Here is a 286,772-nt window from a genome sequence, read left to right as displayed (position 1 = left end):
CGCCAGGCACTAAAACAATCTGCAACGGCGCAAGAAAATATCACAACTAATATCACAACTAAGAAAATATCACAACTAATTCCACAGCTAGTCCTATGATGGAGTAACTCACTTGGGAGGTCTTTAATCCCTGCATCTGGGCAGGGATCTCTTCAGCCAGCAAGGTTAGAAACATTTCATTCTCACCACCAGCCTGCCTCCAGGAACAAGACTTCTCAACTGACAAAACTCACTTTGCTGAACCCTGCCTCACTAGCCAGCCTAAGCTCTGAGTTGTGTGACCATTTTATTCCCATTTCCATTCTTCACCTTATTCAGGAAAAGAAAAACAAGTCAATACACTACATGGACCTTCAAGTTTTGCTGTCAGTGCCATCCTGCCCTCTTTTCTGGCAAGTGCACAGCAACAAGAGTCAGAGGCTGGGCTCCAGCAAACAGAGGATATTTCTGTTCATGACTGATTATGTGTTTGGCACATTTATTTTAGACCTCTGGTTAAGCGGGTGGAAAATGAGAAAGGGGGTCAGAGAGAGAGAAAGGGAAAAAAACAAGGCAGACACCAACCAGGAGGTTCAAAGCTGTTTTTCAGATGGACAGTGAGAGATAAGAAAACCCCACTAACTGTCACAGCTACTGGATGACCCAGAAGACATCCTGTACCTCACACACTGTTAAGAATAGCATTCAGGGGACAGTAGTAGTGCTGATACTTAATTTTAAAGAAGTAGCAAAATAGCACCAGCCAGAGGTCAAGCAAGTTCAGATAGCTTCAATTTATTCTTATTTAATTTTAATGAGTACACTTGGAATTTTATATGAGTGGAGGAATACCAGATTTCCTTTTTTCCTTCAGGTTTGACATACCCAGTTGAGACCAGTTCTCTGTTCATAGGTGCTAAGTAACCTTGTCTAGAGATTTTGCTTCAAAATAAAGTTGTATTGCAGCCACCTAGCTCCTTAATTCCAGTGCATCATAGAAAAATAAAATTCTATCTTCCCATATATGCTCCCTCAAAGACCTATCTTTTTTCTGGCAGTAATCTTATTACATGGCTAGACAAAGGGTAAAATCTTACTCTAGGTGCGAAAGATTGATAGACTTTATTTCTTAAAAGAATCATGAGCTATGGAGCTGCTTTATTCACTGCTGGTATCAATAGAGTTACTTCTGAGAACAGAATCCAACCCCGGAATTCTAAAAAGATGACTGTGGATTCATAAATTTATATTTTTTTCATAAAAAAATATTAACAAGCATTTAAGTTGTCAAAGACAGGATTGTGCCAATTCTTTTTCACAGACAATGAAGAGAGAGAGCAACTGTGCTTCTGACACTCATCTTTTACTGAACGTACAGTAACTAATTATTTTTTCACTGCATATTATTTTCAGAAACCACACAGAGCCAAGTTTCTCTCCTGGAGATCCTACCAAATGAATATCCTGGGTAGAAAGGACTTTGTGATGGCTACAGGATATAGCAGGCAAAGGCCTGTGGTGAACCTGCACACTCCTGCTCTGTGACTATGGTCTTTGTGCCATGTCTCTCTCCCACATGGAACACAGCAGGAAAAGCAGCTTTGCACCGGTGTTCTCAGACTACCTTCCCATTGTTCAAGGGGCCAGTGCTGGCAGAAGCAATTGGCAGTCAGGGAAGAAAACCACACTATGCTTTCCATGTTTGGAGATATCACTTCTAAAGGCTTCTAAGTCACAGATAACTGGAAACCAGGACTGCAGCTAGGGAGATACCAGTTCTTCCATTCTTCCTTCAGCATCTGCTGCTGGTGAACCCCAAGTGATAGGGTGCTGGGTCAGCCAGGCCCCACTCTGACCCTAGGCAGATGTTCTGCTCTTCAGTTAAGCCTCAGAAATTGCTGCAGGAACAGCATGGGACCAACATACCAGGAACACTAAACGCCCAGTTGATGTGTTTATCTGTCCTACACTCCACAGGCAACTGCTGCAGTGTCACACAGATGTCCCTTGAGCATTGACCACCTTCAGACCCTTCACTCTGGGCTTCCAGGAGGAGGCAGATGTGCAGTTTTTAGAACACAGAGGGCATTTCGACACCACTGCCTCTGCTTGCAGAGTCACTGTCAAAGGGAAGTATGTGACCGCGGTGCCCTGGCTCACAGCTCTCCTGCTGTGTTACTCAACAGTGACAGTTGGGTTTGCATCAGCCACCCCTCTCTGTGGCAATGAAGTGCTTCCCTAAGACCATCATAACAGAACAAAAGCGGGTTTCTGTACAACATACCTCTGTCTCTCTGTACGACACACTTCTGTCTCTCTGTACATGAGTATCATGCTGCTAGGCCACCTCCTAATCATTACATCAAACCTCCCTGTTTGGGACAAAGAAGATGTTCACAGACATTGTGAAAAAACCTCTGTCACAGCAGGATCACCTGCTTCATCTGACCTCTTCAGAGGGGCACAAGAAAAGCCAAAACAGAATTGTGTGGATTGGTTCAACTGCCAACGAGTTTGCAAAAGTGGTTTTCACAAGCATTGCCTTGGCTGCTGCAAGGCTTCTCACCCTTCCCAGGAGGAAAACTGCACTTTGAGAGAAGGCCACAGCCCTTATAACTTGGGCAGCTTTTTCTTTTCTTTTGGACTCTTAAGAGATTATTCATTAAGTCATATGCTTTCACACTGTAGCTGAACTGGGACAAACACACCAAAGAGACCGGAATCTCTCCAACACTCGTTATCTATTTCCACCACATCTTCCCTCTTGTATTGGAGCTTTTGAGACATTCCAGAGTGTTTTCCAGTCCAGTGAAATTTTATCAGCACACCTCTTCCCTCTGCAGGGCCTCATGTGACAGCCTAGAGCAGTGATGCAGGCTGAAAGGCCAGCCTGTAGCAATTGGGGATTTCTCCCCTTTCCCAAAGCAGCTGAGTTGCTTCACATCCATTACTCAGTCAGGTATGAATCAGAGATCCCTTCAGGCAAGAGCATGGAAATACATGGAAGGAAAGAGGTTTTATTGACCCTGATGGCTTAATCTTATCCCAGGATGTGAATGAGCTTTAAAATCACTCAGACTGAAACGTTCAAATGTAGACACAAATGTCTCTTTCCAAAGCAGTTTATGGAACATTGCACAAATCCAACAAGGCACATAAAGTCTATTTTGAGCAGCAGCCTAGCCTTATCCAGACAGTGAACTTAGACTTGGCACCAAGAAAGACAAGAAATTGCCCATCAGAGCACATGGCCCGAGTGATGTGCTCGTGTCAGAGCACCGATTATCCGCTGAAATGCCCACAGGCAAGCAGTCAGGCCATCATCTGCCTGCAAGACAAGCAGTCAGGCCATCCATCTGCCTGCAGGGCTGGTCGGAGGTCTGGCAGGGACACAGCCCCTCTCGTGGCTTTCTGTCTAAGGCTGAGCAAACGTGAATGTTGAATCTTAAACCTGAAGCAGACAGGGTAACTCGAGGCAGGGCCTCTTTGATCAGGTAATACCGAGCCCGATGAGCAGGCTGGGCTGTTCCAGCAGTGTCCTGTCGGGATAGCCACAGCCTGGAATTCGGCTGGCCACGAGACAAGTGTTTAAAAACTGCCCTGCTGTGTATTCTGCAGTACGCGTTCTATCAAGGATTTGAAACTTTTTAGTAGATACAAAGTCAAATTTAGCGTGACTGGTGCAAGGAAGAAGGGAGAGACGCTATGCTCCCGAAGTCGTGGGCACACCGGGGAAAGAGGCGCAGTCTCCGGAGGTTGCAGGGGAGGATGAGCTGCAACCTCCCGGCCTCGCAGAGCCGCTTCTCGGCACCGGACCGGGCCCGGCCGAGCCGGGCTGCCCTCAGCACAGAGCGGCTCCTGCTGAGGGCAGGGCCCGGAGCTGCGGAGGGAACGGGCCGGGCGGCGCTGGGGCGGAGCGGCCTCCGCTGCCTCCCGCGGCCGTCAGGTGTCGCTGCCGCGCCGCTCCAGCCCCGGGCCCGGCCCCGCTCGCGCGCCCTCCCGGCTCCAGCACAGCCCGAAACCCGGCCCCGCTCCAGCCCCAGCCCCAGCCCGAAGCCCGGCCCCGCTTCATCCCTGCGCCCAGCCCCGCTCCAGCCCCAGCCACAGCCCGAAGCCCGACCCCGCTCCAGCCCCAGGCCCCGCCCCGAGGACCCCGCTCGCGTTCCGCGGCGGGTGGTGCGGTGGAAGCTGCGTGGGAACATTCTTGGCGGTCCTGGGTTCGCGGCCTCTCCAGGGAGAGGGTTGCTGGTCAGAAAGGGACAAGGACGACTTTCAGGCGGGGGGACGGGTTTTATTTTTAAAATCGGTGTAAAAGTAGTGCAAATAAAGCCCGAGCCGGCTGACGGGCCCGGAGGCTCATTGGCAGTCCCGCTCGGTAACTGCGGAAAGCTGCAGCACCGAAGAATTCGTGGTCCTGGGAATTGCCTTCCTGACAGCCCTGCTGTGGCCCTCGATATCGCTGTGTTAGCTGCTGCTTTCTGCTGGGACCCGGCTGAAAAGGAAAAGTGCAGGGCCTGCCGTTGTCAGTAATGGCAAGAGCCTGGTTCTTGTCAGCCCCAAACCATAATCAAACCCACACAGCTGTGCCGGCCATCTCCATCCCTGTCCCAGCCCCGCTGCTGAGCACCGTGTGCTCGGGACTGTCCCTGAGCATTTCTGGGTACTGTGTGCTCACAGGTGATGGCAAACACCTGCATGGACCCAATTCCTGGGCACAGGGCACCTTGTGAGTCTGCACAGAATCACAATGACCATCTTTCTAACTGTGCATCCTTCAGCCTGACCCAAGCAAATTTGTTCCTTGCTACCTGGCAGTTACAGTCCCTCAGGTTTTGCAGGTGTTTCCGGTTGGGATGAACACTGTAATGAGTTTCATGCTACTAATGCCTTGAGACAGGGGAAACTCGGGGAACAAAAGGGATGGGTGAGTGACAGCCTGCGTCACACAGCCAGCACTGGGTGTGCGGAGGTGGCATTGGTCAGGGAGCGAGTGTGTACTCACCACTGGAATGTCCTGCAGGAAAGGGGCCTGTGCCAGGCCTGAGAGGATGTGAAATGAGAGGAGGAACTGAGCTGACCCACAGGCAGCTCACATCCTGAGGAAGGGGAACGTCAGGGAGAGCAGGGACAGCGGGTTTGGCTGGACTGGGGAGAGTGATGGCAGTTACAAACCACAGTAGAGCAAGGACATGAGACATTATTACTCTTCAGGGACACCTGAGATGAATCATCAAGAGTACCTGCACTTCACAATGGGAACTGGAGTTCCTATGTGATGGGGAGAGCCAAGGCTCATGCAGATAAAATATCAGTGCCTGCTCTGTAGCTGTGTGGCCATGCCAGCATGCCTCACTCCTGCAGCAAACCCAGAGCTCCCTGTGCACCTTACAGAGCTCTGGCTGCCATCCCTGGGGTGCCACAAGCTTTCCTGCTCACAGCTACACAGAGCTCCTTCATCCCCTTTGAGCAGCTCCCAAGTCACACTGTTACTGGGGCAATTTGTTGATGAAAATGTGGTTTGCAATGTCGTTTTTTTAGGGAATTAAACATTTTGTTTCTCAGGGACACATTTTTTCACTTTAATCAATCTTTGGGAGATAAATAAAAGTATATATGCATACTGAGTGTAGCATGGTCCTTCTCACTTTTCCTTTCATTTATTTGATGAAGTGAGAGGGCTCTCCAGTTTCTTTATATATGTAACATTTTTCACTTGCAAAAACATGGGAAGAATAAAATAAATGCATATTTCAGATACTTTTTCCTTTCATCCCTTGGTTCTTAGCCTTTTACATCATGTGCTCATGGGAAAGATACAAAGTATTTCTGACTTCATGTGAGAATTTGAGTTTCTTTGTCTCTTAAACCTTCTCTCAGTTTACACACACACTTCCCTGCATGTACAGTGTGACAATAGCTTGAAAGCAAGTTTGTCTTCCCCAATTTTTTTTAGCCCACATAAAAAAGATTGGGAGCATTTCACTTCTCACAACGTCCTGGCTTTAGCCTGTCTTGAGCTTGCCACACACCGAGAGCATTTGGCCAGTTAGACCCTGCCTGTCCCAGACCTTGCCAGCAGTGGCACCAGACGAGCTGCCTGACTGGTGAGAAGAGAGGTCCTGGTTGGTCCACTGCAGTGAAAACTCTCTCAGGAAGAACTTGAAAGACACAAACCCCTAAAACCTTCTGCATTTTCAGCTGTACACCCAATTTAAATGCGTTCGCAACAAAGTTTGACAAAGTCCAGTAAAGGATAAACTGGCACAGTGGGACTGCTTCCCATTTTCTTTCATTCCTGTCTTTAAAGGAGGATTTTTCTTCCAACAGAAAAGCTTCTTCCCTCCTAACCTGCAGCCCACAGCACAGCCATGCCCTGGATCACAGGGGGGTTTTTTTCAGTTCACAGTGCATGAAAGAAAACACATTCTGTGCTGCAGTTCATCTGAGAAGTGTTTGCATAGCATGAAACTTTACGCTTGCCCATGCTGCCAATTGGCAATTGTTCCTGATTTATGATATTGTCCAAACAGTGTTCAGGCATCATTTAGCAGAGTATTATTAGCAAAGGCTAAAATGGTGCCAGGGTGTGAGCTAATAATTAAGTAGGATAGACAAGCACTGGTCCAGCGCTGAAGCTCTTAAGCTAAGAATGTTTTGCTCACAGCATTGCCACAGCCTGGGACTCAATGGAAGCTGGAGGGATGTGATTTGGGAGCTATGTAGTTTATACACTGCTCTGCCAACTGGGATATCCCATAGCATCAGGAAACCTTGGTCCTTCCAACACTGCTCTGTTTCTTCTTTTTCAGTGACCATCAGCTGCCACAGCATAATTCAAGCATTGTAACATTTATATTCTTATATAAATAATCACAAAATCATTTCTACTATGAAGGTTGTTTTGGTTCAAAAGAGGAACATGAATGAAGTGCTGCACACTGTGTAGGGGTTCAGGCAGGAATGGGATGTGCAGGGGATTGCCACCTGGAGAGCAGGAGGAGGCTTTTCTCCAAGAAAAGTGACAGCATCACAGGTGGCATTGTGGTACCATTCTTAGAGATTGTGGATACTAAAGCAACTGGAATCAGGGCTGCATGCACTGATAATAGGTTTTGAAGGGCTGCCTTGGTTGCTCTTCAAATGCCCAGCAAGCTTCTTTGCTCCTGCTATTTGTACAGAATACAAATACTATGGGAGCAGTATCGGGATCAGGAAGGAATCAATGTGGATTATTCCTGAAATCAGGGTGGTCCTCATTTCCATGGAAAAGTAGTCAAAAACATCTCAAGGTCGTTAAGTTAAAAGAAAAGCAGTTAAGAATAAAGACTTTTAATGTGTTTTGAAGGACATTAGAGTCTCTTAAACAGCTCATTTTTTTCTCTTGAGCACAGCAGAAACTGCTCATAGTCAGTAATTGATCCAATGCACTTCACCCTCCACAAGTTTTCTGTTCTGACACTCTTGCCCACTATTTTATTTATTTACTCACTGTTTAAAACTATTTGTGTGTCCAGTCTGAGATCACAGCCTCTGCCACAGGCAGCTCCCAGCTCGGGTGCACTAATCAGCACCTCACCTTCCTAGTGAATACACCTGGCTCAGCTAGGGTGTTCCAGTGAGATGGCCACTGCCAAGGGACTGCCTTTTCTGCTGCCCTTCCCTAAACTATTATTTGTTCTCAGAAAGCTTTACATTATTTCATGATTTCTTAGATGTTTCTACCTGCCAGTTATTCCAGGGAGTTTTGATGAAAAATGAGGGCAGAAGAAAATCAAACTGGAAGACTACAAAGAGCTGCCTGTACTCCATGGCACCTCTTCCAAGCCTCACATCTGGAATGGGAATATTCATATGCATGGAAAGGTACTTTGGCCTAGCAGAAGTTGGTTCCCTGCAGCACATTCCTGAGCTGCAGACTGAGCCTAGACTAACATGATTTAAGTGGCAGAGCTTCCATCCCCTCATGCTGGGAAATGCTGCCAAGGTTTTATGAATCTTGCTGTTAGGACATTTTTCTTACTAGGTTTCAATCTTAAGTATCCTTTTGCACAGTTGCATCCCACAAGTTTCAGATACAAGCTAAAATGAAGAAGAATGACATGAAACAGAGCCAAGGGAAAAGCATTAAGTGATGTTTGTACATTGATAGAAGGGGACAAAATGTCCTTGGGAGAACAAAGAAATTGATTGTTAATAACACATTTAATGATGCAGACACCAAAGTAGTTTTATAACTGCTGTGAAGTCCCCATGTGTTAACCTGCAAAGTGATCAGGGTAGCTCAGGGAGAGGATTGCAGGGTGTGCATTTGGATGCCATGGCAGTCCTGTGCCTGTCCCCACACAGCTGGGTCATCTCCAGTGCTGGGCATCCCCTCAGGAATCTTCTGGACCTGCTGGCTTAGGAAATGCACAAACAAGTGGGTAGCTTCTAGGAACAAGGCTCAAATTCAAGAAAAGTGCATTAATCTGACTCTAAGTACCTGACAAACTTTGTTTGATTGTATAAGAGCTAAACAGCACGGAGGGAATTTAAGTGAGGCCTGCACTGAAAATGGATTTCTAACCTAGACCCTGAGCAGAAGATTCAAGCCCAGCAACCTCTGACAGTAGATGTGCTTGGTCCACATATATTTGGCAAACAAAAGGGAGTTTAAAACTGATTTAATCCTTTCAACTTTTTCTAATAATCAAGTTAAGATGAGAGCCATGCAGTGGACAGAAGGAAGGTCAGCACACCCGCAGTATCTGTCAGGTGAGAGAATTAGAAAGATGGAGAAAGAGAAGAGATTTGACCAGGGTGATGAGAAAGAGGAACAAAAACAGTTAATACCAAAACTCAATAACGACAAAGTGAAGGAAGTGAGGATTTCTCCAATCAGCACCAAAACAAAGTCTGAACGTGTTGGGACATTGGACCAATCCTGAAACCTAAACCATCCAGATCACTGCCAGCAGTTTTCTTTTGACAGCTTCAGCTACCAGGGGAAAAGAACTGGGCAGCAATTGCAGAGGAGGAGATCCAGAGAACCTCACAAGCAGGTACAGCACAGATGGCTGGGGGCTCTGTATCTTTTAGGTGATGTATTGGAGTTCTAAGGCAGCAACATGTATAACAAATGAGGTCACCAGACTAATATTATTACAACAAGTTCCACATGAATTAATCATGTTTGAGCCATGATAACAGAGGGTTGGTTCGTGTGTTATCTCTGAGGCTCCCATCTCTCTGGCACTTGCTCTTAAGCGGGTTGCCTTAGGATGGGGCATGAACTATTTTCTTTCAAAAGAAAGCAAGCATTTCTTTCAACAGCAGACTCATTTATTCTGAGTTTTATTCTTGGGTAGGTCAAGCTTTGGTAGTGGAAGAAATTCCAAAACTGCAGTATGATATTTTTGTAAGGTTTTATGTTGGGTTTTTTCCCCCCTTTCTGTGCAAGACACTGTAAGGACCCTGGGAAAGTTTCCCCCACTAGCCTTCTGGTTTTGAGATAAATGTAATCTCTTTATAAAAACACGCACTCACATAGCTTACAGCAGCCTTGTGCTGGATGTGGTGTTCATCATAAATCACACCATCTCACTGCCAGACCAAGTCTAAAACAAAATGAAATAAACTTCTTAGTGAATGTCTTAGCTTTATTTCTGTCCTCAACAGCAGGAAACTTATGTGAAAGGTTTTTAGTAGCCTTGCACCAAAAAAAAAAGTTTGAGAGATCTCCAGATAAAGGTTTTCCTGAATTAATACACACGTAGGTTAGCATACATCAATGAATAGAAACTCTTATGACTATGAGAGGGAAAACCCATGCAGGGAAAACCCATGCAGGTGTGGAACTGCTTGGGTGCCTATGTGACATCAATAGGTCTGGTCATGGCACAGGATTCCAGTGTGACCATCATCCCTGATGCTGGCTGTTAGCAAAGGAATGAGAAAATAAAGAGAATGAGAACTTTGACCAAACTCCTGGCAATCAGAGCAGCTGTTAGTTGACTTGCACATCACAACATAAGTTGAAGTCAGGTTAATGGCAGTAGGGTATCCATGGGCTATTTTTCTCAGTCTGGTCATCCCAAGAATCACTGCTGTGCTTTACTGTGCAATACAAAAGATGTCTCTGTGGCTCACATGGAGCAAGCAGGAAACCAGCAGGAAAGAGTGAAGATTCCACAAAAATTCCGCCTTTTCCTGTATTACTGACTGTGCTGATGCTTTCTCTGTTCAGTTCTTGTTTGGCTCCTGGGCACTCACCCAGACTCACCCTCCAGCAGAGACAAAAAGTGCCATTCATGGACTGAAAATTGGAGCTTCGGTTCTGGGTCACCATTTGGCTGACAGATGTTTCTGCTTGCCTGTCTCCATCATCCGTTTTTCTCCAACTAATTCCTGTCCTAGGAAGTGTGTGGCACTAGTGCAAAGAAGGAAAGGAGGAAATTTTTTTACACAAAAAATTAAAAACATTTGAAAAGCCTCAGGGTGTGAATTTCTGACCTGTTGGCCTCTGATGTTGGGAGGGTGTGCCTGCACCTCCAGGTATGGGTGGGAGCTTGACTGCAGTGGATATTTCATGTAAGTCACAGGCACAAGTTACACAACATCTCCCAACCGTGTTTCACAGGTCAGGAAGTGCCAGCAGTCCAACAGCTCAGAGAAATGCTGTCTGACAAAATGTGCAGAGGTGAGCCCTGGTCCTACAGGGATGAGGGGCACCTCTGTACATGCAGAGCTCTTGGTGTGTCCAGGCCTTTGAGCTAAGACCAGAATCTTAATGAGGGCTGTGGTAAAGCAGGAGGTTGGTAAAGTACTGGGTAAAGCTCAGGAGGAATTCCATTTCTTCATTCCTTCAGCAGATCAGATCTCATCTTAACTTTGCTCCCTTCAATGAGTCCCTGATGGATTAAACTGGCCCAGAGAGAGGAGGCAAAAACTCGGTATATTTTGTGTTTTGAAACCACCTTCAAACATATCCTCACAAAGCCACCTTACCCCCTGAGAACTCCTTCCTGGATGTGGCTCTCACAGTCCTTGTAGACATTGTTGAGAGCAAGGCCAGAAGGCAGGGAGCTGAGTCCAGCAGCAGTGTGCAGTTCCTCACATCCACCCCAACACCATCCTACTCACACCTGCTCACCAGCACCCCCTGCTCCTGTGGTTCTCCCATCAGTGTTTCCTTCCAGTGTTTCCTTCCAGTGTTCCCCAGCAGCTCCTCAGGCAATACTGGCCCTTCCCAGCCTTGTGGGCAGTCTTGGCTGCCAGGGTGAACCAATGGATGAGCTTTAAACAGAAGAACAGAACAAAAATTGCTTCCCCTCAGCAATTTCCCATTCCTCCAGTGCCCCCACAACCCCACACTTGCTGCTATCAGATGTCTTTCTCCTGACACCCATCAACTCACAGACTGAGAGTTTCAGAGAGACCCTCACATCACCTTGTCCCCTGGACCAACCTTGCTCCTGACAGAGCTCCTGGGCTCTGCCATCCTTTCCTTGCTATTCCCAATAATTCTCTCTGAGCTCTCTTTGCCAAGGTGATGAGCATCTCCAGCCAAAGCCCTAAAGGCAAAAAAGAAGCCAAAATCCTTGGAGTTTATTTCTCTTTTTCCTCTGTTTTCCTCCTTTATCAGCAAGCAACAATTTCCTGGTGAAGATGAGCAGAAAGAATCAGCAATACTGAGCAAACTAAGAATACTTGTTCAGAGCAAATGCCCCCAATATTTCCAGCAACCAAAGCCCCCTGCATACGCAGAAAACCTGAAAAAAATTAAGAAGTCAAGACAGTAGCTTTATATGTTTTAATAGTTTGATTTCAAGCTATCCAAGGCTAATTTGGAAAAAAAAATAGAAACAGAAACATATAATAGGTTTCATTCGGGTTTTTTTAACTGTTTGGTTTGATTTAATTTTGTTTCATTTCTGAAATATTTTGTGCAGAAAAGTAAGAAAACAGAAAGAAATATGTTATTTTCTTTGTTCGTTTGTCATGACAGTCACAAAAATGCATTTCTGAGATTGTTTTCTTCCTAACTTATGTCTACTAACTGTACAGTGCCTCACAATGATCCCATAAAATCCTTGGGAGCATGGAGAGCAGAAGAGCTGCTCGTCCTGTCCAAAATGCCAGTGTGATGAGGGAGGGTGTCACATGGCTGTCACATCAGCAGCTCTGTGACGTGGCTCATCAGCCTCAGTCTCTGACCCATCTCATGCACACAGCTTTTGCCTCATGGTGTCCCAGGACTCCCACAATGATGGGCTTTTATTTCCCATCAGTGAGGCTGAAGGGCCTCCCTGTTCAAGGAGGGATGATGGCAAACTTTTGTATATGGGCATTGCTGCATCTTAGTAGAAATATTTTGAGGATTTCTGACTTCCTGGAGAGTTCTCTAAGCTGCTCCACCTTTGGAAGCACAGGACAATGGTGTTAGAGAGTAAGATTAAAATCTTGGAATTTTTGCATGCACTTTTACAGAAGGAGTGAGGTCACAGACAAATTACTAAGTTGTTGGAAGGAGACTGGGACTGTTTCTAAATGTTTGTCATTTCCCTACAAGGGATTTTTACCACCTCAATAAGCAGCTGTCCAAGGCAGGAGGTTGAGGGAAACACTTTGATGACACTTTGACTGATCTGGTCCTGCTGATGCCTCTAAGGGCGAGACAGTTTTGCAAAGCTCCTCCACCCAGTTCAGAGCACTGTGACTAACTCTCCTGCTTAGAGCCCATTTCCTCAGAACAGCAATCACAGGCTGCAGACAGCAGCCTGGTCCTGCCCCAGTGCTGTCCTAAGAACAGCCAGCACAGTCCAGCACCTCTGAGGGAGCCTTAACATGGGTGTGATACCCTGCCCAGGAATTCCAGTGTCACGAAGTAATTATTTGTAATAACTCAGAGTAACAATTTCCATATGTAGGACTCAAAAACAAGAACTACAGGTTAGGAAGGAGATAGATACAGCTTGTTAGATGAGAGCAGGATTTCCATGTCCTTTAAAATAAGATCTGTCCTGTTTTCTGTTTTGGTCTCCATCACTCCACCAAAATAAAATCAGCTGCAAACAGATGTGTCAGTGAGCAGGGGTGGAATTATTGCTAGAGGTGTGAGGGGGAGGGTTTGACATGGACTGAACTCTCAACACCATGATCATACTTTACTGATTAAAGGGCCTCAACTGATGCACCTTTCACTTCCAGTTTCGATTAAAACCTTGACTATCTCCTCCAGGTCAGCAAGTTTGGTGTTGAGGCTCTTTCAGAACTATCCAGAATGTGGAAATTCATAAACAGAGTGAGAGAGACACAAGAGACAGAAACAAACTGAGGTGTCCCTAAAAAATTTCCATGCAAAGAAGCCTGTGTGCTTCCCTGCATGGAGGAATGGGATCTTCCTTTGCTCATCCCTCAGAGAGTTGCTTTGTCCAGCTGGGCAGAAAAAGCCAGGAAGGTGAAGGTTAATGCCAAGGAGGTTTTTAGCTTGAATGGTGGCTTTTTTTCCCTCTTCCACCCCCCATTCCAGCACACACACACAAACACACACACAGGGTCTGGCACACACACATCCTGGAGCAAGGAAAGGAATTCCCTGCAGGACACAGGCCAGGACCTCAGATGATACCAGCAGCTGGTGTGTCCTTGTCCTCACCCCACAGAACCTTCAGCCCTCCCCAGTGCTCAGAGCTGGGTCACCAGCCCCACGCACAGACCTCGCTCTGTTCCTCAGCACAGCATCACCCTGCCTGTGGCCAGCACAAATCCTCTGGCCCCCAGCCAGCCCACAGGGTTTCTTTCCCCCTTCTCTGCCAAAGCAAATTGACTTGTGACACCTTCCCTTATGTTTTCATCCTTTAAAGGGTGGAAAGCTGAAAGCCTGGCTTCACTGCATTCACTTCCATGCCTCCTTTGTGCTCTCCCACCTAGATGCTAAATGAGCTCTTTCAGGGAGGACTGGCCATTGGAGTCCCTGTGGGCAGGCAGGGCAGAGTGTGCCCATGCACAGCCACTGCCAAGCACAGCCCAGTGCCCTCCCCACTGCCCAGGGGAACACTGCTACCCCAGGAGGGTGTCCTGGGGTGTCCTGGCTCCTTCTGCTGCCACTCCCCAGCATTTCCCCCTGGGCCTTGGCCATCCCACTGTTTTCATTTCAGAAAAGCACATAACCTAGTTCATCCCTTCTCTGACATCAAACACATTGCAGGTATTGACTGAAAGACAGGAAAGAATTTTCGTGCACTGTAGATAATGCATCTAATTGTCCTCTAATAAAAAAATAATTTCTAACGTCACAATCTCAGACAAGACCTTGTGCTGACAAGTGGATGCCTTCTTCTGCTTCCTGCACAGCAGCAGAAACCCAGTCCACCTTCTCAATCATACATGGTTTGCAGCATTTTTCCCAAACAGAATGAGAAAAGGCACGTCCATGAACTGAATGAATCTACTCCTGGCTCTTCCACTGACTCTTCTACTCTTCTCCTTGCATGAGATTATGAGGGACAACCACGTGACTTGTGCTTATGTAAAATATAACACTGGCAATAATAAACTGTTTAATAATAAAGGTGATGCCAAAACCAGGTAGAATCATCTGACAATTTGTTTTGCTAACAGAGGCACAAAGGACCAAGTCCAGAGCCCAGTGGAAGGCACCTGTGCACTCAGATGCAGTCCAGTGAACTTGGGTGTAGCCAACAAATCCCTTCCCTGTGCTGTGCCAGTGGCCAAGGCGCACGGTGCCAGATCTCATGTGATGAGAACAGCGCCCTCTGCCAAGATTAGCGCAAGGAAAGTGCCTTGCCAGGACCTCCTCTGCCTTTTTCTCTGCTGCAACTTGCTCTGTTACCACAGTGGTTACCAGTAAGAAGTTCCTTAGCTGCACAGTGCCTTGGTGAGGGCATCTCAGCTCTGTTTATAACAAATTCAGAGCCTAGAGGTAAAAGAGACACAAGACACCAGAATGTGTCATCTGGCCTTGGAAACTGGGAAACAAAGAGCTTATAAATATGCAGGGACCTCCCTGTGTTCCTGGGACCACATAGCAAGAAGACAGAAAAGCTCAAACATATATGGAGAGGAATGTCTGCCCTCCTCCCTTTCCATGTGCTTCAGCCAGGATGTTTGTGCAAGAAGAAAGCTGGTTGAACAATAAAACCCATATGTCAGATGCAGAAGGCAAGTCTGGAATCCAACACACCAAAAGAAAAGATTGACACCAGTTCATCCTCATGAGAAGGTTCCCCTCTCTAATAAGGATCACAGCATCTTTAATAAGGGGCCAAACTGATAATTGCAGTAGTGTGGTGCTTGGCACTTTGAAATTTTCACCCAAGAATTCTGAGGCACTTTACTTTTTATTTAAATCTAAATATATCTTTATATGAGATGGGAGGGGCCATAAAGAGATAGCTTTGCTTATTTTGAGCATGAAAATCATATAATTCCATCACAACACAAACCAGAAGGCTCCAGTTCACCTGGACATGGTGCTTTTAATGAATTTTAATGGAATTATGCCCAGTCAGACTACAAAGCCAGAGGACTTGCATGTCTTCATGCTTAGAAAGTATTCTTGTGACTTTTTGTAGTTACATTTTTAGTAGAAAAAATATAAAACAATGGAATACAAGAGTCCTCACTTTAATAAGCATTATTAACACCTCAAAACATGGAGTGGGAAGGAAACTATTGTGAACCAAGTCTGGCAAGCCATAAAATGAAGTGAGGTCTAAGCACTGGGAGGTTTTGCATCTGAGTACTTGCAAATTTTCACCAAATTTTCATCAGATTCATTAATTTTGGTTGGAAAAATGTAGGCCTCTCATCTGCCTGTGTGGCAAAAGTCCTTCCTAACAGAGTTTCCTTTTACATATAACTCAAAAGTAATTAAGTTCCTAATTATTTAAACTTGTTCATAGTTCTGGCAATGACTTCCCTGGCAAGGAGAGTCAGTAATTCTTACTGGGCTTGTCAGACATTTCCAGAAATCAGCACTGAGCACCTCTCAGAGCCTAGGACTACTCCTCCTGCTCCAGGCAGCTGACAGAGATGTTCATGTCCCAGAAATGTTTGTGTCTCAGAAGTGATCCCAATGCAAGGTTTCCCTATTCAAACCATCTCCAGGCAGCAGTCAGGTTTGCCACATGCCCATGGTCCTCACCAGCCGTGCTGTATCGAGAGTTAGGGCTGGTGGATTCAGTGCCCTTCACTCCTGCTGCTGTCCCCCAGCTCAGGAAGGGCTGGGACAACATCCCTTGCCAAATGTCTCCAGCCAAAGGAGGAGAGGAAGAGGTTAGAGATACAGATGTGGAGTCTCCAGGCTCTGTGGCTTCCCTGCTCTATTTATTTGCTTCTACATGTCCACAGCAGGCCTGAGTGAGTGACTGCTGCCCTGGCTGAGGAGTCAGCAGCCAAGGCTGATACATTCCCAGCCCTGGCACTGACCACCACAGGGGTTTGGCTTCTATCTGTCCTTCTGCCCATATTTCACTTTCAGATTCTCTTTAAACCGGCATAAGCTGGTTTCACCACCACCAGCAGCAGCAGCAGTGCTGACACAGAATTTCCATGGTGCTTGCAGATCTTATCCCAACTTCATCCCAGCAAAACAGCACATAAATTTCACCCAGCCAGCTCCCAGTGATTACCAGGGCATCATTTGTCCTTTCCATGGCAGAGTCTGATGACTTTGGGGTCAGGCTGTGCTTCACTAACAGCTCCTGGCATGCTGCAGCATTGATTTCACTTGGCCCTGTGCAGCATCACTGATCCTTCAATAGCAAGGTGCACCCTGCTAGCAAAATATACCAACACTAAAGATAAAGGAAGTAGCAGAAGTCTTGTAGCACATTCCTCTGGGGTCTGAATGGAGCTGGCAGTGCACTGGCAGGGTCTGGGAATTCTGGAGATGAGGAGAAGCAAGGGAAAACTTAGATTTGCTGTAAAGGGCTGACAAGCTCTGTATTAAATAGTGAACTCCAGTTTGTGTTTGGCCTCATGAGTGGACAGTGGTGGAAAGCCAGAAGTGTTCCTAGCTTATGACTGGCACAGGAGCTCCTTATGGGGAAGTCCAGAGGAAAGAGCTCAGAGACACTGCTGGAATCTCCTCTGTTCCAGTGTGGTCCTGTAGGCTGCAGCTTATTGCAATACAGAAATGCTCTTTGCCTCCAAATCTGCATTTCTAAGAGAGAAATTAATTACATGGGCAGGGCCCTGGTTATAATCTTATTTCTGGTGTATTTTTTTTTGTCACCTACTAAGATTTACCTTTAAGGGTCAGTTCCTTGGCATGCACAAGCTGGTGTTATTTCTCTGACTGCACTGAAGCTGTTCTGCCTGTGATTTGTGTAATATAAACTGGTGGTCTCAGGTGGTCATCACTGGTCTTCTTCAACCCTTTTGCCATCACCTTCAACAAGGACATTAAGTTCTTTACCACCCATGAAGACATTTCCATGTCATTCTGATCCCCATCACGCTCACACATTTTTGCAGACAGGGTGGATGTCCCAGGAAAGTCTGCTGGAGAACTCCCTGTTGAAGCTGCCTGTGCCAGGTTTGTTCTTGCAGAGTACAGCACAGAGGTACTTTGCAAACATTCTCACAGCCTTTGAGCAGCACATCTCATCAACACATATTCCAAGCCTGAGTTAGCCTCTTCCTCTGGCACCACAGGCAGGAAGTAGTAGTCTACAAGTAGAAGAATTTGGGGTGAAGAAAGCTCTCCTGTGTTGTCTGTGTGGCTGCTGTGAGCAGGATTTCCACTCTAAATGTGTTATTGCAGGGAATAGACGGGAGCTGGGTGGGGCTGCAGGGGCTGCATGGACAATAAAAGGAAATGCCTCTGCTCTGCATATGGTCTGGAGAGGGAGGGTGCGAGTGCCAGGCAGGAGGGGATGTTGTGCAAGACACGGTCCAGAGGGGAGGCATCTGCATGAAAACCAGAGCAGAAGAAAGTATTTGAGAGAGAGTGGATGGGTGGGTGGGTGGGTGGTGTCAAGGGAGTGGGAACGAGACAAAAGAGGCTGTGTAGGGCTGTGTGTGAGAGGATTGCAAAGGGAGATGAGAGGCAGAATGTCTGTGGGTGGCAGGGAGAAGGATGCAGCTCCTGCTCTGTGCTGCCAAACAGAGCACTCCATCCCAGATGCTCTGACCACCTTTTCTACCCCACCAACCACACTCTTATTTTACCCTGTAAACCCTCTATATCCAATGTCTGAAGAAGAAAAATTGTGGTATAAGAGTCTGGGTAGGGTGCCAAGGTTCAGCAAGAGCTGTCCATTCCTTCAAGCAAACCAACAGCATCTTTTCAAAGCTCCCTTGAGCATGCAGGGAGGCTTCAGAGTTGCTGTAGCGTGGGGTCTGAGGGTCATTAGAGAACAACCTCTCTAGAAATGTTTCTCCTGATTTTTGAGCCACTGAGCCACCTTCTTCTTACAAAAAGTATTCACACACCTCAGTGTTACCACAGGGAAAACAAAAGCTTCATCCTTCATTGCAGTAGCCTTCCAGCTACACTCCTCCCTACAACTTCAACATTTTACAGTTCAAGTTTTTGCTTCTTCTGCTTAAAAAAAAAAAAAAAAGGCTCTGTTTGGAGACTGACTGACCCACATGGCTTAGACCAAGATGCAGCTGACCCCAACACCCTGGGGTGCTACAAGTGACATTTGAAATCAGACCCCTTTCTAAGCCAGGTTCCTGAAAAGCAGTTGGCATGGGCCAAAGAGGTTGAGAAATAAAATTAACAGGTTTGAAGACAAAGTAGAGAGAAAAAAAATCAAGCTTGCTCATAAATATCCTTCAGAAAGTGAAAACATAGAAATAGTGACCTAGAGGGAGGCTCTGCTCAAAATTCCAGAGGATCATGGTAATCTGATATGTACACTGACTTCATGAGTTTGGAGTCCTGAGGAATCAGACCCCAGCAACACACACTTTGTCTTAGCTCCTGCATGCCATCTCCAGCCCTGCTGTCAGGGGTCTGGTTTGTAAAGGGTTTCAGTTTGTTCCTTTAGTGGATTGTAATTTCTCTGGATCAGCTTCAAATAGGAGAAAAAAAATGTTTAAAAAAAGACAAAAGGAGCTTTCAGAGGTGCTGAGCACTGTGCCTAGGTGGTGACCTCATGGCAGTAATGACCTCAGAGGTGTGTTTGGCTTGGTTCAGATTCACAGAAATGCCTCTTGCCAAGGATATTTTAAGTGGGCCAAAAACATCTGTAAACACACCCATCCAAAAACACATGCTGGGGCCATGCAGTTACAAACACACACGGTGTGTCTCCCATTAACTCATATTTGCTCCTCTTGGGAACTATGGGGTCTGCAGCCACATCAGCCTGTTGGTGCTGTTTATCTCACAGCTCAGTTTATCTCACAGCTCAGTTTATCTCACAGCTCAGTTTATCTCACAGCTCACAGGGGAGTGAAACTCAGCCCATCAATTGTAACCTGTGCCATCCAGTCTGTCTCCTGTGGAGTTCCTGATTCTGGATCCCAGACTGGGGGGACTATTCCCAGGTCTTATTTCTCTTATTTCAGGTTAAAATAATTTTTGGGTAAGCCATCTGAACTTTGCTGTGCTCCTTATAACTAACCCATTTGAAACAGGAAGGAAGGTGCTCCTGGGGGTCCAGTTTTCCAGGATGAACACTGTGCTCCTCACAGCCGTGCCTGTTTGATGGTTGCTGCTCAGAGCTGCTCTCAGCAATGAGTGCAAGGAGCTCTGGGCTGCCCCTGCAGAGCCCTCAGTGCTCTGCCTGCTGACATTCTTGGTGCTCAACACATGCACTAGATCATTTTCACAAGCTGCTGTGCATTCCTCTCCCAACACACGTGGGATACACTGATTACCTCCTTTTCCAAAAGCTAAATCATGTACACAGGACTAAGGCTGGAAGCTGGCAAGAAGAACAGCCCTGTCTGCACAGGCAGAGTGCTTCCATGACAAAAACTCATACTCTCAAAAGCACATATTTTCCCATAAATGGCCAGTCACAAAGAACCAGCAGCCACGAGCTGATGTGGGCATAGGGAGGAGCTCTAATGTCCATTAGTGATGAGGAGCAGCTCTGTGACATGATTGAACTGCAGGATAAAATTGAGAGTGACTTCACAGTCAGTGCAATGTGCACTGATGGTACTTGGGGCCCTCCCCTAGCACATGGGGCTTGGGACTTTCACCTGCCCCCCAGCCCTGGGAGGACACAGAGCAACAAAAGCCCCTTTTTAGCACACTCAGGTTATCAGCTCTGCTGAACATCCAGACCAAGCAGCACACACTTCTGACTCCAGCCTCTCTTGGGCACTGACAGCATCTGACAGGATCTCCTGAGCTAAACTGCCTTTGTGGAGTTAGAGTGTGCTCTAACGAACACAGCAACTCATTTTAAATTATTTTAGAAAATACACAGCATTAATAGTCTGTTTAAACTATATTTCAAAAGCTCTGTCACATAGGGGCATAGAAAAGGCTCTCTGAGCCTGCCAAAATTCAGAGTATTTTCTCTTAAAATGGCCCTGTTAGAGCAGATACCAGACACCACCAAGGTCAGGTCACACTGCAACATTTGCTGTCATCCTGAGTTTGCTTCCATTGAGTATTTGACCTCGTATTTCCCATGCTTGGTCCCTCTTAAGAAAGGTTGTTTTGTGGTATAGAATCCCAATAGGTATTTTCAAGTTCAAGGAAAGTGAAAAGAAACAAACCCAAGCCCCCACTGTGCAATCCTCCCCTCTGCACCAATACAGAGGCTGTGCTTTTTTCAACCTTTTTTTTCAGGCTTCTATCAAGGAGAGATGAAAGGCAGAGTTCAGGACCAGGTCTGAAATCTGGACTTAATCCAGCACCACTAAATCTCTGGCTGCTATGATGTTACACTGCAGTGAGACAAGAGGGTGGGACCTGGAGGGAAATTATTACCAGTGCTTGAAAGTTTCCCCTGAGTGTGCTTTGGGGCCTCTGTCAGAGTTTTGTAATGGATCTTACCAAGGCTTATTCTCCATCACTGCATGGGACAAGTCATTGCTGCTTCAGTGTTTCTGCTAGGGTAGTTTGCATGAAGAAGACTTCAACATCAGCTTCACCAAGCAGAATTCTCAGGTGAGCTGGCGTTTGTTCAGGAAGAAAAGGAAGTCACAGGTCTGCCAGCATCCAGGAACTCCTGCCTCAACAAGACCCAGTGGATGAGAGCAGAGAGTTGGGAAGGTGCTCTTTTCAGCTGGGAACCAAGCCCTGAGTTCTAATTTTCTATTCTACCTAAGATTAAGCAGTCCCAATGCAAATAGACATTCCTGCCCTCTCAAACCAGCTTTGTGTCAAGCTGTTTCCAGGCAGGCAATGACAAGAACAGGCAGGGGAAGAGAGCCTTCCTCATGCCATTACTATTAAAGATCTAAAGACCTGTTCTCCAGCTCTTTCCCTTTCCGGTCCCTCCCACATCTCTACAAAACGGTTTAGAAAATGAAGCTTTGCTAATCCACAGGCTTTCTCCTCTGAGTGTCCTCTGTTCTGAAACAGAAGCAAGGCAAACCTAATTATCACATTGATTAAATCATGGCCTAGTCTCACTGGGTTTACTCATGTGATTAAAGTTTCATTGAAATTGGAGAACAGGGGGCAACCACGGAGTTATCCCACCAATTTCAGTGGATTGTGGATTTTTGCATGGGTATTTACAACTAAATGATGGTTTAAGCCCACTGGAACTGGCTAGTCTTGTGTGCACGGAAATACAAAAGATGAGATCACAAAAGACCAACACCTCGACCAAATAATTTTGGCCAAAACAGGAGTGAGGTGTTTTCTAATCCTGCATCAAGACATGCTGTGTGTTTGTATTGCAAACAGGAGCACAGCCCCAAGCTGGGGGCAGAGGAAGGGTGCACCTGTGAGAGAACCTGCATATGTTGTAAATATATTTTTTGCCTGCAGCAAAACTATGTGTCACCCCAGTCTAAAGAATAGGCAGGCAGTGAGGGAACGTATTCCTAATTGGGAAAAAAATAAATCTTTCACAAAGCAGCAAGTCAGCCATGAGAGGTAAGGGTCCTCAGGCTGAGGGTAAGGAAGGGCAATGACTGGAACAGTGGCATGGGAAATACCTGATGTGGGGGTTCAGGGGACTGTGGCAAGAAATCCTGCTATAAAACTGACTTTTTGCCCTGAAGGAGAAAAGAAAAAGGAGCATCTGTCATTTAGAAGCATATTCTTTTTAGTAGCCTTCATGTTCTTCATGCCCAATCATTGTGTAGAAATCCTGATGGTATTTTTGGCCTAGAATGAAGCTACAGCACACAAAGGAACCAGGCAAACAGGATGCCAGCAAGCCTTGCTAAAGGAAACACCATGTAAATCAGAGAGAGGAGGTCACAATGACTATAGGATGTATTACTTCTATAGCAGGGGCCAGCTCAGCCTTTGGCTTGAGAACAAGATTAATCCTGGGCAACTGTGTTAAATGACATTGTGTGGGGAGGATGTCATGGGCTGGCCTTCACACATCAAAGGTTGCAGTCCAAGTCATGGCACAGGAACACAGAGTTTTTTTACACATCTGACCCATGCCCCAGCTAACCCAGGCTCCTGCTCTCAGATGCAGCCATTACTTAGTGCTGGAAGCTTTAGGGTTAGGATTAGGGTTAGGGTGAGAAAAGGAGGCTCCTCCCTGGTTTCAGCTCACTGACAGTGCAGGGCTTGGCTTGATGAAGTGTCTTAACTAGTTCCTACATTTATTCATCTAATTAGGGACCCTGGACATCAGAGCATTACATGCACAGGCAGCAATATCAGCAGCATGGCAAACCCTGAGTCACGCTTTGTGTTTGCAGCACTGTACCATGGAACACAGACCCAGGAGCATGGTGGAATTATTTGTTGATCCTGTGTGTTGGTAGACTCTTCCAAATAGTTTCTCTTCACTATCAAGTAATAACTCAAAAAAGTAAAACAAGATATTCCTCTTGGTTGGTAATTTTTTCCCTCCTGTTCAGCCCTGGTGTGTCTGAGTGGCTGTGTCAGACAGAGACCTCATCGCTGCTGCTCCCACAACGGCGTCATGGAGATCTGACAGCAGCAAAGTTTCCAGCCCTGTCCCATAAACAAGCAGAGTTTTCCAAGCCCTTCCCTGCTTGCACTGTGTTCTGAAACAAATCCATAACCAGCCAAGGAAACAATTGCACTGGAGTGGAATCCCTTGGCTTCTTCTTCATTTTCTAATGTAGATGGAGCCAGAGGTGTGGAGTTAGGTCCCTCTATGATGCCTCCCATGGGATAATGCACAGTTTGCATTTCTTCAAAGCCAATGATTTGAAATAACAGTTGTCAAGGAATTTATTTTGAATGCCCTTTTGAAAACAAATTCCAAACTGTTGGGGTTTTATTTTTTTGGAGGGTGCCGAGTTCTTTTTTTAATAAGATTTTTTAACTCTAAGAGTTACAGTTGTGACAAATTGGTTTTGATCTGTTTACTAATGGCTTACCTGCTAGAAAAAACTGTTTCAGTGGAGCAGTGACGTTCAGGGCCCCTTTGAAAGACACCAGGGATCTAAAGACCATTGATGCTGTCAGACTTCCAAGACCAAATTCCTCCCTATAATATCCAGGCTTGCAGCCAATTTAGCTGGCTTGGAGCAGTTGTAGCTTTAAAACACACTTGATGTGTATTCAGATTTCAAAAAGGAAAAAAAAAAAAAAAAACAACAAACCCAGCATTGCAGTGATTCAGAAAGATACACAGATGATGGAGTGGAGCAACAAACTCACAGGCAAAGCCAACACAAGCAGAGATGACCTTTCTAAATTCCACAGCACTAATTCTGCTCCTTGGGAAGAGTGCCTGAGCATTTGTACCCCAGCCCGATACAACTATTTCCTTTCTCCATATCTGATTCCCTACATGGCTGCTGTGATACCATTAAAAAAATAGTTTGAAAACACAGTGGGCTATTTATGATCCTTTTATAATGAAGACTTGCTGTTCTTCAGAAACTGGTCATTCATGGATGTTTCTTGGCCAGGAGGCAAAGAGGAGGGAGGATGATTCTCTCTTTAAGTTTACTCAAAAATTTAGGAGAAATGTTCCCATTGTTCCTGACACATTTTTCTGACCTATGGCATATGAATTTTATGGGATTTGAATTTTATCCATGGGAATCATTTGGAAAAGGCTGTGCCATTTTAATTAGTGTATTGTTGCTGCAACAGTGAGCAGAACCATATTGAGACTGTGGACACTAGACATGGAAAAACATGGATGAAAAGCAGTAACGAGCACTAGTCTTGACTGCAGCCTTAAATTAGTCTGTCCCAGTGGTACCTTTCTGCTTGCAGGAAATGCCTCCTGAGGTATTTCCCAGGAGAGTGAGAGCTGATGGGGAGGGACTGCATAGTTTGGAATACTCCATGAATGTGAGTGGGGAGGCGAGGGGGGGCAGGGGTAGGCGGGAAGGAGGAAGGGAAGGAGGGGACTGGCTGCTTTATTTGTCTTTTTAAAGGCAAATCACATTTATGCGGGGGAGGGGGCTACTATTTCATTTTACGAAAATGTCTCTTAGATATCTTACATTCAAAAGTACTTGTAAGGGCTGTTTAGAGACAGAGGAGATGTCATTCCCGAAATTTCACAACTTGTCAAATCTTGTATGAAGAAAGGAAACAAAGATCAGACCACAGAGTACCAGATGGTAAATACAGTATTCCTCATATTTCTTCATAGTTTTTAAAAATCTTCTGACCTTCCAAGACAGTCTGTGTGACTGAGATGTGCTGCACTCTCGTTTTCTAAAGACTTCCATTATTTAACACTTTAAATAGTTGTTTGCAGGACTGAATCTGTGACGTGAAAGAGATCAAAATAGCTTAATGTGGATTAGAGTACATTATTCTCATGTAATATATCCCTTTCAGCACATCTCCAGAGAGGGTTTTATAGCACAGATATTTCTCAAAGTGACAGAACTGTGAAAGTGTGTGCCCTTGCTACGTGTTTACCTTGGAACAGTCTCTCAAGAGGCTTCTTTCTCAACACAAACAGACTTCTCCATAGACACAGAATTTCAGATAGAAAACTTTCTAAAGGAAACTTCCTACACAAAAACAACTAAAACCCACAAGTGGCTTTGGGAAGGAGGAGACGAGGGGGCAGAAGGGGAATGCACTTGGGCCCCTATTGCTTTTCCTGCCTTCTCTGTGATAACTGGTACAAGAATTCCCAGCATCGCAAACAGCCCCTAGGGCAGAAGGAGCCCAACAGGAGCTCGGGCCAGTCTCTGAGGGCTGGTACACCTCACTCTGCTCTCCCTGGTATGGCAAAAATCTCCTTGAGAGGAGCCTCAAGAGTCCTAGAGTGGGAACCAGATTGCTCAGGTGCCCTGGCGCGCAGAAGAGCGGCTTTCCAGAACACACGTGCGCGGCTGTCCCGGCTGCTGTCACTTCTTGGCTCTCACACCGCCTCTGCCCAGAAAATCGATCTCGCAGCCTGTGTCAGCTCCGGGCTCCGGGGCAGCGCCCACCGCGGTCACCGCGAGCTGGGGCAGAGGCAGCTCCGGGCGGTCTCAGATCCCCTCCCCGTGCCCGAAGGGGCTCCCGCGGGGCCCGGGGCTCGGCGGTCCGGCCGTGGGGACCCAACTCGGGGCGGAGGAGCCGCGGCCCCGCCCGGCCCGGCCCCGCCCGGCCCCGCTCCGCCCCTCCCCGCGCCCCGCGGCTTCGGGACCGAGCGCTGGGGCCGCCGCTGCCGGCACCACCGGGCACGGGCACCGGGCACGGGCACCGGGCACGGGCACCGGGCACGGGCACCGGGCACGGGCACCGGGTACCGGCACCGGCCATGGGCCGCGCCGCGCCCCCGCCGCGGGCATGACAGCGCGGCCGAGCCCCGAGCTGCGCCGAGGGCTCCGCACGGAGCCAGGCGAGTACCGCGGGGAAACGATGGGATGGGACGGGATGGGATGGGATGGACGGGACGGGGCGGGATGGACGGGACGGGATGGACGAGACGGGGGCGGCTGCTGAGCCGCGGGTCGGTGCAGGAGCCGTTCAGCTCTTGGAGGCTGAGCGGAGGCGGATCGGGAGGCGCCGGACGGGCGGGAGGCGGCGGGGACGCGGTCCGGTTCGTGTGCGGGGCTGGGTCCGGTTCGTGTGCGGGGCTGGGTCCGGTCCGTGTGCGGGACTGGGTCCGGTTCGTGTGCGGGACTGGGTCCGGTACGAGTGCGGGGCTGGGTCCGGTACGAGTGCGGGGCTGGGTCCGGTTCGTGTGCGGGGCCAGGGTCCGGTTCGTGTCTGGGACTGGGTCCGGTTCGTGTCCGGGACTGGGTCCGGTACGAGTGCGGGGCCAGGGTCCGGTTTGTGTCCGGGACTGGGTCCGGTTCGTGTGCGGGACTGGGTCCGGTACGAGTGCGGGGCCGGGGCCGTGCCTGCGGTCGGGACGGGAATCCCGCGGGGCTGCGAGCGCCGGTTCGCGGAGTCGCTGCTGCATCCCGCGCTGATCCAGGGGAGCTGTCGGGGCCGCGTTCCGTGTGCTCGTGTCGGGACAGAGGGACAGGCGCGGTCCCTGCCGTCGCTGCCCGTCCTTTGCCATCGCTGCCCGTCCTTTACGGACCCTGCAGCAGCTGCGGCCGGACAGGGGTGCCCGGGCTTCACGGACCCGCAGCTGCCCTTGGTGATTTTTCAAATCAACAGAACGAACAGCAGAATATCGTGTTAGCATAATGTTTGCCTGAAATAATGGAAAATAAGAGGGAAAACTGTAAGCATTTCCCAAAGTGCCAGTTTGAAATTCTCAAATGAATCATCCAACACAAACAGTAGCTGAGTGGAACAATTTTCTTTGCAGGGAGTTTCCACTGGAATAAATAGCAAGTTCAGTTAAAAATGAATAAATAAATAAAAGTTTGCAGCTAGTTGTAATACTTGTAATGTTTGCCAGGGGCTGGAATGTGCCCACAGCCAGTGAAATCCTTGTGATCCAGAGTGATGGTTCATTGCATCTTTTGCTGCCAGTTCTTTAGAGCCACTTGCAGTTTTTACCTATGAGCCCTAACTAAGACACAGGTGGCTGGATTTCCCTTTACCCTCTGATGTTCTTCCATATTTAGAACATTCCTTAACAGTCATTTTCCTAAGCAGACCCCTGCCTATTGATGCCTTTGTGTCACCTAGGGTGTTGCTGTGATGTGGCAACTCCACATTATCTGCAGATAATGGGAAATGAGGATCTTTATCAGTGTGCACAGCCTGAGCAGTAGGGCCATGAACACGTGCTCCTGCAGGAGCATGAAGCTCTACACAGATTGTATTCCCCAGATGCACAAAGCAGGACCAGGCACTGCACCTCAGCCTTCCACTGTTCCCTTCAAGGACCTGGTCATCAGTTTGTCCAGCATCACTTTCAGCTCGTTAAGCCACTGGTACTTGATGAGTTTTGTAGAAATGGGAATGTTCCTGGTCATGACACAGCTGCCAGTGCCTCGTTGAGACCTGGCTCACACCCCATTCCTGGGTAAACTTCCTGGACTGGTGCTTTGCAGTGGACAGCTAAAGAGAAGTATTTAGTGTGTGAAGCAGAGAGAGGTGTTCAGGAGGCTGTTTTGGTAAGCACAGACCTTTTAAGCCTACTCCCCAAGCCTGCAGCTGACCAGTTTTCTCCAAGATCTCACTGCCTGCACAGGCAGTAGCTTGGTTGGTTGTAGCCCATCTGTTTATCGCCCTCTAGTGAGGTCTTAAAAATTAACATAGATTCCTTCCATGAGGAAAATAAATATTACAGTTTGTCTGTTTAAAAAGATTTACATTTTCTTAGAGTCAGTGGACTCGGGGAATCCCTCTCAAACATCCTACCACCCTTTGGATGGTTGCATAGCCTGGTTTTGGATAGGCATGGATACATAATGATAGTGTGTGTGTGTCTTCACTGCAGTCTCTGAGTGCTCAGCGAAGATCTTTGCAAAAACAGCACTGGACACAGTTCCTTTCTTTTTACCTGTCTTTAAGTGCTGTTGCACTTTAGGTTTTGGCTGAACCCACATGTAGATCACTTGACATGACTCTGGTCTAGGTGTCTGCTTATGCTTTTAGTGCTCCACCTTCCTTAATTATAATTGAGCTGGGCTGGCCCCAGACTTGGGAAGTGGCCTTGTCTTTGCACAGGAGCTAGCTCCAGGGGCTGGAACTCCTTTAGGTTGTAACCAGGGGATGTGATTCAATCAGCTGTGTAGCCAGACTGGTTTTACTTCACAGGTGTGGGAGATGGTGAGGAATGTACCATGAATATGGTTTCTCTTAATTAACCTGAAGAAGTAGCGGATGCTTGTTCTTCATGACCAGTGATGAGGGATCTCAGATCCTCTCCTGCTTGCAATGCTTAAGTTTCTGTTTTGCATCTCCAATGCAGAGATCCTTGTGGATCCTTTCCTAGTCTCTCATGGTCAGCATTCCATCAGCACACCATGCTCCATCTTCCTGCCTGCCCCAGGCTCAGCACCCCTCTGTCACGCCAGCACCCTCCAAAACACCCCCAGATTTGTTCTGTCACCCTCATCCATACATGACTCCTCCACTCTTGCTGGTGACACCATTCAGCAGATCTGAGTACAAACACCTCTGAGAATGCCCACAGCAGCACTCAGCCACTCAGGCTGTTGTTTACCTGTGTCCTGCATCACCTGTGTGCAGTCACACCTTTGTTACACTGCACTGTCTCAAATGAACACCCTCAGCAGCCTCTGGCACTCCAGCAGCGCATCAGCACATCTGGCACACTGCTAAGGGACTGGGAGCTGGCATGCAGAGGTCACCCAGGGGCTGTGCTGAAGTGTGGTGCTGTGGTGCACACTGAGCTACATGGATTTCTCAGCTAAGGCAGGAAATCTGCCCTGGCAGCTCCCACCCCTCTGTGTGCTGCTGGTGAGGGACTGACATCTCCTCAAGGCAGTGTCAGCACTGTGGGTGCTGACATCTAACAGAGCAAACAGAAGTTCTCCTTAACAGCACCTTCTCCACTTCATCCAGGGGATGAAAGTGTGACAGTCACCATGGTTTAAAACAAAGCTAAAAACCAATAAACCCCACTTCTTCTGTCTTCCACTTCTCTGCATTTCATCCACAGTCTTAGAGCTGTGGGAAGAGAAACTGGCACAGGGATGGGTGCTCAGTGCCCATGCACTAGGGATCAGCTCTTCTGTGCTTGTGCACAGTGCTGCCCTCCTCATGTTCCCACAGAGCAAATGGCAGGACAGATAAGGACATGAAAGTTTCCAAAACCAGGCACCCATAGTTAGCCCCTTGGAAAACAGCTAGGGTGGAGCTCAGTTTGTGGCATGTGAGAGAGAAACTGAAGCAAAACAGGATGTTTTTGTGATTTAAAACTTATTTTTCATAATTCCTATTTAAAGGCTTGGTTTGGTTTGGTTTTGAAGTTGTCTGCTACATTTATTGGGAAATTTATAACCCAAAGAGCTTTGTGCATGTATTATGTGTGTATGCAGATGTGCATGTGTACATGTCTTTGTGTAGAGATTGCTGATGGAGAGGCTGCTACTCAACCTGAGGAAAATTTTCCCCCTGAAAATTAGTAAAACTAGTAGGTACTAACAGCAAATATAAATTCTATGTAGCTCTTCTGTAAATCTTACTGGATAATTGTTTTTTCCTCTGAACACCTCAATATCAGAAAGATATGTCAAATTATGAAGTGTTTACCATAGACCCATGACAATACTCATGACTGGAGGTATTAATTTATGCATAAACATGTTAAGCCCAAGGAATGGGAAATGGGGCATAACAGGCAGATTAGGAAGCCTTTGGGTCATCTGTACCCCTCAGTATGTCCTGTATTTAGCCTAGTTTCAGCTGGTACAGTTTTCACACTGTAGATGTTAAGGCTAAAGTGAAAAAAAAATACTGTGAGAAATTAAAGCAGGGAATAACATATGAATAGAATAATTGTCTTTAAATGGAATGTTTCTTGGAGTTTTCCACTGCCTGTCCCTTCAGGCTGTACTGGAAATGGAGGCACAGAGAAGAACATCTCCAAAACGCCCCATGGCCACTGTCCAGGTGCTCCTGGGGGCAGGTGAAGTTCCATGCCTCTGTGCTGCCCCTCTGTCACACAGATCCAACCCCCACAACCCCAGCCTGTGCCCTTGCACGGGCCATGAGGGGTCATTACTCTGCTTTAGCCTCAGTTGGTGGCCAGGGATGATATTCCCTCTCTCACCACCCCCATGCCCTGCAGAACATTGGCATTTTCTTACTGCCTTCAAGGGAACAAGATTTTCTGCCTTTGTTGTTTCTTTTCCTTGGCTCACCTCTGAGTTTCTGCAGTGGCTTGCAGCAGTTGCTCCTGTGGAATAATTATAGCAGCCTTGTGTAAGGAACTTTATGTGCATAGTAGTGATTCCACTGCTTGTATTTTTCCACCTCATGCCATCAAAGAATGGGACGTGTTCTTTAAGGCCACACAGCCTGACTTGTATTGGTTCATAGCATTCTTTTTAGTAAAAGAATGTGCACATTTCCCTGCTAGCCTTGGCAAACTCTCCCATGGCCTCCAGGTTATTTGATCTTCAAGCTCCTCATCAGCTCTGATCAGCTTCTCTCCTTCCCTTTCTCAGCCCACTGGCAGCTCTTCAGGCTGTGTTTTCAAACCTCTCTTTTGCACCTTTTTTTCACAAGGGCTCAGCTGCTCCCTCCTGCCTTCCCTTTCTTGACCTTTCCTCAGCTGCTCAGCAATCTCTCTTGGCCTTTATCACTGCTCAACCCTTAATGCCTTCCTGCAACTCCAAAAACTGGCAAAAAAATGTGATTGTTTAAGCCAAAACCTACTTTTATTTGCCCAGCTCATGTAACTTTAGACCCACAGCTCCACTGAAGTTCATGATGTTTGGATTCTCATTTGAGGCTAGGATGTCTATTTTTCATTTCAATCAACTGCAGAATTCTGTGGAATTAAATCCTGCAATTCAGCACAAACCTATCCTGGGGTTTGAGAAGCAGTTTGTCAGTAAATTCCACTATGAGTGTGCCCACACTGATGCTGACAGGCAGATGAGCAAGCAGCAGAAGGAGGAAAATGCCTTTCATGGTGTGTGTGCTAGCAGAGATGCTGTTGATTAACCCATTTTTCTGCCAGCCAGCTCTGCCAATGCCGTTTAACAACCACCGAGCCTGCATAATGCTAACGGGATGCTTATAAGGCATAAAGGGATTAATGTTCAGCTCTAATGAAATCCAGATGCACAGAGCTGCCTCTTCTCAACGTCCTTTCTCTGGCCAAGCTGCAAATGAAATGATTTAATCATTGTAAATAGATGAGAAGCACCAGCACTCAACATGAAGCAACATTCACTCAGTTCTTCTGCTCCCAGGCACCACAGGCTGCTGGCAGTGCCTGGTGGAGGGGCCAGGGTCACCCACTGACCCTGTGCCTGCAGCAGCATCACTCCTGTGGGGGGACTTTGGGGTGCACAATTTGTGCATTTTCCGAAATTAGGGCTGGGGGAAGCTGGTTTGCCTATCCCTGAGCAAAGTCCAAGGCAGACCTGAGGATGATGAGGCTCTGGCCACTCTCCCAGGGGTGTTGTGGCCATGGCACCTTGGCCTGCACTGTCTGCTCAGAGACCTGGAGCATTTCTGCCCTGTAAACTGTTTGTGGTTTGCACTTTCTCTTCCTTGTGCAGTTTATATTTTCCTTTGTCATGTACCAAACATGGGTAGTCTGCTTTTCAAGCACTGGGAGGGTCTGGACCACCATACTCATGCTCAGAAGCCCTGCAAGGGAAGGCTGGAGTAATTCTGCAGCTGAGCAGACCCAGCTGTCTATGAGTTTTTAATTTTTAATGTGGCAGGAGGAGGGGTTTTAAACCAAGAGGCAGGGTGAAAAGGAGTTATTTTAAAGACACTAAGGAATGTGTTACATTTTTCTGTTCCTCAGGTTTGGCTGCTCTGCAAGTTTTTCATTTTACCAAAGCTCAATTCAGTGGACTGTTTATTTGCATTTTCAAAGAAAGAACATGATTCTCAATTTACTTTGGCCTCACTGATGAATTTTTATACTGTGAAACCCAGCAAGTTTCCTTCCAATGTTATCTATATACAACTTCACAACAGAAACTTCTACCCCACAGTATCAACCTAAATTAAATGGTCCAAAAGGTTTTATAAAAGTGTGCTCCCCTCTGATTTCCCATGTGAGTATCTGTAGTCACCTTTTAACCACTGATGTCATGCTCATCTCAGAGCATGCCTCAGCTTAAGGCCAGAGACCTTACAAGTGTGTAGAGCTGTGAAGAGGTTTTCTTCAGAGCTATAGAGGCAAGAATTCCTTGTGAGATGTTCCTGGGGTGGCTTTCAGCATTGGTTCAAAGGAAGGAAAGGAATGAGGAAAGAGTCTTGATATAAAATTATATCAAAACATGTAGGGGCAATCTGTTGTGATGGGTTTTCACCATGGGAAGAAGTACTTCAGGAAAATCCCAACAAGTGCCAGCTGTTTGGTCTAATCCATTTTTAACACATATTTCAAATTTACTTGGCCCTGAACATCAGAATTGTGACAAAACTGTCTAGACCTCCAAGCAAAGGTGAAGAAATTTTGCAAAATAAGGTTTTACATTTCTTACAGCTTTCAGTCTCCTGTGCCAGTACTAGAAAGGGGAAGGAAGTGCTTCTTCTAGCAGCTGCTCATGTCTTGCCAGGCCAAATGCTTAAAATTCAGAAGTATTTCTGGATCAACATCAATATTTATTGATCTCTTCCATTGCCATTAATCAGTGATTTGCTGTGCTGTGCTAGTGACAGAGACTTGCATTTGCGTTGTTCAAAGTTTTTCAAATTGCTATTGATGCAAAAAATGTTTTGAGTGTATCCTTTGGATGTTCAGGGCCTGTTCCTGCTGCAGGTGATGACTAAGAATCATCCTCATCAGCAGTAAGCATTTTCCATGCAGTGCTTTTTTTTTGTTGTCCCAGGATACATAAACACCCTCTCTTGCTGAACCCTAAGATTTGCAGAGAAAAGACAACCTGAGGGTATTCTGAGCAGAGGCTGCCCATAATTATCAGAGATTCTGTCCACCAACACTGTGTCAGGGTTGAGGCTTGGAAATATTTTTTCATTCTTATATTCATCAGTTTTCACCTCTCAGTCGGGTTCTGGGACCTCAGTGAGGGAGCACAGAGCTGCAGGTGGGCACCACGTTTTTTACAGAGGCACAGCTGATGGGTGAGAGCTGTGCTTTACCTTCCTGCTAAAAGCTCTTGGGGCCCTTTTCAGTGCCTGTCTTTGAGGGACAGTTTGAGAGTTTTGCTCTGCTTTGGGACCCTAAGCAGTGCTATGTCTTGGGACTGGAAATTTGTGCTGCTCTCCAGGCATGGGCATTGCTGGTGGAGGACAAGGCAAGGCTGTGCTCAGGAGCCAGAAACACAGCCCCAGGCCATGCCAAGTTCCAAGTGTCCTTTTTTGGGTTCCAGCCCACTGCCATTTAACAATATCCCCATTACTTCAGCTGCTCAGAGAGACCTGCTTCAGCTAGGAAGACTGGTGCTCTGCATGGTGACAGTCCCCTCCATGCTGTGCAGGACGTCCTCCCTCATCACTATCCACTGTTGGCATTGCTCCAGACTCCAAGGAAGGCACAAGTAATCCATGGGAACAGGGAAAAAATATGGCATGGAACAGATTAGTGTGAATTAAGCTAATCCCCAGCTACCTCCCTTTGCAGCTCCGAGTGGAAAACCCACTTGGCCCTTGGCAGACAAGAATTGTTTCTCCCAGTCCTGCTTTTATGGGACACTTCAAAATAAACCAGCAGGGTTCCATTTCTTGGAAGGAAAAGGAAATATTTCCAAGTGTGTCCTTGCAAACTGATTTACTGCCACAAGGCTCTGCATATTTTAAGAAATGTTTTTGTTTGTTTGGAGCTGTGTATTAACAGTAAGGGAGAGGGAAGCAGTTAGTGAAACATGACAGGAAGATGAAATTGTATAAAATGGCTCAGATAAATATTTACACCCAAGTTTTTTAGCTCTGAGTTCACATCAAACCATGGGTCATACAGAGCATGTTTTTTGCTGGGCCTGCTCCATTTTGGAGCCTTCTCCCTGTCGGGTCATGCTGGAGGAGAGCTGGTTAGGAATGTCTAGTCATGACCACTGTCATGGGAGCACTGTCTCTGCTATATGTGGCATCCTCACAGCATCACAGGATGGGTAAAGCTGGAAGGGACCACACTGGCTCACCTGGAGCAGCTCCATCCTCCTTGCTCAAGCAGGGTCATCCCAGAGCACAATGCACAAGATTGTGTGCAGACAGTTCTGGAATATCTCTAGAGAGGGAGACCCACAGCATCTCTGGGCAAAAATTCCAGTGTGGACAGAACCTGCTCAACCATCCTCATGTCCAGATGGATTTTCCTTTCTTCCACTTTCTGCCCATTGCCTCTTGTCCTCCTGCTCAGCCCCACAGAGCAGAGCCTGGCTCCAGACCCTGACACCCTCCCTTCAGATGCTGATAGACATTGATGAGGTCTTCTCTCAGTTCTATTCTCAGGGCTGAACAGCTCAGGGAGGCTCAGCTCCCTCAGCCAGCCTGTGTAAATGAGATGATCCAATCTTCTTCCCCTGGCTGAGAATTGTGCAAACAGAGGGGAGCCAGTGTAGAAAACAAATCACAGACCAGGCTTTTGTTTTAGTCCTAGAACTCCAAACATTCACCTTTAAAAGGCACTTGGAGAAGAAGTGGAGGGTTTTTAATCTTATTCTGAGCTGGGCAGGAAACCAAGGCTGAGAAGAAAACACATCTCTTCCAAGGAGCTGAGCACAATGTAGGAAGGAGTTCAGCTTCTCAAGGCAGTATCAGCCAAGACTGGCAGACTGGCACAGCACCCTGATGAGACTCAGGGCAGACAGCTGGCCTGACTCCCAGTGATGGATTTCCCATTAGAAGCAAGGGGGAACAGCTGCTGGAGCCCCTGCTAAAACTATTCCAACTTGAGGGGCAGATGAAGTCTGGGAGCAGAGGTGAAGGAGACAGCAGCCGTGTGAGTGTGCTTTCCCTAAATTCATTTTAAGTGTAAATCCACATACAATGGCAAGCCCAGGTTGTTTTCAGTTCATGTAACCTAATGCCTGATTCCCTTTTATGCAGTGAACAATTTCCCCTTCTGTTTCTTTATCTTTCTCTAATGGCATTTTTAAACTAGAAATGCAGCAGCAGTCTGACATGGGTCCATGGTAGAGCATCCAACACTCCCATGAACAGAGCAGGAGGCAGCAGTGTCCCACATTAGCTCATTAAGAGACTTTCATAGGCATGCTTCTGCTAATGTAAACTCATTATCAGATGGAACAGCAGCAATCGTTTTCACATGGATGGATCCAAGTCCAAGTGATTAATTGTTTCTCTGCTCTTAACTGGGTTCTTAAGTATTTTTTAAAATGTTGCCTGAGAACTAAGTGGCCTTGTACTACATTTATACAGTAATTTTACCCTGTCCCAGTAGGCCACTGACAGCTGTGCTCAGCTGATCAATGCAGTGATCTGTCCTGACACCACATGCTGGTGAGAGGAGAATATTTGTAGCAATATCATGTTTCACAACATCCATGCAAGAATAAGAATAATGTTGATTTGTGGGCTCTAAACAATCTGTGATGCTCCAAATAATCAAAGACATTGTGGCCCATGTTTTAGTCTCTCTGACCATGTCTTTAGCAACATAAGCCTCCCTGTCTAATAATGTCAGCGTGAAATGGACTCTGAATCCGTGATTATAAAAATTGGTTTTGGTGTTTTTTGGAAGAGTGTTTGATGTCCTTTCATCATCTTTGCAGCTGGGAAGTGGACTGTTTGTCTAATGAGGGGACAATGACACTGAGAGCTTAATCTTCCTCATAAAGAATAACAGAACCTGGCAGCTATGACCATTGGGAGCAGCAAATTTCCCTTGGAAGTGTGAGCTGGGTGCTGCAACCCCGCCCTGAAACGCTGGGGTTGAAGAAAGCACAGGGTGGTTTCAAAGAAACAGGGTATTGACGTTTCTGAAACAAATATTTTAATTTATGTTTTGCAGAAAAATAACCCTGTTAAACGATTTTTTATTCGTTTCTGACTGGCAACTAAACCAAATAGCATCGTTCCAGTGCCACAGGCATTGCAAACTTTGACCAGCTTTTGTCAGAAGGAAAATCCACCCTGTGCTAAGCAGATGTCATTATTTTTCAGCTCCATCCCACCTTAACTATCTGGAGAATAACATTCAAGTGCAGAGGTCAGTGAGGGAAAAAAAATCCACTGCTGCTGGCCAGCTGAGCCGATAGCATAGACCATACATGGATTTGGAATGAAGGGCATCAGACTCACAACCTCCCTGGTGCCAAGAAACACACAGCTAAAATCGGCAGCTCAGAAATGAGTAATGCACAAACATGGTCCAGAGTGTTAGAAGTGTTCAAGCACTTCCAGAGTATGTTGGGTAAATGAGTATCTGTTTCCATGGCACCAAAACAGCACAGAGATCACGCCATGTCCTCCAGCAGCTCCCTGATTCCATGCCCAGTGAATGAGAGCAGAGCTGATCTCCAGGAAAAGCACTCCCTGCCTCCAGGGTGGGGCTCAACCAGGTCCCCTCTTCATCTAGAAGCAAAGCTCATGGGCAAGGGCTGCCCAGTGCTGCTGGCAGCCAGGTGAGCCTGGCTGGGAGCCACCAGCCACCCCCTCAGAGCCCAGCCAGGTGTGCTCAAGCCCATCCAGATGTGCTCAAGCCCATCCAGGTGTGCTCAAGCCTATCCAGATGTGCTCAAGCCCAGCCAGGTGTGCTCAAGCCCAGCCTTTGGGCAGGAGCATGAGGGGGCTCCAACATCAGACAGAGAATTTGAAATGCTGCTTTTGTGTAGTGAGGTGGAAGGGGTTTTTTTTGCAAAAAAACCCATAAAACTGTACAGCTTAGACACATTCTGGATTCTGAGGGCATTTACATGGCACTGAGAGGTGTTAGGAGACTCTGTCCTAGTCCTGCAGTCTCTTAAGAAAATATCACTTACATGGGCTGGCCCATACATGCTCAAATTGTTTAAAATGAGGTACATAGCTAGGTTCTCCCATGCAGAGAGGGAGCACACAAATAGCTGTTTTACTTTGTATGCCTACTGAAACCAAAGGCAGAACAATTTATTATTCCTCTATTAAATATGCAAATTAATTATGTTAACCCTGAAGTTGTTCCACTCAGTTGTGTCCAATTCCCTCAGTCAGATCATAGTTCTAGAGTGGCCAAAATGATTGCCTTACCTACAGTAAAGAGATTCCATCATCTCAGTGATGTCCTGCCAAAGGAATGTGACTGGCTAGGATCAAAATTATTTTGGCTGAGTCTTGGAAGGCAGTTTTTTGGTTTGCCTAGAGTCTGGGGTCAGGCAGCTGGACCTCTGGACAGCTGATGATCTCAGCATTTTTTTCCAGAGAGATCACATATGGGGATCACCTTGTGTCAGCATTTCACTGGAAACTCTCAGTGCTGTCTTTGTTAGACTTCCAGGGGTAGCCCAGTGCCTGCTGGAGGTGGTGCTGTAGGACAGGTCCTCAGACAAGGCTGCTTGGAAGGCATTGCTGCCACTCTTCAGAAACAGTCTGAAAGCCTTCCCAGTGGTCAGGAGAAGAAATCCCTGAAATTTGTTCTGGGATAAACGCCCTCCTACACTAAAATTCTGTCACGTCTGTCTCTAGTACCACTTGTACCTCAGAAGAGAGTGCTTGTGGAGTGGCCAAAATGTTTGCCTTACCTTCAGTGAGGTCTTGAGTACCGTGGAATGCTTTGGCATCTGAAGGGAAGGCATTGCTGGAATCTGCAGTGCCCCTGCACAGAGGTGCACCAGCTCACCCTACCTCCATCAGTGACCTCTGCAGCTGCTGGCTTTTGCCCCCAGGCATCCACACCCATCCTCACTTCCCACCTTAACATACTGGGAAAAACATAATGCTTTGCTGCATTATGTTTGTAGGAATGTTTTATCCTATTAAGGAACTTCCAGAAGCCAGATGTTCTGTTTTAGCAGGGACTTCCTTTTTTTAAAACAAGCATTACTGAGCTGATGTTATTTTTATTCGGTTCTCCTTGTGAAACTTCCAAAGACAGATTTTTGCTTGGCAATGTCACAGCAGGGTATGAGAGAGAAATTGCTGTCCATCTGCCTCTGTCTACATATGTACATGTACCCAGGGAACCCACTCAGGGAGCACTACTGATACTGCACAGCTGAATATTCGTATATTAGGAAATTGGTTTATTAGGTCACACTTGCTGGCCCACTCTAACTTTATGTAATTGTGCATTCTTTTTCACAAGATCATCTGTGCTTTGGAGGCCTCTGATCTGATCAGGCATGGAGTTAGGAGTATGTGTTGTAGAAAGCTCTGGCCTGTAGGATTCCCAGGTCTTTGGCTGCAGAAATCAAATGGTGTCTTGTAAACTAAATGGGAGATGAGGAGGATGTCCCTTCCCTGGCAGCTGGACTCCACCTCAGCCTCTGCCATGGATTCCTTTCTGAACAGCCTGAAATCACTTCCATCAACTTTTATTTTCTCACACAAACCCCTGGAGACAGACTTGGAGCTGTGCTGAGCTCCTGTAGCTCCAGGGAGGGTAAACAGAAGCAAGTACTTCAAACCAGCCCCAGCCAGCCTTCCAGTTTGTTCTGAAAAACCAGACACAACGTGGTGAACACCAGTTACACAAATTGACTGAAATTGCTCTGTCCTTCACGTTTCCATCACTGATTTGAGGATAATACCTTCCTCTGACATCACAAGAATGGTAAAGTTGTCATAAGGTGCTGAGCTGTAACAGCCTTGCATCCTCAGAGCTGGGACCAGTGAGTTCACATGCAATGAATGTTTTCAGTGTTCAGCACAGACCTTGAAAAGTACACAGTTAACAAAAGCAACATACTTTCCCCCATGAGATCTCTCTCATCAACCAGCAATCATAGTTTCTTTTATTCTTAGATTTTTTCATATTTTGTAACATTCAGAAGTCAAAAGATCAGTAAGTTTTCAACATGCTCTGAACTCCCTGGCACTTAAAGCTCTAACACAGGCAAATGCTGAAATTAGAAGTGAGCCACAGGACAGATTTTCCCATGCTTACTAATCAAGAGTCACTGATGTAAGGATTTCTCTCCCAGGCTAAAATGTCTCATCTTTCTCCAGCACAAAATTTATTTAGCAAATAAAAGGAGACCTGTGACCTCTCTATATGTTGACTTGGGTAGTTGTAATTTCTAACTCTCAGGTTTCACCATTACAGTCACCCCAGTTCTGTGTTATACAAGACTTGGTGGCTGTGGCTGCTAAAAAGGACACAAGTGTCTTGAGGCTAGGCTGCCTGGAGAGGGGGATTAGTAACAACCTGTTTGCTGAACCCATGAGTCATGGAAAATGAAAATAGAGGAAAATCTGCTAAGGAGTCTCATCATTCCTCCAGCTGATAAAGTAAAACTCCCTAGAGTATTATATGATCTTCTTATCTTTGTCTACTCCAATTTTAAATTGTATTTCTATACCTTTCCTTAACAAACTATTCTATGGTATGAGTGTTTGCAAGTTTTTCTTGAACTTTATACTTTGTTTTTTTCCTCTGTTTATTCATAGAATTACTTTGAGATTTGGCTGTGAAAACATAAATGTGAGAGTTGACCAGTGTTTTAATGATCAGGAAAGGGAGGGAGGTGTCTGACAGCACAGATCATGGCTTTCAGGGCTGAAGTTTCATGATTATTAGCTAGACAAAAAGAAAATTTGAGTGCAGTGAGCAGGTCTGCTTGCCAGGCTAACTTGAATGTCTTTTTGTCTTGCAGAAGATGAAGCCCATAGTCCAAAGAAGACGATCTACCTCATCTGCCATTACTAAAGCTCTTGGCAAATCAAAGTCCCATTCCAGGTAGAAAAAATACCTTTCTGACTCCTATTTCCATCTTTCTGCCTACACAGACTGAAATCAAACTGGTTCTCAATTTCATTTAAGTGTTGAGGGCAATTTGGTCCTGCAGCAGGGGCGGGTGGGGGCAGGTGGAGGGGGATGAGGCACCAGACAGACGTGGTGGGTTGCAGGACGGGCTGATGCAGATTTAGCACTCCTGAGGAGCATCCTGGCATTCCACCTCAGAGATTCCCTGTGCAGCCACCCCAGTTTACTCACTGCCAGAGCCCTCCTGCCAGTGGGAGGGATAATCCTGAGAATTGCTTCTGGCTCAGCTACAGGTGCACCTGGGCAGGTGAGGGGGCTGGAGCTCTTCTGGAGATGGAGGGAGTGGTGGGAGGCACATGCCAGACACTGCTGAAACACTAAATGCTCTTACTTAGCCCTGAGCTGAGCACCTCAGTCCAGTGGGAGCTGAGTCCTCCTTGAGCTCATCCCCTCCTGCAGCTCTGTGTCACTGCTACAGACAAGGGGATAGCATGGTCCCTTCTGCCTTGCTCTGATAGCAGTCTGGTAAATAACATTTCCTGAGGATTTTGTTTAGTTTGATTTTTCCCTTCTTTGTAAGAAAGAGAAGATAAAGCTGAACTGATCGACACTTAGATCTGGACCAGCCCTCACAAAGAATATCCCTTTAGTATTACACCAGTGGTGATCAATGCACAGCACAGCCTGCTTCTCTGGAATGGGGGATCATTTAATAGGAGGGGCGGGACTGATTTTCATTTGGTTGTCATTTGACAAACTTATGTGATTCTTTTTCCTTCCTCCCACCCCCTCTAAATTGCAGTAGGGGAAAAAAAAGTGAGGAAGAGAAACAAATTCTTGACTTTATTTGGCTGGAGAACATCCTCATGAGGGAGGGAAGCTTTAAATGTTTCTTGTGATGGATTGCTATAGAGGGAGCTGGTCCAGTGCCATCTTTGCATCAGTGAGATTTTTTTTGCTATCCTGCCATTGTGTTTATAAAGCTGGGTAATCCTCCAGCTTTAGGAAATCCACTGCTTGGGATTGTAAAATGCTGTGGCTCCCACTACTCAGTTGATGGATATGGAGAGCTTTTAATATTATATCTGAAGGTGATTAAGCTTCTCACAGCTGCATAAGTCAAGGATTCACTTGGTGGTGGCTGTGGAGGAGGGAAGAGGGAATTTGTGTTTGCCAGAGTGCAGGTGTTCTGTGGCTGGGGGAGGATTTTAGCAAAGCAGCTGCTGGCTGGTTTTAACCTCACTGCTGTGAAATCAAGTGAGTTCAGTTGTGAGGCCAGTGGAAACTGAGTTAAGACCAACAACATCAAAAATACAACACTTACAGCTCGTGTGGTTTTTTATTTGTTTGTGCAGTGTCCTCAGACTAGAGGGTAGAGCAGCAGAGGATAGAACAGAATTGCTGAGGGGTGAAGGGAAGGCAAGTATCCTTGCCTGCAAGCAAGATACACATTTTTGTCTATGTATAGAGACAGGAGGATCTCTTTGAGGTTTTTTTCTGTGTCAGTCTAAGGCCATGTCTCAGAGGTTCACTAGTTAAGCCAGCCTCAGGCACAGGAACACACTGTGAACAGGAACTTTTCCATGTTCATGCAGCACATCCCACGTGCTGTGACCCAGAAATGGCTGTGGGAGCTGCTGTGTGCCAGCTGACCTGAGCCCAGAGCAGTGCTGAGGAGGTGCTTTGTGAGGTGTAAGGTGTAAGATTGCACTTGGCAGAGCTCTTCCAGCTGGGGACAACGTAGGGAGAGGGTCTGGTTCAATCCTCATGCTGCCTTTTTGACTGCAGTCACCATGCAAAAACCCTCAGGGATTTTTGGAAATGGTGAGCACCTACATGAACCTTAGTGGAAACAACAAGCTGGATGGCAGCCAGGCAAGCCAGAATCAGATGTCTGGAATTAGATGAGTACATGCAGTTCATTTTCTTTTTTGCTGCAACTCTTGTGCTGACAAATTGTTCAGTCTGGATGGAAAACATGCACAGAAAGGGCAGTGCCCCCCACGCCCAGCTGAGCTACACCATGAGCCATGGGTGTTCCATATTCAAGTCATAGCTCACACACATGTGCAGGAAGTAAATCTTTTACCTGAGTGAGAAATTACTCAAAAACTACTATTTCAGCAGCTTCATCTCACCAGATTTGGTGTGGGCATTTAGGTAGTTTTCCATTTGTCTGAGGCTGGTAAAGTTAATTGTGCAGAGGCAGGTGAATGTGGGTCATAATAGAGAGCAATAAGGGGTGGGAGAAGTTTGGGGCTATGAGGCTCCTCCAAAACAAATGCATGTGACAATCACAAACCCTTCTAAGGAAAGCTTCTGACAAAGTCTTGTGATTTTTCTTACTCCTCCAGGGAAACTACTCTTTCCTCTTCCCATTCAGACAATGGGCTGCCAAGTGGGGTGTTCAGCAGCCCAGGCTCCACTTTCATCCTGGACGAGCGAGTGCAGCTGACCGTGGGCCTGCAGACCCAGGAGAGACATCTGATTTTGTTCAGTGATGTGCTGGTCATTGCCAAGTCCAAGTAAGAGCAATTCCCACTCATTCCTTTTCCCCAGCAGATGCTGTTGTTGCTAGGCTCAGCACGTGGTGGGGTTTTGGGGCTGTCCTGTGCAGAGCCAGGTGTTGGACTCAATGATCATGTGGGTACCTTCCAACTCACGAGATTCTGTGAGGCTCTGATCTATTTGTGGAGCACCCAGCAGCCTCCAAAACAATGCTCATTTGGAAATGTAGCTCTAAAATATGTCATTTCCCCCTTCCACCTTCACAAATTCTTCTTGGTATTAATGTTTCACTCCATTTGTCTGGAGAAAAAGGTTGTTTAATCAGTTTTACCCATTTCCTTATGAGGTTGCTTGAAGATACAGCATGAGGGCAAGAGGCAGAAGGACAAAACTGACTTTCAGTCTGACTCCTTCTGTGATATAAATAAAGAGCTCTAACTGCATCTGGCATGACTTGAAAGGAGGTCTAAATGCTATGCCCTGACCTAAGGAATTAATAATTTCCATTGTAGATCCTCCTCCAGCCTGAAGCTGAAAAAGCAAGTGCATCTGAGTGAAGTGTGGACCGGCACCTGTCTCAGTGAAGTGACAGAGAAGAAGATGAGTCCTGAGAATTCATTTGTCATTGGCTGGCCTATCACCAACTATGTTGTCACCTTCAGGTATCTTATCAGACATCAGATCTCCCTCTGCATCCCAGTAGCTACTCAGGTCTCTGGTGTGTCAAGTGAAACAATGACTGAGGCTAAAGGGCCCATTTCCTTTTCCATTTCCTTACCCTGAAACCTGGGTAACCTGTGCTGGCAGCAATAGTTCTAGGAACAGCAGACTTTGGGAAGGAAATACTAGGAGAAAGAAAATAGCAATTAAAGGTCACTGCAAAAATAATGAGGGCCCACAAGATGAGTTAACTTCACAGAAAGGGATTTGTCCCTTATCTGAACATTCACCAGTCTGACAGGAAACCTGGTCCAGTTTGTTGCTGGGATTTTTTTGTTATTATTATTTTTGTTATTTGTTAAAATAGAACAGAAGAAGGAAAGGACTGTGCTTTTGTTCCAGGGCTTTGCAGGAACCAACTTTGACTTACAGCCATATATAAATGAAATTGGGTAGAGTTTCCAAAGGCTGTTACCCATTCAGCACTTGTTTGATGATCTGCCTCCCTTTTTGTCTTCAGCTCAGCTGATGTGAAGGAACGATGGCTGTCAGCATTACTGTGGTAAGTGTCCCTCCTTTCATCCTCCTTCCGGGTGGTGCCTCTACAGACCTTAGAGAGATTTGCCTTTCAAGTTGTGCTCTGATTTTCAGCATGTTAAGTGTCTAAGTGCTGTTTGAAAAATCCACCTTTGAAATCTGAATATAGATGCCCCTAGGAGAGTGGAAAATTGGTGTTAACAGTTGGGATAAAAGGGGATCCATCAGAAGATGATATTGTTGGAGCATCCTTTTCCCTTTGGAGCTGGAGGTTGACTTTGCTAATCACTGTGGAACTGTCACAGGTGTTACTGATTCCTCAGATGTTTTTTTATTTGAACTAAAATTTTTATTATGTTGCATCTAGAGGCTACATTTTTTTCTTTGTCTTTTATGTTTTATATGTTGCTTCCACTAACACCCAGACAAAAGTGTATATAAAGAGATAAAGAGGGGAAGAAATCCAATAATTTGTGGAGAACAGTAGTGATCCTGAGGGAACACTGGAAGGAATTATGCAGGACACATCTGCCTGCACTGAAATACTGTGGGGGGCATTGTTAGTCTTTGTGCTCCAGGTAGATAAGGAAGTCAGTAGGAGAATGTGGCCTCACTATGAACAATACATTCATATATGTCATAATTAATCTGTATTTATTACAGTACCAAGGAGGATGTCCCATCCAAATTTTAGGGTCCTTCTCAAATGTCATTGGGAAATTACATCCCTTCCCCTTTTCTTTGATTTTCAGCCACATCAATGAGGTAAAACAAAATGAGTATCTGAAGAATCTGACCCTTCAGATCGTCGTGCTGGATGATGACAACTGTTCTTCTGTGAGTAAAGCTAAGAACCTGCTCATCAGAGCAAGACCACACAGGGGTCTGTGGAGTAGGGGAGGGAATGCAGGGCTGTGCTGGTATTCCAGTTTCAAATTCGAGTCACAGCTAAAAAGATTTAGAAGGTGTGCACGTGGGTGTCTGCATCCTTCCCCCTTGGAGCCCACTTGGAGAGTTTTGGTTTGAGAAATGAAGAGGTAGCCAGACCCTTACCAAACAGCACTTAAAGTTATTCTTCACCTCTGACTTCTTTTCTCTTTTCCTTTTGCTTCACTTCAAAATTCATGACAGTTTGTGGCTGAGTGCCACAGTCAATTCCTATTTCCAGTGCTATGAATTGAGGCTATTGATCACAGTCACTGGTGTGTTGTCCTGAACTAATTTATGTCTCAGTCTAGCATACATTTCTTGGCCTCATGCCGAGCTTGGTGGGTCACATTTGCCTTCTGGGTATTCTCCTGTCAAAGAGTGACCCCTGACACTCATGGTTGATGAGCATTGCCATGTTCCATGTTCACCCTTTTTGAGTGACAGTGGCACTATAATCAGCCAAACACTGATGGGATCAAACACAGCATCTGTGCACCACCCACCTCCTGTGATTTCTGCTGGATGAAATCTTTGGAGGGATAATAGACCCACAAGAGAAGAAGTAGTAGAGAATAGCTTCTATGTTGTATAGCCATAATCCTTGCTGGTGTAGTTCAAATTCACACAGTTCATCCAACCATGAACATTTAGTAAACACACTCATTAGACAGAGATGGGAAATTTTCCCCACGTTTTGAAGCTACAAGAAACTGCAGCCAAACTTCTCACCTTTGTCTTAGCTTCCTGTGTTTTCTCTGTTTGCCTTTCTAGACTACTGCAGTCAATGTGTCCAATGTGGAAACTGCAGAGAGTGTGATGAAGAAGGCTCTTCTACAGCTTGAGCTCCCTGTAAGTGGCAGGTGACAGATCTTAGCTAGGGATGTTGGCATCATCTGGTTCACAGACAGTGTGGGGGTGGATAAGTGTAGATTTGCTGTCTATTGCTTTCTGAGTGGAGGGCAACCTCATGGACCCTCACTCTGGCCTCTCTCAACTAACATTTTTCTCTTCTCTGTTCCTCACCCACCAGGGCAGGACCAGTGAACACCACCTCTGGGTGGTCTCAGGAAAAGATGAGCCTGCTTATCCTCTCATTGGTAAGAGTCCTCCCATACTGAGCATCATTTTGGTACTTAATTCTGGCACCAGAGGAATGAGTGATAAATTATATTAGTGTGTGTGGCAGAGAAACATCACAAACATTGCAATCTTCACTTAAAAAGCAATGTTAGGGACACTGCTGCTGATGTGACATAAAGTTTTTTGTGAGATGTGACCAGGCTTTTATCATTTCAGCATCCACATTTAATCAAAGCATTGTGATATCTTTGAAAAACTTCACACTTACCTCCCTTTTCCAAGCAAATCTGCATTTCGGGGTGAGAGCCCATCACACTTTTCAGCAGATGCTCCAGATAAATGGGAGATCTTTAGGCTGGCCCAAGAAGTACCTTCTTTGCAGCAGATGTGATGCAGGGGTAGGACATGCCTCAAAGCCTAATTCAATCCCCATGGCTGCTGGTATGACCTTGCAGGGCTACAGGCTTGGAGGCTGGTCATCCTCTCCTGCTCAGCTTTGCAGGAATCTCCTCATGGGCAGAGCAGGAGGTCAGGGGCAGCCTCAGCCCACCTTCACTGTCTGTGACAGAGGTGTCCACTGATCTCTGTCAGCATCTCCTGACACTTCCCCTTTGCCTTTGCGCTCTGTCAGAACCAAACCAATTGCTGCAGTCAGGTGGTCATTCAGCAAGAGTGTTTCAGAACTAGAGGAAAACACTTTGGCAAATGAAAGAAGCAGATTTTTAGATGGTCTTATAAGCCTTTAGTTAGGAAGTTAACATGTTTATCCTACTCTTTTGGTATTTACTTAGTTTTCATTGCATTTCAGTTCACAAATAATGAAGCTGCTTTCCACACAAAACATTGCATCATATTGAAAGCCCAGTTTGTTACATATGGGTGTTATATTCTGAACTGCTACCTTAATCCAATACTAAACTGACCTCATGAGCACATGTGGGCCACTTACATCAATGCCTTTGCAGGCTGTTCATTTGAAAACTTTCCTCTTTAACAGTTTGTGTTTAGGTTTTAGAAACTCCTCACGTTTGAGGGAGGGTAGGTGTGTATATGGGGGACAATCACAATGCAGGACAGCGCTACAGACCCGTAGGGGATGATTTCAGAAACAGAAGAAAAAAGAAAATAAACCACTGAATTTTGTCTGTTAAGTTCTAAACATTCATCATGGAGATCAGCAAAGCTGTAATTTTCCAATAACAAGAGTTTTTACCATAGCTCTGCATCTTTCCTTGCTCTTTACACAATTCTGCTCAACAGGGCACGAGCATCCCTTCAGCATTGCCTTGAGCTGTCTCCGGGACTCTGCTGAACAGCAACAAAGAACCAACAATAACACTCTCCTGGCTGATGGGACAGAGGCCTCCTTCCTTGCTCAGCTCCCAAAGGAAAAGCAGTGCCAGTTTGTCCTGAAACCCAGAGTCCAAGCTCCGATGCAGCTGAGGAGAGGTAGGGGCTGCAGGGGTGTGGACAGAGACTTCATTGCTGTGCAGTGCTGAACTCTTCTGGCATCATACATGTACCCCAGAGTTGCTCTCACACCTGAATGTAATGTAAAGAGGAAGAGATTCCAGAGAGGTGAAACTTCTCTGTGCAAATGTTCAGACTTAGCTATCAGTCCTTCATTAGTCTCCAGCTGCAAGTCACTGTAATAGAATTATAGAAAATGCTGAGTTGGGAGAGAACCATCAGTATCATGGAGTCCTGTCCTGGACCCAAGCACCCCACCCTACACCTGAGAGCACTGTCCATATGCTCCTTGAACTCAGCCAGCCTTGCTGCTGTGCCCACTGCCCTGGAGAGTCTGTTCCAGTGCCCAGCCACCCTCTGGGGGAAAAACCTTTTCCTGAGATCTAACCTAAACCTCCCCTGACTCGGCTTTGTGCCATTTTCCCAAGGCTTATCACTAGTCACAAGAGTGAACTGATTCTTGCACTGCAGAGTCAGAAAGGTTCCCTGAAGAATGGTGATTGAGAGTTTTGCTGATGGCTGAGAGATGAACAAGTGGTTTCACTGCTGTACACTGTCTAACCATCCCCATTAAGAGTGCAGTTAATAAACGGGTGAGGGTAGAAAGAGCTTGTTTTGCTGGGAACTCTGCCTCCACTGTAGATCACTCACTGTCCAGCAGGAGGACAGACAGGTGTGTAATGAAGGTCTGTGTTTTCTTTCAGAGTCACTGCAGAAACACACCAAGAGGAAGAAGTCCTTGATTGACTGGGCCCTGCGCCGCAGCACCAGCACCCCCACGGGCAGCCCCCCTTCACAGTCACCCACCACACCACGGAAACTCTTTGGCCTGTCCCTGTCCTCTGTCTGTCCTGATGGAATCCTTCCCAAGCCAATCATGGTAAGCAGCAGCCTGGACTGCTTGTCTTGACATAAACTTGATGTGTTTAGCCCAAAATTTAAAGCCACTTGCAGCATTTATGAGGATTGAATGGGGAAAAGGACCCTCATTTACTTGTGATCCAGACTCAGCTCAGTAGCAAGGGTGGGAACAGCTCTCTCCTGGATAATCCCTATCACTTCACTCACAGACATCTGTCCTGTCTCAATGGGTGTCTCCAGCTCATCAGCAGCTGACAAATGGCAATGTCAGTGGATCCTGCCATGCTATGCAGCCTAGAACTCACTCACTGCAAGTGTCCCCTGGGCTCACACTTGTCACAGGATAAGCATGTCCACATGAACTGTATCTGCAGCTTGGCTGTCAGGTTCTTGTCCCTGGTTCCATCAGGGTAAATCTCTTGTATTGTTTTCTTCCCATTACTGACTTGGTCTTCTGCTAATTACATTACATGATGTGCAATATACACAAACAAGAGGGTAAAGTGTTAGGCTCTAAAGTACAACTGGGTTTTCTCTTAGGATATGCTGCTCCTCTTGTACCATGAAGGTCCCTCTACTAGGGGCATTTTCAGACGTTCTGCCAATGCCAAGACTTGCAAGGAATTGAAAGAGAAGCTGAACTCCGGAGATGATGTTCAGGTGGATGGAGAGTCAGTCTTTGTGGCTGCAGCTGTCATCACGGTATGTCTGGCAGAGTAACTCATCTGTTTGGGCTCATGGTACCTTCCTTCTTTAAGGAAGCAAGGAGTCTTTATGGGTAGGGAGGATTTCAGGGGAACAGGAGGCATTTTCCAGCAAGGAACATTTTCACCTGAGGGCTTGGTGTGTTTGTACACAGAGGTATCTGCCTGATACAATGACCCTGCTTTTCACATGTGCATCCCCTCAGGATGGGGCTCCTCTGGCACCTCCCTGTACCAAACCACTCCCAGCAGGAAATACAATGATGTCCACCTGCAAGGCAGCCATGATGTCTGTACAATGCCAAAAAATGCATAAAACCCTTTGTGGCAGCAGCACAGATGTTCTTTGTCATTTCTGAATGCAAGGAAGAGGCTGCAGCTGGTCTGCAACCCCCAAAACCTGTGCTTTCTGCACCCCCAGCCTTCACCCTCTGATCAGCCAGCACGAGGGAAAGCAGCTGCTGAATCCAAGCAGAAGGATTGTGGTGGTGGGGGGTGAAACTTGTGATAAAGACCCATGTTTCAATAAGGAAAAACTTATATTTTGTACTGGTAATTAAATCTGGTCAGCATAATTTAGGCACCTAAGTATCAAAAAACATCTCCAGTTTGTTTGTTGGCCTGATATTCAGGCACTTCCCAACACAAGACATACATTGAGTTGTTAAATGTTGTTAACTGTTGTTAAAACCAGCAGTCCTCCTAGCTGAAAAATGTTTTAGAGATCTGTGCAGGGCCTCAGGGCTGAGTCCTCTGCTGGATTGGAGGTCAGCCCTGCTCTGGAGAAGGGGTAAAATAGGAGGGCTGACTGTTCATGTTGCAGTGCTGCTATAGAGGAGCCTGAGGGAAACAGCTTGATGGGCATGGGAGGGGAGAATAAACATGTTTGTGTAGTGTCTTGTTTTATCTTGTGCTTAATATGAATAAACAGTGACTGTATGCATTGTGAAACTGAAACCAGGAATTCAAAACTGACCAGACTGCTCTGCATATATATATTTAATTCAGGATTTTCTCCGAAATATACCTGACAGTGTTCTATCCTCAGACCTGCACGGACTGTGGATGGAAGCTGTGGACACAGAAAATCGGGCACATAAGATTGAAGCTATCAAAAGGTTTGTAAAAGCCTTTGTAAAAGTTCCTTTTGGTGAGAAAAGGGAGACAATATGGCCCTAAGAATAGTCTTCATTTTCTAGGAGACTACTGGCAATGCTTCAGGCCACAGTGGAGGAGCTGTTGCTGATTGCCAGTGTCACTGATCAGAAAATTTTCTGTTCAATGGTGTTTTTTGAACATCCTTAACATTTCTGAGCCCAAATAAGTAATTTAAAAATTCTCTTCTGATTATTAGTTCAAATTACCAGAACAAGTAAACTGAAAAAGCATAATAATTCACCTACCAGGTGTGTATCTATGGTAGCAGAATTAGATTTTTAATGACAGTACCTTTATTCTTATGTGCACGAAATGAGGCTGATCACCGTATTGGCAGTTAGAAGAAACAGCCCTGTCAAGGTGGAGACATGGACAGTGAAAATGGCTTTACTGCCTTGAAACTGCTGCCCTGAGCATGAGCAGTTTATCAGCCTCCTGTTGGATATCCTGTTGAGTCAGCCATGGCTCAGCTCAGTTTTTGAACCTTACCATTTAGCCTGGGCCTTCTTTATCCATGTTCTCCATAGCACATGACACAGCAGTGGTGTGGTTTGGTGGAGCTGTCTCCTGTCTCCTCTGGGCACTCCCTGTGTAGTCCAAGCGTTGTGGGCTCCCTCCCACATCCTCTGAGCACAAGTCCCTTGTCCCTCAGTGACCAGAGCAGGTGGGCAGTGTGGATGCAGAGTTGTGGCTCTCACATGAATTGGTGGAGGGGAGTGACACAGGTTCACCTTATTATCAAATGTGAATGTCTCAGGCTGGGTAAAAAGGGGTGGGAAAAGCTTTGGGATGCAGCTTCTGGAATTCAAAGAGCAGATGTTTGTGAACAGCACTGTTTTTCTTTTTTCCCACTCTCTGAACAGTCTTGTCAACCAGCTTCCAGAGGCCAACCTCATCCTGCTCAGGCACCTCTTTGGAGTCCTCCATCATATTGAGCAGAATTCTGGAGTGAATCAGATGAATGCCTTTAACCTGGCTCTTTGCATAGCACCCAATATGCTGTGGCTGCCAAGTCCCACTGGGCCTGAAGAGGAGAGCCGCTCTACAAAGAAGGTAATCTTCCCTGGGTTTGGCCTCACCTCTGTGTTCCCCTTCCACTGCTTTTTATGGGCACTGCCTTTTGTAGTCTAAAGGAGGGCATAGGGCCAGTGACAGTGCTGGCTGAGTGGCATCCAGGCCTTTCCTCTGTGCAGCTGTTGCCCATGCTGGGAGGGGTTTAGCTCCTCAGACTGTCCAGGGTGAGAAGGGAAGCAGTGATTGCTTCACCAGATGAACTTCCTATATGGTCAAGCAAGCACAAGAAAACTGGAGCAGCTGAAGTTGGACACTGCCACCTCAGCTGGGACAAAGAAAGCAATGAGCACAACAGTGCACCAGAAAGGAGGAAGGCTTGCTTGCAGCTTATGAGGTGTAAGCAACAGTGAGGAAAACTCTAGAACGTGCTACACCTGGCTCACAGTACCAGTTCACATATTCTTGCCTCAGGTGTTCATACAGATGCACTATTAACATTATTAACAGCTGTTTGAGGAAATTGCATCTTTTTTAAAAAAATGGGAATGATCTGGGTATGATTTTACTTGCTCTGTTTTCATGAAACTGAACCTGAATTCCTGTCTTTGCCAGGTGGCCTTGTTAGTGCAGTTTCTGATTGAAAACTCAGGAGAGATTTTTGGGGGTGATATTGCTTCCTTGTTCCAAAGACCTGACAAAAAGAAGTCCAAAAACTCAGAAGAATCTCTGGGTAAGTTGGTGGTAGTAAATCATCCAGAAATATTTAAAATCTTTTAATAAGGTATTTTTACTAATAATAATGAGGTAAATAAGGTAATATTTAACAGGTAAAGTCCTCAGACAGAAGAGTTTGCTTTACCTTAATGTTTCTTGTAAGGAACAGCATTGAAAAACAGTTGGGTTGGGTTTTCCCTTTGCCTGTCAAGCATAGGCAGGAAGAGATAGCAAAGCAGAGGGCTGAGGTGCAGAAGCTCCAGTGTGTCCCCAGGGATGGTTGTTTTTCTTTGTGGCTGCTGTTAAAGCTACTCTAGCCATTGCAAGAATTTAGTGTAGCCTTAGCACTGCCATGTCCCAGCAGTATTTCTATTTTCCATGTTAGTTCTGTAAAGCTAAACCACATAGTTTTTATGGAAAGAGATGGAGTTGTCTCTGTTAACTATCCTATGAATACAGGCCAGTGGTGAAAACTGGTCATCAAGCCAGAATTTTTTTATTATTTCCTGTGAGAATACTGGGTCATCTTTGTTTTTCCATGGACTTGATATAATTCCCCTGTTTTGGTTGTGAGGTACTGTATATATATATATATATGGCAACAAATTAATTTGTGTCCTCTACCCTAGACATAGGTTTGGCTCAGCCTGATGATTCCTCTGATGAGCTGGAGTTTTCCAGTTGTGATCCAGAAGGGAAGCTGGAAGGGAAGCTGGAAGCTGAAACAGATGCCATTTTTGAAACACCCAGCAGCTTGTTTCTTGATGAGGATCAGGAAGACTGGGACTTGTTCAGTGAGATCACAGCCTGCTACCAAAGCAAAGCCCAGACCAACGCCAGTGCAGACAGCTATGAGCTCCTGGAGGAGGATGGCTCCTTCTGCTCCATCGGCTCCATCCGCTCGCTCAGCCCGGCCAGGGACCGCTGCTCCTCTGAGCCCAGCGTCTGCCTCAGCTCCCAGCTGCCCGCACAGAGCCACGAGCCCGTGGCCCGCCAGTCCAGCTGCGATGCCACCATCATGAGCAGCCACACAGACTACATCCACAGGCTCAGGCAGCTGCAGGTGGAGAGCCAGAAGCTCATTGATGAAGGGCTAAGCCCTGGGGTTCATAAGACCAAGCAGAACTTGTGGCAATCACCGCAGACCACTTCCAGGGTGAAGCAGCTCAGCCTTCAGAAGTCCAGCCTGTCCAACAGGTCCAGCTTTTCCAGCCTGTCCTCTACCACCACCTCCCCATCTGCCTCCTCACTTAGCTCCTTAGACAGTGCTTTCTCCTACTGCTCAGAGTCATCAGCCATTAGTCCCACGGATGTCTCATCCCTGCCATTCATGTTTGGCACTTCTGCCAGGCTTCGTGCTGTGTCCCCCACAGCAGCCAAGAGGTCCCAAAAAGAGTGGCACAAATCCTTCCCATCTCCTGTGCCTTCACATCTGTGCAATCTGGACAGTTTTCATGAGGGTGAACCCAAGGTCAGAGAGACCAGTCATTGCTTTGGAGAGCAAAAAAGTTTTCCATGTGTCAGCAGAGCTGCCATGGGAAGCCCATTCACTGACATTGACTGGGAAGAAGAAGAGAGACAGCTGAGTTGTTCAGGGTGCCCTGGCACAGGGTTCAGGAGCCAGGATTATACCAAAGAGTTTGAACAAAGCCCTGAGCACCCAGCTGCCAGCCCATCCAGTGAGACATCCCCACAGGTCAGCCACCAGCAGCACAGGGAGAAGACAGTGAAGAGCATAGAAATCAAAGGCATTGATGACTGCCCTCTGAGCCAGGAAAGCCTGAAGCGCACCAAGATAACTTTTTATGTGGCCCCAAGTAAAGAAAGTTCTTGGGGGTCTCAAGGGGGAGAAGAGGAGAGATCTGTGACAAACACCAGCAGCAGAGACTCACCCAGCAGCAGCAGTGAGCAGAGCCTGTCCAAGAGCTTGCAGACTGTGAGAGTCCACATCCCCCAGACAGTTTTCTATGGGCAGAACACCCCCCTCGTCCTGCAGTCCATCTCCAGGCGCTACCACCATGAACCAACAGTCCCATCCCTGCAGGCTGAGCACAGAGAGAGCCCCCAAAGTGCCTCTGCTCCCGAGGAGCTGGAGAGAAAACCAGTGGAAATGGCGCAGGCGCCATCCCAGAGCACGGGCTTTGACACAATCAGCCACACCATCCGCATCATCCTCCCGGACTCCATCCGAAACACCATCAGGGACTATTTCAAGCAGGATGAAACCGAGCCCTGTCCCACAGCAGAGGTGGAAGCGGTGGAGAAGGAACTCCTCCGGAGCAGGGTGGAGTGGCTCAGGAAGCAGCCTCTGGCTGAGGTGGCCACAGAGGAGCGTGACACAGCAGTGTTTGCAGAAGAGACATTTGTCTAAAGCGATGGATGTGGAGGAACTAAATATTTTTTTGTGTATGTGCAACAAAAAATATTCTGTAATATATGATCAGGTGTGAAGAATTTAGCAGGCTGCATGGGGCAACAAGTGTAAAGTGACACTAATGTGTATGTAATGACTGGGTTCAATATTCATTTTGGTGGGAGGTGGGGGGGCTGTTCTTGTGTTTTCTTTATGCCCTTTTCTGATGGAAGAGACTTCACTGGCTGGGTGTGGAGTGGAGTGAATACCACCAGACTCTCCCTGTCCATCAATTAGCTGACCTGTACAGGGCCTGACTTAATTTCTTTTTAATAGCAGGAAAAGAGAAATGTTGCTTTATTTTCTCCAGTCAGCTGCTGATGTGCTGGATGACTGGACAACAGGGACAGCTAATGCTCCATAAGAATTAGTCAAAAATCTTTACACTTGCACAAAACCCACCATTATTCACTATTCATCACAACCATTCATCCAAAGGAAAATGCTTCACCTTCATTCCAGAAATCACTGCTGCTTCACTCTGCTTATCTGCTGTCTGCTCTGGTCTAGCTCACAGCCCACATCCATTATTGATTAAGGCTGGGTTCCAAAATCAGCAGCTGGAGCCCGGAGTCCAAAGTCCAGCATGCACTGACAGACAGCATGTGTAACATTTTAAGCCCAAGATTGCTTTTTTCTGGAATTAATTACACAGTGCATCTTTCTTCTCATACCTTCCCCAAAGTTAGCATTTGACAGAGACACAGTTGCTATAAAGGATTTTAGTACTGTCAGTTTGACAGGGCTATGAATGTTCTATGTCCTCTGGGAGTTACAGTCTAGTGAAAGCTGACAATTTTCTGTCGATGCTGATGCCCCTTTCTAGATGCAGTGTGGATGAGGCAACTGACCAAATTCCTAGTCATGCTGGAGGGACTTGAGAAGGGCTTGGTTTTAGCACGAGGTCAAGGAGTTGCGGAAGTTGTCAGGAATGTTGAGTAGGTGCTGAAGCAAAGTCACATCTGTCAGTCCATACACAGAAAGTATCCAGGCTTCATCACCAATGCTGGCTCAGAGAAACACCAAATTCCCCCTCAGCAGAGTATGTGGCCCTCTGTGCTCCAGCAGAATTAAGTTTGGGGAATTCCAGGCAGGGATGCACGAAGCAGGCTGCTGGTAAGGACCACCAAAAAGATGCAGCCAGTGGACTCCTGAAGCATCCCTCAAAACCATTCTCAAAAGTGCCACAGATGTAATAGGACTTGTTAGAGGGTTGTGACACTGCCAGCTGAGCTCTAAAAAGATGCTGAGAGCACCACATTAGTTTGACAGGTTGTTTGACAGTGGGAAAAGTCTCAAAGGTAAAAAGGTTTGGGATGGTTCATTTGAAAGTTACATGAGAGTTGTCTATGGTGGTGTGTGTCAGAGAGACAATCCTTTTACTCAGTGAACAGTGAAGGGCTGAAGGAAAAGAGAAACACATGAATCCTAATGACTGAAAGGTTGTGCTTGTGGAATAAGTATCCCTGCAAGCTGCTGAGTGTCTGCAAATAGAGCTGGAGCTGCATGACAGCTGCCATGGTTCAGTCCTTGCACAGAGGGGAAAGCAACCTCTGTAAAATTATTTAGTGTCAGATCCCTCCACTCATCTGCCAGGTGCCTGTGAGGGTCAGTGACAGGAACCTGGCCCAGCACTCCAAATTCACACCATCAAATACTAGGGCAAGGGAACCAGGGGGAAGCCCAGAGCCCACTTTCCAAGGTGTATACAGTTTGTTTTGTTAGATGAAGGGTGTTTAACTCTCAGATGTGGCACCCTCTGTCCCAGATCACCTTTGTGGGCCCTTGTATAATGAAAGGTGTATATAATCATAACACAACTCCACCACCACCATAATTTTCCTCACACGTGAACAGTAACAAAGCATCCACAGTCTTTTTTTCCAGAGCTACAGTTGTAACTGTTTTAATAAAAGACACACAAGTTGTCATTGTGGTGTTGTCACCTTTTGTTCCCTTGCTCTTGCTCCCCTCTCCCATGTCAGGGTGGTGCCATTTGCACTGAACTGCTGTGAAACACACTCACCTCCCAGGCCAGGTCTGTCTATTCTTGGAAGAGAGATGATTCTGTATTCTAAACATGCTAACAGATTGTAAACTCAGTGTTTGGGCTCAGGTCAAACAAAGGGGACCTGAACCAAATGCAGAGTAAGAGCTCACAATTTACATCACCTAAAAATACTACAAGAAACTTAGAAATTAGTTTAGAGAAACATTGGGAGAGGCAGGGGAAAACAGAGTTTTCCTTGCCTCATTTAGGCTGCCTAATGTGGGCACAGTTCCCTGGGTAGCTGCTCTAACCCAACTCTGTATTATAGCATTTTTCTTTATTTTAAACAAACCCTCCCCCCCCCCCCACAAAACGTAGCACAAACCAGAGTTCTGGGCATGGAAATTTGCAGCCCTCTTTTTCCATGAGCCAGACAATAATGCAACTCAGAGTCCAATCTTGAAAATGTTCCACAGCCCTCAGCTTGCTCGTAACAAGAAATAATAAATACACAGACACTTGGTTGGCTTTCTGCCCCAGAAAGGCCATATCTTCCCTTAATGTATAGCCCTGAGACACAAATAGGTTTCCCTCTGCCCTTTTTCAGATCATTTAGACCACGCTGGTCTGTCACATACTGAAAGCCCTACTCAGTGCCCCACCGGATGCAGGCTCTTGGGAAGTTGAGTTTCATGGTCACCATCCAGGAAACGAGGAGCCTTCAGGGCCTGCTCCCAATTTAGACCAAGGCCAAACACGTCCAGCTCATCTGCCTTGAAGAGAAATGACTCATGCAGTTCAGCCTCAACTTATTTCTGCTCAGGATATATGATTTCTTTCCTTATCCTGCAGGCTGAAAGAAACATGACAGGAGTGCCTGAGGCAGCTGTAGTTTACTTTAAACTTTCCAATTCTATTTCTGATGTTTCAACTGTCAGGAAAGCCAATCTTCCAAGACACACTGTCCCTCATCCTTTGCAGGTAGCTCCTTTGTGCAGAGGCCTCTCAGTTATCCCATGGCACCTTTGAGGGACAGTTCCAGCAGAGTAGCAGGGGCTGCTTTGACTCCCTGCATTTCAATGCTAACAGTTTGTCCAGAAACTCTTTCTTCAGAGGTCACCCACACTCTGAAGATGAACACAGCAGTCATTCAACCCTTCCAAGCCAGAAGCTGCTCCCTCCCTTGCCGTCCTGCCAGGATGTGTGCAGAGCTGACATTTTCCAGCAGCAGCTGGGGTCCAGCTTCAAGCTCTCAACAAGGTGGGGACTGAGGAGTGGGACTGCAAAGCTCCAGATCACCTTGGTTTTGCAAGTGGCACCATCAGGAGGGGGAGAGACCTGAAGTGCTACTGAATGGCTTAACTACTTTAATTTAATCTATTCTCTTTGCTTTTTTTGCAGTAAACCTGGGACAAGTTGGAGGAGAAGAGGTTTGGGAGAAACAGGCACAGCCTGGAAGACTTTTCTGATGTATGACAAAGCAAAGGGCTACCCTGTCACATTCCAGTCACAAGGCTGAAGCCTTAGTACATCACCACAACCGTGTTCCCCAAACAGGGCTGGGACCCTGCAAAAATCCTCTCTGCTGCCATCACCTCACAGCACATGGTTCTGGCCCATGCCAGGAAATCCTTCCTGCAGGTACCCTTCTGCTGAGGATAAAATTCTGACATGGATAAACAATTATTTTGCATGAAGGAGCAGGGAGAAAGACAAAGCCTACTGAGAGGATTCACAGTGTCACTCATCACCTGTGCCTGTGCCCACAGGGACACCAGGCCACACCGGGCATGGTGGGGCTGGTGCCAGCAGTAGCAAGGTGTGAAGGTGCACAGAGACCATCAGACACAAATGGCAACTGTGGCTCCCCAAAAAGGCCCAGGCACTGGTCAGTGCGAGAGGAAGGAGGAGGGACGGGCACAGCTGCCTCCTCCTCCTCCTCACAGTCCCCACTGCTGCCTCCTCCTCCCTCCGTCTCCTCCTCGCAGCCGCCGCCCCGCGAGCTCCCCCTGGCGCCGCCGCGCCGCCACAGCAGCGGCCTAGGCCCCAAGGTCGCACTGGAATTTCATCAGTCACGGAATCGTTGAATCGCAGAACACCCTCGGTTGGAAGGGACCCTTCAGAATCATCCAAGCCCTGTGCAGGATATGCTAAGAGTGCCGTAATGTTCCCAGGAGTATTGTCCAAATGATTCTTAGACAAGGCTGGGTACTGCTGCCTTGAGGAGCCTCTTCCAGTGCACAACCATCCTCTGGGTGAAAACCTTTCCCTGAGATCTCACCTACACCTCCCCTGACTCAGCTTCGTGCCATTTTCTCGAGTCCTGTCACTGATCACCAGAGTGAAGAGGTCGGTACCTGCCCCTCCACTTCCCCTCACAAAGATGTTGAAGGACAAAATGAGGTCTGACCTTGTTCACAAACCAAGCGACCTCAGCCACTCCTCATAAGGCTTCCCCTCCAGACCTTCCATCATCCTCATGGTCCTGCTCTGGACCTCTCTAACAGAATCCTTTCATCATCCTCATGGTCCTGCTCTGGATCCTCTCAAACAGAATAATGTCTTATTTTTAATATTCAGTGCCCAAAACTACTTGCAATATTCCAGGTGGGACCCCACCAGTGCTGAGTACAGCAGGACAATTCCCTCCTTTAATCAGCTGGCAGTGCTGTGCTTAATGCAGCCAACCAAATTTCCATCCAACCCATTCCATTCCAGCCAGGCTCATGGTACCTGAACAGTCCATCTTGTAGGTTTAAAAGGCTCATTATTAGGATTTTATTTGACATGTGGGATAGTACAGCAATGAGAAAATTTAACATATGGAGAAAGTGGCTGCTTCCAGCACAGAACAATTCAGGGACCCTAAACATCTCAAGTTTGTAGAAATGGTTCCTGTTTACAGGAGCTGTCAGCACACCAATGTCCTCAGTATTCTCTTGTTGACCAAACTCAAGTCACCTACATCACCAAGCCCATCAGGTATGATACCTGAGACTGATAATACTGTAGATTTAATTAGCATATGCAGTTTGATAAGCAAGAGGTCTTGGCAAAAGCAAACAGATCTTTGAAGATTACAAGAAGATTGGATCAAGTCTGGCGACAGGAAAGAAGACTGAACTAAGTAGAAATCCAAAGTTTTTGTGTGATGTTTAACCCAATGAATATAGTAAGAAAATTACTAGCCTTCCTAAAAATGGTATATAAGCATATGTAGCTCACAGTAAATTCAGATTCTGATCCCAAATCAGTAGTCCCCATCTCTCTCTCAATTGTCAATATCTCAATGCACTGACTTGCAAACCGCAATCTCTTCTTAAGCTTCCCAAATTGGAAAAGTCTGCTCCACTTTTAAAGAGCCAAGCTTTGCAAAATTCTCAGCAGTTACTCAGAATAGCAGAATTCTTAAATTTCAAAGGAGAAAGCGAGTCACATACAGCAAAGATATTTGCTGACACCCACCCAGGGAAATATAAAGCCATACACTTTAATCCAGTTGCATTCAGCAGAGCATTTAAGCGCTTAAAATACACACCAAAGACCCTATTAAGCATGATGCCTTGTTTAAATACGAGATTTGCCAAACACGCCTTTTATACTGAATCAGACCTTTATGGCCTACTGCAAGCCAGCCACAAAAAGCAATAGTGTCAACCAAAAGCTAAGTACCCTGCCACGACTAAACGAGGATGTGAGTTGAGTAGCAGTCATTTCCAGTTACTGTTTGCTTTGCTTTCCAACATCCAGCTGCTTCCTGATGTCCGACACATCCATGGGGACCCTCACTGTCACACCATCCATTGACTTCTTCACACACACCTGGCAGCCAAGGCGTGATCTGAGAAGAAAATACGAAGTGAGACTCCTCTGTTCCCAAAGTAAAGGAGAAATTCCCACCCACACTGGGATGTCTGGTCCAGAATGAGTTTTCACTAACTGTCCTGCTCTCAAGGCACAGCTGTAATACAGAACAAGCCCCATCCCCTTGGAAAGAGGTGCCACATGGTGGGAATCTGCCTCAGAGGCTTGAGGATCTGCTGGGACCAGCAGAGAGGCTTACGTGTCAGTGAGCCCGTACGCCAAGTCCAGCATGTCTAGCTCTTCATCTGAGATGGCACCAAGCTTTTGGAAGGTGTCCTTGTCAAAGATGAGGTGACAGGTAGAGCAGGCTAACGTCCCTTCACAGGCACCTGTGGAGAAACAAGGGGATGGCAGCAAATCAGGAAAAACAAGGGGGTGAGAGAGCCCATCTTTAGGAACAGTGTGAGAAAAGGCCCTTTAACAGATCTGGAGCAAGTCAAAAGAGATGCTAGGAAACACAACAGATGGATGCAGTCTGTCTCTTCTCTGGGAGAATCACCATCTTTTCAAATTTTTACATCAGCTCTATGCAGCCAAAAGCACTGACAGAGGCTGGTGGAATGCCAGTGGTGACTGTGTGAGGTTACATTGCCATCTCAGCATGGTGAGCCACCCAGCAAGCAGCTGGTGGGGAAGGGGAGCTTGTTTATGGTCTTGGCAGAACACAGGGGCATATGTGCTGTTGCACTATTCCTAAGTACCCACTGGCCCTAACAGCACATATGCATATCCTGCTGCAACACCTACCAAATCCATCAATGGCCAGGTTGTGATTGACTACCACTTCCAGCAAGCTCTGCCCTTCTTTGGCTGTGGTCGTAAGTCGCTCTCCATCCCGATTTATGAAATGCACTGTCACCTGATCCTCAGAGCTGTAAGACAAATTTGCAAAAATCAGAGGAGTCCACCCTTTTCTGCACATCCACAATTGAGGTCTTTGGGCTGAGTGCTAGAGACACGGCGCTTAGAGAGAAATGTGCATGCAAACACTTTCATGAAGGATTATGCTGTGCTCAAAGTAAAAATTCAAATTATCAGTTCTCAGTGGCAGGCAAGTCTGAGTTGTTCCAAAATATTTCCCACTTTATCAAACAGCCCACAGAATAAATGTTTATCTGTGTACAAACAAGTGCAGGAGTGCAGGTGCTGCCCCTGCTTGGGCTGGCTGGCAGAGGGAGCATGTGTAGGCAGGCAGAGCATTTGCAAGTCCCAGGCCTGGGATGTTAATCCTGGGTGGAGTGGTGCAATAACAAGCAAAGTGCTCAGGATCAGATACTAATCCAGCAAGAAAGGCTGTTGTCGTTCATGTTTTGCTTCCCCTTCCCAAGGGGATTACTTGATGATTGTTCCTTTTCTGCTGCTTTTTCTTCCATGAAGTAGCCGCTCCTTTCTTTAAATCCATCACAGAGAGCATCACATCATCATTCTTGTGGCAAGACATGCCCAGCCCTAGTTTACAGAGCTAACAGGGTTGAGTAACATCCTCTGAGCTTATGTGATCCATACTCAGGAAAAATTGCTAGTTCTTTTGACAGCCTGCAAGATTTAATCTGGCCAAGACTTAGGAACATGGTCATCAGCTTCTCTTAATGATAACTTGCAGAAAGGGCATCTACAAATGAAAGGGAAACAGCATCCAGTTCATCTCCTCCTGACCAGGCTCTCCCACCAATCTGGAGAAGGCTGCTACCCTGGCAGCAGTGTTTAGGATTTCTCACCAGGGCAGCATATTCTGAGACTTTTATATTTGCCAGAGGAAGCACATGAGCATGCACTGTTTTTTTCTTAGTATACATTCCAAATGCTCCCTTAGATATAGGAGGTAGCTGGGCCTTTTGCCCAGTAACTCTCAGTGTGGCACTGCCCAAGTGCTCATCATCCCAAAGCCCAGGGCATTCTCCACGGCAAAAGCTTCTCTTTCATCAGGCTGGCAACACACACCAGTTTCCTTCAATAAAGACACCAACAGATATTCCTAAGTACACAATTTAAAGACTAGTTCTCAAATGTTAAAACAAAATAAACAATCCTCCTCATTTTTGATGGATCAGAGTAATTAATTCCATTTGTATGGCAAATAGGCATGTTTCCAGACAATGTTTGGTTTATCTTTATGGGTGAAATAATTTGTTATACAATAGAAAGGGTAAAGTGATAGAATTCCATTTAGTGCTGCAACCAGATGGATTTTTCAGCTGGATAATGAGAGATGACTGCTGGATCCAAAAATCCCCAAAGTTGTCTGTACATTTATTGACAGAAAACTTAATTCCTTCTATCCTTGAGGCTCCTAGAGCTTTAGCCAGCATTAGTTGCAGGAGAATCTCAGCACCAAGCTCTCACAAATCTAGTTCCCTGCAGTTCCCCTGAGTTCCACCCGTGCTTTGGCTGTTGCTGCCAGTTACATGGGCCCCAAGGCAGCCAGGCTGCAGCCAGGGACAGAGCACAGAGTATCCAGTTAGGTAGGAGGAAGGATTGATGCTGTTGTGAGACACCCTGCATGACTGGATAAGCCTGGCTGCAGAGTTCACTCTTCTCCAGAGCAGGGATGATGCCAAGCACTCCTGACCACGATGCAGAGAGCACCTTCAAGCAGCTTCCCTCTGTGCTGGCTGAAGGGAACATTTCAGGTATCTGGCTGTGCTCTCAGGATTGGTGTCTCTGTTGAGGGATAAACCCAGTCTGATAACTCCCTATTTTCACTGGTCACTTCAGTAGCAGACTGACTTGCATACTGGTCTCATTGTCTTTATATCCCTCAAATCAGTCCCAGACTTGTCTCCTCTGGAAGACACCTGCTTTGGGTACCCAAAGCTGGAAACAAAGCTGGTAGTGTCTTATTTTGTTTACTTTTGAATTTGTTTATTGGTGTTTTTGAAACAGTGAAAAAATTCCTTTCATATTTTGTTAAGTAATTTTGAACGAGGATTAAAAAAAGAAAAACCAACACCAAAATTAGACTAAATTTTGCTTCATTGCTTCATTTAGTCTGAACTATTTTACAATGGCATTACTGTCAGAGGATACATGGTTAGAGGTTTGGAAAGATTTTACCAGGATGTGATAAATTCAACACTGCAAATTCAGTGTATGCCAACTGATTATTCTCTTTTAAAAAATAAAATCTCAAACCTTCTGTGACACAGGAAAGTGGTGAAGGAGGTTTCAAGAAAGTAGTTCTTCCCCCGTCAATGTTTTTCCTAAAAGATACTTTCCAAGGCCATACAAACCAGCCTACAAGTACTGCCAGAGATAATTTCATAAGCAACAAACCAATTAGAAAGAAATCCCATTGATAATCAGTCTTCATAAATCCCACCAAGCTGGGTTATCACTATGACTTTTCTCTAAGGTCAGATAGCAAAATGGTTTATTGTGTTTTCTGTGATGTTGGTTGGATCTCTCTCAATGCCTAGCAGATTACAGTCTGACCTAGATGAGACTCACCAAGGAGATCCACAAATGACGTTTATTTTACCATCTCCTCCTGAACTATCCCTAAAGCAGAGAGAGGAAAGCTGGCAGGGAGCTGCAGTAGTTCCTGTTGTGGAAATGGGCCAAAGGACTCTTGTTCCTCTCTGTCACCTTCACAAGCTGGTTCCCAGCCACTAGCTGTGGCCCCCAGAGCTCTGGAGTCAGGACTGGCACCTCTGACAGGTTCCCACAGCCCCTCTGGGGTTGGGTCCTGGCACCACCTTCCTCCCATCAGCATCTGCTCACCTGAGGCGATGGTCTTGTCCCCCACATCCCACAGCTTTGTTGGCCTCTCTCCTTGTGCTGTCACAAGCCAAGGCAGAGGTGCATGCCCATCCCTTGCATGCAGCAAGGTACTTTGGACTCACCTTGATTCCCCAGGGCCATCCTGTGTGGAGCTGAAGCCTCTTTCTGACCACTTTGCTGGGCTGTGGTGCTGCTCAGTCACACCACAGAGAAGAACTAGGCGGATTTTGCTCGCGTTCAGTCGGCTCCGCAAGGGCCGCATGAGCCCCAAGATGCCGTGAGCCATCCTGCTCCGTGTCCCCTGAGCTGTCCTTTGATGCAAGGACAGCTTGATCAGGGACTTATACAGCTGGGGAGGATGGGGGGAAGGAAAAAAAAAACAAAAAAAAAAAACAAACAGAAGAAGAGTAGGACAGCCTCCCTAGGGGTGGAGGGAGGGAGGAGGGAGGGGAAGCAGGAAGGAAGGATGGACAAAGGGATTGTGCTTGGATCTTGTTGCAGTCCAGCCCATCAGGGCATGGGAATTGGTTGAAGCACAGGAACATGTGAAATCACCTCCACATGCCAGTTTTTGAGTTATGCTCACTTTGTTCTATTTACAGAGTTCACTTTTAGGAGCCAGAACTAAACCCAATTTCAGAAGAAATAGTCATTGTGATGTCTAATCATTCAAGGAGTTGCAAGTTGAAGGTTGGAAGAACAGAGAGGCAGGAGTGCTGATGACTGCTGCCTTGAAGAGATGGGCACACAATTCCTACAGCAATTGAGGGAAAGCAAGACACACAAATTCTGCTCTTGATGGCATCCATCCACATCATTGCCTTACCCAACACAGCAGGCTCCCATCTCTAAAATGTAAATATTCAATTACTTCACATGATGGTGGTGAGAAGCAGCCACACTTAGCTGTTCATTTGCTAAACTCTCATAAAGGTACAGATAACTGTCATTCATTTCATGCTATCTGATAATCTATGCTGCTAAACTTTGAAGCCTTGAAGAAGTAAACTCTTAATTTATTGTCAGAAACACAGTCACTGGTTTAGTCTACCCTCCTCTACAGCATAAATCAATATGAACACCAGCAGAAAAAATACAACAGCAAAGACAGTCTCAGTTCCTGGTTTCTGTGGAAGGGAACAGCTCTCACCTCAAGAGCCTGCATAGTTCCTTCCACCAAATTAACAGCTCACCATTTGGTAGGATGTTTGCTTTAATCAAGTTTTTTAATGCAGTAACATATTGGTAGCCAGTACAAGAAAAAAAATGTTGATACTGGACTCTGTAATCAATCTGTACAGGGGAAAAACTACAGCATAAGATAGAAAATGTCTGCCTCAACACACACACACACTTGGTGGATTCATAATTCCAAAGATAACCAGAAAGTTTTGGCTTTTAGCCCCAAAATGAAAATTTTCCACCCAAAGCCTTCAGGTTGGAAGGGTTGGAAAGGGGTGCTTAGACTTTCTGAAAAAAACATTGAAGACATTAAGGAATGCAAATATTTTCCATAAGCTGGGAAATAAATGTATTCTTCAGTTCAAAGGCAAGTGTTCAAACATTCAAACACACCTCTCAGACAGCTCCAGTGGAGACAAATTCAGGGGCAATCCATAAAGGATTAAAAACGAACAAAAAAAATTCTCAGGTCAACTTTTCCAGCTGGTTTTCTCTCTCCTACAATCTGCCTCAAATGCTTTGGACTTCAAAGCCAAATTCTTGAGCTCCATCTCACCCCCAAACTTAAAACCACTCTGTGCAGCCTCTGCAGCTGAGAGACACTGGCCAGTTCTGCCTTTGCTTTCCAGGCACTACGGAGATGCAGCAGGCAGCCCAGTTCTGTCTCAGTAATTTCCATGGAAAGGAAGCAAGGCTTGCCACGAGAGACACAAGGAGAGGGGTCACAGCACACAGAAACCACAAAGCATCTTATCTCTCCAGCAAACCTTGAGTTGAGAGAGATACATTAGATATATGCACAGCAGTTTGCACAGCAAGGACATTTGTGTGTTTGTCTGGCATGACTCCTCTCCCTGCCAGGAACTCAGAGCACAGCAAGTGACAGGGTCAGTGTCACCTGATGGAAGAGAGGCCAGTGCAGAGAGGGAGGTCAGGGAGATGAGGTGCAGCAAAGGGGATGACTGCTCTTGGTGAAAGCAAAACAATTCTGCTGGGGCAGGAGAGAATCAGGCCTTTACAGATTTTGGATAGTCTGTTTTAAGGTCTTTGAAATGCTGAGAAAGGGCAGAAGCAAGATCTCCCTTCCAGAGTAAATCATTGTTCATTTAGCCAAGGTCACAAAAATAGAAAGCTTTGCAAATAACCACCCTTCCCACAAAAAACAAAACCAGCCAACTAAAAAACCCAAACCAAACAACTAACTAAACCAACTAAGAAAAAATATCACTGCTTTGGTGGGGGGGAACAAATAAAAAATTCAAAATTTCACTTCACAGATCATATTTTATGAGCAGGCCAGACACAGCTGTGTTTCAAATATGGTTTGGCAGAAACGAACTTCCCAGCAGTGCACACAGGCACACTGCCCCCCACCTCCCCCCTTTCTTGCCAGCAGGCCACTCTGTCAGTGCAGTGGCTCTGCCCACACATCCACTCATGTGGTAGCACACGCTGGTAAGGAAGTGGTTTTCTAGTTTGAAATACATTGTCCAATATCTTCTGTACCACACAAACAATGGTCCTCCTTCCCCCCAGTCTAGGGACTCTCATGCAAATACCCAAAACACCTGTGAGCTGCCCTTAACTCCACCTCAGCCCCAATTTCTGCACAAGGAATTAAACACTGAAATCAGCACTGGTCTAATCTAAGCAGAAGTTACATAACACATTTGCAGCCCTCCACAGCAAGAAGCATACTTGGATTTTTGAGATACCAAACCCAGCTCCTCTGAGCACTGCTAGAGGTTCTTGCCAGCAGGCAGAGCTGCCCTGGCTCAGTCACTCTCTGTGCTTTTCAGGTGTAGATAGAGGCAAGCTCGTGCTGCTCCCATGGGGGAAGTCTCAGGAAGTGTAGTCAGAGCAGCAGGCACACAGACCTGGGAATAATGAAGATTTCCGGAAGCCAGCATTCATTAATTGGAACAGCAAGAGCAGCTTCTCTCTCCCCTCCTACCAAGCCCACTGCCTCACAAATACTCCTGTAAGGAAGCAGATACGGGCTGCTTGCTGACACAGAGCTACAGCACTGAACAAAACCAAAATTCACCTTTCCCACTGTCACTTTAAAAACCCATTAACCACCTTTCCTGTTCCAGAGCATGTTGCTAATAAAAGCAAACAGAACAACTTGTACTGGTTTGGCCTTCTAGAATCCCACAAGCCCAGACAGAGAGTGTTTCTGCTGCCTCAAAAGAGATGCACTGAGCACAGATCCAGGCCAAAGTGCATGCACCAAGTGAGCCCAAGTCACAGGTACTGCCTCAGAGGCTTGGGAAGAAGCCTGGAAAGGTGCCTCAGTTTCTACATCTCTCAAACAAGACTGTTTGTCCCATTCTAACCTTCCCTACGTGTTCAGCAACCTTCTGAGAATGACACAAGCAAAAGGAGCAAGAACCATATTCTCACCACTGGAAGCAGGAGGGCAGACATGCAATCAGAGATGGGCTGACACTGCAACAAGAAAGCACAATGAGTTCACAACAGGGCTTCTGGACAGCAGCCACTCTGACAGTGCAGCTGCTGCCTGCCTGGGTGAAGGCCACTAAGAAGTTACAGTGCCCCAGCCAAGACCTTCACTTGCACATGCTTCTCCTTCAAGCATCCAGCCAAGGATGTTTCAAAGATGGATGGGAGTGCAATACTGCTGCATGTGGGGTACAGACAGCCTTCACCATAACCTCCCAGCTCAAGAGCAGTTTATTTCACACCCCCTTCAGTCAAACTTGTTGACTCAAGACCAAACTTAGCTTGAATTTTGTTAAAGGATGATGCACAACCACAGGCTATAGCAATCATGGGGCTTCTAATTTTTAAATTTACTCTGCTCACCAGAAAGATTTGTATTAATACCTGCTGTGAGCAAGTGCATTCTGACTAGAAGCTGAAAGTGCAGTCCCACAAGCATCCAGTACCACTTTTTGCAGTTTCAGCATTACTTTTTCTCTATTATCTCCTTATTCTTTCTTCCACATTTCACTATACCACTCATCCTGACACCTGTCCTGAAAAGCTCCATTTGGAATTGCTATTAATGTTTAGAGACCCACCAGCTGGAGCTAGATGCTCCTTCAGGCATTGTTCAGACACAGGAACCTCCTCCCTTGTCTACAAACTGCACTTAGAACTGCAAACCTGCAAGATAAAAGGCAGCCTCAGCCTAGCATTTCATACATTGAGACCCAGACCTTTATTTACAGAATGCTCTGGGTTGGAAGGGATTAAGATCATCTAGTTCCAATCCTCTGCCACCCACCAGACCAGGTTGCTCAGGGCCTCCTCCAACGTGGCCTTGAACATTTCCAGGGAAGGGGCATTTTTTTACAGGAGTTGTTTTTCTGCAAGGGACACATTAACATCACATGTGGCACCAATTTGCATGTGGACATTATGGCCTGACATCAGTCACAGAGGAATTCTGCTCTCTGCCAGTTGTCACATGCTCTGAGATTATATACCCTGGTATAAGACATTTAAACTATATAGCCAAGACTGAGTTATGCACAGCTGCAAAGCTGGCAGGGAACAGAACAGTCATACTGATGGTACAGGGCAGATAGGCCATGCCTCGAGTGCTCTCTGCTTTCTCATTGCAGTCTGTCTTTGTAGGTGCTCAAGCAGCTGTCATATGAGTGTCTACAATTATCATACCTTACCCTCTGCATTGCCTTACCAAGCTTAGGATGCTGGAAAAATGCTTGTGCTTCCCTCCAAACATGTTATCCTGGGCAAGAAACTAATAAGCTGTTCATCTGCCTAGAGAAATCCCTACAGGGCTTGTCTGCATAAAAACAAATCAGAATTTAGAGACTATGCCCTTGCAATTCTCTTCTTTAGAAACAGCAAACAGGAGAAGGAGGAAGCAATCAGTCTTATTTCTGCAGTTACTTTGTCCTACTTGGAGTCAGTGCATCTCAGGCCAAATGCCTTAATCTACCAAACAGATTGAACTCAATGAATATTTTACTCTATAGAGTTACTTTGGTTTTTCTTTAGAGTTCTTAATAAATTCCACTGTTTAATAAAACAACATTGCAGAACCTGCAGAGTGTTTCTAGTTCCCCTGCCTTCTGAGAGCTTTTTAGGCCTAATCTGCCCCTGTCCTGCAGACAAAAGCAGCTGGGCTCCAAACACATGTAGACATAGCCTGAACAGGATCTGAAACATCCCACACAGACCAGCAAATCCAACAGAAGCTGTCTACAAAACTTGGAGGTTAAATGCAAATTTCTGATCCTAAACTAGAGAATGCCTTACAACAAACTAGAATAGGGTGGTGTGGATTTTTTTAACATGGTCCTGGTACAGAAGCAGCCTTCAGCCTTTAATGCTTTACACTTCCATTTCTTCAAAGACAAACCTAAATGGAAATTACTAAGCCTCAAGCCTCTAAGGTAATGTCCACTGAGAAGCAAGGGTACTAGAAACAACAAGAACAGGATCAACCTTTCCAGTGCAACCTTCAATTGAATGCTGCTGTAGCATTGAAGGAGACATGCAATTCCTCGAGTGGTCAGGTTTTTTGAATCCTGTCAGGAAGGAATAATAAAAAAGACTCACCTGTAGAAACTGAATCCAAGCCATGCCTGGTAGGGATTGCAGAAGGCTCTATTGCTCCACACTTCATGTTTTGTCTAGAGAAAAGTTCAGGTTTCTTCCCCAGCACCAGATCTCTGAGTACTAACATGTTCCAACAAAATCTCCACCTTATTCTGCAGTGCAGCAACGATTAGACAGAGGTTCTGTGGGGCCCCTCTTCACAACCACAAAGAAAGCAGCTGCAAATAAAGATCACACATTTCATTAGCAGAAAGGTGGCAGCAGCCACTCTTCCATTCTGGAACCCATCCCAAGACACTGGGAAACAGGTACAGCCATGGCAAGGTAGCTGTGAAGGAAATTGTGCCAAAATCCCCAGTACAAGCTGGTGACAGCACAGATTTGGCCGGGTACCCATGCAAGCAGCAGCACCAAGGGCCAGCCACCCTCTCCAGGCTAAGCTGGATACACACAGGGCTCAGCACAGCAGGAGTCACCCACAGCAGCTCCATCCCCTCCATCTGGCCAGCCCATTGCTAGTTAGACATTTATACTCAGTGCCTCCACAAAGAAGTGTCAGTTCCAGTACTGGCTCCAGCTGGACAGCTGGGGAGGGGGAAAGGGCTGTTCCTGAAGCAGTTCCTTTTCAGAGTGCAGATAAGATCTCCTTACTTGCAAAGGAGCTCCCAGGCTGACCTCTGAGCGCCACAAAGCAGATCTGCTCAGCTCTGACACAGCCCTGGACTTAAAGCAAACCTTAAGTAACCAGCCAGACACAATCTACTGAATTTCTCTGAACTTTATTGGCACTTCAGGAAGAACAAGGTATGGATTTTAACAACTCCTCTGAACAGGAAAAACATGTCTTAATCAAGGTTCTCTCTGCAGATAAGCACATGGACCCATGAATTACTCCACAACCTTAAGGAATTGATGTTTTATTATAATCCAGTAAAACAACTGGTCAAAAACCTTCAACATAATTTACAGCAAAAAAAAAAAAATAAAACAAGAAAAAATAAGCCAGGCAACATGTGATAAAGTATTTCCCTCCCCCCACCCCCAAGAGGAGTAGTTATCCAATTAAACTGGAACATGAAGAGGAAGAACAATTCACTGTATTCTAACAAATAAAAAATGTGTCTACAAATCTCACCATAATACTGAAAGCTTCTTACATTAGTTTTCTTGCAAAATATCATCTTTATAATACAGTATACATTCCAAGGGAAGGAGGACCATAAACATACCCTCCATCCCTTGACTAATATTTTCTAATTGTGCATAGCTAGAAATATTGAAATCAAATATCATTAGATACCACTGGAATATAATACTGGTTAAAAAGAAGGCAGGGCTGAAACAACTACAAAGAGTTAGGTGGACTCACTGGCACAAGCCGTTCTATTCCTTTATTGGACCATGTGGAATTAGAACGTTTAAAAAAACCCATATAAACAGAAGTCATGCCAACATCATAATACATGAGAGCTCAGCAGTGTTGTGTGACCCATCAAAGCAGAAAAGGTTTACTGGTTTATTATTTGAACACATATTCCAGGCACCAACGTCAGCTTGTTAGGAAATTATTAAAATATTAGATAGAGGCTTTTCTCCCCTCAAATGCATCAATAGTTGCCATGGACAGAGCAGAAGTGCTGAGAATCAGCTTTAAAGCACCAAAACAGAAGTTTAAAGGTTGTCTGTTCCCCAGTAACAAGACTCATGCAGAGCCAATTCCAATCACCTTCAGTGCAGAAATACACAAAAACATTCTGACAAAGTGAACTGTAATCTTTTATTTGTGACTTTCGTGGTACTGAGGCATATTTTTCTTGGCCAACAAAAAGCTTGCCATGCCATGTGCCCCCTAAAAGCACTCTGTGTCCAGGGGGAAGAAGGGGGCTCCCACATGACACACCTGGATGTTTAAGAGCATAGGTTGGCATGTTGCTTCTCACAGAGGTTGGCTGGTATTTGTATGAAACTCCACACAGACTTGCATTGCTATCAAAAAATAAAGTAGCACAGAACTGGTGAGGTTGTTTCCAGCCACCCAAGGAATTCTTGGGGAAATACTGCAGTTTGTTAACACTATCATGAATATTTTTTTTTGGCACAGTCCCCCTTTGCCCTTTTTCATACACCAGGGAGCTGAAAATGCTGCAGTTTTCAGATGTTTTCCTTTTATCACCATTACCAGTAACATCATACAAAGGGAGAATCAACAAAACTGAGCAAGTCACAAAATTTGGGATTATGCTAGGCAAGAAAATAAATCCCAAGCTAGCCTAATGACTTCCTATAGGGACAGGCTAATCCAAGGAGTGCAAAACAAAGGAGGACTTCACTTTAGGTGGAACCCATTTTTAAGATGACTCTCCTGAAGGTTAACAGTTCCTTTTATGAGGGATCAAGGCAACATCCAATTCAACCCTGAGCATACATGGCTATTTCCTCCCCAGAAATGGCAGGGAGGATTCTGGGTAGCTACAGCATGGGCAGCCTGGATGACAGGAGGAGATGGATATTACAATAACCGGCACAAGCAGCTCTCAGGACCAGTCTCACAAACATTTGTATCCCATTTCTAAGAGAAAGGTTTCTGTTCTCAAAGCTACAAAAGGCCAAAACATCCTTCTGGGGAAGGAAAAGCACTTGAGCCAGGGATGTGGCAAACTGCTAGTGAGGATTAAGAAAGCAATTGGACAAGTGTCTCAGGATCCTCTCCCCTCAAATGCTGCTTGGTGCCAGGGAAGACAGATGCAGTCTTGTACATGACCCAAATATGAGAGCAGTTTTTGGTCCCCAGCTGCTGATCACTTTTTATGATTGCATCTAGTTTAACCTAAAGGTATCTGAGCTACAGTAGATCTATACACAGTCATAAGGCACCAACAACTATGTGCTAAAAAGGCCTCTTATGGAAAAACCTGAAATCTGGTTCATGTAACTAGAAAAGTATCTGTTCAGCAAGGGAAAATACAGCTACAATAATTTTTAGTCTTTTACATTTCTACCTCCCACTTTAGGTTTTCATCGGCAAAACCAAAAAGGAAGGCAGTGTACTTTAGCTATCTCTGCCTCACTGGTTACATTGAAGTCAGACAAATGATAGTGAACAAAGCCATTGACCAGAGAAAAACCTCTGGAAAGCAGGGAATTTGAGGCTTCAAACCACACTGTATCAGTGGAAATACTCCAAAGGCCTCCTCATGATTAGGAAATTCAAAGCTCCATTATTAAACAACAAAAGGTAACACCAGCAGGAACACCACAGAATCTGTTTGGTCTGCTTATTTTTGTAGGACAAAAGCTTTGGTCTTTTAGAGAGAAAGTCCATATTTTACCTTCAATCATTCTTCCTAAACTCCAGTCTCCCCTTTTTAACTAACATGATTCAGACTCTGGGTTAAGTTAGAAATTCAGACCCTGGCCACTAAGCTTAATCCTGAAGCTTGCACAGGTTAGTAGGAAGGCAGAGTGTCAGACTGTCAGCTCTTGACTGTACATAATGCAGTACAAGTGTCTGCTGGTCTCCCCACACAGCGGGAGAAGACAGCAGCACAGCCACAGTGGGCAAACCCAACACACTAGGACTTTACCCCAAGCCAAACAATTTCAGATTTGCCCCAATCCATGTTTATTTTCCCAAGCCACCTCAGGTAGACATAATTATTATTCTTTCTTCTGTCACTTAACTCCAGCATTTGCCCAAAAGTTGATAAATAAGACCATGGTCACTCTTCTGTAGTGGTTCCAGCATAGCACGATTATGAGTGAATGATGGGAGAGGATGGGAAAGAGGGGAGAAGAGAGTGCAGGGCAGCAGGTGCAGGGGAGAGTTTACATGGACTCGAACTCGTCGATGCGCTGCTTGGTGTTACCCTGCCGGATCTGGCGCAGGGTCTTGTACTTGTCTCGGCCCAGGCGCATGTTCTCGGCGTGGATCATATCGTTTGCTGTCTTCTTGGTTTCATCCCGAGCATTTGCCAGCTCTGAGGAAAGAGCCTTTGGAGGAGGAGAAACAGCAACAGGTTAGTGCATGTCAGACTCAAAGCTGGACAAGATTTCCTGCAGATCCTCCTAAAGATTCAGTATCCGTAGAGAAAGGACACAGACAAGCCCCAGGGTATTCTTCTGGGCAACCTGCTTGAGCAAGGAAGTGAGATGAGATGATCTCATGGAGGCCCCTCCAACCTGAAGGAATCTATGATTTCGTAGAATTTGTTAATATTTCTCCCTAACTTTTGAAGGTAGAAAACATCAGGCAATCTGTCACCTATTTATCTTCATGTAGCACAAATTAAGAAAGAATTCTCCAATGTCTGTACTTTAAAAGAACAGCCATTTGGAGTGATCCCTGATGACAGCAGGAGTATCTTGCGGAATCTGAGGAATTACTAGCTTTCCACCAGAAAAGAAACTTACTGCAGAAGATAAAATACACCTCTACCCCTCTGTGTGTAACCACCACAGTACAATGCAGAACAAGCAAAGCCTGGTGCAAGTCAGGCACCACAACTAAATGCTTGGAATTGAGCACCAGAACACTGGAGTTCCTCACAAGATGATGGTGCAGTAGTGCTGTCTCTGTGCTGAGCCCTTGTGGGCTACTCCAGGGTTTTGCAATGCAGAGTTTTGCAATGCAACCCAGACTTGACAGTTGGAGACAGCTTCTGGATAGGAATCAGACCAAGTTCTTCAGTTCATTGCAGCCAGGGCTATGAACAACTGTCAGGTGGCTGGCAATACTCACAAAGCACACAACATCTGACAGATGCTACTTGTTGGCACTGCTTCAAAATACTTCACTGTTTCCATCAAAATGCAAGTCAAGTGCCAGGAGACAAGATCTGCCTGTCTACCCAATGGTTAAGCGGTTATCTGGCAAGATCATGATCACCTTTCTTCCCTGTTCTCTCCTAATTTTTAAAATAACAGTAGAAATGTTGAGAAAAGTAGAAGCAGCACCCACACACACACTGCTGACAGCTTCTTACCTTCAAGTGTTTCTGGACCCGCTCGTTCTTCTCTGCCTCGGTGGTGCGCTCCTCCTCACTGCGGTCCTTGATGGTGGCCTCTGACCGCAGCTCAGCGCTGGCTTCTGCTGCGTTCTCATCCTGCTCATCATCGTGCTCATTCTCAGCATGCATGGGTTCAGTGACATGAGGGGTGCTCATGGCAGTCTTCAACTCCTCTTTGGTCTTCTCTAGGTCCTCCTGCACCCTCTGTGCCTGCAGTAGGATATGCCACAGTGAGGCAGTCAGTAAAATCCTCAGTGCCTGAGGCTTCTCACAGAAGCACCACTTGGTGCTTGCTACAGGAAACGTTGCACCTCTGAAGGTATATTCCAAAGCTACTCAGCCACCATCATTTGCAAAATTTTCAGCTGGATAACACTCCAGAGATTTGGAGAATGGTTACTGTTAATGGAAAATGGGCTACAGGTCTAATTAGTCAAAAATTTCAACATGGAGTTAGAATAAGTCACCCATTCCATGGAGAAAACCAAAGCTGTGTATTTACAACAGCCTCAAGCTTGCAAGCATTGAGTCTAGTGTGGAATCTAGTGCAGTAGTTTAGGTTACAACCCAGAACAAAGAGCAATTCCACAAAAACTATGCCATTTGCTCAGATTCTGCTTTACCTTATACTGCCACTCCTGTGCCTCGCTCTCCTTCTTCTGCCTGGCCAGCTCCAGCTGTGTGATCCTAGCTGTGAGTTCTGCCATCTCAGCAGCCTGCAGAAGAAAGGCTTTTAGTGGAAACAAAACCCAAGGTACTTGCTAAATGAAGCATTTAGTTCAAGTCCTGAATAAAATCATATCTTTTCAGTAAGAAGAAAGCCTTCCTGTTAACTTCAGTTTCACCAATATCTCCATGATGAAAGAGGAAAGGAAGCCAAAAAACTTTTGTGTTTCATTGTGGGTTAGAGTTTTGTTTGGTTGTTGGGTTGGGTCTTTTTCCTTCTCCCCAAAACAGAGTTACAAAACTCAGTTCTTTGAATCCAAACCAGGGAAAGCAACACTTGATCATTACCACACACACAAAAAAAAAGGTAAAAAGCAATACAAATCTACTGTACAAATACACTTGTATTTACGTATATTTTCACCTACTTGAGGATAACAATTAAAGAACCTATGAATATAGTGATTCCTCACTACATTCATAGCCTGGTTTGCTTCAAAAGCTCAGGTGCTTCCCTTTTCACTCTTTTCCCTACTTGATTTTCAGTTCACCAACTTACCAACTGTTCCTGGGTCTTCTGTTGATCATGGGATGCTCTCAATAGGGCCTCCTTTGCCTCCTCTGCTTCTCTACGTTCCTTAGCCAGTTTCTCTGCTTCCTCCTGAGCTCGTTTTCTCTCCTGTTCCAGCTCCAGAGCTCTGCGAGTCTGTTCTTCCAATTCTGAAAAACAGGGGAGCACATTTCAAGAGAGGTCAAGTAAAGAACAGCAGTAGAAGAGGGAAGTCTGTCTGGATAAGGGTTTTCCTTCAGAGGGACGGGTAAAGGAGGGACACAAGCAACTGTCCCCTTTCCTCTCCTTTACATTTTACCTGGAGCTCGAAGACTAAAAGTCAGGCCCACCCCCAAAGGATTTGTGGGGAAGCACCCACTCCAAAATTACACACCTAAGGGCAGAGAAGCATTCAGTACTTTGCTTGGGCAACACCACACTAACTTTAGCCAAGCAATTAGACAGTAAATCACCACAGCAATGGCTGGTGTGACCCCTGCTACACTTTTTGACTCCTTCCTCTACAGATTTTCTGGGATAAACTTCCAGCCAGCACAGGAACAATAGCAAGGTGTTTCCACTGCCAAGAGAGACATCTTGGCTGTTAGCCATTTCTTTAAAGCAAATCTTTTTCAGCAACTGCATATGGAAGGCTTACATTCAGCTTCAGGAGGCTCAACCAGGGCCCTAACACCAGTTAGCACACAACACTGGACAGACAAATTACCCAGAGATGCTCATAGCTTTGCTATTTGAACCCTTATCACTCAGACTATTAATCAAATAAACTCAAAGATTTCCTATTACCTTGCTGAGCTTTCTTGGTTTGCTCCTCAATTTGCTTGAGTCTCTCCATCAGCTCCTCCTTCTCACGCTCAATCTTTTCCTTCTCCTTTTCTGCCAACTCCCTCTTCTTCTTCTCATTCTCCAGCAGGGCTCTGATGGAAGGAAGTCACAACGTTATTTCAAACCAACTGTCATCCAAACTGGAGCACTTCCTAGTAAACACTAAAAGAGCACACACAAGACATGCCCTACAGCACTCAGATAATGAGCTTTACTCCAGATGTGCCCCTTTATAGAAGTGCAAAAATAAAAAATGCCATGCTCTGCTGGTATTCATCTCAATGACAAGTTCTTAATAGCAACGTTATAAGGGAAATCTCCACATTTTAAGGTATGTATTAGTCCCATCAAATGGACAAATATTTAAGTGCAGGAAAGTAATGGGGAGTCACATTTGTGATGAGTACCATTACTATCAACCCCCTAGACGTACTGAAGCAAAAAGCAACCTGCTCTATTTTTGGCTCAAGCAGATTAAGGTGCTGCCAGCCATTTATCTAGCACATGGTGCTACTTATGCAGTGATTAGTCACACCCAGGTTACTCAGAACCCTACCAACCTCTCCATCTGTTTCTGATGTTTCTCTTCCCGAGCCTGTGCCTTCATCTGCTGCACCTCGATGGTGTCTGGTTTACGCCTGCGCATGTAGAGCTCGTGGTTGCCCATGCAAAGTGCCAAGATTCGTTTGTTAATCCGTAACCGAGGGGCATAGAATACAAAGTCCTTGGGAGAAGAAAAAGGCAGCATTAGACCTGTTCTTTCAGCATAAGAAGCCCCTTGTACATGCACCACGACTTTGTAGAGTTGCCAGCTTTTCTTAATAATGTCTAATTCAGCGGTGGTGGCAGTTAGACACTTCTTTCTGGAATGGATTTCAACCTGACAAACACAGCCAGGGCAGGAGCACCCAGTGTGTCATTCCAGTGCTGTGGCTTTCACTGTAACACATCCCTAGCACCAAGCACACAGAATCATAGCAACACCATTTCATTACAAACACCAGCAGGGCTGGTTAGCAGGCACACTGAGCCCCAGGGTTCTCCCACCTTCCTTCCCACTTCAATAATCTGTACAATGGCCTGGCCAGCCATACTGAATGCAATGGCTTGGCTTATCCAGAAAGGGGGTTAAATGTTACAATCAATGGATAAATAACTTTGTTCTGTTAAAAAAGGAGCAACAGCAGCAGGGAAATGCTTTCAAGCAGCAATAGGACAAGAATGACCAGAAGAACAGAAGGTACTGGCTAGCACAGGAAATTATTAGGCTTTAAAGATGAAAGCAATTACACTCAATATAAATTTGCAAGGAAAAAACTTCCAGCCTACCCTACAAAATGACCTAAAGCTTCTGCTTTAAGAAAGGTAAAAACCTGCAAGAGGTCATCCCCCACACTATTAAAACCAACAGGTTGCAAAGGAAGCAGCTAACAGACGTACCTCAGATCCCTACAAGAGAATCTGAGCAATCTTAGCAGAATCAGAAACCCTAAGAAGAGCTACTCCCTCCCTCTGACCTTAAAAGTTAAAGCTTATACTAAATCTCTACCCTCTTAGCCAGAAAAAAAATCATAACTATCACTTGACTGCCCTGAACAGGTCTCCCTGTTTACATCGGTATTAATGCTATTGATGAAAAGATTCTGTGCAAAAAACCCCCAAAAGCCCCCCAAACCAAACCCACAGAAATCATTCAGCTAAGAAGCTGAAAGCTTAATAGTTTGATATTAATCTTGCTTCTTACTGGTGCTTTCTTGTCAATAGGCTTAATGACAAATTTCTTGTCATTGAATGAGATATTTCTGATCTCACTCCAAGGGAATCCAATTTTCGGTGTTAGCCTGCAGAAATAGGAAGCAAAAAGAAATAAGAGAGCCCAAAGTCATTCCAAATTCTTGACTTAGAATATAAACCTCAAAATTTTACCAAATCCACCCTTGAATTTCAGTGCTCTAATAGTAGTTGAAATCAGCAGACAAATGTAGTCATGCAGATGAAATATAAACAGAAGTAGTTTTTCAATCCCACTTTTGTTTTTTGAATGAAAAACAATTGGAGAATGCTTCTGTAGCAGGAAGACTAAGGATACAAGAGAAACTATCTTGAAAAGATTCACCAATTTCTTGTATTTTTTGGTGCAAAGCAGCACATTGTGTGGATTATTCTGGCAATGTCAAAAACACAGCCAAGAATGATACAGAAATTATGGAGTTTAAAGATTTGAATTCCAGAAGAGATTGATTTTGAATGACTTTATATTGAAAAGGAGCTGAAGGCAATGATGAAGAGGGATTTATTACCTATCATTCTGCTCATAAATGTTGAGTCCAAGAGCATCTACACCTAGCCAGAGCTCAGAGCCTTTCTTGTTCTTAATACTGAAGTAGTTCACACCGTACATTTCCAGATCCTGTGCAATTTTCAGGTATTCCAAAACAGCATCTTCTCTGCAGCATGTAAAAAGAAAGCAAATATTCTTTTTTGAGTCTTTAAGCCATTAGAGCTATCTTCCCACATGGAGTGAGCATAAACAAGTTGGTAAAGGTTCTAAGCATCACCTTAGTAGATAATTACAAACTCTACAAACTCAGTCTTGTTTTACTAAGAATAGCCAGTTGCTGTGGACCAGCAAGAGCAGAAGCATGTGAACCTGGTTATTCTGAGCAAAATAACCTGAAGAATGCTAACTTATCCTGAATCTTTGTATGCACTTGTACATTACACAATAACACTGCTTCAAACACAGCAGTTTCACAGTGCATCAGTTACCTAATCATTCCTCGATGTTCCTCATGCCACACCTGGATCCTCTCCTCCCACTGGTCCTTGTTAAGCTTGTGCTGCTCCAAAACCCTAGAAAGAGTATTCATGGGATGTTTAAAACCAAGCACTACATACATGCGCACACATAATCACATCACTCTATAATAATGCTTCATTAAATACTCTACTGGGAGAGTTCCCCCACAAAATTATTCAAAGAAATACACTTTTATTAGAAGGCTAGATAGAGACACAATGGTCAGTATTCAGACTTCTAACAAATAACAAATTCTATTCAGTTTTGCTTCTCCTTGCAGCATATTTTGTTTTGGAGCTTCTCTCACTCCTTCTGGTTAGAGTTTTTCAGAGTGGCAATAGGAAGTTTAAGGTTAAAACTCTTAATTAATTGAGTACTAATCTAAATGCTCAAAGTGGCACAAGGTTATATTTTTTTCCTGAGCATTGCAATCAAAACACCTTACATTAAAAAAATAAAATTTAAAAATCACAAACCCTTTAAGACAGAGAATGCCTAAGGCTATCCAGGTTCACTTGCCTTTGTGGGAGCAGTTTATCACTAGCAAGGTAGCCAGATTTATGCACATCTTTGTTGAAGTCTCCGTATTTGGACTGGACGGCGTAAGAAGCCAGCAGGACAGCTGTTTCTGGAGGACAGTAAATGTCATCATTCAGAATTGCCTCCTTCACTTGGAGGAAGAAAAGGCGCTGTGTGATGTCCTGGATCAGCTCTTCTGCCACATCTTCTGGGTAGAACTTGGCACGGAATTTGAAAAGCAGGGGGCTTTCTTTACGTACATCCTGTGCTGTTACCTGGAACAGAGTTAGCAGATTTTATAGCCTATGTACCAAGTGAAGGGGAGCAGGTTACACACAGGAAGATGAGCATGCACTAGAACAAGAATTTCTCCTATCTAATGCATCAGAGAGTAGGCAGAAAAGCAAGGATTTTCAATTATTTACCTAAATACCTCATCACTTTTCCCCACTGGATTTACACAAGGCAGTAGTTATGACCAGTGGCAGCTAAGTTACTTTCCAGGTTTCCCTAGCCAAGATACTAACATGAGCACAACTTCAGCATTTTACCAGGAAGGGTAACAGACCTGACCTGGTAACAAACAGAGCTAGATGCAGGACCAGGTCAGATACACAACTCCTCATAACCTGAGGAGGGAGTGTGTGCACTCCACAACACCAGCTCACTGATCTTGCAGTACTTGAGGTGCATGAATAAGCAAGAACAGATCCTTGACAGAAGTATGGAGACTGAATTTGCCCTTGCAGTCTCAGAGAAGGGAACAAGGACAAGCAAAACCTTGAAGCAAACATACCTTTTTGTTCAATTTTAGCCATGTTGAAAAACCCTTTGTGTCTTGATACTGAAGTCCAAAAAACCAGACCTCTCGCAAACCAATTGTCTTGACAACCTGAAAGAAAGGTGATTATTAGCAAGATCCCAGATGGACTGGACTTACTGAGAATGTGTTGGAGGTAAGTTCAGGCAAAGACAAACAGTGCCCCAACCACCTGCCTGTCCTGCTGCAGTGCACAGAAAGATGACCTGGTATCTAAGAGGGCTTAAGTGGATGTGTGTGTAATATTCTTTCTTCTCCTTCAGCTCCTTAAGGCTTCTTGCTATTTATAAACAATAGGTGGGTCTTTTCTTTTTTTTTCAGCTACTTATAAGTCAACATATATAGCCAAAATACAATGCAACAGCTCTGACAGGTTTAGTAGCTGCCAGGAATGAGGAACACAGCTCTATTTTCAGGTACACCCCATACTTATCATGCAAATGTACTATTCCTGGACAAGTCATGAATCATCCTGCTAGGCTGTGTTTCTTTAATATTTGTTTCTACTCCACTGATAGCTATAGACAGGCCTTTCATACAGCTCTTTACTGAGCAGCACCATTAAGAGGAAGTGCAAAAGCTAAATCCATATGCTATGCCAGAGGACAAAGAGCCACCACAGACATTAACTACAGCACTATGTAAGCTCCCTCTGTAGTTACTTCCCTAGCACACCAGGCATGCTGTGTAAATAAGAATTAAGAAGGCTTTAAAGACATGTTGTGACAAGAGGCAAGAGTCTCATGGTGGGGCAGCAAGACTACTGCAGTAGAGTGCCACTGTTGGTTAAAAGGAGAAGTTTCTCCAAAGACTGACATCCTTGGAGTACCCTGAAAAACCTGGGACATGCCACAGGGTGCAGTAAGTCCACACAGTGAAGCTCCCCCACATCCTGATGACCCAGGAGTTGGTGCCATACTGGCAAACAAGGCACCCATTGGTCACCTCCAATACTGGACAAAAAAGGGGAAGGAAGAAGCCATCTGTCCTCAGGTTGATGTGGTTCCTAAAGTATGACACTGTCAGCTGTTTTCACATTCACCTTGGGCTTGCTCAGAGCTTCCCCCTTTCAGAAGGGTTAACACTGATGCAGAGACAGAGCTGCCCTATGAAAACCATCTGCCAGGTCAGTTGATATAATTTTGTACTGTCCAAAGGTGCACTCTGTTCCTTCTGCTGTGGTCTGTAATTTGGCAAGATATAACACCAAAAACATAGGTTCCCCACAAACACATCACTAATTAGGTTGTTTAGGGCTTAGAGCAGACATTTCTTCTGGCCTTTCAAATGCAGCATTAAATGCAGAAAAACCAAATGCAGTTTTCAGAGGCATGCCATTGGTGGCACATACAGACAAAACCTACACTAGGTCATGTAGTCCATGTACATCATCCCACTGGGGTTCATGGAATTATTCAGCCTGTCCCTGCTTGAACATGAACTGGAGAGCTGGGCTACAGCCCCTGCATCTCACAGCAGGATGTGCACAGCTAAGGAGGTTTTTGGAGAAGGATCAGGTTTGCTATGTACATGAGGTTTTGGTCACTGCAATATAAGAAAGATATTAATCTCTAATATTAAGATATTAGAGAAGGTCCAAAGGGGGCAATGGAGATGAAGGGCCTTGAGGGGAAGCCCTGTGAGGAACAGCTGGTCCATTCAGCCTGGAGGAGACTGAGGGCGACAGTCTCTCATCACAGTCTGCAACTTCCTTGTGAGGGGAAGAGGAGGGGCAGACACGGATCACTTCCCTGTGCTGACCAGTGACCAAACCCAAGGGAATGGTCTGAAGCTGTCAGGGAAGGTTTAGGTTGGATACCAGAAAAGATTTTCACCCAGAAGGTGGCTGGGCACTGGAACTGACTCTCCATGGAAGTGGTCACAGCACCAAGCTTGACAGAGGTCAAGAAACATTTGGACAACGCTCTCAGGCACACGGTGTGATTCTTGAGAATGGTCCTGTGCAGGGCCAGGAGTTGGACTCAAAGATCCTTGTGGGTCCCTTCCAACCCAGCATATTCTGTGATTGTGTGACTGGAAGCAGATGGTTCAAGGAGGCGAAGAAAGGCTGTCCCAGAGCCCAAGGATAGCTCTGTTCCTGGAAGCATTAACATATGAATGGGATGGAAGCTCCTCACTCGGCTGCATGGGTCTGCTTTCCTCTCTTCCACTTGACAGCAGCTTGTGCTGGGAATTCAACAGGCTGGACTGCCAGCAAGGAGCTGAAAGGCTCCACACTGTGGTCCCGCACAAAAGGACTTTTATTCCACAGCAGAAGCCTGCACAGCAATAGCAGAGACAACAACAAGCTGGGGGCAGAGAAGAGGGGAGACAGCCCAGCACTCACCATCACAGTCCCAAGCTGCCATTGAACTAAGGCAGGGAGGACAGCCCTCCTCCCTCCTCAGCTTTAGCAGGCTATTTAGTTCCATTCAGCAAGGGAAAAAGCATGAAGAAGAAACAGCTTTCTACAGCTGCAAGGAATCTGGCTGGCAACAGCATAATTATGTCTGGGGGTGTACAGCATTCAGAGCCCTAATGAACTGAGAGATGTTCCAAAAAGCAAACAGCTACTGGCAGTGGTTAAGGATGGAGAAGGGCTGGCACAAAGGATGAGAGAATCGAGAGTACTGTTTAGCAAAGACCACAATACTTAAATACCTAAAATCTACACTCTCATCTGGAGAGCAGCATCTTTTCTTCATGCCAGGGGGAGCATTAAGTCAGTCCCTGAGTCTTGTTTAGCCTGCTGAATTAAAGCTTGGTTTGCAGTGGGCAACAGATTGAATGCAGCCTTAAAATCCAGCTGTCCCATGCTATCTTGAGCAGTTACTACAAAACTCTTAATTGCGTGCTACCTCTCGCTTAAAATTCTACTCAGTATGCCATACTGATGTAGGGAAAAAGGTGCCTTTCTGGTGACTCACTTCATCCTGTCTGCAGAAAGTCTAAGCACAAATTAGTAGGGTTTTTTCACTTATGTTCAGCGAAGAAACAGAAGATCTTTCAGGTAACCTTTTCTCTCACTCCTCCTTACTCCATGTTTCCCAGATCTGCATGACAATTCCTGTCCTTCCCCTCAGCACTCACCCAGCTCCCTCGGAACTATATTCCTGCTGTTGGGTGCTGCTCCACAGCAGAAGAGGGAGCCATAAGCAGCCTCTTAAATGTACATTTTAGCATCAAGATGACAACTGAAAATGGATGTCATTCTCAGCCCAGGAAACACATCATCACCACACAGGCAAACAAGTAGAGATTCTGATGAAAGCACTATTTACACACAGGCAAGACCAAAGCATGCAAGCAGAGGAAAAGGCGTTCCACTTGGATCATGTTCCTGAATCAAAGGCCAAATCATCTCAGGCTATATCATGGTCCAAGTGCCTTGAATGTTGCTCTAGTTAAAAATGAGGTAGGTGTCTCTCCCTTTCTATGACAGGCATGTCGAGTGCATCTGAGAGAAAACTGCTAGCTCACCTTATTGCCTGGAGGAGCTCTGAACTGGTGCCACGCCTGCAGTTTCATATCTTAAAAATAATTTAGAATGTGGTCTTCCAGGTACCCTAAGTACCCAAGCTAGGATCCATCTACAGTCACAAATATTCAATTGTTACCCCTCCATTTAGCTGGTGGATATATTTCTGGTTTTCCCTTCCAAAATGCTAAAATGCCAGTGTGCTGAACTACAGGATCTTCAAGTTTTTGTACTTCCTGCAGTTTGCATTGACATCTTTAGCAACAAGCAGTCCAGTTTTGGTTGGAACTACTGCTTTTCTAAAAGTCAGAAAGTTTCCACATGTTCCTGTGAAATTTGAGACACATTTTCATACCACTCAACCACAAGCCTTCGTTACAGGAACAGGAGTTCTGGGGTTTGCTGGGGCAACCAGCCACTATCCTGAGACTTGCTGCTTTCTGCCATGAAACTACCTTAGTGAGTTCTGGTTTCATGCTTTCACCTAGTGGATTGAGTGTTCCAGACCCATTTCCTATGTGTTTAAACACTACTAATAGGACCTTACCAAGGCTAAAGATTTCTCTTACAATCTCCCTCCTCAAAAAGCTTAGTTTGCAGGCCATGAGACACCTACCACCTTTATTCCAAACACAGCTCAACTCAGATGGAGTTAAAGTTCAAGAGGGGTTTGATCATCCTGTGCTGTAAGCTTAAGCAAACATGAAAGAAGCCTGACAAACTGGTACTCTACAAAACCAAACTGGTACTCTACAAAACCACTAAATTCACTGCAGATAAACCAGAAGGAAGCTGCTAAGCATTACCAAGGTTTCTACATAAACAAGAAGGAAGCTGCTAAACATCACCAAGGTTTCTAGCTGCAAAACTACCTCAGTGGCCATGCAGATAGAAAAGCAAGGCAAGACAAGCCAGGACACACAAACTTGGAATCTTAGGAGATTTGGCTCTTCAAGAAATCTGAAAAGACCTTAAGAATTAAAAGGTAAATGAAAGAAAAATAATGCCCCCAAAACACACTCCATTATGTGTAAGACTTAATGCTGAACATAAAAGACAGTATCAGTGATCTGATTTAAAGTGTGCAAAGAGACGCTTATTGTTATAATTTTAATCCATAGGTAAGTGCACTTTTCTATTACAAGCTTAGTTTTGGCCCCAAAAGCTCACAATAATGAGGAAAAGCATCTTTGGAAGGTTAATCACACATTTTTAAAGTTTGAAGTGATAGCTATTTAGTTTCTCATGTCACATTTTCTTGAACCTGTAACTTGTCTTCATGGCTCTTAAATGGACAGAAGCCACCTTTAATGAGATTGGATGCTCAATGATTCAAGCTAGAATCAATTTACCCAAAAAAAAAAAGAAGTTTGAGAGGCAAAAGATTGGAAAGAATTTCAAAGCCATCCACAGCAACAAGTAACTAAGAAGTTTCACCAGACAACATTAATATTTTATGTGTAGAAGACAAAATGCAAAGCACTGCTTTGGTTTACTGACTACTCTCCAGACCAGCTGCACTTAGTCCAATACAAAAAAAGGTCAAAGGAGGAAAACAAGCAGCTGTCATCACTGTTTCAGTGCCTGTGCTCTGTATCCCCAGGAAAGCAATAATTCAAGGTACCTGGGAATTAATCAGGCCTATGGGATAAGCAGCACCCCTGACATGCATAGCCCATCCTGGAGTTCTTCTTTTAATCCACCACTGGCAGCTGAGGGATGGGAGCAAAGTTACAGTTCTTGCTAGGCAGTCAGTAAGTGCTGGAGTTCAGCAGCTGATGTTAAGAGGTGCATCAGCAAAGCTGCAGAAGACAGACAGTACAATCCTGTCTCACTTAATCCAAGTTTTGTCCATACACACAAGCCTAAAATATTTAAGCTGAAGCTGTACATTTACAAGATTAGGGAATAGGAAGAGCTGTAGCATAAATCATGATGTTACTGCACATGTTCAGTGGCACTTTAACAGCCAGCTACTTTGGGGCAGAAACCACTTCCTACAAAGTAGTGAAGCATCTGCATTGTTCTGTCACTACAAAAATTCACTTTGAAATTTAACCAAACAGGAAAAAGGAAGACAGGAACATTTCTACCTCATGCCCATTCATGTATTATTACTATGGAACTTTAGACTCAAACGCTTTGCTTATTAAGCTAAAACCTGGATACAAGCTTTCCAAAATCTTCTGAATTCTATTCAGAGTGAGCCAGAATCATGTGTAGTATAATGAATACATTTATCTACCTTTATACATCAATAAATAGTGCCTAAACGTTACTGAGCAAAGCCAGCAGATTGCACCAAGGTAGCCATGCAGATAAAACAGCTTGGTAATGCTCAGCAGCTTCCTTCTTACAGCTCAGAGTGAAAGGGCACCCCAGGGCAAAAAGATGCTGGATATCCTAAATTTTTTTTGTACAAGAGTCAAAAATCAGGTTTCACACCAGAAGTCAATGTCCTACAACAGCAAAACCAGCATCTGCTTTGCTCTCCCTTCCCTCAAAAAAGCACTGATGAAAGCAGATATTTTCTCAGAACCAGCATCATGCAGAAAATACTAGATTATCAAGCCCAGGGTCACAACATGGCTTAAGGTAGCTAGAAAATAAACAGAAGTAATTTTGTTCTTACACACCCCCTTATGGGACCCACACAACCTAAGGACAGAAACAGAGGTAAAGTGAACAATGAGCAGCCAGAGAGCAGTCACAGTGTCAGCAGGGACAGCAGCACTGGACTATCCCTTTACAGGAACAAATACACACAAACAGCTCAGTCATGTGAAAGATACTGGATATGGAACAGCTGACAATACATTTAAAGGTCCATCCCTTTCCTAAAGGGACCATGTTTTATGTCAACCAGACCTTTTAGAGATAACAAATGTTTAAAACTAGCTTAAGACACATTTCCCCTCCACCATTTCCATCTTCACCTACAATCCAATTTGGGTAAAGTAAGCACTGTCTCAACTTAAAAAGTCAATTCTGCAACAGCATTTGCTTTCTCCCTTGGCAAAGTGTTTACTGTGGAAAAAGCAAAACAAAACTTCTGTTTAGACAGGTGCTGTGTGAAATACACTGAGGGAAGGAAAACATGCAGCTGTCCAAGAGCACAGCAAAGGAGTGAAATCAATTACTAGACATGAAGAGCTGCTATATTTGAAACATGACTGGGTGCTTCTCAGAGACAAACTGATGAAGCCCAAGTCTGCAGCAATGGCAATTTGCAGCAGAAGCCACAGATGATCTAGAGCTGAGTGAAAGTATCATGTGCAGATTAAAAATGTTACTGAGTAGAATTGTTTCTCAGCATTTGGTGCTTTGCTTAGATCAAAGCAGAAGGCAGATATTGAAAAATAATCAAAGGAAGCATCCACATGAAGAACACCCCCTTAAAAAAAAAAAATTAAAACCAAACAAAAAAACCCAGTTCATTTTTTTATGAACTTGGGGACATCTCACCTCAGCTTCATCAGCAAACACTCATGAACTAACTGGCAGAGTTCCATGTTGGATTTGGATTCTGGACAGAAATTGGCTTTCACTTTTATCAATCCAAACCTGTCAGATGTGAGACCACATGGGACTAAAATATGGAGGAGCTACTACATAGTAATACAGCTGAGAACTACACTGCTATTCAGAACTTTTTTTTAAAAGCCTTTTTATTTGTCCTATTATGAAAGGATGTTCTTTCACTAAAGCTTTGGATCTCACTCCATTTCAGGGCTGGGCTGCAAAGAGCAATATATCATCTAGTGTTGAATCATCCAGCTGAATACATGAGAAAACAGTAGTTTGTGGTTAAAGATCTAAAAAAAATATATAAAAATTTAAATTATATTTGTTGGCCCCAAATGAAATAGTTGACTTCAATGGGTAAATCAGCCCTTAATTTTCTCTCTTCCTTATGATAGGTACTATGTAGAGCTGACCCCAGAATGCTTAACTCTACTGAACCACACCCAAATCTCTGACATATCTGGTCTGGCAGTTCCCTCATCTTGTCATTAGTCCAAGATTCAATTTGCATATCTTTGAGCTACAAATTTACTGCTCCCATTTTTCTCCAAGGAGGAAATCCATGGCCAATTACAGCAGAAAAACACAGTGGAGCCTGTCAAAGTTTCACCCAGTGCAGTTGATAATGTCTGTCTGCTGCTGCTCCAGCTTTGGGCTGCACACACCTCCCTGCCTCTGTTTGGGCCAAAGCAGAAGGAAATGTGCCTGCCCAGTGAAAGCAGAGGAAAGCTGAAATACCCCTTGAAGAGTGCCCAATGTAGTATGGTACATCATTGCTCTTAAGGTTTCCCTCAGGGCTTGGTGGGAGTACAGAATATCACTTTACCTGCACTTCAGGGGTGCAGCAGCATTTGAAGCCCAGCTAAGCCTCTCCTGGTTTAGAGACCAACTATCCTTTGGAATCAACTACACAATGCTTGCAAAAAACGGCTTACTAGGTCCCCCATAAGACTTTCCTTACAAACTAAGACTGCAGATATCTACTGCTTTCCAATTACTGTTATTATGAGCCACAGCACCAACTCAGTTCACTAGAAATAATAGCTCCTAACACAGTCCTGGAGATTAAAAAATGCAGTAGTTTTGGAAAAAAGTACAATTACTTTCTGTGCTGAGTTCTCTTGAAGCTATTACATATAGTGACACTCAATCTTTGAAGTCCTTTAGAAATCACTTGCTCTTGCTTCAATAGAATTACAATGTCTTTATCAACCTTATACGTTCTACAGCTCCATCACTTACCTGATCAAAGAGCTGCTTCCCTGTGGTGTTGGGCTGGATGGCAAACTCCAGCTCAGCATCCATGGTGGTAACACGCACACTGATCTGGAAGACAGAAAAATGCATCATTGCAACACATGCTCCAAGTGATGCTACCCAATAATGAGAACAAACACTTGCCCAGGACCTGGAAGCAGCTCTCAAGCCTTCAGGAACTTCACTGCCAGCAGTCACAAAGTCATCTGCTCTGCCAGCATGGTACTCACAGTTCTCCTGTAGAATATAAATTTCCTGATTTGCAATGTTTTTATCCTCTCTGGATAAAATATTCACATGTAATGATACACATGAGAGCCATTTACATCTTTTGAAGTTTAATTTCCAGAGTAAAACACTGTTTCACAAAAGCACAAATGTTTCAAAACTTGGTGCAGACAAGAAGACATCCAGCCCTTTTGTTTGGAGGGTGAGCATCAAGGAAGTTCCCAGAAGCATTAACTCAGTCTGCTCAGAAGGTTGGTCATTAATAACAACACACTTTCAGTCTTTGTGAGTATTTGGAGAAGTTATAAGGCACAATCCCTGACATGCTGCAGGGCTGTGGGTATGAAGCAGACAGGATGCAAGGATGCCCTCACAGACTAAAAATGTTGCATGCTGAACATGAGAACACTTCCCATAGCAGTAGAGCTGCCAATACTGCTTTCCAATTCTTTCAGGGAAATGAAAGACTTCTAAAAACTGCAGAAATTTAGTTGTTATTTAAAATTGCAATCAAGATTTCATTACTATATTAGCCTTAGATACAAGATCATGAATGGTCTTCCAGAAGAAATGTTATATGATGCACTGTTTTGACAGGAATCTCTCACCATCACATTTTCACTTGTGGCATGAAGGTGGCAAAAACCAGCACGGGTGTTCACAGCTCCATCCCACAGAAGCAGCAAAACCTACACGCACCTTTCACTTATCATGCAGCAAGTTAAACAGCAGAGGCATTTCATCTGAAATGCTAGAGTAAAACACTGCTAATCCCATTCAGAACTCCTGATAATTACTGGGAAACATGATTTAGATGCTTGGGGCTAGACAGAAAGAGTCCTGGCCTGAAAGCAAATGCCTTAACTTTAGGTCAGGGAAGGTGAGGTCTGTGAGTACACCAAGTTGCCTGAGAATCCAATTCTATTTCCATGCCTATCAACAGAAGAAGGTAAAGATATTTCACAATTTTTCAACACAAGTTGTACATATTAAAACAGCTTTATTTAAAATGTTTTTCCATCAAAGCAAAGGTTCAAGACTTGAAATTGTACAGACAAGATACTCACCATGCATCAAACCCCAGCACACTGACCTTGCATTAACACCTCTCTGTTGCCAACAGACATTTACCTCAGATTAACAAATCCTAATTTTTTTGCTCCTCAGTGCAATCAATCCTATCAGTACACTCCACCAGGCTTCCAGTGGTGAGGGGTGGAGAGAATTACACCATAAACAGTTTTAAGAACAACTACAGTCATACTTGGACTATAAGCTAACTGCATGGCATGGGAGACCAAAAAAGCAAGAGTATGCAAAGAAATATTCAAGGAACCACATAATACCAATATGATCACAGACAGTTCTGATTCCTGTATTACTACCAAAAATATGTACAGATTTCATGTCTTGTTTACAAAGAAACCAGACTGCAGAAGAACTAGAACCAGAATTTTTTTTCCCCAATTAGCAAGAGATGTTCTGCTGGTTCAATCTAGGTGAGTGCCAAAAAGAAACCACTAACTATAACAAATTCTTTTTGAGGTTCCCCAGAAAGCCTGCTTCAGACTAGGCACACCACTGTTTTGTACTTGAGATCCTCTTGAGATAAACCTAAAGGTTTCCTTGTTTCAAGTTAAGCTAAAAATTCTGTAAGGTTAAAGGTAGGCTTAGCACAGCTAAGTTGAAGTACACATAAGTTGAAGTTCTGGTTGTTTCATGCAAAAGGAGTGCTACTAGACATTACTAGAACAAAGATACCATGAACAAGTATATCAGGAATAAGTTGGTTTTGAAGCCTTCTAAACCTTCTGACACAATATCAAACTAAGGCAAAATCATCCCACACAAGTAGCAAGGAAAACACAAGTGGCCTAAACTCATAAAAACAGTGGGGTTTTTTTTTTAATTAGCAGCTTTCAACAGCATGCAAATGTCCTAAGTTCTTAGTGTACACCTTCCCAAAATTTTTCTCTTCGAATCCTAGACTTTGACAATGGGCTAATTTCACGGTGCTTTGGTGAAACAAGAATCTGGCCACTTTCTATAAGGGCTGAATGCTCCCTAAAACAGTTTTGCTGCTTACACTTGGAAGCAGACTCTTCTAGCAGAAAGATTGCTGGCTTGTAAGCCTGATCTGCCCAGCTCAGCCATCAGAGAGAGCAATGCTGTCCATAAGCTACATTCAGGTATAAGAATGCAATATGTTATATTACCTTAAATGAGCCATTAAGTTAGACCTTAAATTTGGTTAGCTTTGAAGTATTTCCTGTTCACCTAAAGCATTAGTGTATCAGCTACCATGAAAGAAAAGTCTTTGCTCCACTGTTTATGGACAAAGCACAGTAGCTATTCTTATCTGATATCATGTGCATAGATGATTAAAAGGCAAATATGTGAGCACCAGAAAACAGAACTGAAACATCTGTGGCACCTCTTTGCCACTTGAGCCTAAACAGCTCTTAAAGCTGTTTAGAACAAATCACACCTTAACATTTAAAATAAAACTGCTTCAGTAACCCCATAATTCATGCAGAATACTTAAGACTCACAACTTTGTTAGCACAGTAAAATAAGTTCCCATGCTAGAACCAGCAAAATTCCTTTAAAAAATTCCTCAGTCACTTAAATGCCCCTAAGCTATCTGACCTGATATCCTTCAATCAGTACATTCAATAGGAAGATTTGCACATTCCTCCAATCCCCAGAAACCCCCTGTGCTCAAGATGAGGAGCAACCTAAAATTTAGGAGCAGCAGTCTTGAATGGGTCTGCACTTGCAACTTGAGCCTGATCTAAGAGAGCAGAAGCTGAGATACCACAGGAAACAGGCTTGTGCTTTGGAGAACCACACCCCGGTAGTGCAGTTTCCCCAAGCTGAACAGGGGTTTAACACATTCAGCAGCACACTGCTGTGAACTGTCAGCACACTGAGCTGGGGAGGGAGCACATCCTGGGCCGTGCCAGTGGCATTTTAACCATTCCTTAGTTTGAACCATCAGTGGTAATTTAATACTTGGCTGAGAAGCTAGTTTGCTATAAAATTGAGCTTTGTTAAGGTTCATTGGTGTGAAAACAACACACAAAGACATTTTTTTTTCCGCATACACTACCAAGCCAGGGTGGTTTTGTTTTTCCAGTTCACAACAACTGGCTCAAAGGGAGGTTTCTACCATTTCAGGTGGTGGGAGGCACTGATTTTAATGCACTCTGCCTGCAGTTCAAACAAGCTACAAGAAGAGATCTACAGATTGTTATACTCTCTACCAGACAATTATGTGCCAGGCACTGCATGTTTACCTTCTTCCTCATTCATTTAAAGCCTCACTTTTAGTAAGGTATTCATAGCTGACTACTGACCAACACAAATGTTACACATAGGAATAAAAATGCTATAGCAAAAAGCCAAAACTGGGCAGTCCCATCATAATTTAGACTCATTTAATTCCTTGACAGTTACCCTGTCAAAGCACTTTTAAACCATTTATCTATCTACTTTACTACCAGTGCTTATTCTAAGAAAAGCCCCAAGATTCATCAGCATTAAGCTATTAGATTTTGTATTTCCAAACTATCTAAAGGTTTTCCTAGGTTTAAGGGCTGGCATAAGCCTTGGCATGCTTATAACTTGGCTTGCAAGCAGAAAAATATCAATAAGGTATCTAACTTGGACTGTTGAGCATATACAATATTTATACATATGGCATATATATATTTAGCTCTGTCAGTCCAAACAGGTAAGGTGCACACTGCTGAGAGATGTGCAAGAGAAAGACATTGCACCAATGGTTCAATCACAAAGCCTAGCAGCAGCACTCATCCCCAAGTATACTACCCTCCTATTCCAAATATTCTGTTAATAAACATCTAACAGACTTTAAACACTCAGTAGGTGTTTTAAGAAGGTTTATGGGATTTCATTAACAGATTTATCAAAAATCTTCCAAAACATTCAACTATTACATTTCTACAGGCAAATCTATACTCATCAAATTTAAAAAACATGGCAAAAAAAAAGTGCTCACATTCAACTGATTCCTTTCATAACAGCTACCGGAAAGAGATAGAAAACTAGCAACCCTTCCTCTTCTCTATGAGGGGAATTACCATAGTTCCACCAGTCTAAGCACTGTTAAGCTTGCCACTGCCAGAGCACATTAAAGAGTTTCCTGCTGCCAAGGACAGTATTGTCAAGTGTGATACCTCCTGCACAGACAGAACCTCTTGCATGGGAGACATACTCTTCCAGCCCCAGAGCAGCTGCAGCCAAAGAAAGCTCCCTTAGGCCAGCAAAAGCTTTCCAAAGGCACATGCCACCACTACCCCCTCCTCCCACGGTCTTCAGCAGTCCACAAGAGGCACACTTAATAGACAGTGGTACCAGGCACCTATCTGCAGCATCTTTTTGGGTATTTTAATATTGCCCATATACCTCCAAGTCTCACTTTCTGCCCCACTGTGGTTCTAAATAAATTTTAGTAACAGCAGTAATGTCAGGTATCTTTCAGTTCTCCAAATAAATCCTCCTAATAGTGTGCTAGAATAACTTCCTGAGATGAAAACGCGTAGCTGCATACGGCAGGACAAACAGGAAAGAGCGATGCTGTCACGCTCAGTAACGGATGTATTGCTTGTGCTAATGCCCCAGTGCATTGAGCAGCACGAGAGGGAGAAAAGACAATTCTGTTTGTCATAAGCTGAGACAGGAATAGAGTACTAGGAAATTCATGTCAGAATAATAAGTGGAGTCAGCACAACAGAGTTTCGACCTCTACAAAACCCTGACCCTGAGCTAAAGCTTCTTTCCTCCCTGCATTTCCTGTATGCAAGGAAGCTGTTATACCCTGCTGGGCTGGAGACTTCCAGCTTCAGATATTCCCTGTTTCCCAGGTTCAAGCCATCAAGTGGACTATTTCTGGAGGAAAGTAACCTAGGGAAAGCTTATGCTTTATTGCAAATTTGACTGGTACAGAACAGAAGCAAGTTCAATTACGAAGAAATTCCAGACCAACCTTTATAGCCTCTCCACTGAAAGCCACCAGCTTACCCAGCAGTTACTCCATGTAAAAATACTAGATCAATACCATGCAGGTACAATACCAACAGGTCTGACCTGGGAAACACATCAAATCCACTTGGAGTTGCACAAACTAAGATCTCATAAAGCACCTTAATAATATAAAAAGCTGCCCAGTTTTGGCTTTTAACATGATTAGCAGAAATATGGTAAGTTTAATAAGAAGTGTCTCCCTGTTCCTCAGAAGGTGCAAAGTGGATTCTGGAGTAGGAGTGCTCTGCAGTGCTGCACTTCCCTTCCCACCACACTGCCCAGCCAACATGGGTCCACTGCATGGACACAGAGCTCTGCATTGCCTTGGAGGGGAAGCAGAGGTGATGCCCCACACCTCAGCACCAGCCATACTCACAGACATCTGGCTCCTTCCCGAGTGCCAGCACCCTGCTGAAACAGCCCTGGGTCCTCTGTGGCGGGGTGAGGCTGGGATCGGGTCATGTGAAAGCGCTTGCAATTTCTCAAAGGATTACACTTCATTAACCAAGCCCCCCTCCAGCAGTCTTAAAGGGCCTTTTCATACCTCTAAGCTCATCAGGGAACAGAACAGCAGCAGGGACACCCCAGGCACTACACTGCAGACAGCACAGAGAGGTTAACCCTCCCAGCAGCTCCTGGGAGCTCCCCTGCTCTCTCCACCAGCCCCATCCTGCTCTGCTGGGGACACAGCACCTCTCATTTGACTGCAGCACAGGACATGCAGTGAGCCCATACAGAGGTATCCCATCCCACCCCACTATTTGAATAAAGCTACCAGCCAAGGAGAAAGCTTGCCATGGTACTTCTGGTACCAGTGAGCCAGAAGTAGTACTTACACCCTATAGAGTATGTGGCTTTCTTTTGGTACCCAAGTACAGCCTGTAGCAGGAATGCACCTTTTAAAGCAGCTCTAATGACTTCAGCACAGAGTCTGAAGACAGAGAGCAGTGAAGGGGTAACTGCTACTACCCAGCTTCACAAACCTCTCTTGTGAGCAACAGCAAGCCTGGTTGAGGAAGAACTCAGGCTAAATACAACTAAATTTGTGCTCACATAGTCTTACTCCTTCCTTGTGAAGGAGTAGGGTGGCAAGACAGCTTGGATTCAGAAACTGCCATGGAGCCACACCTGAGCACAGTCACACCAGAGCTGTATCCCCACCACCAGCAACTGCTCTTTGTCCCCAGCATGACAAGATGGCTCGTGTGGGCAACAAACCACAGCACCCACACAGCTTCAGGAGCCACGCTGCTGAGGACAGGAAGAGGAAGCCAGCCAGAGCACCAGCCTGCAAGACCCAGAAAGTTCACAGCTTTGAGAAGTGTGCTCGCAAAAACTGGATGGAGAAAGGATGGAGGCACCAGCTCCTAAGAAAGGGTGGAAGCAGCAGTGTCTGGGCAGACTTGCTCTGTGCCATCTGTGGCATTTAATACCTCACTGCAGCAGAGACACCGAGGGATGCTGCCAGTGTTTGCCCATAGCTTCCAGCAAAACTCACCCCCACAGCACCAATTTACAAACACTGGGCAGGGGGGAAACAGTTGCATCACATCAGCCATAAACAAGGTAAGTTTTCCTATGTGGAGCTTTGAAGAGCAGAAGATTTCTGCTTTACCTAACAAAGGGGTTCAAAAAACCCAATTCTGTGCCCCTTCCAACTGCATTTCCATTAGAGTTTTCTGACAATGTTTACAGCAGCCATGGCATCCAATGTTTGGAACTCTAACCCTATTCTTGTAAAGGGTAAAGACAAAAAACTGACTGAAGTGATTAATGAGATTAACTCAGTTGGTTAGAGCATGGTGCTAATAACATCCAAGGTTGTAATTTCAATCCCTATATACATCATACACTTATTTAAAATAATAATTTATAAAAAAAACCTGGTGAAGGCAGTTGTTGCCCTTGAAAAGTCAAGGCCTACAGAGCATAGCAACTGAGCAGTATTTTGTTGCTTATCTGGCTCTCAAAAACAAGTGTGAGAAGCCACAGCTACCTTCCTGTTTAAGTTCTCCTTTGCATGTGATTGATACCTGGTACTCAGAGAGGCCTGAGCAGAGGATCACTAAGTGGGGTTGGAGGAGATGAACCTTGCAGGACATGTTTTATCATTAGAGAGATCAGTTATTCATATCAAGTCAGGGAGTCTACTTCAGACACCCTTATATAAACTACAGATTCCTTTTTTTCTCTCAAATGGTGCAGAATCAGATTTATTGCCCTCAAGGACAATTTCTCTAAGAAATTAGGTCTCCTTCAAACCACATTAACAGAGTTCATAAGAAAACTTCAATGCAAAGGGTCTGTTTGCAGTTGCCTTATTTTAGATGCCTTCACTCACTTATCCTGCCCCAGCCCTGCAGCTTTCTCACAATTGATGTTTCACTGCTCTGGAGACACCTTCCTTCATTAGTGAGCACACACTTGTGAGTGCACTGCACAAGAATCAAAGCCAGGGCTGTGCCAATGCTGGCTCCACATTAGAACTCTGGAGGTAACATTTACCCAATTTAATCAGTGATCTGATTTGGGCAGGCAACTTTTTCAGGAATGAAGGTTTTACTTTACAAAGACTACTACAAAGTTATTAACTCAAAGCTATTATTAAAATTCCCCTACCACCCACACAGCATGGCTTCCAAAATCATTAATAATGTCTCCAGGTTAAAGCTACTTAAATGTAATTCCTTACTTTTCAACCAGTCACCTCCCAGCAATGGTGTTTGAACACCCTGGATACTAGCAGCTTGCCATCATCCTCTCCAGAGGGCAAACAAGTTTAACTTAGAGGAAGGGAGTTGTAAAACGAGAGTACCAAGCCGGCAGAAGCAGCTATGGGTGGATCCCCACATTTACAGTAAAGACCAGATACTTGTGTGCCACTTACTACACTACTTACTCCCAACCTTGTGCAAGAGATCAATTCCTCTATTTTTGCCATTTCCTTTTCCATAAATAGATTCCTCATGCACCTCCCTTTGCTTTCCTGTAGCTGTTCCAAGTAATTAACATTGGCATTTTCTGTTTCTTCAGAGTCAGTTTGAAGAAACCCTTGGAATAACTATTTTTGTACATGTTGTTTGAGCTGCTTAGAGAGAACATCCTTTACTTGTCAAAGCCCAGAAGGAAATTAAAATACCATGGGGAAAATCCCTGACACCTTTTCTCCAACATCTGGATCAGGAGGTAAAATTTGAAGCAAAATCTAGGAATGTGCAGTTGCCATCATTCAACTTTTACAATCTGTGCAGCTTTGGGTTTTGTTTTGGGGAGGTTGCTTGTTTTGTAAACACCTTTTTTTTTGGTGCCTGTTAGAAGAGTTTTTCTCTGGAGAAATATCCACACCTATTATGGGCTCTGCACACTAACAACAGGGTTGGCAGTAGTACTTCACATGTCAGAGCTTAAGCTAAGGGCAGTTAGCAGGCAGTGGGCACGTTTGAATGCCAGCAGTGGTATGGGTGACATTCCTCACACTACTGTGTGTTCCTCCCAGGCAACCCTACTCACAGGTTACAAACAAGTGTTTTGTGCCACCTCCCTCATGTTGTACACTGTACAAAGGTGTTATGATGTGACTGCAGTCACTCCACCAGCAGAACAATCCCTGTACTCCCTACCACCATCAGAGGCACTCAAGATTTTCTGAGAAGGCTCTTCAGAAGACAACTTTTCTCCCACTCCAACCTGCCCTTAGTCCAGTTCTTCCCCTTCCATCCTCAAACCAAGGGCAGGGAATTTCCCACAACCATTTAGTGATTGCAAATACCCAGTTCAAGGAGCTGATCAGTCAAGACTGGGAGCTGAGACATGTTCCCAAAAAGCCAATGAGCTTTCCAAACATAGCATCCAGTGACTGCCTGCCAAAATCACAAGCACCTACTTTGCTGGAAGGAGCTCAAAACAAGATCAAGACAGGATGCTAACAAAACAAGTGTGACCTGCATGGAGGCATCACATGTACAGTAAGTACCTGAGGTTCATGAGCTAACAGACGAAATACTCAGTCCCTATGTAAGGTCTCTAAATTCACCTGCAGTTAAGAATTGTTTCAGAGGTAACTTGGAATTGAGGGCAAAAAAAATTGCTGCACTCCAACACTCTGCTGATCACTAAAGACATTTTCCACAGGGAAGAAAGCATGAAGATAACTGCTGTGGCCAAGCTCTTCCTTCCAAAGGACCCACATTTAGATAAAAAGTCAGAACAAGCTTATCTGTTTCACGTGCTTCTCTCTGTCCTTCAACTAAGAGACTCCTAGCAGTTTAGCTCTGTTACAGAGAGGGGAGCTGAACACAGGGCTGTCTGTTCTAGACACCCAGAGCATGGCCTGGGTGTGGCACATCAAGTTCTTGGCCAGCTCACAGCCCTCACTGAACCTCTGAACAATGGCCAGACTTCTAGGAGCTAGAACACAGTCTTACTGTGGGATCTGACTGCCCAGACTATGAGCCATCCCTCCAAAATTAACTACATGCACAGTCAAGTATGAGCTAAAGCTGTTTCATCATCCTGTGATTTTCAGCTTTATCATTTCCAGCACGTTAGACAAATCCTGCAACTTCCTTTTAGTACAGGGTCTCATTTAGGCTGGCTACATTTTCATATCTATTTAGGTCATAGTTCCCTAAAACACAGGATTTCCCCTAAATGGCTCAGTTCTACACTTCTTTTTAATATTCAGTTTCCCCACCCATATTTGCTTCCCTCACCACCAACCTATTTTAGATTTTAAGTAGTTCTGTTGGGACTGCCCAGTTTATAAAAGACCAGCTTGTGATTGCTGAAGTATTCTTTGTTATTTTAAGCTCCATCTACTTCAAGCATTTGAGCTTTCCTAATACAGAGGAGAGGAGCTACACCACCATGACACAGAGCCCCATGTCCCAAAAGGTTCCTGAAGGGGCACAGGAGCTGAGGAGAGCAGTGCAAGCACATACAGTGTCTGTATCCACCACCATGGGAAGCCATCCTGAACAACCTGCACCCACCCATTCACTTCTCTGGGCTCATTCTTGTACTCCACAACTACACCACAAGCAAGAATTCAAAAGGATGAATCAGGGAGGGAGTAACTATTCTGTTATTTTCTCCAGCAGAATAATGGAATTGGTCCTGTTCACTGCATTTACACAGGGGCACTGTTACAGGCCACAGAAATGTCAAGATGGCTTTTTGGCTACAACAGGACAAGATGGACCAAGTTATTGAACCACTCTTATTCCTCACTCCCAGGCATATCTGCTTTTCAGCAGCTCTGATACACAACCCCTTGGTGAAATTTCTCAAGCCACATAAAAACATGCCATTACCCCATTTTCTGTTGAACTTCAGAACAGAACTTACAACAAAACTTTACAGTGGCAGCAAACCAACAAAGCTCTCACACAAGCAACCAAGTTGATTTAGTTCATTCAAGGCTACAATTAAGTCCACACTCTTGGGTTCACATTCATACACTTCTTGAAATACAGTGTTTGAAATGGGGCTATTTTAGAAAGCAAGCCTGATAAGCTTCAGCTAGCACCTGAGACCTTGATGCATTGATGAAGACACTGCTGAATGCCCTGGAATGCCAGTGGTCAAGTCAGACTTTCTAACATAAACAGACTTCTTGTATCAAGTCAGCAGGAGTAATTTCCTTATATGAACTGCAGTTTCAATATCTAGATCCTTGATTCTCCTCCACAGAGATGTTATGGACCATCTTTATGTAGCTAAGCCAAACTGTTAGTGGTCTTTCTAAAGCTGCAGGTCAAAACTGAGAAACTCAGGTGGGTAGTAGGAAAGGAAATAGCCAGATGCTGAGTACATCTGCTGAACATGTCAACACACATGGAGATATAACCTAAAAAACTAAACAGTAAAACTCACTAGACTAGGAGAGGCAGAGAGCCTGAAAACCAGCCTTCTGCAAAAAACATTCAGCTTGGGAGTTTAGCTCTTACCCAGACCTGCTGTGTAGGGTTGCTTTATGTTTTCAGGTTTTTCCACGTGCTAAGGTACAGCAGCATAGGGCTGGCAGATAAGAATTCAACTTTTATCGAAGTCAGGGCCTCCTTCAATGTTGCTGCATGCAGGTATCTTACCCCTAACTGCACTTCTCCACACACTGGGAGCAGTAAGAGCAGCTAACTACTCCTGCTCAGGCTTGTTGTGGAAATGGACAGATGCTCATTCATGCCTCTAATCATCCCTCTTTCTCTAAGGGAAAAATCACCAGCAAAATCACTTTGTTTTCAAGACTATCTGAATCCTTTCAGGTCACAATTATTTTCAAATCCTTCCAAACATTGACAAATCAAAGCTGTCAATAGAATATGGCAGAAACATTTAATGGGGAAGTACTCTGTGTCAAACTTTTCTGAGCCTTGAGCATTTGCACAAAGCTATTTGTAAATAGATGAGGAAAAACTTGAAAGGACAGAGCAATGCAGCACATGGTCCAAGATGTTCTATAGAGGAAAAAAAAAGAAACACTCACCAAGCATTTTTTTGCAATATTAAACACATTCAAAACTTAGCCATGGGAGAAGAGGCTGGTCACCTCTGACTAAGACACATTTGGTGCTAAGGGACAGAAGGGACTTTGCACAGAGGTGAACCAAGGACAGAGCAAGCAATAAAGCAAATCTGTGAGAACCTGAAGCAGCAAAGGAGCAGGACAGCCTTCTGTCAGATTTTTACTTGATTACTTAGTATTTATCAGAACAAACACTAAGATAACATTGTATTTCCTGTGCATGATGCTGAAGCAAGTACTGTTCAGATTGGTCTGATCTTTTAGTGATTTGGAAGTTACTAAGTCCTTCTATTTGCTCTGTCTTTTGGTAGATGCAGGACAACCCTACTATGCTGATATATTCTTACAGCTGAAAATGCTGACATGCTTTCAAAAAGAAAAAAGTCTACCCTAAACTGCTGGGTGTGTAGAAGGGCATTCAAACTGAGCATAACACATTGCATTGCCTCTTGCAGTCACCCTTCAATTTGAGACTTTAGTAACAAACCACACAGCAAGATAAAGGAAAAAAAACACCCTGAGTTGGGGGTTTTTGAGATTTGCACCTCTGCATGTATGGCTGTCAACACAGAACAGTGCAGAAGACAGTGGTGTCTACAGATTTCACAAAGCCCAAGACACATGCACCAGCAAGCCATTACGAGTAAGAAAATTAGTTTTCAGGAACTTGTCATGGCTAGGTCAGAATATTATCAATTTAAGGTGCAGTTTAGTGTTTTAAGCAAACAAAAAAATATTAATTCGATACTTGGGTTTTTTCAATACCAACTTCAGGTGAGAGGGGTTCCTTGATGGTCTGTGAAGTGAAAGACTAGCATAGCAACAAAGTATGTCACCTCATTATTACAGCAAAGAAAAGTTACAGTCCAGCTTCTGTAACAAAATCAGCAAAATGGAGCTACAGGTTGGAGGACTAAGACATTGCTTATCAAAAGGTTTTCTTGGCTTAGTGATAATACTCTTCAAGCCTTCCACAGTTCCAACCATGGACTTGGAGCTTCCTGACATTTTTAGCAATACTAGACTTTTCTGATCCCATTGTTCAAATTACCAGTAAGCTGAAGAGTTTTTGAGGCAGTTCACAAAATGAGCAGTCATGTCTAACAGCGCATACAGCAGCTTCTGGTTGTCTAGGGGATTGGGAATAGTGAAGTGATGGAACATAATCATTTTACTGCTCTCTGCTTCCAACACCTCAGCAATGCAAACAAATTCACATGTTGAGTGTGCCTTAGTGAAAATTACATACACTGCAACAAAAATCCAATTGCTCAAACAGCACACTTTCAGTAACAGAAGAAGCCAGGTTTCTCAACTTCAGGCACACTCAGATCCTGATTTTTCACTGTGGGAGGGTAACTGTAGCCATAGAACAGTGGATATGGACAGACAGTGGATTCAGTACATCTCAGCTGAAGTTTTCATTGTCTATCCAAAAAACAAATGAAGTTGTTCAGTCATTTTTTCAAATGCAGTTTTATGGCTCCTTAACATTGAGATACACGTAGGAACAAATGAAATAAACAGATGTTGGCAAAACAGTTATTGATGCTTAAGCTTTCAATCTCATCTCTCAGACATTTCTTAACACTTGGATGTACCATACAATAGTAAGAAATAACACACTTGAGAAGCAACACCCTTCTTATGCCTGCTGTGCAGTGTCTCCATTAATAACTGCTGTCAAATCTTAGAGGAACATATGAATACAATGAGTAATAGAATCTAGCTACATTGCTAAAGGATAACTTTGCTGATTTTAAAAACAAAACAAAACACACAAACTATATACACCAAACCAAACACGTCACAATATTGCATGCTTTTATTGCCTAGATACAGAGTATTCTATTGTCTCAGCTGCACTATAAACTACAATGTTTCTTTCAATCCTTCCAGCTTTCCAGGCAATTTTGCTTTCTCGAAGATCTGTTTTAGCAGTCAGAGAGTAATTATATTAACCAGGTTACTGGGTGCTAGTGAAAGGCATCTAAAGAACATTTAAGTATTTAAAAGACAATGCAATCATCAGGCACAGTCAGCATGGGCTCATGAAGGGAAAGCCATCACTAATTTGTTATCCTTCTACAGCAAGGTCACCCACTCAATGGATGAAGGAAAGGTGGTGGATGTCGTTTTTCAGCATTTTAGTGAAGCTTTTGATACTCTCACAGCATCCTACTGGACAAGTTGTTCAGTTGCAAGATAAGGAAGTTCAAAGTGTGCTGGATGAAGAACCAGTGACAGCAGGACTCGGAGGGCTGCAGGGAATGGGGCTGTGTCTGGTTGGCAACCAGTACCCAGGAATGTTCTCCAGGTTCCACAACAGGGCCAGTGTGGCTCAGTATTTTTATCACTGATTTGGATTGCAGGAGCTGAATGCATCATTAGCAAAGGTACTGACAATACCAGCACTGGGTGTGCTATTGACTCTCTCAAGGGACACAAGGTCTTGAAAAGGCATCTGGATAACTCAGAGTATGACTGACCAGTGGCAAAAAATTTAAAAAAGAACTATTGCCAGATTCTGCACGTGGAGCAGAGTAATACCAGGCACAAGTCCAAAGTGGGAGAGGAGAGGCAGGAGAGCAGCCCTGCAGAGAGGGATCTGAGAGTGCTGGTCAGCAGCAGGTTCAAGAAGAGCCAGCACTGTGCCCTTGTAGACAAGAGGGCAAAACACACCCTGGGGGCATCAAACACAGCAAAACCAGCCAGAACAAAGAGGTTATCTTCATTAAAGTGTCTACTTAATTCTCTGTAAGCAAATCCATACTTTTAATACATATGTCCAGTCCCTCCTTCTCTATAATTTCTGATTAATAGAATTGTTTTCACTTAAGATGTATTGGACCACCAAGTATTGTGTGGTTTTGCATTAACACTTCTTTTCTGGGCAACCTGATATTGCTTGAATTTGTCAGCAGTGGAACTGCCTTATTTCTTATAGTGTGCCTTCAGAGCTACTTGACATTCTGTAAGTCCTGTAGACTAAAATTCACAGGAAGATATCAAGTTCTGGATTTTAACAGAGAAAGAAAAATACACACAACCAAAACCCTCTTGTCCATCCATAAAAGTGCCTGAAAAGACATTTAGCATAGTGATGAATTTAATAGTTTTTTTGCCCTCTGAGTACACTGTTCTGGAAAAGTGAATTGCAAAAATAAAATCTATTCCATATTTATATTCTTAGAGACATTATGAATGAAAAGCCACACCTCTGGGGGATGGAAGATATCAAGCATCCTGACACTTCATCCTAATAATTTCTCTGCCAGCTCAGTTTTTGCACTGTAACCACGCACAATGGAATTCTAAGCTAAATTTTTCCTTGCCATAGCTTTTCAACTGTACAGTAAAAGCTACAACAAGGAAAAAGTTAGCCCAGAATTCCATTAGCTAGCCTAGAATTCTATGTTTTATTAGCCTATGTTATATAAAACTAAATACATTTATTAAATGTTGTGACTATGTGATTGATCAGATTGCAATGACAGGTTTTTTCCTGTACTAAATGACTTTACCACCATAACTAGATTCCCAATCAAGAGAGGAAAAAATGCTCTGAAAGGGGCCTACAAAGGAGAATAGTACAAATCAGCGATATACAGACATGAATGGTTCATGGCTGCAAAAAAATCATCATTTTACAGCTGGATTCAAAGATCTTTTCCAACCAAACTGATTCTATGATTCTACCTCAAGAACATAGGAAGGCACACAATGGCAGAATAACTGTTCTCTAATACATTGCATGCAAAATTCTCCAGTATCAATTTAACAGCCCCACAGACCCCACCAAAGAAAAGTCAACAAAAAATACAAGCAAGTTTTTACAGTATTCACGCCCCAGGACAGTAAAATTGTGTCTCCTGAGTAGCCTTTCTCTAGGAAGCAAACAAGCTGACAAAGAACTAGAAATCTGCAAGAATACAGCTCAGTCTGGAGCACAGATACCATGGCACTCAATTCACTGCTTCAGGTATTCTTTCTGAATTCTTCTGAGATTTCATTTTACTCTACACAGAATCACAGCTGGCAGAGAAAGGAGTGTCTCCTCCCTCTTCTAGTCCATCACCTCATTCTTGCCTAATTACATGTTTCTCTACAGAGCAGATTCAGAGCTTTTTCATTCATTCCTCCTTCAGGAGCACTCCTGTGCCCTTGCCCAAAGCTATTCACCAACCAGCAGGAGCCAAAGGGAAGGAGGCCTCACATGGCCAAGTGCTCCTACTGCTTAACCTGGCAATAGGATGAGAACTGAACAATGTCCTTTCATCCACATTTTGTATTTTTCAGTAGGTTCCTCAGAAAAACTACTGCAGCTTTAGAGATGTTAGAACAATTAGGAAAAAGCATTCTGCAGGAGCTATGCCTTTAAAAACATCTTCAAAGGGTGTTTTTTCCCCATCTAAGTCCAACAAGCTGCTATACAAAGGTGAGGAGTTTCTGATTGCTCCACTCCTGCACTGGAGGATCACACATCCATAGAAGTGAATATATCCTTTCACAGCTGCACAGGAAGGAAGCAGCACTACATCACCTACCTATTGATAGCCACAGTTGCTGCAGTCATAATTGTCTTTTGTCAATATAAGGCCTAAATCTCTACAATTTCAGGTTCTAAACCCCCAAACAGTTGTAGATGACCCTGTGGTCTTACAGCCATCAAGCCTGCCAGTGACTGTCTCTTCTCACCTCCCCACCAAGTATTTGCTTTAAACATTAACTTAGGAGTCAGCATTAGCCACTGGACTTGGAAGGGTGGGGTTTATGCCCACAACTTCCAAAACATTCGGAAGCATTTGAATGCTTCACCTAGAAACAGCCACAGGAATGTTACAAAGAGATGTGCCTGAAAGAATAGCCTTCCATCAACCTAGAGACTTCAGCCTAGTTTGGAGGTTTCAGATGGGATAAAAACAAACTCTTGATTCAGTATTATTGGCTGCACTATGCAAATACCTGTTGTTCCCCAATACCCCCAGGGAAAAGCAAGCAATTAACTGGCTGCTTACTATTGCTCTTAATTTGCATCAGTTAATTGCTCTGGATTATTCCTGGGTAGAGATTTCCTCTTTTCCAATAGTGTGACTACAGCAGCAGAGGAGTTGGTTTCTGGTATAATCACTCAGCAAACAGAGAAAAGGGAAACGGGACACGGGGAATCATAGAGATCTGAGGAGTTGAAATCTTGGAGCTCTTTACAAACAAACCCCATTGTAGTTCTCAGAACAGTGATTAAGCACAGATAACAGCTTTATTGTGCAAATTCAGGGAGGCCCTCTTGCTGCACAGAAGGGGAAAAAAAAAAAAAAAAAAATGAAGTCAGCCAAATAAGGTTGCTTGAGCTGCACCGAGGCAGGAAAGAGTCCAGGAGATGACGCAGCCAGAGGAAGCTTTTAGTCAGCTTCCTTCATACCCTGGAGCAGAGCCAGAGCCACCTCTGTGGAGGAAGGGGCTTCTCTGTGTAGCCATTGATCAGCAGGGACCTGGCCAGGCCAGAAGCCCCAGGAGGGTGCTGTCCCCCGGCACACCCAGTGTCACAAGCAGAAGGTATTGCAATCCTCCAGTTTCGGTTCAGCTGTTTTTCAAGCAGCTAGTAGGGACTTAGTGAGCTTTTTGAGGAGAATTTCGCTTCAGACTAGACATTATACATGAAACATATTTCCTCTAGAGGCAGAGATCCCATTTCCTTTCAAAATAAAGCAGTCCATATTAAGACATCTTATGAACCATCCTCATGAGAAAAGCGAGAATTGTAATGAAACTTCAGGGATGACTAATCAGACAAGATAGAACCACCCCAAGGAAAGGGCTGCAACGTCCTGAAGGTTTAAAAAAGATGCTGCTTGTAGATGTTATGGTGACAGGATATCTGCAAGAATCAAGTGATTCCCTGATAGGAGACACCCTGTCCCCCATAGGATTCTCATACCAGAAGCAGAAGACCTAAAACTCTCCTTGGGCCCCTTTTATTGGGTGCATCTCACCAATCTGCTTCTCGCTCAGCTGCCTTGGGCAACAAATCAAGAGGGCAAAAATTAAATAAAGGACTCAGCTAAGACATTTAACCTTCTAAAACCTCGTCTGATAAGCACTCCTAGATGTAACACCATCACCTTGAAGTTTTATGAACTGGATCATGACTACCAATTCAGATCAGGCACTTGGAACAGGTCTTGCTCACAACTGTGTAAAACCACTATCACTGATGGGTTTTGTCCAGTCAGGTACAGGGCTTGCCATAATATGTAAAAATAAAGTGTATGCTTGTTTATCATCAATGGTGTACTTTAAAAATTCCTGTTTAACTTTAATATAGAAGGCCTAAAAGTACCAAACAAACTTTTGCTCACTGTCAGGCTTAATTGCTTCATCTGACATGAAGTAAAACCTTGCTATTCTTGCAGAACCTAGGAACCAAGCTGTTGAATACAATACAAGCTAGGGTGTAAAGGCCTTTCCTGTTTTGCAAAATCCTACGGTAGGTATAAAGCTACAGATAATTCACTGCTTACCAGTTTCAGTGGTTTACCTGGTTCCACTGTAAATGCAGCATGTTTTAGCTACTGCTGCTTCTGAAGTACAAGTCATCTGAAAATCACCAACAGGGGAAACATTTCTGTATAAAGGTCTTTGGGAGCATTCAAACACAGCTCTTTACAGCAAGTCATACATCTGATGGCATTAAAAGAAACATATAATGGATTGAGCTTGCCTAACAAGTCAGCACACATGTCAAACTTGGATCAGTGTCACCAAGTTTCCCAAGTTATACAGAGTGAGGGAAGGAAGAAATAGCACCAAAGAGTCAGGAAATAAGACAGCAGGCAGCTAGAATGCTTCTAGAGTTCCTTCATAGCACAACAGGATTAGGAGAGAAGTGCCCATCTATTAAAGTTAGAGTTTCCTTTCCCCCTTCAAGACATCAAGCAAATCCCACACCAGGAAAAAAAAAAGAAAAGAAAAAAGAAACAAACTATCACCCAAACAAGTGTAGCATTCTGCTCACAGTTGCCATCTTGTCGCAGCATTTGGTAGCAAGTAGCTACAGACAAGAAACTAATTAACCAGAAGGTTGTCCTGAGATATACATCGATCTCTCAGTTACTTTTCTATCCAGAACCTGGAAGTTACAAAGAAAAACAGAAACAAAGTTTCTAGGACCTTTTGAGTCCTTCTGGGAATTAGGACCATCAGTTCGATCTACAGACAGGGTCCCTAAATATGCTAATAACTATTGCTACACTTAGCTTGAAGCTAAGATATAATAAAGTTTGAACTGGTACCTTTTCCCTTATTAATTCCTAAAACTTTCTGTATTCTATACAGCTTTGGTTTGGTTAGCTTTGGTTAAAACCCTTTCTCTACAATGAGTAAAGACTATGTTAGCTAAAAGAGAACTGCCCCAGTCCCAGTGGCAGGACTGCTGAGCGCACACCTCACATGTGATGCATGCTCGTGTTTCACATTCAGTGGCTATCCATTCACAAAGCCACGGGGTAGGCACATGCAAAGGCAAAATAGTCCAATCCCAAAACAGAGGCATTGCACCCATCACTCAGGGAGAGATCAGAGCCTACTCACGGCAAATAAACAGATTGCTCACAACTGAAGGAGAGACTTTTCAGAGCTTGACAATGGCTCATTTTTTAGGACTCAACTACTTCCACCCTCTGCTATGCAAAGCATGGGGGAAATTATATGTCCTTTTTGGTCTCTGCTTTAACTGTTCACAGTTCACAGACTTTGCAGAGTTGTATCACTAGATAAAACAGTGAAGCCTTGCTGTTGAAAGCATGGCAGGATCAGCAGGCCAATGCATGATGGACTTTCTGCACGGCCTAGAAAGCTTCCAGCAACCAAACCCCCCCATTACATGTCACAACAGCAAATCATGTGCACCAGTTCAAAGGTTACCAGAGTTAATCTTGGATTCTTATTAATAGTGCTACACAGCCTAGTGTCACTATAGCAAACCTCACATAACAAAATGGAAATCTCAGCTACGTGTGCTAACATTTAGCCTAGCTTGAGGAGGTGTAGAGACTCAGAACTCAACAGGTTTTGCTGCTTAAGCCACGCAGCAGCATGTTTCTGTAAGCCTGGTGAGATGAATGATAAGAGCCTACCCACCAAGTAGTTTTGACACAAATGCTTTTCCTGCCCAGCCAGAACTGTTCCTTAGAACATTTCCTCCATCTGTCTTCTTCACAATGGTTTTATTTTTGTGATGAAGCCCACATAAACCTACATCTAACTGCCCAGGTTTCACCCACATTTGACCTTGATTTTTTTTCTTGATTGAGGAAAGTCTCTCACGTTTTACTGTTTTGTTAATTAAGCAGCTATTAACAAATCTTAAGCTAGCACACTAGTAGTCGTGTTTATTTCACATGTAGAACTGATTACACAGTTATGCCAGCATATCCTGTTCCTGCAAACCAAAGATCAAGAAATAATGTTTCAAATATTATTTCAGTTGGGTTTGTAACTAGAGCAGATGGGGCAGGAAACCAAAAGCTGATACAGCACAGGCCTGCAGCTCTGTACTGCAACAGGCACAGACACTGGAATTGCTTTCTGTAGAACCTTCAGTGTGCAATACAAAGCATTACACCAAAACACTTGCATTTCTCTCTCTCTGCTCCAGTTTTTAAAAGCTCCGAAAGCAGAACTGCTCTGTCATAACCAGAACTGCTCTGTCAAAACCAGAAAGCAGCAGACTGAGAAGGTGAATCCAGCCTAGGGTGTGTCTGCAGAGCTGCAAAGAGCACCTCGCAGCCAGCGCTCAGATTCAGCCTGGTGCTGGGAACCCCGCCCTGCGAGCCTCCCGTTCAGGATTTCTTGGCCGATCCACACTAAAAGAAGTCACTCATCACCACTGTAAACTCTGGCTAAAAGATCTCAACTGCATTTCACACAGAAGTCCCCTAACTTATGCTATTTCTGTTAACCTTACTGAACTTGTTGCCTGTATTTTAGTTTTTTTAGTAAGCAAATCTTCAGTAATCATCACTAATATTTAATGGAAAGCCTTTATAAAGCTTAAGAAAATACTGTCTCGACCATGAAGTGGCTGAAGTTTGATATCCATTGAGATGTTGATGATTAAATAGTAATAACCATCATCCAGCTATCCATGCTATCAGGGAGAGCATTTAAGACATCAGGAAAAGTAGCTGTCAATCAAATATGCATTCAATATCTAAAGTTTAGAAATTAAACTATTAAAAGAAAAGAAAATCACGGTGGATTTCATTTCAACCTCTATTTGCATAGGGGTGAGTTTTTGCTTGGATTTTTTTTTTCCCTCTCCTTTATGCAAACCACAGACTCTTAGCTTAAAAATTAGACTTTCTTAGGCCATTTCAGATCACTCCACTACGGAAACATCCAGAGACTTCCAGTCTGCTCCTTCCTGTTTTATCAATGAAGGGCTGGGACCAATTCTTTCGCCCCAACCAGGAGAAATTAAATGGAAAAACCCCATGCTCCTCATTAGTCACCGAACTCCTGCTGCGAGGAGAGTCAAGTACGGACTTGACTAGACTTTCTAAAGTACTAAAACCTCTTTAGCCAAGAAATGCCTCGAGTCAAGCTGGGACAAGGTTCCCTGGCAACCCAAAGTGAGTAATTGCAAGTTGTGAAAACCCCAACTTGTGCCGGCCGGGCAGCGCACGAGGCGGCCATGGCAGCCGCCCGCTCCCACCAGGCTCGGAGGCCTCGCCCCGCTCCGCTCCGCTCCCCCCGGGCCGGGCGGCGCCGCCGCCGCGCTCCGCCGGACATTTTAGGGCGGAGAGGCGGCCCCGCCGCAACGAGACCTCGCGGTCCGGCCACGCTCCGGGCACGGTCCGGGCGCGTCTCCGACCCGGCGCAAGATGGAGGGGCGGGCGGGAGGCTCCGCTCCCCGCGACTCCTCCGTGCCCCTCACCGCTCCCTCCCGGAGGAGCCCCCAGGCCGCGCCCGCCCGGCCCCGCGCACCCGCCCGGACCCCGCCGTTCCGCACCCACCGTTTTCGGCATCTTCCCGGCGGGCTGGGCACGGCCGTCGCTCCTGCTGTGCCGGTGGGGATCCGCACGGGCTCCGCGCTGCTTCTAACGGGATTCCGCGCCTCGCCTCTCCGCCCGGCCAGGCCCCGCCCGGCCCCGCCCGGCCGCCTCCGTGCGGGGCTGGAGCCGCGGCGCCCCCGCCCCGGGGAGGGGAGGCCGAGCCCGGCGGGCCCTGCGGAGCTGCCCCGGAGGGCGCGGCCTCGGGGGCTGCGGCGCGTTCCCACCCGGGCAGGAGCCGAGGGCTTCCAGGGCCCATCAGCTAGTGCCCGGACAGCCCCGCCGCAGGAGTTTGTGTCATTGGGACTTCTGGTCCTTGATAAAAGCTTTATTTAAGAAAACAATGCTATTTTGCCGGCGATTGCACTGTTCCAAGTAAGACCGCAGCGCTGACCCGGGACAATCCTGCTGTCCCTCGTGCAGTCACGCCGTGTGCACGCAGGTGCTGCTCAGCCCCGGCTCCTCGGCCCGTGCTGTCAGTGTGCTGCTCTGTACAGGGTTTTCACAGCCGTCTGTTTGACTAAAAAGCACGCTTCCAGCTTGTACGGAAAATCAGGCTATGAAAAGTCAATGACCATAAAAAAGGCAGAGGAGTCCTGCAACTTTATTCAAATAAAACGAGAGAGTCCACTGGTGCACACACACTCTGCCCCAGGGTTTTTTTCTCTCGAGGTTTTGGAGGACACAGCCTCGTTTTATCCTAAACCCCCGGCTGCACATTTCCCTCTTCCTTTCTCCATTGGCTGAGGTACTAGGAAGGTACAGCCTTCCCGAACCACCTACCACATATTCCATCCTTGAACCTGTAATTTTACCCCAAAGTTCAGAAACTCAAGCTTGTGCAGACCCTCTTGACTGTATCAGGAGCCAAGCTGTCTGGGATCTGCAACAAACCTACTGCCCAAAGTTAGCAGAGATATCAAGACCAATTTCAAAGACTTTAACATCCATACCTTCACCCATCGAATTGTTTGTCAAGACATTAGTGCTCATCTTCCCTCTCAAGTTCCAGGTGCTTCAAAAGCCCAAGGGACTGTGGCTCCCTGGAGTTTGGAAGTCACATCTGGTCTTCAAGGCTTCTCCAAGGCAACACCCATAATTGCACAATATAAATGAGCAATCAAATTCAAGGATGAAAACAGCAGAGGACCGGGGGCAGGTCATCCACCAAAGCTTCTCCTGCCATCTCTGCTTTGCAACCACTGACAGAGGGAATTAAGGTTCACCACTTTCAAAGAAGACATCTCATCTCATTTGGAACTTTGAACTTTGAACAACTCTCATACAGCAAACTAAGTCCTATTTTCTCCCAGGAAATCAGCAGTCATTCTTTTTAAAGAATGTGTCCAGAAGAAGGAAATTAAATAAATATAATATCATATTTTGAAATAAATTTTTTTTTTTTCTTGACTTTGTGTCTTCTTGTCTAATCTGTTAAACATTTTTGTCTGGCAGGAGATGGAAACAGAGTCTAGGTGCTTTGTTTGCTTCAGCTGAAATGCAGGTTTCACTTAAACTAGAATATGCTGTGTATACATGGGAAAAAACATGAATATAATTGGATTGATCTAAACTGGTGTAACTTTTCTGCACACGAAGTCACAGGGTACCTAAAAGGCTGTTTTACAAAGTTTTCCTCCTTTTTTGTCTCCTTTTTATATTGAGACTTTCTTAGACTAGGTCAAACAAGACTGGTCCATGAAAGAGTTACACTTATTTCCTACAGAAATAGATACTGACAGAAGACATACAGAATAATAAAGTCACTTGCTTGTGATTTTTTGCCAGGTTTGGATCCAGAAATGTTAGGTGTGAGCTTTATCCCTAAATTCAAGAGATTCTGTGGATACTTCTTTTATGCTAGCAACATGTATGATGGGGAGAGCCCAATTCTGCTTCTATACCAACATCCCTTCATAAGATTTAGGTAACTTTTGGAGAATTCCATTAATCTTTTTTGCAAAGGCAATAAAACTTTGGATGATAGAAGTCTAGCTGTTTCCTTGCCAAATTTAAGGGGACATAGTTTAACACCCAGAGACCTAAGATTTTCTTTGTAGTGCTAATGACAGGAGTGCTAATGAGGCAAATGAATCCCCACACCAGTGAAACAGATCCAAAGCAACTGTATTCCCACTTACAGTGTGCCAGGTACTGGTCATGTCCACAGAAAGTCAAAAACCCCGTGTCAAACAGTCCCAAACAGTCTGAAAGGGCTGAGACAAAGCTTCAGCCTAACATACACTTGTTTCTGACCCCAGCCACTTCTCTTGTCCTTCTTCCCTATTATTCATATCAATAGCCAAACAGAATACCATTCATGCCACTTTGAAAGACAAGAGTACCCTGTGACAGGCACATGAGCCTCTACACTTCACTTCCTCTCCTGCTTCTTCTTTTCCCCTTCCCCTTCACTGTTGAGGTGGAGAACAAGACATCTGAAATTTGAAGCTCATGGTGCTCCAGCCACAGCTCCATGATGAATTCCTGTGGCGGAGGCGTTGCACCAAGACCTGACCTTCCCCACAACTTCTCCTTTACCAGCTGCTGAGGAGTGATGGTGTCATCCAGCAGCCTTTTGCTGAGCCCTCCCTGCCTGGCCATGTGTGAGAATAACCATATCAGCGGATTCCTTGAGAATTCCAGGCAGGGGTTGCATCTCCCTCTGACTTCAGGATGAAATTGCAAGGGGTAAAAGAATCAGCCAATTAAAAGTCCTCCTTGCAGGAGGCTGGAGAAATGAGTGACATTAGCCAGGGCCTCAAAAATGCTGTTAGTTCCAGACTGCCCAGATCCCAAATAATATTAAAGTATTTCAGAATTAGATTAGATCAGGATGACATTAAGCATTCTCCTGGGAAGAGGTCCGGTATTTCACCGGGGATTTATTGTCTTGTTTTTTTTTTCATCAAGCCTGGTTCTGAGATCTTCTTTGAATAGCATCTAAACTTCTTTCTCCTGTTCTTACTGCTTTCCCTCTTCTCAGACATTATTGCCTATAGGTTCACAATGAGTTGCTGGCAGTGATGATCTTGGATCTTTTTAGTGTTTAATTGTATTTAGGTGTAAAAAGCAATTTTCCTCCCAAACACATACTATCACTTCATTCACACCTTCATGTCTTGAGAATTCAGGGTAATCTCTTGCAGTGATTCTCAAGCTGGAGGATGAGAGGGGTAAAGGGGAGAGCATACCACATCCAGGAAGGCAGGATTTGAAAAAGCTGGAAATAATTCCATTCACATGCAGCTGCACTGACAGGCCAGAAGCTGATGGGGCCACTTGATTTGTGAACCCATTTGTCTGATTCCCTTTCCACCTCAAAAAAGGAACTCATTACAATATATGGTCCCAGCTCCTGGCTTGTCCATTCACCAGGACAGAAATTGCTGAAAATGCCTGGAAATCCCAGGGATTTGTGTCTGCCAGGTGCTTTGTAAAGCCCTAGTTCCTCATCCCCTCCAGCATATAAATCCCTCACTGGCAATGACAGCCCTGCAAGGAACATGGAGAAGGCTTTGCTAGGAACAATGACTCACTGCATGGCCCACACCACTCATCTCTTCCTGTATGTCTGGGGATGTGCTGGGAATATGCTGTTTGTGCAGGAGGAGACTAAAGAGGGTTTCAAACCAGACCAAAGGTGTGCAATGAATGCAATGATCATATGGAAAAAAATGTAAGATCAACCCATCTGCTAGAATTGTCTCATCTTCATTTTTTCATTGTTTGTACCATATGGGAGCAAATACTCATGTTTTCTGCACCTTGTATTGCTTGCAGCAATATGGGGAATAAGGGAAATCTAATGGATATTCTGGGATTTTACTCCAAATAACAGATAACATCACTAGAAAGGACAAAACAACCAATGGGAATATGTTTTGCCAGTTTGTGTGAAAGGTACTGATGTAGAAATGCTCTTAAATCTGTGCAGAACTGGAACAATGTGGGATTTGGAGACTGATACTGGCACCTTCTCCTTAGAGCAAGGAGTTGGAGTAAATCCCACTGCTCTGTTCCACCTCAAACCAATAAAGAATAATTATTCCTGTGGGTGACGGGAAAAATCAAGTTAGGGCTTTCAGTTTTAGAAAAATATATCTAATCTAAAAAGTAACTCCACGGGTATTTATTCTGATTGGTTTGATGGCGCAATGTGTATCCAGAAGGAAACATGCTTACTCATATGTATTTCTCAGAGGACGTTAAGCTTTTACAGTAATCATGGTCAGCTAAAAACATACTGGAAGCCAAAGGCAAAAAACATACATTACTCATTGCATTTTATCCACTTGTAGCATCTTAAGGAGCTCCCCTACCTGACCATTCAGCAGCCACTCTGGCAGCTACACTCTTTAATGCTGGGACCAAACAGGCAGCTCCAGTGACCTGGTAGAGGCCCCACTTGACTCCCTACAAATGCCACTCTCATTCAGACAGACAAATTTTCCCTAGCAGCTTGACCACAGGCTTCCCATAGCAGAGTCTCAGGTCTCTGGTTCTTTAATTTTATCACAGTGCAGCAACAGAATCACAGTTTGTCCTGGTGCCTCCAGGGAGGGACCGTGAACAAAGGACTCCCTGCGCTTTTACATCCTCACAGTCTGTGCTGGGATCTTCTGAGTCACGGGCTCCTGCTGTGTCTCTGCATGTCTGGTCACCTGGCTGGCACCACAGGTCCTCGTGCCACTGTGCAAAGGGCCAGTGCCAGTCCATGACCTCCTGTCCCAGAGCTCAATCCTCAGCCTGCACTGCATTCTGCACACTGAGCTACCTGCACTAAATGTATTCCTCAACAGGCAGTCCCCAAAACTGTGGGACATCCACCAAACCTGTCTTGACCAGCAAAGCCTCACTGTAACAGACCATTATGGAAAAAACCCAATTAAAAAAAATTTCCATGATGGAAAAGAACCAATCAGATCTCCAAAATCCAGCAAAATCTGATGCTATGCTCTTCATCCATCTTACTTTCTCAAGAGGACAATTCAAAGTTTGTAGACATAAAATCAAGTAATTTTTTTGATTCAATAGGACTCAGACCACCAAGAGTTTGCTTGCAGTACTAATAGGCTTTGCTGGAGAAAAGGAAGTGATTTGGAGTCTTCAGCCAAGATCTTCACAGTTTCAGTGCCCCAAAGAAACAGCCTCTCTGGGAGTTTTCTCCTCTCTTCCCCCTCTCTCCTGCTCTGCCTCCTCAGATGGCTGGTGTGGAGCCAAGATGATGGTACTGGTGTGATGACCATGTAGGGCCACTGCCTTTCTGACTCAGAGATTGGGAACTTGGAGTGTGTAACTAAGGCCACCAGGCTCTTCCTTCCATGCCTGCCAGAGAATGGGAGTGGCCAGTCCAACACCCAGGGCTGAGTACCAGGCTCCAGATGGTTCTGATACAGGTGACCACGGCATAGGAGTCTCTATGGAAGGCATCCATTTAGACTGCGGTTTTGTGAAGGTATCAACATTTAATAATCAGGAGTAATTGTATATAGAACCATTCCTAGATGGTGAAAAGGGTCAAAGAAGGACCAAACCGAGTGTTACTGAGCAAGAACCAGGGAGAAGCCCTTCCTGAGAGGGATTTTCAGGTCATGCAGTTTCACTATTTAAAATCAAACCCCTCCCAAAGGCATGTGGGCAACCAACACTCTCAGTGAGCTGTAATAGCAGGAACCTCCAGCTGCAAACAAAATCCAGTTATGACAGGAGATAGTGGAGGCAGTAGTGTCCTCTAGATTAGAAACAGGACTAGCAGATAGCTCTCCTTGGTCCTACAAGCTGTGTCAGTGGGTGACTGGATGGTTTTATATTCCTTTTGACTAGCTGTGAAAGTAATATAATAAGATTGGCTATCTCAGAGGGGGCTGACAAAGTACTCATCTTAAGGCTTCAAGTAACAGTGCAAATTCTGTATTTTATGTTAATAGTTTATAAATAAAGACCTCTATGTATTATCTCAGTTCTTAATTTAAGAGACTAATTTCCTGAATTTTTTTTTTTTTTGGAGCTGTCAATGCAAAGAGTTTATTTTTAAAGTATTTTTTGTGGTGTAACAGTTCAAGTACCTCAGACCACTGAAGAGTCAGAGAGGCAGATAGCAGGACAAGAACAACAGCTGTCCAGGCTCTATGACACATTAAAAAAAACTGCACAACAGTCTGGTTCAAATCCCACCAGCTGTGAAGTTGTAGAACAGATGCAGATTAATATGGAGTCTCATTCTCCATATCTTAGTACTTTGTGTCATCAGGCACAGTAATGGTCTAAAATATGCCACTTGTCCATGTGCTCATGTTGCATAGGTGTAGAGAACAGATGGGAAGTCAGGGTCATGTATTAGACATTTTCACCCTGCACACATAGACATACACCCTGTACCAGTGTACAAATAGTTGTTAAAAAGTTTTCCCACATCCCCATCATACCCTTTAGGTCTCCTGGGAATGAGCAGCTTCTCAGCCACCAGCTGCATGAGCAAGTCTCATTTACATTAGCTTTTTAATTCAGACCAAGAGCTTGGTTTGGAAGCTAATTTCCTAATTCAGTCCACTTTGTTTGCCATCATGGTGCAATATCATACCTGGTGAACTGGATTCCTTTTGGATGTGCTCCAGGAATGTACCAACCATGTGCCCCTAGTGTACTGTCAGCTGGAGTGTACCTCCAGCTGTTGGCAAGCATTCAGTTAATTGAACCAGAACAGAGCAACTCCAAAATGCTCTCACTGTGAAGTGCATTTAGTGTTAGTGTTAGTCAGCAGCAGCTCTTTTGTTTTCCATATCTGCTCTTCCTACACCACACTACTTGTTAATGCAGGCATGTTTACCTGTCAAAATGATCCACACTTGCTTGTGTGTCTATAGAACCTGTTCAAACATTTTTAGTAAGACAGATTTTAATCAGGGTGACAGAAGTTAGGAAGCAAGGAGACATGCAGATTTACTGGCACCTCTGTGGGGACAGTAACCTCCAAGGAACACAGTCTCAAATGCAGTCAGAATAGCAGCTTCAGCCCCAGGCCACGCCTGGGAGACATGGGTGGGTTTAGCATCAAACTGCATTTTTGGAGCTGGCTTCAAATTTCTCCTTGTCCCCTCTAAAAAATGCCCTAGGCTCACCCATGCATTAAGGCTTCACTGATTAACATCAAATTCCTCCTGGAACAGAGGAGTGCACCTCCCCAGAAGTTTAACTCTCCAGTCAGCCCCTACTCCCACTCTACCCCTGACCTCTCTCACCTGACACTGTGATGTAAAAACCTTCTCTCCCTCACACACAGAGCAACTGCTCATAATCTAACGTTTTTGTGCTTCTCCAGGGCTCCAAGACTGACTCTGTGCTCCAGGAATTCCAGCTCCTATGGGGCAGAATCAGAGCAGGGGTGGGGTTCTCAGTCTTAACACTAATACTAAATCAGTTCTCCCCACTGTACTGAAACTTGGTCAAGTGAATCAATGCATAGGAAAATAGGGCTCAGAAAGCCATAAAAAGGGAAAAGAAAGTTTGTCCATGTTTCCAGGTAATGGCACATAATGTGGAAGATGATCTCAGCACTAACTATTTCAGACAAATGACCCTTTACCAGTTCTTTCCATTTAAGCCTCAGCTCCATTCATTTTTGCCTGTGACTTAGATCTATTTCTGGAAACCTTAAAAATATACAGGGAGTTGCCAGCCTTTTTTATTCCAGTGCAGGAACATTTTATACTGAAGGCATTAGTCCTGGCTCTTGCTCAAATATCATTTTTTTTTCAAGGTGAACACCAAGCCCTGAGCCATGCTAATGTCGTCTAGGTAAGTATTGCATCGGTTTCTGTGCTAGAACATGAAGTGGACTCACACCCAGAACTTTATTGTGCAGAAGCTGCCTAGAGCAGGAGTCTAATCTAGGACTGCCGATTCTACCTCTCCCACTCAGCTGACACACAAGTGAAAGGAATTCCCTCCCACCCTGTTAACATCACAGGGTGTGATATGCAGTCAGGGTTGCATGACTGAGAGAGAAGTGCTTGCCTGGGCAAGCCTAACTCTACACACACACACACTCTGCACACAGCATTTTTTCCCCTACACGATGATGCACCACACAGAACACGCCCAGCCCAGATAGATGAAGGTATGAGAGATGACATCATTTCTTCTTCTTAGGTTTTTGTTAAGCACATGGTATCTGTGATCAAAATTTAAGAGAATTAAGGCATTTAGGGTATCTGCACAAGCAGAGTGAGTGGGTAAGAGGAATTACAGGTAGATAGATAGATAGATAGATAGATAGATAGATAGATAGATAGATAGATAGATAGATAGATCACAGATTGACAGTTAGGCACACATATAGACATATAGACACATATTGTGTTCTTGGCTGTTCTCTGTCACAGAATTCCTGTCTTCAGCAACACACACAAAGAAGCAGGCACTCAGTTCTAATTATACTTGTTCTGTTTCAGGAGAATTCTTCTGTCTTCATAAGGAATACAGACTTCTATCTTTAAAACACAGCCATGACTTTTTTGCTTTGTCTTACAATTTTTTCTCTCGCTTAACTCATTTCTATTTCTTCATTCTTACAAAAAGAAAATCCCCTGTCTTAAAACGACAAGGATAAAAAGCCTCTAATGTCAAAATTAGTTTTTTAAGTCCAAACATATTTTGAGAAGATCTCCAAGCCCAGGATTTTTCCGCTTCTCCACCTTTGCCTGCATTTCACTGATGATAGGGCTTCAGCACAGTGAGTTTGCTTGAGCTTGGAGCTCATTTGCTCCAGAGGGGTTTTCAGTCATACAAAGAAACTGGGACAGGCCCCATCCTGGACTTGGCATGCAGAGCCTGTCACTACCACCAAAGACAGTGGAGGACAGAATTAGAAACTGAACTCACTTTGCCATAGAGCTCCAAGGGCTTACACTGGCTGACCTTAGTATTTAGTTTCCTGCAGTGTGGTTGGCATAGCCAGAAAATTTGAAGCTGGATAGCTTACTTTGCTTTAAAGACAGGAATACGTACTAGGTGGTTTCTTGAAAGTCCATTCCTATTTTCTACTAACCCTATTACTTGATGCATTTGTAGGAGCTGAATACATCCAGAAACACAGTAAGTATAGGAACAGGATGGTGTAAGGTAGGACAGAATAGCAAGGTAGAGCACAGCACAGAAGCAATTTTGTTGTTACCATTGATCATCATGTCCTCAACTCAATGTTTACAATGACAATTCATAGTAAAGATACAGTAAAATACAGTATAGTATCATAAAGACATTTTAAAAACATAATTTATAGTAAAGATTTCAGGCAATGTCAATTCAGTAAATATTTCATTTCAGCAACACAGACAACAAGATCCATATTAACTAACATATGGTCAGGCATCCCCCACACAGCCTGTCAAGTTAACTTGAGCTTTCTTGGAACAAAATTTAAACCCCATATTGTCACTACAACATAAAAAATGGTGAAGTACATCACCAGACCACACTCTATTTCATTAATCCACCTCTGGGTTGATGTCTTCTCTCTGAGAAAATGGATTGCTTTGAAAGAAAGGCTCATTTATCTCAAGAGGAATTACAGCAAATTGTTCTGCCTTGCCCCATTTCCCCAGTCAATGCTTAATTACTGGGATGCTGATAGTCTTAATTAACTATTGCAGTGCACTCTGAGGCCCAAAACAAAAAATATTATGGCATTAGCTTCCCAGGATTCATTTGGTATGAGTATTCTGAGGGACTGACAGGGAATCTGCTGTATATCTTATTAGACAAACCACTGGTTCCTGAGAAACTGTGGAAACTGTCTCCTTACAGTAAGAAAGTGTTAAAAATACTGTTAAAAACTCTGCTAAGGACTCTGCAGGAATCACAAGCAGAGTTCAAATTACCTGAATCTATGCCAAACTATAGATGTGAACTGTGTCAGTGTCCCTTCAGCTGAATTTTCTGGTAATTTCCATTCTAAAGAATTTAGAGGAAGTAGACCAAGGAAATACAGATAAGGTATTTATTTTCTTTTAGAAGTTTTTTTTTTCCATACAAGCTGTGTTTCTGTGAACACTACTACTGGAGCCACACAGTTCTGTATCGCTGACAGTAAAGTTTTCATCTGAAGCAGACAGGACATTTCTGTCTGATTAGCTAGGGCATTTTGAGTTTTGCTGACTTCATGCTTTAATGCTAAAACACTTCAGCAGAGATGAAATTTGATCTGGCATAAGTCTATAGGTATGTGGGCAGGTGATGTCTGATCTGGAACAAACAAATGCAGTAATGATTTTTAATAAATTTGAACTGGAAGAAAGAGCCACCTCTGGACTGGCTCTTTATATTACCAGACCAATTTGTTTCTGGTCTGATACTCAGAGTCCTAAATCTGGCTTTGCTGACCTGGTGGATGATTGCTCTTCCACTTTCACTTTGATTTTGCCTAGTTTTTTCCTAATAAATTGAGTCAAAGTTTCCTGGGTGATTTACCCTGGTTATATGCAGATAATCCCGGACAAACCAGTGGGAATCAAGCACACCTTACTCCTCTCCCAAATATACCATAACCTAAACTTCCATCAGTTCTACTTTGTCACCTTTTCCAATCTTCTCTCTACATCATTTTGTATTTGTCAGAAGGGATTAAGAATTCTCATAAATCCCAATCACACTACATCACAGTACTGTGCCATTTTTATCTTGCTCAGATCCAGGAAACATGACATCACATCAGGCCATGAGACCAGAATGGGAGACATTTAGCAGCAAAGACTACCTATATCAAAAATCACCTGAGAGAAACCTGCCATGCAGTGCAGCAGGCAGCTTGCAGTGTGTGAGCACCAAGTGAAAGCAGTCTCATGTAGAAAAGTCATCCCTGTGCTGTGGGAATGTAATCAGACTCAGCACGTGACCTCGATTTCCTCCTGCACAAACACAGATCAATATCCCAGAAACACACAGAGCAGCACCTTAGATGAACATTCACACCTCACAGAGCTCCACAGGGACCTGTCCCCCAACTCCAAAGCTGTAGCCACCCATCCTGTGCCAGGCACACAGCCCTGCTGCCACCTCCCCTATCAGTGTGCAGGCTATGAGTTTCCATATGACTCTGCAAAAACCCCAGAGACAGGATAACTGCACAAAGGACCTGGCAAATTCAGTGTTTAGAAGAAAAATCTCCTCTCCTGCCTTGCCAAGCCCACCCAATGACCTCAGCTCTCTAATGACACAGAATAACAGAAGTTAATTCAAGGCCTGGACACCCCACAGCTCTCACAGGGGTGCCTGAGTACTTTGTTGTCCTGGTGCCTTTTTTGCAGCACAGTTGGGTGTAAGTCTGTAAGGTCCTGATGTTGTCATTAGAACCTAGCACTTGACTTCATTGGATGCAGGGTCCTGGCACAGCTGTGCATAAATTCATTTCAGTTCCTAGTGCTGCACCCTGCAGCATTAGGAATGAAGAGCAAACTACTTAATGAGTGATAATCACCTTGTGTATATATATAAATATATATATATATATAGCTTTGAAAAGGGATCAGTATGGTGAAGAATTGAATGGCTTGGTTTTCCTATCCAAAAATAGCTTATAAGGAACAGCTCATTTTTGTATTCCAGTAAGTCCCAGTGAGAGTAAACCCAGCAAAATTGATACATAATTTTACCTTTTTGTCCAGTAAACTGCAAGGCCATTCTGTTGCCTTCTAATATCAGTCTCAGGTGTGTTTATTTATTATACTCACTTGTATTCTTCCCTAGGATGACACTCTTCAGAATTTCAAGTCTATGGTAAAACAAATACAATATTCTGATACCATCTGTAAGAACAGGATTGGCTTTAACCCAGACTAAGATAATTCATTTTATTCTATAGAACAGAAGTTCATTTAATCTCAGTGTCTCCTTTTCCTTACACTGATTCCTCATGTTTCAATAATAAGAAGTTACACTGCAGTTACTGATGTTTGCCAGGCAGTTGGCAGGTGTGCAAGGAAGGGTATGAATCCAAATTATTACATATACAGTACTGTATTTGTGAAGTTTTAAATATTGTTTAGGAAAAAAACCAGATTTTGCAGATATCTCACTGTGGTCATGGAAAGTCTGCCCAAAGAGATGGTAGCTGAAAGGTGTGCTGTGAAATCAGCCTAGTTATCGTCCTTCTCAAAAAAATTATGAGAGCCCATCTCTCTGAACCTGATTCTGTTCTTCCTTGCAGTGGTGCAGACTGAGTGATTAACTGTAACTGAGACAGAAATCTCACTTGTTGTGTCAAATTCTAGGATGGTTTGTGTATCTAGGTTCCACAGAGCTCTTCACTTTCCAGGAATTGATTTAATGCTCGGAAATGGAGGAAGAACATTTCACTGGCAATATCTGATATTTTGAGAGCTAGCTTCACCTTTCAAATTATCAGATTAATTTAATATTGTACTATTTTATATAATCCACAGCTTTTGACTTAACTGCCTTGTGTGTAGAGTAATTTGGAATTAAAGTGGGTATTACAAAAAAGTAGATGTAATGATGAACTGATGTGATTTTGGTGAGGGGCTTCCCTATGTTTGTCCTCAGCTAAGAACATTTCATGTATTTTAGCTCTGCCTCTAAAGCAACTGTGGTTCAAGGCATTAATATTTCATGAGGCATAAACGGTTCCCCTTTAGGAAAAGTAAAAGCAGTTTTTCCTGTTTGTGAAATTTCCACATTGCCAAGAACAAGAAAGCTTTCGAAACGCTATCTTTGCTGCTTGCAGAGCTTCACTGCCTTATAGGGTCTGAATCCCCTGGATTCACGCTGGGGGCGGGCTGGGAATGCTGGCTTTTCCTCCTTCTGGGTGATTCTGGGAGGCCTGCAAATGATGTCATGGTACATTTTAGGCTACAATAACAGGAAATCATCAAGTGTTTACACTGGCAGACTGGGCTGTGATGTGATTTTCCTCCTCTTCCTCTCTGCCCCCCCCCACCCACCTCGCCCCTGCCATTGACTTCCTTGATATAGCTGCTTCCTCCGATTAAAATACTACAAGGTGGCAACACTGGAGGAGGAAAAAGGAAAGAGGGGGAGGGAGACATAAAGGCATATTTTTAAAAAGGATGATTCCCCTCAAATCACTGACAGAGAGCACAGTCCTCCCTCTCTGGCCCCCACACACTGAGTGAGTGTAGTGGCTCAGAACCACGTCAGAAGCTGGCCTGCTGAGGAACTGGAGGATGGACCGCTCCCAGCTGAGACATGAAAAAGAAACTCTCCCCTCCTAGCACAGATGAGTCACAGAAGAGATCTCCCTGGCAAAGTTTTCTGTGTATTTTCCAGCTGCACAGGCACATCTAAAAATATATGGCATGGGTTGATGGACTCCAAGGAGGAGAAGGCCACATTTTCAGGGCTTGGGTCAGAGCAAGGATGCATGTGACTTTTACCCAGAGACTGCACTACAATCTGTAGCAAACATCAGTTTTCAGTTTCAGTTTCACAGGCAAGGGAGGGTGCTAGGGTTCAGGTCCTGCTTGTACCAGTGATGCACAGTATGAATGTTAGACATTGTGTCCTTTCCAACCTGTTAATACAAAGGCAGGAAGGAGGGAGGTATAAGGCGGTATCCAGAAGACAAGGAATTCCAATGAGGTAAAACAGAGGAATTGGCTCCAGGGCAGTTCATGTTTCCATGACTACAGAGAACCTGGCATTAACTCAGTTTGTTAGAGCATGGTGCTAACAACATCAAAGTTGTGTATTTGATCCTCAGTGGACCATTCACTAAAGAGCTGCACACGATGATCTCTGTGGGTCCCTTCCAGCTCAGAGGGTCCCTTCCAGCTCAGAATACTCTGTGATTCTGTGATATACTTACAGGTCACTGCTATTGCACTGGGTTAGCAGAGCACACACAAGGAGGAACATTAAGGAGTACCTGGAAGGGGCTAACTCTAGAGCAGATATCAGCATTGCAGGAGCTTATGGAGGATGTCTCATTTATAGCAGTGTGGAAGGAAGTCTGAGATGAGAAAGACTGCAATATTGAAGAAATTTTCTGTAAATGAAAATGTGTAAAAGAAGCACACATCAGGGGTCTCAGTGCCCTGAGCTGGAGGACCATGACTGCAAGAAAGACCCTGAAATTATGCAGGATCTGCTGCTTCAGATGGATCTCCACAAAGGGGCCAGATAGGATTCAACCAGGAATCCTCAAAGAGCTGCTGATGTCACTGCAAAGCCCCTCTCAATGATATTTGAGTGTCTTGGGAATTTGGAGAGGTCCCAGCTGATTGAAAGCTGGTGAACATTGTCCCAGTTTTCAAGAAAGCCAAGAAGGACCCTGGAAACTGCAGGCCAGTCAGTCTCACTTCAGTGACCATTAAAATCATGGAAAATATTATTCTGGGAAGTATTGAAAAACACCTGGAGGACAATGCAGGCATTGGTCATAGCCAGCATGGTTTCATAAAGGGGAAATCTTGATGGTCAAACGTTTCCTTCTATGACAGAGTAACTCACCTAGGAAAGACAACTGATGTAATCTTTTCTGCCTTCAGCAAAGCTTTTGATACTGTCTCTCACAGTATCCCTCTGGATAAAATGTCCAGCACACAGCTGAATAACTGTGTTGTGAGATGGGTGAACAGCTTGGGCACAGGTTGGGCACAAAGGGTTACAGTGAATGGGGTAGCACCAGGCTGGTGACCTGGCACTGGTGGGGCTCCATCCTTGGCCCAGTTCTCTGGAACATTGACAAGTTGGACGCAGGACTTGAAGGAATACTAAGTAACCTTGCCAATGGTACTACATTGTGAGCAGCTGTTGAGTCCCTCCAAGGCAGGACAGTTTAAATCGTGCTGAGAAATCTCACAAATGGAGATAAGTCTGAGCCACTCACTAAATTAAAATTATCAGGATATGGAAAGTCTTTCTGAGAGTATCATGGCTGTGCTCAGTGCATTTAGAAATTGCAGGTCTCCAGCTGATAAAGCTCAAGAATGGACAGACAGAAAACCTTTTAGAAAAAAATACAGGCAGAGGAACTTACACCTTGAATCTATGATGCAACTGTAAAGTGCAATTTACAGCATTTAGCAAAAGGAACAGGAACCATGAAGATGTGATTTCACCACTCTAGGTTACTCAAATAGTTATCTACAGTCAGTGACAAGTTGATACAAACTGCTTTAAAACCAAGGGTGTTTTGGCTTCTTTATTATTACTAATGATGTTATTACCTGAGGCATCTAATCAGGGCTGTGAGAGAAAGACCATCACAGCAATGCTCACACTTTTATTATCTTCCAGCATGAGTCTGCCCTGGCACAGAATAAATAGGAAGCTTTCACCCCAACCAGGTAGCTGGGGTCTTAAGCCTGCTTAAAGAGGTACCTCACTCCCAGACACACTCAAAATGAAGCACAATCTCAAATGCTTTGCTGAATGAGGGGTTGAGGCTTTTCTCTCTTTAATAATCCCAAAGACAAATTGTAACTCACCCATTGGTAAGTTGTGCAGACCAATTAGCTCATCTTTGGGAACCAGTATAAAGAGGAAGTCCTGTGCAAACCAATTATTATTAAATATACCTCAAAGAGAATTGTTCACTCTGTCACAAGTTTTTTAACAGACAAAAAGCAATAGCCTAAATCTACAACCTGATCTGTACTTTGAAGCCATACTAGCTGCCAAGAACTACATGAATAGATATGGGTAGGATTACTAATACTGCAAACACAGAAAGCACAGAGGGTCAACTTTGTAAAAGGCTGGGGTGGGTGAAGGATATTCACTTCTTATTTTCCTTCCCAATAAATGGTGGGATGGATATTTGTTTCAAAGAAAGCCAAGGAAGCATTAGATTAAAATGAGCCTCACTATATCATTCCTGTCTCCTTCTTAAATAGTGACAGAGGATGACTTCTGCAGTTTGGCAACCAGGACAGAGGGTGGCTACAATTAAGGCCTTGGATGATGATTCTGAGACTCACTCCTCACCAGTTTCCTCCAGAGCTCCTCTGCAGGCAGAGGTAGGCTGAAAGAAGGATACTCAGAATATTAGGTAGGAAAGATCTGGCCTTACTGCAATCGCTGTTTTTCCAGGCACAACCTTCAGGTTTGTTCAGCATGGGATAGCAGCAGAGTGGTTACAAGCTGCCTGGCCACTGCAAGTGGACAGACCCTCCCATACACACACACTCTCCCATCAGTCAGTCACCAAGGATTTTCCATCACTTCTTTGAAAACATTGTGGGATCAGAATGAAAACCAGCTTGGGCAACTACAGTGACATCAAATCTAAATGTATCCAGAAGCGCAATGCTGCAATTGCACAGAAGCAGTAAAAGGCAGAAATATCTGGAAGGGGCACTACTTGCACATCAGTGAACAAACACTTTAAAGCATGACCATCTGACAGCCAGTATATATCTTGAGCGTGCTTGTTCCTGAGTCCTGAGGATCATCCAGATTTGGGAACTTTCATTCACGTCCAGCATATGTCAAATGCATTTGCTTTCTGTGAGTCAGAGCTTGAGGCTTCACCAGGCTCTGACTTCACCATCCAAAACTGAATTTCCCTGTGCTGCTGAGTCACACTGACGACTGACAGGCTGTGCAGACAGGCTCTGCAGATGCAGGCTGAAAGATTGTGTGAGTGTGTTTCACCAAACTCTAAATTTTCCATACCCTGAGGGCCAGGAAAGTCATTGCCTGCACTGGCACAACAAGTTTTCACCAGTCATGGTGCTGGCAGTGTTCAGGGTGGGTAAGAATATTAATTATTTGTCTGAAAGTGCCCTGTGTGTCAGTGGCCCCTCTCATCCACTTCATGGCTACAGTAACTCTGACAATACTATCCCTTCTGTGAGCAGTATCCACCTGTCACAGCCTTTGTAAGGAAAAACAGAAGCAGTGGATCAGGTCTGGCTCTTTATATAATGAAACATTTGACTAAGAGTTTTCTTGAAGGGACTTAAAGGTTTTTTGTTCCAGGTTGGGTCTAATAACCACACCATGTTCAGAGCACAGATGGATGCTATGGAGTTAATATGGCTAAAATCACTGGAAATCCCAGCCCACTGAATGTAGACAATATTAAGAAAACAGAAGAGAGGGACAGGAGTACTGAACTTCTAATTGCTTACAGGATGTCACTGGCTGAGAAGTAAGTAGGAGGTAATATTATTCAACAGTGATGAATGGCCAAGTGAGCAGTCCTCTGCCTCAGTTCAAATCCTGCTCACCTCACAAGCTCTGCAACTGTGCTGGAAGTCACAAGATCAAATTGCATCAGCCAATTTGGTGCCACTCTGTGGCAAAAGGGGTAGGGAGATGGAACTGCAAATCAATGCAAGAAAAGGATGTGGGACACAGCACAGTTAGCCACCTTGGTCAGGCTTCCACTTGCATGTTGCCAAGCACAGGCCCCATTTCCCCATCACTTCTGCACTGTATGAAGCTGTGTTGATGTTTTCCAGTGACAAGCAACTCCTCATGCTTCCACACTGGGGAGTGCTGGGAACATGCTAAAGGAGGGGGAGCTGTATTTATTCCATGCTGATTCACAGATTAGTTCAAGTTAGAAGGACTGATCAGCATGCATGAAGTAATTTTTTACTGGAAAATCCTAAGCCATTTTGCAAAAATATGTTATTTTTACTGATACTTTCACTACAGGAGGCAAAAGTGCATGGTTGAGTTTCATATGATAATCCTGCAAGGAGCAGGGAGTTGGACTTGATGATCTTTATGGGTCCCTTCTAACCTGAGACATTCTATGGTTCTATGATAAGTGGGGTGTTTTTTTCCCTTTCTAACCAATAAAGATGAGAAGATTTTCATGAGCTAAAAATGCCTCATCACATCTTCCTTATTTTGGACATTACTTCTGTATCAATACACTATTGTATCTTCATGTTAAACATGTAGATGTTTTCTCTTGTTTTGTCTTTATTGCAACTAAATGGTTTTAATCAAAATATCTCACTGTGGCCTTAGCAGTGATTGCTTCCCTCTGTATGTCACTGGGGATCACTGCTCTGTGTGACCCTGGTGAAGGTCCCAGTCAGGGTCTGCAGATTCACTCCTCTTCAGCATGGCTTTGTCTCCTGATGAGAAGGAGCATTGGCTCAATCTGGTTGCCATCTCTGGGTCTGTCCTGCTCAGCACACCTCACCTGGCACTGCCTAGCTGGGGGCTGGCTGATGAAGACCCAGCAGTTTTGGTTTCATGCTTGGGTTCTGGCTCCCTGACTGACCTGCCAGGAATTGCTGGCCCCCACTGCATCCAGTTTCTGATTTTTTCTTCTGATTCAAAATAAAAACATATTACCAACTATCATTGCCTCTCCAAATTCTCATGTGCTTTGTGCCTGAAATGTTTGCAGTGTTTTATCTTTCACTTTAGACAAAAACTAATTCATTATAATTGCACTGGAATAGAGGGAAGTTACCTCATGTTTCAAGAAAAATAAAGCAGCCTTAAAGTGCTATTGTGAACAGAAAAATCAAACATACAGACAAAACTTAATCAAAACTAAAATAAAAACGCAACCTTCATGAAATTTAAAAACTGAAATGTTATTGTTTACTGAATTTTTCACTTCCTAAATTAAATAATCTGGACACATCACCCTGCTATATAAACAACGGGATGTTGGTTTTTTAATATCTCAAAAACTTCAGTTATTTCAGAATTAAACATATGTAACAAGACCATACAGTTAAAAGAGCAATATTCCTAATTTATATCTATACCTCAAGAAAGCAAATTATATGCATTAGAATGGTATTGAGCGGTGTAGATTATGTATTTCTTTTTGAACAAAACACTCCCATGCAGATACTTTGGCTAGTAGCCCAGTGACTTTGTTACATGGAAATCAAGAACTGGTGAAGGGCCTTGAGGGGAACCTGGATGAGCAGGGCTGAGGTCACTTGGTCTGGGGGAGACTGAGGGGAAACCTCATTAATTTACGAACAGGAGGAGCAGGCACTGACCTCTTCCCTTTGGTGACCAGGGACGGGACCAAGGGAATGGTCTGACATTGTATTAGGGAAGGTTTAGGTTGGATATTAGAGAAAAGTTCTTCACCAAGAAGTGTGTTTACTCCACCTTGGGTACTCAGTGTTCTTTTGAGCATCCAAAGGAGAGAGAAGGAAAGGGAGAGGCCTTGAGGGGAAGTTTTATGAGTGGCTGAGATCACTTGGTTTGTTCAGCCTGGAGGCTGAGGTCAGACCTCCAACACCTCCATGAGGGGGAGCGGAGGAGCAGGTATCGATCTCTTCACTCTCATGACCAGTGACTCAAGGAAATGGCACGAAGATGAGTCAGGGGACATTTAGAAAAGACTTTTCACCCAGAGGGTGTTTGAGCCCTGGAACACACTCCCCAGGGAAGTGGTGACAGCACCAAGGCTGAAAGCGCTCAAGGAGGGTTTGGACATTATGGGGCACACGGTGCAGCTCCTGGGGATGGTCCTGTGCCTTCTCGCAAGGCTCCCTGATTCAGGACACACCTCGCCGTCCCTCAGCTCCCCGCAGCTGCACAAGGGTAGAAACGCGCCTGTTTTGCTTTGCCCTGAATCCCCCAGACGCGGGTGGAGCCCCTCCCTCAGCCGCGGGCCAGCCCCGCCTCAGGGGGCCGCACCCATCCCGCGCGGCGGGCGCGGAACCGGAAGCGGAAGCGGCGCGGGCGGGGCCGGGCGGGCGCGGCCCGCGGGGAGGCGGAGCGAGGAGCGGCGCTGGCGGCATGGCGGCCCGAGCGGGCCCGGCCTGGAGCCGCGAGCGGCCGGGCTCCACCCCGCCCCGCAAGCGGCCGAAGCCGCTGCGGACGGTGGTGGCATGGAGGGGCCGGGCGGAGTGGGACCAGGTGATGGTGGGGCTGTATTGCGGGGACAGCCGGCTGCAGCAGGACGCGCTGGACCGCGTCTCAGCATGGAAAAGCCGGTACGGGCCGCGGGCGGGGAGCGCGATGCGGCTCTCGGGGCCACCCCTCAGTCCCTGGAGCAGCCGTGTGTGCCTGGCGGTCGCGGTCCTGGCCCCGGGGCCACCGAGGCCCCTAGCGCTGCTCCCCAGCGGAGCAGCTCCGTGCCCGGGGCTGTGTGGGGAGGCCGGCGCTGCAGGCGCACCCGTCTTGCAGGGCTCCTTCACTGCGGGATGCTCCGGGCACGTAGGGTAATGCCGAGAGCTCGGTGGCCCGTGGGAGCAGGGGAGGCAGAAGCCCTGCATGCCCGCAATTTCAGAGTTGATTTCTCGAGGCAGTGAGCATATCCGAGGCCCCTGAATTGCCTCTGCTGCATCCATACACGACGCCCGCCTAGGTAAAGCATGTTGTGTACGTGCTTAGTGCATCAGTAAGTTCTTGGGAGTAACCATGTAACTACTCTGTTCCAACAGCAGCCTTCTGGAAAGAGCCTTTGATGCTGTCTCAGTGTTCCATTTCTTAGGTTGTTATGTACCACAGAGCACAAAATGTGGTGGGAAAGTTGCCCTTTTTACAGGGTGAGTGTATTTGTGTGAGGCTGCTCACCTGGTTTTCCTTTGCCTCCAGGTATGGTCCAAAAATGCCTCTTGCAGTGGACTGCACGGCAGAACTGATTTGCTGTAAGGTCCTTGATTCATCTGGCAAATTGAAGTCACATGAACTCATCCTCTCTTATGGGCTGGCTCTTGTAAGGTGAGTGCTCTCAAGGCCCTGGTGCTTTGAGAGAAAGACCTGGACAGATGTCATTATTGTACTGTGTGAGTTTGCTTTGCATCTCTGGGACCACAGGGTTGTACTGCACATGGAGAATTTGTCACTGGAGTTCTAAGCTTCTCTGCAGCTTTTCATAGTCATTTATCTTTTCTGTAACCTGCATGCAGATTTGTCAACTTGATCACGGAAAGAAAACAGAAGTCGGTCAGCATTCCTCTGAGACAGTTAGCCAGAGAGGTAACTATTTAATAAGAGTTGCTTGATAATTTACATCTATACAGAAAGTATATGCATGGGTTATTAGTAACACTGAGTGGATAAAATTGTGGGGGGTCATTCTTTTGTAACCAAATTAACAGATATAGATGCTTGTTTATTCCGGGTGCAAAGTTTTAAACAGGTTTATTGCAACTGGGTTTAAAACTTTGAAGTCGCAATAACAAAGGCTAATGATCATCAAAGGTTTTTGAATCACATGTGATCAAAAGTCTTGATTTACATGTGTGTAGTTCCACTTGACATCTTGTCACAGATTTTTCTTTCTTAGCTACTGAGATAGGAAAAAGCTAAATCTGTGGTTTATAAATCCTAGTCTTTGAAAAGCAAGGCATACATAAAAAACATATTTGCAGGTATTTTCATGTATTTTTCTTCAGGTGAGCTTTTCCGCTTGTATGTGGAGGAGGAGAGATTCAAGCTGTAATTGTAGAAGCAGGACCAGCTTGAGTCCTTTTACTACCAACTGTACTGAACATCATACCTGGGACTGAATAAGTTTTGACAGTGAAGGACAGACAGTATTTGAGATTCTTCTGTATATGTTTGGGCCCCTATGTGAGAATGATGAATTGATTTATATTTTTTTCCTGGGTTTTTGAGAAGAGTTCTGTTTCTTACTTTTTAAAACTGATCAAGCTTAAAACCAAAAGTCTTGCATAGTTAAAGGTAGTTGTCCTCAGGAAAGTTGCAAAAAACTTCGTGCAAATTACCATATAAATTTCAGTATTATATATTATATTATTTGTAACTGTGATACATAGTTATCCACAATGTCTCATCCATTTAAATATAGTTTAACTACTTCTCAGTATCATTAAATCATATGTAACACCTTTGTCTAAAAAGAAATCTCCTGTTGCATATAACACTGAAGGACTTAAACTGTAAAATGCAAGTTTGTAGGGATCCTAGGCCACAGAAGGCATCAGAGAGCTGGGAGATCTTGGCTCACTCTTGAAGTGGGAAGCAGGGGAACTGCAGTGCAGGAATGGCCAGGAAGGTGCTGTTCCCACCTGGTAGAGGCTCTGTGCAGCTTTGCAGGGCTGCCTGCAGGTGTGGCCTGATGCAGAGGGGTCACATGCTGGCTGTTGTTGCAGGTGAACATCCCCGTGTGGGTTGTGGATCTCCGCCACGAGCTGACGCACGGGAAGCTGCCGCGGCTGGCCCTGTGCCGTAAGGGTGAGTGCCACCAGCAGCTGCCATGGGGAGGGCTGGCCTGAGGCGCAGTGGGGTGGCAATGCCAGTGCTGCAGGCCCTGAGGGGAGCACCCCTACCCCTGTTTTGGGGTGCTGCAGGACAGGCAGCACACTTCTCCTGGCAAGGAGAGTTGTGATGTCAGACGCCGAGAGGGTTTTCCGCTGCCCTGTCAGGATAGCTGAGCTGTATCCAGTGGCTTCAGGTTGTGCTTCCTTACTTGGCAGATGTTCAGAGGCTTTCTCCTGTCCCTGAAAAAATTACTTGAAACTTCAACAGCTGGTTGCAACAGTTTGGTGCTTTTATTTTTCTACAGCACAGGAAGTTCATCTTGGGGAAGTAGGTAAAAGCTTTTCCTGATGATTTAGTGATACCTAAGGGTCTTAAAATTTCCCATTTAGGTAGAAATGTGAATAGTGCAAGCCTGGCCTAGCTTGGGCAAGTTGCAGTGCCATAGCAGTGTCTAATTGTTTTGGGTTTTTTTGTTCCCCCAAAAAAATGCTGGGTAGTTACCATGCCTGTGATACTGGATTTTTTTTTCCTAGCTTCTTTCTGGAGGTTGTTTTTGGTTTGGTTTTTGGGGGATTTGTTTGTTTGGGGTTTTTTTGACTTTTTCACGTTTTCATTAATGGAGTTTTTTGTGTTTTCAGGGTTCCTAACTGTTTTAATAGCATTTATTTGCATAATACAAGTTAGCAATATGCCACCTGTTGTTTTTTGCTGTAACAAAGAAATCCTCCCTGAGAAGATAACATTTTCTGTTCTCCATTAGGTTGTGATGTTGTGCTGGACTGGCTAAGAAAGATGTACTGGAACCGTCAGCTGGGCAATAACTTGTGTGAGGAAGATGAGGATGAGGAAGAAGAGCAGGAAGAGGTGGAAGCAAATGCAGAGTTGGACAATGATGCATGGGAGATTCAAACCCCACAGCATGAGGCCTGTCAGAAACACAAGGAATTCCATGGCAGGTGTTCCTAGAACAGTAGCTGATACAAAGATTAGATATGCTAGAGAAAGCAGATTAAATGTGTCATCTTCTAGCATAAAGATGTATCCTCAGCTGAGGTTTTGGGATTGCTCTTTGGATCCTGGGGTTACCTGACTGATTTGGTAGCATTTCTCCAAATTTTTAGCACTTTGGTTTATGAATAGCTGCAGTAGTGTTGCAATTGATGCAAAATGCAAGTATGCATCAGAACTGCGTATAGGAACAATTTCTTCCTACACTGATCTGTTTAGGAATTTGTTTTGAGCTGTCTGGGTTTATCCAACTTACCTGTCTTTGGTTACTGTTAGTGATAAAATGTGAAAATTGTGGTTCAACCCCACTTGAGCAAATTTATGTTGCTGGAAAAGTCTGGGAGTTTTGGGAGTCTTCAGTGTGTTGTCTGAGCAGAATTGCTGACTTTGTTTGACTGATGCCTTTGAGTGTAAATTTAGCAAAACTAAGCAGCTTCCCTAGATACAAAATTCCCTTACATAGTTGGTATTGTGCTTAAATGATATATTTATGTTTATTTCTAGAAAAAGTCAGAGATGTTCTGATGTCTTACAAGAATGAGCAGTTCCGGGTAAGTGCACTCTGATAATCAACGCTTCCATTAATTCTCTTTTCTTTCTTGGGCAAAATTTTTTCTCTTCCTTGTTTCCTTGGTTAGTTCTGTGCTCAGGTCTATCTGCTAGTGTTGTCATGCATGGCTTGCCAAAGGAAGACTTCACTACAGAGAACAAGCAATTTGCACTGTGATGGTTCCTAATTTCCTAATGTGGGCACTTTGTTCAGGTTTCTAAAGGAGATCTGTACTTACTGGAGATTCCAAGAAAAGGGAATGTTTGTGAACTTTTCCAAGTGCTGGTGATGAAGTACTTGTGACATATGCATTTTCTTGGCATAGCAGTAATGTCTCTGTGTCTGCCATGGGAGTATATTTTGTTAATGCTTGAATTTTTCCTTCACTCAGGTTATGCAGACGATGTCATCCCTTTCAAAGTCTCGAGAATTGTGGTCTGATTCCTCTTCAGAACTGGACTGGATTTTGGCTCAGATCAAAGACCTGGTGCAGGAAAACAGGTATGTCTCAGATGAAGAACTGAGGTGAAAGGTACAGTGCTGAACTGGGCTGTAGACCTATTAAGTTGCCTTTTCATAGTAGCTGATCATGGAGAAAGCAGTTAGTTGATTTTCTCAGCATCTCTGAGGACTGAGTTGTTGATCTGTGCTAATGAGCAATGGTCTTTGTGCCAGTGGTCTCCAAGGTGTTATCCCAGACTCAGCAATGCTGGCCCCAAGGCATGCAGCATCTTCAATGTCTTCAAAAACTCCCAACAACCCTGTAGAGATTTTGGTTTCACAGAAACCTTTAGAATTCTTAAAAATTGCAGGGCAGTACTTGGCATTTTCTATATTTTTTAGCTTTTTATTACTACAGAGCCTCTAGGACCTAGTGTGTTGAGACTCCCTTATTACCATACAAATTTGCATGGAGATTTTGACCTGCTTTGAAGAATCTAATCAGTGCAAGTGCAGAGGGGAGAGAGTATCATGTTACAGATAGGAGCTATAACTCCTGATGTTTTAAATATGAATATATGTGCCATACAAGAACAGCATTACCAGGTCTCTTGTTCAAACAAAAAATTCTTCATTCCCTCCTCATTGTTCCACGGATTTGGCAGTCAAACTTGTTTCAGAGCTGCTGCAAGTGGTGTTTTGATACATAAAGGAGTAAGTGGCAGTAATAAGTCTCTCCTCTCTAGGGAGGCAGTGGCTGAAGCTCTTCTCTGTGATGGTTTTCTCATCCCAAAGATGGATTGTCTGAAGATGCTAAATATCAAGTATGAAGGTGAGTGTTTTATGCATCATCCAAGTAGAAAATGCATAGCTAGTGTTATGACCAAATCTGTTCTTTTTCCTCTCATTATATTGAAATCTGTAATTGGCTGCATATTTTTTGTATATATGGGTCCCTAAACATATTTTGGCCTGTTCTCCAGAATGGCAATGCTTACCTATCACTTTTGCATAAATCTCTTGGGATGGAAGGATAGCTCTTCAGCACTGAGTATCTAGCCAAAACATCTTTCAAAGCTTGCATCTCTGCCCTTTTCTGCAATGTCACTGATTTCAGGAACTCCCACTAGTTTCTCTTCTACACTGAAGATTTGAAGCAAATCAAAATGGATGGGATATTTTGAACCTCATTCACAAGCTGCATCCTAGTTCCAAGCTGCTGCCCATATGTGTGGAGTTGCATTTATTGTTTGCAAGAGAGCAATAGGCACCTAGAAGGAATAAAAAGAAATAAATTCCCTATTTCACAGCCAAAGAACTTTCCAATAAAGGTTCTCAAATTTCCATGACTATGTAACAGTTGAAAAATTTAAAAGCTTTTTGATTTTATGTTGCTTTGCTCAATGAACCTTCTCCTTGCAGTATATTTTTAGACAGAATAGCTCTTAATTATGTGTGAAATAAGCTGAAATTGGAAAGGGATTAGCAAAACACATCTTCCTGTGTTAATAATTTCCTTGTGCTAATTATCAAATTGCTATTATTTACTTGCCAAGCATAAGAAAAATAATAGTTTCAGGTTCAGTGAGGACTTCAGGAAATATCCAGCAATCAGTGATCTGAGAACAAACCTCTTTAGTTTGGAGTAAATGTCACACCTGTATTTCATTAAAAAATGACAGAGCACCAATTTCCAGCTTCTCTATTTTGTTTCTTTCTTCTTATTGCAGCAAATAAAGAGGTATGGCAATTCAAAATCCCCCCGACATTGTACTGCTTTTGGCAGCCTTTGTTGTCAGGCCTCCTTTCACGAAGCTTTACACAGATCCTAATAGAGAAAATGTTTGTAGAGTTGAAGGGATGTTCTGACTCTTCAGAACTCCGGCCTCAGTTCTTGATCAACTGGATTTCTGAGTTGCTGAATGGTATTGCCAAAGTAAATGGTGAGTGTGTCTGAAATTTCTGTGTTCAAAAAAAGCATAAGAGTTTTGTACTAGTGTAAACTGTACTAGTAAAGTGGTGGGATCTTTATACATAAAGTGCAGTAACCTGATTTGTACATTTTGTCATGTGAACATAAAGCTTTTATTGTTGCATTTCTTAGACTTTTCAACCTGCAGCTTGTGCATGTCATGTATTTGTTAGCAAAAAATTGAAATTGAAATAAGTTTGCTGCAGCCTCCTCAAGATAGGAAAAGTGACTCTCACAGGAATGATCAGGCCCTTAAGTGCTAATTTCTCCAGATATCAATACTTGTAGAAAATAACATCCTTGTGTGCTATCTCCTTCTGTGATGTGTGGTGTGTTATGAGATCCCTGTTCCCAGTTCTTTTCTCCCTTAACAGAAGCCTGCCTTTATAAGATACTAAATAAGTGTTGCTGTCCTTTATTGATCACATAGAATAAAAATCCTACAAGCTAATTAGCTTATTAGAGGATGTGTTAAAAATTAAAATTAGCTTATTAGAGGATGTGTTCCAGTAAAAATGCAGAGGGATGAAAGGTGTATTTTTGAGTTTTGAGCACCCTGTTGTTTTCTTTATCTTCTTTGAAGGGAAGAAAAAACAACAGTGTAACAAGCAGATGTCTGTGAAGGAGCTGTTCCTCCATAAAGTTCCTTTGCAGTGGATAAAACTGACTGACAGTTGCTTGCAAGCTCCCTGCTGGGCAACCCCACATCTTCTTCAGCTGTAAGTTTGATGCTGTGACCTAGAAAAGGAGCAGCAAACAGTGCTCTGTAACAGCTTTGGTTCCCTAGTGATATGCTGAGCTGTAGCTGCATTCCCTTGCCTTCCTTTGCATCTTGTAGAAATTGTAACAGGTGCATATAAAGCCATGCTTGCTGCTATTCATCTCCCCATTGATTGCACACAAGGAGAGGAAGGAAAAGAATTTTAAACAATTGCACCTTCAAAATCAAAGCAGAGGTTACCTGGGGGAGTATTTAAAGAAGTAACCGGTACAGAAGCAAAGTGACTTGGTAGATATGTGACCCTATTCAGGTGATAGGAATTTACCACAGCTTCTAACTTCTGTACATGGAAACAACAAAACAGAATTCAGTTAGAAGTACCCCAGGTCCTTAATTTTAATCATAAGGACAGAGTATTCTAGAATCCACTGACCAGGGAATAAGCAGATTTTGCCTGTTAGATGAGCTGTGTGAGTCACCTGTCCTGGAGAAAACAAACACTTAAAAGCAAAAACTACTCCAGATGAAGATTTATTAACCCTTGTAAGACTTTTTCATTGTCCTTTTTCCTTTCTAGGATCCTCACAATCATGAGACCTCGCTTGTCACGTTCTTCTCGGAAGAACCTTCTCTATCTTGCTTCCATTTATACAGAAGGAGGTGCCCCTTTGTCCAGTCCAGGCCTCTCTTCAGATGGCAGTGAACAGCCAATTTATACCCTAGAGAGCTTACAGTGGAGAGCCAGGCAAGAAAATCAAGTTAAAAATCAAGGGCAGACTATAGAGAAAGAAGAAGATCTGCCAGAGAGAGACAATGGTGTAGAGGAAGTGGAAGAGGAGGAAGAAGAGATGGTGACTGAAACAAATGCTTTGGAAGGACTTGCTCATTCTGGTACCATGGTGGCTATTGCTGAGAAAAGGGCAGCACTGCAAGGGTCTGCCTGGCAGATCACTGCAGGTAAAAAGTGACTCTAAGACTTAAGGCAGTCTTCATCACTGATGAATGTTAATTGAAATGCAAAGACATCTCAGCCCTTTGGGCCTGGCCACAACTAAATTGTGCTTCAAAGGCATCTAATTGTCAAATTACTGAAAAATGGGGGTTTCCCAGTGTTTTGTTTATGTTCAGGAGTCATTTCACTTAAGCCTGTAAAATACTGTGAGTGTGTTTTCCAGGAGCATGCTATTACTGTCTTACTTATTTTTTTTTATTAGGCTTTTCCAAGCTGTGTCAAAATTCCAGTGTATCCAGTTGATGGGGCAGCATATATGCCAGCTGTAAATGGTGAAGGAAATAGGGATTTTTCTTGGACTTCTGTTTGTCAGAAGTTCTGTTTGGGGATATTTGAAAGTAGAGTTTGTCTGTGAGCCTAAATTCCATGCTCTGGGAAAATGGTTGTTATGACATGGTGGAAAACAAAAGAAAGGAGAAAGAGAGGTTTTTAGAGGGAATAAACAGTATATCCAGTGTTTTGTTAGTTTTGTTACAGTAGCTGCACTCTCTCATTGGGGTTGGAGGTCTCTAGCTAAGATTTTTGGATGAGTCATGAAGGGACTCAGACACAGGAGGAGGAAGTTGGAGAGGAGTTGGAGTCAAAATGACATTTAAATGAGAAAAGCAGCCACTAGAAGACTGAACTCTTGTACTCCTTTCACTGGGAAATTTTCTCAAGTAGAAAAGGAAAAAAAGAGACATCTGGGGTATGCTGATGTAAACAGCTTGTTAGAATTGAGTGTTTGGAGAACAGAAGCAAAATTGTCCTCAGCTTCTGTGACATTGGTTCAGATCATTTGCTGAGTGGCTGAGTTGCAGGAGGCAGTGTTTGTGGATTTGGGGAGGGTGATCTTGTGTTTCAAAAATCTCTTTGGGAAACTCAGACTTGTTGTTTTTGAACTGTTTTTATGTAGATGAAGTACGATGGAAAGACTTTCCTCTTGGGAAACTCCCAGGTCAGACAGATGACCCCGATTGTCTCATGTTGGATAATTATTCTATGATGTCCCTGCTTGATCAGCCAGTGAGGGATGAGTGGAAGTCTCTCAATACAAAGTGAGTAATGAACCATGAAATGCATTTCTCTCTCTGTGCCTTTTACCATGTGAAGAATTAGGGCTGAGATTCTTTTCACTTCTATTTAAATAGTTTGACTCAAATATCTACAGTTGTCTCTAAACCCAACCCTAATGGTATCCTTTGAGGATGCCATCTTCTAATATTGCTGCCTTCACTGCTCTTGCTCTTTGTTAAAGGAAACCCTTCCAAGGATTGTGAAATACTGCTGTTGAGCAGGTGTCAGCTCAGCCCCAGCAGGCTTGAAAATTGAAGTTTCTATTTCCTGAGGCTTTGATCTTCAGTGTGTTGGCAGTGCCCAGTGACCTTTTAGAGCTGTAGCTAGTAATTTAGAGCTGCAGATCTGAGCTCAGGGAAGAAACAAATTGTCCTGGAAATAATGGGGGTATTCTAGAAAGCTTTAGTCAGATCATCTTTGCTACTAAATGAAGCTTATCCAGTTCAAGCATCCCATTGGAGATGTTTTAATAGGGCCATTATTTCACACTTTGAAGTCATAGGAACATGAATGCTATAAGCTGTCAAATCAGTTTCATCACATACATGTAAACCCATCTCCTACTATTTTAATCCAAGGAATGCTTCAGAATATAAATGAATTGTAGTTATTTTCCTGAACACTTGATTAGACAACTTTCTAATCACTGATTCTTTTCTGTGGTTGGTGGGTCCAATCCAGCAGCAGTGTAAAGAACAGAGAATCATGCTGCCTGGGGTATTTCATTGAGAAGAAATCTTGCACTTGTTCATATTTTCACATATTCAGAGCCGTGTTCAGCTTCCAAGCTTTCAGTTTCAAATCTGACAACAGAAGGGCTTCCATTTTTCTCCATCCTCTTGGTCATCCTCTCTGGCATCAAATTATTGACCTTCCCTTATTGGTAATATTCTGTTCATTTGGAGGAAGATACCCTAGACTGCATTTTGAAATAAGATTTAGTCATGGTGAGGACTGATACTATGTTAATTGCAAGCTAAAAGGCTACAAGCCACATGAGTAAATTTCAGGCTGTTTTTTGAACAGTGTAATTTTTCATGCAGCTCATATTACTAGAAAATATTCATGTAGAAAATGAGAAGTGGTTCTGCATCTCTTTGTGTGGGGAAAGGGGCAGACAGTTTGTTCCACTCAGATTACAGCCTGGCAGGATACCAAGGAAAAAAAATCTTAGAAAGAAACATGAGGAAAACCTGCTGCTACCACAAATAGAAAGGAGCAGAACCTAATTTATTCCTGTAGCTGTGCCAGATTTCATCAGGAGTGCTACAATGGCAGCTTGTCCATTATTCTTATTTCCCTTGCATAGCAGCTTCTCCATTTGCCCAAGACCTGTGATATTAGAAAGGTGCCTTCTCAAGGCAGAAGGAAGATTTTCTTGACTTGCTTACATTTTCTTCTGTGTAGAAACCTTGTCCTTTGTTTTGTAGCTTCACAGGTTTTTTGCTTCCCCCATCAAAGGTGATTGTATGGCCTGTTCCATGAGGGATGTTTGCTGTTTACTTTTTTGGTATTGCTCTCTAAGTTCTCTGTCTGCAGAGAGCTGTTCTTGCAGGGAGGTACTGAAGGATGGTATGGGACATGGTGAAAACTTGGATGTTTTACTTTGAAAATATTGGTGAGATGCTCGGAAAAAGCATCTGCAGCACAGGCAATGGGACACACCCTTTCTAAAAGCAATGCCCTTCTTTGTCTTTCTGCAATTCCTTCCTCCCAAAAGACTGTGCTCATTTTTTGGTGGGTTTTCTGTTGTATGCTGTGCATGTGTTTTATCAAAATTCATGTTTAGTGTTGCTGAGGGAATCTCTGAAGCTTTGGATAGCTGCTGTCATCCTCAGGCAGGTGGTTTGGGTTTTGTGATAAGCATATGTGCTTTTTATTGGCTCAGTTTTACCTGACAGCAGGAGCAAATTTGGCAAATAATGACCACTTGGAGAGTTTTCTGAGGGTGGGGTTGCTGACATGCTGTTGCTTTAGGAGTTGCATCCTTGAATGTCTCTGTAAGTCCGATGATTCATTCTAAAGCCCTAGAAACAGGTAATATTGTAAGATTTGTAACTTGTGAGAGGCTGTTCTCTGAGCTTGTATTCCTAGCTGCAAAGGACAGAGGAAAGTTCAGATGAGAATTGTTCTCTGGTTATTTTTGCAGTCATTTCTCCGTCACAATTGTTTGTACCTGGTCACCTTTCTTTGAGTTTGTGCCTTGTACCTTTCATATTTCAGGACTGTTGATTAAAACTGAAGAACATTTCAGCAGATAAATGTTTCAGAGCTAAAAATGAGAAATGTTTACTTTTGGTGACGTGACCTTCCAAATCAGGCCACTGCTAATGTGCTTTATTCTCTTCCTCACAGCTCTGCAGAATTGAATATTCCCATGACAGGAGGACTGTTATGGACCCAGAATGACTTCCATAAAATAAAAAGTGGCCTTCAACTTTTCTGAGACAGCAGCAGAATGCTCTGTGACTTTCAGTATTGCACAAGTTAAGTGGCATAGAAGATCTAGTAATGGTGGTGAGAAAACAGTCACTCCAGGAGAAGTTGTTGTTGCTCTGATTTATTGATTTTTTTACCGTGTAAAATCAATGTTTTATACAGGTATTGTGTTTTATGTTGCATGTACAGTAACCATTGTCTTGCTTAACCAGTTGAAGTTTGCCAAATGCAGTTAAGAGTACTTTGGAATCCCTCTACATTCCTTGACTTTTTCATAAATAAATACAGCTGACTGAAGGCAAACCTTGCTCCTGGATGCTGTTTCTCAGTTTTCACTCTGAAAAGTGTGCTCTTGTCCTCATTAGTGAGACTACTGAGCCCTTCTTATTTCAGTGATGCTGATATTGGCCTGGAGGAGTGATTGTGCTACAAGTTTCCACTTGTCTGCAATTTCACATGAAGCTTCAGGGATCAATCCCAACTCGAGCATGACTGAATGTACTGTGATACATAAACACCTTTGAAATGTTTTTGTCACGATGTTTTTTCAAGTGATAGTCCTTGAAATCACTACTGTCTCTTTTTGATTGAAGTGTTTTGCTTCGTGTTACTTCTGCTCATGATTTTGCTGATATTCATAACCAAAACTGTGGTGTTGGCTGAGAGCTGTGTGATTACTGCAGAAATGGACTGAACAAGTACCTTGCTGGAAAGTTGTGGAGAAAAATGCCTTCCAGATAGTTCTTCCTAAATTCAGTTTTCTTGACCTGTATTACAGGTTCTTGGAATTTAAGAGGCTTCTGCAGTTTCCTGGCAAAAGCCCCAGGAGTTTATTTCTTGCACGACTCCTCAGTTTGTTAAGTGCATCTGCTTGAGGGTAAAACAGAGCCTTTCTCTGAGTCCATCTAGTAATTTTCAGGTTTTACAGACAAAAGAGAAGGAAGGAGGAAGGGATATGAAAAGGGACATACATCTTGAGCAGCACATTGCTTAAGGTTGAAATGCATGTTTAGAACATGGATGCTTTGGACTGGCTCTGGAGTAAAGGCTTAGCTAGATATCCAAAATGGAAGTATTATTTCTTTATTCCTCCTTCTCTATTTTTTTGTTATCCTGCTCTGCTGCAGTTGCTTGTTACTACATGTCCAGAAATGGAACTTATGTTCCATATTTCCTTCTGTAAAAGCAAACAGTGCCAACGCAGAAGGAAAGGAACTTTGTTATGAGGGATTTTTCATGGAAGCCCTTCTCCTTTCAAGTATTTCTAAAAATACTTCTTTTACCCAGCAGTTAATTAGGCTTATTTATGAAACTGAGTGAAAGGGATTTGTTTCTCTATTACTGCACTTAGCTGAGTATGAAATTACTTAAATTAATTAAGATACTGTATTTTGTATTGCAAACAGGCATAACAGTTTAAATAGGGATGTGTGGTGCTGGCACATTCTGTACCATCTGTAACTTTTTTTCCTCCTTGGAGGAAGTGCACTTGGTAAAATCATGTGCTGCTGCTACTACAGTACCTTGATCAGCTGTAGTGACTGCCCTGTGTCTCTGTCATTACCCCACCTAGAGAATCTGGGGTTTTTTCAGTCAATTAACTAAAAAAAAAAAACCACCAAGAAATAACTTGGATAGACTGCAGCAGTTGTTTTGGGCAAAAAGGCTTTTCGGGGACTTGTCTAAAGAGGGTTGAAAAATAAAAAGCTAGAAACAAATAATCCAATGGCTCTCAGTTTTATTAAATAAGCAAAAATTTTTATATATATAAACTATACCATATTTCATATTATTAAATAATTGTGCAAAACATTTACATAGCGCAGGAGGGGAACAGGTGATAGCCTACACTTCTTTTAGATTCTTGCAATTCTTTTAATACATTTACAAACTTTAAATACAGCCCAAAATCAGCAATATTGTATAATGACTCTTCAAAGGCTAACCAAACACTGGCAGAAGAATAACTTAGGTGATGGTGCAATTGTATTTTTCCAGTTGAAATATTGCAGGAAATACACTTAATGAAGGCTCTGTCACACAAACTAGCAGTAGGTACAGCAGAGGAGTGTGAAAGCTGAATGCTCACATAGAGGTAACTGTGACAGATCTAAAGGTCTGACTCTTATGAGGCCTGGAGTACAAATGCTTCAGGTAAACTTTTGGCAAGTCAAGATCAAGTAATATTTCAGTTTTGTAACAGAGTTTCACAGAAATGATGCGTGTTCCTTCCCCTTAGTGTGGAGTTTTAAAAATCAAATGTTCCTGTTTGCAGGTTGATACAGATCAGGTCTGCATACATGTCACCAAGGATTTTTAACTTTATTATTTGAACAAAATGCCAAAATGCATAAGTTGAGACAAACTGGCATTAGAAGTACATAGGGGGGAAACTCACCTACTTAGATGGTTTTGGTTTTGTTTGGTTTAATTCAATGAAGCTCCTACTTGTTCTAAGCAACCATACTCCACACCTATTTTTAACTTTACAGCTAAAGCATTTTTACAAAAGCTAAACAGACTCATGCTAGTAAATAAATTACATGCTGCAGCAACTCGAGCAGTGCCCACTTACCACTACAGAGATTTAAGAATACCACATACTGGTTTAACATCCATTTTCACTCATTTTGTCATTAAGACTTACATTATATTTGGGTCAACCAAAGAAACCCAAAGAGATTTATAAAATTTTACAACAATTAAACAGTAATGTTTAATTCTACAAATGAATAAAGCCAACTACTGCAGCTCAATATGACAACAACAGGACTAACAGCAGTGAAATCATGTACAATTTACTATATTACTGATGTGTAATTCTTACAAAAAAACATGAAATAATTTAGACTGACATCCCATAAAGCATTTGGTTTTTGATTTATGAATTTAAAGTTACACACTTTTAAGTGACAAGTTATGTGAAAGTAATACAGTTGAAGATGAAAGATAAGTAAATCAGAACTCCCAGAGAATGCTCTGGCCCCAGTAAAGCACTAAAATCTACTGCTCAACTCTTACTAACTGCAGTAGTCCATGATTTTACCTCCACACTTTTTTCCCCCTCATCTAGAATTGTTTTTTCATGGATTTTATTAAAATATAGTTTCTAGAACTGTTCTTTTACAGTTTTAAAAACATTTAAATACCATGCTCTAAAAAAGAGCACTTATAAAAAGTCTTATATTTACAATATAGACAGTTATGATCAGGTGTTAATAAGATCAACTCTTCCATGTAAGAAGAAATCCAAGCTTATGCGCTAAAGATTAATGAATGTGTCAGTGTTTGGAGCTGTCTTGTAAACATATCTGAAAACAGGTGTGGATGACCAAATTATCACTTAAAGTAGTTGATCAGGAAAGACTACATCACATAGAAAAGTTTCATTACCTCGAAGGAGGACTAAACAAGCACAAAATTTGCAGGTTATTTCCACAAGGCCACCCTGCTGATTCTGTAACTATGCACGAGAGATGCCAATAACTTCTCAGAATAAGACAATTTGGCCTTGAAGTGCCTTAGGGAAATAGTATGCTGGGTTTGTATTCTCACAGCATTCCCATTGTTTAAAAAGGAATTCTTCCATCAGTAAAACAAAGGTTAGTGAAAATTAAAATGACTGGACAAATCCAACAAAAATGGATATCTCCATAAGCCACCCAGCACTTCATACAGAAATCTCTGTTGAGTTTTCCACATTAGAAAACATCAAAACCACCTACTAACCCTCTCTTAAAATAGCTTATCTTTATAAATGGAGAAAAATGGAACAAACATTTTTCTGTGTACAAATATTTAATTCCATGCAAGATGGAAAACATGAGTGCACAATAAACTTCATCTCATACCTAAATAATTTATAAATTAATTGGTTAGAATAAAATAGGGTTTATAGCAATTACTGTTACATTTTAAACACATGCAGATGAGTTAACAGCAACATTTTTACATAAAGTTTAGTGCAAGAATGTATCTGCTTAATAAATAGACTGAAGATACCTATGTAATGCTTTGAGGTGTACACACAGTATTTGTGCACATAATAACCTGGTTCTGAAAAGTTGTCCCTGTTTGTCTATAAACTACAAGTGCCCATTTTAAATAAAAAAAATCCATAATTACTCATGGGCTACTTCCCTGTGACACATGGTGTCACAAACATTGTGGTGAAAATGTAATACTGAAGTTAATCTAGAGATTATTCTTTTTTTTATACACAGTTTTTATACAATCAAGAAAAAGAGATACAATTTGTATCAACAAACAAAAGGTCATTTCTGGTTATTTGAGGCATTGCTCTCAGCTGCTTATACCATGCAAGAGAAGAGAATAAGAATTAATTGCAAATTAAAAATATGAAATGTTTTTGAAAACTGGTCAAGAGTTAAATCTGTTTTCCCCCAGCTATTATAAGTGTCTGAATTATCTTCCCCACTAACAGAGTGAATAACTAACTAATTAAAACTTATTTTTTAACACCAAGTGTAAGTACAGAATCATCTTCAAGTTACTTCAATTCAAATACATAATGACATAGTCATTATATACGTCACCTGTACCAACACAAGAAAATTTATCCTGTGTGAAATGATACAGTTATCAAATGTCAGTAAATTAACTGTAGTTGCACCCATAATTGTGGTTTCTTGTTGGTTCACTTGGTGGGTTTTTTAATATGACAGGAACCTATTTTGCACATGATAAAGAGCCCACAAGATATTTTGAATCAAACCAACCACTACAGTAACACAAGTGGAGGAAATGATAAACTTTGTTTCTCAGACAAACAGATAACTAGAAAGCAGCATGCAAGCCATTATCAAAACACCAGAAACAACCCTGACTGCAGCCTCACGTTCTGTGTGTTTCACAGTAAGAAACATTTAGGCAGTGTCACACCTTCTCATGAAGAAACAAAAGGCCATAAACCAGGCCTTCTCAACTTTCATGAAAAAAACTACAGTAGAAGTCAACAAGTCCTAGCTCGAGACATGTCGAGTTAGTCATGGTTCAAAATGTTGAAATATACAGTGGATTCAAAAAAGGGCGTACAGTCAGTGCAGCTTAAAAAAACCAATAAACGCCTCTTTTGGAGACATTTAGCTACAAAGGTTCCCACCCTGAGCAAGATACCAGTTGCGCAAACAATGCCACACAAAATTATCTCACCTGTTGAAACAGGAACTCTAAAAGCCTTCATGAGGCAAATGCACACCTTTGCGTGGATCTGAAGAGCAAAAACCAGGACAGCTTTGCCACAAACCCAAACTGGAGCATCTCTTTTCAAGAAGCAGCCTTCCCTCTCCACCCTGTTTGATCTTGTACAGCCACCTTGAGTGTCAGGCTCACTCAAACACCACCCCTGCTCCCAGAGGAAGGGCTGCACTTAGTGATGCACTTCCATGTTAACATCTAGTTTTTGCTGCTTCAAGTTAAGTAATCCAGTTTACATAATACTGACAATTTATTTTCAGCTTGTCTAGTCATTTGGGCCAGCAGCTGCTTACTGCACGTTTGAGAGGAGATTCTGGAGAGAAGCTACAGTTAAAGTTTCAGTTTACTGAATGGCACTCATGCCTTTACATTCCTTAATATTTTGGTCCTAATTTAATAAAGTATTTGGCTTCTGTTGGATTGAGCCAACATATTGAACAATGTAATAGTTATTCAAACTTTTGAGGGACAGTTCTGATGTTTAAGTGCCAACAATCATGTTGACATTGAAAAACTGAAATCAGTTTTTTCTTTTATAAACAATTTTAATTTTTAGCAAATTTACTTTTTCTTCAGTACTTAAGATGCCAGTAGGCAGTGTCAAATGACAAAGCTGAAACCCTAGAAGTCATCTGGGTGTGTATAGAGCTTACTTTTAGAGCCGATTAGGTATTTATAAGCAAATTGTAAGTGTACACTAATACATGCAATATAATTGCTAACACTAATTTTGTAGTAACAGCTTTGAGACACTGATTGTGACATTATAGTTCTTAGTGAGCTATCCATGCAGCAAGGTATGCATTTCCTATAAAATACTATTAAAAATCCCTATATTTAAAATCTTAAAATTTGCAATACAATCAACTTTTATATAGTGCCTCAGCATATATATGATTGCTACTGTGTACAGAATTTTAAACTATCTTAGTAGAAAATATTTACAATAGATTGGCCTCCTCCTTCATGTAAGTTTTCCTCTGGGTCCTATGTGCTGTACAGGTTCATTCATCCAAAAGAGGCTGTACTGCTCTAACGCCCTGTTCTTAATTTGGCAACAATCATAGCTGCCAGCTGTTGTGCATCTGTCATGTGGGGATTCTTTTCCATCACAGAAAGGACAACACTTGGAGGGAAAATATTGCAGAGGTTCTTGTATGTTTGATACTGATGTTCTGGGATGATATGAGGTTCCCTTGGCTCACCACATATCCCAATCCAGGGATTTCTCCAGAGCTGCTCCATCTTCTCAGGCATGCTTCTTACCATGACAGGTTCGTAACAAGGCTGCATGAGGTTGTTACTCAGCGGGTACGAGTGGTAAGTGTAAGAGTCTGATGCACAGGGTAATGGATCCCAGCTGGCGTGCTGCTCTCGGCACAGAGGTGGGCGTCTCTGCCTCGTAGGGTTACTTTCATAAAGCCGTGAGTCAGAAATGCTGTCCATTCTTGTCATCACCAAGGCACGGCTTGGTTGTGCAGTCGATGGATGAACATTTTGAGGCACAGGGTATTCTCCTGGACAACTGGACCGTGCTCCAACAACTGGATGCTGGGCATGTAGGCCTAAGTGGGAAACTGACTGTTTGCGAAGGGATTGCTTAGGCTCTTCAGTTCCGTAACTCTGACCTCTATTTAAGGCTTCATGGTAACCATGAGGGAAAGGCTGAAGACGATTTTTCGATGGCAGTCTGTGGCTCTTCACATTGTCTTCTGGACTGGCATCTGCTACACCCAGATACAAGTCATTGTAAGAGGAATAAGAATCATTACTTGTATGGCTTAAGCAATTGTCAGGACAGGGGCTTGAGTTTCTAGAATACATCCCCTGGTCCATATCAGCCCCGTAATAATCTGAGTTACGGATACTACTTATGCTTAAGTTGGAGAAATCACTGAGTAAGGAGTAATAGCCATGGTCCCCCAGTGACTCGTATTTGGGATACTGGTCAATATAGCTAACCGAGGTGCCATGGCTATTGGTGACTAGTATAGGAGGATATTGCACACTGGACATATGTTCCAGTGAGGATTTCTGATGTACGAACTGTGAGGAACCTGGCACCGGACTGCTTGCAGAACGAGTATTTAATGCACCAGCTGCATGGCTTTTTGGTGGAGGGAGCGTTGGAACACTTAATGCAGAAACCAGAGACGGGACTGAGCTGGCCTCGGACTTCCGGGCTGCTGATAACTTTTCCTCAGGCTCCACAGCTACTGACCTAATGCTTGGATCTGACTGGCGTTTTGGGGCAATGCGTTTCACTTCAGAACTGATTTCTCCTTTGGAGCTGGATGGCCCTGTGCCACATTTAGCCAAGGCTCCCTCACTCATAGTTTTCACAGCAGATAATTTGGCACTTATTCGAAGCTCATCCGCTACTGACCTTTGAGGCTGGTTTGCACGTTCTGGGTGGTAATATTTACATTTGTGCCCATAGGTGCACTTTTTACCTGGAAGAAAAGGGTTTACAGGTTAAATACATTAAAAACTCATTAATACCACCTTTTCTTTACATCTCTCACCACTTTTCAATAGTAGTATTTCTATATTAAACCCCTAAGGAATAATGATCTATTTGATATATAGAGGCAGACTCTGCTGCCTGTATCCATGCCTATCTGCATCAAAGGCAAGACATACCATTTTTCTTCCTGCTGGCTCATGATTTCAATAATGACAACATACATACAGTACTCTTTAAAACAAATCAGCTTTAACACAGTTTCATTAATTACGAATCTCCTCCCTTGAATACAAACCAGAATAAAATAGCAAAAAGCTGTATTATCCACAAGGTCTATCTGGTAATCCTTCATTTTTTGCTACACTGTTTATATAAATATGTGTGTGAAGGGTATGAAAGTGGACATTGTGCTTGGATGGTAACATGAAAAGTAGTACATTTTTGTTGTTCTGGTAATGACAAGATGTTAATGAATTGCTTGCTTCACCTACCTTTAAAGGCAACAAATGGATCTGACTTGGGCACTTACCATAAGGACACGGTTGTTTCTTATGCTCAGGAATAACTGGCCTTTTTCTTAAGAAATTTTCAAGGCTTGGACCATGGCGTCCTAAAGGATCATCTGGAGGCATAAATCTAAGGGAAAAGAAATGAAACAGGATCAGTTTTCTCCTGAGAATGCTGAATTAGCAAATTCATTTACTTTTGAAGGAAAATCTCATACTTGTCATTCACAAAAGAATACATTAGCAGCCGCTCCTCTATGAACTTCTTCCATTCTGGTTTTTCATTTTGAAGATCACGATAGTTATCATTTGACACAATGATGCCATCTGAGTCGAAAGCGAGTTTGACAATGAATCGATCATCATAGCAAACTACTCTTCTTCCCTGAACTCTTCGAGACGGGGTGAAAACAAGAATTTTTTCTTTCTCCAATTTACGTAAGATTTCTTGATCTGTAAAAGAATTTCAGTTGAGCAGCTTTTTTAAAAGTTTCAAAAGAAAGAAATGCAACTTTTGTATTATGAAAATTCTTGCCTTTTTTGTCTGACAAAGTATCTTGCAATTACATTCATATACAGTCCTAATTATGATTTAAAAAACACCTAGATGTGGATTGTATTGCTGAGGTTTCAAAGCACTGAGTAAATATTCAATATTTGAACTTCATAACCACTCTGTAGCCAAGTACCTTTACTCAGTCTTTCTGAATATGTCAGGAACTCAGGTGTTACTGTATTACAATAACCTTGTTAGCCTAGAGTAAAATGCAAGGACTTTCTATGGGTCAAAACACATGCTGCCTTTTCAATGTTCAAGAAAACCCTACTAACTGAGTCCCTGGCATGTTGCTACTTATTTTATGCTCACCCAGCAAATAAGACTCAGTTCCTGTATACTCAACAATTTTTGGGAATGGGGAAATTTCAACTACTGCTTCTCAAAAGTGTTTAAACCATCCAATAATGTTAAAAATCCACATCATTGTTTACACATGCAGATATTTAAATGCTTGTTTCCTCACCAGTGAAACTGTTGTGTTATCAAACAGTTGAGTGCAACATCATCATCACCACATCCACAGCCCAGTACTGCGACCCATCAGAAACAAAACAATATTTCTTTTCTTTTTAACCAAGGGATTGAAGAAAATCTTGATGTTACCTGTAATTGGTGCATCAGGTCGAGACTGTTCTTTTCTCCATGCAGGTACAAACACAGTGATATCTTTATGTCCTTTTTCCAGAAACCAATCAACAGCTAGTTGAATTCCCCGGCAGGAAAATCCTTCTTTGTTCCCATGGCTGAAGAACATGCAAGTTTTAAAAACAGCAAGGACAGAAGTTACATTTGGTTTTGGTTTTTGTTGTGGTGGTTTGGCTGTATTTTTGTTCTAAAGCTGCCATGGTCAAAGGACATAACAAAAACAAATTCTGTAAAGTTTTATTAGGCCTCCTTACATAATTGGAAAAAGAGAAGTGTACAGAGCTATTCAGCCATCAGGTTACAGCAACCCTGCTACTTAAAAGGTCTATAAATGGTGAAATTTTACTATCCCCAGAGCAAAAGCAAGTAAACATGAAGTTTTTAATTTTTTTTTTTTTTATTAGCTGACCTAATGAAAAATATCACTTTCCCCAACAAACTGAGCTCACCTTAAGTAGCACCATAAAACACTATAAAAAAACCTCAGGAATGAACAGTGCTGACTGCCATGGATGATAAGTGCTTTTAAACATCTATATTAATAACATCTTTTCCTCTAAATGTTCTGCATCTTTATTAGAACTTTTAATAGGAAAGAAATAATTGTGTCAAAGTTTAAGTCCCATCCCCATCAAAAATTTGTTTTCTGAAACACAATGGAGTCTCCAAAACAGCACACAATTCAAATAAAATAATTTAATTTTTCAAAAGGCCTAAGAAGGCCTTTACAAATCATTGGTTAGCTGAACTCTGTACTCTACAGACATGTTCAAAAGTGGCATGGGACAAGCATCTCTTGGGTCAGTGTTGACCTAAGCAGCCAAGTGTACATAGAATATCCTGAGTGAGAAGGGACACAATGAGGTCTGACCGTGTTCTCCTCCAGGCTGAACAAACCAAGAGACCTCAGCCACTCCTCATAAGGCTTCCCCTCCAGACCTCTCCCCTTCCTTGTGGCCCTCCTTTAGATGCCCTCAAGTATATTTGAGGTGGGGCAAGCAGCATAGCCATGCAGGTCAGCAGGTTAACTCATGCATTATCCCTATTCTGACACAGATAAATTGTTTTGAACACTGAGCAGGCTCAGTCATCAAGAGCTCAAATACCATGAATTCACTGCATTTCACTGCCATACACTGCATGTCATTTTAGAAAGAACCAAATTTTCCTACCCTACTTGGTTACTTTCCTTTAATGTCCAGAAACAATTTCCAGTATTGTTCAAGGACTTCAAAATACTAAACCCATCCACACAAAAGCACATTACAAATAGATTGCTTGAACAAAAGATTCGAGGTGAGAACTTGGATTTAAAACAAGGGCAGGGGGACTGGAATATGGATTCCATGTAAAGGAGTAACAGCATAAATAAAAGCCTAGACTAAAGAGTCCATAAAATAGATGTATTTCAGTGTAATAGTATACACGACCTAAAACTACTTTGCCATCAATATTGTTTATTTTTCTTAAATATTTTAGTGATTTATTATTTTCAAATATTGTGACAGGGAGACCCACCTCATAGCGACATTGCTTCCATCAATGACAATTGGCCTCAAGTTATCACTGTTATCCACCACTTCATCTTCCAGTGACAATTCAGGGCTTGCTATTTCCTTTGGGCAAGGGCCTCTTGGCACCAGAGTACCAGTGGTACTGCTGGCAGTGCTTTGTCCCTCTGATTCACTTTTGTTGCCAAGTCTCACAAGCTCTGCTAGAACATCATTGATGAGCGCATCTGCTCCCAACTTATTCAGTACAGCCTGGATCTGATCTCCTGCATACCCAAGCTTTAAAGCAAAATCCATTTTAGCTTGGTATTCCTTGTCCAGATTTGTTTTGCATTCATCTAGCTTCAAGTCTTGTGTGATACTGCTCTGTGAAAAACTTGGGCGATCCAGACATGGGGACCGGCAGAGCGGCCGATGCGGTTTGGTGGAAACCTCCTTCTCTCTCCACTGGGTACTGCTTCTTAAGTATGGTTGCTCAGGCTCACTTTCTGAGCTCGTCCATTCCTCAGATTCAGCACTGCATTCCCCCGCGTCTTGCTCCACATTTCTGTCTTCTCTGGAGTGCCTCTTCTCCATTTTTAGCTTCCCTACCATAGACCAGGCCGTCATCACGTTCAGCTTCCAGCCAGAGCGCTCAGTTCTCTTTCATTTCCAAAGCCACCTGGAATTCGTGCTCAATTGCATCATGTTGGCCAATTAAAAGTTTACACAAGGCTGGAGCTAATTTGCCTTGCTTACTATATTCTGTCATAAGCAACACCAACATGAAGTTCCTTAAAAAAAAAAAAAAAGAAAAAAAAAATTAAAAATTAGGTTTTGATCAATTCTGCAAAATATTCAACTACAATGATTTTGTTTACAAGTCAGTAGATGTTCCCAGTCATTCACATTTCTATGTAAACTGATTACAATAAGTGTCTGTAATCACAAGTAAAACTCTTTTTATCAGTTACTCTACCTACAAAAAAAGGACAATTCCCACACAATAAACGTAGCACTGGAAAAAATTATCTCAGTAATATTTAAAGATAATAAAATAGAAAAAGGTGAGCCACATTTCCACTAGAAACCTGTCTTCTACTGCAAGAACAGCCTGTCTATAGTAGGAACAACTGTGCACTGTTCCACTATGCATAAAATTTGGCACAAACCATTTCAGCCTCTTTCAGTAAGTAACCAACAAGTTTACCTAGCAAAAGCATCTTCTGGAAAACAAAACAGGCATTTAACAAAATAATATAATCCACAAAAGGAAATTAAAAGCATCACCAGTGTGCATATAAGTGAAAGCTTATTCAAGTTTTCATATCCTTTTGGTTTTAGGTAATAAGATGAAGAAAATCACACCACCTTATATACCACTCACAGACTCATAGAATGGGTTCTTCACTATTTGTCAGAGGTTATCCCTAATCCCTTGGGAATAATTTACTGGTGTTTCCTGGCTCCTCTCTGACACTCAGAAGCACCTCCCTTCCCCTAATGAATCTAGCTCAAAGCTTTGCTAGTAGGTCTTAGAAAGGTTTCTTTCTTGACCATTTCCCTGCATTAAATGGTGGGTTTCTGTTGCCTATGGGAATATTTCAGAGAACAACAGGTCTAGAAGAGTGATAAAATTTGATAAGCAAAACCATTAAAATGCCAAAGGATCTCTGAGATAGGTCCATATTGGCCTAACAACAATCAAACCCCCTAAAATTTTCTCAAAGTGAAACTAAGATTATTAAGCTGCAAAACCTTTATACAGTAATATATATTTGCCATAAACAGGCAAAACAGTAACATTCTACCAGACTGCACTCCAATTTATGTAAACAAAATGTATACACATGCAGAGACAGCTGCTCAAAAGCCTAATTTCCTTAGGAAAACGCTAATCACTTTAAAAAACCCTGAAACTTGAAGTTTTGAATCAATCAACATTATTTTTTAATAAAAAAGAACCATACCTTTTCCTATTTTCATATATCCATATTATATTTCTATTTCATTAGCCTGGAGAGAAGGAGGGTCAGGGGACACCTTATCACTCTCTACAGATGCCTGAAATGAGGCTGTAGCCAGGTGGGGTCAGCCTTTCCTCCCAGGAGGAAATGGCCTCAAGTTGTGCCAGGGGAGGTTTAGGTTGGACATCAGGAAGAATTTCTTCACAGAAAGGGTTGTCAAGCATTGGGTTTGACTGTCCAGGGAGGCAGTGGAGGCACCATTCATGGAGGTGTTCAAAAAACAAGCAGACATGGTGCTCAGTGCTCTGGTCTGTTTGACAAGGTGGGGACTGGGCAAAGGTTGGACTCGATCCTGGAGGTTTTTTCCAACCTAAAGGATTCTGTGATAGGCCTCAGAGAAAGTCTGAGTGCTTTATGCCATATGAAATAAAAACAGTTTAGTGCATTTGAATGGAAAATCCAATCTTGACTAGTTAGGTTTAATTTAGACTTTAAAAACTGCTATTCTTTCATGTTATTTATTCAAAGAGTATCCCTCTAAATACTCAGTATTATTTTTACAGTACTCTCTATTTTCATTCCAAGTGATTTTTCTCTCATATAGCACTAAATTTACAACCTAAGTACTTGCCAACATAGATGTATTAATAGTTTAACCTGGAATGGATTTTAATTAGGTCTCATGTATAACCTTGTACTTTGACAAAACTTTAAAAAAATAAAAAAGGATATATAAAAATTATTATAAAAGAAGGTTAAAAAACAGGTTGTCAGTACACTGCACCCACAGCTTACCAAATATTGAAGGAACAATTGAAGAAATGAAGGAAAGCTTTACAATGCATGTGGTAAGACTAATTTTTTTCTAATTATTTAGACTGTACTGCTTTGTCACTGGACAAAGATCAGCTTGATTGTGTTCATCCAAGTTTAAAGAGCTCCATTCTTCTTTCTCAGTTGTCATCTCTCTAAGCACAATGTCACAAGAATGTTTTTGGCTTTTGTTAAACTTATCATCTTGGTTCTGAAGATGAGTTTTTATCACACACTGTATCAGTTTATTACAAACATTCCAGGCAAGATACATTTTTATTACTGTGTGTAGATAAAAATCTGCATTTCTGCTACTTGAACTTCTCAAGGTAATTTGTTACAAGTCTTTCTCTACAATGTTTTCTAAATAGGTGAATGAACCATGACTGAGAAGACAATCAAATTATATTCTAGCATCACAATAAATGAGAGATAAGGTTCAAACAGCAAAAGCTTGATACACACAAAAAATTATATTTCAGTTCTTAAATATAAAATTAAATATTACATTAATATTACACAAGTATTTCTCAAGTATCATGTTGTGCTCAAACATTGTCATTTTAGCTTTATTTGAAAAAATATTTAATGGAGTGCAAAATGCAAAACTACAACGTAAGGAATTCAACATCTGAAATAATGTACCCTTGTTATTGAATTCAAACATATCTTTGTTTGTAGTAACTGTACAGAGCACACGTTTCATGCAGTGCCCTTAAATCTTCAAATCTTCAAATCAAATCTTTGGTTAAAGCTATGTGTATTCAATTTATTTTCTAACAATGACTTCATGGCTTAATGTTTTTAATTGGCCAAATCACCACTAAATTTTTCTATAAAAAAGAGAACTGATAGTCTGCGTGTGATATATATAATTTGTATACACACAATCTGAAAGAAAATACGTGCAAAAAATAGAATTTTTTTTTCATTAAAGACTATTTGGTAGTTTGTGTTTTCCACACCCAAATGAAAACAACTCCTGGTTATTAATATTCCTCCTGCTTCCCATTTTAAGTGACAAATTCCATAATTCCTTTGATACATGTGAAAACAACCACCATAATTATAGCCACATCTCCAAGAGTCCTTCCAGTCAGCAGGAACAAATTTTTGCAATTAACTCACTGGCATTTAGACTAAAAAAAACCTCAAAACCCAGGAGCAACAGCAATACAGTTTGTTTGTTTGTTTATTTATTTTTCCACACTGTACTTCTCAGAAATTCAAATGTCATCTTGCAGAGTACTGACAATAACACAGAATTTCCTTCCTTTCTCATCTCTATTATTTATATTCCTAGGGATCTCTCTCAGTTCCAAGCCCATTCTAACCATATAGTCCCTTGCACAATGAACACACAATCTAGAATTATGATGGAGTACCAGAAAAATCACACAGAACAGTTTGGTACTGTTTGTCCAAAGATCTTTAGGATATAGTACTTTGTGGGCACACTAAGGAAGTTTATGGTGGGGGAAAAAAACCCTCGCTAATTTCCAGTTAATAGAACTATCCTTGTGAATATTTTTCCACTTTTTTGTTTTCTTACTGCTTACACTGTGTACTTTTTAAAGTTAATAAAGATGCATTAACAAGTTGTCACAGTGGGTTAAATTATTTTTTAAAAAATCCTCTTACAACCAAACTCAGAACAAAAATTTAAAAACATAAATAATTTGAGTAATGCTTGATTTTGCTGATAACTACAAAACTGAGAAACAAGTCAGAAAACATTTTCAAAGATAGAATCAAACCTCATCTTGCAGATCATGAACAGCAACATTTGCTCACTGAAATTTCAGAATTTGTTTATTAGGAGTTACATTCCCCCCAAAGACAGCCAAATATGAACACACGCTTAAAGGAAAGAAAAGAAAGCTATTATGAATTTATAATTTAAAGCTATTACAATTCAAAAACACAAACACTACAGCTTTAAAATTTTAATTCTCATGATGCTTGCTGCTAAGCAACCAACCAAGTTTTCTTCCCAAACACCTCTTTCAGCACAGTCACGAGCAACTAGTAGAACTGATAAGTGATTCAGAAAGAAGAGTCAGACAAAACCATGCATATTTTGTTCATAAGGGACCAAACTGAAAGCATCTCTTCAATTTTGATGGTATTAAAACAGAAAGAAAATATCTGCACAGTAATAAAGTACTGTAATAAAAATTAAAACACTTGCAAATTATTCAACAATCACTATTCAAATGACAGTGACTATTACAGACTATTCCTTGTCACACACACACCAACTATTTTTTAAAGAGTCCAAACCCATGGAAACAATATAGAGACAAAGTGAACACTTCCTAAAAATTATTTTAAATTGTGTTCAGTAACACTACAATCAACAGCACCTCCAGCATTGTACTGTGCTACAGCACAGACCAGTGGTTACTCTAAAGCATTTCCAAGTACATTTTTCCAAACTTTAAGAACTTCCCCAACACAGGACTAATTGCCATTTTAAAGGCATTGTATTTTGAGCCTGCAGTACCCATACACAAAACCCCAACAAACCAAGCAGCACCAAAATGCATTGCACACCTCTTCAGGAATGTGACAGAACAGTGTTTGCTAGGCAGTAGTTATTGTCAGAGCACATTGACCAGGAGCAGCTCAAGATTCAGAAATGGCCCTGGATGTTGGATTAGCCCTTGATTTTGAAAATTAGTGCTTATGAAACAGGCAACACAGCTCAACATCAGTGTTTTCATGGCATTGGAGACACAATTATCTTCTTGTGTTCTTATCTCAGGAGCAGCACAGATATTACACATTGCTGCCAGCTGCTCTGAATATTTTCTGAGGTAGTGAAATATTTTATCTACTAACAAAGTGCTCAAATCTGACAAAGTATATGAGTCACAAATAAAAACAGTAACTTTTTTTCATTCTAATTTTACACTTAGGTGGTACACATCTGCTGGGACAGATTCACAACTGAAGAAAAGCAGAGAAATATTCTGAAATTAACAATTGGACATTTCAGAATTAATTAAAAAATTCGAAGAGTTGTGCTGCATGACATTATTGACACCGTTTAAGTTTTGCCTTTTTTTCTATGTTCTCTGTATTCTTCACACATATATTTGTAGCTCTGTAGTTTATTGTATTAGTGACTAGTTTCCCCATTACTTTTCCATGGCCTTTCCTTAAGCAGAAAGACAAAACAAATCCCAGAGCCCCAAGCCCCAGAGGGTACAAGACCCCTGTACTGTCTTGGTTCTCCCTGGGAACCAAGGCTGAGAACTCCTGGAGATACATTCTCATGGACAAAGCACAGCCAGGGCTGAAGGGGGCTCCAGACAAGGAGCCTGAACTGAGGGCAGAATTCCATCACCACTTGTCCTCCTCCTAATTGGTGCTTTTTATCAATTATACTGATTTCCTAAAACCTATAAAAATGTACTCACCCCTGGGGGGATGGTTTTTGTGGACATCTTTCCATAACTGCCCCTGAAGGCCTTCAAAAAAGATCCCCTTTTGTATTAACTCTGTACTAAAATTATCTTGAGTTTCATATCCAGGTTGGGCAAAAAGCAGCACTATAGGCAATTATCTCTTGTCCTTAACAAAAAAGGAAAGAGCTGGAGATTGGTGGCATTTTGCCTGTGTGTATGCACACCTTGAACTACTAGATTTTAATAGTTAGGATTATTTTAAATAGATGTAACAGGAATACATTACAGTTTACTACTACTACTACTACTATTACTACTACTACTACTACTAATGTGTAATAATAAGTATGTTGCAGTTCAACAGGAATTAATTACTGTCATCAATTTATTCTTTGAACCTTAGAACGAATTATTTCCACTATGTAACAAATGTGGTAGCTTAGCATATTTAATTTTCATCTGATGTGTCAAATGTTGCATGACTGTAGGAAAATAGGACAAAACAGGCTTTTTAGAAAATTTTCCTATTTAAGTTGGCCATTTGGAAATTGAAGTAACTCCAAAATTTGGTGCTTTTAGAAAACTACAATATTCCAATTACGTAGTCACAGTTTAAAATTATTTTAAATTGTTTCATTAAGACTGTCCTAAGAGCTTCCATGCTTAGCAAACAATTCTCATACAAGCAAATCAGTGAAGATGTATAGCATATAAATTTTGATACAGGCTTCCATAAAAAGTCCAAAATACATATAAGTGAAGGAAAACAAGATATAAGGATTTAAAAGCAGCTGCTTTTTGATGCTAATATGTGGCATTAACAGTGCTTACAATGCTGTGCTTGCTGAGGAATGAGGAATCTTATTTAAAAGGAATACTTTAAGATGCTTAAAAAGAACACATGTTCAAACATTTCTTGTATTTTTTAATCTAATAAATTAGACATGGTCTAAAGAAAGATCTGAGCACAAATCCACAGCTCATGTATACATTTAGAGACATATAGTATTTACAGAATATGTGCTAAGTCAAGCTGCATTTTTAACAGAGGTGTTAAAATGGCAGATCAGGCTTTTCAGTCCCTTGATAATTAGAGCCATATAAATGACAGCATTTTGATTCAGTTTAATGGATTTTTTTTCTTATCTTACTATGCAATGTCAGTCTCAACACATTCCTGGGAAGTCTCAACACTGTCATTTTGATGAACAGAGAAACCTTAAATTTACACAAATCAAAGGCCTAATATTGTATAGTCTTTTATCAAGTGAAACTCAGTAAATGTCATGAAAAATATTTTACTTTTTCTATTTATTATAGCTTCTCTGAAATAAAACACTCATATACATTAAATCTCAAGTACTAGTTGTTTACACCAGCAGTGAACACATTGTCCTTAAAATTAGTACTGAAACAGCAATTGAAAATAACCTTCTAGCTATGGTTAGTTATCAATTTTATTTAGAAGCTTCCTATTTTCTGAGTCAATTCAGATAAAGTATTTTAAAAGAAAAACAAAATTGCCATTGCTGTTCCTCCATCTGTCTCTCTCCCTCCCTTAACCATCTTTGGAGAAGAACAATAAGGAATGTGACTTAGCACTCTTCTATTTCAGAGGCAAAGGACAAAGGAAGATTTTCAGTGTTGACTCACCAGTTAAGTTAAATGTAATTGTTACCACCACCCAACCCTGAAGGGGATGTTCCTCCTTGACAAATGCTGATGGAACACTTGTAATAGGAGGAAAAGTTCAGTTGTGCAGAGAGGGCTGAATTTCAGGAATTCATACGCCAGAATATTTAGAACTGGAAATGACTTTAGAAATACCACTAGGCTTTACCTTTCTGATCTACAACTTATACTGCAGCTCTTGTCTACACTGAGCAGTGATGGAAAAAACTCACCATATGCATACACAAATAAATACAGATAGACTGATATGCCCATATATACATACATGTGCAAGTTCTAATTCTGTCAGTGTATCACTCAATACATTTCACAGATCAGTTCAGAAAACTGAAATAGAGCTCTTCCTTCCCAAATGCTGCAAACACTTACAAGTTTGGTTGTTCTCCTTCCCCACCAAGCTCTAGCCCACCATTCCTGAAATCCTTTCACCACAGTTGTCTCAGTTTAAGAAAGTTATCAATGCTGTTTGAGAACTATGGAAATGCAGGGCACTGCCAACAATGTAAAGTAAGCCCCTGAGTTAGCAGATCAAGCAATTTTCAAACATCATGAGAATATCACCGAGTGGGTATGAAAAACTAGATTCATGAAATCATGCCATGGACTCTTCACCAAAACACTTAATTAACCAGAACATACTTATTCATGACTCTCCCTAGAGTATGAAGAAGCTGATGGGCTCATCATGACAGCTGGAAAAGAGATTGGGTGGGAATTTGAGGGAGGAATTAGTTTGTTTTTTAAACACAGATCAAGTTTACAGTGCACCTCAAAAAAATAATTGCACCTGTGCAAAGGGAAACAACATCCTGCAACACAAAGGCAAGAAAGAATAATGATGACAGACAAAAATGTAACAACATTGTCATGCAATAAAGTAATTGTGCAAGTAGCACTCTAAGGACCTAAGTTTCTCACTTTCCTTTTCAACATTGCTGAATGCAAGTTATTGGTGTTTGGCTGGATTATTAAACAGGAATCAGAGTGACAGCATCCTTCAGCACTCACAAGACATTCAGCTGAATTAGATTCAAGAGCCAGACTTACTCTCCAGACTGTGAAAAGTAATGAGTACAACTCTGCCTTTTAATGTTCTTTTTATTTCAGGAAAATGAGATTAAATACTGCATTTCTAGTGTTCACGACTTTAAAAAAATCCAACCCGACAACCTTAAGAAGAATATCCCATATTTGCAACTGAGTTGCTACACATTTCAAATTTAGATTTTTTTTGGGTTTTTGGCTGACCTTGATGAAAATTTCCTCATTCAGCTTAGCAGAAATTGTACCGAGTTACTATGTTACTATGCTCAACCTAACAGGCAAGAAACTAAGAAGAAAAGTGTAGTACTTTGCTGCATCTAAAATAAACCTCAAAGAAGGTGCTCAGAGCTGCAGTTTATTTTTCTAACTCTGCTCAAACTGTAGATTTGTACATCACAAACATTAGGTGTTTGCCCTGCAAGACTGACAAGAGTATGACTAAACATTTGCGGCACCTTTTATAAAGGGTTTAGAAATTAACCTGGAGAGCTTTTAGAAAATGCCAGGAACAGAAAAACATGAATCTACCAACAGACACCAAGAAAATGAGAACAAGCATTTTGATTAGTTATAAGTTGGAAAAATCATGGCTATTTCTGAAAACCCAAAATAAAATATATGAAATACTAGGGTAACAGTTGATTTGGAACATTAAATAAAACAATGTTTTCTTTGCTGTGCAAATATGCAATTAATCCCTTGGCCCAAATCCACAGCTTTTACCAAACCTAAACTTGCCAAGAAGTCATTTTGTTTTGATCATGACTACATAATTTAACTCAAACCACACGACAGAAACAACACCATAGAATAGAAAACTTGGTAGGAAAGTATCCATTTTTACTGCAATCTTAGCATATTGTGGAATTTTGTTACACTGAAAATTTGTTCTAAAAAGCTACTGAAACACCTCAATGTTTGAGGAATTTCAAACTTACTTCAGCAAATACTTTCAGTGATCACTGATATGTCTATTGGGCTATACAGAAAAGCAAGCTGTGTCTAGCACATCACACAGAGAACATGAAATCTCTTGTGAAGGAGTCAACAGGGGAAGTTTAGGTTGGATGTTAGAAGTTTCTTCCCCCTGAGGATGGTCATGGTACCAAGCCTCAGAGTTCAAGGAGCCTTTGGACACTGTGGGATTCTTGGGGTAGGAGCTGGACTTTAATGATCCTTGATCCTGTGAGCTACAAGTCAAGTGAGAACTGAAGAGAAATGCAAAAGTAGTATAGAATTTAAGCAACTTGCCTCAAACTTCATTAACTTTGTCATACTCTTAAGTATGACTTCAAAGGGACAAGATGGGCATGGTTGGAATTGTAAACAGAGAAAGCAGCATTTTAGCTCTTTCTCAAGTTATGTGGTTCCTGTTTGGAGTTAACCCAACCTAGAAAAAACAGGTAGTGCTGAGCACAAGACAAGTAACAAGTACAGGCCTTCTGAAAGGAAGAAAATGGAATATTTCTATTGCATTAGGTATTAAATCATTAGTTCTTATGACAGAAAAAAAAAGAAATAATTATATAGTAAATATACATTTATAAACAGGTGTTCTAACAATTATATATACTACCTTTTTTCCACCAATTTTCCTTTTCAAATAATCTTAAGGAGCTACAGCTAGCATTATTGCTACTCAAAAATAAATTGTTGTCCCTACGAAGGCAACTTCAGTTGACAACATTACATAAAATAAGAACAGACATGTAACTCCTAAAGCTTATTTGTGGGCAGTTCTTTATAAACTGAGATGATTTATTTGGATCTGTGACCAAAGGAATATACTAGTTCTCCTAATACACATTCTGATAGGAGGCCATTTGGTACTACCTACTCTGCAGATATAAATGACTCATTAATGCTCTGTGAAGGGGAAAAAAAAAAAGTTGTGATTGCAGCTAAGTCAAAGACACATCAAGGATGTGATGCATCTTACCATCTCAGCTTACACCAATTCAGTTTGTAATTGAATATTTAGAATACTACTCTGACAGACTAAACCAAATGTTCCTTTAACCAAAATTCTCATCAGACGCAAACTCTGAGAAACCTGAAAAACAAAGGGTATTCTGTTTCTAAAGACCTCAATATACTGGATGGACAGTATATATATATCATATATCCTCACATGCTATGTCATCCAACAAGAGGCAAGATGGACTCACCTGTTAGGACAAGTGGTTTCTGATAAATTGAAACAATCACTTTAGAAACTACTAAAAAAAAAGTCTGAAACTGAGAAAGACACCTCACTCAGTAAGTATCAAACAGCACCTTTGTGGAAAGTAGCAAGACAGGCTTGAAGGCATCTTGTGATTTTACATTTTCACTGCAATCACCTTGCTTTTGCCAAAACAAAGTCAGTACATGGCTAACTAAGATTGCCTTAAGCATGGTGCTGGACCAAGTGATCTCCTGAAGGAAATCCAACACAAACGAATTCTTTTATGCCAAGATTCCTTTATTCATATAATGGCAACACTGCTCATGTCCAAGGTGAAGAAACTGGAAAGTCATCATCAAGAAGACAAGGAAAAAAGCCTACCACTCTGCTTTTGAAAATGAAAACAGCAAATCCCTGTGCTCCAGCAATTTCATCACTCCCTTTCTAAAGGGAGATCTACCTATGGACAAGACATGAGGGAGGAAGGTTTTTGGTGTGATGGATTATTTTGATTTAGGGGGTGAGGTTTTTGTTTGTATTTTAAATCAGGACAACCTAGAAATCAGAGAAGGGAAAGACTTGGCAAAGAGATGGAAACTAGTGTTTGATCTTACAAAAAAAGAAAAAGCATTGTGTCAGAGGGGGCAATAGCACGTGGTTTTAGCTTGAAATTGCCAGAGTTAGTTTGGACTTTATGTGATTTGGCTGAGGTGTCTGTGGGCTCATTAAAGGACTGCATATTTCTTGTGGATATCCTCACTAAACTCAAGAGTCTAAACCTTTGGCTTTAGCCTAAGGTTGATACCCTGCCCCTGTTACAGCATTCAATTAAAATAGAAGTTGAGTCACATAATAAGAACAGATATAAATCTTGATGAGGGTCTCTCTCCAGAGAGAATGAATGCAGAAAGGGGCTCTTCAATTTGTGTGACAAACAAGCACCTTGGCCTATGGTGGGATTTGTAAAATGCTTTAGTTCTACTGCAGAATGATTTCCTAATGAAATTCTAGAAGAGCCCTACAACAAATGATGCAGAGCCTAGGTTTTATTTTGACATAGTGAATCAATCTGCTTTCTAGCAAGCCATGTCAAAAATAACCTAGGAAAGAAAATCAAATACAATAGCTACCTTTACAAGTCAAATATACATAGCTGAAGTACTTATTTAAATATAGAACATATATATTTGAATCAAAACTGCCAGGTAATGAAGAGTTTTTCTTATTATGGTCAGTCTCATGAATAAATTGGTTGCCTCAGAAGAATGAAATGACATCTCAGGAGATGTGATATTGCTTTGCTCTGCACTTCCAAATAAGTTTCCTAACTCTGAAATATATCTCATGCATTGCTTCGTATCATAGCACCAGAAAGCCTGGATCTGTAAAGGTGACCAGGGCATTCTTATTTCCAGGTGAATTACCTTTGATAACACGAATATATCATATAAAATATAGCTTTTCAACAAAAAGGGACAGTTCACAGGAAACTAAAACCACTCCACATTAACAGATGATAAAGCATTTTAAAAATACCTGTATTATTGCTCAAATAACCTTTCCATTTACAATGTATAAAAAATAGTCTTTGATAATAAAATTACCAAAAAAAGTTGATCTATTAAAAAGTATATAGTTGTCCAACCATGAAAATATGGCTCTTCAAACCCATTTATTGTCTAGCAGATTCCACGATGCAAACAAGGAAAGCATTCTCAGGTATGTGCAGCATTACGGCAATTTGGGTTTTGAAATTATTTTTTTCACATCACGAGATGGACAAATCAATATATCAAACTAATTTCAAATGTGGCAATGGCTGGAAACTTCTTCCAAATTTATAAACTGCTTTTCTTCATCTTCCCAAGCCCTGCTTTCATACCTGAACTTAGATGCTGCCTTCCTTATTCCCAAAAGCCCCAGTGCTTCTGCTCTTGATTCAAATAGTAAAAAAGTGATAGAAGCAATTTGTTTTACTTCTATTATTCACAGATTTAGAGTAGAATTATAAGTGTTCAACAAAATAAAATTTCAGTTGCAAACTATAAAGTGGCTAGGAAAGCCAAAACCAGCAGATGTCTACAATGGAATAATTTGCATTGGAAAAGGATTCCAGAAAGATCAAAGAACAGAAAGCCAGAACTTACCTAATTTACAGCTGTTGACAGTAAGAATTTACTTTCTTACTAGTTCATCAGCATATAAAGTGTCATTGGTATCCATTCATCCATCTTAACCCTTTTTCTTGCCATTCTTTCCAAATAGTGAGTTTGGGTTAGGTTTAGATTTAGCAGTTAGATTTTCTTTCTTTAAAATACTTTTTATTGAGATCATTCAAATGAAATTGACTTACGAAGATTTATGGATTGCTTCTATTAAAACTTGCAATACATAAGATGATTTTAAAAGGTAAACAGATCAAGAAAATGTCACCAGTGACAGGACTGATATATGGAAAACATGACATTGAAGAAGAAAAGACATATTCCAAAGGCAGCTGAATTGCTCTATATTTGAAGATGACCTTGAAATTCCCACTAACCCATTTTTCCATTAAGATGCAAAAATAATTTCATCAGTGGCACCAGCCAAATCTGTGAAATATATCTTCCAGTCCTACATACCATAGTTCAGTTATAACATCTGGCAAGCAAAAGATATATCTTATCAACAGAAGATCCCTCCTACACAAAAAAGACTGCTTGACAGGCTCTTCCATTTCAATAAACAAACATACTGAGCATAAGAAATCAGATGGACCCAGAATGCTGCATATTCCCAAGCACTCAGAACTACTGATAAGCATAATGGGGGTTCATAAATGACCAGCATTTTAATATGCCTCCTATTCTTACTTCCCATTTATGGCAACACACGCTCATCACCGCAACAAATTGCAAGGCTAAAACAAAAAAAGTAAAACAATATCAGATGTATCTCAGTAAACCCAAATAATTCAGGTTCACATTTATCCTCAATCTAGCTTTTGCTTCAATTTTACTGTTTTGCTAGCTTGTGAAGCAAACGCCTCCTGTGAAATATAATTTCCAAATTCTTTAATGACAATTAGAAAAGCAGACAGCTATGAAAAATAACAGTTTCAAATGAACTGATTAAAAAAGTATCGCCAACCTCAACTGCATGAGTGAGCAGTTCCTTATTCACAGTTGCATTATAAAGCAAAATGGAAGGATGCAAGTTGCAATCATCAGGTACCCTCTACAAAAGTAATTTCCTTATTTCACCACCTTTCTTCCTTAATGCAAGTTTCTTGCATTGTTCTTTTGTTCAGACGCGGAACACCTTCTCAAACAGCGAGCTAACGCAGCCTTTGCAGTCTCTCCTTGGAGCTTTAAATCACTAAATGACGCCAGGAGAATTTCCCGGCTCCGTGCCCCGCTGCCCAGGCCGTTCCACCTGCCCTGCCACAGCCCCCCGGGGCTCTGAGCCCGCTCCCGCGGGCTGCCCGAGGATGCTGCAATGTGTCCCCCGAAGGCCTCGTGTCCCCTCGCCCAGCGTGCGGCTCTGCGGGGCAGCGGCAGCACCCAAGGGCAGCGGCCCCGCAGCGGGGAGGGACGCGCCAGTCCAGGCGGCCGCCGCAGGGGCAGCCCGGGGAGCACCGGGAGCAGTCGGGCAGTGGCAGGAGCAGCCCGGGCAGCGGCAGGAGCAGCCCGAGCAGCGGCAGGAGCAGCCCGAGCAGCGGCGCTCCCCGCGCTGTCCCCGGTAGCGGAGCGCGGTCGCACGGCGGCCCAAGGCCGCGCCGCGGCTGCCGCCGGGCCCGGACCGCGCCCGGCGAGCGGCAGGGGGCGCCCCGCAGCCCCGCTCCCCCCGCCGCGCGGACCCCGGGGGAGGGGAGCGCTCCGCCGGGCGCCGCCGCTCCCCCGCTCCGAGCCGCCCTCGGCACCCCCGCCCCCGGCCGGGGCCTCACCCGCTGCTGTCGCTACGGACACCCTCCGCGGCTCCCTGCGGGATCTGGCGGCGAAGAGGTGAGGGACGGCGGGGCTCGGCGCGGCCGCGGCACGGGCCCCACTCCGGCCGCTCCCGCCGCATGGAGGGGGAAGGGCTGGCCGGAGCAAGGGGAGAGGAGGGGGCGTGGAGGAGCAGAGCCAGGACGGGACGGGGTGGGGAGGGATGAGGGAAGTGCGGGCGCGGAGTTCAGCGCCGACGGGAGCGCGGGGGCCGCTGCCGCCGCCTCATCGCCGCCCGCGCCGCACCGGGCCCGCGCCGCCGCCCGGCCGCCGTCGCCCGGCAACGCGCGCGCCCCCGCTGCCGCAGGCGCGCGGCTCCGCGCGGCGCCCCGCGCGCTCCCGATGCCAGCGCACGCGCAGCCGGCGCGCGCCGGCCTTCCCTGCCCCTCCAGGCGCCAGGGGGCGCTGCCGGCGGGAACGGGAACGGGGAACGGGAATGGGAACGGGGAATGGGAACGGGAACGGGAACGGGAACGGGAACGGGGAACGGGGAACGGGGAATGGGAACGGGGAATGGGGATGGGGAACGGGAACGGGGAATAGGAACGGGGAATGGGGAACGGGAACCGGGAACGGGGAATGGGAACGGGAACGGGAATGGGGAATGGGGAACGGGAATTGGAACGGGGAATGGGAACGGGAACGGGAACGGGAACGGGGAACGGGGAACGGGGAATGGGAACGGGGAATGGGGATGGGGAACGGGAACGGGGAATGGGGAATGGGGAATGGGGATCGGAAACGGGGAATGGGAGTGGGAACGGGGTACGGGGAATGGGGAATGGGGAGTGGGGAACAAGAACGGGAACGGGGAATGGATGAAATAAAGGACATGACCAAATGCAGGTATATTCAGGCATACCTTTGGGATGGGCCAAGATCAACATATGTGGACATTTAAACCTTTAGCCAGGTAGGATGCTCTGGCAAAGGATTAATAAAATTTGCAAATACTTTAGGCTTTGCTTAAAACATTGATATTTAAGGACTCGGTCTTTGAAGATCTCAGGGCTAGCATGTAGTTGTTCTTACCAGTTTCAGTGTTGCTGTACCTTCAGCTTCCCAAAGCATTCTGAAAGAATTACCAGTTTTCCCTTAACATGTGAAATGGCCAGTGCAACTCATAAGAAAAAACCTGGCAAATGTGTAAAGTATATTTTGAAAGCTGAAAACCCCAATGGGATACAGAAATAATCTGTTTCCATTTAAGCAGCTCAGTAATTTAAAGCAAATTTCATGACTTGGGATGCACCACCTTGACTCATCCATTTTCTGATATTTAGGTTTTACAATATTGCTGCACATTCTGCTTATGGTGGTGACTTGTACCTAACCCAGCAGTATATTAACCCAAGTTCAGTTCTGTTGTGTATTTTACTGGGGGCTCTTCTCCACTAGTCTTCAATCCCTAATAATTCTTTAAATGCTATTTATTTCATAAAACACGCACTTTAAAAAAAATGCAGTTAGAATATTAATATTTAATAGTTCAGTTATAAGGGCCCTACATTGCATCACTGCATCTGGACTTGTAGAATTAATTGCTGTAGCTGGGATGATTATCTAGGGAGAAAAAAAAATCTTCCCATTACAATTGTTCTGAACTAGATTTGTTGTCATAATGCTAAAGTCTGTGGACTGATGTTAGACTGTTAAATGGAAGCAAATGGGGATTTTTTCACAAAAATTCAGTCCTATGCTCAGTGAAGTAGGGGAGTATTTTAGCCTTGGTTTCGTTCTGCATAATACTGCAGCTTGTTTTGAAATCTATTTGCCTGTTAGTTTTTGGTTTAAAAAGGACTGAACAACAACAACAAGGTTGAGTTTCTCAGGATCAGATGAAATAGTTTTTCAGTGTCAGTTTAGTCCTAAGTCCCTTAGCTTTCTTTGAAAAATCCAGTCTGCATGTTGGGACAAATGGATTGTTATTTGGATCCCACATATCAAAGTTTATAAATAGCACCAGAATAAATAATACATATCAGTGTGGTGATTTCATATCATATACAGAACTGCCAGACCCACTTTGTCTAGATGAAAAATTGAAACACAGACATTATAACACTTGACCAAAGCCATGAAGTACAAGCTGAATGCAACCAATTTATTTGTGCTGGGACTGCAAGTGTCAAACTTTTTGACAATTTTGAAGTGCTTTGAAATGTGGAGATGTAATATTTTCTCTCCTCTTTTTAAATATGGAGAGAAAAATAACTGCTAAGGCTTGTGGGTGGGTTTACTTCCTAAGAACTTCCAACTGATTTATAACAGTTTGTGAAGTGGTTTTCTTAGTGTCATTCAAAGCAGAGTAAAGGAACAAGTTGAACTTGAATTTTCGTTTTCTGCTCTCAACCTCTTAGCTTGGCGTGTAAAACCAGGAATCAAAAAATAGGATAAACAGTGCAAAAGTAGGCTGGGATTCTCATCACTCCTGTTCAAGGGCATTTTGCTTCTCTCCCTCTTGTCCTCACCCTGCCTGCTCTCACTCCCTCACTGTCTTAGCAACAAGATTCACTGGCTGACTGCAGCTAACTTGTCTTCTACCCCCTCAAACCAATTAGTTCATCTATTTAAGTCATGCATTGAAGAAGCCTGCCCCCTTTGAGCACACAGCTCACTTAGGGCTCAATCCTACAATCTTCAATTTTTAAGGCAGCGAGAGTTTGCAATTGACTCAAATTACATGAGGATAAGAACTTTTATGTTCTAATTTCTTTACAAAAGCTATAGCATGATGAAGAGAGTGCTGTGCTCTCACTGTTTTTCTTTGTCTACCTTTTTCTTTATTTGAAGAATAAAATATAGGGGAAAGTCCTTAAATAATGGAGAAAGTAACTAAAATATCTTCTATTCACAAAACATCTTCTATTCACAAAACATCTTCTATTCACAACTGCTGCTTATTCATTATCTGTTCCAGAAAATTGTGAAAATTTGATTTGATGAGGAATTAGAGCATTCTGTAGAAAACTCAGAGCATTCAGGAGAAAGCAGCATTGTAGTAATAATGACTACAGCCTGCCTCTGTCAAAGCTTTAAATCAAAATCATGAACCCATCAACAGTCTTTTAGTGCATATTTTAACGAAATGCTAAACGTTGCACAGATCTCAGAGGGAAACCTGCTCTTTTTGCACTCCTAACAACCTCTGGCATAATGAGGTGTGACAAATTGATTTAAAATGTAGTTGCAGGAAGAAGGGCAGGCGAGCTTTGCTCTGCCTTGTGGGTGTTGTAGTCGTTGTGCAGCCTCTGTGCCTGGGCAGCAATAGGAACCTGGACTCGAAGTCCCACAGCTCCCACTAGAGTCTGCCGCACAGGCTCAGAGCCCATATGCGAGGAGGGGGTGACTACATTGTGTCTATTGTATGTTTTTTTGTTTTGGTTTGGTTTCGGTTTTTTTTTACCCCCCTGACGTTTTACACGTTTCGCGGGAGGTGTAACTCGGGAGTAAAAAGCATGGCAGATGAGCAAGAAATAATGTGCAAACTCGAGAGCATCAAGGAGATCAGGTATGTTTGCTTTGTGCCCCATCGGTCTCATGAAGCAGCTTTTTCCTCGGGGGAGCGGAGGAGTTGCATCGATCTGAAAGTAGCTATTGTGCTACCGAGGGAAAGAAAACTACCGCTGGCTTCACCATGAGAGCTCAAAATACATTTTTCTAAGCAGGGAGGGAGCATCTGCTGCTGGGAATCGCCGCTGGAATGCGTAGTGGAGGGCGGTAATGGTCGTGCATTTGCAGAGCTCCAGCCCTGAGTGATAGCACGGGAAGGCGGAGTGCGGGGTGGGAAGGACTGAGCAGCCCAGCGCAGCCGGGGGGAGTGGTGTCGGCCACGGGTGTCTATGGGTTGGTTTGTTTGTTTGTTTGTAAGTCCTTTGAATTAGTATTTCATATTCATGAGGCTCTGAATCTGTTATTTTGCCCCACTCACTCCCGGGCAGGAGCTTTGTCGGAATGAGAAGGGAGATGGAGAGGAAAGCAGAGTCTGACACCCAAATCCGAGGGTGGACGTGCCCTCGGGCAGGACAGGGCTGGCAGAGCCGCACCGGGGTGCAGGACAGCAATCCATCCATCCATCCATCCATCCATCCATCCATCCATCCATCCATCCATCCATCCATTCATCCCTCCCTCCATCCATCCATCCATCCATCCATCCATCCATCCATCCATCCATCCATCCATCCCTCCATCCATCCACCCATCAATCCCTCCATCCATCCATCCATCCATCCATCCATCCATCCATCCATCCATCCATCCATCCATCCATCCATCCTCCATCCATCCATCCATCCATCCCCCACGGAAAGCGGCGTTGGAGCGCTCCGGGGAGCGCTGGGTCGGTGTGGGTGATGAGAGGGGAGCGGCTGAGCCTTAGCGGCTTCTGTGCCCTGCCCTGCCCTGCCCTGCCCTGCCCTGCCCTGCCCTGCCCTCCCCCTGGACCGAGAGAATCCCTCAGGGATCCCCCTACTTGCTGCTCTCGGCCACCCCCCGGCCCCTGGGGATGGGGACACACCAGACCGGGGCTTCTTCCACCATCCCCTCCTGACACAAGGCCCGAGCTGTCTCGGGCTGCTCTTCGTGCAGTGCAGAACACCCCAAATTTGTATTTAGTGTCCTTTATAGGGTGAGTTGCAGGATGCTCTGGAAGAGGGGGCTCATGAAAAGCCAGGCAGGGTACAGCACGTGCCGGCATCAGAAAAGCTTTTCATAACTTTAGGCAGGGCTTTTCCCTTCCTTGGCTTAGGGCACTGATTGTCAGGTTTAGACCTGTCTTTTAGTTGGAAGTGGTGCAGCCCAAAACACCTTAGAGGGGACAGTGACTGTGAATGCAGCTGGGAGGTGGAAGGCATGCTGACTGGGAACCCAGAGAGATGAGAAGTGTTTTGGGACATGACAGCCAGAGAGGGGCTATCAGAGAGAGGAATCACAGTTCCCAGGTGATAACAGGCACTTCTGGTGGTTGCAGCATCTCTAAGAAGCACACTTTATCTGTGGAACAGGTGAATTAGGCAGCAGAGTGTGGGCCTCAGCCTTCTTAACACAACACCACAAAGGTGAACAGAATTCAAGCAAAAATATTTGTCTGTCTGTCCCCAAACTATTTGTAGAAAGAGATGTGACAGTGTAAGAACATAATTTTCTACACAACTGATACACAGGCTGTACACAGGCTAGAGAACAGATCTAAGTATGGCCTACTACAGTGTGTGGTCCAATTACTGTAACACATAAATTATTTTTTCAATGAGAGTAGTATCCTGTATTTGGAAATTTACAGTGCATTCAGTTTTCTGATCACATATTCAAAGGTGATACATGAACTGCACTGACAGATTTTTGCTATTGTTTTGTGGCATAAGGTAGAGCAAGGGTGATGTTTAGCTTTAGTGTACAATGAAGTACCAAAACAGTTGCTTGAATGTATTTTAAATTTTAAAAAAACAGTGTCAAAAAGCCAGTCCCACTTGCAACACTGATGTCCATTTTGAGTCACCTTTAACAAAATCTGATCAAATAAACCTATTTGTTCATTCCCAAAACTTTAAAAAGAAGCTTGCATTCTATGAAGAATTTCCTTCAAAATAAACATGAGGTTTCCTTTTGTTTACATGTTCTCCTTTGGTAGATTTAGCAGACTTTATTTTAATCTGCATTCCATGTATTCTATAGACAGAGAAGAAAGAAGTCTTCATGAACAAAATCAAAGAACTTTGACATTCGTGTAGTTGATCTCTATCATGTATTAAAGGCAGCTTAGCTGGGTTTTGAAGGGATATGGGAATCTGATTTTGAGTCTGGAATCTAACATCTATATACATTTCTGTATCTATAGATAAATACATATAATTTGTAGTTGAGGGAGTACTGCTTTCAGTAAATCCATTGTATGCCCACAATCCAAACATATATGCATGTGCTTATTTATATGCATTATAACCCAGTCATAACATTAGGTAAATACCTAAAGACTTTGTGTTCTGACTGGGAGGAGATAAAAGAAAATGAGAGTGAATTTACTGATGAGAAATCCAGATACATGTCATAAATACAAGAGAGGAAACAGGAATTTTTTAATTGTTCTGTTTAAAATCTCCTTTATTCCCATTATCCCTGCCTAGACTGCCCACTTCTAAATACAAATTGTAGAAATTATTTATGATATTATTTTTATCTCTTGCAGCTTTATAAACTCCTGAAGTGAGAGAGGGAGGAACCCAGGTCATATTATGACACTTAGAATATGTAGCCATAATTAATTGTCCAAGTGACTGACCCTGCTTTCTGCCATTCTCTGTTAAAACCTGACAACATTCTATTGATTTCATAATTCAGTACAAGAATTCTCCTACCACTGGAAAGCTCAGCAAAGAATTAGAATTCAGTATTCTCCTTGTATCTCACCTTGTCTCAGACACATTTACTCCCATTTTTGTCTGTTGCTGCTTTCATCTTTCATCTATCTAATCCCATATAAACTGACACCTCACAAAAATATATGTCAGTGACTTACTGGTGTCTCTCTTTTTAATTATCACTGGGTTTCAGGAACAAGACTTTGCAGATGGAAAAAATAAAAGCAAGACTGAAAGCAGAGTTTGAAGCCCTGGAGTCTGAGGAGAGGCACCTGAAGGAATATAAACAGGAAATGGACCTGCTGCTGCAAGAGAAGATGGCCCACGTGGAGGAGCTGCGACTGATCCACGCTGACATTAACGTGGTATGTGACAGCCCAGCTCAGGCAGTCTGACTGAGACACAGCTGGGTATGAATTCCACAGCTTGTGGAGTTGTGCATCACTCATTCAATAATGTGGATCGTACCACACCATCCTAGGGTCCTACGGAGAGTGCAAAGTAAATTTACCTAGGGATAATTGTTTTTTCCCTTTGTAGGGCAGGATATGTTGTCATAATAAGCTGTTGCACCAAGAGGATAGATAACCAAGCCTGTTGTGGCTATGACTTTAGCAGTGATACCACTCCAGCTGTCCCACAGAAAACAGTTCTTCCTGTTAGTCTTTTCTCATTTAGCACCCAGAAACAGAAACTGGCAGCTAGGTGGGACCAAGAGATTTTGAGAAAATACATTCCAGCTGACCTTCATCACTGAGTGGTATCACCAAACATCAAGAAGCAACAGCCTGAAGGGAATTGATACCAATAACAGAAAAAGCAATTCCTAAGCAGGGAGGATTAGCCAATAAGAAGGTCTAAATAAGGAATATATTTTAAAATACATTTTTTATGTCATGTTAGGGCACTTATGTGGGGTTTGTAGCTCTGAAGGTATCTCTGTGTTGCACTGGAAAAAAAAAATCCAAAAAATAAAAAAGTCCAAGCTATGTACTGAATGTGCAGACTGCATTTATTTATGACTTCAAATGTCTGCTCCTCTGTCCAGCTGCATAACCTCAGCCTCTGTTTCATCCTCCTCTCTTTTTCCAGTCAGATTGTCTTTTTCTCTGCTGCTTTTCCCACTTGCTGCAGTAAGAGAAGCAGAAACCTTCCCTTAGCTTGTTTGTTAACTTCTGCCATTCAGTGTTCAGGTATCTTAGAAACACAGAAAATTAGTTTATGCTACTTTAAACTCTTTTTAATGTCTCCTGAGAGTTTTCCATAGCTCCCCACTTGCTGATTTTATTCATAGCCTGTCTCTCTGCTTTTCCTGTTGCTCAGAAGGTCCTATAGATTGAGTACACCTTCTTAAAATTAAAATGCATCTCATATGTCACTTTCTATTGCTTCTTCTTTGCCCATTTTTCATCCTCCCAATACCTTAAGTCTTTGCTTTACCATTGCATTATCTCAAATCCCTTCTAACCTGAGTGAGAAAAATCTCCTCTTTCTGATACAATCTGTTGCTCAGAGAGGAACAGTTCAGTTCTTTAGAAACACGCCCCATCTCCTGTTTCAGATGGAGAACACTATCAAGCAGTCTGAGAATGATCTCAACAAGCTTTTGGAATCTACTCGCCGGCTCCACGAGGAGTACAAGCCCCTAAAGGAGCACGTGGATGCCTTGAGAATGACTCTGGGCTTGCAGAGGCTGCCAGACCTATGTGAAGAGGAAGAGAAACTGTCCCTTGAGTAAGTCTCCAAAGCAAACATTATGTGGCTTTATGCTTTCTTTCAATTCTACTGCTCACTTTCTCATTTTAATTTTGTTGGTAGGTGGAAAAAAATAACCCAAGAGGTAAGCATGAAAAACAAAAGTTAACCAAAAAGGGATGGGGAGGACATGTATTTGATAACATTTAGTCTGAATTTGTTCCAAGTTAAATTTAGGTTATTCCAAGCTGCAATTCTACATACCACATACAAACATTCAAGGGTGGTTGGAATTCTAGATTTTATACTATATGTTGCTTTTTCTATCTTTTTTTTTCCCCTAAAAATTCCTTGTTTAGCAGGCAGTAGTAGGAGGCAATACACAAGAGGTAGACAAACCAAGTATTCTTCAGTTGGGTTGTGCTGCTGTAGTTTTAGTTTTTGCTGCCTGCACATGGGAGTGACTTTTAGCCAAACACCTGTGACTGTCAACAAGTTTCCCTGATATGTGGAATAGATTTGGATACTAAATCACAGTCTCATTTCTGCATATAACCTAGGCAGAGGAGAGTGACAGAATTAGCTACTATTCAAAGAACAGTGCCTTTTGTTTAACAGGTCAGTTTTAAAGACAAGAGATGTTTGAATAAGCTTATATTTCTCTTATGTCCCAGCACAATTAGCATCGTTTTTACAGGCACATACAGTTTTCAAGATTTCCTTTGTATTTCTATAGAAATGTTGTTTTATATTCCAAACACCTTGACACTACAAAGAATGTATTAATCTGCTTATTAATCTGTTGTGCACAAAAGTTATTAATTTTAACAGAATAAAATAGAAAAACTGTTTGACAGAGGTGCATCTGAAGCTGTTGTCTATTTTTCTTCTACACATGTTGCCTATTTTTCATCTCACTAGATTTATGTCCAGTCTGGAATCTGGCTGAAGTGTAGAGATGCAGAAGAAAACACTACCTATTCTATTTATGAACTAGTCAAAGTCTAGGCAATTTGATTCTAGTGGAGGAACATTATAGGGAAATGTGATCCACTGTATTTTAACACCAAATATCCTTTACAGACTAATGAAATACTCCAGAAGGTGGTTACATTTTTTTGTTTGTCATTCCTTTGTCTAGCTACTTTGAAAAACAGAAAGCAGAATGGCAGACAGAACCACAGGAGCCTCCCATCCCAGAGTCTCTGGCTGCAGCTGCAGCAGCTGCCCAACAGCTGCAAGTGGCCAGGAAGCAAGATACCAGACAGACAGCAACTTTCAGACAGCAGCCACCACCAATGAAGGTCAGGAGATGGAATGTGCTGGGTTTTCTCTTTTGTCATTGGAATGTATTCTGTTTAGAAAGTGATCAGTGTTTGCAAAAAGGAAAAATTACAGGTCCTGATTCCGATTTTCCTTGCAGTGGTTCAAAACAAGAGCAAGCAGTAGATTAAAGTAGTAGCACCAGTCATCAAATGTTAAGGATAAGATCTTTTAGTACTTAAGAGTAACCCTCAGCAGAGATGCAAGCAATTCCCACTCCTCTTGTGTTTCACATGGGAGCAAGGCATGTAAGAAAGGCTCTTAGTTAATACCATACACAGCCATATTAAAGCAATGCACTTATTTTATGAGGGAGATTACCAGTGATATAAATTACCAGGGAAGGTGATTGCTTCTGCACTTGGGATCTTCAAGAGTGATGTGGATTAATGTTACATAACCACAGGCACTTAAGTGACAGTTTTACTCACTCCTTATGCAGTGAGAAGAGTTAAGGAGGGATATTCATCCCACCCAGGTTCCAAAGAGTCACCAAGAAGGCAAGCTGATGTAGATACACCTCAAAGTAATACACTTACTAACTGTAGTTAGGCAATTGAAAAGCCTTTCTGCAAGTAATAGGCTTCAGTCAAACATAAATTAAAGGAGCAAAAGGGCAGAGTTCTGTTCCTTGTGTTAAATATGTGGAATTCATCCAATCACCTGCTCCTGCCTTCAATTCTGTGACATTGCAGTTGGCCATCACTGCAACTTCTCTGACTCAGTGAGCTATTAGGCAAGTAAACACCTTTAAAACATCACTATGACATTTAACACAAAATAGAATTTAAAGTTACTGATCCATGTATGAACCACGGCCTGAAATTACAACCCACATACCTAGATTGCATAGAACATAGCAGCAGTTTGCCTTTGAAGGCAAGGAGCCTTGTTTTTGTGTGTACTGTAACTTGGAGTGTGATGCTCAATAACCCCTGTGCCAACACTCTGATGTTTGTAACAAGAGGCTGCAATTGCATTTCAGGCGTGTTTGTCGTGTCACCAACAAATCCATCGGAACGCGCCCATTTGTCCACTCTGCAAAGCAAAGAGCCGCTCTCGGAATCCCAAAAAGCCCAAGAGGAAACAGGATGAATGAAATCCAGAAGACTGACAAGCTGTGTGACCTGTCCCAGTACTCTTCCAGAAGAATGGCAAATTTGCCCAGACTTTACTGAATTGCAGGCTCGAGTATGACTGTCTCGTTATTTTCTATTTAAATGCAATGTAAGCACAATGTTCCTGCTCTAAGCTCCTTCCAGTCTTTAGGATTTGGTTTTAGCTATATTAGGTATATATATTACTGGTGCTACAGTTTAACATTTCAATTGTTCCATTTTTTCTACATCAGTCTACTCCTAGACAAACTGGCATTCTTTGTGCAAGTATCCTAAATGTCAGGCTATTTCTATTGACCAAATGTGATTACCACAAATGCTTTTATGTTCTCTTTTTAAAAAACAGATGTTACTAAAGGATTATTCTGTTTTCTCCTGATGACAGGTGGCTATTTGAAGCTGTGAAATAGCAGACTGCCTGTTTGTTTCACTGAAGAACAATTTGTTTCCCAATCTCGTAAGATTGGGTAGATTTGGGTATCCAGTGGAACTCTTTAAACAGAAAATGTTCAGGGAAAATGAGATTTGTTACACAGAAAAATCAATCCATTAAGGACAAACGTGGGTTTTGATTTACTGAAGTTGATTGTACCATTCCTTCAAACTGGACTTAAAACTTAGAAAGGTGCTGGCTGCATATGAATTTCTAAAAATGATGTAATTTGTCATGCTTTAACATCTTAACAGGTTATTATTTTCTGCAGTCAGAAAACTGATTGACTTAAGAACAAGGCTGAAGTGAACTGTATTAGTGGTCCTCCTAGGCTCTGTGGCTGACCAACACACTGTGGTTCTCTAGGAAACATGCATGATATAGCCCAGATCTCTGTGTGCACAGACTGCACATCAGCCATTCTGCATGTCTTCTGTTCCTGGTTTCTACAGCCACAGTCTGGCAGACACATCCTCCACTGGAGAATAGGAAAGTTCAGGAATATCTATGAAGAACAGTTCAACTAAAAATTATGTATTTCACCAGAAACAACGAGCTTTGGTGTCATTGTCCTTCCTCAACCAAAACTTTCTATTCTTTTGTCTTTTCATAGGTCATTTTCAAATAAGCTTTACTTCAGGTCAGTTTGTTTTCTTGTTTCCTGTGTGCCTAAAGAATCCTCACTAAAGCATCTGGAGTAGATCACTGCCTGTATGTCTTCCCTTTTTTGTTTCATGTAATGTAACAACAGTTCTTGGAATGGGGAGGGTGGCAGTGATCCACTTACAGAACTGGCACTTGAAAATTACTCATCTCTAATCCCAGTTTTGTGACCACCTTTGTTGCCTAAATTGATCTCAAGTGTTAAATATTCTTTTCACTGAGTCCAGGATGCAGGAACTGTTTGTTCACATTCTTTTCTCTTTAGCCCAGGTTTCTCTCTTCTATTTTGTTAGAGTGGTTATACTGAGAATTTGGCTTGTTAGATAGAAGAACAGGGAAGCCTGAAGACTCTGCTCCAAGAACTTTGCCAAAGGCTGGCAACTGTAATAAATCCACAAGATGCAATGTTGCTGGCCAAATCACATACATCACCATTAATTCCCTAAGTCTGCCACAAACAACACAGGTGATTTATTGAATATATTCCTAAAACTTAAGCCAGGTTCAGGAGATATTCTCCCCATTTTAATGTTACATGGTCAAATCAACATCTGTCAACAGTAGACAGAATGTGGGACCACCTGCCCCTGAAATTAGGTGAAGAGCAGATTCTGCTAGCTGGAATACAGGGATTTGCTCTCTGAGATAGCAATAATGGAAGATAGTCTCCATGCTCCAAATGGCAATAGTGTGTTATTCCTGTTCTGTAGCACAAATACTGCCTACTACTGTTCTAAATATCAGCATGGTCACATGCTGTGTGCCCTGTTCAGAGCAATTCCTATGGAGTTGAAGGGAAAATGCACAGAGTTAAAAGTCAGCATGTGGATTTTCCAAAGTGCATACATGAGAGCAGCATACTTTGATGGTAGTTGTACATAAATGTAAGTAGTGCCAGTGGAGTGGGCAGATGGTCTGCAATGAAGTAGTGTGAATAGGATTGATTTGTAGAGACTTGGAGCTCTGAAATAGGTAGGGTTAGTCATAGTTGTTCTCACTTCAGTGTTACTTTGCCAGGCTCTTTCTTTTTTGGGAGATCCCTTAACTGAAGTATACTTAAGGATGCACCATTTACTAATTTAGTACAATGGGTTTGTATTTTTACTTTTTTAAACTAGTCTCATATGCTCTTGTGTTTTACAAGGTTAGGGTTTGTTCTTTGTTTTTTTTTTTTTTTAAGTGAGTAGGACATACTGTGTTTGCATCAATTGTACTAGTATTTACAAATTTTCATGTCCTTTACAAAGTTCTGCCATATGAATAGCATGCATTGCTCAGAGTGAGTGAGATAAGTCAGCAGGGTGCCCTGGCTGCCAAAAGGGCCAAATACAACCTGGGGTACATCAAGCACAGCATTGCCAGCTGATTGTCTCACTCTGCACTGCACTGCTGAGGCCTTGAGCACTGGGGGCAGTTTGGGATGCCTCAATGCAAGGACATCAGACTTTTAGAGTGTTCTGGAGGAGGTGTGTGACCAACATTGCAAAAGGTCTCAAGGACAAGATCTCTGAGAGCAGCTGAGGTCACTTGGCTTGTTCAGTTTGGAGAAAAGAGGGCTGAGGGGTGTCCTCATCACAGCCTACAACTCCCTCACGGGGGAAGCAGAGCAGGAGGTGCTGATCACCCTCTGATGAACAGGAACAGGATTTGAGGAAATAGAACAAAGCTGTATTGAGGGAAGTTCAGATTGGACACCAGGAAAAGGTTCTTCTCTGAAAGAGGGGTCAGTCACTGGTGCAGTGACCCAGGGAAGTGGCCAAGGTACCTGTCAGGGTTTGAGGAGCACCCAGATGACACTGCCAGCCATACAGTTTAATGCTGGGCAGTCCTGTGAGGAGCAGGGAGTTGAGGATCCTTAAGGGTCCCTTCATACTTGAGATATTCTATGATTCTAGCCATTTCAAGGAACTAAAATATGTATTATGTGTTAGGGGACCATGGGGGTGGGAGCAGGGAGGGAAGCAGTGTCTTTCATAGGAAAGAGTGTTCTTCTCTCTCATGGAATAATCACAGAAGTTTAACTGAAGAACCTTCTCGTGACAGCCCCAGCTCTTTTCTCCCAGGCAACTCTCTGAAGAGACTGGAGGAATAATTATGAAATATTGATTTCTTGGTGTTCAGACAGAAGAGGAAGCTGTCTGAAGTACAGTTCTTAACACAAGTCTACTGCATTTTTGCTTCATGGAGCAACAAGGGATTCTTCCTTTGTATATAAAGTCTTTGTGGATACTACTTCACTTTGCTTAAACTTACTCATATTTGGGTCAAATTGCCTGAATAGAGACAATGAGACCCTCCTCAAAGCTTAGGAGACTTTTATATTACTGAAGTCTGATTTAACCCTGTCTTTGTCATTCTGTTTTTAAAAGGGTATCCAAGTAACAACAAAATAACTCTTGGATTCTCTTGGTATAGATGATTTCCAGGGTCCTTTCCTGGTTCATCACTTGCCTCAAAGGATAGTCCTGTTGTTTTGCAATCAAACAGAAAAAGCCCCAAATAAAATTCCAAGCCTTTTTCCTTGCCATTGACCTTAAGCTCATCAGTAAAAGGATGCAAACACTGTACTGTATCTAAATGCTTTACTGTAGAAATTTTCATACCCAAGCTGGGGTGGATCAGTTTGTCCAAACTTTAGAGTCAAGGACACCATTAACAGAGAAAATGCAAGGCAAATTTAAATACTTGCACTTCCTGAATTCAACCTTAACTTTCAGAACAGGACCCTGACTGAACCTGACAGTGGCTTCAACTTACATAATCTAAATTTGAAAGAACAGACATTGATGTGTTACTTTAAATAGCATACTATTCAATAAATAAAGACTTCACTAGCACTTTAAATAAATAAAAAGTGCTTTATTAATTTCTTTTACAGTTTTCTAATTCCTCCAGCATATGTTTTTGTTTTTGTATTTAGGTATTCTAGCAATATCTGGTGTTTTCACTGGCTTCTGTGTTTTAAGTATTTTACTCCTGTGCCTCATAGGAGTAACAGTGTGAGATCTGTTTAATTTGTCTGTACAGTCCTTTTTAATAAATGTTTGTTTCATGTCATGCTTTCCTCCTGCAGAGTATTTTCACATCTGTTATTTGCTTATGCTACTAAGAAGCCCAGGTGGTAAAACTCAGCTCTCTGATTTTACAGGATACACTTAGCCACAATTCTATTACACCTTTATAGAAACTTTATGAAAATAAATATGGGGAAAGAAAGATCCCTTCTAATGAACTTTAGAAAATAGAAAGGAAAAGGAGGGAGCACAACAGGTTTTAACCTAGCCAAACTTCTGAGTATTGCCTTCTAAAGTTAAATTTGAAAGCAGCAAGAAATACAATTCCTTCTGCAACTTAAGGTACAGGATAACTGTTTTCTCAGGAGCCCTGCTTTGCCATTAGGAGATGATATCTACCAGTGCTTGCTAGAAGTTGCTTCTCTCATCAGACCTGGAGACTGAGGAGTTTATGGGAGCACTCCCTAAGATTCTGCAGTAAAATGAGCTTCAAACCCCTGGATCTTCCTAAATCAAACATTAAAGTGTAGCATAAAAAAATCATCTAATATAGTTCAAAGGGGAAAAAAAGTGAAAACAAAGCACTAAAGCTTGTCCCACCCTTAAAACCACTACTTAAAAATTTCTATTGTGCTCCTCAGGCTTTACTCTCACTAGCCTTACTCTTAACTTCCCCTCTTCACTCTATTCAAGTGAAGTGGTTTAGTGGTGAATTTAGCAGTGCTGGGTTAATGGTTGGACTCTGATGATCTCAAAGTTCTTTTCCAACCTAACTGATGCTCAGGTTCTTTTTCTTTGTTCTGCTCTCTTTCCCCCGTCACTTGCTGTTCCTCTCTCCTTTTTCTTGTCCTTGTGACTTCTGGTTTCCTCTGTCCCATTCCCAGCCTTGTGCTTTCCCTGTACTACCCCACCACCAAGCTGGTTTCCTCTTCCTCCTTCCTGCCTCACGGCATCTCTGCTCCTCTGCTCGTGGTTCTCGGACTTTTTACATCTCTGAGTCCCTTTTTTGTTTTGATCCTACAAATACAAGCGCGTAGGGGCTTAAAAATCCAGATACAAATTGTACGACATTAAAGTGCCTGAGAACGGGAGAGAAGGAGCATTCGTGTCAGCGCCAGGCCGGGTCCTGGCTCGCTGCTGCCACCCGGTGGCAGCGCGCGGTACTGCAGCCCCGGGGCGCTCGCTGCTGCCTAGTGACAGCGCGCGGTACTGCAGCCCGAAGGCGCTCACTGCTGCCGCCCGGTGGCAGCACGCGGTACTGCAGCCCGAAGGCGCTCACTGCTGCCACCCGGTGACAGCGCGCGGTACTGCAGCCCAGGAACGGGAACAGCATCGTCACAGCGCCGGTGCTTCCTACGCTTTGTGCACTTTTTACACTTTTGTGCACTTTTTACACTTTTGTGCACTTTTTACATTTTGTGCATTTGATACACTTTCTTACCCTGTTTTCACTTTTTACATTTTTTACACTTTTCTACACTTTTTAAAACTTTTTACCCTTTTTTCACTTTTTACCCTTTGTACACTTTTTTACACTTTTTACCCTTTTTCTTTTTTTACTTTTTACACTTTCTACCCTTTGTACAATTTTTTACCCTTTTCACCTTGTTTTCACTTTTTACAGTTTTAGTACACTTTTTTACACTTTTTACCCTTTTTTTTTTTTACTTTTTACACTTTCTACCCTTTGTACAATTTTTTACCCTTTTCACCTTGTTTTCACTTTTTACAGTTTTAGTACACTTTTTACCCTTTTGACCCTTTTTTCACTTTTTACCCTTGTTACACTTTTTTTCACGTTTTACGGTTTTTACCCTTTTTTCACTTTTTACCCTTTTTACCTTTTTTACACATTTTAACCCTTTTTACACTGCTGCCCAGAGGGACCCCCTGAGCCAGAGCTGGCACTGCCCGTGGCCGCCGCTGCCTCCATCCGGCCCTGCAGCAGCAGAAATCTCCCTGTTCTTCCTGAGCAGCAGAAATCCAGCACCCCAAACCCACAACTGTCCCCCTCTGAAGCCAGGCAAAGAGTGACCACCCCCGCTTAAGAAAATGCCAAAACAGCCCCGCTCCCCCGTCTCCCCCAGAGTGATTTCAAGGCACTCGGCTTCCTCTTTTGTCTCTTGGTCGCTATTTCCCATCTCCCTGACAACAAATGCGAAGAAATTCCCTGAAAAAAACCTAACCCCCAACACACAGAAACTCAAATAGAGAAGTGCCATAGCTGAGATTTTTTCCACAGCTTGAATTCAGTGTGTCACATCATCACTGCTTTTCTCATTCCCTGAGCCTGGGGAACTTCTTAAAGCGATAATAACATTTTCACTGGATATGAGCAACACCTGTGTAAAAGCTTTGCAGTTACACATGACAGGATGAGACTCATACCTGCTGTAAGTAGATTTAAATTGCTCCCTGCCACTAGACCTGGTTGTGCAGTCAGGGACCCAAACCCCAGGGAGTGTCACCACTCAGGACACTGAGCTGTCACACCAGCCTTTGCTTCTCCCAAACAGCTGCTGAGATTTGTTCTCTGTAACACATCTTACAGGATGTGATTTATTAAAAGGTTTTATTTTATAACAAACAATGCTGGGAGTCTTTTTACTTGATGTCTTGCTAATAGGGAAGATATTTTGCTCATTAATTACACGTTCTAGATATGAATGGGAGGAAGGGCTTTTGTTTTCTCCCTGTTCCAGCTAGTTAACCACACATACCTGGTGAGAAGAAAAGGAAAACGAGTCATGCAGAGGTAGATCCTGGGATATTGAAATGCTGCCTTGTGGCCTGCCTTGAAGATGCTGGGGATTTTGGTGCAGCTCTGATGCAGAGAGCGTGCAGCACACACACAAACTCTGCCAGCACATCCCAGTGAGTCCCCATTTCACAGGCTGGAAAAAGGAGCCATGCCCTCACCAGGAGGTTCTTCAGACTGGGCTTGCAAGCGGCCTTCAAAGGGAGAAAAAGAAGATGGGATCCTGTTGAAGGATGGAAGGAACAAGGCCAGAGCAGCTGGATGTTCTTCAAGTATGTCTCAACCCACATCACCATCATGCTGGGAAAAGGGGCTGGTCCTGGGCAGGTCCTGGCTGCCAGAGGGATTCCTTCACAACACTGCCCACATCACCAGTGTCTGCTGGGACTGGAAGGGTTTGTCCTGTGGCTTCTGATTCCTGCCTGTGGCTGTTTTATCCCTGCCACCCAGAGCAAACCTCAGGCAATTCTGTGGTTCCATTCAGACACATTTGTTCTAAGTACATCCTCATGCTGTCCACACTGTGCAGAGGATATTTTGTTTGGGAATTTCTCCTTTAACTCTTTGAATTCCTCTGTAAATAGGCAGCTGCCTTTACTTAGCGACTGCCTGAGTCATTTCCTCTCTGAGCAATCCTCTGGGTTCACTCTGCAGTACTTCCTCTTCACATTTTCTACATATTCTGATATTTTTCCATTTTTAGCTGAGGTAGGCTGTTAAAAACAGCAACAGGATTTCACTATGTATTTGTAAAATTGATCCTACCACCTCAAAGATCTTTTTATGTCCTTTCTCAGAATAATTTTCCATTTTCAATTATTAAGTCTTGAGGCAAAAGAAAGGTTGCATTTTAGTGGTCCTAAAAAAACCCCATCTTAATGAAGATATAAACTGCTTCAATATAGTTCAGGCTTCTGTTTTGAAATATTACTGAAATAATATTGACATAAACAATCTTGTCAGAATAGGAAAAACAGATTTAAGGGATGGAAGCTTTTTGCCACCTTTTCATTTTCACTAGATGCCTGGAGGATATCAGAGAATCATAGAGGCTGGAATTTTTGAGGTTGGAAAGGACATCCAGGATAAGTCCAACTATTAACTCTGCAGTGCCAAATTCATCACTAATCCATGTCTCCAAGTGCCACATTCACACATGTTTTTAAGAACTCCAGGGATGGTGACTCCACCACTGCCATGGGCAGCCTGTTCTGCTGTCTGACAACCCCTGCAGTGAAAAAAATTTTCCTAATATCCACTCCAATATCTATATACATACATATAAATATGGGATACGCTGTGCCAACCAAGAAAAAAAAAATTAAAAACCTTGGTTTTAGGTAAAGGAGGAGTTTGGGATTTACCAGCTGCAGTAGCATTGCTTTAAGGAAAAACTGTCCCTGTCCCATTTCAAGGTAAGGAACTTGCTCAGACCATGGAGAATAAGGCTTGTATGAGACTTCCCAACATATATCCAGTAAAATGGATGAAAGAAGAAAAAGCCACACCTGACAGCCAGTGGCATTTCTGCCATCACCATCCATGCTGCCAGAACCCCTCCCTGTGCAGGTCCTGGTCTAACCCATCCTCAGGAATGGCCAGGAATCCTCTCTGCCAGGAGCACCCCATCCAGCCTGTCAGTGCTCTGGGCAGAAAAAAGCCGTGGCCAAAAGTGTGTCTGGAATTCCTGGGGCCCAGGAGATGCTTAAATCTAAACCTGGATCCGACCCTTGCTGAAGGATGCACCTTTGCAGCCCCTCAGAATGTCCCACCTGCTCTGCTCAGGGTATTTGGGAACTGAAGCAAGCTTTTAATTGTGCTCTTCTAGCTCACTTCTAATTGAGTTTTGCTTTAATGTTTGTACATGAGAAGGAGTGATAATTGAAGGGGTGGGGACCCTGCTGGAGTCAGAAAAGTGTATGTTCAGCTGATTTATAGCAGGTATTCACCAGGGCATCACTAGATTGTTCCCACTGGGAAGAGAGACTGGGAAAAAAAAAAAACATTTTTAATGATACTGAACCTTGTTTCCTTGAACACAAAAGAGCACCAAGCCCTGTTCACCATTTCCAATCCAGGATCATTACACCCAAGTCTCTCCTCCTGTTATTTCAGAATTCCATTAGATGATTCCTTTTCTCACTGACACAAACCACCCAAATCCTCTACCCTCTGCCTTTGCAAGTACAAGCTTTGACATGCAGCCCATTGTTTTGGCTGGGAAACCAAAGAGAAACATCCACCCTCACCTCTCATTACAGAAATAGGTGATAATTGGTCTTTTTATTCCATTTCCAAGATCCCAGTGGCAAGTAAACCACCAGCTTTAACCAAGTCTGCAGTCAATGCACCCTCCTCCTCACATGAAGTATTCATAATTCCTGATTTAATCTGTTCTGCCACAGCCCACTGAAGCCAAATCCCAGATATTACATAGCATCCTTCTGTGCTCAATCCTACATTTAGTCACTCCACACAGGCTTGCATCTTATTTCATTTCCAGTGTTCAACTCTGCAGTGTGTTCAAGTGGATGATTTCTGAAGGGCTGTACTGTGTCAGAGGCTTTTAAGGAGAATAGTTCCATGAAAGCAGGATGAAATCTGAATGCAGAGGACAGCTTTGTGCTTGTACCACTTCTCTTTGGAGCTGCTTGTTAGAAAAGCAGCAAACAGGCACGAGTAGTTCTCCTTTTATTTCTGCAGGTGGCACCAAGCATTTAGTTCTGAGACATAATTGTTCTTTTAAAGCTATTTTGAACTCCTAAAAGATGATCTGCTCCTGTGCAGACCCTCTGTGGCTGCACATGGCTTCTCTGCAGCTCTGTGAGCCTGTGCTCCAGGGTCAGTTGGTCAGTAGTTCACCCATCCATCCCCAGGGTCAGTTGGTCAGTGGTTCACCCATCCATCCCCAGGGTCAGTTGGTCAGATGTTCATCCATCCATCCCCAGGGTCAGTTGGTCAGTTGTTCATTCATCCATCCCCAGGGTCAGTTGGTCAGTTGTTCACCCATCCATCCCCAGGGTCAGTTGGTCAGTTGTTCACCCATCCATCCCCAGGGTCACTTGGTCAGTTGTTCACCCATCCATCCCAGGATCAGTTGGTCAGTGGCTCACCCACCCATCCTCGTTGTCTCTGGGATGGTGGTGGGAGCTGAGGTGTGAGACATGGATAGCCCCAGACAGGGTGAGGACTGGACAGGAGCCAGTGGCACGAGTGAGTGTGGGATTTCAGCTGAAGCAAGCCAAGAGCTTGGCAGGGCTGTCATTAACCAGACCCTATCCAGCCCTGCAGTCCTACCCACGTCCCATCCCATCCTCCCAACTTGTCTGAGCAGCTGCTGTGCCCTCAGACTGTTCTCACAGGGTCATTTTTCTGCTGACTTCAGAGACAGAGACACCAAAGGGCTGGTGCTGCACAGCCAGGGCACGCTGAGCAGTGAGATCTGCAAAGCCACGTGCAAGGACCACACCAGAGAGCCCTGTTCTGTGACAGCTCTAGTTAATCCACACCCACACTGATCTGGTGAGCCAGGGAAAGACCCAGAACTAAAGTGGACAGAACACAGAAACGAAATACCCATATTCCTAACCACTTCCCATCACTGTAAAACCTCAGTGCCACAGTCACGACTCTCAAATTCGCCAAACGTAAGCTCCCACACACAACCAGGCTGGGTGCTTTGAGTTTTTGGGGTTGCTGGGGATTACCCAAGTGAGCCAGTTACCTTTTTGGGTGCTCCTTCCTGCAGATGGCCTGACTGGCTGCCCCGTGCCCCATCCAGATTGCGTTTCACCGCAGCCTTTGGAGCTGTCACTCTATCCCCAGGATAACATTTCTGCCCTGCTCACGTGCAAAGCACACAGCGACAGCTCCCTGGCCCCAGCCCAAAAACCTTATAACTTATTAATTTAGCAAGGTATTTAATTCACCACTGGTACCACTGGCTGAAGAGCAGAATGAGGAAGTCAGATTCATCCTTGTCTCCAATGCATCAAAATAAAAGAATATCTATAGTGTGCACAGCACACTGAGCAACAAGGAGCTCCTGGGCTGGGCATTGGAGGAAATAATTGGAAATCAATGATGCTATCAAAATGATAGTAATGATGTAATCAAAACCTGCTCCATCTGCCTCCAGCTCTGCTTTACACTGTGATTAGATCGTGTAGAGGTTTTGCACTACACCAAATATTGTTTTACTTGGCAGCTATTTGTACTCTGTGTTTCTTTGCTGGGCTATTCATGCTCTGAAGGTACACATGCTATAATTTTAAAAACTGATTAAGATTTTTCTTGATTTCCTTGTGCCATGGGGACAGAAACTCATGGATTATTTCCCTTAGGAAGCACTTCTGCCTATCACTGAGTGTGCAGCTGTGTACAGAAGCATGTTTTTGTTAGAATGTGTTATAGAAACATTAAAATACTTAAAAGGTAGATGGTGTCTTATAATTTCAAAGCACTGTATAAGCAATGACTAATTGAGGTTCATGGCATCACCTTCAAGCAGATAAGGAACTACCACTGAAAAGTAAGTACCAGCCAACACTTACTAGCCTGAGGTCTGAACTACAGTAGTTATTTTTTCAGGTGTGGAAAGGCAAAATATTTGAATTTGCTCAGATGCCACAGAACAGTAATAACTGGCAAATATCAGTATTTAAATGAAACTTCAGAAGGAAACCCCCCACCTCCATCCACTCCCCCACCCACTCACCAGCCGGATTTGTACAGCTGAAGTGCTGCCATCACAAGACTTGTCACAACTTGTGCTCTTTTCACACAAGTTACACAGCCTCAATACCCCCTTGAGCAGAGGGGTGCAGGTTGGCTGAAAATCCTGCCCCCAGGAATTGCCTGAGAAAAGACAAGGCTCCAGCCCTGGTAGGATGAGCAGGTTGTTGTCATACTAAGAAGAAGAACCAGTATTGCTGGTGGAAAGCCAGCACCTCATGCTCAGCCCTGCCAAGGCAGTGGCTGGTCCTTTCTTTTTCATTTCCTGTAGCAGAACAAGCTTCAAAGGGCTCCTCTGACAGCCAGCAGCTTTGATCCAGGGTAAAACACCTTGGAGGTGGGAATCTTGGATACCAAACAGGTGCTGCATCACCATAGTTAGGCAAAGGAGAATCTCCAGGGCTCTTGAAACTTGTCTCCTTTTTCCTTTTTCACCGAACAAGCCATTCAACCTCACAACACTCTTGCAGCCCAGTTTATGCACACGTGGGTATCATCACACAGAGCTCACAGCCTTTTATACCAGGCCACTCACTACAGGATTTCAAACCACTGCTGACTTGAGACAGAAACCTTCACACGTGAAAGCTGAAGTTGTGACAAAGAAACCAGTGGAAACTCTATTAGCAATGCTGTGACCTGCTAATTAGCAGTCATACTGAAAGCCATTAACTCCCAGAAAACAAGAGACCCAGAGGTTTCTGTTAGCTGAATGTGAGCTGGAGAGTACCAAGACTGAAGGGTTTGCCTTGAAAAGCTCACAGAGCATGTGCTCAGTGCTTGATTGAAGCTGTTTTGCTGGTGTTCAGGTGGTTGCTGTGCCTGTATGGAAGAGAATTACCCTCTGGAGGGCTCTTCTGGACATAACATAAATTATCACCCAGCATTACCACAAAATGTATCTGAAGGATTCCTACATGCTATACTACATCTCATTTATTTCTGAAATATTTAAATGTCTTGCTAGTCTGGCCCTTAAATTTCAAGAAGGAAGAAATCTATGTCTTTGCCAAAAATGTAAATAAATGTAGATCTAGATTGGACAGGGTGGATTTCATGGGGTCAACAATCCTTCATCTTGCTGTCCACAGCAACAATTTACTCATCATGAGGAACTTACCTATTATTTTACACTCACAGTGCTTCAAGAACCGAGCCAGTGCTCTTTACTGGAAGCTGCACCAGGGGCTGATTGCAGAGCACATCCCTGATTGCTTTGGAGGGGCTGGATAACTGATTAGCTCTGCAGGCACAGTGCCACTGCCAGACTTTTAACATCTGCATGATTTGTCTCTGACTTCCAAAACTCCAGACAGCACAGAAAGGACTCACACAGACAGATTGCCTCACATGGATTACCTTCCCACAAATGTGGGGACTTCTTGTTACCTGCCCATTAAAAACTGATCATTTTATAATGGTAATTTTGATTATTTTCTTTTTCATGAATGGAGAACATGTCCTTTTTCTCTGGTGTAAAGCCTAATTCTTTTGCAGCTCTTAGCCACATTCTGAAATGTGTTCTGCTAGGAAAGCTAGAAAATGCTTTCTTAGATTGTAATCTTGAAGATTTCACAACACTGACATTAAAGAAAAACGTGAAGCCAAAGGAACCATGGAATGGTTAAATTTTGAGGGGGAAACAATCAGAAAATGCTCAAGGAGAAACATCTAGCCTTTTTCTTCCTACTCCATGCCACCAGTCAGAGCTTTATACACCCAAATGGGAAACCTGCTTGTGACAGATGCAAGTGATTTGTTAGGACTGTCCCTGCAATGCAGTCCACAGTGTCAGGAATAAATGGCACTGCTGTGATTCTGTAGTAACAACACAGAACAACCCCACCAGGCAGGGAAACTGGCCACAGATGGGCTGGTGCTTGTGTTCTAAGGCTCTCAGCTCCAAATCTGGCCAGTAATCACTCCTTCTGGAGTCTGAGGTCCTCAGTAGCACAGCTCTTGTTGGGTAGTGTTTACAAAGAGCTGCCTAGTGGGCTCAAAAGTGATTTATGAGTGAAATTCAGAAAATAAAAAAGTGCAAAAAGGGAGTTTTGTGTGTGTAAAATGAGCAGAAGCCTGATCAGAATCTGACCTTGCATCTCTCACTGTGTGTGCATGGATGTGTAGGAGCAGGGAGGCAGAGGAAATATGTGAGAGAAGCCATAAAAGCTCCCAGATAATGCCTCCAAAGTATTTCTAAGCCATTGCACAAGGAACAATATACAGAGACTTAAATTCAGACACAAGGGATCTATTTACGTGGATAGAAGAATCCTCATGTGGAATACGCTTACAAAGAACCTTCTTTAGGCAAAACAAACAAACAAACACTGCAGTCATTTATCTCCTTGCCCTCTTTCTGTGCTGGAATACAGGAGCTTCACAGTGTTACAGTCCCAAACTGTGGCAGGGGCCTCTCGCTGTCCCTGCAGAATCCCACTCAGCTCATTCAGCTGGGCAGGAGCAGAGGGCTCGTTTCATGGGAGGACAAGGTATGGTTTATGAGACCAGGGTCTTTCCCAGCCATGTAAGGAGCCAGTGGGAATTGCCAAGGCAGCAAACTCCAAGCCAAAACAGGAAGGAACACCATAGAGTTCAGTAACAACCACACTGCTAAAGCTCTTCTCCAAATGCATTTTCAGAAAGAAATGTTGTTGTTTGCCTGAACATTATTTTAGCATGATTGGTCTTCTGAAACTGATTAAGTAATGCAAGAGCTGAAATGTTTCCTTGATGCTGCTGAATGGGACCCATAGACTTCATACTGAACTTGGTAAAACAGGATTAACTGAAGGGGGCAGAGACAAATTCAGCAGCAGAACTAACAGGTTGTTACTCCCAGGTGAGAAATGGAACCACAGCTTCTCAGCACGGTGAATGCAGCCAGCACTTCCCTGTGCCAGACTCTCCATGGGCCTTTATGGTGCAATCCCAACAGCATCCATCCCACACCCAGAGCATCTTTGACCCTGGGGAGAGAGGAAAGCAAACTGGAGGAAATCATCCTAAAACACAGCTTGTTAGTGCCCACTGCCCTTACAGGCTGCTTGGAACAGCAGCTAGAAGGCATTGGGATAAAGGAGAGATTTTCAGGTAGGTAAATGCCAAAATACTACAGAAAGTTAAAATTTGAATTAAATTAGCTCCAGCTCTCAAATGTATTAATAAAATCAATGTCAGATTTTTGCTGCTGCTGCGGCAAAGCCATTTCTTTGTCCTCTCTTCCTTTGTGAGTGGGACAGTGTAACCATCATCTCCAGGGTTCTCCTTGGCTGGAGTTCACTTTCCTTTGGAATGGGAATGGCTGGCAAAGACAGCACATCACCTGTACCAAACCTCTGCAGGGAATCCAGAACATGTCACAAGGCTGTTAAATCCAGGCCTACCATGAAATGTAGGGAGAGTAGGTGGGAGCCTGAAGAAAAAGTCTACACAGAGTCTGGGAAATGGGAACTCTTCCTGACAAATCTTGTTCTTACTGCAGCAAGAGCCACTCCTCAAACCCCAAGCAAATATCCACATCAGCTTAGGGAAGAAAATACTTCAGACCAAGTTTCTGTCTCCTTGTCCTAAGAACCTTCCCCTTCATCACTGCAACCTGCTCTTTACTCTTGCTTTTTCCAAAGGCAATGAGGCAGTAACCAGGGACTCTCCTGTTCTCTGCCAAGGAGCTCTGCACAGAATAAAATTTGCATGACTGGCTTTTCTTCTTTTTTCTCCAAGGAGACTTCCTGGACAACTGATCTTCCACAAGCAACAATCTTCAAACTGTTACAAAGAAAGAAAAACATCTAAGCAGTGCTAAGTTACTTAAAAATATTTTCATGCTCAAACAACTGAAAAATTATTCTGTATTCTCTTATTTCCCATAAGTGCTCACTTCTAGGCAGGGATCAATCAGACAGATTTTTAGATCACTACATAGATTTGAGAAGTCATTTAAGTCTTCAAAAAATGTCCTCTCAGTCAGATGCACAGTACTGCAAACAAAATACTGTAACTCACATCAGAGATTTATCTCAACACCACTTGTAATAATAAAATATTCATAGAAAGCCCTACTGAAATATATTATCTCATCAGCACATGGTGATAAGATTAAATTGTTTGGCATTAGAAGTGATAAGGATTACCATATCAGTGTTTAGCTTGTTGAAATCATATTACCTAGTGCCATTGACGGTAATCACATCGAAATTCTGGATAATTTCAAATGATTCAATAATAATTACCACACTGTGCTGCAGGCAAAGGGAGATGCTGGAATCTGCACAGCCAGTGCTGAATTTGTACAATGACTGCGTGTGATGGGATTTGTACCTTAAGAAAATTGACTGAGCTGATTCCCCTTAGTGTTTCCTTTGGGGAATCTACTGCTCCAAATCAGAGCAGGACAAGAGGGAAACAAGTATGGAAATTATTTCAAAAGTTATCCAGCTGCTCTACAGTTCCTGTAGCAAATTCAGGACCAGCTTTGGGCTCTTTGGGGTAGGGAGCAGCCTACTGTGGCTATTATTCCTGCAGGCTCCCAGACCATGTGGCAACACAAATAAATAGCCAGTGATGACACATGCAATGAGAACTTGAGCACAGAGCAGAGTTTGGTTGAACAGATGCAGCTTTGACACACACTGTTAGGCAGCCACTTTCACAAGAAGTGGCCTAAGAGCTTAACTTTTATAATTTATTTTTATTTGTTTACTGTCTTCAGTGTGCTTAACCTCCCAGATACACCCATGCACACAACACAGCAACTGCCAGCCCCAGAGAGAGCTTATGCTTGACGGAAAGCCACAATATAAATACATAGATACATAAACACTGAAAAGACAAGAGATGGTGAGAACAGACTTACTTATCCCTGTTTTGACCCCTGCAAGGACTTAAGTTTGTATGGGAATATGTTTTCTAAGACAATGAATAAGTGTAATTCTATGAAGTGAGAACTGGTGGGCAGGCACAGGATGGCAGATAGGAAAGGAGAGGCTCTGTTTCACATGTCACACATGCATGTTCTTTCTCACTTAATTCCTTTCTGTGTAAGTTGGTCTCCTGCCCTTACTAAGCCATTTTACAGAAAGGATGATCTCAGAAACAGTATTGGTGTCAGGCACTGAAGCATCAAACCCTCTCTGCCAGCCAACCAAGCAGCCACATGACCACCATGTCTTCCCTTGAACTCATTTATCTTTTGTCACTGCTTGGAACACTCTGTCTAATTTTAGAAGGCAGCTCTGCAACCCTTGCAGTGAATAATACTTGTTCTGGCCAATAGTCCCAAAATGCACAAGTAGGAGTGCCACAATCACAGAAAAACACAGAGCTGAGACAGAGCTTGAGGTCATGGAGTCCCTCTGATCAGGCCTGTCTTTCTGGGCTGACACTCACCTAGACACAGGTCCCCCATACTGGAGCTTTAGTGTTTCCCCAGCAATCTATCCCTCTATTACTTCCCTACTCCTACCCGATACTATTTTCCTTGAAATAAAATAATCTTCCCAGATTAAAATCACATCAATAATCCTTTATTCTTTCTGTTTCAAAGAAAGCAGATTATCACCCTTAATTTACTTCTTCTTTAGACTGAAAAAAAAATAAATGCCAATTCTTTATCATCGTCTCATTATTTCTTCTGACTTGTTCTAGATGTTTCCCAGCTGGCTTGTATCTTCTCAGACAGCATCTTCCATGCTGATCCCCAGCACTGCTGAGCAGAGGGAGGCTGTGTGTCCCAGAGCCCACCCTCTGTCCCTGCTCTCAGGCGCTTCCCTTTTCACAACACCAGGCCACTGTTGACTCATGCTCAGCTTGTGACATCCCAGATTATTTTCTGCTCTATCTGCTGTTTAGCAAGCTGTCCTCTGTCATGCCTTTCCCCACTGAATTGTTCTTGTCTAGATGTTTTCTCTTGCATCAGTCCCTATTTACCCTCATCTTTTCCTGGACTGTATCTCTAACTTTCAGGATCATTCTGAATTCTATACTTGCATTCTACTGTATCAGCAGTGCATACAAATGAAAAAGGAATGCTTCCCATTCCATCATCCAGGTAACTAACAAACATACTGGGCCAAGGACAAACTAACACCTGGATTCTGTATCTATTGATTAGGCAATATTGACAGATAACTTCACATCTAAAGAATTATTCACCCAGATAAATACAAGTGAACTTGAGCCAGAGCTGAGAAATGAGGTCCTAAGCATACAGATGTATTAGTAACACCAAGGTTTGCAGGTATTTGTCCCAGCAGGAGAGTAATAAACAAGAATGTGCAGTTAAAGCCCATTTGGAAAGAATATTGGGCAGCTAGAGTAATTTTCATGCCATCAATTTTCTTTCCATCAGCCATGGCAGTTACATTCACCACAGGAAACCCACTATAATCTGTCACAATGCAGGCCTTACACTTCTGGTCTTAAAACATTTTGAAATACTTGTTCATAATTTTTCAAAATCCTACACATGGATATAAATACAATAACACATTCAATTTCCCTGGTTTCTTGTTTTAGCTCTTACTCAGCAAGACTTTGACACTAACAAAGTTGAATACACACAAACATTTTACTGTTAGATACGTCAATGACCGAAGGATTTAGGTCCTGTAGTCTCACAGAAAAATCTGGGGGCTGTTTTCTTGAACTAGAATATAAAAACCATTATACCATATTTCAGACTGAGCCCAGACAAGCAAAACACCTAATACTGTGTAACAATGGATACTTTGGGAAACAGGGTAAGGAATAAATCAATAGGTGGGTGCTTCTTCCTCTGACACCCTCCCCACATCTATCAGTGGCTTAGGCATTTTCTGAGCATTTCTTTTAGCATCTGGGTCATCACATGTGCAAGCTTCTACCTGACTAATTTCAGCCACTATTGTTCCCACTACTTGCAGTATTCCTTAAACTGAAATGGATAGTATAACCCCCCAGAATCTCACATTGCCTGCAGTGCCAGGGCTCTATTGATTCTGAACTCACAATGCCAATATGAAACCATCAGTGGTTCAGCCTGAAACGGCTTTGAAAGATTTGTCAGAATCTATCACATGAAAACTAAAAGGACAGAAAAGATGACTGTAAAATTAAATTATTCATTTTTCCACAGGGACATGGAAAAAAGGACAGTCTTTCAAGAATTAGGATAAATCAGCTACTACAATCAAATCTGCAAATGCTGCAAAATTGAAAGGCAGTTCCAAGTGCTGCTGAAGCCACGTGAGGTCAAATTTTTAATCAAGTTCCACCAAAAATGCAAAATCAGTAATTGCATGACTGAACTGAAAATCTGAGAAACAAGGTCTAAAAGGAAATAAGATTGATGTTACATTTGCAATTGCTGCACCATTAGCTCAAACATTCCTAAACTGCTCATCAGAGAACAAGATAACACATTTTCCACATGGGGCAGATTTTCTTAGCTCAGTTCCTGTGTGCCTAAAGATAAAAGATGTGCTTATCAAGCAGTATGTAGATACATGGAGAGCAGAGAGGGACAATGCCCCACTTCTACCTCAAGAGTCCTTTTATCTCTCATGAATTTCTATGTGCTTGGCCTTTTTATTTTGACTTTACAGCCTCCACTGCACCACCACAAACATCCTGAGTGTGCAACACTTGTTTTATTTCCTTTCCTGTAATTCATACCTTCTATTCTGAAGCTTTGCACGTGCAGAGTATCAGGCATGTCAAATTGCAAGCAGTGAGACCACTCATATATGTGTCAGTTGAAATGGAAAGAAAAGAAAATGCCATCTCATTTGAAAGTGAATTTTAGTTGCCCGTTCTGCTTGCAAGCATCCCCTTCAGTGTGATTGCTCCCACATCAGTTATCTCATTTTTCTCAGAGGAACAAAAATGTATAAATAGACTCTGACCCCTTCTATTGCTGAGTGTGGTAAAGAAATGGGAAAGTTAAGGAAAATAACTGTAACCTAATAAAAATTCAGAGGCACCTCAAAACATGAACAAACACTTTATTATTACAGATCCACAAAGTACAGCCCCATAACTACACATTTCTTTTGGGGCTTGCAAAATATAAAAATTACATTTTATTAGGTAGTTTGACCATTTTTTCATACCACATCTATTGTAATGCATGCTGTTGAGAATGAATACAAATAATTTTGGTGATATTTTCCAATAGTTGCTGATTAAAGGAAGATGAAAAAAGTACATGGATACAGAACAAGGAATCAAATCTGGGCCAGGTTTTTTTGCTGTGCTGTTTTATTCATAACCAGAGACTTTGATTTCAATGACTCAGTCTTCTCATCTGTAAAATGAGGGTAACATCTGAATGTCTCTCAGTGGAATGGTGAAATTTGATTTCAGCATGTGTATAAAGGACTTGGAGATTGCTGAGTGGCAAGGTATTATTATCATATATTATAAACATAAACCTAGGAAATCTGGCATTGAATGTGTAGGGGGGTTTTCCCCTTTAGCTGCCCTTTTGTTTTAAATATTACCAATAATAATTGACATTCTATTAACACTGAGAGGAAACAACAGACAAAGGATTCTCTGCACACACATAGAGCAAACACAGCAAAAAAAAAAAAACAAAGAAAGAAAGAACAGGGTAGGTCTGTGGTCTGAATATTCAAGCTAAAATGGAGCCCTGCTTGGAATATTTAAAAGGTTTCTTTTTCAGTTGTCTTGAAAGACTACCTGACTTATTGCTACTTTTCCTGCATTCATCACATTTATGGGATAATTTTTTGGCCCATTGGCAGGCAAACTTTCTGTTCATGGTTTCAAAGCGACTTTCCTGCACAAGGCCCAAAGAGCCTGTCCCTTAGTATGGCCATGGATGCTGCCTTACCTTCACTCTTCTCAGAGTGTAAATTCATAGGCAAAATGAGATTATTCCCAAATTGTCTGATAACCAACTAGAGCAGTACATCTCCTTGAGAGCCCTCCAACAGAACGCAATTCATTGTGGTTATTAACACATAGTTTTAGGCTGGAAGCGACCTTTAAGACCAGTTCCAAGCCCTTGCAGCGATGGGACGACATTTGCAGTAGTTTTGGGGACACAAATGACCCCTGGCCTGTGAGGTATCGGGAGCTGTCCCATGCTCACCCAGCAGCGCCAGGCTCCCCTCAGCTCCGGCCACGCAGGACCACGGGGTGGCCAATTCTACCGGCCCCTTTGGCAGCTGTTCATAGAATATTCAAAGTATTCAACCCCTAAACCACTAAACCAAAGGCGTATTTAAGAGGTTTCTGGATCTGGCACTGGGTGATGTGGTTTTGGGGTTGCATGGCAGCGCTGGGTTGATGCTGGACTTGATGATCTGGAAGGTCTCTTCTTGTGATCCTAAACCACATCACTGAGTGCCAGATCCAGACACCTCTTAAACACCTCCAGGGATGGTGATCTCACCTCCTCCCTGGGCAGCCTATTCCAATACCTGACCACCCTAACACTGACATTTTTTTAAAATATCAAATCTGAGTCTCCTGCGGCCGTTTCTTCAGGTCCCCTCCCTGCAGCCACGGTAGAATCGAGCGGCCCCACTGCACTGCACCCTCCTGTCAGGGAGCGATCAGGCCCCCCGAGCCTCCCAGCTCCCTCATCGGACTCGTTCCCCAGCCCGTGCAGGCGCTCGCCGCCGCCCGTGAGGGAGCGCAGCCCGCGGCCGCCCCGGATGGACGCGGGAGCGCCGGCGGTGCCGGCAGGGCGGGAGCGGGCGGAGCCTGCGCACTGCGCCCCGCGCCCCGCGGCCCGCCCGGCACTCCCGCGGCCCGGCGCTGAAGATGGCGGAGGGCGGTGCGGCGCCCCCGTCCTGCGCTTCCTCCTCCTCCTCCTCCTTGAAGGGGCTGCGGGAGCAGATGGGTGAGAGCGGGCAGGGAGGGCTAGCACGGGGGGTGTGTGCGTGGAGGGTCCGGCGGCCCAAGGGCGCGGCTGGCGCCGGCAGTTCCCCCCCGGCCGCCCCGCTGGACGTCCGGTCCCGTCCCGGGGCGGGGAAGGGGCACCGCGAGCGGAGGCCGCCGGGGCTGCGCGGCCCCAGCCCCGCTCCCGCCCGGTCCGTGCTGTTCCCGCAGCTCGGGGCGGGGGTGGCTGCCTCGGGACCTCCCGCAGCTCGTGGGCAGCGGCAGAGGCGGCTGCGGGAGGATGCGTTACACGAGCCGCCCGTTTTTCACCGGTTCCCCGACTTGTCGGTGCCTGGGTTTGCTCCAGCGGTGTGTTCGGTCCCGAGTACACAAGGCAGAGACAGCCCCTGCTACTGATCTCTAATCAAAGATTTAATAATGCCCTATTTTATTTTTTACTTTTTTTTACTGATGTTACAAGAAGACTAAAGAAGCTCTGCTTTGGTTTGGTCTTTGGCTGTGTTTATGTGCCTATTTATACTTAAGTCCTTAATAATATATTCTGTAACGAGTATTGTGCATGCACGATATGTGTTTGTAGCAGAATTTCATGGTACATCTCCAAGCGAAAGCTTTGTGGGTGAGCCATTAGAAAAGATAAACATTTTCTTATCCCAGTCACAAAAAAAAATAAAATAAGAGACTTGTGGTTTGATCTAAGCTAACTAACTAGGACTAAGTGCAGCAACTACTCTTAGATGATTGTTTTCAGTGTATCTGTTTAATTACATAAAGAAGAGTGCTGGCAAAGAGTCCTGAATGCACAACTCTCACCTGGCATCCTTCTTCAGTGTGTTGACTTTTGGAAATACTATTCAATTACTTCTTGTTTCTGTTTCAAAATTAAGACAGTTTAGTGCTCCAGAAGGATAAAGATCTGCCAAAAGATAGCACTTCTCACCTGCACAGGCTATGTCTGTTTGAACCTTATTCTTCCTGCTAGAGCTAAATTTTATTTTGCATATTGGATGCGCTTTCATGGTGGCTGCTAAGCTTTTCTAAGGATGGGCACCCATATTTGCTGACAGCTGTCATGACCTAGATTAAGTCCCAAAACCAGAGAGGAAATGCTCCTTTGGCTAGGCAGCTCCATCTCCCTTCAAATATGCACACGCTGTAATATGCACATCATGTTGCAAAAACACCCCCCCTTTCTAGATCCTGGAAAGGCTAGACCTTGAATTTTTTTTCCCTGAGGGGGTAGAAGTCACTGAACCAGAATCTGAACTTCAGTGTACATAGAATGCATTTGTAGCAGTTATGTGCTCAAAGATAAACTCAGTGCTGATGTGCAGTGAATCAGTGCTGTCTGTGAGCCCACAGGCCACTCTGCAGCTCTGCTCCTGACTTCTAGTCAGCAGCACTCCCTGGAGAGAGCAAATGATGTTTAGAAATCATCCTTGCAATCCAGTGGTTGACAGTGGAATTTGCAGGATAATTTGCCACACTGTTTGCTGCTCTTTGGAGAAGCTGTGAGCAATAACCAAGTCTGATATCGCAGCTGTTTGGAGAAGATACAGGGGGGAAAAAAAGACCCGAAGGAACCTTGACGTTCAGTCCCACGCTACCCTTCGGCGTGTTTGGGGAGGGATAAAACTTCTTCCTGCTTCTCTGAGCTCAGTTGGCTGCGTGGGGGGACTCCTCAGTTCCAAAATACCTGCTCACTAGAAAGCTTGGACCCAGTTTCTGCTGCTCTACGGGCAGTTGTGTACTTGACTGTCTTAATCAGTCTGGAGAACAAACAGCTATGCAAAATAAATACAGTGTTGTATGCCTTCAGTCGTTTGTCAGTGAACTTCTGTCTGGGAAACTCACATTTAAAGACAATAAGTAAGGAGCATCTTGCTGAGAAAGCACAGCTCTTTCTGGCAGCCTGGCTAAGAGGTGTGTAAACACACTGTTTGTATAGTCACCTTCTACACAGGTACCTTTGTGTATGAAAGGACACTTCTGGGTTCTCCTGTACACTTCTGCTCTCTGTGACCAGCCTCTTGGTACTGCTTTGCTAATTTCCAATTTCATATGTTTGACAAGAAAAATATTCTCTTAAATTCAGTCTTGTGTTGAGGTCAGGAGAAGGAGTTTCTCCTTCTTTAAGTATCAAGTGTAATTAAGATTCTGCAGACCAACTCATGCCTGCAGTGCCAGTTCTACAGTTCCTTTGTAATAATTTTCTGCCCTGACACACTTGTCCAGTCTTATTTCCTTTATGTGGATGACAAAAAGCAGAATTTGCTACTACAACTAGAAGGCAGTTAAAGTACAACTAGAAGGCAGTTAAGGTTTCTGAATATCACTTAACATTAGAAATTAATTGCAGTTGTACACTGAGCCAGCAGTGCATAGGTGGCAGTTGCTTACCCCATTTTTGTTATCCATGCTTGCTGCTGTCATCCCTCAGGGATGAAGAGGAATTTTTGATCCTATTCTAATGCCATAAGTACTTCTGAGCTTGTTAAGATGTGAGAAGAGGGGAATAGTCGGGTACTTGTGGTTTATCCAGTAAGTGAGGTTTTCCTTAAGTGATGTGGGTAATCAGAGGAAAAATACCTGTAATTTAAACTGCTGTAGCCTACATTTATTGTCTTCATTTTCACTGAAATACTGAAAACTATCTTTTGTAGTATGGGTGGTAGAGCATGTTGGTTTGTTTTTTTTTTTTTACCAGAGCTTGGTAATCCTTTGCTGTTGCCAGAATTTCCACTCATATATTGAACTGCTGTTGCAAAGGTTGTTCAAAACAGTATATTTAAGTGCTGTTCATATATATTTTTCTTTCTAAGACTTGCATCATCTTTTGGGAAACCTGTCTCAGGTTTGGGGAAAAAAAAATAAAGTGCCTTTTCTATAAATCAAGCTGCAGGCATGAATTCCATGACCTGCAGGTCGGAAGTTTTCTAATAAAACAACAGATTCATTCTGTGTATTCAGTTTTTTCTCCCTAAGTAAGTGACACTGTCTGGCTTTGTCCATCTTGCCCAGACCACAGTTCTTAGCAACAGCTTTACCAAGTGCATATGCACAGAACTGGCATGAAAAGAAAGATGGATGGATAACTAATAGTGCAACTTCATTGCTCAAGCAAGTAGTCAGGGACATGCACAGATTTATCTGGTCTCTAGGTAGCAGTTATAAAACAGAACTTAACAACATAGGGTTGTACCAACACCTGTAGGAGTACTAGAGGACTCTTGGTCCCACAACAGAAGATAGTCAGAGCTGTCTAGAGGAAATTATCTGGGATCCAGAAGCATCTGTCAGTCAGACAGTTGTTGAATTGACCTGTGCATCAGAGCTGCTTGCTGGAAGAGAGAAAGAATTTACTTACAAATTTGGATCCTTGGAAGCCTTTGGGATTTGCAGTGTCAGTAGAGGTGGGCTTCAAATCTTGCCTGGCCATTTCTTTGCCAGATTTCTCACAATGTGGGAGTGCTACATGAAAAGCATCTTGAGCATTCAGTTGTTGTCCTGCTTGGTGCTGTTTGAATGAGTGACTGGTACAGGTTCCATCTGCAGAGCAAAGGCAACCCATAACTGGGGCATATTCAGTTGATGATCACTTCAATGTCTTGTTTTGTCAAACTCCTCAGAACTTTGGAGAAAGTTTTAAGGGTTTTTGTGCTTCATCTTTTTTCCCTGCATAAAATTAGTAAGATTGCTTTGCAGAGTGCCAAGGCAATAAACGCAAAGAACTGCAAAGAAATTGGATTTCACATAGATCTCAGTGGTGAGAAAACATTCCCAAATCAGGCTGAGAACTTAATGTAATTGTGATGGCTATGAGCCCTAATTTCATTTTCTTTTTGTTCAGAGGAATACAGTTGTACAGGATAGGGATAATTTCATGCTGATTCATAAAGATGAATGCTATGTATTTAGATGCTTAGCATTCTGGAGATTACTTCCAGTTGTAAGTGGTTTATAAAAGGTTTTATTCAAATTTAAAGCTTCAAATTCTTGAGATTTCTCCAAATGCATTCAGGAGAGATATCCTCCTTGCTATAAGGGGAAAAAGCAAACAAACAAAAAAACCACCCAAACCATGTGCACTAACAGCATATTATTTTCAGTTTCTTATAACATTGTCTACATATTTTTTCATGTGTTGAAATTGCAGAATATAAATTTGGCTTCCATGCTTCAATTTAGATGAAACTATTTGGCAAATAATGACTTGCAAGGGTCATAACTCCAATGGTGAGAGCCCAGAGATGCTGTGGCTTCCACTATCCCCAACTGCATAGTTTTAAAATGTGACTGGAATTAAGGACTGCTGCTTCTTCATACACTGGTGTTTCTCAAAAGGAAAACAGGGGAATATTTAGAGTACTGATACGCTATTATTAATTTTCAGTTCTTAAGGGTGATACGAAAGTAAAGAAGGGTTACTATGGGTTATTATAAAATAAATGGAAGAAATAATCTAGGTTAGTCATAACAATAGGGGTATCAAAAGCTGCTGGTGGTCTTGAAATTTGATTAAATAATTGGAGATGCTTGCAGTCCTCTTTTGAAAGGACACCCTGACAAATAAAATTCTGAGCATGCAATTTTAATGACTTCTGTGAATATGACTTATCGGATTACTTGTGGTACTTCAAAATCCAACTGGGACTGCAAATTTCTTGTCTGCCACAAATAAATTAGTGCCATTTAGCTTCCAATTATGCAGCTTACAACCAGGTTAATCTTAATTGATGATATGCTTTCAGTGTGTTTGCATATGCCTGTCCAATAATCAAAGCCTTTCTAGATGCTGGTGTTTAAATTTTTTGGAGTCTTGGGTTCATGGATAAAAAAATGTTACTCAGAATTGTTTTTGTTAGAAAGAGACAGAAGCTGTGCTGCATAGTGCCTGCGCATAAAGGGACACAAGCCCTTGCTTTTAAGAAAGGCTGACCTAGTTGCTTGACATTTGTTTTCATCTAAATTATTTTTATATTCCAGTCAATTTGGAACTTCAACTTTCTAGGTGAAGGATCCCCAGCTGATGTTGCTTTTGAAGAAAACAGTTACCACTGGCCATGTCAGAACTCCTCTCTCTTTTCTCGTAATGTTTTTTGCCTTCATAATTCACAGGGAACTTCTAAAATACTCTTTTATGAGTACTTAACTGACTCTTAATTTACAGACACTCTCTGTTGTTTAAATGCACTGACCTGAATCTTGGGAGGGAGCATAGATATTGTAGTGGCTTGTTCTCTGGGCAAGTGTTTCAAAGCTTCCAAGTGTTAAAATTCCTCTCCCAAGCCCAAGAGGGCTTGGCTACAAGAATATAGAAATGCTGTAGGGATCTTTTATATATGCTTAAAGAACATAATTTAATAGAATTTATTAATTTCAAACCTTATCCTCTGTTCAGTTTTGCAAAGAGAACTTCTTAGAGGAACATTTTTGCAGCACAGAGTTGATCAATAATATGTATGTTGTGTTCTGGAGATTAAAACCAAGGACACTCATCTCCAGACCAGATCAGTGAGTGTCACCTTACTCACTTTCAAATTTCTTTAAGAGACTTTCTGCCATTGGGGAATGAATTTAGAAAAAAATATAGTCTCTTTATTTATCTCTTTAGTTTTTTTCCTGCTTGCTTTTTTTACAACTATTTGCCACTTTTCACTTATCCTTCAAGCTCTTTGGGGCAGGATTGATTCATGGTTACTTTGCTGGGGTCTTACATTGCATGTAGTGGAATGTCCCAGAGCCTTCATTTTATAATTAGCTGGTGAACAAATTTTTAAGAAAATTTGCAGTTTATTTCCTTTTGCATTTTGCACCCCACAGGGTTTGCTGCATTAAACACACTGTGAACTGTCAGTGTCCTGCAGCACTTTTCTGCATTGAGTGATTTGATTTGAGACTGGCCTGTTGGGGGTGAATGCCAACACCAGTCTCTCCTTCTGAAACACAGAGTCAGTGTTTGAATGAGCTCTAAATTTTCCATGAGAAATTCATCGAGTGTAAAAAGCAAAAGGAGTAGTTTTCACTGCTGTCTTGTAAAGGAACTGCTACCCTTCCACCAAAAGAAAGCTCAAAATGGTGTTTTCAAGGGTTTGTCTCGAGTCTGTTGTGACTCCAGTGCTAGGCTGTGGTCTGGACTGGCATTGTTTGGGCTGGGTGAATTAAACAATAGCCACAGCCTGCAAACAAGAGGACAAAAGCGTTTTCAAGGCCATGCTCCTAGCAAGCAAAAAAGCTCAGACTGTTCAGGAAAGAGGGAAGTCATGGAGAGAAGTTAGCTATTGCCAGTGTTAGGGATAGTGCACTGTAAGAGAAAGAAACAATACAATGGCAAAAACAGATGTGAAATAAGAGAAGAGAGCAAGAGTTTGTCTTGAAGTTACTTTTTGCCATGGCTGTGCAGGAGTGTGAAGAGGAGTCAGTGTTAGGCAGCCTCTGGAGCTGGAGGAGTAAAACAGAGATTTCTGTCTGTAGCTTTTGCCAGTGCTTGAGCTAGAATTCCAGTGGGAACAGAGCTGTGCAGAGGAGTTTGAAGTGGGACTGCTCTGTGAAGCCAGTCCAGCATTGAGGGACACCATATGTACTCCTGAGGCACTGGACAGTGCTATTAAATAGAGAAAATTATTTGTTCAGCAGACTGGTTGTTGATAATCTTCCACTCTGTTTAAAACTCCACCATTTTACCTTTTGAGTCTAATTCTGTCCACTTGGGAGTGTCAAATCTGTGTACACCTATATGTAAGCATTTATATCACATAGCTAGTAAAGTTCACAATGAACCCACTTGGAATTATGTAAGGGCATATTCATTGCATAGACAGCTCTCATTTTAGTCCTGTGTGTAAGGATACTCTGGAATTTCCAGTATGCAGAAACAAGTAAATATTTCTGCTAAAGTTGAGAAGGTTCACAAGGGTCTTTGTGAGAGTAGGGTTTCTGTTTCTGCTGTCATTCCAAGTAATTTCTTTCAAGAGATGAATAATATTACACCTCACTAACAAAGAACCCCGAATTCTGGAAGCCAGGTTTGTTTTCTAGAGGAGGGGATAGATTCAGCTTGTCAGCCCTGTGTGCACAGTACAGACAGTGCTTCTTACTTATGATGGCTTCTGCAAGAGTTGGTGACTTATCTTTGTCTTTTCTGAGCATTGTGCTGGCAGTTGCTTTTTCCATTAAGTAGCAAGAAGCATAACTCATGGCTGAGCCCTGTAAGTGGGGTTAAAATAACAGAATTTAGACAGTGAGAGTCAGTGAGACTCCACAGGTGTGTTTTCAGTAGTGTTCAGACACCTGAAGGTTGTAAGGATGGTACTTCTCCAGTCTTTGACTAGAAAGTTTCTGGATATGGCTGCCAATTCACTTAAGGACAAATTTCAATGCCTTGATCTTGCTTGTATTACAGTCAGGTTTGGTTTAGATTATGTGTTTCCCCTAGGGCAAAATGTAGAGAGATCAGTGCAAAAATTTACTAGCAACCTTCCTGGTCATGCCCTAGGCATGACCATAATATGTCTTTGAGATTGCTTTGCTTTATCTTTGCAGGTTTCCTTATAAGTAATTTTGTTAATTATGTAAGTTTTTTAAAATATATATTTCTGTGTCGTAATCTGAATATGGATCTTTAAAGACAAGTAAAAACTTAATTCTTGTAAATATGTCCCAAATACTTACTCTTGGAGCTGCTAAATCACATAATGCAAAGGAATGCTTGTGTTGGGTTTTCCAGTAGGATCAAAACTTGTGATAGACTGAAGAAATCACCCTGAACTGCCTTGAACTTTGGGAGCAAAACCAGATTGTTGTACAGAACTAGCTGCAGAAATGGTCTTAAGTGGGGAAAAGCACATAAAGGTAGTAAAATAGGTATCCCATGTAGGGAATAAATACAGGACAAAGTTTGCAAATGGAGTCTGGGGTAGGGGTAAGAAAACAAGAAGCTCTTGTAGCCTGCTGAAGCTGAGAGCATGCACTGCTTTCTGGAGATCTGTGTGCTCCCCATCTGGTGGCTGCCCAGACAAAACAGGAGAACCATCTGCCTTCCAGCTGGTCTGTCAGAAGGTGCCTACCAAGAGCTCACGTGTTTGCTTGTGGAGCCTGTCAGTCCTTGCAGCGCAAAGATGGGATGTGAGGATCAACAGGGAAAGACAGAAAAGGGGGAAACAGGGAAAAGAGGAATGCACACAGAGAGGGCTTTCTCTTCATCATTAGAAACTTTGTGTTGTCCACTTGTTTGTGTGAAGGTACATCCTTCTTCTGTTGTCTGAACAAGGAGTAGTGGTGTAAAAACCACTGCCTAATTTTTCTTAAAGCTTCCAACATATGATCTTGGATCCATTTGTCTTAAACCATGTTAATTAATGAGTGGAAATCAGCTTAAAAGGATGTGCATGGAAATCTCAAACTTGAATATTGACTTTCCTCATCTTTCCTGAAAGTATGTGCAAAACTTATTAAAAGGATCTGAACACTTGTTGGCAAACAGTAGCTCCCTGTAGTGGAGCAAGACAGAAATGGTGCCTTGAAGATTTGGCACAGTTTGCTGTAAAATCAGGGATATTTTGCTGGAAAGTTCACTTTTGATTCATGGGTTGCTTATTGGCTTCTTGTTGCCTGCTTTAAACTTTTATGGAAACACTTAAAATCATAACAATGGATAACATTCAGGAACCCTCCAAACACCCCCTGTTTCAGAGGCTTAGTCTGGGATTTCTTTGTTTGTTTGCTTTGCATAACGAGTCATTAAATCATAAGGAGCAGAAGGATTGCTGTGAAAGTCAGCACAGTGGTTCTGCAAGGGAAGGGAAGGGAAGAGAATGGAAGAGTGGGTGGGGCTGGGTCATGGACACTGGGGTGGCCATGGGGTGGGAGCCCTGAACCTCACTGGGGAAGGGGACAGAGCCACTTCAGTCCCTAATGAGGTTTACTAAGAACAGCAGCGGGTTCTTTGCCAGTCTTGGCAGGGCCAAGGGTATTAGCTGTGTGCAGGGGTTGAAATAGAAATCAAGGTTTATTTTTAGCACCGGTCTCTTCAGGGCATATTGGAAACCTGATCAGGGAAGTACCGTGGTGCTCAGTGTGAGGGAGGCACCTCAGCACCTGCACTGGCAGTGGATCGTGAGCTGGAAGTGAATTTGGAGAGTTGGATTTATCTGGAATGTCACCTCCTGGTGCTTCTGTGTGTTTGGTTTATCTCCAATTTGCTTGGCCAGACCTGGGGTGCTAAATGGTGATGAGGGCGCAGAAGGAAAAACATTTCATGATTCAAATAGCTGTATTTTATTATGCATGAATGCAGACATTATTATTGACCTCATGCATGGCTTATACTTTTATTGATTTTATTTCAAGGTAGACTTCTGTAAAATAAACATGCGCATTATGCTGATCACTAAGTATTGTTGTGAAAGACTGCTGGGGGAGGGCAAGCTCAGAATAGAAATGAGATTTAATTTGACTCTAAGAGAATTTTTCTTCTCCAGGGAGTTTGCTGAATATGTCCATGAAGGCACGCCCCCAGTAATGCAGCATGTGACACAGATTCTAGTAAAATGGTTTTAAACTGGTTTCCTGTTCTGGAGTATCCTGATTAATTACAGAAGTATTAGGCTTATTTTACAGAGATCTATTTTATGGAAAATTCTTTTCCATGAAGCTTCACTCCATAGCAGACTGCTACATTCATTATGGAAAACTAGGCAAAGAAATCATAGGTATCTGTGCCAAAAAACCATTCAAATATACTAATTATTAAGGTTTCTTTCATCATATTAAAGCAAAATAGGATAGGTATTTTTTTAAAGATTGCATAGTGCAACAGTATGCAATGCATTTTCTTTTATTGTAGTAAAATGTGGACTTTGAAAATCACTGTTCTGTATTGTAAATTTACCATGAAATTGTCAGGGCCATAAAACCTGTCTGTTGACCAGGGACTTGGTGAAATTGAGCTCACATATCTCAGGGATGTATCTAATGTGATGTCTGTTCCCCTTTCATTAATCTTTTTTTCAAATCCCCAGTTCACGTTTGATTCTGGCTTTCTGTTGGTTAAATGGATCACATCCATGTGACACTAAGGTGCACACCTTGTGCCTTAAATCTGCTATTTTCAAATGTGTAAGCACATTGTTTCCATGCAAATAACAAAGCACTGAAGGAGTGAACATAAAATATTGTATCTGACATACAGAAAAACCTTGATGTGCAAAGTCCTCTGACTGGGTATTTCTACACTTTCTTTCACCTCTGTGTCCTCTGCAAGCTGAACTGTTTCTATAACCCATTTTCTTGTCTTATAGAACCTCAAGTAATATTTTGCAACCTTAATTAATTAAAATAAACTGACTAATTGCTTTGCAGGTGTGACACATTTTTAAATCGGTGCCTTGTAATCACGAACATTATTACAACTGTATGTTTATTTTTGATTGAGTGAATAAATGCATAAGCCTCCATATCCATTATGGCTGGTTTGTTTAGCAAGATTTCTAAGAGTAAAATACTTCTGCAAGTAAAATAAAATTAATATTGTACCTGTTTAGTTGCTTCTTACCATAACTTCGTTATGGAAATTTGGATATTTAAACTTTGAGTTGAGGCAGAATCCCAGTGTTGGTCTTAACTGAAGCTGGTTTAGGTACAGAGTGAATTTGTTCTGTTGGGATAATTTCCTGCCTGGGCTGAGTTGGCTCAGGCTGCCTGAGCATCTCTGTCTCCTCCCTTGAGGAAAGATGGACCTGGGTTTCTGTATGTGTCTGAAAATCTAAGTGGTGTTTAAAAAAGTTTATGTTCCTTCAGCCTTTGTGATGTATGAAGTGTAATTGGCTATGAATGCCCTGGTTGTGCATTTCTACTCTCAGAACACCTGCAGTGGGCTGCTTTTCCTCTAGCTGTTTTCACTTTTATTTGTGGTAGAATAGATAATTCTATTGTTCTCCACTTGGTGTTTTTTTGGGCTGGATTCCCATCCATGTGACATGCAACAGTGTACAAAAATCGGATTTTTGTCTGACTTGTCTGATCTAAATAGTGAAAATACAGTGACCCCTTTTTAAGCTGTTTTTTTGCCAGTTGGTAATCTCATCCTGTTGTAGTATATCTGGTCCATGACTTGTTTGAAAAGAGCCTCAGTGATGTATAGGATGGGCTTGAGGAAGACTTTTGTTTGCTGCTGCAGTGAAAAATTAATTCAAGACGTGGCAACAGCTGCGGGTGACAATTTAGAGTTGCTGAATAAGTATTGTAATCAGCATTTATCACTGAAATCACATGGGATTAAACACTTTGAGGTGATTGTTCTTGGGCACAGCCTTAGGGAGGGTTATTACCATGACACAACTAGTTGTCATGGCAATGCATGGAGAAGAGGGAGACTCTTCCTTCCTCTTTTGCATTCTGCACTACTCCTGTTAAGGGAAGTCAGATCATTGGCAGTTGTAGTCTTCTTTTTTTAAAATAGAGCAGCAATTTGTACTATTGGTCCTTCAGGTTCTGGTTGAGACCACAGCACATTACATGTTCCTTTTGTGGATTTGCCTTTTCTGTGTTAAACTGCCCTCAACTTTCTCATGGGTGGGTGGCTGTGTGGTGTGTTCCCTTGCTTGTCTTTGAATTTGGGCTTTTCCATGGAGCCCAGCTGAGCTGCCAGTGTCTGTCAGCCCAGGTGAGAACAAGGTGGCAGTGGTGAGGACACTTGTGTTTGAGCTGTGCAGGGCACTGGGGTAATGCTGTCTTACAGGTTGTCCTGCCTGCTTTCCCTGTAACACACCCTGCAAGGTGATTAGTGAAGGTTGATACCCAAACAAAGAAAATCTGGGTAAAGTGATGCAGTAAATTAGTCTCTCTGACTTGTTGATGGGTTTTGTTATTTAGTGAAATAAATATTGGTAGCATTTCCTTTCTGTGTGATGATCTGTGAGTTGTAGCCCTGCATTTTGCTGAAGTCACTTTGGTGAAACTCAGATAAGGTGAATGGGTCTGTGCACAAATGTTCAAATTACTGTTTTGGAGTCTAATTTATAATTAAAATTTATTTTTGAAGATCCAGTTTCAGAAGTATGTTGTAAACATCCCTTAATGGTTTACTTTATACAGCTAATCCCCTTTCTCTTTTATGTCATGAGGTAATGACAGGTCTTCATAGACCTCTCCCTGCTTGGGTCTCATCAGAATATGATTCTAGCAGTGCTAATGGACTATTACATGCATGTGTCCAGCCCACAAATGTTCATGTGGTAGTGAAGAATTTATATTATTAAGTGTAAGTCAGACATAACTGGAAAATAATGGGTTTTGTCTTATAAGAGTTATTAAATAAGTTTGATCTTTGAAACTCTGTAATCTTAAAACATAAGGTTTGGTAAATGTTTTTACAATGAAAAGCAATGCCAAGTCTCAAGTCTCATTTGACAAGTTTTTCCTTACAAGTTGAGCAGCCCCCAGTTAGTTATTTAACAAAAGCACCAGCAACCTCAAATAGAATTTTATGTATTTATTTTAGATAGTTATTTCATGAATTTCAGTTGCAGAACTTTTCTTAATGTGGATTCATTCTTTTCACAGTTGCTGCAGCCCAAGCCATAGCAGAAGAAAGAAGAAGCCAAAGTGGCATTAGCCCTCTTACAGTCCAGACCTCAATAAAGACAGCAACTAAACCAGGTATAATTACAGGTCATTGCTCTTAATGAAGTGCTGGGCTCACAAGGGAGAGTTAGTAGGGATTGAAAAGAGCACATTTAGAGAGAAGTTTGGTGCTCTTTCTTCAGGAGGCATCAGAGCACCTGGTAAATGGTTTGTAGGTCTGGTTTTGATGGCAGATTTCTGCTTTTGACTGGCTCAGAGTTCAGTTGAAGTTGCCTATCTTGTAAGCAGGGCATGACAGCAAAGATAAATGATGGTAACTGGGCAAGTTACCAGCTCACTTCTTGCTGAAATTCAAGTTTTTATACGGGCAAAGACTGCTTACGTCTTGGTTCTGCTTAGTCTGCAAATGAGCTGTCCTGCAGTGCTCTGAATTTGTCATGAGAGGTGAATTATCTGTTCCCAGATGACATTTTCCTAAATTCCTGTCATTCTTGTTCATGGGAGTTAGTATGTACAAGAATGAGGATCAGAGCTGAGTTTAGAATAGGGTATGTTCTCACACCTCTGACTTACTAGACTTTCTTTTGATTATACCTATTGAGCCTTTAATATGATGTCTGCTTTCTCTTGCACCTATTAAAAATAGTGTTGTGAGGGAATGGAAAGGGGGAAAAGGAGGAAGTTCAGCTTTCCATGAATTTTTCAGATGGTATCTTTAATCTCTATGTAGAGTGGGCTGTGATTTGGTGATGTGTGCATCTCTCAGGAAATTTCATTCTCCTTTTGATAGTAAAGACTTTTGACTTTGTTTAAATTTGAATGTTCAGAGTCATTGACAATTATGTGTCTTTAATTTTGCTTTGACAGTGATAGATGGTTCCATGCTAAGAACAGAAGAAAGGCAAAGACTGGCCAGGGAGCGTAGAGAAGAGCGGGAAAAGCAACATGGTATTTTCATCTTTCACTTAAAATAACGTTTTCTAAAATATTCCTGTTAAAGGATTACTATCCCTCCTAATCCATGTTCTGTCACTTTTTGTCAGCTTGCTGAGGACAAGAGACAAGCTCTGCTCTTGGTCTTGCATCAGTGTCCATCTGTGAACCTGAATGAAGATTTTGATTTGAGAGGAAAACACTGTAGAGAGTTTTAGCTTGTTGAAGCTCTGTGTCACTTCTGATCTTCCATTTCTTAGAGACCACCCAGCAAATTTAACCAATTCCTTATTGAAAGCCTTAACAAAAACACTTTGGAAAATAAAACTGTAGCTTAGAATTCCTTCCTATAGCCCTGAAGATTGATGTTTGGAGAATGCTGATTCAGAGGAAACCAAAAAAGATTTAGCTACTTGAATGGCCTGTTTGCCTTGAACACTGCTTCCCTTGTTTCCTAGCACACTGAAATGACTCCTGTGTTGAAGTGTCAGCAGTACACACTTTATCTTAGCAGGGAACCTGAGACTAGAGAACAGCAGAAAACTCTTGCCCAGCTTTATGCTGTTTGTGATGTGAATCAGTGCATGTGTGTGTAGCAGGAGATGAAAGGGTCACAGTGTGCCCTGCAGTCCTGGGTCTTGGGCTCTCAGCTTGGGAGGAGACATGTCTCTCTGAGTTGTAAGTTTGTTTCTCAACATAAAAGCACAGACCCATGAGAATAGGATCTGCCATGTTACCCTAATATGGGAACAGGGTGGTTTTATGATGAATATAAAATTCAGAAATATTTTGGGGGCCCATGTGTAGAAGCTGCCTGCACATTTTTGGTGTGATTATCTGGTCTCTTGGTTCATTTCAACTGTCTGGCCCTGGAAAATACCCTGTGCATTCTAGCTTTGTGTCACAGGACCTGAGGCTTCCTGTTGAACTGCACACAGCTGTTCCTTGGTGGAGGCTGCAGAGAAGAGTGATATAACTATTTTGAACTCTGATGCAGGAACTGTAGGGTCTTCCCATCTTGTCACTCAGTGCCTTAAAGAAAAAAAAAGTACAACAGAGAAAATTCTACTTTTTGATTTTTAACTTACTGCTTCCTTATAGAGACATCACTATTATGTTGATTAAAAAAGTGTATGCTTAATATAGGGAATATACATATCTTGATATTCCTGTCTAGACAGTAAAGCCTAGTGGCAGGCAGAGCTCTAATTCCACTTCCAGCCTGGGGACAGAATTAAAGATGAGTTTGTTGTCATGTGTGATGTCATCCACCTCTGCAAGCTCATCTTCCTGTGCATTTTCACTTCAAGTGTTAAGAATTTTGCTTGGATAATCTCTTGCTTCTAAGTTGCATTGCAATATCAATGAATGGCTAAGTTTGATTTTAATTTTTTCTTAAAAATATTCTTACAGCTGCCAAAGAGACACAAATCCTTGAAAAGGAGAGAAAAGCAAAACTCCAGTATGAAAAACAGCTAGAAGAAAGGCAGAGAAAGCTAAAAGAAATGAAGCAAAAAGAGGAGCAACGGAGGGCAGCAGTAGAAGAAAAGAGGAAACAAAAAATAGAGGAGGAAAAGGTAACACACATCCAAGTTCTATAATTTAAAGGAATGACATTGTTTTCCAACATTACCTTGCTCTGAAGTGGTGTGAACGAGAAACTCAGGGAAATGATGAATGTGTTAGAACATAAAAGTGTTTTCCACATCTGCAATGGTCTGTGTAGGCACATGTCCACCTTCCCCATAGAGCTTTAGCCACAGCTGAGGCACTCAGGATTTCAGAGTGGGGCTGTTTCACCACTGGGTATTTTTCACACAAGGAAAACCCCCACCCCATATTCCTGGATTTCCAGATGCCTTTAGAGTACTTTGTAGAGTCTGTCTGTAAATCAGTGTGAGTAACAAGTCTTAGATTATTTCACCTATTTCTGTGTCTTGCTTCCTTGGAGCCCTGCTGTGGCCTGACTCACATTCTCTTAATTCTTCTAAATCAGAATTCATTTCTGTATGATGAAAGGTGGTGGTGTTATCTTCATATTTGTCATTTGCTGCTTTGAACTGTGTAGTGTCTGTTCTCACTGCCCTTTGCTCTGACTGCACATGGACAGGCAGAGCAGTGTTTGAGTTTGGGACTCACTGCAAATGGATAGAAGCTGATAGCAGAAATAAATACATGAAGTTATTCCATCCTTTTGACAAGTAGCTCTCTTAATGCATATTAAATGTGCAGGTTTTGAAAGGATTCATTTCCAGGATGTCAGCAGTGGATGCATCACACATCTGTGCTTTCATAAGCTGGTGAGGAGCTTGTAAGCCTGGCTGGCTACTCCTTTGGAGTGCAGTGTTGTTATGCTGTTCTAGCAATCCATCTTTACTGCCCTTTTTCACTGGCAGCATTCTACACTGGTGTTTGGTTTTCTGTAATCAGCTCCTGGGTGTGATCAGATTGTTATTCCATTTGAACTTCATGGATTAGTTTAAATTGCTGGAGAACAGGAATGTTTGGGTGGGCTGTGGTAGCAGTCCAGTGCAGTGTCATTTCTTTAAGCAGCTACTTGGTGCAAGAAACATCCCTTATGCTTCAAAAAGATGTTACATTTCCATTTATTACATTTATTCATGTAGCTTTGAGGGTGGTAGATATGTTTAGTGAATAATCAAGGAGGACAAGGACTAGCAATGAGGTGTTAAACTTGTCTTTTACTCAGTCCCTGGAGATGACCTGCATAGAGAGTTACACGTGCAGAATCTGGAAGGTGGGAGGACAGCATGGATTTGACCTGTAAAACCTTGCCTTCAATCAGAAAGTGAAAACAGATCTTGACTTTAGTACTCTGGCATGAGGAAAAGATACCAGCAAGACACCACATACAGTTGTAAATTTGGTAGGTAGAAGTGCATCAAAGTGCATAGTCCCCAATATTATTATTAACTTATTCAGCCAGGTCTCATTTAGTTAGTCATCTAATAAGGTAGAAGCAGCAGCACAGTGGCAAATACTTTGCTATACAAATACAGTGGGCAAGAAAGTGGTTCTAAGAATCTTGAAGCCATGGTGAGGATTCAATACTTGTCTCCCCACAGCTCCTCAGTTATTCTGCACATCTCTGCAGCTCACTGTATTGAGACCTTGAGCTCATTTCTGTCATTTGTAAAGTGAAGCCTATGTCTTTAACTCTGACTGAGGAGTTACTGCACTGCAGATACTTCCATGGAAATACAATCTACAGATTACATAATGTCTGGGTACTTTGGCACCTTAGGTAAACTAGTTCAGGTTTCTCTAACAGAGGTGAAGCTAAGCTTTATATTTCAAACAAAAACTTCTATCTTTTGTGAGTGAGCAGAATTCTCCCTTCCTTCCAGGTTTATACTGTGTGTGTTTTTCATGGTGACTTTTTTAGTTTGTGTTGTGAAATGGTGTTGAAAGAAGGTGGAAGTCTTGTGTCCCTAAGCAGGAGAAATGGCTGTATAATGAGTTCCCTTGACATCTTACTGCAGTGTATCTGCAGCAAATACTGCTTCAAAAGATCACTTGGTGTATAACTGTTCCAGAAGAGAAATGTGTTGTTGACACATGTGGAAACCTGGCTGGCAAGGAAGAGTCTAGTATGGTTATGGTTCGTCTTTATGCACAAGAGCTAAAACTCTCCTGCTGGCAGTTACTAGATCTGGAGACAGCAGCAAAAGCTTCTTTCAGCCCCCTTTGTCCTGTCAGCAGTGGTTGCTGAGGCCTGAAGTTGATTGGTCTTCCTTTGCAGTTTTGCCTTTGTGTCTTCTTGTTCCTGGTTTCATCACATCTCTCATAATGTCAGTGTCTGTTAAGACCTGAGTCATTGTTTTATAGTTCTTTGAAAATACAAGTAACTTTATACTTGGTATTTTATACTGGAGAATTCTTATCACCTTTTAGAAATAACTTCATCATATCAATAGTTTCAAGGGTAACCGATTTCTTTTGCTCAGTTTGGGATTCATCCCTATTTAGAAAATAAGTAGTGCTGTTTACTGAATAGGAAATCTGTTTGGTGGCTATTTTAAGTAAAGAGTAGAATAGATTATCTGTGCTTTAGCTCTACCTAATCATGTTTGCAGTATTTTGAAGCCATTAATTGCTTTCAGCATTCTTTGCATGATAATTTTTTGCAACAAAATCCTGGTAAAACAGATTATAAATCATACTGGGGGGGGTCTGTATTTTGTTTCCTGGGGTGGCTGTGGTTAGCAGTGACAAGCTTCACAGAGCTGTTGTTTGGTAGGAGCGCTATGAAGCAGTTCTGCATCGCACCTTGGAACGGAGTCAGCGGCTGGAAACGCGACAGAAGAGATGGTCATGGGGGGGCTCTGTAACTCCAGACTCAGAAGGCAAAACAGGTAAGCAGCCCTGGTTTTAGTAGGACTAAAATCACAAATTTCTGTGTGAACACTGGCAGATGCAGCACTATTCATAGGGACCTGGGCATCCTTTCCTATCCTGGATCTTAAAGCAGGATCTATGAGTAGCTCATTGGGAAAGTGTCATATCTGTACTTGGCCTGAAATGCTGCTCAGACTTAGAGCTATTTTTGGCCTTGGGAAGAGCTGGAGAGAAGCTCCATGGGAAATACAACACATGACAGCACTGCCACTCCTAAAACATGAGATAAGGGGAATTATGATCTGTAATATTAAGGTAATTCAGCGTCCTTCAAATGCAGTTCATGCAATGGAGTGCTAAGACTGGTGATAAAACAAAAAATACCCAGTTGTACTCTAATATCACATCTGAAATGTTTTAAACACACCCTTGGAGTTACAGAATGCTGACTGATTATGTGAATACCCAGTAATGGGTAAGGAAACGTAGTGGACAGTCCAGGCTTCTCAGAACATGGATTCTGTTGTGGGTTAGGTGATGTATTTTAGCAGTCTTGAATTTGAATTCAGATAATTTCCTGTTTCACAGTTAACTGTTTCTGCTTGTAAACATTCTGACCAGCAAATAAAAACTGCGGTGGAAGGGATCTTTTCATGCACTATCTAACCACCAATAAATAACATAAGTTAATGGCCAGGAATAAAATAAATCAAAAAATACTTCAATTCAACCTATCTTCTGAATTGGTGGAATTGTACAGAGTGTGGTACAGTCATTTTCTGTCAGCTTGAGTGTGTGTTTGTAACATGTTTGAAAGTGCTCTGATATTCGTTGTCATGATGTGCAGCATCCCCATTTTTTGGTTAACTTGCATTTTTTGCTATTTGACCTCATGACTTAGCTTACAAACCTTCTTCTACAGAACAACAGAGCACAGATGAAGGTGGAACTGGTGGTATTGATTTCTAAAATTTTCTTTTTTGTTGTTTTGTGCTCACTAACCTTTTAAACTTGAGTTCTTCCCACTCTAAGGAAAACCATCTTCTAGATCTTTTCCTGGATCTTGGCCAGCTGTGCAACAAATGTGATCCCTAAGTAGAAAGCAGCCCCCCTCATTTTGGCTATCCCTCCCAGCTAATTCAACTACAGCTTAAGTCATGGCATCCTCAGGGAATTTTTAGGGAAAGGCTATGTGCATTTGGGTTTTTAAAGAGATCTGGATAGAGCACAGGGAGGAGAAATTCCTGCTGGCAAGTATTTGAATATAAATTAGTTCAGTGGTCTAAGATTTGAGGGCTTAAGGGCAATTTGACTGTTTCATTGCTTCCTAATTTGCAAAAAGTACATGGTAGGGCTTGGTTTGTTTCCTTCTTGCTTTGATTTACCAGCAGTTGAAGTAACACTTGCAAAATCAAATTATATTTTGGTGAAAGTTTGTGAAAGGGAATGGGTCTCTTGCTCAGTTTGCTACTTTTTCCATGAAGGGTTTTGCAAACTCAGAGCTGTCCCAATTATCTAAAGATAATTCTCTACATAAAATGTGTTTTCATTGGATTTCTGGGACTTTCCAGTGCGCAGACTGAGCCATTCATAGAAATGCTTTGGATCACTGATACATATGTTTAATAAGCAGAATTATTTCTTGTAGCTAGATTGAGATGAAAACTCTCAGCTGAGACCCAGCTGAATCTGAATCCTGACAGTCTGTGCATGCCCCCAACGTTACTAATGCAGTGCAGCTGTCTGTGACACAGACAAGTGAGACTGGAAAATGTACTGAAGGTCTGACCAACTATGATTTAACTACTTTGGCAACACAGCAGAAGCATGTGTATTTTAGTTAACTTTTCTCTCCTCTTGCCCTGCACGTCCTGACCCCTTAATTTTATCCAAAATCAGCCAGTTTGGATGGGTTGGTTTATCTGCTTTACATGTGTTCCTTGGATACATATATAAATCTATTTTCTGTATCTCACACTACCAAATATCATTTAACCTTGAAACTGGGAAATCATATTTGCCTTACACATTTAAAAAACACTGGGTTTTATTCTACTAACAAACACAAAATAATGTTCTTTGCTCTCTCCTGATTTATGTGAGGAAAAAAAACTTTGTCTGTCCTTTCCATTGAGGAGGAAAATCTTCAGCACTGCTGAAGCACATTTAAGATAAAATATCTTCCAACACAAATGCTCCTGCTATAATAATAGGTACTTAAACTGTGATTTATGCATCATAAAGTAACTGTGCAGGTAGTTCAGCAGCAGTAGATCAATTTGGATAACTTGACACCAATCTCAAAAAAAATTTGCTGCAAAGATAAACAGGTAATGCAATGTCCTGGTCAAACCTTTGTGAGCCCACATTGTTTTAGAATTGTGTTTGATTTTATGTTAATGTTTCAAATATGAAGCTATGATGTGTGGGGTGGATAATGTGAAACCATGACTGGTTTTACATTTCTCATATTTATTCCTATTTCAGGGTAGTTCTTTTTAACTTCAAGAACTCATTGCTTAATTATTATTAACAGTCTACCTAAGTCATGTGGTAGCTAAAAAATCCTTATATGGTCCATTTTACTTTATATTTGCATATTTTCTGGAAAGACAACAGTTACCTTTTTTTTTTTAAATTTGAAAAATGATGCCATATGAGCTCTACTCCATTACATCATTGTGGCTGAATAGTGCACCTTCTCAGCATGTCTGGAGTGAATTTCAATGCAATATTATATTTCCACTCTCAAATTCTGTGGCAGATTTGGGATTAAAGCCCCATTTCTTAAAATGAGAACCATTTGGGGAACTGATTTCAAATATTCTTTAATTATTTTAGGACAGAAGGCATTCTTGTGTATTGTAGTGCTGTGCAAAAAAAAAGCAGAATCAAATATTTCTTCTATGAACTGGGTGTGTCAACAGTAATATTTAGGAACATTGAATGTCAGAGCAGAGGTTTTGGGTGATAATGTGCTCTGGAAAGTGAAGCCTGTGTAATGGAACATTTCCCCAGCCATCAGTGGTTCTGTGGGATGTTGAGTGTGATTCATGAGACCACAACAGGGATCCCGCTGATGGTGAAATGTAAAAATGGATGAAAGCCCCAGAGTCAAGTGTTGCATTAATGGCATTGCTGTCAGTGCTAAGATGAAGCAGGCAGGGTGTGGGTCTGCCAAGAGAAATGGCCAGGCTGTGCAATAAAGCATCCTTGATGACAGTCCTGGTAAAGGGGGTGTTTTAGTGCTGCCTGCTGAGCAGAACTAGAGGTTCAGGTGCATCAGGACTGGAGAGGTGCTATTAGAATAGAAATGGGGCTGCCAGAGTCTCTCCTTGCTAAATAAAGAGCTTCCTTGTCCTAGTAGAAATTTGGAAGGAAGTGAGAGACAGCTAGTCTTATTTCCTGTAGCCTCAGGCAATGCTGCAGCACCCTCTCTCAGTGAAACCCTGTGAGGTTTGAAAGCTCCTCACTCTGAGTGATTTTTTTAAGATCCCATATTTCCCAGCTCCTTGCCCAGTTCCAAGTCCTGCTGCATGGCAGACATGTGCTTACTTCAGCTATGCTGCTGCAGTGTACTTTCCCCCTTCCATTACAAAAATAGAGAATTTGGTGTCACATGGACTGTGAGCTTCTTGTAGCTCAAGCCCTTTGATGGAGGTTTTCTAACTTTCCCTCAGAGAAGATATTAGATGTTCTTTTTCAAATGATGTTTCATAAATAGCTACATAACCAGACTGACTGGTTATACAGGAATATCCTATGTGTCTTCTAATGCTCTTTTTTCTAGAGAAAGGAGCTTTAAAGTTTGCAGAAGCTGTTCTGTGAATGAGGTAGGGAAAAAGTTGAGGTCATCTGATCAGGCAAATGTATTGATTGAAAAAGCATTCACCTCTGTAACTGGGTCCCAGTAGGAGTCAGATCAAATCTCAGATTTCATGCAGGTGCTGAAGTGCTAAATTGAACCAAGAGAGATTTGTGTGAAGTGTCTCTGTGATGTTTGGAGGCGTTGGACTCAGTTGAGTTCAGGCAGGAGCCAGGATTTCCTTTAAAGAGCAGACACTAGAGGGTAGCCTTCCCCTTCAAAAGCACCCAAATACATCAATTATGAGCTTCCTGATTTTCATGTATAAAACCTCTTAAGGCTGTTTAGTTATCCCAGTTCTCAGACTCCATTCATAAAATGCCTCCTTTTTTTCCCCCCTTATTTTTGTTATGTTGGGAAAACATCCACTAAGCTTAGTTCATTTCTAAACTAGATTCAGTAGATCTCCCTCTCCATGGAGACTTTGCTCTTGTTCATTGTCACAAGAGTTTCCCATAGGGCTGTCCATAGGAATCCTTATTCCTGGCTCTGGTTGTGAGGGGCTGTTGTAGCATGCTGGCAAAGGGAAAAGATGTTGTCTCTGTGGTGAGTAGTGCTGCTGTGTCCTTTGGTATTTATGCACTAATGAGTTCAGATTAATCATCTTTACTGTCCAGCATGTCAGTAAAATCAATTACTTGTATTAGATGTATAGAATTGTGTGTGTTTGTTGTGCTGGTCTGCACCACTCTGTGTACATTAATGTTTTCTGCTTACTGAGTTTCTATAGCAGCAGGTACATGCTTTTCCAAGGCTTTCACACTCTGGAGTAGTGTTCATCCTGAAAGTACATTATTTGAAATTAAAAAACAGATATTTATCTGACTTGTAATAAACTTGGAGTTCTGCCATGTGAGATGTGATTTTTGTATGTGTACATATGTGTGTCTATACATACAAAAAAAAATTAATGCCTCTTGTGGCAGTGTTTTTGTGAAAAATTGCAGATTTTTAAGAACCATTAACTTAAGATAACTTTTAGAGGAAAATTGTGGATTTCTAAAATACAGCAACCTTTGTGAAGCAATCAGAAATAGGAATGTTTTCTTGCCTTTCCTCAGGACTTGGTTTTATTCTTCCAAAATATTTTTTTTGTTTGGATTTCATTAACTAGTGATTTAAAAACTGTTTTGACATACCTGTATGGCAGGACTGAAGAAAGAAATTTTCCAGATTTTGTTGTCATTTTCTGTGACTTGCCAGTCTGGTAACAACAGAGAACCTCAGTAGCTTTTGTCTTTGCATGTTAGGGGCACGGGGTTTAAAAATCTCTTATTTGCACACATATGCATAAATCCTGGCATGACTCCACTAAACTCTACCTTTTCTGTGCCTGTCCCAACTGGTGCTAATGGTATCAAACCTGTTGGAAGGAAAACAAAATCATTTGTGTTTCTCATCAAACAAAAGGAAATAGCTTTCAGGATGTAATACTTGGAGAGTGAGCTCTCAGCAAGGTGTGAAAGGCTCAGTATGAAGGTGAGTTCTAAAGTTCTCACTTCTCTCCACAGCCAGCAAACGCTCGCCCTCCACAGCCAACCTCAAACAGGCAGAGGCTGCTGTGAGCAAATGCCTGTCGTCCTCTGGAGCTCTTTCAAATGCCTCAGATCGAAGTAAGTGTGGGTGTGTGGCTGCTGGGAGCAGGGCACTGCTCAGCTGTGGCTGGGGAGGAGACAGGAGGTGGAATGAAACTCCTTCCTCCTCCCCTGCTTTGTGACTCACTTCATATTTTGATCTCAGATGCATTTCATATAATTTGTTAATCCAGCTTGACTGCTCAGGGTTTTGACCCAGTTGATGTGATCTCTGTTAGAGGAGAAGAGCAATGGTAAAAACTGCTGGTTTTTTATTTTTTATTTCTGTAATTCTGTTACTAAAGACAAATCTCAGTCAATGATTCACAGATAATTCCCCATCATCTCTATGGATTTGCATGCCTTAATTCACACCCTAAAATTTCAGCAAAATAGAAGTAGTTTGAAAATAAAATTTGCCTTGTTCTGTTGGCTTCAGTCATTTGATTGCAAATGGGAAGGAAAAAATCAATTTTGGCAAGGAAGTATCCTAATATACATGTTAAGATAAATAAAAATTGTTGGTAGGAGCACATATTTTGGCTTGTTTCAGCATGAGATTTTGTTATTTGGAATCTTCCTAGAGTTTCATAGGAACCTGCCTGTGTCCCAGATATGGAGGTTTTTGCTTTTGTTTTGTTGTTTACCTAAAATGATGAATAAGCTAAAAGCTGTTTGATACAAAAGCAGATTCAGGTCTGTGCTGCAGTGTTCTGCCAGTCTGCAGCCTCTGATCAAGCAAATTGTGCTAAAAGAATCCCTGACACAGACACGGCTAATGGTGGTTTTGCTGGTTCATGTTGGAAGGTGATGCAGCAGAAAAAATTGTGCTCATACACTGTGTGCCTGGTGGGGAAATCAGTGACTATATTTATACTGGCAGGGGCTCTGAGTCACTGAAGGCTGCTTGTGATTTTAAATTATATTTATATATTATGTGTCTGCAGGGTTCAGCTCTGGATATGAGTCAGAAGCAGGGCTGTAAAGTACAAATTAAACCTCTTATAAAGGAAGTCACTAATGATCAACTAATTGGGATTGCTTTCAAGCTTATTGTCATACCCTGAAATCCTTTGTGAATCATTAGTCACTTTGGAAGAAATATTCTCAGGTGACCTGAAATACAAGAAATTTGAACAGGACTCCAAATGATCTACATGGTCAGGATGTAGAGGTTGACTTAGAGTGATCCTGTGCTCTCAATCTGACACTCAGGGAGAGCTGTTTGGTAAAATGATGGGTAAATTCACAGGACATTAAATACAGTCACAGAATGAACCAGATTGCTTCTGTTGTGCATGTGTGCCTGGGAGGGTGAAGGAGCAGAATGTGGAAATGAGAAAATGATGCTTGTCCTGGATCAGTGGAGTATCTCCACTTAACCCTGTGTTCTGTGTTAATTCTAGGCTCACTCATACTCTCAGAGAATGTGAGCAATGTCTTAAAATTTTCATGTATTTTAAAAGTTGTACAAGGCTGGCCTCAGTAGGTCTAGCAAAAATCTGGTCTGGCTGACTTTCTGCTGCTGTGATCAGAAAAATGCAGAAATAAAAGAAATAATGCTTTATATGAAGCGGTTCTTCCCTGATCCAGTTTTTCTGCTTCTGAGAATTCAATATTATAAAGCAACTTAATCAGTCCTCTCTCTCTTAGGGAAGTGGGGCAGGTGTTGGAGGGGACCTCTGAGCTTTTCAGCATAATTAATCCATGCACTTTCACTTCCAGGTACCACAAAGAGAAGTGCCTCATTAAACAGACTGAATAACAAAGTCCCTCCACATTCCCCGCAGGCAGCACCCAAAGGTTCGCAGGTGGAACAGAAAGGTGCTAGAAACCAGTTTGTTTTGAGAATTGGGAGGCAGGAAATGGGATATTTGAAGATGATCTTAAACCATGTCCCACTTCCATTATTTTCACTCAGGCATTCATGCAGTCTGTGCACTAAATATCATCATGCACGTTGCAGTGCCGAGTATTGGGTCACTGTCTCTGAAGCTTTATTCCTCTGAAAAGTGGAAGGGTGGGGGGAAAGTAGACAAATGATTGCCAAACCATTTAACTCATGAGAAAATAGTGCTTCATAATGATACATTGGTGGTTTTAGCTGATTAGTAAAAGCAAAGCATGGGATGGCAATTTAGAAAATCATGTCTTGTTAAAAATAATCTTCCTTACGCTTGGTCTCTAGGAGGAACAGAAAAGAAGAGGAGCACATCTTTGAGTAGAATGAGTAGTAAACCCCAGTCCTCTCCAGATCTAGAAAAAGTGAAAAAGGAAGAAAAACCAGGTGGTTGTTTTATAAAACTGAATATTTTTTTAAAGCCTTTGAAGTTTGGATAGGCTTGATTTCACTACTTTCCTAAATTCTTAAATTTCTAGGACTTTTTAATGGCTTGTTAGTTACCTAATGTTAAAGATAAAATGGACAAAGAAAGAAATTCTCTAAGGCCTTTGTCTGTGTTAAATGGCACTGCATGCAGATAGCAACATGTCTCTCTGCTTAAGAAAGCAATCTGTTTGAGAGCTGAGAGGTTTAAGAGTCAGAAATGGTAAAAATGTCACTGGTCTGTTCACTTCTTAGTTAAATCTCACCTTTGCTTTTTTAAGTTCCCTTTCATTATTCAGTTTAAAAGCAACTTCTCTGTTCCTGCTGCTGGCATAAACCATGGGCATGCAGAAAGAAGAAACCTGTTCTCACTTCAATCTCTTTTGGTCTGTGTATTCCCCACTAGGTTACAAATAACCTCTTTCCTAGGAAGTCCTCCTAAACCTGAAGAATAGCACCTTGTCTAACATGTTTTTCCCTCTGAGTTAACAATTCTGAAACTTTCCTTTATAGCAGCTGTTTCCAACAGTTGAAATTATTTCTGCTTCAGAATCTTTCCTGTATGAGAGGATGATGGGTGCTGTCCATGTGAATCTGTGTGTGCAGGCAATGCTTGACCATAACTGCTCGCTTTGACTTGCAAGTCTCTTTATTATGTCAAAACAGCCTTTCCTGCAATCTAGAGAATGGAGCTCAGTCAAAAAAATCTCATACTTTGACTGCATTCAGCATTCACCTCTGTTGTACACGTGCCAGTCTCTGCACATTGAAATGACTTGTTCTAAGCAAGGCAAGAACAAGAAGTGCAACGTAAGAGATTGCAGTGTTTAACCCTTCTGTGCTTTTAATTTGGGATTCCCCCTCCATGACTTCAAGTACTGTTCTTCCAAAACCATTACGATTTGCAACAATGCTCGGTCTTCCTTTGCTTTGTACTGCTTGTCTTTTCCATGATATGATTTGATGTTGGATCCTTTTTGATTTGTCCCTGTCATCCAGCTCGTCGCTCCCAGCTCAGTCCCCTGGACAGTAGCGTAATCAGCCGCCTCCTGGCCCCCACACAGGCCTCCCTAGCTAGGAGTAAAAGTGCTGCTACCTTGTCTGCTGATGGACAGGACCCCTCAGGTAACAGGAGGGCAGAAAAACCTCAAAGTCTTACACAGTTGTTCTTCAAGCAAGAACTTAGATGATAGCTGCTAACTGTGCTACACTTCTGTCTGAATCAGACAGTTAATACACTGTTGTGTGAAATATTACTTACCCAGTATTTTCTGTGATCATTAATACCCAATTCATATGCTGTGTTGCATGTTTACTTTACAAAACCATAGAATAATATTGGCTTTTAAACTCCAGTGCTGGTTTACTTGCTCTGCAGAGAACCAGATGCTGGTGTTCATTCTGGGCCTTTTGTGTGTGATTTTTTAACTGACAGAGATCTGCATTTGTCAACCTGAGACATTTACTAGGTAATGAAAGGAAACAAAAAGGCAAAACAAACCTAAAATTTCAAAGTGCAAAACCTAAATTTCTCTAGGGAAGAAACTCTTGCAGGAAGGAGCGTGGCAATACAGTTTCCTTAAGATAAGTCCAGGGAACAGCATGCTTCATTCAGCTGATAGGAGAAGTCAAGGTATAATAGAAGAGAGAAACCCTGGCTGACTCAGGCAGTTTTGTGTTGGTCCAGACTAATCTGATGTGTCCACACCAGGGCTCAGTTTACTAGAGCAGGAATTTGCATCGTGGGCAAGCCCCCCTAGCTGCTTCCCACATGTCCTGGAATTGCTGGTTAATTAATAATATCCCAGTAATGCATCTCTGGAACCAATGTGGAATCCTTTCTCTTCTTTTACCTTACGACTTGTGTTCCCAGTTTTACTTGTTTCTTCTTAAGTATGAAATCCCATCTTTATTTTTTATCTTACACCATTTTACTTGGTCCTTGTCAGTAACAGTGAAATTTCCACACTGTTCCCCTTGTCTAATAAGTTTTTATATTTTGCTTTGTATTCAATAGTCATATTTTTACATACCTGTGTATGTGCTGCTTTTATTTTACCATGAATACTTCAGTTCATGTCATGTGGGGAAATGCCTTCTTTTTTTTCTGTTATTGTTAGCATGTGAGATAGTTACTATGGCTGAATTAAAGATATGTTTTTATAGGTTTACTTAGAGGTACTTTTTTCATTTCTGTGGAAAAGTACCTGTTCTTTAACACAACCTATGCACAAACAGAATGCAGGTCTCCTTGCACAAATGCTGCAAATACAAAAATAAAATGTATTTTCCATAAAATTACAAAACTGAAGTGCTGCATTTGTCACAATGTATTTGGATTATAGAAGAATTCTATCTCTAGTTTGGAATATTTTTGCATCTATGTATGCTTATCTGTCTGTGATCATGTTAGTAAAAAAGTAATAAGATATAAGATGCTGACATGAATTTTATGTGACGAGATTGACACTTCAGCCAGGAAAGGTATCATAGTTAAATAATTGACCTTTTTCTCTTGATAGATTTCTTTTACACCACCTTTGAAAAGAAGGAAAGTTTCCTCCTTGTTGAGTATAGAGGAAACATGCTTAAAATCTGAACCTGTCGTGGAGAAATTGTCAGGAAAGATGCTAAGCCATTAAAACTGAAGGATTTGTGATCAAATGCAACTTGACTAAAATTAAAGTAACGCTGGTATACTGCAAATTTGGTCCATTTGGAAAAGCATTTTATTTTTATCTACTCCAGACTGCTGCTTTCAGAGTGTTTATTCTTGGTGCTGTTGCTTCCCAAGTACTAATTGTGTGGTGGTGTCTGTCCCTGCCCTGTTGCACTGTGCACTGCCTGCGGTGTTTCCCTGTACGGTTTCTAACACACACAATCTCTCTTTCTCTTTTTCTCCCTCTTCCTTCTCTCCTGTTCTTATGCTGTGCACTTGGTTCTTGTTTTGTCTTGTCAAATTCCTAACTTTTATAGAATCTCACCTCTGTCCTCGTTCAGCTTCAGCCAGTTCCATCAATTCCCCAGTCCCAGCTCCTAAAGTGCCGGTGCGCAGCCGCAGCATCGACAGGTTGAAGTCCTCTGTGTCTTCATCTGATGCAAGTTCACCTGATTCAACCCAGGTTTGTTGAAAACCCACAGGAATTAAGTTTCTGTTAATCTGGGGGTTGGAACAGTTCAGGATGGGATCTTGTTTCACCTTTTTGCTTTTGCTTTCAATAAGCATTAATGAAATGTACAATAGCATTTGCCTAAAAATACAGATATTAAAATTAAATTAGAATTGTATGTACTTGATTTCTCTTGTATCTTGAGGCATATTGTTTGCTGCTTGTGGTTCCCAAAGTTTAATTTATTAGCAATTATTTAGTAACAATTAAACATAGACCAGGTCTGTGTTTTGGAACATAAAAGAAATTCAGAGTGCATCTTGTTGAGCACTTGCTTGTTTGTTGGAATAGCAGCTTCTCTGTCTGCAATGTATTCTAGAGAGACAGCAGTATTTTGTTTTTGTGTATCTTCTAGAAATCAGAGACAGAAAAACCATCCCCAGGTTCTGGTGTGAGGCGCCCTCCCTCACCATCCGTGTCTGCCCGTAGAAGATCCCCCTCTCCTGCTAATTTGGTGAAGCGTCCTCCGTCTCCTTCTGCAGTGAGGTACATGGCCAGGTTAAACATCTGCAGTCAGGTACATGAGCAGGTTAAACATCTGCAGTCAGGTACATGGCCAGGTTAAACCCCTTCTGCAGTCAGGTACATGGCCAGGTTAAACATCTGCAGTCAGATGCATGGCCAGGTTAAACCCCTTCTGCAGTCAGGTACATGGCCAGGTTAAACACCTGCAGTCAGGTACATGGCCAGGTTAAACCCCTTCTGCAGTGAGGTACATGTCCAGGTTAAACATCTGCAGTCAGGTACATGAGCAGGTTAAACATCTGCAGTCAGGTACATGGCCAGGTTAAACATCTGCAGTCAGGTACCATGCTCAGGTTAAACCCCTTCTGCAGTCAGATGTATCCCCAGATTAAACCCTTTATGCAGTCAGGTATGTGTAAACACCTTTTATTTTTATTCAAAATGGAAGCCTTTTTCTGTCTCAATACACATGAGCTGTTAGAGTTTGAATGGCCTATGCTATGCCTTGTTTGTACAGAAAATCTTAATTTTGGGTCCAATTTCTCTTTCCCAAAGTAGGGATGCAGCTTTTACTTCAATCTTTGTTGTGCAGACAAAACACACCCTAATTTTCTGTGCAATCTCTGCACTGAAACCAACAAAAGACTGCAAGCTTTTGAATAAACTGATCCATGTGTATTAGCAGAGGAAGTTTCTTGGGTTGGAATCATGAAGTTCATCCTAGATGCAGAGTAAATGGAGATCTGGAGTAGCAGTCCTGTTTTGATGTTAGCTCCCAAGTAGCAAGGCTGGGTGCCCAAGGTGTCTTGGAATCCTGGTTTGAGTTTTATGGGGAAGGCACCAGTAATTTGTGGGTGGATTTATTTTTGAAAGTAAGGTATAAATAAAGGAGACAAAGGATCTCCTCAGGTGCGTGGTTGAGGTTCTCATTGTTAGCTCTGAAAAATGTTCTTTATTTCAACAGACAGAAGACTCGCCCACCTTCACCTGGTGTGTCAAAACAAAGGCCACCATCTCCTACTCCAGTCTCTAAATCAGCACCCATCCAGCGTCCATCTCTCACACCAGGTGTTATAAACATTACCAAAAAGAAAACTGAAGCAGAGAGCAAACCAAAGGATAAGAGCACAGAAGGAATAGGACAAGAACAAGGTGCTTCCCCAGCCTTGGAGAGGGATGCAGGAGCAGCTAGCACAAAGACCAAAGAAGGTGGGTGTTTCTCAGTGTCTGACTCACTCCTGCTCCAGGCCTCTCCAGTGTCTGCTGGGACTGGGGAAACAGCTGGCTCATGAAGCAAGCACTGGAGGGTAGGATGCTTTGAGGCAGAAGCTGTTCATTGCTGATTATATAATAATTTTACATGGTATGACTTTGGGATGTGAATTTTAATGCGGTAGTTGGTTTATTTGACTTGGAGATTTAAGTCAGGAGCTTTCAATATTACTATTTGTACTGCAATTTTAAGAAAAGCAGAAATCCTCTTTACCTTTTGGGCTTCAGCTGCTCTAGCTGAGGGATCTACTGGCTTAGGTTTATAAAGTCAGTATTAAACTACACAAAGGTCTTTCAGTTCAGTTGGTAGTTCTTAAAATGCTTCTGTAGAGACCTTCTTGGAGGACAAAATCAGCTCCTGTTCATCACAGGCTGAGAGAGTTTTCACAGCTTGAAGGCTGCCTTGGCCTAAGTTCCAGTAAATGTGTCATCATTGCTGCCTTGGGAAGAGTGATCAGTTCACAAATCATACTGAGAAATTATCCTGGTAGGTTAAGGAAGGCCATATACAATTAGCAATTAGTGTTCTAGTCCTCTTCATTGTGCCACGTGAGCCCAGCCTCTGTCCCTTGCTGGGAAAAATGCCAGCTACCATCTCCAGCAGAATCTGGGAGAGCCTTCTGATGAGGTCTGGCAGGCAGAAAAACTTAGGGGACCCTTGACAGGAAAAGGAGGGATCTTTAAAATGTAGGATGCAGCCAGTGGGCTGAACTGGGGGTGAATCCCTCAGACACCAGGTAAGTGGGAACATGGGCTTGCTGCACGTGGCTGCATGTGCGGTTCCTGTATGCTTTCCTGGGCTGCTCCTGTTCTCTGCCACGTCTGAGACTCCTCCTGGTACTGCTTCTGTGGGATGTGAAGAAGTGTCATTCAGCTGAAGAACTCGTGGTACAGCTCTCTGGGCATGTGTTCCTGTGGAAGGGAGCCTGGCTGGCAGAGGTGGATGTTTGTACGAAGTCGCACATCCGTCTTTGGTGTCACGTCCTTTGTCTTTGCAGTCAGAATGTCCGTCCCTTGATGTGCTACCATGCTGTTGATAAATGTCTTGTGTGCCTCAGAGAACCATCAGTTCTGATCAATTCATCAGTTGGTTGAAGCCTCTGTAACAATGTGTCCTAGTCCTGTATCTTCTGGTTGTTCTGGAACTAGAATATCTGTCCTTATTCCTTGGATGCCTGATCTGTCTCCTCTCTACACTGACTTCTGAAACTGTATTAACCCAGTTTATCTGTTTCCCTTTATTTTTAATCTCAAAATAGTCATCTTTGTAGGGATTCCTACTGGGGCTGAGCAAAGCTCTTCTTCTTTGACACATAGAACAGAAAGAAATAGTGGACATGTTCTTCAGAATAAGAGCTTATTTAATTTCTCTCTTTGAGTGTTTTGGTACACTGCAATATTGCTATGTGAGGCCAAATCTTTTTTCTTAAGTTGCTTTCAGTTTTCAAGACAATTTTCATTTTACACATCTGTGTCAGCAGTTCACCCCGTGGGTTGGTGCAATTCCCTGTCCCAGACAGCTTCTGAAGTCAGAGCACACCAGTGAATGGCATGTGGCAAACCAGTCTCTAGGCCTTGTAGGTTTAGCCCAATTTCAGCTTTGTGCACTTGTGTCTTCATCCCATCTCTTCTCCTTCAAACTGAACTTGTTTGCCTGTTGCTGACAGCAATCAAGTTTTTGTCTTGTTTTTTTGTGTCTTCCTACTGCAATGTACTGTTCTGCAGTAAAACACTTTTTATTTTTCAGTGACTGGAGCAGTTGTCATTTCTGGCAGCAGCCTCTCGCAGCTTCTCTGAGAATTAAAAGGCTTGTTCAACTTAAAGCATAAGAAGTGCTCCTTCATGAGCTCTCACCTTATGCATGATGATAGGTAATAAACTATCATGGAGCCTCACATTTTGTACCTGGGTATTGAAGGCTTTGAAATACAATTCCTAGATTAATTGTGAATTAATTGCTTACCTTGAAATCTGTTGGAATCTTCCCTTAATCCAGCTAGTACTACATTTTGCATGTGTTCAGAGATTTTTTCTCTTGCCTCTTTCTCTCTTTCCCTTTCCCTTACAAATAGGTCCTTTGATAAAAAGACTGTTCTCACCAGAAATGACTAGGAGTAAAAGCAAAAGGAAACTGAGTGCAAAAGACTGTCAGAATTTTTTTAAGGTGTGTTAGCAATCGTGTAGGGAAGTCTTATGTCCTGCCCTATGGAAACAGGTTGTACAGGGGTACATGGAGATGAAAACAGTATTGAAGTACCATATAGAAATCATCAATAAAATGCAGTGGGAAGATCCCCAACCCTTTCTTCTTTTTTTTTTCTCCCTTGTTCTTTCCATATCTGCAGTGTTCTGAACTGTTGTGACTAATTTTCTTCTGTCAATACCACATACCGTATTTGAGCTGTCATTATCATATTGTAACCTTAGAGCTTAAGTCTAAAACCTTTAGGCTTCTTGCTGAGCATTAGATTGTTTTATTTAGGTTCAATTTTGAGGAGGGGAAATAGGTTAAACCTGACATTAAATGTCAACCAGATTTGATGCAACTGGGAGAGATTGCAAACAAGCAACAAAAAATGGCCTCTGCTGTAAAAAGTGAGTAGTCTGAACAGAAACTGCACACATATGGCAGAGGAAGAGAGAGGCATTTTGATTTCTTCATGGCTGTACGCTGGCAACAGTAAATGAAACCTAGGAAGTTACAGCATATAGGAAGAAAAGCATCTGCCTGTCTTGAATAGGCAGATCTGCTAATGGTTTTTATAAATGCAAAATGGTCTTTCTTGCTCAGGAGGAGGAGGACCCCTTTTGACTGAGTTCAAATTTGGAACAGTCATGGCTGATTTTTGTTAGTACCAACATGACTGCAACTTTTTCCCACATCAGAAGCAATGTGTTGTCTGGGGAGGTGGTGTTTTCTCAGCTTTGGATAAATCTAAATGTTAGAACATTCTCTATGCCTGCACTACGTCAGTGCTGAAATGCTTTTCCTAGGACTGCAAGAGCAATTTTTATGCACAAAAGACAGCCATGATTCAGCTGCTGAGAGTTTGCTGTGTGTAATTATACCCTGCAGCTGCAGGTAATGATTACCTGTCTGTGGGGCCTAAGCAGCTTTTCAGGTATTAAAGTTCCTAATGATGACATTGTGTTTTGAATGATTTGTCTTCAGGTCAGAAGTAAAACAAATGGTCAAACCCTGGTGTTATATTTCATTAAAATTACCTTGACTTCAAGGCTTTATAGATGTTAAACAAACACATATGTGCTGATTTGTGAAATGTTCAGGAGAAAGGCAGGTCCTCACCAACATTATGGTGCTGCTCCTGTACTGACATCAAGAGCTAATTCTCTGAATATTCAGATGATGAGTACTTAAATTACATTCAAACAGAAATATTTCTAGGGATTGGGAATAAGGGATAGAAATCAGAGTTCTTTCAATATATATATTGAGACCAACTGGATGGCAAGATGCTTCTGTTTTGAGTATTTTCCTGATGTTAATTTGTAATAGTGCCTCTGATGTTCAGACACCAGAACAGCAGGCAGGGCATGAAGAAACATAAACAGCAGGACCTGCAAAGATCTACTCACCTGGTGGTTGAAGCTGTTTTGATCTCCATGTAAATTGGAAATTGATTTGTTGATGATGTGTAGAAATATGATATTACTGAAGTCATTAGTATGTGCCTTCAGGGCCAGATAAAATGATGATTATTTGCACTCCAACATACTCTATGAATATAAAGGCTTGCACATTAATGTTATGAAACCAGAGAAATAAAAGAATGATAATTTCTTCTTTAGGGCCCTATATGTTCAGTTTTATTAGAAGGAAGTGAAAGATATTTCCTAAAGCAGGTTTTTTTCCAGTTGTCTTCTCAGTGTTCAAACATTACAGAAATAATAAGGGTGTCTTGTCAGAGACATGTTTTTAAATGCTGTGGTAATTGGAGAATATCTTTAAGTGTATCATCTGGAATATGGCTGGATCAGTGTTGAAATGAGCTGTTACTATTTCAGTGTCAGATATTGTGGCTCTGCATCTTCAGGGCTCCCCTTTGGCTCTTGCAGGCCTTTAGATAAGGGTGCAGTCACTGTGTGATGAGCACTGATTAAAAAGATGGTGAATCAGTTGGCCATAAGACCTCATCACACATCTTTCCTAATTTTTAGTTCCTGGAGCTTTCTAAAAGCAAATTCTTTTGACCTTTGCAGAATCAGGTAGCAAAACAGTAGCAGGGACCACCACAGCTGAAGAAGCTGCTAAAATCTTGACAGAGAAGCGACGTCTGGCACGGGAGCAAAGAGAGCGTGAAGACCAAGAAAGAATTCAGAGACAAGAAGAAGAAAGGTAACAGTGGAGGGGAAGGAAGGGATGCTTTCACTGGTGGGGTGTGTTTGGAAGGGACACTCCAGTTGTATATGTTTTCTAAGTTTTAATTTAAGTTCCTGGAAATGATAATACAGTTCCTGAAGCTGAGAGGCACTGGCACCAACCTGGGACGGGTTGCTGTGTGTAACATCAGTTTATATCTCAGTATGTATGTAATGCACAGTCCCTGTGAAATCACTACCTCTTTTTCCTTCCAGACACCAGTGGGGCCTTTGTTTCAAAACTAGAATGTGCTTTTTGCACCATTTGTGTTTGGTTTGTTTGTATTTGATTTGAAAGAGTTGACCTTTCTGTATTAAACTTTCCTTTGATTACCTTAGGAAGTGGTTTGATGGTACATTAAATCCCACTTTAGTGATATGAAATATGGATCAGGAATGTTTCAGGCAAGTAATTCAAAGTGTTAAATCAGTGTGCATTTGGTTCATTGCATAGTTGTTAAAAATAAATGGCTGTGAACTTTGTTCAGATCAGGGGTCACCTATCTACTTCTATGAGCACAGTGGAATTTCAGATTTTTTCTGTTTCCCCGTTGGGGATATGAAGTTGTCAGAAACATATAATCTGCATATAATCTGCTCTAGGTATTTTATCAGAAATATGTCATCAGATCTGCTCTGTATGTCTGCAAGAGCTGGCAATGTGCTCCTCAGTGTATCTCTGAATTCAGGCTATAGAAGAAAGAGTCCTTTAGGAAATCCCACTGAATTTGTTTGACAGTGATTGTAAGCTTCATTCATGTCATGGTTACAAATGGTTTTTGCTAAATGGTCATTGCTTAATCCAGTTCTCAATCAAACATTCCATGATTGGAACAACCTGCCTTAATCAGTTAAGAGCATTCAAGTTACTGTCATTTTCCCTTTGACAAGTCTGGATTGTGGCATTTGTAAATCCACCCCAGAAAGTGTCTTTATGAAGTTATTTTTTTATTGGACCGCCTAGAACTTTCTTGCTTTCTTACTCTGCCTCGTGTATGTACACTTTTAAAGAAATAAACACCCAATAATCTGTACCTTGGAAATGCTAGAATCAGAGAAGAAGAAATGGCCGGGAGAGCAGCTGAGGAGAAAGCACGAAGGGAGGAGGAGCTCAGGAAGCAGGAGGAGGAAAAGAGACTGACTTACGAAGAGCAGCAAAGACAAGCTGAGGAGGAGAGGATCCGCCGGGAGCAGGAAGAGCAGGAAAAACTGGCAGAGCTTCAACAGCAGGTCTGTGACTCCAACTGTGTTCCTGCAAGAAGCTGCTACTGTGGTTTCAAGAGGGTTGTCTTTTGATTTTTCTTTCACAGAATGGTTTTGACAAATCTCTGTCAGGCATGATGTGAGACCGAGTTCATCCTGTCTGAGATGGATTTGAGACTGTCTGTAGGTCCTTTCCTTGCCCTGGTTTCTGTGATTTATTTTTTGTTTCCTAGCAGTTAATGCATTCAAGTATGGGCAGAAGCAGCTATTTTGGAATATTTTTTTTAGCCATCAGGGATACTCTTTTGCATATGTAAAATATTTGTACTGAGCCTACTTTACCAGCGGACTGCTAGGAGTTACTAGGAGATGGTCTGTCTGGAAAGTAATCTGGTTTACTCTGATTCCTCCCAAAGAAAGATTGGTAGTGTTTCCAAGTCTGCTTTTCCTGTTGCTGAGCAGTCTTCCACAGCAAGTATCCATGTACCTTTACAAAGGCATCCTTTGAACTGAAGGGAGCAGTTCTGCAGAAAGCAGGCTTTCCTTAAATTAGATTAATTCTGGAAACCAAAGCAGTTTTACAGTGGAATATTTGTGTTCAGGGGACTGTATCTTATGAATGGCTTTGCCATGTGTCTGGATATTTCTTTTAGTGTTTGTTAACAACAATTACTCAGAGTGTTGACTGTGTTTCTGTCTTCTTTCCAGTTGTACTGGAAAAGATTTCCCAGTGTAGAAGGAACAGAAGATGTTCAGCGCCAAGTGTCTTGGTAGCAATACCTGACTGCCAAGACTTTTTAGTTAACCTTGACACATTTAGAATTTAATTGCTGTCTTGTTACTTTGTAGATTGTCCTCCTTAGCTGAATATTCATCCCAAAGGACAGTCTGAACAGCAACACTGAGTAGCTCAGCAACATTCAGAACATTTGCATTACTTCAATATAGTTGGTTTCATTTTCTGAATATCATAGTATGTATATTTCATGTCAGTAACTGGGTAATTGACATTTACTTGTAATGTGTGGTCATATTGAATAGTGATTGTCTGATTTTCCTGTCTATGTTGAACCAGATTCTGTAACTGCTTTGCTTTTTACTGTTTGGAATGAGTTATGCACTGAGTGCTCTCTTCTTTTTATTTTATGTTCAGAGAGAAGAAGCTGAAGCAAAAGCTCAAGAAGAGGCTGAAAGACAGCGACTGGAAAGAGAGAGGATTATGCAGCAAAATATGCAGGAAAGGCTTGAAAGAAAAAAGGTAGCCTGTTTTGAATTCTAAGCCTAAAATAAATAGGGAAATGGTCTAAGATGCAATTAAATAGAAGTGTGTTTTTTTTGAAGACTGCCAACTCTGGTCTGTGAAATTTAAAAACAATGATGAAAATAGTATGAAATATGAAAATATATTATGATTGATGAATTTTAACCAGAATGCTGAAATATAAAGCTCTGTATGTCATTGTAAATGTTCTCCATGTTTTAACAGAGAATTGAAGAAATAATGAAAAGAACACGAAAATCGGATCAGAACGAATCCAAGGTACTTCTTTGTTTGGATCTGTATAATGACAGAATAGGACTTTTTGCCTTGTGTCCTGTCTTCCTGTGTTATCCTTACACAAAATGTCTTCCACAGGAAGTGCCAGGTTCTTGTGCACCAGAGTAATTTCCAGTAGCTTGCCATTGCTCACATTCTTCTGCTTTGCTTGCTCTGTGAAGAGTCTTTGTTACATTTTTGTTCAAGGCCTGTAGACACAATGTTATCCGGTGTTATGACTTCCAAACTGGTTTTTAAACCTCTGTTTTAACCACTGGTTAGTAGTACTTTTTTTAACCGTGTGCATTCTGCTAGGACAGTTTTTTCCCAGAAAACTTAGATTTCTGGCATCATCTGTTTGCTTAAAGCAAGTCTTGGATTATCTTTAGATTGCTATTGCTACAGTAAACTGGATGCATTTTTGTTAATGCAGTGACCTAAGTTTTGTGAAAAATTGTGCCAATTGAGGAATAGTTGTTATTCTTTGAACATTCAAATATTCAAATCTTCCAATAGCTAAAAATCAATAAAAATGTAGCACACACCTTGGAGAAATGAGGGGAAAAGGAACTCAGAATAATAAGTAGGAGGTGGAAGTGGATCCCACAGGCTCTGGCTCAGCAGAGCACATGTTGCTGGGTGACCTGGTTGTCTGTGAACTTTTGAACTCATGTGACCTCACTTCTGGGCACAGAATGCTCTTGTGTGGGTGCTGTGACTGAATTTGTGAAACTGGAGAGGACAGGGAGTTGTTCCAAGTAACACTGTGCAAATTCAGTTGCAGAATGAAGGGAAGTCTGCCTCAGAGGTGATGGAGGGAGAGGATATTGAAGAGGAGGAAGAGTTGGGTCTTGAGAAGACTGATCAGCCAGGTAAGGAAGCTGAGTGAGCCAGGCCTGGATGGCAGTGAGTCTCAGTGATGTTTGAGCTCTGTTGAAAAGGTCAGCCTTAACACCAGTCCCAGAGATGCCAGGGGGGGCTCCCTTCTTGAACAGAGAATCAGTCAAAATTATTTGAGAGTAAAATGCAGGCAGCATGCTTTCATTTTACAAGTGGATTTTTGAGATGAAAAACAAATTTCATGTTGGTGTAGGCAGCTTGTGTATAGACAAATGAATCTATTGATGCCAAGTGCCTCGGGTTTTGGCTAGGAAAGGTTATTTTGGCACTTCTGTTTTATTCATTTACAATAGCAATTCTGCTATTCAAGTTCTTTTTTCCCTTGTATTTCATTTTTTCTCCCCCCTCCCTTCCCAACATGCAGGAAAGTTAAATGGTGTTGGCTTGCTCCAGGAAGTCAAGGGGGAGGCAGAGGATTGTTTGGAGACTGCACAAAGCATGATCTCTGCAGAATCTGAGGCTCAAGATGAGTCAGAGTTGAAGGCCAGTGAAGTGTTCATGAATGGAAGTGACTTGAAAAGTGATGAGGGGTCTGTTACTGACCTAAAGGATTCCAGGTGAGTCTGCTGTACTGTGGGAGCACTTAGCTCTCACACAAGAAAGCTCTTGTATGTTAAAATTAAATGCAGTGCTGTCTGCAGCCCCTTGCTGGCTTTGTGGTGTCTGTGTGCCTTTCTCCAGCCATGTGGTGTGTGCTGGCAGCTCACAGCCTCACACAGAGCAGGTAGCTCAGGATAATTGTATAGATGGCCCCATGTTAACAGTGCTGAGAAGTGTGACACACAGCCAGCAGCGTGGCAGTGTTGATTATAAAAAACTGACATTGGCTTGAAACTTTCTCCATTGAAATGCCTTGCAGTTCTTATTAACAAAACATTAAAGAAGAGGGAGGAGGATAACACTGGAAAGGAAGAATAACCTACAGAAAGCTCTAGAATGCTTTTGGTTGTGCTGAAACACCAGATGCAATGCAGAAGCCTTCCTTAGTGAGGAATTTGGGTTTTTCCTATTTTAAATTTTATTTTTTGAACGTAAAGCATTTTCATCTACTACTGGAAAATGTGTCCTCTGATGCTTGTTCCATTTGCTCATCTAAATGCTAATGATTTAGAAATGACATTGTGAGTGCTTTTTTAAAGTGATGATAAATTAATGTCATTCCTCCAGTGATGGCACATAAAGACATTTCCATGATTGTCCTAAGAATGAATGAAAATTGATCCATAATTTGGGTATAGCTTTTGAATCTGTTTTTAATATTGCTGGTCTTCTGAGACTTAGTTTTGTGTTCAAAAAGTCTTAGCTGGAGAAAAAAAAAGGAAAAATGCACCCTACAAAAATCAAGACTTAATGAGCAAGGCTTTAAACTTACTACTTTCTTATATCAAATTTCTAGAGCCAGAAACTTACCTGAGAGCTGTTAGTGTAGTAAAAAGTGGGAATATATTGCTGAGTTGTTCTTCCCCATTGGCTCTTGGAGGGGAGATCCTGTATGGCAGCTGGAGCTTGTCTGGGAATGCCCTGTGGGATGTTCAGTGCTTTGCAGAGTATGCAGTTAATTGTTTGTCCTGGAATCAATGTAAAGGTTAAGCATGTGGAAACTGCAATGCAAGTACCCATTCTCTTTTTTTTTTTTTTGTAGTCATCCTGCGAAAGAAATGGTTTTTGATGACTCGGGGAAGTTGGGTGTTCATGAAGCTGATCATACAATTGGACTTATTCAGAATCTCAATGGAAAATCTGGTTCATGGACTTTTGAGGAGTTCATTGATGTTGGAGTACATTCCAAGTCAACCAAACTGAGCTCGGACAGCATCTCTGCTGGTAACTGTAATCAAAACTTGAATGATGCTGCTACAATACCTTCTAGTCCCAAATTGGCTTTTGAGGAAGATGGTGCAGTGAATTCATTGACCAAACCTATAGATGCTTCATCAGGTAATCCAAGCTGACTTCCCTCTCTCTCTTCCCCTGGCTAGGCAATTCACTTCCTTGCGTTTTGCTCTCCTTGCCTTAACTACAGCTTCTTATTTTCAAGGCACTTTTTCCAATGTGTAGACTGGAGGGAAGGCTCTTTAGTGCTTTTAACTTGAGTTCTGTCAAAAGGAGTCACCAACTGATGCCTTTCTAGGGACTTGATAAGGCCCAACATTAAGGCTCTTCCAAAGACACAGCTGAGCCCTTGTGAAGTTACAGCAGTGAAGCTCCTATGTTGTACTTTAAGGTTTTTCTAAGATATGTAAATGGCACACGTTGCTTTTGAAGATACAAAATAATTTGGAAGGTGTCTGATGTAACTCTACTCTGTTCTGGTTTTGATGCTGACCTGCATGGTCTTACAAGGTCTCTTCAGACTCTTAGCAGTGTGTTAGCTGTCCTCTGTATTTACTGTAGAACAGTCTTTCATTTCACTGAGGCAAGTAACACCAACCTGAAATTCCACAGATGGTTGTGTTACATTTTGGGAGGAGTAATAAAGCTGTACACACACCAAACACTCTGAATTTTCTGAAAGAGGCAGGACTGCATCTCAAGCCACACATTCTTGAGAAGCCAAGCCCTGATGCAGTACAGTGCATAGTGTGTCAGAGAAGCTTCAGGAAGCCAGTTCATGTAAGACTGGACTTCTCTGGTGTTGGAGCCAAACCCCAAAGGGCTGTTTTCACAGGAGATCTCTTTCTATGGGATAAATGACTGTGTGATCAGTTTAAGTGAATGCTAGTGGAAAAACAAGCCTTGCTGTCCACATTTCCTTCCAGTGATGTGTAGCACTTTCTTTGATTAAAGTGTAGCACTTTTCTAGACTGAACTGTTTCCCGAGTCTCCTCTGTCACTCTGCGTCTTGTGAATTTTAATTCCATGGGCACACCCTGATGGAGGCTTCCCTTGAGGCCACAGACTGGGCCATGGGAATAGACAAATTTATTGTGGTTCTGCTGATCACTTTTTGTTGTGATCAGACTCATTAACTTTTAGTGAAGGAAGTGTGGCCTTTTAATTTTGAACTTGAAAATTTTTAGACATAATACAGTTTAAGAATTCTGTACATGACTTTGAAAACTAATATTCCTGTAAAAAGAAAGAAAACCTACCGTGCTGATTTTGGACTGAGAGTGACCAAGTGGTTCTGTGCTCACTCCTGGATGTAGACTGACAGTGATGATGGATGCATGTGGCATACACACAGTTATGATGGTTAAATGTTTTCTTCTCTTTGCTCTTTGGACAGAACTGTGAACACTAGAGACCTGGAAATAATCTGATTGCACTTCAGTAATCCAGTGTTTTCTCAAGTACCGAAGGCCTTGTTTTGAAAAGCTGCTTGTTTACCTTTATCCATCTTCAAGTTTGCAAAAAACACCAGGGGAGGGATGACAAACTTAATTTGCACCTTGAAACATTTCAGGGAAACTGTTGTGCTAATGTTCTTTTTTTCGTTCGTTTAGCTAATTGTTAGGTAAGGTTTCCTAGTTCAAATATTCCTTGTTTCCCCTTTGCAGACTTTATAGTAACCTGATTGAGTCTTTTTCTTTTCTTTTTTCATATCAGTATCATGTAGAATGTGCCCCTGGAGGCTCCCCACTTAGCTGCAGACTTTGCATATTTCTAAAATGATCTTGATGAATTAAAAGACTCACTCAGTTTATGTTAAAGCTGAACTCCCTTTTTAATGTCTAGAAAAATGTTTTTGCTTGTTGGTTCATGTGCTATTTAAAAATGCAAAATTGAGTATCTTCAGTTTCAAATGGAGAAGAAAAATTCCTTATTATCTAACGTGAAAATATTGGCAGTTTGAAAATGCAAGTGTTGTACCATCACTAATATGTTTTAAACTATTGGCAAACATCAAAACATTTTTCAGCATGTGCTCTAATATATTACAAAAATGTTAAGTCCCTAGATTTGTCTGTCGGTGTAGTTTAAGGTGTCAGGCTTTTAAAAATGTTTTCCTTTTGAATTACTTATTTATCTACACGTATGGAAGTATTATTTTATTGTGTACATAACAGTATTAGACCATTGAAGTCATGTTTTGTTCTTGTTAATTATTCTGAGTGTTCCAGTTCCAGCTCTATAACAGTGGCTGCAAGCTGCATATATATTTCCCTTCCCCTAAAGCCTGCATTAAATAATCTATTTAACCTGAACTTGCCTGCTTTTTTCAGCATGAAGAGATTAACGAAGCATCTTCTGACAATTGCTACTAAAAGTAATAATGCAGCCTTGTTCTGATGTCTCCTGTACCAGATAGACTGGATAGGTGGTTACTTTAAAGAGTAGCTGTCTCAAAACCTGCTACACCCCATTGGCTGATCCCTCAATTCCAGTGGTGCATCAGCAGCAGCTGTGTTTGCAGTGGGTTTGCTGGAACTCCACCTCTTCTCTCCTGGACACCTCAGATGCAACAGGAGCCCTCAGCCTTCTCCCTCTTGCTGTTCAGAAATACTGTAGAACTGTTTTAGACTTTAGAGCAGTGCCTTAGGTAAAAGGAAAACTGTATTTTTGTATGATAACTGTTTGTTCTGGCAGAGACAATCATTCTAACAAAGATGCCGATATTTTTTCTGTGCTGAGATTTGTTGGATGATCTGATCCAGCCCTGTGTAAATACGTGCGCACAGTTCAATAAACTTTGCAGTTGAACAATGCTTTATTTCTGGAATGTTAAATGTGACCTCACTAGGCCTCTCCACCCCTTGCCATGCTGACCTGCCTTGGGATGCACTCTGGTGCTGCTCTGACTGCTCCACCTGCAGATTCCCAAACTGGCAGCCTCTGGCAGTTGCATCTGTGTGGTTGAGAGGGGTCTGCACTAACACCTTCAGCTCTTGCTGTGTTTGTCCGTGCTCAGGGCATGTTCTGAACTGAGGAGTTATTTAACCTGCTCTTCCTGCCACCCTTTGCCTTTCCCCTGCAGCAGCAGCATCTCTGTGGTGTGAGGGCAAGTCCAGCAGTGGAGCAGTGACCAGCAAGATGCTGCTTTCTCATTTTCTTGCAAAGGTTCTTTATCAGTAGTTGAAAGGGAAGGGCTGGAGCAGATCCAGTTGATAAAGTTTTACTACTGTGGAAAAAAACCCTTCCTTAAACCAGCCTTCAAGTTGCTGAGGCATGGTGGATCAGTGCATGAGCAGTGGCTGTACATACGCTCTCCAAAGGGCTTTTTCACACAGGCTGGTTCTGGCAGATGGTCCAATGTCAGTTATGTATTAAAAAATTAATTAGTTTATGGAAATTATTCCTTTAGTCCTCAGATATTTAAGGGTGCAATGACAGCACAGCTGACTCTTATTTTGCCAGTATCAGTGTAGTAGACTTGGTTTCAGTAACTCACCCCTAAGACACGTCAATCATGTAAGATGGCAAAATGGGAAAAAAAAAAATCCAGACTATAGATTCCAAGCAGGCACTAGTCTCACTTTTATTCAGTCACTAAACATACACTGACATGATAGGAGAGCTAGCCTTGTCTGAGCTATTTTTAAGGCACTTGTAAATGCATGTGCATGTTGTAGGTGAAAGATTTACTACTTGTTAATGGATTAATAATTGTACGTAGACAGCCTTGTTTAAACAATGATATAAAAAAAGCTGATGAGGAAAACTTGCAGGCAAACCATGCGGAAATCAAGACTAAAACAAGTTTATGGAAACTTAACTAAGCTAAATGTCACTGCCATAACACTGTTATCTGTAAGATGAAGCCATTCCTTACATGTGCTGTAATGTGGTGTTGTAGAGTAAGCTAAGGTATTTATTACTTATTAATGGAGTGGTGTTTGTTGTGTATATGTACTTGTAGAAGCATAATAATGGATCCCTGTGATCCCAGGTGCAATCTCTGCATGCCTTGTCAAACCCACTTCAGTTAAGTGCCAAGCTTAATCATATACCAGAGAAGTTTAAAACTAGATTTGTTTTAGGTTAAACCACACACAGATGATGCAGTGTGTGGATCTCTAAATCTAACAGCATTTCAAGCCTTTATACTAGGAGTTACAAGGTTAGATTTTTGCAAGGCTACATGCTTTTGTACTGCAGGAACTTCAAAAGTCAAACCCAGTATATTGAGGCTAATTTAGTTCTTACACTAAAATGGAAAAAGTTAAAATTCTCAACATGCAAAAACCTGCTCTTTTACCAGGACTGTTTGGGAAAGCAGGGCTTTAAAATCCATCTTACATCTGCTCATTTACAGTCGTTTGGGACACTCAGCACAATAAATTTTTCCATTATGGCAAACAAAGCGCTTGTTGGCCAGACCACGGGCACACTTTGTGCATTTGAAACAGTAATCGTGCCAGGATTCATCTTCGTAGTTAACCACACTGGTTCCTCTTCCAAATCCTGCTAGGAGAGAACACAATTATAGGACGGCGATAGTAGCTTTGCCTTGGCTGGGTGATCCCACAACCAGCACAGCCTGTCCTGCTGCCCCAGAGCTCCCCTGCAGGCCACAGGGGTGACTGAAACACCAAAGGGAAAACTCAGGCATGGTTTTGTTCCATTTTCTGATGTTTCTTGGATAGCATGAAGCCTGCATGGCTTGTCTCTGCAATGAATTTTTTTCCTTGGCTCCTTTTTCCAGCAAACAGTCAAGGAGAGGTGTGGAGCAAGGACACGTTGGGCTAAACACTTCTGTGCTCAGATCCATGCTCTAAAATGCAGGATGGAAGGTGAGCCTCATGGGACTGGCAGGACAGTGCTCACATTTCAGGGCTGAGCTCTCTAATCCAGTGAGTTTTAAGTGTAAAATGCGTCTTTTTATTGAGGGGTACAAGGGGCACAAATGTCCCTTTGGGACAGTAAAACAACACTTGTTTTAGATTTAAGGGTCCCAACTAAGATAGGGGTGGGAACAGTTCTGGCTGGGGGAGTTTTGAAGGAGGTGAATTTGAGACATGCAGAGTCTGAAGGGCTCAGTTACCAGCTCAGCCTCCATCCAGCACAGGCACGTGGCTCAGAGTCAGATCACATGTGAAATGCTGGGATTGGGCTTGGGTTACCAGACCTGCTGATGTTACCCACCCCTGGGCTCCCTGTCTTTGGGGGATCACTGTTCTGACCTTCAGCACCCACTGCCCTCGAGCTGCTTTTAACCCAACATACCTGTAATAGGATTCTTGCATCCAGCACACTTCTTGGCAACACACTCCTTGTAGCATTCAACGCAGTAAAACTGATCCTCCACAGCTGTGAAGCGCTTCCCACCCAGTTGCTTCTTGCAGTTGGAGCAAATGAAACACTCGGAATGCCAAGGCTGCTCCTGGTAAGTGAGGCCTCCAGAAGTGATGGGCTGGGAGAGAAAGAGCAGAGGTGTGGTTTAGAATCAGCAGGGGAGAAGAGAGGTGACCCAGCTTTGTCATGGAGAGGATCTTTCCAAAGTTCGCATGAAAATTTAATTGCACAGTGCACTTGAGTCCCTCTAACCTGAAATCCCACATACCTGGCACTTTCATAATACTTTCTTTTACCTGCAGTGACTGAAATTCCACACTAATCAGTTACAGAAGTTGTAAAACAGCTACTGTTTCACTTCTTGACTATTCAGTACAGAGCTTAAACTATCCCCAAGGCAAGTGCAAGACTGGTATCACTTGGTTTCTGCAGTGCTGCCATCAGCTAACCCAACCAACCCTGCCCAGATCCTGCAATGCACAGGAACCATCAGCTCTCCCATCATTCCACCAGCTGCTGGCACCAGTATCTCAGGGGAAGAACATCAGCATTGGTACAGCTTCAGCATGGTCTGCCTGCAGGTTCACCCTCCCAGCTCCCAAAAGGCACACCTCTGCAAAGGGGAAGGACTTACATTCTTGCACTTAGCACAGGTCTTGGCAAACTTGTGCTCGTGGCAGGAGACACAGTAGAATTCATCACCCTTGGGGAAGAAGCTCCCAGATCCAATCACTTGCTTGCACTGGCTGCAGGTGAAGCAGTCCTTGTGCCAGACCATCTTCTTGTATTCAACATTTTGGTCTCCTACAGCAAATAAAAACCACTTGTCCTGTGAGATTTCAGGCCTGTGGCAAACCCTTCCCCCTGTGCAGTGTAATGTCTGTGGGCAAGACATGTCTAAAGCTATGCCCAGGATTCCACTGGAATGCAGACAAGGGTCTGCTGGTGATTTCTGTACCTGATTTTGGCCAGGCCCTCCTAGATTTTCTTAAAACAGTTGTAAGATCAGCTGCCTGAGCCTTTTAAGACCGTAATTTACCAAGCAATATTTTTGGTAGAAGTGGTTTAAGACTAACATAAGGGTAAAATTATCCACATGAGCATTAACTGCAAAGCAGCCTTTCAACATCTGAATAAAATGGACAGGTCAAAATTTACAACAGTCAAAATTTACTAATCCGAGGTGCTCCAGCCTCCCACTGTGATGCCCAATCCCTAACTGCAGCCTCCTGATAAACCTCCCTGGTTCTGCCCTGGAGCAGAACGTGGCCCTCAGCCCCGTCACTGGCACAGTACCTGCAATAATGGGCTTGAAGCAGCCCTTACACCTGGGTGCATCCTCAGCAGCAGTGCAGTTGCTGCACCAAACCTTGTTGTTCTCCCTCAGCATGAAGGGCTCGTTCACCAGGGACGTGTAGCACTTGAAGCAGCGGAAGCAGTTGTCGTGCCAGTAGCGGTTCTTGAAATGCAGCTCCTGGACAAACAGAAAGGAAGGGACAGGAGTGAGAAGCTTTTCTCCCCTCCTGAGCAGCCCTAAAGCCAAGCTCCTGTCTCACCAGCCTGGGCAGTAAAGGATGGATTTGTTGTTCCTAAGTTTGTCTGATTCAGTGAGTAGGGCTACAGCTCCTCTTCAAGCACTTAAGGGAAGGACATTTAACCAAACTTTGACACAATCACACTCACTTTGGACTTCTAAGGGGGCAGAAAATGTTTCAAACCAACAGCTTGAAGATTTGAAGTTCTGCAAGTGTGGGTTTCTCAAGTTTTTATATTCCCTCTAGTTCAAGTGTACATTGTTACTGCCATAAACATTTATCTGTCCCTGAAGGTGTATGTGAATTACTTCAGTAATATCATATTTCTACACATAAGCACCAAATCAATTTCCAGTTTTCATGGAGATCAAACAGTTTCAACCACCAGCCTTGCAGATATTTGCAGGTCCTGCAGTTTGTGTTTCTTCATGTCTTGCCTGCTGTTAGGGTGTCTGAACATCAGAGATACTGTTATAAATTAACACAGGGAAAAAACCTAGCAGAACCATCTTCCCTTCCAACTGCTCTCTCTCTTTTGTTCTCTCTCTTTCTGTATATATGTATAAAGAACTCTTGATTTCCATCATGAAGCAGTAAGCATCTGACAAACTGACAAAAATCAGTGCTTTGCCCAGAAGATAGGTGAGTTTTGCAGGACTCCCTGCAGTTCTCTCTCCAGGACAATTCAGCATTCGCAGCAGTTCATGTGGCTGAATGCAGACCCTGAAATGAGCTCCTGTGCCAAAGCAGCCACCATGAGCATCCCTGTGCACGCCCCAGCACCGTTTTTGCCTGATGAGCATGCGACTGGCTCTCCCAGTAGAGCAAACAGGAGGGAGATCACTTCTCCTCACCACCCCTGAGGTGCTCAGCACTGACCTTGGAGTCGGCCCCGATGGGTTTCTTGCACTCGGTGCAGGTGTTGGCGCAGAACTTCTCGAAGCATTTGACGCAGCAGTGCCTCCCCTCCTTCTGCACGTACTTCTTGCCCTGCAGCGGGTCCCGGCAGTAGTGGCAGTCGAAGCGCTCCGACATGGTGCCCACGGTGTAGCTGCCAGGCCCTGCGAGAGCACAGCAACTGAAGGGACAGCACTGAGGCCCTGGAAGCTGCTCCAGCCTCCTGGGGCTGGGCACAGCAGTAGGAGGAAGGTGGCTCAGGAAGGAGTGGGTGGTGGTGGTGGTATCACACTCCTCCAGGGTCCTTGATGGAGCAAGCAGCTCCAGTCGAGGAGAGAGTCTCAAACCAGACATTTCACATCCCAGTGTTAATGGAAGGGTGCTAGACTGGTTTATTTGACACCTAAGCACTCCCTGGGAGTCCCTGAGTTCATTACCACAGCCCTCAGTGCAGTCCTGCTGAGGCACCACATCACTTGTGTGCAGAAATCACCAACAAACATGAGCAGAGTGGAATTGTTTCCATGTTTCCAGCCTGAACCCGCAGCCAGCTGCAGCCCTCCAAGGCCTTTTGTGCTGGATAGTTGTGCAGCTTCCAGCTGCCTCTTTTCACCAGGCTTTCACATATCAAATCATAAAGGGGAAAAAAAACCCTGCCTCTATGGAGAGATATTTTTCAGTTCACACCACCAAGGCTCTGCCAAGGTCTGATGTTCCACCATGGCCAGGGAGCTGTCAGCAGGGAATCTTTACTGGAGGATTTTCCACTTTGGCTCACACTTTCTCCCCAGACACCCATCCCTTCCTGCACTCCCAGAGTCCTGCCAGTGGCTCCCTCCATTCCATGCACCCTTTCCCAGCAGAAGCCACCAACACTCTTGCAAAGGGGTTGCCAGGGCTCAGAGAATCCAGGACTGGTTTGGGTTTGAAGGAACTTTAAACATCATCTTGTTCCAAACCCCTGCTATGGACAGGGGTGCCAGCCACTACATCAGGTTGCTTAAAGCCCCATCCAGCCTGGCCTGGAGCACTTCCTGGGAGGGAACATAAGAGTTACAGAAGCCCAAGGAGCCCCACAGAGACATCTCTCCATCCCTGCCTCTGCCACTCGTGTCCCCAGCACTGCAGAGCCATTTCCCAACACAGGGGACACAGCCTTGAACTTTCTGCATCATCATGAACCAGATGGGAAATGTGGCTGTGGTCTGGCAGCAGGGACTGCCAAGAGGAAATGTCCTCTCTTCCTGACAGAGCAGCAGCATCAGCACAGAGCAAGGAAGGGAGAGGACAGAGTCAGGCCACACAAATTGTTGCTGCCTCCATCATCTGGCCTCACCTTGGATCACCCCACCCAGCCCTGGGGGCTGCCTTGGAGCCTGTTCCTCAGTGGTACAGCAGTGTTTATTCCAGCTGTGCTGCTCCAAGCCCAGCACAATGTGGCTTTATAAACCAAACCAATAAGGGTTCTGGGGTGCACAGAGGGTGTGTCATTCCTGGCTGTGCCCTCCAACAGAGCAGGGTCAGTGGGACCCTGTTGGGCTCTCTCTTGGCTGCAGGATGATCTTGGTCTGCCCTGTTATGGCCTAAGGGCCCATTCACAGGATTTTCATGGTCACTTCCCCACCCAGTAATTCCAGATGTGCCATCAGCTGCAGGGGCCAACCTCACCAGACCACTGCAGCACACCAGGAGCAGCCCAGCACTGCTGGGTACAAAGCCCAGGAAGAATGGGACTCACACTCTTACCTTGCAGGCTTTAAAATCCAGGAGTCATCACACTGTCTCCTCTCAGTAATGTAGGGCAGAACAAGTTGAAGGATTTATATTTCAGAAAGTAGGACAGAAAGCCCTAAAGTATCACACAGGGAGGCTGCAGCAGAGGTGGAGGCTCTGTTCACACCCTATTCCTTCCCCTAAAGCTGACAGAGGCAGGCTGGAGGCTGAGCTGGTAGGAATTGTACTTTGTGCGGGGACCAAAGTCTGGAAATATTCCCTTGGCAAGGCCAGGGAATGCCATGTCCTGCTGACAACTACACCAAGGGCTTTGAGGTACCTGCTCAAGCAAATGAAACAGATAAACAGCTGAGAAATGTGGAAACTATGTGAGCCACTACCAGCTCTGCAGAGCTCTAGCAAGCAGGTGGGTTTTATTTGGAAGAAATGCAATTGCAGAGTCCAGGGCAAATGGTATTGAAATGTCCCTGATCTCAGGTTTAGGGTTGCTTTCAACCTGAACACATAATCTTGAAAGTATGGCTCAGGGAGCAACACAACCCCATGTAACCCATCATGTGCTAATGTGAGACACATTTATCACAGCAGCTCTGGAGCTCCACTGGCAAATTAACACTGGGGCTGGCAGCTCCCAGACTGGGCTGTGCACACAGCTCCTCCTGCCTCGTGCATCTCACACACCAGAAACCTCCTCTCATACCCAGGCAGGGGCATGAATTTATTCCCAGCTTTTCTAGAGGCTTTCTGCCCTCAGCACTATCATTCCTGAACTCCTGAAGCAGGAAAGGCACCTCTGTCCACTTGCCTGCAATGAAGATGCAGTGGTGGCATTGCCCCAGTGCTGGCTGCTCGTGGGCTCTGCTCACCTGTGCCATGTCCAGAGCTCACATCAGCCAGACTCCCACAGGACAGGACCAGCCCACCCAGGGTATGGTGCACAAGAGCCCTGAAAGCCACCAGTGTGTGACAGAGTGGAGCCCCAGGCCAGCAGCAGCTGTGCTGGGACCAGTTTCATTTAGTATCCTACAGCTGGTCGCCTCAGCAGTCCTGTCCCCTCTCATGGAAGGTAAACAGAGCAGATATTTCTTGTGCTCTGTATAAAAATAAATGCATTTCTAAAGCCTGCTTGGCAGCAGGTCATGGGTTTGGAGTTGTTTATCTCCTTTATAACCTGTTCACCTTCCAGCTGCACCAGGTCCCCACAGCACAACTTTCCAGAGCTTCCAGGTATATTAACCCTGGCCTGTCTTTACTGTCTGAAAAACAGGCAAGTTATGAAACTAAGGGCACACTGGGTATATGGGGAAATCATTACTTCCTCAGGGTCTTTATTTAGTGCCCTCATCACCCCTTCCTGTATGAGCAGTGCAGCAGCTGCTGAGCACAGGGTAGGAATTCACACCAGGGATACAGCAGTGCTACAGCAACCCAAAACAGGGAAAGCACTCACCAAATTACCACTAAAACCCAGAGCACTGAACCTCAATGCTTCTTTCCACACTGCTGTGCTTAAAATGAAAGTGGTACATGCAGATATTTCAGCTTGGCAGTCACTTGAACACAAATTTCTGTGGCTGTACCTTCCCACCAGACTCTGAGGCATCTCTGAGGTGACAGCCTGGTCAAGTGTCTCTTGTTTAGCCCCAGGAGAATCACATACCCTGAGGACATGCACTGATCCAAACCTCATGTCAGCTTGACACTGAGGCCACAAAATGGGATTTAGAAAGCAGAGGAGAAGTATGGACAGGCTGTAACTATTCCCCCTGCCAGGCGCGTGCAGAAGATTGTTCTGCTGGAGAGAGCAGGTGGAAACAGCAAGCACAGGCAGCTGGGGACAGGGGTAAGTGCAGAATGTGCCCTCCTTAAATAGCCCAGAGGGCCCTCAATAAGAGATGGAGAAAAATACAGCTATACTTCCAGAAATTAATCTCTCTCTAAGCGAGGGATCCCTGTCCCACCAGCCCTGGCAGGGTGCTCTCTAAATGTAGCTCCCTGATGGATTTGGCTACAGCTGGAGGGCAGGAGGCCAGGCCAGTGGCCTTCTCAGATATCAGAGTGTTTGGCTGGAATACAACCCCCAACATTTACCTGACCACAGAGGTGCCAGTTCACCACTTGTCCCCTGAAAGCATCTTCTGCTTGACAAAAACAGCCCTTGGACAGCCACACCTCCCACCCTTCAGAGATCTCAAACACTCAGACCCCAGGGGCTTCCCTGCACCTCAATGGTACCAGCACCAAGCACACACAGGGCTCACTGAGGGCCAGGCTCACATCTGCACCCTGCAGCTTCGGGATGGAAAGGGTACAGACCTTAGAAGAGCCACCCCACAAAAACTGCTGCACCCACACAACCCCTGCCTCCCCCTGGGCTCCTGCCATCACCATGGGCTGGTTCGTCCCAGTTCAGCCAAAAACCCAAAGCAGCATCACAGCGGTTTGCACAATAAAGGGAACCAAAGCGTTCAGAGAAGGGAGCTGGAGCACAGCTGATAAGCAAAGCACTTAGCACAGGCTGTGTGTTAATGTCTCTGGGGAGTATGTTTAAATGTGATAAACCACCAAGGAAGAACTTGAAGTGTAGTCTCTAAACACAAGCAGAGAAACTGCACTTACACTTTACAGATTATTCTGCCACTTAAGAAAGAAGATGAGGTTGGAGTTGTTAACCCTCTACACACAGTTGCATATGGAAGAAAAAGTGCTTTTTTACTCTCCATTAGTTTTCTTTTTTCTCAGCAGACTGAGTACACAGCCCCCCACTGCCAGGCACTGGCTACACCTGCCTGTTTCAGTCCTGGCAGCCCTGGTCTGTCACCTGAGTTACTATTCTCAGCATTCCTCTATGCAATGTCGCATAGTTTGCTATAAATACCTAGGAAACCCTTCAAAGAAGGGTCCTGTTGTTCCCAAATGCAAAGTGACACTCAGGACTGAATTGGCACAAACATTTGCAAAGCCCAAGGAAAGACACAAAGGCAATCTCTTGTAGGTCATTTTTGCTGGGAGGGCTGAAAACACCAGAGTTGTGCTCTCCCTTTGCCAGCCTGGGGCACGTGCGAGTCTCATAGTCTATAATTCAAAAATTGATCTGTTGATAAAATAAAAGCTTCTTTATTCAGAGCAAGAACAGCTCCAAGTTCCTCAGGCAGTTGCCAAAAACATTCCCTACGGTCCTATTGCCACCATGTCTGAGCACATCCCAGTCATTACTAAATCTTCACAGTTCCCCAGGGAAGTAGGGACATGCTGTTTATTAAAAATCACTGGCCCAGCCCTGCAAACTTCCCCAGGGATTGCTTTGGCTCTCAGTGCAGAACTCAGCAAAGGCTAACAAGGCACCACTGCCTCAAGTAAGGCTGAGCACTTTAGGCAGAGTTTAAGCAACAAAATCCAAACCTTTCAAAACAAAACAAATCCTGTTCAGTAACTAACTCTGTGGCTGCATTAATTTTGCCCTTTGAGACTCCCCTATTACGTTCCCAGCCAAGCACTGGTCTGCCCCACCTCAGCAGCTGGATGCCTTTCTCACACCCAGGTGCTCCCAGGTGCCAAAATGAGATTTCCTCCTGCTCTGGAGGATTCAGCCCCACCCTGAGCAGGCACTGTGATACCCCCACAGCTGCCCTGGTGTTCCCAGTGGTCTGCAGGACCAGGCACCATGCTGTGACTGCTTGGCAGCAGCACTCCAACCTCAGCATCTGCTCAGAACACCCTGCAGCATTTTATATTACAGCACAGCATCAAGTCTGAGAGTTCTTGCCTCAGGGGACATCCCCTGTGGAAGATGAGAAAGAAAAAATTACATAGCTGGGAGTATAATAGAAGGATGCTACAGAATTGGTGAGTCTTGTGGGCTGAAGTTAAACACCTTCTTACACCAAGTGGCACCACAGAAGCCAGATTTTGCTCACAATGGTACCCTTCATAACATGTATGTGCATCCCACAAGCAAATCCTGAGCAGTTACGTGCTGTGCAAGCAGCCTCAGTGTGTGCCCTGTCCTGGGAGCAGGAAACTGAGCAGCAAAGTGTGCCTTTTCTCCCCAGTTTTGAGGAGGCTCTCTGTTCCCAATCTCACAAGGCACCCTGGCCCCTGGTGTGAGCAGCTCAGTTTGAGGGGCTGTGCCCCAAACTGGCACCTCCTCCCACCCTCGGGGCTGTGCCTCTCCAAGAGATGCAATGGCACTGTCTCTGTGCTGTGGGGCTGTGAAAACACCCTGGATGTGCACAGAAACAGCCTCTAAGGGTGAGACAAGCCTTCAAAAATCCCAGAGAGCTTCTGATTGTCTTCAGCTGCAGGGCTAGAGGAACAAGTCAGAATGGGAAGACACCACAGAGCTGCATGCCATGATCTCAAGATTCCTGTCAGTGTTAATGGAAAAATTAACATTTTCCTACCACTGGTAAGGGTCAGCCCATCTGAACTAAAAGACAAACGGAGAAGAGGGGCTAACCACAAACTTCCCACCAGAGCTGAGCAAACCATCTGGGTTTACACACTGATCTCCCCCGTGCTCTGGGTTTCTCTGCTCACTGCAATAAACTCGCAGCAAGGAGGAGCCTTGTCCCCCCTTTTCACCAGGTCTAGCTCAAATAACAGCTGAGTCCCAGCCTTCCCACAGCAGCAGATACAAAAACATTTACCATCCAATGCATTTTACAAAATAAACGAGGCCACCACCACCACTCAGCTCCAGCACCAGTCTCCCACACGGGTTATCAGCCCATTTGCCATCACGAGTTACAGCTGCAGATTGCTGAGGTTTAAGCCTGCATTCAAAGTTATTTCTCTGGCGCAGGAGCCTTTTAACAAAACCTTCCTCCCCATTTACCAGGAGTAGTCCCACAACACCTGGCAGCACAGCCACTTTACCTGTGTGCCTGTGGAAAGCCATGGTCAGCAGCCCAGAGTGCCAGCAGCCCCTCAGGTAATGGAGTTCAGAGTCTCCAGGCTGATAAGGAGCTGCCCCATTTGATAACATACATTTAAAGGGAGGCTATTAATATGGACAGGACTCCTACCAGATGTCCACTCCCCTCCCCAGAGATCACAACCTTAATCCCCCTTGGAAATTCTTACCATTTTAGGTGATCTAAGGGAGAAGAATAGGATCCTGAGACCTCTAGGTCTCTGCAGGCAACAGTCAAATACCTGCCCAGCTACTCAGCACCCAAATTAGTCCCAAAGGCAGAATGAACTCATGAACTTGACCCCATGCTGGTAGTATCTGGCCTTGGCTTTAGAGTGAGATTGTGTCTCGTAAAACGTCCTGAGCTAAATTACAGACCCAACATTACTGCTGCTCTGCCATGGCTGAAGGGAAGAGGTGGATCCCAGCCCTGTGGGGGCAGAGGGGCTGCTATCCCAGGAGCCAGCAAGGGGCTGTCTTCTGGTCCAGAAAGAATGTGGTTGTACCCAGGGCACTCAGCTGACAGCCCACCCAAGTACCAGCACATCCATCCATGGGTGGGTTGGAGCTGCTCTCAGCATGGAGGCCACACTGAAGTTTCACTGCCATCCCTGGTCCTTCCCCAGCTTCTTCCTTAAGGAAGTTCAGAGCATTATCTGCTCAAAGGGAGCAAATCCCTGAAGAGCAGGACTTAGAAAGGTGGGTGTCATTATATGGGGCTTCTCCAGCATCTGGTGTGGCTTCAGAGGCACTGCTCATGCCTCTGTCCTCTTAACTCAGGGAGCTCTCAGGAAGATCCCAGCTCCATGGCTCCAGCTGACCTGTTTCCACCCAAGTCACAGCAGGAAGGGAGGGAGCTCTGGCTTGGTGTCACTCTTGTGGGGACCCCCAGGCTGCAGCAGCTCTGCACTCCCTCTGGATTACGCATCTGTGCTGGCAATGCTCAGGGCTGGAGGCCAGGGACGCCCAGCTGCTAATCCTGCCTCCCCACTGACGCACTGCACGGCCGTGGGAAAGTCACTGAACCTCCCTGACAGCCACTGGGAAGAGCCAATGTTTATCATTCCTTCCAGGGAGCCCATCGTGGTGGTGTCTGGCCTCTGAAGAGCAGCCCTGCTACAGCCAGGAACATCTCTGCAGAGATCCCAGGAGCTCCTCAGCCACACACACGTGCTCAGTCTCCAGCCTCAGCTGGGCTTGGGGAGCCCCTGAGCCTTCACACCCATCTCAGCCCCACAGGCAGCACGTGCACAAGCTCAGCATCTCACCAGCATCCTGACATCTCCAGGTTTCCAAGAAGGCCTGGAAAAGGCCACTCCTGACAGCGTGCCATTCCAAAAGAGCACAGCACGGAGCCACTGGTGCAGCAGATTGAGCCTGGGAAGCATGCTAAAATACTAATGCACTGAAACACTTTGGCGAGGAAAAACCCAATGTTATTCTGCCCCAGCTCATCTATAAACTCCAGCAAATTGTTTGCATAATTCAGATGGCAACAGGAACCCTAACAACTGGTATTTTCCTGTTCTAATCTTGCTGTGTGCAGTGTAATATTTACAGACATGAGTTCATTTTTGGCAATGCCCATAGAGTTTGCACCATTAACCATCCTCATTCCTTTCTAGCTCCCTGCACAAAGCTCTGGCACTGTCCCAGCTGCCATTTCCTGCTTTCCCCAGGATGCCCAGGCATTTCCATCAGAAGCCTTTGCTCCATCCTGGGTGATGGAGCAGAGTCTCTGCATGGTGCCAGAACTGCCATGCCCTGACTGGAGGTGGCTGCAATCAGCAGTGCTTTGGCAGCTGCAGAGGGGTGTGGAGAGCAGGGATGGATACTTGGATGTCACAACATTTCGTGTGCACAAACACACGTGTGTCCACAGCCCCACAACAGGCTTGGGCTGGAGGAGAGGGAGAAAGTGGCCAAGAAACAGGAGGAAGACCCAGGCCTGTGCATGCCTGTGGAGCTCCCTGGCACTCTGCAAAGCCCCTGCTGATCTCCCAGAGCACACTTGAATTAAAAGGCCATTTTGGTTGAATCTTTGACCTCCTGGTCCAGCATCAGGGGTGGAACAACCCTAGTGCTGCTGTTGGTTTTTTGCCTGGTTTTAGGCAGATAACTTTGGACAATTTTCCTTTCCTTCCCAAGCCCCTCCTCACCCACACAAGCCCAGGTGATTAAACACAGCAGTGGTGCAGGTGTAGCACAAGTGCCAAGGAGCCATGAAACCTGTCAAGGAGTAGACACCTCCAGGAAGGAGAGGGTGCCCCAGAATGGAGCTGAGCCAGCCCTGCCTCAGCCCTTGTCTGTGCACCACAGGTCCCAGAGGGAAGAGTGCTACAAATACACCAGTGAGTGCACAGCAGGGCATAGCAGGCTTGGGATGTCATGTTTTTAACATTAAACCTGTCCTGTAGGTTTTCCAGGGAGCTGCCTGGACACACTGATCCCACCCAGCTGCAGAGCAGCATGGCTGGGGCATAGTGTCATCCGCTCGGATAAACAAATGATTCACGTCGTGATTTTCAGAGTGTTTTCTTGCCCTAAGAATCCTGCCAGAAAAGGTCTGGGTCTCTCAGCTTGCTCACATATCCTGCTGTCATTCAACAGGCAGAAACTCCTAAAGAGAGCTGTTCTAAGCCAGGCATTGATGAACTATTAGTCACCATAATCAAAGAAAGCAGCAGTAAATACCAGCAGCAGAGCACCTGTGCACCTCCTGAGGTTATGCTGTGCCTCCTGCTTCCATACGTGCTGCTGCACACAAGAGCACACTGCCATGCACCAGATTCCCCATAAAATGAGAGTCCCACACTGTTCCTCACCCTTCCTGTCCTGAGGCCAGATCAATTTTTTTTTAAGTTTAGTTTTATGTCTCAGGTTGCATGCGTGTGTCTTCCCACAACACAGCACTCCTGCCCAACAGATCTCAGATATAAATCTTCCTTGGCTCTTCTAAGGGAGAAGAAAAATAATTTTAAAAAATGTTTCTTTGTTTTAGGAATACCACCATTTAGAGAGTTGGGTTTGAGAGGAGAGAGGACACAGATCCAGCTCTCTCCAAGGAGATCTTTGCAGTTGTAGCTGATCCATCAGAGAGATGTCCCCAGTGGCACAGAAATGCTGGACAGGTTTGGCACAAGGACTGACCCTGGGGGCTGACCCAGCTCTCCCAGCACTCAGTGTCCAACATGGTCTCTGCTCCCAGCACTGGCAGCAGGAAGCTCAGAGCAGTGTCTGTGGCTCACACCCAGGGTCTGTGGATCACACCCAGTGTCTGTGATCATCTGGAGAGAACTGCCAGGGGATGATGGCCCCTGGTCCCCCCAGCCACTGACCCTGCATGACACAACCACACCTGAACCAGAATGGGAACTTTCCACCTTGTCCTTTCAAAACTGGACAGTTTCTCTTTGAAGTGTCCCAAAAATGCTCTAGAAGTCTCAAATCCAGTTCTGTGTACAAGGATGTGCCTCAGCACTCCTGAATCACCCCTCAGGCACTCACAAGCAGAGACAGCCAGGATGTGCCCACATCCAGAGCAAAACCAGCAAGGCCATCACTGCAGTGACAGGGGAATGAACACCCCAGGCACCAGGGCAGCCCCTGGTGCTCTCAGGGAGGCAGCTCAGAGGGGCAATAGAGAAGGAAAGTGGCAAGATGTGGCACAGGAAGGATTCTTCCATGCTGAGCTCCAGCTCACAGCAATGAGCTGAGCTTTTCAGTGCCAAAGGAAGATTTTTGGATGAGCTGTGAAGATGGGGGTAGAGGAACTGGGAATAGATTTATAAAGAAGCAGACAAAGGGTGGGCAATATTCAGGGGCTCAGACATAGTGTGAGCAGAAACAAAAGGCAGAAAAGAAGACAGGATAAGAAGAGGAAGAAAAAAGGGATAAGGTGTAGTAATGGGAAGGAATGGTCAAGAGATAACAGAGCTGGAAATAAAGGCACCTGAAAAAAAGCAAAACCAGGGAGAGATCTAAACCAAATTTTTCCCATCTGCCACCATCCACAGGCTGGACTGTTTCCAGGACTATTCCCATGGCAGCTCCAAATTTATTTCCCTGCTGCCATCTGCTCTGTGGCTCCCCTCCACACACGCTCCCGACTGGCACTTCTTCCCATCACCTGTTGCTGACACGGCAGACCTCTCACTGCTGCTGAGAGCCCGGTGACACTGAGCCCTGGGGGAGTGGCTGTGCATAAATCAGGAGCTGCTTTGTAGTCCCAAAGCTTTGTTCAGCTCCTGCTCCCCATCCTGGCTGTGGCAGAGTGGTGGGATGAAGGCATCAAACAGCCCCATGGCAGCTCCAGGCTCCAGAAAACACTGGGGAGAGGAGAGTCTGCAGCAGGTGCTGGTTTTGAATCAATTTCAAAATAAAGACAATTTCCTCCTATCCCTGCTCCTCCTTCTTGCATCACAGGTAAGATGCCAAGGCTGTATCTCCCAGCACCAAGGCTGTTCAGTGCCTGCTGCAGTCCCAACAGTTCGATTTAGACCTTCAGTGCAAACTCAAAAAGGGACAGCCCAAAAGGCTGAAATTTTTTTAAAGACAGATGTCTTAGTCTTTAAATGCACTTGCTGAAACGTGAGCTGTGTTTCTCTTCCCAGCTCTGTCTCCCATGTCCTGCTGCTGTGAGTGCAGGCAGTGCCCTGGGAGGCTCAGCAGGCTGCCCACAGCCCCTTCATGGACTGCAAGATAAAGAACAGGTGTGAACATGGCCATGAAGGTCATACAACCCAAAGATTTCCTCTGCTCCTCTTGGGAGACAGGGCCACACGTTGTGCCAAGACTGGTCTGATGATTCAGAAGCCTCATAAGAGCACCAGACCCATAACTGGGCTAAAAATCTTCAACTACAGCATTGAGCTCTTCCTCCCCAGCAGCCCTACAACTGGGTCATGCTCAGACCCACCCAGCAGTGCTGTGGTGACCCTCAGTCACTTCTGCCAGGTGATGTGTCCTGGGAGGGGCCATGGGGCCAACATCTGCACCACAACTCAGTTATTCCCCAGCTTGTTACCCCAAAGCTTCACCCTTAGGGCAGTGGAGCTCCTCAGAGCCATCTTGGCCAACTTTAGGTCTTACTTTGTTCAAGTTTAGTTGCACTCATGTGCAGGGGGAAGCGGAGCCAAACATGAGGCAAATGTTTGCCAGTCACAGCTTCCTCCTCATGGCTTAGCCCTGGCTTCAGAGCTGAGAAAAGTAACTCAAGTCCCTGTCAAATTAATACCTCAGTGATCCAGCCAGGCAGCACAGCAGTCTTTCCCAGGACAGATGAGGTGTGAGGAGCAGGCACAGCAACATAATCCTGCCATGCCCACACAATAAATGCTCGTGTCAGGGCTTCACCAAGTACTGAGTGAGCCATCACTGAAATAATATTTCACAGTGTCCATCAGGCTCTCTGCACTTGTAATAGCTCCCAGTTCCTTCTCGTGGGCACAGCAGCTGGCTGGGCAATGCTCTGTCTCAGTGAGGTTAAACAGCTCACTGTGCAGCTCATGGAAGGAAGTTCAGCTACTAGTTTGCTCCACTGTTTGAAAGCTGGGTCATTCCTTGGAAATCTACCCACTAGGAGTCTGAAATTGCAGCTACCAGACATCAGCTACAGCACACACACTCTGCAGCATCCCCTGACATCCTCCTGTGCTCATTCAACAGGACCTGGCAGCAAACTCACAAGGTGGGTGCTGCAGGCTGTGCCCAAGCTCTTCCTCCAAAGCTTGGGGATGCTTTCCTTGGGATGTTTTCTGGCAAAATACCATGTTCCAGGAAGCTGCTGGGATGGGTCTGCAGACCTCCATCCTCTGCCCACACAGGACAGTGGCCAAGCCAAACCCCCACACCAGCAGAGCTCTGTGGCACCAAGGAGCTGTGGTATTTCCCCTTAGAGATCTTGATTTTCAGGGGAGAAGAAGAAAGGGCTGTTTGTGGATGGACTGTGATTCTGGCAAAACGTTCTCCAGAAACTGAGCACATGAGAGACACTGTGGATAGAAAACTTCAGTTCTGTGGTCAGAGAGGGGCAAAGTAAAAGCCCCCAGAAAAGCTCTGCCTGGCCAAGGGTGAAGACAGGCCACCTTGGATGAGGACATGCCCTTCCAAGCATTGGCACGCCAGTTGGGAAGACTCCCTGGCATCCACACACCATCAAAGCACTGCCTGAACTTGGCACAGGCCACAGGGCACTGATTTAGAGCTGACAGAGCCAGCACTGGCACATGCCTTCAGCAGGAGAAGCAGCCCAATACCCTGGGCAGGACAGTTGCCTGGAGCAAGATTAACATTTGGCTGTCTGCACCCTCAGCTGATAGCCAGAGCTGGTGGCTGAAAGGACCAAATCACCCTTGTTATGTGGCCATTTTAAAAATAACCCTTCCCAAAGCCCCACAGTGCACAGCCCTGTGTCTGTCTCAGCTCCAGGAGCTGAAGGGGATCAGCTTGCAGGGCTGAGGGGTATTTTTGGGCACTCTGACTAATTGTCAGGACATATGCTGAGCATTCTTAACAAGGAAAAACAAAGCTGCAAAGTCTCCTCCAGAGAGGCCTAAGGGGTTGGATTAGCCTCAAGAGTTATTTTCATAAACCTCTGCTTTAGGAAGGTTTGATTTAACCTCCAGCTTCAGATAAGTGCAGTTTAAAATGGAAGAAGAGGTCAACTCCCTTGCACCCCAACACTCACCACAAAGGCTGGGCCACATTGCAGCAACAAGGGCAGAAGTGGAAACTCTGCACCCTGGAGGGGCTTCAGATTCACAAGTGCTTCTTTGGCACTACACTGAATATCCTGCCAGTCGTGTCCCTCTTCCTCCCTCCACTCCCAGCTCAGAGGCTCCAGACTTGATGTCCTGCAGCCCAGAGTGAAGGTGATTCTGAAAGGCCACATCCCTGAGAGGAGCAGGTTTTTCACCATTAAAAGAACTTTGTTCTAAAAGCAGCCTGTTTTGAGTGGGTTTCTTTGTTACAGTCCCTTGCTGCTTCCTTCACCAAGCTGAGCAGTCAGCAGCACTTCATCACACACCAGTTTAGGGCAGCACTCATCCAGTTCACTTTCTCTACACTTACTAAGACAGCAAATAAAGCACCTGTGTGCAGCATGTCCACAACAGCCTGGGACACACCAGCCAGAGCAGCCCATGTTTCCCCAGCACTTTGCCCTCTCTTTGAAGCCCAGAAGATCTTTGGGGTGTTTTAAGCCCCACTGCTGTCTCTGTCCATGGATTTGTGCTTTCCCCTTTCTCTGGCACATATCAAATCCTGTCTTCTCATTCAGCAAACACACTGCACCAGAAGCACACACATCTCAAGATGACAAGAGCTCTCTGAAGTCTCCACCAGTGCTCTCTGCACATTTTCCCCTGAGCTGCAGAGCAATTTCCACTGAGGATAAGTGTTGTCAATTCAATTTCTAATAACGGCATTAAAATGTATGAGCCACTTCTCTGGAGTCAGGGATAATATTTTCAAAGTGCCTGTGTGATACAGGAATGTAAATCTCACTTTTCATAAAGTGATAAGGATCCTGAGTCTCTCTGGAAATGTCAGATCAGAGCTGGGCAAGGACTACACAGGAAAACTTTACCTGTGGGGTCGGTTAGAAAACACAGATCCAAATGTTTAAAAAAAGGAACAAATATCTTTAAATCTTTCATCAGGGTTAGGTTTCCATTTCAGCCAAAACCACAGAGTCCCAGCCCAGAATGGTTTTCAGAGCCCTGCCCTGGTTTGTGGTATCCCAGCTGGGTGTCATTATCTGCAGGATAGAGGCTGTTTTGGAGAGGCAATCAGGGAATTCTCCTCTCCAGCACACTCCCACTCCAGCTTTTGGTAACCTAGCAAAATTTGAGTTCCTTGAGTGTCTTGGAAATGTTAACATCAGTTCACTAATACTTGGTAAGAGACAGCTTGGGACAAAGGAGGGTGGGGAGGGGAGGTTACTGAAACTGCTAAATTTAATTCCTTCATCCCCCTCCTCCACCAAGGCAAGGTCTCCTCCTCTCCTGTGCTCCTCCAGGGGTCTCACAGCAGCTCTGCATGGTGCAGCATTTCTGCCAGTGCTTGGAGCAACGAACAAAGTCTGTGTGTGGGTACATGCATTAAACACACACTTTGCAATAAGAAAAATGAGATACTTAGAAGGGTGTCTGATTTTAAACAGAAATAAACCAACTGGAATTGGTAAAAGCGTTTGTGTGTTTGATTAAGCCATCCCCTGCTCTGGGGCTGGATTCAGGCCCAAAAAATTATTTTGTTTTCTTTTTCAAGTAGCAGAGACAATAAATTCAGGGACAAAGAGCAACACAGTCTGCAAAGAGAAACAGCTCCTCTCAATAGAATCACTGCAAGCTCTGCAACTACTGCCCACATCCAGCTATTACAGGATGGGCTCCATGGGGCAGAAGAGCAGTGCTAATTGCACACAAGTGCCAGAGAAAACTGTCAAAAAGCTAAACCAGATGTGAAACAGTGGCTTGCTTTCTTTTGAAACCAGCTTGTGCAACCACATTTCATGAGCCCACAAGCACTGTGTCCCTCTGGGAATGCTGCAGGAAAATGGGGAAAGGATGAGGTTTCCAAATCATTGGAGGGCTTTTCCTGCAAGGACTCTGCTGTCCCTTTGGTGAAGTTACACCCCTTGAGACAAATTCTCAGCTGTGCTAGAAGGAAGCCTGCTAGGAAGCCTTGCCTGCTTTGTGCCAGTGCTGAGCAAGGTGAGGCTTGGTCCTGGATCTGCAAGGAACAGCAGTGGGTTTAGTCATCCACCCAAAAGGCAAACACACACCTTGGTACCAAGAGGGTGAAACACTGGGGGTGGATACAGGGAGAACCTGCAGGGATGCCTGTGCTGCTCCCAAATGTGCTGCACCCCACAGAAAAGAGGTGACCCCAAGGTCAGACACTGCATGCAAACAATTCACATCAGACAAGCAGTGTCTCATCTCCAAAGACATGCTGAAAACAGAAGATGAAATGTTTCACATGGTATTTGTTTTACAGTTTTTTAGCATCCTGCCCAGCTCAGTCATGGGCAGTTTGGGGTCACAGTGCTGTGCAGCAGGGCCACATGGACTCAACCCCAGGCACTGGGACAGCCCAGGCACCCCAGAGCTCTGCCACCTTGCAGCTGTAAAAGGTGAACTCATGTCTGTGTCACCCACATCTCACTCAGCTGTCAGTCCTTCAAATGCCAGACTGCTCCAAGAGCCAGGCTTTGCTGAAGCCTCTCCCTGAAGCTGATGGCTGAATGCACTGGTGGCACTGAGCTGCCTGTGATGCTGAGGGGCTTGGTCATGTCACCAAAGCATTTCCCACATGGCTCCAGAAAGGAGCTGGAAAAAATCCACCCACAGCCCTGGAAGGGACTTGCAAGAACACATAATTTACAGATCTCTCATGACTGTAAAATTATAATAAAAGACTTCCAAAATATAAAATACCCCTGCTGAAACCAATCTCTTTTTATAGATGCAACCTCCATCCCTTGTTTCAGAAAGCTATGAAGTTAATCCAAAGAAAGGGTCACGTTTTTTCATCATGTGAGTAGGTTCACAGATCATTTTTTGGGGGCTCAGCTTTTATTGCATTTGTGCTGTTGATAATTGTTCGCTGTTTTTCATTCATTAGATTTGCTGAAATCTGTCAGTGGCCTCTGGTAAGGGGCTCATGCATTGCTTCATCAAGACAACTGCCAGGTGATATTCTCATGTATTTCTACACAACTTCATGTATTTGATAATTCAGCAATGGGGAGCAAAACCCAAGCAGAGACCACTGCCACAGCTTTGTCAGCTCCCCCCTGCAGCACCATGGTGCAGAGGGACTCCTTCCTACAGACAGAGCTTTTCAGTTCAAAGTTGTACTTCAGAAAATGTGAGTCTATTGAATGAAGTGCATCTGGAAACATCTCTGTCCTAGCAGGGAAAGGTGCAGGAGGATACAAGAGCCCTTCCTGGGCTGCCAGGAGAGTGAGTGCAGCACAGCCTCCTTATCCTGCCTTTCCCAGGCACAGCTGATGCTCCATGAGAGCCCCCTCCAGCCCCAGCCTCCATCACCTCAGAAATGACATCTCTGCTCCCACAGTGCCCTGGCAGGAGGTGGCTCCAAAAGTCCAGTCCTGACCTTCTTGAACTGGGGACACTTCAGGGCAAAATAATGCCCGAGTCCAAATTTCCAATCTCCTGCCCCAGGGGTACTGCAGAAGGGGATGAGGTTTTTCCAAGCCCTTGCTCCTGCCCCTGGAACAGCAGCAGGGAGAGGCTTGACCTGTCAGTTGTCCTGTCTAACCTGCTGCTCAGAACCAACCCTTACCTACAAGTCAAGCATCTCAGTTTCCCCACAGTCCTTTCACAGGGGAAGTTTCCAGGATAGAGAGGACGGCAGAGAAAGCCACCCTTGCAGCATCTGAAGCCACCCCCAAGGCTCTCCAGCCCACAGCCCCACGAGGAATATCACTGCCATACTTCCAGGAATTATAAACCCCTGTCTTAGCAGACAGCTTCACACACAGTCCCCTGCAGGATCTCATTTACAAGGCAAAAGCTGTTTGGCAAACCAGCTCCCAGAGCATCCCAGTGCCGGTGGAGCAGACAGCATTCCTGGCGCTGGCTCCCTTTCCTGCCGCTGCTCCAGGGATGAGCTCATCGCTATTTCAGGTTGAATCCGCACTTGGCAACCTCCCTGGTAACCAAAACAAGTTACTCCTTGGTTTATAAGAGCTGTGTTGGTTGTTTGGTTCAGTGTCTGGTGGAGCACACAGAGCTTTCCCCGCACTAGAGCCCGGCACAGGCTGGGAGGGCAGGAGGTGCTCACAGCAGAGCTCTGGAGATGGGCAGAGGGAAAGGGGAAAGCTGCCTTCGACATGGAGCTGAGCAGAGGAGGTGTGAGGCACTGCTTTCCCTCACACACACCACGGGTGAGCCTTTATGGCAGCCCCCTGCCACCCCAAACCAGGGCTACAGCCTCTGCAGCACAGCAGAGTCACCACAGGGATGCTGTTTGCAATCCTGTCCAGCCAGAAATCAGCAAATCTTTCCCCAAACAGGAATGGTGTGTCCCTCACCCACTGCAAGAAATCCACCCTACCACAGGGACAGATCCAGAGTTGAAGTTTCCACCTTTGGCTATAAACCATTAAGGTGAAAATGGCATAAGAGAGAAGGGAATATTATGGCAGGGTGTGGATGACATGTTCTAGCACCCACCAAAGCAAATCCAGAATTTGGCAGATTTGCATCCCCACTGGTGCCCTTGTGCTGCTGTGAGGTGAACGTGGGCTGCTCTCCAATCCTGATCCCACACTGTCACCCTGGCCATTTCCAGAGGCAGCACTGAAATAAGTTGCACACCAAGTGGCATTCACCTGGCAGGCTGTCCCCTGGGGAAGCATGACTGGCTTTAGTGGGAAGAGCAAGGGTAGACAGGAAACTGTGTTTGCATGTGTGGAGTGAAATACATAGCTCTGTGTATTTGTAAAATTAGATGAGACCAGATAGAGAGGGAAATCCTTGCACCCTGGTCTGTCCATAAGTGCCTCTCCAGTACTGTCAGAAGCAAGATCACATCAGGACCATGCTTAGAGATCACCAGGGAATTTCAAGGTGGAGGCAAAACCACTCAGTCTCCAGATGACTATCTCAAATTACTCAATCAGGACCACACACCTGTGTTTGCATTCCCTCAAACCACTGACTGCCCTGTGGTTAATGCTGTACCAGAGAGCAAGACACAGTGCCAGGCCCCTGGAATGCTCTCAGGATCCTGACACTGCATCTGTGAGCTCTTCAACTGAGCAGGCATCAGTCAGAAACTCATCAGACTCATCCACTGGATGTGGTGAGTCAAGCTAGAAAAATCTCTGCAGCACACAGCAAGAGCATTGTGAGTGCACACAGCTGTCCCAAGGCAGCAGTTCCCTGGGATGTGCAGCCCTGGGGATGACACACCTACCAGGAATTTTAAAGAGCTCTTTGCTATCTCAGTGCAATGAGAAGAGGGGAAAACCAAGAGGCACAGAATGAAGTGGAAAAGGCTCAGGAGTCCAAAAACGAGACGATAAGACAGAAGCTGGAAAGGGAAGCAGGCAGTGCCTCAGAAGTGACTAATTCCAAACCTTTGCTCCAGTGTTTATTATAGAAAAGAACAGATAAGAAAGGCTGATGGTAACAACTGCCAGGGGCAGCCAGTCCCAAGGTAAACAAACAGCAAATGCCTTGGGAGCAGCCTGCCAAGTCCAGATGGTTCCCACATCTTGGGGCATTTCTTTAAAAGAAAGGACATTATTTTCTCCCACCCCAGCATCTTCCAGCAGTGGGGGGCTATATTTTGGGTATTGTCATGGTTAAGGGACCACTGGAAGTGCATGAAAATTGAATATTCCCATATGAAGGCTTTGAGGAAGAGCTGGGAGCCAACTCCCTGCAGGAAAGTCAACTAACAACCACTGTGGGCTGGACCAGTCACGGCTTTAGTGTGATGAACCATTTCTGTTTTTCTTAGCACAAGAAGAAAGACATGTCCAGCTCTCTGGTTCATATGAGAGAGCTTTGGAGGATTGAGTGGATTTTTTGCTCAGTCCAAGCAAAACAGCAAGAGCAATTCTTGCTCTGCCAGAAGCTCTGAACTCCTCTGCAGCTGAGAGCTGGTGTAACACAAGAACCCTCACACTCTGGGACAGCTACTGCAGTGCTAAAGGGACCTTGAAGCAAAATAGGTGGATTATAAATCCCTGTACCAACTGTGCCTCCCTGCAGGAGTCCCTTGGCATACAGAGCACACACAGTTTCTTGTGAACAGGGGTCTTTTTAAACCCATCATTTCAGCAGACAGACACCACTGGAGCCAGCCAGTATTTGATTTGAAGTTCCTCCATATGTCAAAGCATCTTAAAACATGAAGGTCTCTTATGTCTTGAAGACAACTGGGAGGATTTCTAGGAGAGAAAATTTTCTATTCCATTCAGTCATTTTAGCTATTTTTCCTGTTATTTACCTCCCCATGCACACCACAATAGAAATAGAACAGATTCACTTCACCATAGCTCTGCAGTTCCGCAGGAAATCTGGCTCTGAAAGGTTTTGATCCAAACTATTAAATCTCAAGCTATACCGGTGAGACAGACTCTTGTGAGGCAGATTTTAGCCCCCTCTTTTCTACTCTACTCATTTCCCCTTTCCAGGGGTGAAAAACGATTAGAAACAAGGAAACCACAAAGCTGCCTGCAGTGCTTCTTCCCAGCAGGAATAGTTTTGCCCTGTTCCTCATTAGATGTCTGGGTGACAAGGGGCATTCTGTATTTGACCCCAAGTCACAAATGCAGTCCTGTCCCCCCACTTTCAGTCCTCACAGCTCATGGCCCTTGGCTGCCAGCTCATACCCAGACAGCTCTGCAGGAGGGATGCATCCCAAACACAACCACTGGGGTCACCTCAAGGAACAGAAAAATTATGAGGCACATCTGTGGAACAAGTGGGTCTTCTGCAAACATCAGTCCAAAGTCAAGAGGGTTTTAATTTCTTATTTACAAAAATAATGCAACTCCCTAACAGCATCCAAACCAAAATTGTAACTCTGCCTGAAAGTTTCCAGTCAGGCACACAACAAAATAGCTGCCCTTCCACCCTGGATTGCAGCTCCAGGAACTGCCAGGAACCCTGCCCTAGCTCTCCAACTTCTTTCAGGGAACTCTAGTTCAGCTTTTTTTGAAAGAGTGTTTCCAACTCTGTCTGCACCATTCCAGCATGGCAATAATGCAATCCTTGCCCTACTTTGATTTTTTTTCCAAAGCCTTAAATGCAATTTTAGCCCTGTCTTGCCATAGGACACAAACTCCATCCATCCATCCATCCCTTTGTCCCACAGAAAACACCATGCTCTCTTTCTCAGAGAGGAGGGATTTGCTCTGGCAGCATTCTTGGCACTGCACATCCCTGAATCACGCTGAAAGCATCAAGGGTCAGCTCCTGCCTCGGTGTGTGCTGCAGGGAGGGCAAGCACAGCCCCATCTCAAGGATTTTTCTGTGGCTTTCCAACAGCAGCTTGGAGCAGAGCAAAGCCTTTGCAGGGAGTACTCAGAGCAGTAAAATGAACCATTTCTGATAGGAGAGTTTTGCCTACAGGCCTGGGGAGGTTTTGCAAAGAGAAATGCTCATCACACACCAGCCTCACCCTCCTGGCTCCAATTCATTCCTCCAGAATCCACCTGGGGTGATATTCCCAGAGCTGGCTCTGGGCTGCTCAGGTACAGAAAATCCCAGTTAAAGCACACTGGGGAGAGGAACAGGCTGGGCTGTGTCCTGTCTCTGAGCCCCAGGGAAGATCCAATCCCTTGGTCCTACACCCAGGCAAGTGGTTGCAAACAGGGATTTTACTGGACCCAAGGACAAAAGAACTGAAGCCAGAATATATGGCACATTCCTCCCCAAAACCACCCTGCAGAAGTGGAAAAATGCATTTATCTAAATAGCATTTAATTCTTTAGAGTCCCAGTGTCGCCAGAACCATCTGCTTGAAACTTCTCTCCAAACAGAGTATCTAAATGAAATATGAAGTCTCTTTCTTCCTCCCACACTTCCTCTGCCAAAATCAGACATGAAATGACTGATCTCAGACATTTCTGCTTTGTTACTTTCCCTGTCTGCATTTTTATAATAGAGAAATGAAATAAAAAGAGATCCCAATTAATCAAGCAGTAGTATTTTGACTTTCAATGCATTTTTAAATGAAACCGCTGGTCAGTTCTGGGAAGGTTTGATGCATTGATACAATTTCCATTATGTTTTCAAGCAAAAGTGAGTCCACCCTGCTCAAGGTACAGAATTGAACCTGAAATGTCAGCTTTGCTACCTTTGCTACAGCAGGGCACAAGGTGACAGTGCGACATTCCTCTCGCTGGGGACCACGAGGGTGACAGGCAGGCATTGGCAGCTGGGCTCAGCTCTCCACACACCTGCATCTCTGTGTGACCCTTGTGGAAGCCCAGCACGAGCCTGCCCATGGCTCTCCAGGGAGCTGCTCTGATTTAGGAGCAATCAAATCAAACCCAATCCAAAACCTGAGCTAACCTGGCACATTGGTGGTGGTGAGGCTTTTCTTGTTGCATTTAATGTCACTGGGCCTGCTTAGCCCCACAAAATGGGAAATGCTAAACTCAGGCTGGTGTGATCCTTGTCTCATCAGCAAAGATCAGAGGAATTTTCCATCCAAATCCCCCAGTGATGATGAATAAACTTACAAGAACATAATTCACACAGGGTACTGTTGATGGGACAGTATTATTCCTGTCTCACATCTGCCTCTGCCCCATTTTGTGAGAGCTCACCTGCAGAGCTGCAGGCAGCCCTGGGGTCCCAGCACAGGAACTGGCACAGGGAGCTGATGGAGAGGTCCAGAGGAGACAAGGGTGATGTGCTCTGAGGGATGGAGCATCTCTCCTTAGGACAGGGCTGGGATTGCTCAGCCTGAGGAGGACAAGGCTCTGGGAAGGCTTTATTGCCTATGGGATTTCAGTACTTCAAGGGGGCTCACAACAAAGATGGGAACAAACTTTCTATCAGGGCCTTCTGCAACAGGACAAAGGCAAAGGTTTTGAGCTGAAGCAGGTTAGATTTAGACTAGACACAAGGAAGGACATTTTTACACTGGAAAAGCCAGTAAAACACTGGCACAGATTGCCCAGAGAGGTGGTAGATGTCCCATCCCTGGAAGTCTTCATGGCCAGGTTGCTCAGAGCCCTAGATGAAGATGTCCCTGTGGACTAAGTGGCCTTTAAAGGTCTCTTTTAACAAAACTACTCTGTGATAGAAAAGGAAGTAAGTTGCTTCTTGAGGGCAAGGAGGTCAGTTCCTTAAAGCTTTTGTTACATCCCAGTGCAATGGGTGTGGACTGCAAGCCATATTCATGTGGCAAGGATTTAGATTCCAGATGAAGTGTATCCTACAGCATCACTCCCCTCCCCATGGACATGGACAGGGAGCTGACCTGGCTCCCCCAGCTGCTTCCTACCATGTATCTGGATTTTCCATTCAGGATACAGTTCCATGGAAAGGCTGCTTCCGAAATAAAGGCCAGCCAAGGCAGGAGAGTGTTTATTTTCAAGTGTTTGAGTACCCTAAACATTGCCTCCCTTTGAACAGCTGCCATTGTTTACATCCAAGCAGAGAATTATACCAGCCTACAGGGAGACAAGCCATTGCTCACACCAGGGGAATAATTTCTGTTAGAAACACTTCAAGGGTCCAATCCTAAAAATCTTCCCCAGCCAAAATTCCTGAAGAGCAGTGCATGGCAGAAACCAGCTGTAAAATCCCAGCCCTGAACTCATTCCTCAGAGCCACAGTCCAAAATCTGAGCAACTGGCTTTCTGCTGCACTGACATCTGGAGGGGTTTGGGGTTTTTGGCACTTGTGGTGCCAGCTCTGAAACACCTACCCACATTTTTCTCTCACGTATTAGTCAAGAAGGAATTTTTATATACTGAACTCCTTAAGGAAAAACTAGGAACTGGTTTGCATTCAAGAATGCTGTGTTTGGGAAAAAGAAGGAAAGGGTGTTGTCACTGAAGTACGTGGGTGCTTTTATCATTACAAAAGAAAGTTGAAGTTTCAAAGCCATATTTGGTTGCTTGATCAGCTATTTGCATTGTACATCATAGCTTAAGAATTTAATCAGTTTCCTTTTGGAAGTTTTTTTGTTGTTGTTTTTAAAAAAACACTCTTCCTCTCAAAACAGGGTAATAGGCTATTAGGTAGGTGGATTGTTTCTATAATTTTCCCCATTCCATGTGCTAGATTTCAGTAGTTTAAAAAACAGTCACATCCCATCCTCAACCACAGATGGGCTCCTGCTTACACAATACAAACTACTCCAGAGCCCCATACATTAACTTACCTTCTGAGCAATTACTAAAGAAAAGATTAATGGCAGAAACACCCATCTTGCAAACACATGGGCAAATACAACTTCAACAAGAGTTACAACTCGTGCAAATGACTTCCCAAATCTATATTGATACAGGGGTGCAGCATTTGTACAAAGCTAAAGGTGTTTGCACTCACATGGGTGCAGCTGCAGGAACTCTGCAACTGCCTGATATTCCACAATACACGAAGAAAGAAGAAAACATGATAATTATTAGGCAAAAGCTTGAATTTCCATATTCCTCAATTCTGTTACTGCCAGCCTGCTCCCAGGATTGTTCCTCACATCACCTGAGAGCCCACAAAACAGCTTCTGCTTTAGATATTTCCTCCCCAGCACTCATTAAATCCTCAAAGAGGCACATCTGATCAGCTGCCCAGGAAAGCACAGAGCTGACAGCTCTTACACAACTCAGTACCACTGCAAATGCTCCCCAAGCACCAGTTCAGCCTGAAAGCAAAGAGAAAAGTTGGATTTGTACCCCGGTGTCTGCCGGTACTTTCAAAACAACCACTTTCCAGGGGGGAAAACGCCTATCAGAAAAAGAGGATACAGGAGAAATCAGAAGCAATAATGTAGATAAATCTCATTTCCAAAACAAGCATTTTCTGAGGTTAACTCTGCAAACCACGGAGAAATTTCTTGCTGGAGAGAGTTTCAGAAGCACCTTACACACCCCCAGGCTCCCCACTCCCATCCCTGCTCTCACAAACCCTTCTCCGGCAGCGCAACCGCAAGGCAGAGAAAAGCCCTGAAATCCAAATATCTGCGAAGCGTGGGGTGCTGAAACGCTCCGTGCCCTGCTGGGGGAGAGGATGCTCGGGAGGAAGAGAGGGAAGGGAGGCTGTGCTCACTGTGTGCCGGCTCTCCGGGAGCTGCGGGGCGGAGGAAGGGATGGAGCGAGCGCTGCGGGACGGACACGGCAGCGCTTTGGGCCGGGATGTCCGGAGCGAGAGACGCGGCTTCCACACTTATAGCAGGGAGGTGCATGGCAAAAAAAAAAAAAAAAAAAAAAAAAAAAAAAAAAAAAAAAAAAGAGTTGGTCCAGCCCAGAGCTCAGATCCTGCCCAGCGAGCAGCTGGAGGTGGGAGCTCCTCCCAGGGTCACCGCAGCATCCATGGGGGAAAACCCCAGCTTGTGATTCTGCCAGAACTTTGTTCCGAGGGTCACAACAGCACAGCGCTGCCATGGGAACCGTGGAGTGCAGCAGGCTGGGATGGGAACAACCTCCCTGCCCGAAAAGTGCCGGTGGCTGCGCTCCCAGACAAGGAAAATGAGGCACAAAATCTTTGCAGGGGGATACCTGGTCCTAAGGACCTTCTCTCATTGCTAAAGCCTTTCCTGGAAGCTCAGTTATGCATCACCTTCAGGTTCATAACAGAGTTTGTGGGACACAAAACGAACAGCAGGGATGTATTTCAAGTGAGAAATCAGCAGGGAGGGAGGGGACCCAACTGAAGAGAGTACAGAAAAAGTTGTGCCATAAGAGCAGCATTTTCTTCAAAGCAGACATGAAGAAAGTACTGTCAGGTAGCAATTCATTCCTGTTTTAAATAAATCTGCCTGCCTGTGCTGCACCACACCAAAAAAATCTCACAATATTTTCTTTTCTCCATCCCTTATTCTTTTTATATTCTTCTGACCTTATCCCACTTTCTTCCATTCTTCTGCTGTTGGACACATGGCCCAGCAAGTAACTAAGATTGTTTTTTAACAAGAGGTGCTTTTGTTGGAGCTCTTGCTCTACAAACAGGCTTTTGTGGTGCCTTGGAGAGCCAGCACAGAGCTCCTGACTAATGGCAGCAGAGGCTGGTAGGTGTGCTGGACACAGCATCCTTATCCCTGGAAAGCAGACCATTATACTTGGGCCAAGGAATTTCTCTTTGTTAGCAGAACACAAACATTGTGTAAGAGCAAACACACCCTCTTTATAAAAACATTCATATTTTTCTGTGTCTCTGTTCATTCAACAGGTAAGTCCCACAGATTCCTCCAACACTGCATCATCCATATTAACAACATCCCTAGCAGGGACAAGAACACTGGGCTACCCTGAGCTTCAAGGCTCAGACTGCCACCACTTGCCAAGAACAACTTCAGGCATGCATAAAACACAGATGTGAAACACCAACATCATTTATCACTATGGACTGAAGTTTACACTTGATTTTCTAAGGAATCCAAATACCCATTTCCAGCTAATTTTTCCAACAGCTTTCCCAGCAAGCACAAAACTCAGCACTAGCAAGAACTTTTCTCTAATGGCTGTAACCAACCATCAGACCTGGAAGAACATTAGCAGAACCCCCCTGCCCCTGAGGTGTGATGTTTGTTACCTGTTTGCAGCTGCAGAGCTCCAGGATTCATGAGAAATTGCAGAGCTGAGACACATCAAGGATGGGACATTCAGGCAGAGCATTCCCAGTCAATAAATCAAGCCAAGAGCTCCAGGAGAAACCAGAGTTGCAGAGTGTGAGGATACAAAAATAAGTCAGGTGTTGCACAGTAAGAGAACATCACCAGCAAAAACTATCCTGCAGGCAGCTCCTGTGGGGTTTTCCTTTCAAAAGGAGGTGTTCTCCTGTCTCTGGCCATAAACAGAAATGGGAGAGAGGAGTGGGAAGGGCACTGCTCCAGGGGTATCTGAAGGAGTCCCTGCAGAGCCCCCACAGGAGTATTTAGGGACCAATCCTGCTCTTCTGCAGTTGCATCTTGGGAGATCCCAATCAGCTGATGCATCCTGGAGAAGCACAAGTGCTCTGATAAGTGCCTGACAAGAGGCACCTGCAGCCCAGCAAGCATCCCATACTGCAGGGAATGTCATCAGGCTGCTAGCAGGATCCTCTGCCTCTTATATAAAGTATCAGATGCCTTCCACATACAACACAAACTAGAGATTTCATGGTCAAATCCTAAACAACAGCTCCCATCAAAAGCAACTCCTAGGCAGCATGTCAGCTTAAGAGAGCAGCAGCTAAATAATAAATTCATTTATTTAATGTGGCTCTCACTGGTTACAGCAGAATAGGCTGTTGAGTCATTCATTGCTCGTACTGGATTGCAGATCAAAGCCTCATCCTGCAATTGCTGCATCCTCTAGATCCCTGTTGGATTCACTATCCAGCCCCATGTGCACAATGCCACATCCAGGAGAGGAAAAAAAAAAGCAGAATAAAGGTCTGCAAAGGCACGTGGCACAGAGCAAGTGCTTTATCCCATCTTCAGTGTGGCTGCTCCTGCCAGAAAGTGAGAGTGTGCAGGATCAGACCTTAAATCAGACCTTAAAATGACCAGTATACCTGACAGAGAAGAATGTAAGCACTCTAAAGCTTGCACTTATCACAGCAGCAGCTTTATTCTGTTTGGAAAAGAGCACTGGATGATTTAGAGAGCAAGAACAGCACATAGCAAGAGTCAAGGAACAGGCACTGGGGCACTGCCACATTACAGATATGGTAGAGCACTATAAAAATCTCTGCCAAAGCATTGGATTAAATAAGAATAAAGTGCAAGAATGACACAACTCGTTGCAAAGGACTGAGTCAACTCTGAGTCAATGCCCTGCTACCACCAGTGCTTGCTAAGGAAGATAATCAATTACCCTGCAAATTGATTTTTGGCAAACACAGTAAATAAATCTAAAAAAGAAGGACTCCAATGATCCAATACATCCTTGACTAGTTATCCAAACAAAATGAACTATAAGCAGAAGCACTTAAAACTGAGTTGGTTGAATTACTCACTCAAATCTAACTGCTAGGAAACTTTATTTGGAGATGGTAAAGCTTGCAGAGGGTGTGGAGAGGCTGCTCTACAGCCAAGTGCTCTCCAAGAAACTCGAGGGCAGGACACCTCCAAAGGCAAGGGCTCATCCCAGAGCAGGGATCATCTACACCAGAGGAGAAAAATAGGTGTTGTGATTCATTCTTTGTGTCTCTGTGATGATTCCATCAAATCCCTCTGCAGCCACAGAGGGGAGAACCTCCCACATTGTGGGGCCTGGTTTTGGCAGTGGGAGGAAGCCAGTGTATTTTGGGGTGAATCCATGCAGAATGCCCTTCACGTGCCCCATGGGTGGGTTTGGCTGTCCTGCTTCCCACACACCACGCTGGGGCTGGGTGTGACACATCCTACCCATGGTGTCCCCGGTCAGGGCTGACAGTGGTGACAATCACCCTTGTGAGATAGAACTGTCCCCCTCCCCTGCCCTAGGTGGGACACCATGGCCACAGCAGCTCTTCACACCAGCAGAGATAATCTCCACACACAAACCCTCCAGAGCCCAGAGACCCACTCAGCCCTTCCCTCAGCTGCCCCAGCTCCAGGTGAAAATAATAATCACCAATTCCCCTCCTTAAAGTAATTACCAGTCATTATCCCCTCTCAGCCCTTTGTGCAAAACAGCTGGGAAGGCTCTTTCCCTTCCCAACAGTCCAAAACAGCTGGAAAGAGCTATTCCCCCCTCCTAACAGCCCAAAACAGCTGGGAAGGCTCTTTCCCCTCCCAACAGTCCAAAACAGCTGGGAAGGCTCTTTCCCCCTTCCAAATTGCAGTCTGAGGGATACAGCTATTTTGGGTTTAAGGTACCATCACCAACCCTCTTGACTCCCTATCCACTGACTCCCCAGGGTCACTGCCCTGTAATTCCCTAATTGACAGGCTCCATCCTCCTTTCACCACCTGCTTTCACCAGCCTCTGAGAGCAAGAAGCCTTCCCAGCAGAGGCTGCTCCTGTGACATCTATGCCCCTGGCTGTGCAGAAGTCATTCGTGCCCTGTTTTGGTTTGGTTCCTTTTCCACTGGAATATCGAACATCCATGGCTCACACGGGGCCTCCCAGCTGAAAGGAGAACTATCATGTTGGAAAGCTGGTCCCTTGAGGCCCCAGGGGTGGCTCCCTCCTCAATCTGCCCTCTGACTTTTCTGTTTTCATCCCCATGTGCACACCTTGCCCCACATGAGTCATTTCAAGAGATCTGAGAGAGAGGAAAAAGAAGAAAATAGGGAAAGAGATCCATCAGAATCCACACCCTCAGCCATCCCACCGTTCTGCTGCCCTGGGGGATAACTGGTGGCCAGATGGAGCCTCAGCCCTGCAGGCAGCTGGAACTCACCTGACACCAGCTAATTACCTCACAGCCATCAGCACAAATCTCCAGTCAGGCAAAGTAATGGAAAAGCTGAAACACTTCAGAGTCATTCCTCCCTGGGAGTAAGGGAGGGGCTGTGGAAGGTTTGGTTAAAACATTAGTGATGCAAAGCCTTTTCCATGGAGTTTAAACACATAACACACTGCTTTCCAAATTGATGCAAAGGAGAGCATCACAACCTGTTGGTCACACACCGTGGGCTGTGATCCCCAGGGGGAGCAGCCAGGCTGCCAAAAAACAGACATTTCTGTGATTCTGCTGCAATTCTTCTATCAGTGTGGTTTGGAAATCATACTCCTGCAAGGGAGTGAGGGTGAAGCTGCTGAGGGGCATCACTGGATTCCTCTTCATCCCTGGTTGAGCAAACCAGAAAAGGACCAAACTGTCCTGGACTCAAGTTGCACTGTGGGAGGTTTAGATTGGATATTAGGAAATGTTTCTCCACTCAAAGGGTGGTCAAATATTGGAACCACTTTCCCTAGGAGAGTTCAAAAACCATATAGATGTGGTGCTTGGAGCCATGGTTTAGAGCTGGGATTGGCAGTGCTGGGTTACTGCTGGGACTCAATGCAAGCTTTTTGCAGCCTTTATGATTCTATGATTCTTCTAATTTAATGGGCAAAACAGCAAGCCACAAAAAAAAGGATTATGACTGTATTAGGTGACATGCACAGACTACTGTGCTTTCCCCAATTTAGTGTCAAACTATTTCTGTAGCATAACCCTAAGATACCATCAGCAAACCTGGATCAACAGATCAAAGGAGATTTCCAAAAGATGGACAATCACCTGCTGAGAGCCTGCTAGTGAATAAACCCATGAGTAATTACAGTGGCTGTGTTATTTGTGACATCACTGCTACTCAGATTTTCCTGAGTGACACCAGAATCTGCACATGGAGAAGGGATCTAGCTAAAGATTGTTCCCACCTTTAAAAAGCAGCTGCAGGGATGGCTCAGCTATCAGATTAAGAGGAGCAGCCGTGTCAGCCCTCTTGGCGTCCTTTGGCAGAGCCCAAAATGCTTCTCCCAGAACAAGTTGCTCCTTCTGTGCATGGAAAATTACAGAGGTGACTCCCATTTATAAAAGATGATGCACCAGAGCCCCACAGGAATGGACCCATCTGTTGACTGCAGCAAGGCTACATTTGGAAAAGGCAAGAGAAACTAAGGTTTCCAACTGTCTTTCCAGCAAAAATTTAAGTTTTCAAGGCGTGCTGGCAGCAGTCACAGTTATTTATCTGCAGCCTGCAAGGGGCTATTCAAACATGCCAGGTTTTCTGCCAAGGGTAGGGCTTGAGGTTTTCTGCTCTATGGTCATTTGAACTCCAGCATTTCCACCCACATTCATGTCCTGGTGTTTTTCCTGCTGGATCACAAGCAGGGATGTGGGAGCAGCAGGCAGCTTGTGCCCACGGGCATGGCCCCACCTGAGCCCACAGCCCTGGTAGGGCAGCCCTGGCAGGGCACAGCTCTGCCCTGCATCCACACACCCACCTCCTGGTCTGTGCCAGCCCTGTCTAACCCTGAGCAGAGCCACAAACTGAGTGTGGGGAGCAGCCTGGCCAAAAACCAGCTTTGCTCCTGCACAACCTCTGCTGTCTCCAGAACTTTTCAGCCACCCTCTGCCCGAGTCAAGCAAATTTCCATTGACTTCAACTGCTGGGGCACAGTTTGCTTAAGTGTTTCCAGACTTCAGCCCTTACAGTAAACACCTTGGCCAGACATTAAACAATAACAGGAATCCACCAAATATTTGAGGATTTGCATAAGCCAAACAGATAAAATTTGAGAAGAGGTTTGGTTTGGTCCTTATCAGTTATCAATTCCTGGGTGGATACCTATTGAGAGAGATTTAATAAAGGTTTCTAATAGCAATGAGGTAAAGAAATAGCAATATAACATAAGGTTTTCCTTCAACAGAGTAAAGGGATTTGTGATGACACATATTATAGACAGATGTATACCTTTATCTTTCTACCCTAATATTGGTCTTTTTCCTTGGTGTGAGACTCAACCACGAGTTTCATGTTCCAGATTTGAAAAGATGGCTTCCAGGCATCAGACCAAAATTAAGCTTCTTTATTAATTTTAGCTTTAGATTTTAATCTAGGGAAAAAATCATTTGAGGTACCCACAGATTAACATAAGTAAAATACACATTTTAATAGCAGAGGAAGTTTTCAAATCATGACAAATTTAATTTTGCTTGAGTCTGCAGCTAAAATCAAGTCAATTAGAAAGCTGAGGACCATGAAGAAACACATGCAACTGGATTAGATCATTCCATGAACATGAGAGACAGCAGGCACAGAATGGACTGGGGCTCACAGTGTTTGCTACAGCTCAGGGGACCAAAATTAAATTCCTCATCGCAGTACAAACTGCTCGCTTGACTTGGGCTGATCACATCAGCCCCTCAGGCAATACCTGCCTGGCTCCAGGGCTGCAGGGAATGCTGTGGACACACTCTAGGAAGGAGCAGGGTGCTCAGTGCCTGCAGTCCCTTGTTTGTTCACCTGTCAGCAGGTGGATGCAGATGGAGGGATTTGCTCAGCGTGTCTCAGGCTCCTGTGTGTACACAGACACATAACAGCACTTTTTTGCTCCATTCCTAGGAAGGCAAAGATATGTGAAGGTTTAAAATGCAGGCTTTTCAACAACAGTTAGTCAGTAAGAGGACAAGCTTTCAGACTCAAAAGTACCCCATGGAGAAGATTCTGGTTCCAGAGCAGAGCTGGAGAAGTGGGGCACTGCAATAGACTCACACAAACCTCCTCTGCTGCCACAGCATCTTGCAGAGCCTGGGATGGACGCAGACTCACAGCCCAGCCCTCTCCAGCACCTGCCACCAGCATGTCCTTGCCTCTCTGGATGCAAAGCCTCAAGCTGGGAAGTCTTAAATGTTCTGCTGGGTCCTACATCCACAATTAATGCCAGTGAAAATCATATTTGGTGCCATAGTGGTTGCTGGTAGCAGTCCCATTAAATGGTGGCTGCATCCTCCTGCAGTGTCAGATGTGGTTCGGTTGGAGCAGTGCTCCTGTACAAGGTGCAGTTTTCCTCCAAAGGTCCAGTGATGTGGAAAGGTCCAGTTCTCCCCTAGAATCCAGTGGAAAGAAGGCAGCTTTGGTGTTTCAAATCTCAGGTTTTATCTAGGTAGGGAATGCTTGGCTCCTCCCCCTGGGATGATGTAATTTTATCAGTCACACAGTGGGACTCAATGGCCATTAACAGAAGATACCTCCCTGGAGGAAGGATGGGTTATGAAAAGATAAAGAACACTGCCCCACCTGGTTTAACAGCTGGCCCGTTAGCAGAGGATATCCCACCCAGAGATAAGGATCACTGCCCCACCTGGTTTCAGCAGATGGTGATAGAATACAAACTTTTGGACACATCCTGTATTGTAACCTAAGACACATAGTTAATGGCATCTGAATGTGTGCAGAGGGTTAAATTTGGTGAGCTCCAAGGTATGAACCTAAACAACCCATATGGTGCCCAGGGTTACACCAGGAGCAAAGTGGAGTAATGTCCTGGGGTGATTTTGTGATGTTGAATTGTATCCCCATTCGCCTGTTTAGCCCAGAAATAAGTTTTGTAAGCCAGGACAAGAAAGCAGCCACTTGTCCAAGGCTGTGGATGAACTCTGTCCCAGGGCTGGAGCTGAACACCAGCCCAGCTCACCACACCCAAGTGCCTCTGCATAAATCAATATCTTATTTCTTTTTCATAAAGGCACTGGAAATCATACTTACTGCTCAGACCTGCACTGATGGTGATGTGGAAAAGCCAGGTCACATCTTTCCACCTTTTCTGCTTTCTTTTTCTATCCAACAGCACTGGCTGGATGAGCATTTTGAGTTTCTAAAGCAGATCAATTTTCCTTTGTTAAAAAAAGAAATCATATTAAAATATAACAATATTGATGGAAAACTTAGTCACAAACGAGGTTGGGGTTTTTATTCTCTGTGCCAAACAAATCAAGACAATGGTATCCCATTAAACTATATACTTCATGTTAGCTTCATACTTAGGCAGAAAGTAAATTTGTGCAAGATTTCCAGAGGCTTTGTTTCACAAACAAAAAGAGAAATAGCCATGGGAAAATTACAAACCATTTGGCACTAAGGAAATTATGAATGCAATTTCCTGAGCTCAGTGTGCTGAAGGAGCTGCAGTAAATAGCTGTCAGGCAGCTTTCTCGAACAAAAGATTTCAGACTTGATACCCAGCTGTGGAGGAGATTTGTCTGTGCTGGACTTTTGTTCTCCCTCCAGTCAGATGGGATTTCAACTGGCTTAGTTTAGCTGGCATGAAGGGAGCATGGGTGTGTTGCATTTGGTTTAAACCAAATTTTCTGGAAATCATCTCTTAAGTAAAAATGACAGAACTTGCTTCTTTGCTGAGTTGTGCTGAAGAAAAGTGATTTAACGATGATTTGAAGTCAAACTGAGAGACCCTGGAGAAAGATCTCAGACACATGCATGGCTGCAGAGAAGCTGTCTTCCTGCCACTTCCAAACTGAAATAAATCTCTTCAGTAAAAGCAGATTGGGATTTTTTTTTTCCCCTCAGCAGCTCAAGTGAGAGTTGGGAACAGAAGAAGAAACTGCACCAACAGCAGGGAAAAATATTTGGCATTTGATATTTTGGATCTGAGGAAGAACAGGAAAATTGTGCACAGACTGCTTAGATTTTGATGAAACAGCATCAAAACAGTATTTTTTGACAGCAGCTCCCTGCCATGAGAGGTGACAGAGTCATGTCCCAAGACAAAAAGGGCTCTGGGTGATGCACATTCCCTTTCCACCTTCCTCCCACAAACCTGAGCTGGGCAGTGAAAAATGCTGACAAATTTGGGGAGGTGTCAGTGCCTCGTGTCCCCCTGCCCAAAGCTGCTGGCTGGGTGCAGTGGGTGCTGCTGTGATGTGGCAGCACGTTGGAACCCTGGAAACTGGGAGTTTTAAACTTTATACACTAACTCCCCAAAAAACCCACTGCTTTTAACTTACAGCCATGGAGAAAGCTTCCAGAATTAAATAATAAAACTAAAATCACAAGTCTGTAATTTAAATGAAAGTGTACAATATCACCTAATAAAAAACTTTAGAATTAAAAGTCTTAAAATATAACAACATATAAAAAGCAAAATAAAAGTTCTATTTTAAAAGTTTTGTCTTTCTTCTTCATAAATTTAAATAATATTTCGTAATTAAATAAAAAACCCACATTACAAGTCACAAATTATTATTTATTAAATTAAAAGTAAAAATAATGTAAGTGTCCCTTTTTAATTGAACCATTTAGCTTTAAAAAGCCTTGTAAAAAAACTACATTTCCATTTTTAACTTATTAACTAAAAGTGCTAAAAACTTCATTACAATGTAAATAAGAATTAATAAACATCTAAGTCCAAATAAAAAATACTGTCTTTTACACATTCAATCCCAACTCTAACAAAAAGAAGGAAAAATAAAAAAAAATTAAAAAAAAAAAAAACAAACCACCACCAAGCACAGCCAGAAGCAGCTCTGGCTGCAGAAGGGTCACTCAGAGCCTGGGGTGTGCCACTGCATTGCCCCAGGCTCCCTGCAGAGAGGATCCTGCCCCTGTCAGTGTCCTTGGCAACTCAGAGCCACAAACATCAAGTGGCAGGAGCCAGGAGGGACAGAGGGGTTGGCCAAATTTGAAACCTGGTAACTGGCTATAAATATTTACACTCTGAGCCTCAGCTTTGCCCGTTCTGCTGCATCAGAGGCACGGCGGCCACGGAGCCCAGGTATCAACTGTCCTGCTTGTGGTGCTCCAGAGCTTCCAGCAGCACCAGGATCTCCACTCAGAGTCCTGGGGATGCTCCTCCTCTGATGGTGGTGCACCCACAGCAGAAGTTCTGTCCCTGCTCCCATGCCAGCAGAACTGCTCCAGTGCCATCCAGGCAGCACTGCCTGGCCCCCAGCTCAGCCCTTCTCCCTAGAGCACTGCAATTCAGTCTTGCCAGCATTGCTGAGGCCAAATGACAGCTATGGAATCTCAAACTAAATATCTGCAAAGCCAGGATGATCCATTTTTTCCAGGGAGTTCTTTCTTGTCACAAGCACCATCAGTCTGTTATCAGCTCTGCCATCGGAGCACAGATTGCAGCTGAAGCAACAGGTCTGTGATGGAGCTGAGTTCAGGAATGTCACAGTACCACTGGCCTGGCTTCTCTCTAGCAGGACAATAGCCCTGAGCCCTCTTAGGCATCTGACCAGAACTGAGGGATTTTATCGACAGGAAATATCTCAGCAAAAAAGCTCCAGCCCATTGCAGAAAGCAATCACAAGGGAAATTTGTTTGCCTTCTGTAAGAATTTAGAAACTTTGTGTGGGCAGTAGACACAGGTCTGAGGTCCCAGAGTAGAAAACATATCCCAGACATACCTTGTGGAGTTGCAGAACTGTGTCACTTGAGCAGCCTGAGGAATCCTTGATTTTGCTCTTTGAGAAATGGACACAATGCAAATAGTGACCTCAGACCACTCAGGTATCATTTAGCTAAAGAACTTTAGGATGTTCAGGGCTATTTCAAATCTAAAAATTAATGGCAGAGTACATGGAGAAAGGAAAGAAATTTGTATTAATCCTGGCCCATCTGCTACTGAGATACACAGACATTTCCAATTCTCTCTTATTGCAGCTGTCAAAAGCTTCAGAACCTGGGAGAATTCACACAACATATCCAAAGCACCAGTGATTAATATTAACTACCTGAGAAAAGGGAAAAGCAACTGATGTTGCATGTCTTGTTCTCTTTCCTCTGGGAATTCTGAGAGTGAGCTGTATCACAGAAGAGCAGATTCAGCCATCCATCATCAAAGGGTGCAGAGGAGATACTTCAAGGTGCTGCAGAGACTGAGGATGCTGTGAGGATGTGGAGACCTGCTGTCCTTAGCTGGTTTTAAGGTCATAGCCCTGGAGTTACTACCCAGAAAAGGTGAATTTTGGTTCAGACCAGTGCTGAGAGGAAGAAGAGCAAGAGAAAAATCTTTGCTGCTCTCAGTCCTTGCACGTTTACACTTTGAAGTGTTTCCATACTCAGCCAGTGGTGTTTTCTTATTCTCAAAGCATCCTTTGCCCTGCAGTGCCTGCCCTGCCCAGCACAGCCCCCATGTGGGTAGGCTGGCAAAACCACCCTGGCTGCTGCAGGTGGAAGGGCTGACAGAGCTGTACAGAGCTGACAGCTTTAATTCATGCACATTTTTAATCTTTTTCCACATTCCTGGGAGCTTATGCACACAGGAAAGGGAGCAATGTTCACACATATCCTTAAAAGTAGCCATGACCACACGACTGTGGAACATGCAGGGTTAGGAGATTGCATCCATATATGGGCTCCTTGGGGCTGGAGCATCCCTGGCACCCCTGGGAGGAGGAGAGCTGATGGAATTTCCTACAAAAGGACAATTAATAAAGACCAAATCCTTTTGTATATACACACGTCTAAATATTGGACAACAGATTCAAGGCTTTGCTACCCCAGAATCCTGAACCTTACTGCACTCATTAAGAGATTTGTAGCCTCTGACCCAGGTTCAGAGCTCAGGGACTGTAAGGGCTGGAGATAGGAAAAACACCAAGAGGGGCTGTTTAAGGACTGCAAGTCCCAAAGGAATGAGCCCCTGGTCCCCAAACACTGCTCTGACCTCCAGCAGCACTGAGCAGGGACAGGTTGGAATTCTGCTTTCCTTGGCTTTGAGCTCTCCAGTCACAACCTTACCTCTGCAGCAGCCAGCACCCTGAGACCTTGCTTTTCTTTTTCTCTGTGGTCCAGGAGCTCTCAGGGACATCAGAGCCACTATGCAGCTGTGCCACATCCTGCTTAGCCATGGCAGGGAGCAGGGCACCAGGAGCCAGACTGTCCCCAGGACTGTCCCAGCCAGCAAGGTGCAAAGCAGCTCTGATGGGCTGAAGGCAGCAGGTGTGCTGCAAATGCCTTTGGGATAAATGAGACACACATCACTCCCAGCTGTGTGGGGGAGGTGGAGAGCAAGGGACACACGCTCTGTTTGTGCTGGGCAGTGCTGCTGCTCTTCCTGCTCTGCACACACAAACACTCCCTGGGTTCTCTCATTGGCCTGGCAGATTTTGTGAGGGTTGTCAGCAAGGACACCATTTCTCCATTTCTATATTACTTACCTTGTCTTCCAATCATTCTCCAGTCACAGACACATGTGGTCAAAGGAGTTTTGTGCAATTTACTGTTGTGAGATTATATTTGGGCACTCTGACATCTCAGAGGCACTTCCACCCCCACCTCCTCTCTTCACCTCACCAAGAAGTTTCCCCATAAAACTCCCCATATCTGATGACAAACACTGTTTTGGAGTTGTGACAAGAGAAAGTGCTCTTACCACAGTGCAAACAGCCATGATAGCCACAAATTGGCTGCAGATGTCAGCAAAGCCCAGTGCTAGGAACGGCCTGGTGCCCAGGTGAAGTGAGACACACCTGAGACAGAGAGAGCTCGTGGGGGAAGGTGCCCTGGTGGGCTCAGTGCTGGGGGGAAGGGTTTGAACCAGCTCTGAGATGCATCTGCAGCTGCAGCTCACCTCTGACCAAAACTCATCCTGCACTCAGCTTGGGGCCACTGGCCTTAAACTCCTCATGCTGAAAGCTTTATAGGGGAAAAAATGGCCAAGAAGCAGCTGGGCTTAAAGGGAAAACAAGATACAGGGAGATGTCTGTGAGCACCTCCATCCTCCCAGTGTTTGGGGAGGGGGTGGTTCCTGTGAGGGGGCTCAGGGTGTCAGAGCAGTCAGAGCTGCAACAGGGTCCCCTCTCCTTTGTGCTGGTAAGGACCCAGCAGGATGGTGATGAGGTGTGGTGATCCCAGCAGGGCGTGGGGAGGGTCTCAGGAGCTGGGCTGGGCTCTGCATGGCCCACAGGGACTCGGTGGGGATGGACAGTCGCTGTCCTTTCCAATATTGCCATCTAGAGGACCCAGCAAGGACCAGAGCTCCTTGCAGGCCATGATGAGATAAGAAGAATCAAAGCCTTGCTTTTTTCAAATTTTACCTCATACAAATGCTACCCCAGCATGGTGTGGAGATGCTGAGCCAAGAGTGCAGGACTGCCTGTGACTTTGGGCATGGCAATACAGGATTGCTCTAAAAACAGCCCTGTGATTTTTTTGAGGCTGTAGATACCCAGTGTTGGCCCATTTCCCAGCACTTTACTGATCCCCACATGAAGGTGGACAGATGGTACTGACTGAAAGCTGCCCCTCATCAGCTCAAATTGAACAGAACTAATAAAACAGGGACTAACCAGAAAATGACAGCTCTGTTCACCTGACCATGCAGGGAAGTGCCTTATCCCTGCTTGTTGTGCCTCTGAACAGCACCTTTCCAAAATACATTTGCATGGCTGATGTGAGATGCCAGCTCCTGGCACAGCAAGCCCATCCCAGTGCTGTGGGGAGGGTGGATACACACCAGAGCATCCCAGCTACACTTTGGGAGCTGGACATACCACTCACCAAAGGGGAACCATACCTTGTTTCAAGGAAACAATACATTTGAAGGGGTCTGCTGCACTTCTTCTGAGAGTTTGGGAAGGTGAAGGGCTGCCAAAGGCGTTTGTTCAATTGTTAAATGATGTCCTTGTTTGTTTTAGTTACATGCCCTGGTCCAACCCAAGCTGGGCTGGACAGCACGTATCCAGTGGGATTAGTGGTGTTTATTCTGACTGTCAGGACGTTGAGGAGGGAGTGCAGAGTGGAATTAGCATCATTTCATAGCAAGAAAATAATACACCACCTTTGTCTGCTGTCCCATTGCTGTGACTTCCAGTAGCCCAGGCCACCCACGGGCAGCGTGACGCCAGGCAAGCCCCTCTCACTCACGGTTTTTGTGAGCTGCAGTCTCAGTTTTGGGACAGTCCAGCAGGACAGCTCAGGATTCACACAAAGGCCACAGTCCCTTTGGAAAGCAGCCCCTTGGCTGCCTGCTGCTGTAGGTGGGAGATAAGTGTGGTGAACAGGTAT

The 286,772-nt window shown here is 43.7% G+C and overlaps 8 protein-coding genes across 14 annotated transcripts; 4 read left to right on the top strand and 4 right to left on the bottom strand.

Moving 5' to 3' along the window:
• Positions 1 to 39,816: 39,816 nt before the first annotated feature.
• LOC117003107 (rho GTPase-activating protein 20-like) lies at positions 39,817 to 55,866 on the top strand. Its single transcript, XM_033072760.1, has 14 exons — positions 39,817 to 39,896; positions 42,278 to 42,448; positions 42,944 to 43,093; positions 43,612 to 43,653; positions 44,381 to 44,465; positions 45,330 to 45,407; positions 45,589 to 45,655; positions 46,899 to 47,087; positions 47,813 to 47,988; positions 48,510 to 48,671; positions 49,682 to 49,791; positions 50,695 to 50,884; positions 51,458 to 51,575; positions 52,189 to 55,866. Exons 1-14 carry the CDS (start codon positions 39,817 to 39,819, stop codon positions 53,928 to 53,930), a joined length of 3,360 nt encoding a protein of 1,119 aa, XP_032928651.1. The 3' UTR covers positions 53,931 to 55,866.
• Positions 55,867 to 59,394: 3,528 nt separating this feature from the next.
• LOC117002934 (adrenodoxin-like) lies at positions 59,395 to 63,900 on the bottom strand. The gene is made up of 4 exons (XM_033072482.1): positions 63,669 to 63,900; positions 60,574 to 60,698; positions 60,026 to 60,155; positions 59,395 to 59,803 (listed from the first exon to the last, which is right to left on the bottom strand). The coding sequence occupies exons 1-4, from the start codon at positions 63,830 to 63,832 to the stop codon at positions 59,683 to 59,685; spliced, it is 540 nt and encodes a 179-aa protein (XP_032928373.1). The 5' UTR covers positions 63,833 to 63,900; the 3' UTR covers positions 59,395 to 59,682.
• Positions 63,901 to 70,048: 6,148 nt separating this feature from the next.
• MSN (moesin) lies at positions 70,049 to 110,700 on the bottom strand. Of its 2 annotated transcripts, XM_033072493.1 has the most exons (13): positions 110,569 to 110,700; positions 88,738 to 88,821; positions 80,469 to 80,564; positions 79,673 to 79,947; positions 79,123 to 79,206; positions 78,654 to 78,800; positions 78,098 to 78,194; positions 76,914 to 77,077; positions 76,315 to 76,445; positions 75,517 to 75,677; positions 74,915 to 75,007; positions 74,268 to 74,501; positions 70,049 to 73,275 (listed from the first exon to the last, which is right to left on the bottom strand). In XM_033072493.1, the coding sequence occupies exons 1-13, from the start codon at positions 110,578 to 110,580 to the stop codon at positions 73,111 to 73,113; spliced, it is 1,743 nt and encodes a 580-aa protein (XP_032928384.1). In that variant the 5' UTR covers positions 110,581 to 110,700; the 3' UTR covers positions 70,049 to 73,110. The 2 variants fall into 2 exon arrangements, with proteins under 2 accessions (XP_032928384.1, XP_032928385.1); XM_033072494.1 differs by lacking the exons at positions 79,673 to 79,947; positions 80,469 to 80,564; positions 110,569 to 110,700 and having other exon boundaries at positions 88,738 to 88,796.
• A 19,597-nt stretch (positions 110,701 to 130,297) lies between these two features.
• On the top strand, positions 130,298 to 142,263 carry LAS1L (LAS1 like ribosome biogenesis factor). The gene is made up of 13 exons (XM_033072686.2): positions 130,298 to 130,520; positions 131,125 to 131,250; positions 131,439 to 131,508; positions 132,648 to 132,729; positions 133,517 to 133,708; positions 134,269 to 134,315; positions 134,706 to 134,815; positions 135,502 to 135,587; positions 136,486 to 136,698; positions 137,311 to 137,446; positions 138,026 to 138,405; positions 139,356 to 139,497; positions 141,872 to 142,263. Exons 1-13 carry the CDS (start codon positions 130,324 to 130,326, stop codon positions 141,960 to 141,962), a joined length of 1,872 nt encoding a protein of 623 aa, XP_032928577.1. The 5' UTR covers positions 130,298 to 130,323; the 3' UTR covers positions 141,963 to 142,263.
• An 826-nt stretch (positions 142,264 to 143,089) lies between these two features.
• On the bottom strand, positions 143,090 to 167,950 carry ZC3H12B (zinc finger CCCH-type containing 12B). Of its 3 annotated transcripts, none has more exons than XM_033072683.1 (6): positions 167,864 to 167,950; positions 152,868 to 153,633; positions 151,308 to 151,447; positions 150,364 to 150,598; positions 150,169 to 150,275; positions 143,090 to 149,625 (listed from the first exon to the last, which is right to left on the bottom strand). In XM_033072683.1, exons 2-6 carry the CDS (start codon positions 153,467 to 153,469, stop codon positions 148,205 to 148,207), a joined length of 2,505 nt encoding a protein of 834 aa, XP_032928574.1. In that variant the 5' UTR covers positions 153,470 to 153,633; positions 167,864 to 167,950; the 3' UTR covers positions 143,090 to 148,204. The 3 variants fall into 3 exon arrangements, with proteins under 3 accessions (XP_032928574.1, XP_032928576.1, XP_032928575.1); XM_033072685.1 differs by lacking the exon at positions 167,864 to 167,950 and adding an exon at positions 167,184 to 167,459; XM_033072684.1 differs by lacking the exon at positions 167,864 to 167,950 and adding an exon at positions 167,068 to 167,165.
• On the top strand, positions 167,840 to 182,551 carry ZC4H2 (zinc finger C4H2-type containing). 3 transcript variants are annotated; one of them, XM_033072688.1, is made up of 5 exons: positions 167,840 to 167,921; positions 174,456 to 174,627; positions 175,824 to 175,996; positions 177,099 to 177,261; positions 178,266 to 182,551. In XM_033072688.1, exons 2-5 carry the CDS (start codon positions 174,472 to 174,474, stop codon positions 178,377 to 178,379), a joined length of 606 nt encoding a protein of 201 aa, XP_032928579.1. In that variant the 5' UTR covers positions 167,840 to 167,921; positions 174,456 to 174,471; the 3' UTR covers positions 178,380 to 182,551. The 3 variants fall into 3 exon arrangements, with proteins under 3 accessions (XP_032928579.1, XP_032928580.1, XP_032928578.1); XM_033072689.2 differs by lacking the exon at positions 167,840 to 167,921 and adding an exon at positions 171,195 to 171,414; XM_033072687.2 differs by lacking the exon at positions 167,840 to 167,921 and adding an exon at positions 171,437 to 171,623.
• A 17,186-nt stretch (positions 182,552 to 199,737) lies between these two features.
• On the top strand, positions 199,738 to 243,067 carry MAP7D3 (MAP7 domain containing 3). The gene is made up of 20 exons (XM_042779738.1): positions 199,738 to 199,853; positions 212,414 to 212,509; positions 213,302 to 213,382; positions 214,781 to 214,944; positions 217,629 to 217,743; positions 218,649 to 218,681; positions 223,103 to 223,204; positions 224,891 to 224,989; positions 225,354 to 225,452; positions 226,491 to 226,616; positions 228,492 to 228,613; positions 229,017 to 229,147; positions 230,091 to 230,335; positions 234,620 to 234,755; positions 235,828 to 236,008; positions 237,135 to 237,239; positions 237,468 to 237,521; positions 238,297 to 238,390; positions 238,783 to 238,975; positions 240,061 to 243,067. The coding sequence occupies exons 1-20, from the start codon at positions 199,775 to 199,777 to the stop codon at positions 240,368 to 240,370; spliced, it is 2,565 nt and encodes an 854-aa protein (XP_042635672.1). The 5' UTR covers positions 199,738 to 199,774; the 3' UTR covers positions 240,371 to 243,067.
• A 745-nt stretch (positions 243,068 to 243,812) lies between these two features.
• On the bottom strand, positions 243,813 to 272,771 carry FHL1 (four and a half LIM domains 1). 2 transcript variants are annotated; one of them, XM_033072677.2, is made up of 6 exons: positions 272,450 to 272,771; positions 248,009 to 248,190; positions 246,891 to 247,068; positions 246,229 to 246,398; positions 245,526 to 245,712; positions 243,813 to 244,763 (listed from the first exon to the last, which is right to left on the bottom strand). In XM_033072677.2, the coding sequence occupies exons 1-6, from the start codon at positions 272,583 to 272,585 to the stop codon at positions 244,609 to 244,611; spliced, it is 1,008 nt and encodes a 335-aa protein (XP_032928568.1). In that variant the 5' UTR covers positions 272,586 to 272,771; the 3' UTR covers positions 243,813 to 244,608. The 2 variants fall into 2 exon arrangements, with proteins under 2 accessions (XP_032928568.1, XP_032928569.1); XM_033072678.2 differs by lacking the exon at positions 272,450 to 272,771 and adding an exon at positions 272,309 to 272,411.
• Between the last annotated feature and the right edge of the window lie 14,001 nt (positions 272,772 to 286,772).

This window comes from Catharus ustulatus, chromosome 14 (genome assembly GCF_009819885.2).
Source record: "Catharus ustulatus isolate bCatUst1 chromosome 14, bCatUst1.pri.v2, whole genome shotgun sequence".
In the NCBI taxonomy this organism is placed as follows: Eukaryota; Metazoa; Chordata; class Aves; order Passeriformes; family Turdidae; genus Catharus; species Catharus ustulatus.
This window is presented reverse-complemented; position numbering and strand designations above follow the sequence as displayed.

Coding starts and splice junctions, on each gene's coding strand:
- MAP7D3 (XM_042779738.1), top strand. CDS start 199,775: ATGGCGGAGGGCGGTGCGGCGCCCCCGTCCTGCGCTTCCTCCTCCTCC. Junction 199,854..212,413: donor GGGGCTGCGGGAGCAGATGG/GTGAGAGCGGGC, acceptor TTCTTTTCACAG/TTGCTGCAGCCCAAGCCATA. Junction 223,205..224,890: donor TTCAAATGCCTCAGATCGAA/GTAAGTGTGGGT, acceptor TTTCACTTCCAG/GTACCACAAAGAGAAGTGCC.
- LOC117002934 (XM_033072482.1), bottom strand. CDS start 63,832: ATGGCTCACGGCATCTTGGGGCTCATGCGGCCCTTGCGGAGCCGACTG. Junction 60,156..60,573: donor CCTGGCCATTGATGGATTTG/GTAGGTGTTGCA, acceptor GTTTCTCCACAG/GTGCCTGTGAAGGGACGTTA. Junction 59,804..60,025: donor GCGTACGGGCTCACTGACAC/GTAAGCCTCTCT, acceptor TTTTCTTCTCAG/ATCACGCCTTGGCTGCCAGG.
- LAS1L (XM_033072686.2), top strand. CDS start 130,324: ATGGCGGCCCGAGCGGGCCCGGCCTGGAGCCGCGAGCGGCCGGGCTCC. Junction 135,588..136,485: donor GCTAAATATCAAGTATGAAG/GTGAGTGTTTTA, acceptor TTCTTATTGCAG/CAAATAAAGAGGTATGGCAA. Junction 139,498..141,871: donor TGGAAGTCTCTCAATACAAA/GTGAGTAATGAA, acceptor TCTTCCTCACAG/CTCTGCAGAATTGAATATTC.
- LOC117003107 (XM_033072760.1), top strand. CDS start 39,817: ATGAAGCCCATAGTCCAAAGAAGACGATCTACCTCATCTGCCATTACT. Junction 39,897..42,277: donor AAATCAAAGTCCCATTCCAG/GTAGAAAAAATA, acceptor TTACTCCTCCAG/GGAAACTACTCTTTCCTCTT. Junction 47,088..47,812: donor TCCGATGCAGCTGAGGAGAG/GTAGGGGCTGCA, acceptor GTTTTCTTTCAG/AGTCACTGCAGAAACACACC.
- MSN (XM_033072493.1), bottom strand. Junction 77,078..78,097: donor CTATTGACAAGAAAGCACCA/GTAAGAAGCAAG, acceptor TCTTCTCCCAAG/GACTTTGTATTCTATGCCCC. Junction 74,502..74,914: donor CACAGGAGTGGCAGTATAAG/GTAAAGCAGAAT, acceptor ATCCTACTGCAG/GCACAGAGGGTGCAGGAGGA.
- ZC4H2 (XM_033072689.2), top strand. CDS start 171,236: ATGCGAGGAGGGGGTGACTACATTGTGTCTATTGTATGTTTTTTTGTT. Junction 171,415..174,455: donor GAGAGCATCAAGGAGATCAG/GTATGTTTGCTT, acceptor ACTGGGTTTCAG/GAACAAGACTTTGCAGATGG. Junction 175,997..177,098: donor GAAGAGAAACTGTCCCTTGA/GTAAGTCTCCAA, acceptor TCCTTTGTCTAG/CTACTTTGAAAAACAGAAAG.
- ZC3H12B (XM_033072683.1), bottom strand. CDS start 153,469: ATGACGGCCTGGTCTATGGTAGGGAAGCTAAAAATGGAGAAGAGGCAC. Junction 150,276..150,363: donor TATTCTTTTGTGAATGACAA/GTATGAGATTTT, acceptor CTTTTCCCTTAG/ATTTATGCCTCCAGATGATC. Junction 149,626..150,168: donor GAAACAACCGTGTCCTTATG/GTAAGTGCCCAA, acceptor CTTTTCTTCCAG/GTAAAAAGTGCACCTATGGG.
- FHL1 (XM_033072677.2), bottom strand. CDS start 272,585: ATGCACCTCCCTGCTATAAGTGTGGAAGCCGCGTCTCTCGCTCCGGAC. Junction 246,399..246,890: donor CTTCAAGCCCATTATTGCAG/GTACTGTGCCAG, acceptor TATTTGCTGTAG/GAGACCAAAATGTTGAATAC. Junction 245,713..246,228: donor CCTGTGCTAAGTGCAAGAAT/GTAAGTCCTTCC, acceptor TTTCTCTCCCAG/CCCATCACTTCTGGAGGCCT.